Here is a 277,087-nt window from a genome sequence, read left to right on the forward strand (position 1 = left end):
GGGCGCTGCTTGGCCAGCAGGATCTGCTGAGGACAAACTGTACGTGCAGAACAGGGGCTCTTGGGTCCCCAAAGTTCGGGGGCGGAAGGGTCTTGGACCCTGGCATCGGGGTAGTGGGTGGGTCGGTGGGGACCTCACAGTCTGCTAGGCTGGCCCTGGAGTTGGGCAGGGTCCTGTGAGTCCCCGAGGGTGACCTGGAGTGTGTGGGGTGGATGGGGGATCGTTCCAGCCTCGAAGCAGACGGCGGTGCTGGGTGTCCTGAAGGAGGAGGTCCGAGCCTGCAATAGCTGCTGTGAGACTGGTGGACCGAGGTTGCGGGGCTTGTGGCCGGGATTGGAGGAGGCAAGTGGGAGCTGGGCTCTGGCGTGTAGCGGGGGCGGCAGGCTGGTCTCAGATGTCCCGTCCCCATCCTCGCCCCCCTTCCCAGGCCTGGGGACTCAGGCGCAGCTGCAGACCGTGCACACCAAGCTTAGAGAGGCACAGTCGAAGCTGATCCAGCAGGAGAGCGCCCTGAAAGAACTGAGCGAGCGCGGTGAGGGCAGGACATTGCCATGATCCCTGACCCCTCACCCCGGCTGTTACCCTACCCTTGATTCACCTCCGGACCCTTCTGTGACCCCCACCTGTCCTGTGATCCTGACCATAGACCCCAGTCGTGTCCTCCATCCTAACCCTGACCTCTGGACTCTGACCTTGACTGCAACTCCTAACCCCAACTGCAACTGGACCCTACCCAGCTATAACAGTCCTTGACCGTGATGTCATTGTTGTTGTTTTTTTAACATCTCTATTGGAGTATAATTGCTTTACAATTATTAGTTTCTGCTTTATAACAAAGTGAATCAGTTATACATATACATACAGTTATACATATACATATGTTCCCATATCTCTTCCCTCTTGCATCTCCCTCCCTCCCACCCTCCCTATCCCACCCCTCTAGGTGGTCACAAAGCACCGAGCTGATCTCCCTGTGCTATGCGGCTGCTTCCCACTAGCTATCTATTTTATGTTTGGTAGTGTGTATATGTCCATGCCACTCTCTCACTTTGTCCCAGCTTACCCTTCCCCCTCCCCATATCCTCAAGTCCATTCTCTAGTAGGTCTGTGTCTTTATTCCCGTCTTACCCCTAGGTTCTTCATGATCTTTTTTTTTTCTTCTTAAATTCCATATATATGTGTTAGCATACGGTATTTGTTTTTCTCTTTCTGACTTACTTCACTCTGTATGACAGACTCTAGGTCCATCCACCTCACTACAAATAACTCAATTTCGTTTATTTTATGGCTGAGTAATATTCCATTGTATATATGTGCTACATCTTCTTTATCCATTCATCCGATGATGGACACTTAGGTTGTTTCCATCTCTGGGCTATTGTAAATAGAGCTGCAATGAACATTGTGGTACATGACTCTTTTTGAACTATGGGTTTCTCAGGGTATATGCCCAGTAGTGGGATTGCTGGGTCGTATGGTAGTTCTATTTTTAGTTTTTTAAGGAACCTCCATACTGTCTCCATAGTGGCTGTACCAATTCACATTCCCACCAGCAGTGCAAGAGTGTTCCCTTTTCTCCATGCCCTCTCCAGCATTTATTGTTTCTAGATTTTTTGATGATGGCCATTCTGATCGGTGTGAGATTATATCTCATTGTAGTTTTAATCTGCATTTCTCTAATGATTAATGATATTGAGCATTCTTTCATGTGTTTGTTGGCAATCTGTATATCTTTGGAGAAATGTCTATCTAGGTCTTCTGCCCATTTTTGGATTGGGTTGTTTGCTCAATAACAAAAACAACCCAATCCAAAAATGGGTGCTGTCATTCTTGACCTTGGCAATGACTACGGAAGTGGATGCTGACCTTAACTGATCATGACCCTATTACTGATGCTGAGCCTAGCTATAATCTGGACTCGTTTTACCTCGCAGTGACCCAGAGCTTGGCTGAAGCCGGTAGGGACCGTGAGAACATCCGCACTGAGCTCTTCCGGGCGCTGGAAGGAGTCCGGCTCGGGAACAGTGAGCACGATCCGGAGGGGTGAAGGGGAGAGGAGAGGACAAGTGAATCCCGCCCTTGGGCCCCAGGGTTCCCTGATCCGCCTGGCCCCGCCCTTTGACCTTGGCCTGGTTTCAGTGGCACCGACCCTGAGCCCAGTGGTGCAACACTCCCCTCCCCAATCCTCACCATCTGCTCCATTTGGGAGCAAATCACCTCTTTGATCCTCGCCACCCTGCAGGCTCCTGCGAGGAGTGCCCCAAGTCGTGGCTGCCATTCCAGGGCTCCTGTTACCTTTTCTCCACCCAACGGGCCACGTGGGTGGAGGCGCAGCGCCACTGCGAGGGCGCCAGAGCGCACCTGGTGATTGTCGGGGGCCTGGATGAGCAGGTGCGCAGCTCCGGCTTTGGGGGGCGGGGGGGCGGGGAGAAGGAGTTTACCTGAGGGGGCGGGGCCGGACGGACGCGTGGCTCAGTCTCCCCTCTTGCCCAGGTCTTCCTAAGTCGGAACACTGGTGGCCGCGGTTACTGGCTGGGCCTGAGGGCCGTGCGCAGGGCGCGCAGGATCCAGGGCTACCAGTGGGTGGACGGAGTCCCGCTCAGCTTCAGGTGAAGGAAGGGACTTGGGGAGGCTGACAGTTCGGATCCTAGGAGAAGCGCTTCGGCCAGATCTCCGGGCCTCCTTAGGGATGGGCGGGCTATACCCCAGGAAGTGACTAGGGTTAAATTCTGGGGTTAGAAAGTTATATCCCAGGTGCGTGTGCTCAGGTTAGACCCTCAGGATGTCTAGGTTAGCCCCAAGCAATAAACAGGCTAGACCCCGGAAAGGAAGACTGGACCCCATGGCCATCCTCAGCCTAGCCTCCCAGCAACACCCCCGCTAAACCACTGCAGCCACTGGAATCAGGGGGAGCCCAACGACTCGCTGGGGCGCGAGGACTGCATCATGATTCTCCGCACGGGGATGTGGAACGACGCACCGTGCGACAACAGGGACGACAGCTGGATCTGTGAGAAGAGGCTCAGCTGCTGACCTCCCCCAGTGCCCCAGAGTCACGCCCACTGGCACTTGTCCAATCGCCTGAGCCGCTCACCGTCCTGGCTCCGCCCACCTCCATTAATTTCCCACCCCACCCACAGCGTAGGCCAGTAACTGCACTCTGAGACCTCCGCTCCAGCCTCACTGCAACCCCTCACCCGTGGACCTCACCTAGTCCCCACCCGCCCCAAAATCTGAGCTCCCCAGCCCTGTGATCTGGCCTTAGCGCCCTCCCTAACCAAGGTCAAGTAACTCAAGGATGGAGCTGTTTAATTTACTTTATTTACCATGCAGATGGAAGGCCTCAAAGAAGGGATTTTGAGAGCTTTCTTTGCAGCCCGAGGGAGCATCAATAAATGAGAAATGAATCTTGGCTCCTGGCTCTGGTTAGCCGTTCTAAGCTTTATCTCAGGGACTCTGATGTCACCCATGTGAGTGACCCTGACCTCAGGGGCCTATGATACCCCCCAAACCCAGTGGGTAACCTGCATTGGGCCAGGGGCTGTAGGGCACTGGGGACACAGGAATGAGTCTGACCCCCATCCCTACCCCTGGGACAATGTGACCAGTGACTCGACTGAGGAATACATGGTGCGTTTGAAGGAGCCACCTGTGTCCCCAGGGAGAGGAACTCTGCTGAGATGCTGCAGTGCTGGCCCTGTTCCTTGAGGAGACTGTCACCCTATTGTGGAGAGCCTGACACAAGGCCCTGAGACAGGTGGGAGAGGGGCTGCCCGGATCTGATGAGCATGTCCCTTTCGTCTCGGGCACCCAGGTTCTGTGGGATGTTCAGGAAATACATCCAGAGAAGATGGACCTTCCAAGAACAATGGGATTTCAGCACATGGAGCTGGGAAGGGAGGGCTTTGCAGATAGAGAGTGTTGGAAAGTGTAAGCTATGGCTGAACCCATTTGGGGGGTGTGGGGTGCACACAGCCTGGCGTTATCAACTGGAGACTTTTGATCTGAATTGACCCTGCACTCCCAAAGCTTCCTGCTCCTGTCTTGGGGACCTGGGGGCTCTCCCAGCATTTCCAGTGGAGACGGATCCAACTGTCCAACTGAGGGGAGTGACAGGCTAGCAGCTTTTAGTTCTGTGCAGAGCTGAGCCCAGAACCAAAGCTGCTCAGAACCCCCAAGCTGCCCAGCCCTGAGAGCATCCACGGAACAGGAACAGGAGGGAACAGCACCCCAACTCCCTGGCCAGACAGAATCTTTCAGTGCTGTAACCAGGAAACCCCCAACCCTTCTCTGAATCCTCTAACCTGCAGCGCAGGGGACTTCCCTGGCAGTCTAGTGGTTAAGACTCCACACTTCCACTGCAGGGGGTGCAGGCTCGATATCTGGTGGGGGAACAGAGATCCTACATGCCGAGTGGTGTGGCAATAAATAAATAAATAAATAAATAAATAAATAAATAAATAAATAAATAAACGCCAACCCAGAGCAAGGCATTGACCTTTCCCAGGAGCCATCTGACTTATGGATAGATAAAATACCTAGTAGACTGTTGACCAGACTGATGGATTTCCAGACAGTCAGCTTGGAAGAGTGTATGAGTTTCCTACTGCTGCTGTAACAAATGCCTGCCAACTCGGTGGCTTCAAACAATATACATCTATTCTACAGTTGTGGAGGTCAGAAGTCCAAGATTAGTTTCATTGGGACTTCCCTGGCGGTTCAGTGGTTAAGACTCCATGCTTCCACTGCAGGGGCATGGGTTCGATCCCTGGTCGGGGAACTAAGATCCCGAATGCTGTGCAGTGCGGCCAAAAAGAGAAAATAAACAAACAAAATTAGTTTCACTGGACTGAAATCAAGGTCACGAGGGTCAGGCTCCCCCCAAGAAACTCCATGTCACCCAGCAATTCCACTTCTGGATAGATATCCAAAAGAACGGAAAGCAGGGTCTTGAAGAGATATTTGCATACCCGTGTTCATAGCAGCATTATTCACAATAGCCAACAGGGAGAAGCAACCCAAGTGTCCATCAATGGATGAGTGGATAAACCAAACATACTCATCCATATAATGGAATATTATTCAGCCTTAGAAAGGAAGGAAATTCTGACACACATTACAGCATTATGCTGTGTGAAATAAGGACAAATACTGTTGTTTAATGGGTACAGAGTTTCAGTGCTGCAAGACGAAACAATTCTGGAGATCTGTTGCAGAACGATGCGAATATACTTAACACTCCTGAACTGTCCACTTAAAAATGGTTAAGATGGTACATTTTATGTTATGTTTATTTTACAACAGTTGAAAAAATTTTTTATTTTAAATGCACTTATTTCAAGCTTACAGTTTAACAAGTTTTGAGAAATATATACAGATGTGTAAGCACCACTGCACTGCAGATCTAGAACATTTCCATCACCTCCTAAAATTCCTTCTTGTCCCTTCCCAATCAATCCTCCCCTCCTCCCCTCCCCCAGGCCACCACTGACCTGCTTTCCGTCACTATTGATGAGATTTGTCTTTTCTCAAATGCCATATACACTGAATCGTACAGTGTGTAGTGCTCTGTGCCTGGATTCTTTCTCTGGACATACAGTGTTTTTGAGATTCACCCACGCTGTTGTAGTTTGTTTCTTTTCATTCCTGAATCATCTCCCATTGATCGGCTGGACCACCATCTGTGTATCCAGTCACCTGTTGACAGATGTTTGTGTTGTTTGAATGTGAGAGTATGAACCAAGCTACCGTGAATAATCTCATACAGAACTTTTTATGGATTTGAGTTTTCACTTCTCTTGGGTAAACACCTGGGAGTGGGTCAGATAGTAGGTAAGTGATTAAGTTTATAAGCCAAATAGTTTTCCAAAGTGGTTGCACCCTTTTTGCATCCCCAATACTCAGCGATGTCTCCAGGCTCTGGTGGCTCGGGGAGGGTATTTTTGACCCAAGAGAGGCTTTAGCCGTTCTAGAACCAGGTGGAGGTGCTTATCTAGAGAAGAGCAGGAGGGGCGGAAATGAGGCTGGAAATTGAAGCTGATATTGTGGGAAAGCAGGAAGCACGGGTTTACATGTGCCTGATAACACATGTTTTCACGGGAAGATGAGACAGGGCAGGGGGCTGGGAAGCGGGAGGTTGGGGAGGGGTCTCTGCCATTTGGAACTACAGCCCCCTGAACAGAGACAAATAGAAGGGTTGTTGACTGCACCCCAAAGAGGGGCCTTCTGGGGGTGACAACAGTGGTGCTTCAGCAGACCGAGGAGGAGGTTGGCCAGAGAGAAGCTGGAGAGGGGAGAGCTGATGGGAGAGCAAGTCTCCGTGAACAAGGAGCAATTTCTTTCATTCATTCATGCATTCAATGCCATCATTTTCTCACCCAGAAACATTTCTTGTGCACTTACTGTATGCCAGGCACTGGAGTTCCAATGGAGAACAAGAGGTAAAAATAACCTCTTGTTTTTTTACCTTAGACTGAGTGGAAGCAGCCACCCACAAAATCGTATAGACGCTATGAGCCCATTTATATGAAGTTCTAGAATAGGCAGAACTACTCAAGCTTGGAAAATTGTGGGCACAATCGTTCCCCGGGATCAGAGGCAGAGACTTCCTGAGAAGGGCCATGAAAGAACTTTCTGGAATGATGGAAACATTCTGTACCTTGATAGAAGTTTGGATTACCCAGGTGAATGCATTTGTCAAAGCTCCAAGAAAACACTGCTGGAATTTGTGTATTTCATCCTAAGTTATTTTACTCAAAAGGGAAAAAAGTTAGGAGAGCAGCCAGTGAACATTGACCTCTCGTTCACGGTCTGTGGGTTGGAGCATTTGGGAGGGGGATTTAGTATTGATATGTAGGGGGCTGGAGTGAGCTAATGTCTGCACCTTACTTTGAAATGCATGAAAAATAAAATGGATTGAGGGGTGGATGGATGAACAGATTTGTAATCAAGCAAATATAGACAGTGTTGATTGTAGAATGTAGGGATGGATTTTCATTCTAAAACTCAACTTTTCTGTCTGCTTGAACATTGTCATAATGAAATGTTGGGGTTCAGGTTGTGGTTGCTGCCTTCTTGGGGCTCACAGTCTGGCAGGTGATGAAGAGGAGGTGATGAGGAGAAGTAGAAGGTGGTGTGCCCACGTGGTGAACTTGGAAGTGGAACATTGTGGGAAAGCAGTCCCCCCGCTCCCTGCACTTCTATCCTAAGGAGTGAGGAGGGGGAGGGAAAGCAGGGTCTGTCTTGGAGAGGCCAAAGGGGCTTGTGCTGGGAAGCAGGGGGTTGGGGGCAGAAGAGACCCCTTCCGGCCACCCTCTTACCCTTTCCCAGTAGGTGTTCCCACCAACAGCCCCCTGAGTGACCACATGACCCCACTGTCTGGGGCTGAGTCAGCAAATCAAAGATGACCTTGGAGCCCAGCCAGGGTTTCCTGGATGGAACGGCCCTATCTGTCACCCCGTTTTCCAAGGAAGTGAACTTGGGACAGAGTAGCTTGTCGTTTCCAACCTCCCTCATCCCTCCCCCCCAATTCCAGGACCCCCCCCCGGGATCCTGAGGCATCTTACTGGGTTGGCTGAGGTATCTGGGGAAGCCCCTAGGGTAGGACAGAACACACACTCCTCCTGTCCCCTTGGCAGCCCCTTTGCCATCCACCTCACCACCCCGCCCCCAACTCTTCCCTCTCCTGTGTCCCCACGTCCACTCACAGATGGCTCAAATGGATGGATTTGACAGACGCAGACAGAAGGACCAGAGTCTAGAACCTGTGCTTGCCACTTACTCGATGGGTGAGCCTAGGCAAGTGACTTTGCCTCCCTGAGCCTCAGTTTTTACATCTATCAAATGGGAACAATAATAACATCTACCTCCTCAGGTGCTGTGGTCAGCTGAACGATGACCCCCAAAGATGTTTCCGTCCCAATCCCTGGAACCTGTGAATAGGCAACCTGACAGGGTGAAAGGGGCTTTGCAGTTGACATTAAGTTAAGGATCTGGAGATGGGGAGATGATCGTGGACTACTCAGGTAAGCCCAGTGTTATCCCAAGAGCCCTTATAAGAGAAAGGCAGGAGGATCAGAGTCAGAGAAAGGTTGAAAGATGCTACACTGTTTGCTTTGAAGATGGAGGAAGGGGCCACAGGCCATTGAAAGTGGGGGGCCTCTAGAAGCTGGAAAAGCTAAGAAAACATTCTCTCTAGAATGTCCAGGAGGAGGGCAACCCTGTCCACGCCTTGATTTTAGCCAGTGAGACCTGTATTGGGCTTCTGACCTCCAGAACTGCAAGATAATACACTTACGTTGTTTAAAGCCAGCCAGTTTGAGGTAATTCCTTACAGCAGTCATTAAGAAACTCCTACAGATGTGATGTCTGTAAAGCACCTACTGTGTGCCTAGCCCTGAGCCACGGGCTGGGGACTCGGTGGTGACAACAGGCACTGCCCCTGCCCTTCTGGAACTCGTGTTCTAATGGGCACTGTGCAAGATATAAGCAAACCAGACACCTTCACAGGTGGGGGTCATAGAGACCATTGACAGGGTGACTGAGGGGCTAGGGGCCGCTTTAGCTGGGACCACTTCTCTTGGAGGGCAGAGAACTGGAGGATGAGGAAGGGCCAGCCAGAGGGCTCAAAAAACAGAAACGTGTGCAGATGTGGCTGGAGCTGAGCAAAGGAACAATGCAGGCAAGGAAGGTGCCAGCCACACAGGGCCCTGCTGGCTGCAGGGAGTTTTCTTCCAAGAGCCTTTGTGCTTTGTGGCGGGGGGCGGGGGAGGGTATTAATAATGGGAGATATGCGACATTGATGTGTTTCGGGAAATAGTGCTAACAGCGCTCCCATCTGTTGCTGGCTTCTCTCTATCCTGCGGAAGAGACTTTTTTTTTAATCGTGCCGAAGGACTTATGCACACAACAACCTACGTGAGAGAACTGTGCATATACCCACTTTACAGATGAGGAAACTGAGGCCCACAGGAGAAGGGGGTGGAGCTGGGACTCCGTGGCCTTCTCTCACCCACGCGGGTTGTGGGGAGTCACCCAGTCGGGGGAAGCAGTGACCAGGTATATCCAGAAGAGGGCAGCACTCCTACCGTCCTGACCAACCTAGGGAACCAGCCTGCAGAAGAGCCAGATGGAGCAGAAAAACCTCACCATCCTAGACCAAAGTCCTTAAGGTCTCGGGGCCTGGTCCCTGAGGGACTGAGGACCTGGGGTCCTGGATTTCTGGGTTCCTGAGGGTCAAGACTGGGATCTTGGGGAATTCGCTGGCGGCCCAGTGGTTAGGACTTGGCACTTTCACGGCTTTCGCTGCCGTGGCTGGGATTCAATCCCTGGTCGGCAAACTAAGATCCCGCAAGCCATGCAGCATGGCCAAAAAACCGAGAATAAACAAACAAACAAACAAATAAATAAAACAGACCCAGTGTTAAAAAAAAAAAAAAGACTAGTGTCTTGGCTTCCTGGGTCCCTAAGGGGCTGGGGGCCTGGATTTCTGGGGTCCTGAAAGTCAGGACCGGGGTCCTGAAATCCTGGATCTCCAAAGGGCTAGGGGCCTGGGTCACTGAGTGTGGGGCTTGGGGTCCTGGCTTCTTGGGTCCTTAAGGGTTTGGATTCCTGGGTCTCCAGGAAGCTCAGAGCATGGGTCCCTGATGGTGGAGCCCGGGGTCCAAGATTTCTGTATCTCTAGGGGGCTGGGAGCCATCCTCTAGCCTGGTCCCCACACAATATCCCATCCTCTCAGAGAACCATGGGCAATGTCAGAGAGAAACCCCCGAATCTCCCGGTGCAGTCCTGGAATGCTCTCAGGATTCCCAGGATGGGCTGGCTCAGCCCCCCTGGTCCCTGGGGATGTGCTGGGGCCTGGAGGGGCTGGAGGGAGTGGGCATTGGGCCTGGGAGTCTCTCCAGAAGGAAGGATGTGGACAAGCCAGCCTCTGTGTCCCCCTCATCCTGAGACCCCCCACCCAAGCCCTCGCCACCCACAACAGCACAAAAAAACAAAATCAGCCACGTGAGCTCCAGGACGTGATAGTGCAGAGCCAGCCGCTTCCCATCCCACACGTGCCTTTCCTCTTCCTGCTGACCTGCTCTCTGTGTGGATGACGGTTGGGAAGGGGAGTAAGGAGGGGCACATTTGCCTGTGAGCTCAGGGCCCCTCCAGGAAGGGGGCCCAGGTCCTACCCGCGGGGAGCTCCGGGTCCCAGGAGAGGCGCACCTAACACAGATGGACTGGGTAAGGGGAATACAGAGGACTGTGGGGTCTCAGAGGAGGCCTCCAGCCCGGCCTCTGCAGTCAGGGAGGCCTCCGTGCAAACTGTCACTGCAGGCCAGCTTGGCACCCCAGGAGTGGCAGCTGCCAGTGCAAAGGCCCTGAGGTGTAAGAGTGCACCTGGGGAGTCTTGTAGGGAGTGGGGGTGGGGGAAGGTGTGGCCGGAGAGGCTGAGGAGCAGCAGGTAAAGCCCTTGAACTCCAGGCAGGGGAGGCAAGGAGGGTTGGAAGCGGGGGAAGATGTGGTCCTGTGGCTGATGGAGAGGGGACTGCCACCATTGTCCAGGAGGGAAGATGGTGACCGGGGGTGGGGTCGTGGAAGAGGAGAGACAGGACCAGTCAAAAGATAAGGAATGTGGCTGATGGGGTGGGGAGAAGGCAGGTGGTGGTGGGCAATGCTGTGCTCAGCCCGGGGCAGGGGTCGCAGCTGGGCCCACTCTACTTATCACACCAGCCCCCCTCGATTTCCTCCAACAGACCCTGCTGCCCAGGGGATCCCCAGGCGTGTGCAGAAGGGGCAGGTGACAGCTACACGGGGCCTTGCGGGCTCGTCTTTGCCCTTTGCAAGTGCTGTTTCCCCTGCTGGGGATCCCTCCCCCTATCCATGAGCTGGGGGTCTCATTCTCTGCAGGGGTTCCGGCTAAACGTCACCTACTCAGAGAGCTTTCCTGGATCACTATTTAAATAGTGCCTCTGACACCCCCTCCTCCTATCTCCTTTATGTCTCTGACATCCGTCACCATCTGATATTTGTCTGTCTCCCCAGAGAGAACGTCTCAGCTCCAAGGGTAGAGATTTTGTCCAGCTTGTTCATGACATCAGCCCCAAGGGCCCATCATGGTGTCCAGTGTCTCACTGAATGCATGCATGAATGAATGAGTGAGTGAATGACAGTGATGAAATAAAAATTCACATTTGTACTAAGCCTGGGCGTCTGGAGCCTGTGCTCCCCAACAAGAGAGGCCGCGATAGTGAGAGGCCAGCGCACCACGATGAAGAGTAGCCCCCACTTGCCACAACTAGAGAAAGCCCGCGCACAGAAACAAAGACCCAACACAGCAAAAATAAATTAATTAATTTAAAAATAAAGAATAAGGTCTTTGAATGCAGAGAATGTGCTTTAAAAAAAATTCACATTTTAAGGGGAGACGAGAAAAATTTAAACATAAAATTTTTCCTCTGCCCTTTGGTCTCCTCCCTCGCCCTCTTGTGTGCATGGTGCATCTGCATTATGTGTGAACCAGACCTCCCCAACGGCAGAAATACCTACTCAACCATAAAGATCAATTTTCTCCCTCTGGCGCCAGCCCTGTAACTCCTTAGACGGTGACATTCCTTCCACAATCTGTAAGGGGTCACGGCGAGCCACCACTCGCCTTATAGGTGCAGACATCTTCGGTGAACTTTCCATACAATGCTAATATACTATTTTCCTTAAAGATAGAGATGGATGCTGAACAGACTGGTCAGACAACCTGGGGCGATCCTGGGCAGTACCTAATGGTAGTTCTCAGCTTAAATACTTACTTATGACCTTATTAATGCCACTAGCTATATTACTTGTATTCTGCCTCTTTCACCAGATTATTGTTTCTTGCATTATGAAATGTGTAATCGAGGGACTTCCCTGGTGGTGCAGTGGTTAAGAATCTACCTGCTCATGCAGGGGACATGGGTTCGAGCCCTGGTCTGGGAAGATCCCACATGCCGCGGAGCAACTAAGCCCGTGCACCACAACTACTGAGCCTGCGCTCTAGAGCCCACGCGCCACAACTACTGAAGCCCGTGCGCCTAGAGCCCGTGCTCTGCAACAAGAAAAGCCACCGCAATGAGAAGCCCACGCACCGCAGCAAAGAGTAGCCCCCGCTCGCCGCAACTAGAGAAAGCCCATGTGCAGCTATAAAGACCCAACACAGCCAAAAATAAATAAGTAAAATAAAATAAATAAATTTATTAAAAAGAAGACTTTAAAAAAATGTGTAATCGAGGCTCAGGTAGATTTAATCATGATTAGGTGACTTGAAACGGTTGATCAAATATATAGTCTTATAAGATCAGTGATTGTAATAGTGTAACTAGCTATGGGAAGAAGCAACAGAGGGAACCATTGCCTGGACCATAACGAGCTAGTAAGAGAGGTAGTCCAGAAGCTTTTGGCTACTGTAACAGTCCACTAATAGCACACTGAGTGGCTGTATCCATGAAATCTTCGCCAGACCTGGGAACGAGCATTCCTAGCACCATGGGACAAATTGGTCACGAAATGCCTCCCAAACTTTGGTCGAAATTAAGACCGAAAGGGAGGGGATTGTAACAGGATGAGGCGCTTTGTGCTGTAGGAAAATTGGCAGAACTGGCCCTCGGATAGACCGGGATTTCCAGGAGACAATTTTATGAACTCAGTTTCTTGCATCATCCCATCCTTAGGAAACCACTAAAACCATTAACTAAGATATCCGTTCCTTGAGAACAGCGGCAACCCTCTACCAAGATGAGTACTCAAATACGAAATATGAAAAAGAATATATATGTATAACTGAGTCACTTTGCTGTATAGCAGAAATTAACACGACATTGTAAATCAACTATACTTCGATAAAATTAAAAAAAAAAAAAAGATGAGGGACTTCCCTGGTGGTCCAGTGGTTAAGACTCTGTGCTTCTAAATCAGGGGGCGTGGGTTCCATCCCTGGTTGGGGAACTAAGATCCCACATGCCACGTGGTGCGGCCAAAAATAAAAAATTTAAAGTTAAAATTAATAAAAAGATGACTGCTCGATTACACGAACCCCCCTTCTCCAAAATCACATCTATACTGGCCTCCTTTACCTCTTTGGAACAGCCCTCAGAGCTCTCTGAGAGACTGTCTCCCGGGTTATAATGCTCAGGTTGGCTCCCATAAAATTTTCCGTTTCTTTCTTAGATTGACTATTGATGAGTTTTTTCGTCGCATGAACGAGCGATGCACAGGAGATGCACGGGGCTGAACAGAGATGTGGGAAGTAGCAAGGATTGGGGGTGATTGAAGCCGGGTGGTGGTACAGAGGTGAAGGGAGAGGTCCTAAGGGGAAACTGAGGCCTGTGGGGGATGGGGGGTTGGGGGGAGGGGGCCAAGTCCAGCCCTCCTCCCCTCCTCCAGCAGGAGGGCTGCTGGAGGAGGGCCCTGCTTCTGTCCATCAAGCCCTCTTTGGAAACAGTTCTGCAGAAGACCGGTAGAGGGCGTACGTGTGTGTCTGTATGACCGTGTACTTGCGCGTGTGCGTGTGTGTTGCCTATCTGTGGTGTGTGTCTCTGTGCGTTTTATGTATGTTTCGGTACACTTATATGTGCATTTGTGTTTATGTGTGCATGTGATTACGTTGTGTGTATCTGTGTACACATTGGGTGCGTCTATCTTGCATCTGTAGTCCCACTGTGTGTTGTCTCTGTGTGTTTAAGTTGTGTGTGTGTGCTGTGTGTACCTCTGCATTTCTGTGTATTTGTCCGTGTCTGTGTATATCTATTTGTATGCGTTGCGTACGTGTGTGGTTTGGTGGTATCCTGTGGTCTGTATCTTTGTGTGTGTGTTGTGTAGATGCCTCTGGGTTGTGTCTGTGTGCACGTGGGGCATGTGCAGTTTTGCATTGTGTAGGTATCTGTGGTTGGATAGTACTGTTTGTCCGTGTGTCTGAATCTTTTTTTTTGTTTTTGCAGTACACGGGCCTCTCATTGTTGTGGCCTCTCCGTTGCGGAGCACAGGCTCCGGACGCGCAGGCTCAGCGGCCATGGCTCACGGGCCTAGTGGCTCCGCGGCATGTGGGATCTTCCCGGACCGGGGCACGAACCCGTGTCCCCTGCATCGGCAGGCGGACTCTCAACCACTGCGCCACCAGGGAAGCCCTGTCTGAATCTTTGTATGTGTGTTGTGTGGATGTCTTTGCATGTCGATTTGTGCTTTTGTGGTGTGTGTGTGTGTGTGTTGTGTGGGTGTCTAAGTTGAGTCTTGGCAGGAACCTAGCATCACGCAAGCCGTCGAGTCCCAGTTAGAACATGTAGGGCCACTGGGCACCACTATGGCCTAGGGCTGGGGCGCCTGGGCCTGCAGAGTTGTCAGAAGCTCGGAAACTCCAGATTCCATCACAGGCCCACACTCTATCCAGAACCCCGTCCTGTGGCCTCCCCGCAGCCCAGCAGGACTTGTTCCCAAACTTTCTCCTCCTCGTTCCTGTGTCCTCACCGCCCAGCTGTCCACCCACACTGGTCATTTTCCATAGCATCTTCCAAGCACCCACCCCCACGTCCCTCCCATCATAAAGGCTATCTCATCTCAAACCTACCTGCTTCTCTCCATCCCCATTGCCACTGCCCCAGGCCACCTCCTCTGGCTCCTGGATGAGGTGACAGCTCCCCGCAGTGTCCCCACCCCCCACCTGGCCTCCATGAAAGTCCCCCAGGGTCCCCACCCCCCAGGCCTCCTGCCATCTTCGCCCACCCACTGGCCCCCAGTGACTTCTCTCTGTTGCCCACCTGACAACTTTCTCCCCTGCTAAAAATGTTCCTCGTCTGTCACTCAGCAAAACGTGCAGTGGGTTCAGGTCCCCACAATTAGCCCTGATCAAGGTTGAGAGGGACATTTGGGGGCCCAGAATGAACAGCCTCAGGCCACCAGAGTCATTCATTCAGTAGACATGTACTGAGGGCTCCCTGTCCTCAAGCTGGGGACACAGCATGACAGATGAGGTAACACGGTGCCTGCTCTCTTGGAGTGCACGGTCCGGGGACATTCCAGCCAGGTCCCTCCCTGCTCGGTGGACAGCCTGGCCTAGTCCTGGTTGGTAGGTGGAACACGGGGGCACAGGTGGACGTCTTCCTGAGAGGCAGAGCATCAAGCCTGGAGTTGGAAAGCAGCCCATCCAGGAGTTTGGCCCAGGGCGTTCTCCCACCGAGAATCCCTGGGCACAGTGGTTGGGAGTCCGCCTGCCGATGCAGGGGACACGGGTTCGTGCCCCGGTCCGGGAAGATCCCACGTGCCGCGGAGCGGCTGGGCCCGTGAGCCATGGCCGCTGAGCCTGCGCGTCCGGAGCCTGTGCTCTGCAACGGGAGAGGCCGCAGCAGTGAGAGGCCCGTGTACCGCAAAAAAAACAAAAAAACACACACTTGTTCAGGTCTTGGCCAAGGGCGTGGTGGGGGGAAGCGAAAATGTGAAGAAATTTTCCCCTCCAAAGTCCTGAAGGGCTTTCATTGGGGTGGCGGGAAGTGTGAGGAGTGATCAAGAGACCAAGGGTGGTGGGCAAAAGGGCAGTTTGCCTGAAATGTAGTTATTTTCCTTTGTCAACAAGGAACGTGTGTTCAGGTAATGGGATCATGTGTTTAGAGATGAACCGCAAACTATTTTAAGCACCCAGATGACTTTCAAGTGAGCCTGCCTGTTTCCCCTTGAGAACCATGTCTCTAAGGCCAGGGTTCTCAAAGTGCGGCCCCTGGAGTTAACAGAAGTTCCTAGGAACTTGGTAGAGATGCAAATCCCCGGCTCACCCCAGACCTGCAGCATTGGAAACTCTTGGGGGGTGGAGGGGGGCAGCCGCCCCAGTGTGCCCACAGGAATCCCCTGGGGACCTCGCTAAAATGCAGACTCTGAGTGGTTACTCTGGGGTGGGCCTGAGGGTCTGCATTTCCGACAGGCTCCTGGAGGATGCTGACACTGAGGCCCGGGACCACACTTCTGAGTAGCAAGGGTTTAAAAAAAAAAAAGGGTTGGGGACTTCCTTAGTGGTGGTTAAGAATCCTCCTGCCAACGCAGGGGACACGGGTTCGAGCCCTGGTCCGGGAAGATCCCACATGCCGCGGAGCAACTAAGCCCGTGCGCCACAACTACTGAGCCCACGTGCCACAACTACTGAAGCCCGTGCGCCTAGAGCCCATGCTCTGCAACGAGAAGCCACCGCAATGAGAAGCCCGCACACCACAATGAAGAGTAGCCCCTGCTCGCCACAACTAGAGAAAGCCCGTGTGCAGCAACGAAGACCCAACGCAGCCAAAAATAAAATAAATAATAAATTAAAAAGAAAAAGGTGTGGAGGGTTGACAAACAACCACCCTCTGTCTGTTTTCTAGACACGCAGCTACACCCACTCCTTAACCTACTGCTGTCTACAGCGCAAAGTAGTCGGACAGAGGCTGCTGGGTGCAAACTATTCACCCTCTGGTCCTTTACAGAAAAAGTGTGCCAGCCCCTGGTCTAAAGGAGTCTCCCTTGGCCTGATCCCTCCACCCTGATACCCCCCCCCCCACCTCCTCAGCCGAGGGATGGCCTCCAACTGCGATTCCGGAAGGTGCCAGCATTCTCCCTACTGCAGCCATACCAGCAGCTCCTTGGGCCTGGTTTATCTTCCCTCTGCCCCCACCCCATCTCCCCATCGTACTATAAACACGCTTGGGGGGGTCTTCCCTGGTGGCCCAGTGGTTAAGACTCCACGCTCCCAAGGCAGGGGGCGCGGGTTCGATCCCCGGTCAGGGAACTAGATCCTGTGGGCCGCAACTAAAAGATCCCGCGTGCCGCAACTAAGACCCTGGAGCAGCCAAATAAATAAATAAAATATTTAAAAAATAATAATAAAAAATAAACACGCTTGGGCCTTGGCATCCCTCAGCAGCCTGAGGCAGGGGCCTGGGTCAAGGTGGGTGTTTTTGTTGTCTGGCCACGCTGCGGGGCTTGCGGGGTCTTAGTTCCCTGACCAGGGATTGAACCCGCACCCTCGGCAGTGAAAGTGTCAAAGCGCCGAGTCCTAACCACTGCACCGCCAGGGAATTCCCGGGTCAAGGTGTTGAGCGGATCTCTGAGGCCCTCACACAAGACACAAGACACGCTTGGGAAGGGGGCTATCTTCATCCTTTATCGGAGGGAGGGGGGGCGAAATCAGCGGCCCTCCAGGGCCCGGTCTCGGGCGATGACCGCCTCCTCGAACTTGATCATGAGCGTGGTGCCCTTGTGCCAGTGCGCCGTGACCTTGGCGGGGAAGCCACTGTGCGTGAGCACCGCCTCCACGATGCCAGCCGTGAAGCTGGCGCAGTTGAGCGTGCTGTTCTCCTTGGGCACGGAGATGTAGGTGTTGATGAGCGGCTCCCGCTCGATGATGTAAAAGGTGCGGGCGTCGTCATTGGCCTGCTCCAGCTTGTCGGCCTCCTTGCCGAAGAGCGCCTTCCACACGGCGCCCTTAACGAAGAGCAGGGCGCCCAGCACCTTGGTTTCGCGCCGGGCGCCCTTTTCGCGAGCCACCAGCGCATCCAGAACGCGGGCGCCCACCTGGCGGCCTAGCGCGGCCAGGCGAGCCTGCAGCTCCGCCACAGAGAAGACGCGGCTCTGGCAGTGCTGCACCAGCTCGGAGAAGAGCAGCGCGAAGGCGCTCAGGCTCACTTCGGTGCGCGGCCGGGCCAGCGCGCGCTCCAGCAGCGCCGACTTCCCGCGCGTGAAGCGCGCCTCCATGCCGCCGCTGCCCTGCGGGGAGACGAGAAAACGTGGGTGTCAGAGGCGGGAAGGAGCCCCTCTCTACCACCTCCCTTGTGCGCTCCATCAGTGATTTCCCACGTGGGAAGAGATGAGTAGAAGGAAAGGAGGTACCCACCTGTGCGTAAAGCATACCTCCGTTACGCCTAGCCAGCCACGGCCAAACGGGAGACGGGGTAGGCTTGTACCCTAGGCTAGGAGAGGATTTCGGAGGGAGGGGGGCAGAGGGGGAAGGTGGGAGGAGAGACAAGAGGGGGAACAGAAGGGGGCGCTCGAAACTACCCCCCCTCGAGTTCCAGGTGACCCTTGTGCGTTCAAAGCACCGACCTAAGCCCTCCGCCGCCTGTACGAGTAATCAGAAAACTAGTGCGCGGGGAGGGGGGCGTCAAACCTAGGGCAGGAAGGGGACGAGGATGGGGGGCCGTGAGCGTACACTGGCAGCTATCCCTCCCCCCGCCATGCGCTCCAGCAGCAACAGCGCTGACTTCCCTGGGTGAAGAGAACTTCCCTGCCTCTCCCCTGCGGAGTCAGAGAAACTGGGAGAGAGGAGTAGGGGGTGTGTGGAGACCAACGGCCAGAAGGGTTGGGAGCTTGGGGAACAGGCAAGACACATGGAGCAAGCCAGGAGAGGATGCTGGGAACCCTTCCAAACCCGCACCCTCGGGCAGCACCAATTTGTCATGCACGAAGCATGCCTCTTTGAGTGGGCCTGCGTTTGTAAAAGGACTGGGGGGGGCGGCCAGAGAAGGCGTTGGGAACACCCCACCCGCGTGCTTTCCAGAAAGGTAGCTGCACCGTGGAAAGAGGGAGGGGGCGGACTGTCGGATCTGGGGGTTATAGGGGAGCCAGGAAGGGGCGCAGTGATCCTCCCATCACAGGGCGTGAAGCCACAGCTGTCGGTGGCGAGAGACCCGGAAGGGGGTTGCTGGGAGAAAATCCCTAAGAGGTGCTGAGACCAAAAAAAAAACCAAAAAAAATGTGGATCAGCGATGGGAATGGCAGCGGATGGGGCGGGAGGGGGGGAATCCCAAGGGCTCTGAGACACACACACCCCTGCTAAGGGTGGGGTCGGGAGGGGTAACTGAGAACCCCGCCCCACTACGCAGGGACCTGGCCAGAAGCCGGAAGGGTCTGGGGTTGCTGAGAGGGTCCCAACCAGGTCTGCGTGGGGGATGAAAAGACCAGGAATCTCAGGAGCTCCAGGACGCCCCTGCCCCGGTGCGCAGCTGTCTACATGGGGGCCGCCCAGCGCGCGAGAGGGGAGGGGGAGTGTTGAGACCCCTCCACCCACCTGCCATAGGGTTGGTGAGCTAAGGCGTGGAAAGACCGAGATCCCGCGACCCCGGCCCCGGCGTGGACCAGGCAGAGGGACCGGGAAGGAGCCCACCCTCCTCGTGGTCCCCCGGGGTGGGCCGAAGAGGGATTCCGGGGATCGTGGACGCCAAGACCCTGACCCAGGACCCAAAGACCCGCGGAGAGGGGTTGGGGAGCGGACGCGGCACGGCGCCGGGAGGGGTGGTGGCGGGCGGGGTCTCACCGGGACTTGCTGCAGCCGATTCGGCCGAGCTGCTTTACGGCGCCGCAAAAGGGCCGGCGTGCGCAGGCGTCGAGGCGGGACGGGCGGGGCGCGCTCTGTGATTCCCGACAGTGGCCGCACGGGGGCACGCGTGTCCGTGCGGCCCTACAGAGGGGTGCGGCCCGGGCCAGGGGCCTCGCTGGCCTTGGTTGGCCCGTGATCTGTCTGGGACAGTGGCACGGGTCGTCCATCTGCTCAGGAGCACACATTTGATGATGGGCACACGTCTCTGTCTTGGGAACATGTGCGTCCTTGGGCATATGTCTACTTGTCTCGGGGGCACACGTACGCCAATGCACACACACTCACCTGTCTTAGGGACACACATATGTCCATGCGAACATGTCCACTTGTCTTAGGGTCCATGCGCATGTCCGTGGGCACAAGTTCTCAGAGGACGTACATCCATGAGCCGTGGGCATAGTACACTTAAGGGCATATGCCCTCATGAATACATGCCCTGTGGACAGATACATTCCCGAGCACAGTACATACTCAGGGGCTCATACATTCGTGGGCCCATGAACACTCAGGGAGACATTGGACATCTCAGGCCACAGACCCTCATGGGCACACACTCAGCGGCGCAGGGACTCAGTCGCTCCCAGGGTACACATTCATGGACACACTGGGACCCACTGCAGACATTGGTTCTCATGCCCCCTCGTGCCCCCAGGGTTCCTGGCATTACGTCCACGTGTTCACCGTGTGACCTTTCTCATTCTCCGAGTCTGAACACTTACAGACCCTCCCTACCAGGTTCCAAAGCTCCCCAGCCACACCAATAACAGATCTGAAAGCCGCGTTGTTTCCCCTTGGCCTTTATCATCATGAATCACGGAATGTGAGTGCAGAAACAAATGGACACATGCGGGTCCACGCTCTGAACACCCTCAGTGGCATAATCAGGCACACTCGTGTTGACACACACCTGTTCAGGCCGGCACAGCGTGACAGGTGGGTGTGACAGGGCACACACCCACAATTACAGTGATACATTCCCATGGTGTGCCCACCCCACCCATTCACGCCTCCATCACACAACATCCCGCAGGACACACATGTGTTTACACTGAAATGGGCACGTGTAACACGTGTCACCAACACCCACACCCACAGTGACACACTTCTGTGGTCGCCACAGCCACCCACGGTGACATGCATTACACTCACAACACGCCACAACACACGTGTGCATCACATGTGCAGTGACATAGGGGTGCACACCATACTCGCTGTGACTCCCACCTTCAACATTCACCCATAACACCTTCCTGTGGGAAACACGGAAATACCCACCCTCCATGAAGTGCTTACCCCGACACACGAGCACATAGGCACACACGCAACTCCACAACACATTCACCAAGACACGTGATTTTCTACACGTGGGATAAACCGCAGCTTCAGACCAGGCTGGGAGCCCTATTTTCCATCTTCACTGAGAGGTGCTATCTTGTCCTCCGAGGTGTAGCCAGGGCTTTGATGTCTTTTCTTTTATTGAGGTGTGGGCTCTGCGGGGTGGGGGCGGGGGCGAAGGGTGGAGATCCGAGGTCAGACAGATCCCACTCTTGAAAGAGAATCTGGGGCCAAATCCAAGGGGGCCCCTCATCCGCCTCCCCTGGGCCCAACTTACGTGGATTTAGCATCTTCAGCGTCTGGAGGATTTTCTGTAATGTAGTCCTGATTTGGTTCATGTCTGAGGCTGGGGAGAGACGGGAAAAAGCGGAAGTGGGCCTTTCTTAGCTTTACTGGAAGCCTTCTCCCTGCCCGGCCCCCAGTGTGGGGTGCCACACAGCCCATGTACTTGGAGTTCCCATGCATTTATATACTCCCCAAGTGACTTGGAGGGTGACATCCATCACCTCTCCAAACCTTGTGCTCTGGAAGGGCGGAACCCTTGCTGTCCCCTCCCCCGACTCCCCAGCACCCAGCCCAATATTGGGCATGGAGGCAAATTCGCCCAGTGGAGATCTATAAGGGCACCTGTCGCCAGCGTCTTCAGTTTCTGGTTCCCTTCATGGACCTTGCTCTTGACCGTGTCAATGCCCTGCTTGACAGCGTTCCAGCATTTCTTCTCCTCGTCCTGGCACTCTCCCACCGAAAGAGAGACTGAGGATGTGGGTCAGGGATGTCTGTGTCACCTCTGCTTTCCCTACCCCCACCCCGACCCAGGTCCTTCCCTCACCCTTCTGGAGCTCCATTCTCAAGACCAGCAGCTCCTGGGACATCTTGGAATCTGTTCAGGATGGGGTGGGGAGGCAAGAAAACCTTAGAATCGCCTCAGGTCTGCAGTTGGGAGCAGCGCTGGACCGCCCCAGCTCCTGGGAACCCCTCCACACTGCCCCAGCCCCTTCCTCCACCACCAAAACAGAACAAAACACCTCACTCACTCTTCACCAGGACAAAGGCTAAGAGGACGACGCAGGACAGAGCGAGGAGAACATACAGGCTCATCGTGGCTCTAGGCAACCAATGGGGGACCTGGGCAGGGTTGGAGGCTGGCTTGGACTGGGCTGGAACAGGGGTAGAGGCAGGACAGGTCATCTCCAGGGCCCAACACTGCCACTCAGACCATCAACACTGACTGTAACACCGGCGACAGCTCTTCACCTATACCCACTGTTCCCGATACCATAAGCAGCTGTGGCCATCAACAACACTGCCACCAACATGCACCCTGGCCAGTGCCACAAGCAGCTATCGCTAACACTGTCACCATCATGCCCCCCTTAACATCCCTGTCACCAACACCCACCAACATCAATGCCCGTTGTTGCCAGCATTGTTTCCATCACCAGGACCTCGTGAGCACCCTCATCAGCTCTATCTAGGTGGTTCTGTCCCGATCCACTACGTGGTCCCCTACTCACCGTCACCAACACCCAGACCTTCACCAGCACCTCCACCGGCACAATCACACCATCATCATCACCACCTCCTCAAAGCCACCCCCCCACCGCTGTCCCACACAAGCCTTGATGTCAGCACACCCCACCCCATTGGCCCTGACCTCCACACACGGCCCCTTGTCCCTCCCACGGGCCCCTCCCAAGGCTGTGTGATGTGGGCTAGTGGGCGGCTGCTTACCCTTGTTCTTGGGTGGTGAGTGACTGCCTTTTGGCTGGTGCTGGGTTTTGAAGGTGATATTCTCATAGGCAGGGTCATCTGCACCTGTGGGCAGGTCAGTGAGAGGGATTGAAGAAAACTGCCGAGAGCGCTGGGGCAGGGGTGAGGGTGGGAGAGGGGCCTCAGACGTCTTGGTTCACGGGGCACTGCGCTCAACAAGCTTCTGGGTGTAAAGATAAGGAGTGGGGAACTCAGATCTCCATCTTGATTAAGCGGAGAGGATGTGAGTGAACATTCGGGTGATAAACAGACACAAACACACTTTGGGTGGGGGAAGGAACCCTCCGGCCCCCACTTTCAGCTCTGTACCTCTCCCCTCCCCACCCAAGGTGTCTAACCTTCATTGGCTGGGGACCCCCGTTTCTTGTTTTTGAAGGCTGCCGCCTGCATCTTGATCTCCTGGTTCATCGAGATTTCCTCAGCCTCCGTAGTCCCCAGCCTACCAATTTGTCTACACACAACCCCACCCACTAGAAAGTGTCTGGGAAGATGAGGAAGTCTCTGGGTTGGGGTGGAGGAGAGGAAAGAGAGGTCAGCCTCCTCTTTTCGGGGATGCAGGACCCTCCCACCCTGGGACATTCTCACCCCAACCTAGAGAGGGATCTTAGGAGACCAGTGGTCTCAGGGGGGACCAAGAAGAGATGCCCATAGACCCAGAAACAGAATCGGATGGTCAGGAACTTGCAATATACAAATGTATCAAATCAACATGTTGTACATCGTAAACTTATGCAATGTCATATGTCAATTATATTCAATAAAATAATTTTTCTTAAAAAAGAGGATGGTCAGGAACTTTACAGGAAGCTGTGTGTGTGTGTGTGTGTGTGTCTACTTGGATAAACCTCATCCTCCCATCTCCTCTTGCTCTCATGGGAAATGCTGTGGCACCCCAGAGTCCCACCGTTGGGGGCAGGGGCATCCAGCCTTGGAGGCAGGATTCCTAGGTCCCCACACCTACCTTCCCTCTGCCCTAGTCCCACCCCTCAGCTCCACCCTGAGAAGTTCTACTTCTTCAAGGCCCCTTGGAGGAGAGGAACGGATATGAGGCAATGGGACTAACCACTGGAACTCCACCCCTACATTTGGGACTGATGCCAGACATCACCTTGACCTAACCCTGGAAGTAGTTCCTCCTCTACCTGGAGACCCCTGACAGAGAAACACTCAGAAACACACCCAGCCTCATCCACACATCCGCTCGCCTACCCAGACCCACACACACACTTGCACACACACACTCCTGAATACCCCCAGTCGCATATCTGTTCACATGTACACATGGCATGCTCATTTGCATGCTTATACATATTCATGCGCTCACACTGTCTCCACTCTGTCTAGGTGTCTTAAATCTCTCTTTGTGTCTATCTGACCTTGAGAACTGGGGATTAAAATGAGACAAAGTACATAAGGAATTTTTTCTTTAAGTCTAGAGTGGTGCCTTCTGATAGAGTATAATGTGGATTTTTGGCAGGGTTTTTAAAAATTGAAGTATAGTCGGTTTATAATATTATGTTAGTTTCAGGTGTACAGCACAGTGACTCAATATTTTTATAGACTATACTCCAGGGCTGTATTTCCCTGTGCTGTACCGTATATCCTTGTTGCTTATCTACTTTATACATAGTAGTTTGTATCTCTTAATCCCTTAAGCATACATTGTCCCTTCCCCTTCTCTCTCCCCACTAGTAACCACTAGTTTGTTCTTTATATCTGTGAGTCTGTTTCTGTTTTTTAATATACATTCATTAAAAAAAATTTTTTTTAGATTCCACATACAAGTGATAACATACAGTATTTGTCTTTCTCTGTCTGGCTTATTTCACTAGGCATAATACCCTCCAAGTCCATCCATGTTGTTGCAAATGGCAGAATTTCATCCTTTTTCATGGTTGAGTAATATTCCATTGTGTGTATGTATGTGTGTGTGTATACATATATACACACATGTATATCACATCTTCTTTATCCATTCATCTGTTGATGGACACTTGGGTTGCTTCTATATCTCAGCTATTGTAAATAATGCTGCTATGAACATTGGGGTACATTTATCTTTTCAAATTAGTGTTTTCAATTTTTTGGATATATACCCAGGAGTGGAATTTCTGGATCATATATTAGTTCTATTTTTAGTTTTTTGAGGAACCACCATAATGTTTTGCATCGTGGCTGGACCAACTTACATTCCTACCAACAGTGTAGAAGGGTTCTACTTTCTCCACATCCTTGCCAACATTTGTCATTTGTAGGCTTTTAAATAAAAGCCATTCTGATAAGTTCAGGGGTTATCTCACTGTGGTTTTCATTTACATTTCTTTAATAATTAGTGATGTTGAGCATCTTTTTATGTGCCCATTAGCCATCTGTATGTCTTCTTTGGAAAGATGTCTATTCAGCTTTTCAGACGATTTTTTAATCAGTTGTTTGTGAACCACATGTTTATTGAGATAGTTTACCTTTTTTTGGGGGGGTACTAAGTCTTCAAAACCAAACATGTATTTACACTTAAGGCACATTTCAACTTGGACTGGCTACATTTCACTGCCATATTGGACAGTGCTGGTCTAGAATATTATAATTTTCTCCTGTTACTGAACTCAGGTTTGGCATATCACCACTCAAAAGCCAATACTCGAGAGACAAGTGTTGGTTGAAAAGAAAAGGTTGCTTTATTCAGGAGGCCAGCAACCTGGGGAGAAGGCAGACTCATGTCCAAAAGACATCTCCCAGCTGCCGATCAGGGGGCAAAAGCTTTTCAGGGGTGGATAGATGGAGGGAGGGGTCTACATGCAGAAACAGTAGAGTCGGCTCCGACAATCACCTTGAAGTTGTTCATGCAGTGGTCTGATCAATGTCATCTGGATTGTTTTAAGTACAATTAATCTTCAGTTCCAGGGTTGGTTTGTTCCCATTTCCTTGAGGCCAGTTCTCAAAATTGTGTAAGATGCGGCAGCTTATGTCATGGCTACAGTCTGGTCATCACGTAGTCAACTTCCCCCACCTGGTAGGGGTTTTGGTATCCACTAAGCAGCTCAAAGCCTATGGCTCAGAATATTATCTATAGCCCTTGAGGAGGAACTAAAGGTCCCGACTTTGCTTAATGGCAAAACTATTATTTTGTCCTGTTTGTTTTTCTTTGGTTCTGCATTTTTTCATTTCTCTGATTAAATTTATTCTTTGGCTAAAGTTTTTCTACAGACAAGAGGCAGGCAGAGGACATGGGGGGAGGTGGTGTCTGTACTGGGAAGGCCCCGTAGGGTCCTGCTCTGTTACACTCCCTTTGGAAAAAATAAGTTTAAAACTTTCTATGTGTGGAAAGTGAGTATGTTTTAGGTTTAAAATATGTGATTAAATTCTAGATAACTTTGGAATGGTCCCCGAGATCTGGCTGGCGAGGATAATGTTCTCTTTCCTAAAGTATTGCCAATCTTGTCTGTTCAAGGACGATCAATTTAATAATGATTAGATGCCAGCTCCTCCAACTCCTCTTACAAAGAAGTCAGTCATTGAGAGATCTGACCCCGCCCCTGCTGATGTAATAGCTACAGAAGAGATGGACCAATGGGGAACTGGCTCTGCTCTGATGGACAGGCATAGGGAGCGGGGCCGTGGCATTACACATTTCCCTGGCTCCGATGAGGCTAAGACCAGGCTCCAGCCCTCTGGACTTTGAGAAAAAGGTAGCCCCGGAACTGGAAATCCATAAGCAACCATGTCATGGTGCTTGGAAATCCATAAGCAACCATGGGGTTGCCTGACCAGATCCTTTCATGAAGCAACAGTCTCAATTTTCTTTTAAGAAAGAAAATGTGTCCTAACCAGGTATTGGTTTAGGGTGAGCACATGATCCAGGCCCAGCCAATCAAAGTCCAAAATTTGGCAAAGGGGTGGGCAAAATGAGCCAGACTCAACCAATGAGACTCAGGCCAGAGGCTTTAGGGATTCTTTTGTTTGCTTGCATATTTTGGTTGTGCCGGCATGCAGGCGGGATCTAGTTTCCTGACCAGGGATTGAACCTGGGCCCCCTGCATTGGGAGCACGCAGTGTTACCCACTGGACCACCAGGGAAGTCCCCAAGCCTGAGGCTTTTATTGGGTTAACCAGGACAAAGGGCATTCTCTCTTTTTTCCCCTCTGTCAGACTGCCAGGATATAAGTCTGGTGCTGTGACAGGGGAGAACTTGCTTGAGAGTGAAGCCAGCACTACGGAGAGCAGACCTGACACGGAGTCGGGTCCTGGAGACATTATCTGAGACCCTAGATCCAGCCATACCTGAGTCTGTTGTTCTAACCCTGAGCCCCTCAGTTACATAATCCAGAAATGTCCTTCCACTTTTGCTCGAGCTAGCTTGACGGGGGGTCTGCGGCACCTGCAACTAGCACAAGCTTGGCTACTACAGGGGGCTGGGCAGTTGGCAAATGAAGAAAGAGGCTTAAGAAGGGGCTTTGCCTGTCGAAGTCTGCACTCTGAGACAGGAGGATGACTGTGTTGGAACTGAGACCTCTAAAAGGCTCTTCTTGGGGTCCAGATACAGGTGGACAATTGTGGGTCTTGGAGACAAAGAGGCATTCGCATCAGGGTCAGGGGACAGCGAGGGAGCAGGATGGACAAGGTACTACACTCGCCCTCTCTGGTCCCTAACACTCTTCTGATTCTGTGGTCCCACTCCAACCCCATGGCCAAGATGGGGTTAGGAGGGAGGACCTGGGAGGGGAATCCCTGGATTGGGGTCTGGTGGGCTCCATGGGCACCAGAAGTGTTTGTGTGATCTCAGCTCACGACTACCATGATCAGACAGGTGGGTGTACCATCATAGGGGGTGGCTGTCCGTGGGAAGAGAGTCCAAAACATCCTGAAAACCACAAACCCACCCTGTCACCCATTCTCCAGCCTCTGGGGTGTGCTGCTGGGGTCTGTGACATTTAAGTCTTGAGTCCCTCTTAAGACTGGGCACTGGGGCTTCCCTGGTGGTGCAGTGGTTAAGAATCTGCCTGCCAATACAGGGGACACGGGCTCGAGCCCTGGCCCGGGAAGATCCCACATGCTGTGGAGCAACTAAGCCCATGTGCCACAACTACTGAGCCTGAGCTCTAGAGCCCGCGAGCCACAACTACTGAGCCCACATGCCACAACTACTGAAGCCTGTGCACCTAGAGCCCGTGCTCCATAACAAGAGAAGTACCAGGACAGTGAGAAGCCCGCGCACCGCAACGAATAGTAGCCCCCGCTCGCCACAACTAGAGAAAGCCCGCGCCCAACACAGCCATAAATAAATAAATAAATAAATAAATAAATAAATAAATAAATTTTAAAAAGAATAATTAAAAAAAAGACTGGGTGCTAAGTGTTCTGAAGTCTCTGTCTGCATCTCTCAGGGGCTGGATTCTGAGACTCCTGGGATTCTCAGGAAACCGGATCTTGAATCACCTGGATTTGTGCCCGCAGCAATGCTGAGGATTTGCTTTCTAGGGCTTTGACTCCAAACTGAGACCAACGTCATCCAAGCTGGGGTGGGGACTTGATGTTGGAAGTACGAGTGTCTGTCCAAGGCATACATGTGTCTATGTGTCCCTAGGTCCCTCTCCACAGTGGGCATGTGTGTGTCTGTGGGCATGGTGTCTTTGTGTGACAGTGGTAACTGGGTTGTGCACTGTGTGTGCACATGGCTGTGTGTAACTGTGTACATACATGTAGTGTGTGTACCTAGGTGGTGTATTGACCTGTGTGTGTGTTATTTATTCAAGACATTTTCCTGAGCACCTACTATGTGCCATGCTCTCTTCTAAGCGCCAGGATACACCAAAGAGCAAACAAGTCCCCTGCCCTGTGTTTTCATATTTGAGTGTTCATGAGGGGTACAAATGTCCCTTGATGCAGGTGGGGAGTGAGGGATGGTGCTCAGGACTCTGGACTCAGCAATGGATTCAGGGATGCGCCCTGACGCTGGGGCTGCTGGTGGCTTGAGGCCCTGGAGTGTATGTGGGGTAGGGGGTTGGGGGTTCCTGTCCTGTCCAGACCCAGATCCCGATGAGGCTTCGTTGTGAGCAGTGGGGGAGAATGGCCCAGCAACTTCCCAGGAGGCCCAAGACCTTAGGGTGACCGTCAAGGTGGCCTCAAAGGTAACACTCTCGGGACCTCCCTACTGGTCCAGTGGTTAAGACTCCACGCTTCCAATGCAGGGGGCGCGGGTTCGATCCCTGGTCAGGGAACTAAGATCCCACATGCCCACTCGGTGTGGCCAAAAATAAATAAATAAAGGTTACACTCCCTTAGGTCATGAGCCTTGGGTGTGGTTGTCATTACGGGAAGTTAAGGCCCCATTTTCAGAAGTAGAAGTGGCGGACAAGGGAGGAGGGGGGAATGGGGCGGAAGAAAGTCACGGCTGTCCCCCACCCCCCTCCCTCTGGCGCCTTGCTCTTTTTGAAGATGCCGGCTCAGTCACCCACACCCCACAGAAGACAACAGCACACGTCCCGGGCTTTCTCCATCATCTTCTCGGAGGTTTATTTCCAACCCCGCCCCTCTGAGACAGGAACCCGCCCCTCCGAGGCCCGGCCACACACCCAGGCCCGCGCCACCGCCCCGCAAGCGCAACCTTAGGCTATTCGGCCCGCAGGCGACAGCAGCGAGCTCCGGTCCAGTCCATGCCGGCGCACTGACAGTGGCACGTGGTCTCGGCGCGCACGTCCCACGAGCCACAGGCAGAGCCGCAGGTGCAGCTGGTGACGGCGAAACCTGCGAGGCGGAGCGAGGAGGAGAGAGCTTGGACTCTGAGCCAGAGGCTGCGGGCCTGGGGTTCCAGGGGAATGGCAGCGTGGGCGGCGGGGAGGCCGGGGGCCTGGACACCAGTGTCCTGAGGAAATGGGGTCCGGGAGTTGGGGGAAGGGACAAGGCTGGGAGTGCAGACCAGGACATTACAGAAGTAGAGGCTGAGACTCTGTGGTCCTAGAGAAATAGAGGCTGGACCTAGGGGAGGGGGTTATGGGGCACTGAGAACAGAACTGAGCCTGGACCACGGGTTCTGTACTCACCTGCGGGGCAAGTGACCAGGTGCCCCCTGGAGGTGACACTCCGGCAGTCCAGGCCAATGTTCCTTATTGCCGCAGGATCTATGGAAGGAGTGACCGAGGTAACTGTGAAACCGAGCTGCCCCTCCCCCAATCTCATGCTGCCCAGGCCCTGGTGGTTTGGAGACGGGCAGGGGGCTCAAGGAAACCGCCCCTGGGGAAGGCCCAGGGGGTTGGGAGCTCATCACCTCTCAAGATTCTGCTTTGAGGTGGGTGTTTTGGAGGGAGGAGGGTTTGGAGCTATTGCTAAAGGTGGAGCTGGGGGAAATGGGGTTGGGTTGGGTTTGGGGTTGAGATTTGGTTGGGGTTGGAGTTGGGGTTGGCTTGACGTTCGCTCCATGTCAGGAATCAGAGGGGCCCCTGAGGCCCCTGCCGAGGTTGGATGCGAGGGTGCTCACTTAGGGAGCTGGTGAGTTCCTGGATCTTCTCACTGATGGCTTTATCCATGGGACACGTCAACTTGCCACACACCAGCAGCCCCAGGACTGGGAGGAGGAGAAGGGAGAGAGCCTTCATCCTGTAGGTGCTGCAAGAGGGAACCGAGAGACCCCAGCTGCATCAGCCCCTCTCCAACCTGGGAAGGGTCAGGCCCACAGAATGTGTGGGATCGGGAACCCTGGGTCCCCACGGGGGACGGGGCTGGAGGCCCAGCTTTGCCCCTAAAGGTGGGAGCAACTGTCACTTACCCTCTCCGTGGACTCAGCAGGCCCAATTTTGGACACGAATGACGTGCCTCTGCCTCAGCTCTCTCTTTAAGGCCTCCGAGTGTGGGGCTTCCTGTCTTGGCTAAGACCCCTGGCATCCTGGGACTCCCTTCCCACATCCGGGGCTAAGAGGAAGCCCCCAGGGTAGAGTCCAGGGACCTAGTGGTGCCACAGCCTCTCCTTCAAGAGCCTTCCCTTCCCACATCCAGGCTGGGACTGGTCCAGAGGGTGGAACCTGGGGGATAATTCCAGGAACCATGGTCGACGGGGCAGGGAGAGATACCGGAGCTTGCACGGAGGGGAGGGCCACACAAACGTGCCCAAAATAATGTCCTTGTTTGAGAACTGCATGCCATGTTCATTCCCAAAAAGCGATCACCATAGAAGAGATAGATAAAATCATGGTTTATTCCTTCGATAGAATAATCGGCAATTGACGTGTGCAAACTACGGCCCATGGGCCAGATCTAGCCCACCATCTTTTTTTTTTTGGCCACACTGAGCATCATGCGGGATCTTAGTTCCCCAACCAGGGATCGAACACCCATCCCCCTGCAATGGAAGCACGGAGTCTTAACCGCTGGACCACCAGGGAAGTCCCGCCTACCATCTCTTTTTGTATGACTCACGAGCTAAGAATGGTTTTCACATTGTTCGGGTTTGTTTTGTTTCCAATATGGATGGATTTTTAAAAAATTGTGATAAAACACCCGTAACATAAAATGTACCATTTTAGCCATTTTCAAGTGTAAATTCAGCAGCATTAAGGCAGTGTGACCACCGAGGCAGACACTGGAATGCTGTGGCCACAAGCCAAGGAATGCCAGAAGCCACCAGAAGCTGGAAGAAGCAAAGAACCAACTTTTCCCTAGTCTTTAGAGGGAGTATGGCTTGATTTCAGCCATACAGTGTTGTGTAATCATCAGCCCTGTCCATTTCCAGAACTTTCTTTTTACCATCCTAAACTGAAACCTTACCTATTAAACACTAAGTCCCACTTCCTCTTGAAGCCCCTGGTAATCTCTCATCTAGTTTCTATTTCTATGAATTTGCCTATTCATATAGCACATAAGTGGAATCATACAATATTTATCCTTTTGTGCCTGCCTGATTTCACCGAGCATAACATTTTAAGGTTCATCCATGTTGTAGCATGGATCAGAACCTCATTCCTTTTTAAGGCTAATATTCAATTTTATGTCCATACCGCATTTCGTGTATCATCTGTTGATGGACAGTTGGGTTGTTCCCACCTTTTGGCTATTGTGAAGGATGCTGCTATGAACCTAGGGGCAGGACAGGATAAAGACACAGGCGTAGAGATGGACTTGAGGACACGGAGAGGGGGAAGAGTAAGCTGGGGCGAAGTGAGAGAGTAACATTGACATATATATTCACTACCAACTGTAAAATAGCTAGCTAGTGGGAAGCAGCTGCATAGCACAGGGAGATCAGCTCAGTGCTTTGTGACCACCTAGAGGGGTGGGATAAGGAGGGTGGGAGGGAGACGCAAGAGGGAGGGGATATGGGGATATACGTATGCCTATAGCTGATTCACTTTGTTATACAGCAGAAACTAACACAACATTGTAAAACAATTATACTCCAATAAATATGTTTTAAAAATTAAAAAAAATAACTTTTGAAGGATGCAAAAGAAGTGGGCAGCTCTAACTACAGGCAGGATGAAAAGCAGAGAGAATGTGCGGAACCCCCTGGGGCTCCCCAGGGACTCAGTTTGAAAACTCTTAGTTCAGTAGCAGGAAAGAGTTATATATGCCCTGATAAAGAAATGTTCACATATTGAGGTCTGGGGAAGTCATTCTGGCTTATACATGAGTTAATGTGAATTTTGTGCTAGGTAAAACAGCCTGCTTGTGGCCTATGAAAACTACATTGTGCATCTGCTTTAATTATTAAAGAAAAGGGCACATTGACCAGAAGTAAAGAATGTCCGTGTTCAAAATAAAGATTAAAGCCCCTCTTCCTGGGATGCCAGGGCTGGTCCTCCTTTGATGATAAGACTCCCTTCCCAGGCGCCAAGGTCCTACCGACTCACTGTGTACATGCTGATCCGTTTTTATGAAACCTTGAAGGAGTGTCTCCCTGACTTCTTTGATGTTCTCTGTTCTTACAAGATATAAAACTGTGCTGAAAACCCTGCTTCTCCCAAGCAGTTTCTCAGAGTTTTCCTCTGAGAAGCTGTCTTCTGGGCTATAGTCCTCAGTTTGGCTAAAATAAAACTCTTTCTATTGCTATTATTGATTGTTTATTGATTGTTGTCATCGATAGCCCCTTAATTCTCTTTAAAAAAAATCCCTTTATCCTCCCTGATTTCTACCAGCAAAACTGAGCTCTAGTGACCTTTTACATCTAATACTACTTAATACAATTCTAGAACCAGGTCTCTAAAAAGTACAATAGGGCAATCACATAACTACGATTTTTAAAAATCAATCTTATTGAGGTATAATTTCCATATAATAAAATGCATCTATCTTAAATGTTCAGTTGCATACATTTTGACAAGTCTATATACCTGCATACTGCATGAATGTTTTGTTTTTCCCAAGTATTGCTTTTTTTAAAAAATCAGGTGTAATTTACATACGGCAAAACTCGCCCTTTTTACTGAGTTCTGAGTTTTGACAAATGCATACAGTTGTGTAACCACTGCCACCAAATACTTATAATTTAAATTATAATTGGAAAAAAAAGGAAGTTTCCCAAAGATTGAAGGAAAACTGTCCTGAAGTAACAGAGAAGGAGATTTTTCTACCCATACAACTGGTTTTCCTGTGCGCTGCAGATCTTGTGAATATTGTAAGTGTTAGCAGTTTGTTCTCACCTCTGTTAATATACGTCTGTCCTTGAAGTAATTTTGAACAAAGAGGCCTGTATCACTCAGAGGACTGGAAACTGTTGCCACTTGTTGTGAAACTGACTTCCAGAGGCAACCTACGCTTCTGACTGGTTGCCTTGCTACATAACTTGGCCTAGTGATGATGTCGCAATGACAGGTACCTCTGCCAATCAGAAGAGAATCATTGACACCTGCTTCCTGTCCCACAAGGATGAAAGAAAATAAAAGTAAAAGCCTTGATAATTATTAGAGAAATGCTAATCAAAGCCACAATGAGGTACCACCTCACACTGGTCAGAATGGCCATCATCAAAAAGTACAAACAATAAATATCATATATATATATATCAACACTGTATCACTGTGTTGTACACCTGAAGCTAACATGACATTGTAAATCAACTGTACTTCAATAATAAAAAACATAATAAAATTTTAAAAATTAAAAAAACTGTTGGTGGGAATGTAAATTGGTACAGCCACTATGGAGAACAGTTTGGAGGTTCCTTAAAAAACTAAAAATAGAACTACCATACGACCCAGCAATCCCACTACTGGGCATATACCATGAGAAAACCATAATTCAAAAAGAGTCATGTACCACAATGTTCACTGCAGCTCTATTTACAGTAGCCAGGACATGGAAGCAACCTAAGTACCCATCAACAGATGAATGGATAAAGAAGATGTGGCACATGTATACAATGGAATATTACTCAGCCATAAAAAGAAATGAAATTGAGTTATTTGTAGTGAGGTGGATGGACCTAGAGTTTGTCATACAGAGTGAAGTAAGTCAGAAACAGAAAAACAAGTACCGTATGCTAACACATATATATGGAATCTAAAAAAAAAAAAAAGGTTCTCAAGAACCTAGGGGCAGGACAGGAATAAAGATGCAGACGTAGAGAATGGACTTGAGGACACGGGGAGTGGGAAGGGTAAGCTGGGACGAAATGAGAGAGTGGCATGGACATATATACACTACCAAATGTAAACTGGATAGCTGGTGGGAAGGAGCCACATAGCACAGGGAGATCAGCTCGGTGCTTTGTGACCACCTAGAGGGGTGGGATAGGGAGGGTGCGAGGGACATGCAAGAGGGAGGAGATATGGGGATATATGTATATGTATAGCTGATTCACTTTGCTATAAAGCAGAAACTAACACACCATTGTAAAGCAATTATACTCCAATAAGGATGTTTAAAAAAAATTTAAAGAAAAGGGGAATGGTGTGGAGACGGGAGGGAGAGTCTGACCACAGCTTCCTGACAGCCTCCACCTTGCGCCCCATTTCACAGATGGGAAAACTGATGTTGGGTGAGGCTGAGTCACTCCCGAAGGGGAGATTTCAGATCCAGATTTGTTGGATGCCGGAGTCCTTATTTATTTATTTGGCCGCAGCTCTTGGCTTGTAGGATCTTACTTCCCGGACCAGGGATTGATCCTGCGCCCCCAGCAGTGAAAGCGCCGAGTCTTAACCACTGGACTACTAGGGAAGTCCCAGGAAAGAGTTTTATTTGAGCCAAACTGAGGACTAGAGCCTGGAAGACGGCCTCTCTGATAACTCTGAGGAACTTCCCCAGAGATGCATGGTTTTCAGTGCAGTTTTATATCTTGTCAGAACAAAGAACATCAAACAAGTCAGGGAGACACTCCTTCAAGGTTTCAAAAAAAAAAAACAGATCGTCATGTACACAGCGAGTCGGTATGACCTCGGCACCTGGGAAGGGAGTCTTATCATCAAAGGAGGACCAGCCCTGGCATCCCAGGAAGGGAGGCATTTAATCTTTATTTTGAACGTGGACATTCTTTATTTCTGGTCAATGTGCCCTTTTTTATATAATAAAATTTTTAATAATTAAAGCAGATGCACAATGTAGTTTTCATAGGCGACAAACAGGCTGTTAGCATAAAACAGGCTGTTAGCATAGGCCACAAACAGGCTGTTAGCATAAAATTCAAGTTAACTCATGTATAAGCCAGAATGACTTTCCCTATATCTCAATATGTGAACATTTCTTTGATCAGTATATATGTATTAAATCACTACGTTGTACACCTTAAGCTTATGTCAACGAAGCTGGGGGAAAACCAGATTCCACATTTAAGTATTTGTCTGTCTCCATCTGACTTATTTCATCCAGCAAATACTTTATGTAAATCTATGTAGACGTTACAGAATGAGGCACGGTATGTAGTGGATGCTTCAAACGTAGCTTTTTTTCGGGAGGGGGATCAATATTTTCCCAGAATTTCCCCAGCCACAAACAGGGATCAAGGCTCTGGGTGGTCACTCAATGTGGAGGGGCCACCAGCCAGAACTTCCTCTTCCTGTCCTGTCCCCTTAATACCTCAGCCCTGGGGACCCCATCTCAGCCCAACAGGAACAGAACTTTCCCACTTTCAGGGCTATTTCCTCACCTCCAGGAGTCTTTTCACAATATTTTTGGCAGTAGCTGTTGGTTAACTTGTGTTTTCAGATTTTGAGCAACTTTACAGAAAAAAAAAAAAAAAGGGGGAAGCTTGCCTTGCTTCCTTGACATCTGCTGGGTTCCGCGGGGCCACTCAGCCCCTCCCCCAGAGGCCTCAGGCAATTCTTGCTTTGCTAGGGTCCTGGGGGTTTCACCATCCCACCTCCACCCCTCTCCGCCCAGCCGGCAGCTCCACCATGTCTGGGATCCTCACTTTTTCGTTCTTTTTTAAAGCAGCTTTATTGAAGTATAATTTACATACCACATTCCTCCATTTCAATTGTACAACTCAGTGATCTGTAGTAAGTTTCACAGGGTTGCACAGCCATTACCACAATCCAATTCTGGAAAGTTTCTATCACCCCTAAAAGGAATCTTGTGCTCCTTTGCAGTCACTCTCTATTCCCACCCCCACCCCTAGGCAACCACTTTCTGTCTGTGAATTTGCTTACTCTGGACATTTCATATAAGTGGAATCATACACTATGTGGTCTTTTGCATCAAGCTTATTTACTTAGCATAGTGTTTTGAGGTTCATTAATGTCATAACATGTACTTTGGTCCTTGACTGAGCTGCGTTCCATCGCCTGGATGTACCACATTGATTTCCATTCACCAGCTGATGGGCATTTGGATTGTTTCCACCTTTGGGCTATTATGAATAATGCCATGAACGTTCCTGGACACGTCTTTGTGTGGATGTATATTTTCCTTTCTCTTGGGTGAATTCTTTTTAATGCAGGGTCAGTTTCCATTGTCTAAATGTACCGTAAAGTATTTAAACTTTTATTTTTTTAGTTTTTTAAAAAAACTGAAGTAGAGTTGATTTACAATGCTGTGTTAGTTTCAAGTGTACAGCCAAGTGATTCAGTTATACACACACATATATGTATTTTTTTTCAGATTCTTTTCCATTATAGGTTATTACAAGATACTGAGTATAGTTCAGTATGTGCTAGACAGTAGGTCCTTGTTTTTTTACCTATTTTATATATAGTCGTGTGTCTATGTTAATTCCAAACTCCTGGGAATTCCCTGGTGGTTCAGTGGTTAGGACTCAGCACTTTCATTGCCGTGGGCCCAGGGTTCCATCCCTGGTAGGGGAACTAAGATCTGCACAGTGCAGAAAAAAAAACAAACAAAAAAATAGAAATCCAAACTCCTAATTTATCTCCCCCGCTCACTTTTATTTTTAAGTAGAGCAAATTCAAGACCACAAACTTTTCCCTCCTGTTAACTTGGATGAGATATTGCTCTAGCAGAGCCCCCTGCCCTGCACAGCATGGGCTGAGAAGCCTCCCTGCTATGATGTGTCCCCATGTCCCCACAACCAAGAGCATCAGTGCTCACCACCCCAGGGGTGCCCTCCTGACCTTCTGAAGCCCTGATGCTGACCTGAGGAATCCTTTTTTCTCACTTTGTGGAGTCCTCCTTCTTGGCACATCCTGAGAACTACCGCCCAGCCGGGGCCAGACCATCTTACAGTATTAAATAATAATGATGTATTATTATATTAATACTATATTATCGTGGTATATATTAATATATTATTATTGTGGCAGTCGGTGGTTCTTGGATGTTGCCTCTAAGCTTATACCATGACCACCAGTGACTCTGGAGTCTGTTCCCACCCCAGGCCTCCCCGATGAGCTCACGTGTCCAGCTGCCTCCCGGGGATTCAGCGACCTAATCCACACCCACAATAACACGTAACAAAACGCGCTAGGTTGTAACTTTCCATACGAACCAACTTCAGTAGTTGCTGAGAGTCCTTTCAAGAAGGATCCCAGCTGATTCCAGTGGGAGGAATGACAAGTTTGAAAATAATCTTCAAGAGATATTGGCAATAAATAAATAGATAAAATTTTAAAGTACAGAAAAAAAAATTGGGGAATTCCCTGGCAGTCCAGTGGTTAGGAATCCGTGCTTTCACTGCGGTGACCTGGGTTCGATCCCTCGTTGGGGGACTAAGATGCCACAAGCCTCGCAGCGTCGGGGAAAAAAATAATAAAATTAAATTTTAAAAAAAAAGGAAGAGATCGGAAGGAATCCATGGCTGCTAAAACCTTTATGTGGAGAATTGTTGGAAACCAGGGACACCTCCCGCCCGCCCCCAACCCACCGACCAATCGTAGGGACATGACATCATGGAGCTCCTGACGTGAGGCCTCACAGGACGCAGAGAGAGGGTGGATTTTACCCTCACACGAGGGTTTTGAGAATTCTGTGTAATGCACGTGGAGGGCTTGGCAGGGTGCCTGGGGCGTGGTCAGGGCCTGACACTACCGGCTGCTGTGGCCCATTTTCGGGGGCGGGGATGGGGGTGGTCCGTGAATATTTGTAGAATCAAAATGCCCTGAGGTGGGAGCCTTTACAACATCGTCTACGTACAAATAAGGGCCAGAGGCCGAGGCGATTTAAGCAACAGAGTTTCGCTGGCGCTGAGAACTATTGAGTAACTCATGACCTACTCCCCCTCCCCCACCCCCGCCGTCTCTAATAGGGTCACCCAAGCTCGGGTTACAGACGCTAAAGATCAAAGCAGCCAGCAAATTGAGCCACAGCGCCCCCTGGCGCTCGGAGCGCTTACCTACCTAGGCGGGTCCCGGAAGAAAACCGCGGCTTTCCAAGGAGGAGAGTGTAAAAGTTAAACTTTTAAAAAAAATTAACTAATTAATTGATTTGGGGCTGTGTTGGGTCTTCCTTGCTGCGCGTGGGGGCGTGGCAGCTACTCTTCGTTGCGGTGCGCGGGCTTCTCATTGCGGCGGCTTCTCTTGTTGCGGAGCACCGGCTCTAGGCGTGTGGGCTCAGTAGTTGTGGCTCGCGGCCTCTAGAGCACAGGCTCAGCATTTGTGGCTCGCGGGCTTAATTGCTCCATGGCATGTGGGATCTTCCCCCACCACGGATCGAACCCGTCTCCCCTGCATTGACAGGCCGATTCTTAACCACTGCGCCACCAGAGAAGTCCCTAAAAGTTAAACTTTTAAATCCATCTCCCTCCCACTCCGTCTCCCAGTAGAAAGGCTTCTCTGCCAAAGCCGTGGCGGGGGGCGGGGCATCCAGGGCCAGCCGTCTCAGTGGTCTGAGATGACTCACTTTCTCCCCTGCACCTCATCTACTCGACAGCCTTGCACGTCCATCTTTCTGCGCTATTACGCGTTTCGCATAAATCTTAGTAGAATTGCTGAATCGGAGGGGTTTTTGCTTCTCCAAGGCCCTACCTGCAAAACTGTCCGTGCAATTTTTCTGGGAAGAGTGTCTTTAGACTTCTCTGAATTCTCAAAAGGATAGGTGACCTCAAAATCAGGGCCAAGTCTTCCGTGGGCAGGGAAGGAGGGCCTCAAGTGTCCTGTGTCCACCCATGCCCCCCTGGTCCCAGTCTTGGAGGGGCCACAACTCCAGAGATGACAAGATGGAAATGGGTAGCGCTCCACTGGGGGGCACTATACCCAATTTACCCACCCACCAGGGCCCCCTCCCAAGGCACTCATCCCAGCTGAGCCCCATCGCCAACATTAGACTTGGGGCCCCCACCTGACCCTGCTCAGATCCTTTCTGTAGTTTCCCATCATCCCAGCAGGGGCCAAATCCTCACTCAGGCCTCAGGTGGCTCTCAGACCTTGTCGTCCCTCAAGACCTTTCCCTCTGGCTCCATTCTGCTCTCTTGCCTTTGCCTCCACTGTGCCCTCCCCTCCCTTCCCAGACTCCTCTTCACTTTCATTCTCTTAAGTGCCACCTCCTCCAGGAAGCCTTCCCAGGCTGCCCCTGAGTGGATTACCATGTTCTTGGGGCTCCCACAGCCACATGTGCCACAGACTGCCAGCCTGGCTGTGTGTCTGTGCCCCAGAGAGAAGGGCCTTCATCTATCTTATTCAGGCTGTGAGATTCACATCTCACTTTAGCTGCGTGTTATGGGCTGAACTGTGTCCCCAGAAAATTCATATGCTGAAATCCTAACCCCCATGCCTCAGAATGTGACTGTATTTGGAGACAAGATTTTTAAAAGATAATTAAGTCAAAACGAGGTCATTAGTGTAGACTTTAAGCCAATATGACTGGTATCCTTATAAGAAGAGGAGATTAGGGGCTTCCCTGGTGGCACAGTGGTTAAGAATCCGCCTGCCAATGCAGGGGACATGGGTTTGAGCCCTGGTCCGGGAAGATCCCACATGCCACGGAGCAACTAAGCCCGTGCACCACAACTACTGAGCCTGCGCTCTAGAGCCTGTGAGCCACAACTACTGAAGCCCGGGCGCCACAACTACTGAAGCCCACGTGCCACAACTACTGAAGCCCGCACGCCTAGAGCCCGTGCTCCACAACAAGAGAAGCCACCGCAATGAGAAGCCCGTGCACCTCAACGATGGGTAGCCCCCGCTCGCTGCAACTAGAGAAAGCACGCGTGCAGCAATGAAGACCCAATGCAGCCAAAAATAAAATAAATTAAAATAAATAAATTTAAAAGAAGAAGAAGAGGAGATTAGGACACAGACACACACAGAGCGAAGAGCATATGAGGACACAGGAAGAAGATGGCCATCTATAAGCCAAGGAGAGAGGGTTTAGAAGAAATCAACCCCGCCGACACCTTGATCTTGGACTCCCGGTTTCCAGAACTGTGAGAGAATAATCTCTGTTGTGTAGGTCACCCGGAATGTGGCACTTTGTTATGGCAGCCTTAGCAAACTAACACACCCAGTGAAGGGTCTGATAAGTCCTGCAGTTAGGAGCCCCTGTGAACAGCCTGGAGAAAGTGGGGGCGGGGAGGAGAATAAGCAGGGAGAGTTCTAACTCTCTGGGGTGGGAAATGGGCATCGATTGCTGTGTTCCTCACACAAATGCAGATTCTGATCCTAGGAGCCTGAGAAGACCCCTGGCCTCGTGTGGCCCCAGGCCCCACTGAGACAGTTCCTGAAGGGCTGGGGGTGCTGGGATACAGGGCCTGTTCTGCTTGTTAACACTACTACTGATGGTCCCATCGGAGCAGCCGAGATAACCCTAGTACCAGTAGAGGAGCAGCTGCTGTCATTTTCCGGTGCCGTCAGCTTTCGGCGCCATTTCACCTCCTCTGCAAAGCCACTGGCGTCATTGGCCCCCATGTTTTTGGAAGGGGGACCCAAGAAGTTGGCCAAAACCTAGCAGCTCGTAGATCTTGGAGCCAATATTCAAATTAGATCTTGGGATGCCCTCTGGAAGGACAACAGGATGGGGTGGGGCCTGAGGCACAGGTCAGGGAATGGGACCCAAGGGTGGCAGTCCTCGTCTAGCTCCCATGGAAAGAAAGTGAGGTGGGTGCCAGCTGGCAGAAACATGGGAGTTTATTTCTCTGAAAAGGGCAGGGGGCAGGTCAGGCGGGGGTGGGAGGGTCAGGGCAGGGAAATGTCCTCCAGCTTCTGGTCCAGCGTCTTGAGGTCATCCAGGAAGCGGGTCGGTGTGAGGATGTGTGAGGAGCCTGGGCAGGAGGATGGGGTTGGGGGAGTGGCCTCGGCCCCTGACACCCCCAGGTGGGGTGCTCGGGAAACCAGGCCCTGACCCTAAGGCCTCAGAAGGCTCACCCCTCGGAGAGAGAGGGGTCCACTTCTAGGTGACCCCTTCCCTGGGAAGCCAAGCCCTAGCCCCTCAGGTATCCGGTATCCTCTCACCCAGGCCCTGTGGAGGCTCTAGGCTTTGGGCACCCAGAAGGCACGCAGCTGTCAGTCCCCCAGGGACCCACACACAGGGGCAGGCTCCCGGCCCCACCCCAGCCCAGGGGCCCCAGTCCTGGCCACTCACCGATAAGCACCTCCCACTTGCCATCAGTGGCCCTGGTCACCTCATAGGCGGCCCGCATCTCTGACATGGCCACACCGCCCACGATGTAGACGATAAGCCGGGGCCCTGCCCGGGCCTCCACGCCCGCCTTGTTCTTGTGCCAGTGGCCGAAGCGGGCGCTGCCCGGGGGAGACAGGGAAAGGTCAGTCGCAACAGCAGACCACCACCCCCATACCCAAGCCTCACCTCCCACAGGCCTGGGCACAGCTGGGGCGGGGGCATCCCTGGGCCTCACCTGACAGCAGCCTGGGAGCTGGGCGTGGGTGCAGGGTCAGACACGAAGGGCCACAGCTTCCGGTCCAGCCGGTCCTCCACAGCATCCTGGGGCCAGAGGAGGAGGCTGAAGAGAGGGGCCCGGGCGACGGGGTGCACGGCCTGGGGCCCCCTCCATAGGGTGTGTTCATGGGCCAAGATCCTGGCAGATGGGGGCCACCATCTGTGTCTCCAGCCCCTTGGCGACCCAGGACTCTGGGCCCCTAACTTCTTAAGGACCCTGCTCCTCCTCAGCTCCGCAGGGACCCAGAAGTGTGGGCCCACAGACCCTTGGGAACCCAGGATTCTGAGCTCCCTGCCCCTCAGGTACCCTGGAGTCTCAGCATGCAGAGTCCATGGGGACATGGGGGCCGAGGTCACCGGTCTCCAAGCAGGCGGAGGTGCCCGGACTCCACACAGACGGCAGGAGGCCAGGAAGCCAGGTCCCTGGCCTGGTCCTTTGTGTTGCTGCTACTTTTGGTTCCCAGAACGGGCAGGGACTGGCATGGGGAGGACAAAGGGGGACCCAGGGGGCTTTCTGGGGGGCAGGAGCGAATAGAGGGGGACAGAGGAGGGGACCAGCAGGTGGAGAGGAAATGAAGCTCCCCTATGAGGGACCCCTCTGACACCCCACTTCCTCCAGTGTGGGCCTGGGATTGCCCCCATGACAGCGCAAATCGGATGCCACAGGGATGCCCATAATGAAGGATTTCCCCTTAAGCCTGGGGGCTTAGGACGGTGATCAGGAAGAGGGCTGAGCGTTGCCTGGATAGGGGCAGGGGATGGGGGTCAGGCCCCAACCCCCCAGCAGCGGTACCTCCATCACATCCTTGATGATCGGGGTCCAGCGGGACAGCTGATAGGTGGGCTCTGAGCGCTCCCTCCGCTCCAGCCGGCTTGTGGTCCCACAGCCCTACAGGCGGGGCGGGCCGGGGTCAGTGGGGGAATCAGGGAGAAGGAGGCGGGTCATAAATGGGGCTGGGGGCTTGTCGGACTTGGGAAGGTTGCAGACAAAGATGGAGAAAGGGGACAGAGAGAAAGACAGAAGGAAGGAGGGAGACAGAGAGAGAGACAGATGCAGAGAGAGCGAGGAAGGGAAAATGAGAGAGAGGGAGGAAGAAATACAGAGGCAGTGAGACAAAGATGCGACAAACAGAAAGATCAGGACTAAGAGAGAAAGATGGAGACAGATGTGGGAGGACACAGAAGCAAGGGAACTGAGAAGTGGCGGACAGGGCGACAGACGGGCGCCTGGGAGAGAGACGGAGGACCAACCGGCAAGGGGAGAACATGAGAGATGCGCCTGGCCAGAGGCGGAGGCAGGGTCAGGGGAAGCGGAATGTGTGGAGGTCGGAGCACAGGAAGCTGCCATGTGTGTCCCGCCCAGGTCGGTGGCCCTCAGACCTCTGGGAGCCCAGGGTCAACTGTGTGCCCCATGCTGGTGACCCGGCTATCCGCCCCCGGGACTCGGACCACATGGACTGGGGCTCTGACTATGCCTTGCCCGCCCTGTTTCTCCTATGACTGCCGAGGCTGGGGACAGCCCTGGTGCCCCCCGGTCCCCAGACCCCACTCAAGCCTCCTGTCCTCCAAGAACCACATCATGCCCTGCGTACCCCTGCCCTGGTGACGTGCCCTCCGCCCCCAGTCACTGCCCTCTGACTCAGTGCCCGCTCCCCAGGCGGCCCCACCCCCATATCCGCCTCCCCCCCAGTCTCTGCCCCAGCATACCCCGGGGTTGGTGACAGTGCCGCCCAGCTGTTCCAGGTTCTGGATGAGGCTGCTGTGTGCCTGCACGTTGGCGTGCTGGATCAGCTTGGCCAGGTTCTCCTCGCTCACACCTGGAGGAGGCCGATGGGTGGGCTGACGTGGATGGGATGCTCACGGGGTTGTGGGGGAGGGGAGGGTGGGGGGACAGAGGTGGCCATGCACACTTCTGGGTTGAGGGGCTTGCGGTGGGGTGAGGAGGTGGCAGAACCATGACAGGAGCAGCCTACAGTTCAGAGACCCTCGGGACCAGGGGAGCCACCAGGCTGGCGCGGGGGCGTTCCTGATGTTAGAATTCTGGATGCGAATCCCAGAGGGGGTAGTAGACTGGGGGACCCTCTGGAATCAGTTGAGGGGGCCAAATTTGGAGACGTCATAGATTTGCAGGCTCTCCATGCCAACGGAGGCCAATGGAAGGAGGCCCAGGGTCCACAGGGGTATCTGTGGGGTTTGGGGGCATCCCGAGGGTAGGGCAACTGTGGGGTTTAGAGAGTCCCAGGATCACTGGAGACCGCGGTGAGTGGCGGTATACCAAGGCCCCCCCTTGCCCCCTACCCACCATTCCGTAGAAGAATGTAGAGCAACAGAACCCGGATCTTGTCGTAGGCTGGCACTGCGGCGTCCAGAAGCACCGGCACGATCAGCTTCATGGCGTCCTTGATCTTCTCGCCCTCTGCGTCAGAGCCCATGGCTAAGTCCTGTGGGGCATGGGGGTCAGCCACTATGTGGGGGGACGGGGCGGGGCAGGACCATCCCAGGGGGCTCGGCAAGACCTTTGGGCTTCATTTCATCTGACCACCAGGTCTCTGAAGGTTCTACACGTGTTCGCAGAGAGGCCCCACCCCTCGCACACGCCCGTCCTCTCCATAGGCTCCACCCCCTCGCAGCCCCAGCCTCTTCCCCACGGGCCCCACCCCTCACACAGGCCACACCTCTCCATAGGCCCCGTCCCTTACCCTGGTCCTACCTTTCCACGGGCCTGGCACCCCCACAAGCCATACTCTACCCCAGAAAACGCCCCTTCACAGGCCCCGCCTCCCTCACAGGCCCTGCCTCCCCACAGACCCCGCCTCCTCCACAGACCCCGCCCCCCACGCCCAGCCTCCCCTCCACAGACCCCACCCCTGCCCTGGGCTCACCCCACCTGCTCCACACTGCACAGCTTCTCCACAGAGCCCTTGAAGTGCTTCATGCAGTCATCAGCTAAATGCAGGTGCGTAGAATACTGAGGGGCAGAGGTGGGAATTGGGGTAACAGAGGTGAGCCAGGGTGGAGACGGGGTGGCAGTTGGAGGGGGCAGGTTCCCCGCCCCCGCTCACCTTGTTCAGCTCCTTCTGGTACTGTGGCATCTTTTTCAGGATGTGGGACAGGTCTTTGATGTTGGCCTGGGGACAGGAAGGAGCGTGAGCCAGGCCCTGCCTACCGGAGGCCCCTGCTGCAGGCTAGGGATCCAGACTGAGGCCCCGCCCCCATCTTTGGGGGGGAGGGGCGTTCCTCCCAAGCTGCCCACCCTGACACAGGCCCACACCCTACCTTGTCTGTGGTCAGCCTCTTGCTCTCACAGAATGTTTTCAGGAGCTCCGTGACCTTCCTGGCAGTGAGAGTGGGCAGGGGGCAGGATGGGGACGGGTGCCAAGACCGTAGTTTGACGGCAGAGTTGGGGGGCATTGCACGGCCAGGGGATGGGAGCCAGGAGACACAGGCCACGTGCGAGCCCACACTGGGGACGCACCGGGGAGGCCAGCGGAGGGGTGTGGCTCGTGGAGGGGCGCTCACCCACAGCGGGAGGCCATGTACCCGGTCCACAGAGGCGTGGGAGGGGGTGGGGACCGCGTGCGGAAGGGCCCATACCCCCGGCGCCCACCACGTGCCCGTACTTGGACACATCTGCGATGTGCATGTGCCGCAGGTCCACCCACAGGTCATCGTCCTCGTCCAGCAGCACGGCCTTCTCCCGGGCCTCGCTGAGCCCCGTGGTCTCATACCTGGGGGAGCAGGAGACATGAGCGTCGGGCGCACTGGCTGAGGACCCAGGTCCGCAGTGATGGCAGATGGCGAGTCCCGGGGTCCACCCACCTGTACGTGTCCTGCTCGATGTCCAGCAGGTCATAGGCCATGGCCTGGAAGGTGAGCTCGTGCAACAGTGGGGACACGGGGTCGGCTGCCCGGTCCATGATGAGGAGCTGTGAGCGACTTTTCTCAGGGCCCTGGGGTGGAGAGGGTGGGCAGGGATGAGGACATTGACCCTGACCCTGGCTGGGTCCTCCCCCCACCTCCCCAGAAAGCCCCCTCACCTCGCCCAGACTGGGAGTGTCTGCCTTGAAGGCGTTCAGCTTGGCTAGGACGGCGTGGGCCAGCTGGGCCGTGTCCTCTGGGCCCCTGGGGGTGGGGTGGGCAGATGTGGGGGGGGCTCAGGGCGTGGGCTTGGGGAGGGCCAGGCGCAGACTGGGGGTCGGGGATGGGGTTAGGGACCAGGGTGAGGACTGGGGCTGGGGTTGGAAACAGGATGGGGTCAAGGTCAGAGGGTGGCATCCAGGTGGGGTTCCCACTTATGGTAGCGGATGGCCGGGTACTCTTGCAGTGTGGCGCACAGGGTGGCGATCTGCTGGGCCAACGCTTCGAGCTGCCGTGCCCGCTCGCTGGCACGGAAGGGGCAGTAGAGATTGTAGGTGCTGTGCGGGGCATCCAAGGAGAACACCTGGGAGGGCACAGAGCCGCCGCTGGAGGTGTAGCCTTGCCCAACTCCAGCAGCCGCCATCTGCCACTCCCTGGGGCTTCCTCTGGTCTCTGGAGCCTGCTCTGCCATCTAGGAGGCAGGCCTGGGGTAGCCCCCAACTCCTGTCTAGAGAAGGAGGTGGAGAAATACCTCAGTCCCCTCCAACTTGGGACGACGCTGAGGTGAGCTCTATGCTGCCCCCTGCCGTTACCCAGTGGGACAGTACTCCGGGTGCCACAGCGCTAGGAGCTCATTCCGCCCGGTGTTGGCTCCTTTGCTTTCTGATTCAGTGTCCCCTTTACTTGTCTTGGTGCCTGTTTCTGAGGGAACCTGGGACGTTTGGTGACAGACCCCCACCCCTTCCCAGGACTAGGCTGGGCTGTACCTGAGCCTCGTACGGGAGGAAGGCAAGGTGGATCTCTTTCAGCGTCTTCACCACCTTCGCCAGCCGGGAGCGGCCCAGCTCACAGAACAGGGGCTCGGGGCAGGCTGGGGTGGGCAAGAGGGGGCATCAGGCCAGGGCAGCCCACACACCCCCTCGCCCTGACCCCCACCCCACTGGCTCTCCTCACTCACTGTCGGTGAAGAAGATGTGTGCCGCTTTGTAGGTGAAGGTCGGGGTCCCCTGGAAGTCTGCGATCAGGGCCTGCACCGACTGAGGAATGCGGATCACTCTCCAGGCCTGGCCCCTAGACTGACCATCCCCTGCCCCAGCCTCCAGCCAGCTGCCTGTCCCCCATACACTGCAGACATGCGCGCACACACCCGCTCACATAGGCACCTTCTCCGTGGGGCTCAGCAGATAAATGGCCTCCAGACTGGGGATGGGTTCTCGCCGTTTGTTGATGTCCTCCACAACTAGTAGGAACAGAGGAAGGGGCACATGATGGCAGTGGGGCCAGGGCACATGGGGAGTCTCTGACTCAGGGAGCTGGACACTTGGGAAGGAGGGTCAGATCCTGGAGTGAAGCAGGGGGACTGCACTCCCTAAGGGTCCAAAGCAGGAGGTGCACACCCACGGGTCACACAGCTAAGAGCTACATGGGCAGGGTCCTGCACATTCGGGGGTCACATAGTCATACCCCTTGGGGATCGCCCATAGAAAGTTATCCACTCTGGACGTCACGCACTGAGAGTCCTACATGGGGTTCCACATACAGGGGCTGCACAGCCATGGGCTCCCAAATCAGGGCTGTCTGTGCGGTAAGCTGCATATTTGGGAGTTCTGGAGAATTTGAGGGGATCCCACACTCAGGTCCCATCTGGGCAGCATGGGGTGGGAGTGTCCACTCACTGGTGATGCCCTCAGCCAGGATGTCTGACATCTTGCAGCAGGACGACAAGATGCGCATACTCGGGTGGTCCATGATGAGCACCTGTCCAGATGGATGGACAGATGGACCGGCGGACAGACAAGAGGGTGGGAGAGGCTGAACCTGTCCCTGAGGAGGGGCTGGGGCAGTGGGCAGGCCTGACAGCTTCAAGAGCTGGTTGAACACGAGGACCCAGGACCCCATCCCCAACCCACCGCATCCCAGACTGGCCCACCAGACCCCACCTCTGTGGACCAGCAACCTCCTTAAGGAGTTGGAGGGAGTCCCACATTCAGGGCCCCCCACATGGGTTTGGACAAGGCATTGTCTCACCCCTACCTTCCACTCCCCATCCTTCTTGACGCTCCGAATGACTCCGCTCAAAATTTCTGCGGGGAAGTGAGGGGCAGGCTCAGGATGCCAGCTCCTCTGGTCCCACCGTGCCCCCAAACCTTCTGGGTCCCGGGCTGGACCTCCATCTGAACTCACATTTATTCCTCCCCCCAGTCCTGTGAGGTGGCTCCTAGTCACCCCCAATTTATAGACAGGGCCACTGAGGTTCAGAGAGGAGAAGTAAGTTGCAAAAGTACCCTCAGCACTTAAGTGGCGAGTGCCTGAGGCATAAGTAGCCACTGGATAACTATGCTTTAGATAAACGAATAACTGGAAAGCCAAGACTCACATAACAGGTCTACCTGCCTCCAGAGCTGGGCTCTCAGCCTCCCTATCTGCTACTCAAGTACTCCTGGCCTGTATATTTCAGCCACACCCTCATTTGACCTCCATCAGTTTCCCCTGGACCAGAACACAGGACCCCTGGATCCCTGGTCTGAGGCATGCCTGGCTGTGGTCATCCCATTACCCAACATCCAGCCTCAGTTTCCTCATCTGTATAATGGAATCAGCGATTCTCCTATCTCCCCATTAACTCCTATGTAGGAGACTCCTTTTTCAGTTGGGGTTTTGGGGGTTTGAGCCACACTGGCCCCTGCCTAGTGGAGGGAGTGGATAGGCAGCCCCGCCCGGCAAGAGTATCGTGTCCACAGTTATCATGACGGCCAGGGCGGAAGGAGCCGCTGAGGCCGGAACTACCGGAGGTGGGGGAGGGGGCGACCTCCACCCCTCCCCCAAGAACCCAGCCTGCGGGGCCTGGATGCCTGGGTCCTCTAGCTGCATGGGGTTCGTAGCGACCGGGCAAGGAGGAAGGCGTCCCCCACCCATGGACCTGGATAGGGGTCCGGACGCGTCGCCTGAGCACTCTCACCACCTGGGGTCGCTGACCAGCGCACCCAGGCCCGGACCCCGTCCGCACCAGGGGCCCCAAGAGTCCAGCTCGCCGGACTTCGCCCGGCTGAGATCCGGGAGTCTGGATGTCCAGGTGTGCCCTCCCCCCGCTGGCACCCTAGGGGGCCCAGGAGTCCCTGCCCAGCGCCTGTCTACGCCACCCTTAGTCTGATTCCTTTAGGTCCCCGGAGTTCTGTCTCCCAACTTTGTTCCGCTCTCTCAAGGGAGGGACGGGACATCCAGCTGAGGCCAAGTCCCCGTCCGCCCCCTCGAGCGTCAGGTGCTCGATGCCCAGCCAGGCCCCCAACTCCCCGCCGCTTGGGTCCCAGAGTCCGTGCGCACCCGGCCCCCCGCCCCCAGGAGGCGGCACTCACTCTCCCCCACCACCGCCTTCAGCCCCGAGGGCGCCATCTTCCCCTAGGGGCGCCGCCGCTTCCGGGTCTGTCCCAAGGTGGGGGCGTGGCCCTGAACGTCATCCACGTGGACTCCGCCCCGCGGGGCCTGGCTCCCGCCCCCTGCGCACCTGGCCCCGCCCCGCCGTCGGTTTTCAGAGAGGTTGCTGGGTTCCGTGTGGAGACGACCCTCGAATGAGTCCACGCAGACGCGCACCAAGTCGCCGGACGACGCACTCACAGACGTGAGCTCAGACACACTTCCCTAGCTTGTGTGCAGCGAGAAAGTGGGATCGCAAGGCAGTAATAACCTCTTCATCTTCCCCAGGCACAGCTCCACCCTGCCCGAAGTTTCTCTTTGTCTGAAAGATACTGTGTGCCCACCCGGAGCCGCGGGGCCACAAACCCGTGCCCCACTTATCTAACGTACCCGAGTTTAGCAGCAGCAGCGGGCTTAGGCAACACTTGATAAACTGGGGAGGAGGCCTGGAGGGATGGTTGAAGCTAAGCCTGTACCTACTGTGTGCTAGGGACCCGTGCCAGGTTCTCAGTCGATCCTGCCAGAGACCCTGACGGGAGATGCGGGATAGACAATGAAACAGGGGCTAGGCCGGACCCTTGTCCAAGGCCACGTGATGAGTAGGCCTATTGCAATCTGAAACACGAGTCTGTCCCCGGGAGGTATGCTGGTCATGGCCTTGCTGATACGCACGTGCATTCAGTGGCATGCTCAACGGCTTGCATACTCTCTCTCTCTCTCTCTCTCTCACACACACACACACACCTCAATTCACGCTGGACTAGAAATTTCAGGGCCTGCCCCTGCTGTGCACCAGCAAAGGGCTGACACCTTGTCATGCAAAGGGCCCAGTCCAGCAGCACCTCATCCTTTAAATGAGGATTTAAAGTGTGACACACGTGTGTGAATGCAGAGTCCTAAGCTCGTTCATTCCCGAACCCATGCTTTTATTTGACCATGTTTCTTAAGAGTCGGCCAGGTGCCAGGTCCTCTGCCACTTTCATGGGACAGGCATGGGACTGACCACAGTGAATAAGACAAGAAAGCCTGCCAGGCAGCACTTAAAGTTGAATGGAGGAGGAGGGGATAGAAAATAATCGGTTATGCCTTAAGGAAATAAACAGTGACCTGATAACAAGTGCCACAGTGGGGGGCGCTTTATTGAGGGTGGTGCCAGAGGGGTACCCTATGGGTGTGGCCTTTAGGCTTAACCCTGAATGACATCAGGGAGCAACCATGCAGAGAGAAGGGAGGGATGAGCTCAGAGGAGTGGCTGGAGTGAGGTGAGGATGGAGGGTCTACGGAGGCCAGACCTCTGTGGGACGTAGTAGGACTAACCCGATTTGCCTTGGATTGAGGGGTTCACAGGACCCAGGACTTTCAGTGCTAAAACTGGGACAGTCCTGGGCAAACCAGGATGGCTGTTCTCTCTATGTAGGAGTTTGGGGTTTTCTTTCCTTTTTCCTTTTATTTCTTTCTCTTTCTCTTTCCTGCTCACCTTCTCTTTCTCTCTCCCCCTCCCTCCCATCCTCTCCTTTTCTCTCTTTCTTTCATAGTTTTATTGCAATATAATTCACATACCATACAATTTGATCACGGAGAGCATACAATTTAATGGCTTTTAGCATATTCACAGTTGTGTATCCATCACCAGTCAATTTTGTTTTTTAAATTTACTTTATTGACATATAGTTGATATACAATGTTAATTTGTGCTGTACATCAAAGTGATTCTGAGAATATACATATATGTGTATATATATATATATTTAATTAATTATTTATTTTTGGCTGCGTTGGGTCTTCCTTGCTGCACGCAGGCTTTCTCTCGTTGCGGTGAGTGGGGGCTACTCTTCATTGCCGTGCACGGGCTTCTCATTGCGGTGGCCTGTTTGTTGCAGAGCAGGGCTCTGGGCGTGCTGGCTTCAGTAGTTGTGGCACATGGGCTCAGTAGTTGTGGCTCATGGGCTCTTTAGTTGTGGCTCATGGGCTCAGTAGTTGTGGCTCGCAGGCTCTAGAGCGCAGGCTCAGTAGCTGTGGCTCACAGGCTTAGTTGCCCCATGGCATGTGGGATCTTCCTGGAGCAGGGCTCAAACCCGTGTCCCCTGCATTGGCAGGCAGATTCTTAACCACTGCACTACCAGGGGAGTCCCTATGTATGTATTCTTTTCCATTATGGTTTATCACAGGATATTGAATACAGTTCCCTGTGCTGTACAGTAGGACTTTGTTGTTTATCCATTCTATGTATAATAGTTTGCATCTGCTAATCCCAAACTCCCAATCCATCCCCCATTCTCCCCTCCTTGGCAACCACAAGTCTGTTCTCTATGTCTGTGAGTCTGTTTTTGTTTTGTAGATAAGTTCATTTGTGTCATATTTTAGATTCCACATATAAATGATATCATATGGTATTTGTCTTTCTCTTTCTGACTTACTTCACTTAGTATGGTAATCTCTAGGTCCATCCATGTTGCTGCAAACGGCATTATTTCATTCTTTTTCATGACTGAGTAATGTTCCATTGTATATATTTACCACATCTTCTTTATCCATTTCTCTGTCAACGGATATTTAGATTGCTTCCATGTCTTGACTATTGTAAACAATGCTGCAATGAACACTGGGTATATCTTTTCATGTATCTTTTCAAATTATAGTTTTGTCTGGGTATATGCCCAGGAGTGGGATTGCTGGATCATAATGTAGTTCTATTTTTAGTTTTTTGAGGAACCTCCACACTGTTTTCCATAGTGGCTGCACCAATTTACATCCCCATCAATGGTGTAGGAGGGTTCCCTTTTCTCCACACCCTCATTAGCATTTGTTATTTGTAGATTTTTAAACGATGGCCGGCATAACCAGTCAAGTTTAGAACATTCCCATGATCCCAAGGTGCTCGGGTTTTCTCCTGAGGACAGTGGGGGCCAAGAGAGAGTTCTGAGCAGGGGAAGGAAGGGACCCTTGCAGCTCCTGGGAGGAAAGATGGATTGCAGGGGCAAAGGAGGGAGCTGGGAGATCCTGAGGAAGCTGGGACCACCTCTAGCTTCTCAGCCTGTCCCCTGGTGGTGAGGCTCTGTAGGGTCTGCCGCCTCTCATTTTACTCAGTGAGGGTGACCAAGGTGTTCTGCTGTTATGGGTGCAAGGCTGCCCACAGAACAGAAAAGTGTGTTGAAGTCCTAACTTCCAGAACCTTAGAACGTGCCCTTATTTGGAAATAGGGTTTCTGCAGGTGCAATTAGTAAAGATGAGGTCGTGCTGCAGGAGGGTGAATCCCTAAAGCAACGTGACTGGTGTCCACGTCTTATGACAGCCATGTGAAGGACACAAGGGGGACATCTGTGACAACAGAGGCAGAGACTGAAGTCCTGCTGCTACAAGCCAAGGGACACCAAGGACTGCCGGCAGCCACAAGAACCCAGGGGGAGGCAAGGAAAGACCGTCTCTTCCATGCTACAGGAGTATAGCCCTGCCAACACCTCGATTCTGTACTGCCGGCCTCCAGAACTGTATGACAATAAACGTTTGTTGCTCTAAGCTACCCAGTTTGAGACACTTTGTTAAGGCAGCCTGGGAAACTAATATGTCCGGGGAGGAGCAGGACATCACGTTGGCATCCGGGTCTTGGGGCCATGGAGAGGGTGTGAATGGGGGCTCCGGATGGTGGAGGGCTGCCTGGAGAGGAGGACCAAGCTTTTCAATTGAGCAGAGGTGATGAGAGCGTGGCCCGTGTATTCCGAGAAGAAACTTTAACTGGTTTCCAGAAAGGCATCCTGGGGATGGGGTGGGGTGCAGGTGGGATCCTCCCAGCATCCTCCTCTCCCGGGGCACTGAGGGAGAGCCATAGCTGCTCAGCGGAGGGGGCAGGCACCTTCCTCCCCAGGAGTCTAGCCTCCAGTTCCTAGGTGGGGCTGGGGGGAAGATCAGAGGAGACAGACCAACCTGGCATTGGTGGTGGGGAGACAGGAGCTACCAGACCTTCCTGTTTTGGGAGTAGGGGGTGGGCAACCAGACCAGGGGACAGTGAGCAGAGAGGAAGGGTGGCCAGGAGACAGAGGCCAGCCGGTGGTGCCTCAGGGGTCCTCGGGCCCAGCTTCCCCTCTTCCCACCACCTGCGGACGGCAACTGCCTTTCTGGCAGATATCGGTGGGCAAGCTGGGTAGCTTCAGACCTCACCTCGGCTGCCCTAGGGCCCTGTCCTCTCCCTATGGGACCAAGCCCACCCAAGCTCCCCACTGTGGGGGCGCTGCTTTGGCCGACTGCTGCACCCCACCTGAGAGTCCCTGGGGCCCAGCGAGTCCTGCCGGGCCAACAATGTCCGAACCCAGGTCACTCTGCCTCCTGCCCCCACGGCAGCCCCCGCCTCACGCTGCAAAAACGATTATCTGGATCATCTTTATGGGGCTTAAGCTTGGGTGGGAGCAGATGGGGCGTGAGCTGGGGATTTGGGGCTGGGTATCCACTCCCCGCCACGTCCCAGCCTCTTAAAAAGCCTTCTCTGGCACGGGGCCAGGGCAGAGGCCAGTGGAGAGGTGGACAGGACCCAGGGGAGGGGAGCAGGGACAATGATGGACCAGGAAGAGGAGGATGGGGGCTCGGCCTCCTGCGACAAGGTGAGCAGGCCCCGCCCCCCCACACCACCAACTCAAGGACCCGTGAATGACAAGGCTAATGAGTTTGTAGCGCACCTAATTAGCAAGTGAGTCTCCTGGGACCCCCGACCCAGTTGCTGCCCAAGAAGGTGCTGGTGGGCGGGAGGGTCCGAGTGCCTAACCCAGCCCCAGGGCAGAGGTCAGGGCTCTTAGTGCTGACCCCCTGTGAGGTGAGGGATGCTGGGACTCAGGAGCTGTCAGGGGGACGTTCCCCTGGCTCGTGTCCCAGCCCCCGGGCCACCCCGCAGTCAGGCCCCAATCTAGGACGGTGGCCCTCTCCCTTGGGGCAGCACCACGTGACATGGCACTGCTGGTGTGGCCCCTGGGGCGGGGGCCGGGATTGAGGAGACTCATGTCTCATTTGGAGCAGCTCTGCAGAGCAGCACATCGGCGGGCACCATGGTGAGAGCCACAGAAGGGGCAGGGCAGGCCCGGGGGTCGGGGGGAAGCTGGCCGGCCAGGAGGGGAGTTGAGGGCTCCTCCAGCTGAGGGGCCGGCCGGACTGAGTGTGTGTGCCCCCCAGGCGGGCTCCCCAGACCAGGAGGGCTTCTTCAACCTGCTGAGCCACGTGCAGGGCGGCCGGATGGAGGAGCAGCGCTGCTCACTGCAGGCGGGGCCGGGCCCAGCCTCCGAGGGCCGTGAGAGCGGGCAGGGAGGTGTGCGGAAGTGGGCGTGATGGGGGGGGTGTGAATGGGGCAAGTGCCCATCTAGGGGACCAGTGGGCAAGGGTCTGAGAAAGTGAGCAGGCAAGTGGGGACAGAGATGTCTGCGGGTTGGGGGCAGATGTGAGCATGCTTCCTGGAGAATGTGAGTGGGGGTGGAGGGATGGGTTGGGGGCCTCCAGCTGGGCTGAGTTCTTCCCCACGGCCTCTGCTTCATGCAGAGAGCGGCCCTGCACCCGAGATGGACAGTCTCATGGACATGCTGGCCAGTACCCAGGGCCGCCGCATGGATGACCAGCGTGTGACAGTCAGCGCCTTGCCTGGCTTCCAGCCCCTGGGCCCCAAGGTAGGTGATGTTCTGCCAGGGCTGAGGAGAGACCAGCCACACTGATCCCTCTAACCCTGCCTCCCACCCCCACCCCTGTCCATCATCTGCCCCTGGGGATGAGCACCTGGTAGGAGCGCCCACCCTGCGTACTTGCCAGGCACAAGACCCCAGCTCATCCAATACCCCAGTTCAGAGGTAGGACAAAGGCCCAGACAGGGCTGGGAAGACATCGAGGTCATGCAGGGGGCGTGTTAAAGTCAGAGCTGTGGCCAGAACTTGTGGCTCCCGCTCCCAAGTCTGAGAACTTCAAGGAAGCGAGAGAGAATAGACCCACTCCTGGGAAGACACCTTGAGGGTGGAGAGCATGTGAGCTCATGCCCAGGACACATCCAGACACCCATGTGTCCATGTCACACGTACTCACCCACAGCTTGGCTTCTGATCAAGATCCCAGGGACGTCCCCAAGACCCACCAGCTCCCAAATACCACCCTAAATGCTGAGTAACTGAGGAGTGGAGAAGCTCAGGGATGGTGGGGCAGATGGGGGGAGGTGGGACTCCGGTTGCCACCTGCACCGGCCAGCACTGCCCTTGGCCCTCTGGCTGACCCCTCTGCATCTACAGGATGGAGTACAGAAACGAGCCGGGACCCTCAGCCCCCAACCCCTCCTCACCCCTCAGGACCCGACTGCACTCAGCTTCCGTCGAAACAGCAGCCCCCAGCCCCAGACACAAGCCCCGTGAGGGCCTGAGGCGTCCTGGGCCCCACTTGGCCCCCCAAAGCAGACAATAAAACACTTCCACGAGCAACGAAGAACCGTGTATGTGTGTCATTCTGTGGGTGGAGAGGCAGGGATTCAGGCACTTGGAGGCCTCAGGACCTCTGCTGGGCAGCACGAAGGAGCTTTTCCTCCCGCTGCTTCCGTATCCTTTCTTTGAATTCTTCTAGCTCTTGGCGCTGGGTAAGGGAGTGGGATGGGAAGGAAGGAGGGGCGTACACACCTCAGGGCCTGGACCTCTTTCTCAGCACCCCTCCCTTTAATCCCCCAGACCACCACTTCACAGTTCAGTGACTACACTGGAAGCCTATGCCAATTATAACCCAGGTCCAAGTGGGATTAGCTTCAACCTTCAGGGAGAGGGCAATAAGGAAATCACGTGTCCTTCCACTCTCGGTTCCCTGTCCATGACTGAGGGTCCCATCATGGCCACAGGAACCCACGTTCCTCCCTCCTCCGGTGGGAGGAAAAGGAGGTTGCTTACCTTGTCTTCATTCTCAGGGGGCCACAGCTCCCTCTGTAGGGACAAAGTCACAGCTGGATACACAAGCCAGGAGCCTCCAGAGCCCCACACCCAGGGCAGGGTTGGCTCAGGGGAGGCAGACACTGGTCCCCATCAGCTTGGTGCCCCATAACCTCCCCCACCCCCGGAATGAACCTGTGCCCACCTTGCGCTGTATGACATAGTCCTCAAACCACCCGGCCTGATTGGCAATCCAGAACATAGCCACAGGGAAGGTGAGGTAGATGGTCATCTGGAAGGGCAGGGGCGAGATAAGAAGAGCCAGGAGTCACCCCCACCACCCCCAAACTGTGCAGAGGCTGCTTAGAGCCTGGAGGACCATCCCCTGACAGAGACCAGTGGTGCTTCCCCAGCGCCCCCAGAACCCCAAAACTCCCATCAAGGGTACAGAAGCCATACACCTTAAAGTCTAGCCTCCATAATCCAAAAGCCCCCTCCAAAAGCCCCCTCCGAGTCCGGGAGACTCCCTCTCAAAGAAACATACACACTCTCTCTCTCTCTCTCTCTCTCTCTCTCTCACACACACACACACACACACACACACACACACACACACAGTCGCCCCAGGAACAGAAAAGCTCGTACTACAGTAAAGGCATCTCTCTGAGATCTCATTATCCCACCCCCTCCCCAGATCACCCTTCTCAGAAGGCTTTCCTCACACCAGCCCTCCCAGAGCCCCGAACCCTGTGCCCCTTCTCTGGGGTTCCAACCGTAAAGGTCCCTATCAAATCTCAGGAGCTTTCGCTCCAGAGCGCCCTCTCTCAGAGGTCCCCCTTTTCAGAGCCTCCTCCTCAACCAGGAAGACCCCGCGCCCAGGCCTGCAACCGTTCCATTGCTCACTGACCCGAAACACCTCCAGCTTCATCCCCATCTCGCTCTTCTCAGGCTTCAAAGCCGCTTCCGCCCAAAGCCAACCATCCAGCAAGACAGCAGCCCATTGGGAGTCCGAGGGTTCCACTGCTGAACCTGATTGGTCCGATGAGCTTCGTGATGACGTCATATTCGGGCGCTTCTTCTCTGCTTCCGGTAGCTGGACGTCTACGTGAAAGTCAACAACGGAGGGCGCGCAATCGGGAAGGGTTCAACCAATAGGAAATGGGTCTGGTTCGAGGGGGCGGGCCTTCAGCCGGAGACGTCATTATAACGCGACTCCTGCGCGTACCTGGAGTGCCAGAAAAATGGTGGTGATGGCGCGCCTCTCGAGGCCCGAGCGGCCGGACCTTGTCTTCGTGAGTCCGCGGCGGGCCCGGGGGTGGCCTGCCTGGGGGCACTGGGGCTTAGATGCCTCAGGAGATTCGGGCATGGCAGCCCGGGGGATCTAGGCCAAAGTTATGCCGGTCTGAGGGCAGGAGGACCCTTACGGGCCAGAGACCGGATCATGATGTACGGGCCAGGCTGGTCAGGAGCAGAGGTCTGGTGCTAGAGCCCAGGTGACCTGAGCAAAGAGCAGGTGGTTGGAGTTAAGGGCCTGGCGTCCCGGGCCTGGGGCGGAAATGGGAGTGGGAGAGAAGGGAGACTCGCGTAGCTCAATCTTGAGAGGCCTGGTGTTTGAAGTAAAGGCAGGACGACCAGTCCAGGTCTCTGGTTTCAGTGGTAAAATCTTGATGTCTTGGGTAACGGTCTACGTTTGGTCCTGAGCGTTATAGTTTCTGGGATAAGGGCATGGTGTCTGGACCGGGAGAACCCTGGAATCAGAAGTAAAGACCGGGTGATGTGGAGCTGATCAGGCGATGGCCCGTGGACTCCTGAAGAGTCAAAGGCTTGGTGTTTGAAGTAGAAGCCTGGCATCTTCACTAGATTCTTGGTGTCTCGAGTTAAAGGCTAGGTATCCTGTACATACCTTTCTTTCTGAGATAAGGGTCTAGCTTCCAAGTTCTGGGGCAGAGTTGAGCTAGACTCTGGCTAGTGGGGTCCTGAGGTGCCAAACGTCTCGTGTCTGGGAAGAGCCATGTTGTGAGGAGGTGACACTTGATGTCTAGGGCAGAGGCCTGGCGTCGGACCAGGGTCTTGGTGGCAAAAGAGTCTGGTGATCTGGGCCAGAGTGGATAGCTTGATTAGGAAGGCCAAAAGAGTGACGTCTGGGTGACAGTCTCATATCTGGCCTAGAACGCTGTGACCAAGGAGTCTGATGGTCTGGGTCAGATTGTAGGCAGTAGTATTCTGAAGGGTCTGGACCAGATTCCTGGTATCTGGGTGTCTGGTGACCGGGCTCCCGATGGTGAGGAGTGTGGGATCTGGGACCTGGGGAGGGGTCTGGAGTTTGGAGTGGAGTGGTGCTGCGCGCAGGCTCTGAGAACAGGTCTGTCTTCTCCCTGTACCCCGGCCCTGGCAGGAGGAGGAGGACCTCCCCTATGAGGAGGAAATCATGCGGAACCAGTTCTCCGTCAAATGTTGGCTCCGCTACATTGAGTTTAAGCAGGGTGCCCCGAAGCCCAGACTCAATCAGCTCTATGAGCGGGCGCTGAAGCTGCTGCCCTGCAGGTGAGATTGGTTGCAGCTGCCCTGCCTGCCCCAGCCCCACACCCACCCCACCTTATCCAATCAACCCAGAACTTGCTAGTACATCCCACGTGACTGCTATGTGTTGTGTCGCCGAATATACATCCCCTGATCTGTGAGCACACCTTCCCTGACGTCCCGGCCATTCCCCTGTCGCAGAGACTTGTCACCCCTCCCTGGGCCCCTTCTCCCAGCACTTGTCTCGTGAGGCAGAGTGAAGGGTCCCGAGGTCCATGAAGCTGACCGATCATTGTCTGCCCCTCCCCTCTCCCCCCACCCCCCCCAGCTACAAACTCTGGTACCGCTATTTGAAGGCGCGCCGGGCACAGGTGAAGCATCGCTGTGTGACCGACCCTGCCTACGAAGATGTCAACAACTGCCACGAGAGGGCTTTTGTGTTCATGCACAAGGTGGGGAGGGGGCCTGGCTGGGCCAGGGGATGAGTGGGGAGGTGGGGCTCAGAGTCCACGGAGGTGGACAGAGCAGGGGGTTGGAGTCCTGTGGCCTCTGTGCACTCAGGGTTGAGCGAGACTTGGTTCTAGGGGGACGGGACTTCCGGGTCCTGCTGCAATGGACATCTGGTGTCTTTATGGCCTGGTGGTGGTGCTGGCAGCTCAGACCCTGCCTCTCCCCGCACCTGCAGATGCCCCGGCTGTGGCTAGATTACTGCCAGTTCCTGATGGACCAGGGACGCGTCACACACACGCGCCGCACTTTCGACCGTGCCCTCCGAGCGTTGCCCATCACACAGCACTCTCGTATTTGGCCCTTGTACCTGCGCTTCCTGCGCTCACACCCCCTGCCTGAGACTGCTGTGCGGGGCTACCGGCGCTTCCTCAAGGTAAGCCCCTCAGAGGGCGAGATGGGGCCAGGCTCAGGCAGGTGGGCCGGTTCCCCCAGGTCAAGACTTTCCGGAAACCGGCTCGTTGGGACACTGTCTGCCCTAACAGACAGAATATGGGAACGAGGCTTCTTAAGACAGGGTTTTGTTTGTGAGTTCTGTGTTTAATCTCCAGACAGTTTGCTAGTAACCATGTCAGGTATTAAGACAGGTGCCGGGGACAGTGTGGCTAAGACAGTTGCTGCCTCCATGGAGCTTTCAGTCTGACTTTGCAGACAGATACATATTACCTGACCCCATAAATCAGAGTAAAACTGCAGCCACGGGAGAGCAGGGAATAGGAAATAAACGACTAGGGAAACAAATAACAGGCAGGGCTGACAGTCGAGGTGCAAATAGTGGGGAGGCACTGTGTAGTTTTCCTGAACTTATAATGTCTCTTACGCGTCCTGAAATGCTTAGCATGGTGCTGTTTAGGGGCTGTGCAGGCTGGACCACTGATGCCTAAGCTCAGTCAGGACTGAGACTGGACCACTGGGGCGCAGGCTGGACCAGTCAGGACTGAGACTGGACCACTGGGGCCCAGGCTGGACCAGTCAGGACTGAGACTGGACCACTGGGGCCCAGGCTGGACCAGTCAGGACTGAGACTGGACCACTGGGGCGCAGGCTGGACCAGTCAGGACTGAGACTGGACCACTGGGGCTGAGGCTGGACCAGTCAGGACTGAGACTGGACCACTGGGGCCCAGGCTGGACCAGTCAGGACTGAGACTGGACCACTGGGGCGCAGGCTGGACCAGTCAGGACTGAGACTGGACCAGTCAGGGCCCAGGCTGGACCAGTCAGGGCTGGGGGTGGACCAGTGAGGCCCAGGCTGGAACAGTGAGGCTCAGGCTGGAACAGTCAGGACCCAGGCTGGACTAGTGAGGGCTGAGGCTGGACCAGTCAGGGCCCAGTCAGGGCTGGAGCTGGACCAGTGAGGCCCAGGCTGGACAGGTGTGGCTATGACTGGGTGTGTGGGGCGAGCTCTTGTCCGGGACAGTGGTGGGTGGCTGACAGAAAGCCCAGAGTGGGAGGGGGAATGGTGGCATGGCGGCATGGCCCTGTGGCCCCACTGACAGCTGGCGGGTGGATGGGTGCCCAGCTGAGCCCCGAGAGTGCCGAGGAGTACATCGAGTACCTCAAGTCGAGCGACCGGCTGGACGAGGCCGCACAGCGCCTGGCCACCGTGGTGAACGACGAGCGCTTCGTGTCCAAGGCTGGCAAGTCCAACTACCAGGTGGGCCCCGGGGTGACGGCTGGGCGGGAGGGCTCGCCCTCTCAGGGACAAGGCTGACGCTCCTTCCCATGCCTTGCAGCTGTGGCACGAGCTCTGCGACCTCATCTCCCAGAACCCAGACAAGGTGCAGTCTCTCAGTGTGGACGCCATCATCCGCGGGGGCCTCACCCGCTTCACCGACCAACTGGGCAAGCTCTGGTGCTCGCTGGCCGACTACTACATCCGCAGCGGTCACTTCGAGAAGGTGCTTGAGCACGTGGGGCTCGGGAGCGGGGTGGGGTCTCCCTCCAGCACGTAGTATTGGGGGACGCCTGAGGACACGCGTGTGAGCAGAAGACGTGCACGTGGACCGCTTTTGCCTTTCTGAAGGTGGGGAGAGGCAGGCATCACGGCCCTGCTGGCGAGTGCACCCACCTCAGGCCAGCCAGACCTGGATCTCTCTGCTCTGGCCTTGGACCTGCTTCAGCTTGGGTGTCCTCATTTGCAAAATGAGAGTGACAGTCACTTCCTTGCCTACTGGGACTCAGGCACCGAGCGGGTGTCCGATGTGAGGGTCCCTCCCGAGGTGTTGGTGTTTCTGTCAGTGTCCACGTTGGCTGTTCTCCTCATCGGGCCATGGAGTGGCGAGCTTGGGGCCGGGGTGGGGGGCGGGGTGTGGAGCTCTGAGAGGTCCCCAGAGGGGCTGGCTTGGGAATGGCTGGGGAGGGGGGTGCCGGGGGGAGCAGAGTGGGAAGGAGGAGCTGGAGGGGGCTCAGAGGGGTTGGTGAAGGACTAGGGAAGGGGGGCCCTGCAGGCTGAGGAGGGGCCGGCTGTGTCCTGCTGCGGGGAGCCGCCAGCCAGCCAGCCGTGAGCAGGACATAGGCCTGACCAGGTGTGTGTCTTACAAAGACCCTTCAGGCTGACACTTTGAGTGGAGCGCACAGGCCGAGGCCAGCAGCAGGAGACCGGCCAGGAGGCTGCTGGAGCCAGCGGCCAGGCAGAGGCAGAGGGGCAGGATCAGCCAGGGCCAGGGGTAGAGCAACGGGCCCGCCCTTGGTGGGGATGCGCCTCGCCCACGCCAGCACTTTCCTTTCATGCTGCCCTCAGGGGTTGGTGTGGGGGGTGATGGGGAGAATGTGAGCTGCAGAAGGGGGATCGGGCAGGCGTGAGGGGTACTTTGTAGCAACGATTGAGCACTCCATGGCAGGCTGAGGTTAGGGTCCCTGCAGGGTGGCTGGTCACCTATTGGGTCTCACTGGGGCCAGACCCTTTATGCGTCTCACTCGAGCCCCGCAGTGACTCTGCATTAGGGGCTGTCACTGTCAGTTTACTGCTAAGGAGCTGAAGCCTCCAGCTCACTCTGGCAGAGGACGGGAGGGGAGCTCCGACCACGGCCGTGCGCTGACGGAGCTGGGCAGGCCCGGGAAAGGCCCTCCGGGGGTTCCGATTTGGGACTGGTGCCAAGGGCGGTGCTGCCGGATGCCCTGTGTGCATGCGGTGGGCACACGTGCCTCTCCTCTGCCAGCACTTTCCCCATCCCCACAGGCTCGGGACGTGTATGAGGAGGCCATCCGGACCGTGATGACCGTGCGGGACTTCACCCAGGTGTTCGACAGCTATGCCCAGTTCGAGGAGAGCATGATCGCGGCGAAGATGGAGACGGCCTCGGAGCTGGGGCGGGAGGAGGAGGGTGAGCAGCAGGGGTGGGCCGCAGGGCTCGGAGGGGTCCCGAGTGGCTGGGTCAGGGAGGTGTGGGGCTTGGGGTCAGAGGCCAGCAGGGAGGGAGTCTGAATGGGCACTGCGGGTGGGATCTCGGCGGGTAGCCAGGACTGGGAACACATCTCAGTGGGGCTTGGGCCGGCCACTGGCGGGAAGGGAGAGCTGGCTGGACAGCAGGCATGGTGGGGGGGCGCCTGGGCCAGAGCTTGGCAGGGAAGAAGGGCTGGGGGGAATGGTGGGGATTGGAGGGGGTTCCAGAGTAGCCTGGCCCCAGGGCAAGTGTGAGGTCAGGGTGGCCCTGGGGCAGCTCAGGGAGGGAGTGCCCGGATGGACAGTGGGGGGGAGCTGGGGGCTGAAGGGAGAGACCTGAGAGACGGAGGTGGCCGGGGGCCGCGTGCTGAGGCCTCCCCCCGGCTCCTGTCTTTTCCCACGGGTCCCAGACGACGTGGACCTGGAGCTGCGCCTGGCTCGCTTTGAGCAGCTCATCAGCCGGCGGCCCCTGCTCCTCAACAGCGTCCTGCTGCGCCAGAACCCGCACCACGTGCACGAGTGGCACAAGCGCGTGGCCCTGCACGAGGGCCGCCCGAGGGAGGTACGTGGCGGCCCCGCCCCCCGTCCCCAGGCCCCGCCCTCCCCAACCAGGGCCCTGCCCAGCCTGACCCAACCCTTCCTGCCCAGATCATTAACACGTACACGGAGGCCGTGCAGACTGTGGACCCCTTCAAGGCGACCGGCAAGCCCCACACCCTGTGGGTTGCGTTCGCCAAGTTTTACGAGGACAACGGGCAGCTGGATGACGTGAGTGCCGTGTTGCCAGTGCGCGTTGCATGAACGAGTACTTACAGGTCCTCCGTCCAGCGCCCACAGCCGGGCGGGTGGGTGGGGTCTCAGCTTGGCCTCTGCCCGCCCCACAGGCCCGCATCATCCTGGAGAAAGCCACCAAGGTGAGCTTCAAGCAGGTGGACGACCTGGCCAGCGTGTGGTGCGAGTGTGGCGAGCTGGAGCTCCGGCACGAGAACTACGACCAGGCCTTGCGGCTGCTGCGAGTAAACACAAGCCCGGGTTGGGAGGGGGTGGGGGAGCCTCAGGGTGTGTGATCTGGTCCTGGACACCCCCGCGGCTTTCCCCCTGCTGGCGCTGCCCATGCAGAAGGCGACGGCGCTGCCCGCCCGCCGCGCCGAGTACTTCGACGGCTCGGAGCCCGTGCAGAACCGCGTATACAAGTCTCTGAAGGTGTGGTCAATGCTGGCCGACCTGGAGGAGAGCCTCGGCACCTTCCAGGTGAGCCGCCAGGATGGGATGGGGGCGTGGGATGGGACACGCCCCGTGGAGGGCCGCTGACTCCACCCCTGGGACACGCTCTGACCAGCCCCCTGCCCCACAGTCCACCAAAGCCGTCTATGACCGCATCCTGGACCTGCGCATCGCCACGCCCCAAATCGTCATCAACTACGCCATGTTCCTGGAGGAGCACAAGTACTTTGAAGAGAGCTTCAAGGTGAGGGGGCCCCGGACGGCATTGTCCCTACCCGGGCTGCCATCACAGCCGACTGGGAGGCTTAAACAACAGAGACGTGTTTTCTCAGTCCTGAAGGTCGGAAGCCTGAGATCAAGGCGTCGGCAGGGCTGGTTTCCTCTGAGGCCCCTCTCCTTGGCTTGTAGAGGCTGTTTTCTCACTGTGTCTTCACGTGGACACCTTTTTGTGTGTTTTTGGTGTTCCTCCTGTGCCCAGCTCTGCTTTTGTGAGGCTGTCAGTTGTATTGGAATGAAATTTACCCTAATCTCTTTTTTTTTTTTAATTTATTTATTTTTGGCTGCGTTGGGTCTCCGTTGCTGCGTGCAGGCTTTCTGTAGTTGCGGCGAGCGGGGGCTGCTCTTTGTTGTGGTGCGCGGGCTTCTCATTGAGGTGGCTTCTCGTTGTGGAGCACGGACTCTAGGTGCACGGGCTTCAGTAGCTGTGGCTCGTGGGCTCAGTAGTCATGGCACACGGGCTTAGCTGATCTGCGGCACGTGGGATCTTCCTGGACCAGGGCTCAAACCCGTGTCCCCTGCATTGGCAGGCGGATTCTTAACCACTGTGCCACCAGGGAAGTCCTCTCTGTTTAACTTAGTTGCTTCTTTAAAGATCTTATCTCAGAACACAGTCTCGTTCTGAGGTACGGGGAGTTAGGATTTCAACTTGAATTTGGGGGGGACACAGGTCAGCCTGTCACAGGCACGGAGTTCTGCCTGTGTGTGCGGGGGTGCCCCTGCCTTGCTGCGCAGGCGATGGGTTGTAGGCACGTGGGGTGTTTTCCATGTGCATGTGTACGTGTGGCGGGGCTTTGCCCCACTGTCTGAGGTTTTGTCGTGTACAAGTGGAGACTGTGCACATACATGGACGGGGAAGTCATACATGCGCGCGAGTGCCCCCTCTGCCTGAGTGGCAGGCCCTGCCCCTCTGCCTGGGTGGTGAACCTTCTTCCGGGACACCGGGCTGCAGTGTTTGCAAGCTGAGGTTCCACCCTCCTCTTCAGCCATAAAGTCACTGACTGATCCTAGTGAGCCCTAGTCCAGCTCTGTCTTCGGGGTCCTTGCAGCCTGTCCAGGGAGACAGGCAGTGCACAGACACTCTTGGCTGGGCTTTGATTGCGTGATCACGGGGAGAAGTGGGATGGGGAGAGGTGGGCAGACAAGGGGCCTACTTGCTGAGCCCTAAGGAGTCTCCCCCTGCGGACTCACACGACTCTCCCTCGGGGCAGGCATACGAGCGTGGCATCTCGCTGTTCAAGTGGCCCAACGTGTCCGACATCTGGAGTACCTACCTGACCAAGTTCATCGCCCGCTACGGGGGCCAGAAGCTGGAGCGGGCACGGGACCTGTTTGAGCAGGCGCTGGATGGCTGCCCTCCCAAATACGCAAAGAGTGAGGAGGGCCAGGTGGGCTCGGTGGGGGGGGGGGGGGCTGGAGGGGGCATCACGGGCCCAGCCACTGACCTCTGACCCCCCCCCCCCCCGCTGCATCCTGTCACAGCCCTGTACCTGCTGTACGCGCAGCTGGAGGAGGAGTGGGGCTTGGCCCGGCACGCCATGGCCGTGTATGAGCGCGCCACCAGGGCCGTGGAGCCCGCCCAGCAATACGACATGTTCAACATCTACATCAAGCGGGCGGCCGAGATCTACGGGGTCACCCACACGCGCAGCATCTATCAGAAGGCCATCGAGGTGCCCGCTGCAGGGGGTGGGGTGGGGAGCTGGGGCTAGAGAGGGGGAACAAGGGGTCCTGTAGGCAGGGTATCCGAGCGAGCCGGTGCGCGCGTCTGTGGGGAGGCCCGCCCGCCCAGGGGCCGGCCTGGTGTGCTGGGAACCACCGGGGCTCCCCAAGAGGGGCGGCCCCCTCCGCCTCACATCCCACCCTCCCTGATCCCTCCCGACCCCGCCCAGGTGCTGTCAGACGAGCACGCCCGGGAGATGTGCCTGCGGTTCGCGGACATGGAGTGCAAGCTCGGGGAGATCGACCGCGCCCGGGCCATCTACAGCTTCTGCTCGCAGATCTGTGACCCCCGGGTAGGGACGGGTCCCGGGCCCGTGGGTGTGGGAGTCTGCGGCTGAGCCAGCTGGCTCACGTCCCCCGGCCCCGCCCCTCTGCAGACGACCGGGGCCTTCTGGCAGACGTGGAAGGACTTCGAGGTCCGGCACGGCAACGAGGACACCATCCGGGAGATGCTGCGGATCCGCCGCAGCGTGCAGGCCACGTACAACACTCAGGTCAACTTCATGGCCTCCCAGATGCTCAAGGTGACGGGCAGCGCCACGGGCACTGGTGAGCAGCTGTGGCCCAGTGGTGGTCTCCCAGGTCTGGGAGCATCAGGGTCTCCTCTGCCTCCCCTGCCTCAGGCTGGGAGCTCCTCGAGGGCCAGGGCCTCAGGCCCAGGTCGGGGGGCGCCCAGCAGCACTCAGACCGAGGCAGGCACCTAAGGCCGTGGTTGAGGACAGCTTGCCCACGGCGTCTGACCCCCACGCTTCCCCCCACAGTGTCCGACCTGGCCCCCGGGCAGAGCGGCATGGACGACATGAAGCTGCTGGAACAGCGGGCCGAGCAGCTGGCGGCTGAGGCCGAGCAGGACCAGCCCTCGCGGGCCCAGAGCAAGATCCTGTTTGTGAGGTGAGGGCGGGGCGGTGGAGCCGAGCTGGGAGCGGGCCAGCTCTGCAGGGGGGAGGGGCGGGGAGGTTGGGGGGCTGCCGGGCCTAGCTGAGCAGTATGGCCCCCTCCCCCGGCCGCCTGCCTTCCCCAGGAGTGACGCCTCCCGGGAGGAGCTGGCCCAGCTGGCCCAGCAGGCCAACCCAGAGGAGATCGAGCTGGGCGAGGATGAGGACGAGATGGACCTGGAGCCCAATGGTAAGAGGCCGGCTGGCCAGGCGGGCTGGTGGGCGGAGGCGGGGGCGGGACCCCCTCCTGGAAGGTGACTGAGTCCTCCTCGTCTCACCCCCAGAGGTGCGCCTGGAGCAGCAGAGCGTGCCGGCCGCCGTGTTCGGGAGCCTGAAGGAAGACTGACTCCCATCCCCTACCCCCTCCACCGCTCCCCCAGTGAAGCTTGTGTTTGTACGTTCTGGTCTGAGCCTCCTTCCTCCCCGCCTTCTCCTACTGCCTCGGTGCCCCTGGGGACTGCCAGCTCAGTGCCGCCCTGCCCCCCACCCCACCCCCCCAGATTGGCCGGTGTGGGGAGGTGGGGCAGCTGGGCTCCAGGCCAGGGCACACGCTCCACCCTAACCCCGCAGAGCCAGTTCTGGGCTCGGAGAGGCCAGTCTCTCTGCCGCCTGAGGCCCTGAGCCTGGAGGGGGCCCCTGCGCCCCTCCCTCTCAGCAGATAGAGATACTCAGCCTCCCTACCACGAACCCTTCTTCCTTGGATGAGGGCATCCCCCTCCCCTTGGGAAGAGGCTGGGCTGAGAGCTCCGGAGGCAGGCGGGCCCCAACCAGCTCTGTGATCTAAGCAAGGCGCTTCTCTCCCTGGACAGCTGCCAGGAGCCAGACCTCAGCCGTGGGCCATGGCCTAGGTGCGGTCCTTAGTCCTAAGCTCCCGGAAGCCATTAGCGGGCTCTAAGCTAGTAAAGGATTTTAAGCATTCGGGGACTTAACCGGATTTGTGCCCTGAACGGGCCAGGCAGGCTGCTGTGGGGACCGGCTTGTGGCAGGAGGTGACTGGGGGCGCAGTCACGGGGACAGAGAGAGGCGCGCGAGCCAGAGAGGCCCTCGGGAGGTGAATGTGTGGGTTCCAGTGGCAGTGGAGGGGCTGAGCTGCAGGGAGACCCGAGCTCCGCCCGCTCGAGCTTGTGATGTAGCTTCTCCACCTGAGACGTCCAGCGGCCGTGCCAAGGCGGCAACCAGACCCCTGGACGTGTAGCTCAGAGGAGAGAAACAGGAACCCCCGGCCCAGAGGCGGCCACGGAGCCTAGAAACGCAGGCAGGCAGCTGGAGGAGAGATCACGTTCAGCAGTTGGCCAAGGACCAAATGCCAGAACGGGCCGATAATAACAGCCACACTGAGGAGAAAACTGAAGCGAGCGGGGGCGGGGAGGGCTGGCCAGAGGCCTCAGGTGCCCAGGAAGTCAGTTAAGAGGCAGCTGGGAAGCAGCCACGGGGCCCTGGGGGCCGGGTCGTGTCGAGGGGGCAGAGGAGAGGCTGGAGCAAGTTCAAGAGGGAACGGGAGGCAGGGAACAGCCGGCGAGTATGGGAAACCGTCTCGGGCAGAGATGTCACCAGGCACCCCAGCCAGCCTCAGTCGAGCTCTCTTTAAATTACTTTATTCGAGAAGGTGGGGAGGACAGATGGGGGACTGAGCTGAGCCCTGAGTCCCTGAACCTCCCAGCTCAGCCCCCACAGCAGGACGGGACCAAAGTAAGGGGGTGGGGACTCCAGCCCCACCCAGGCGAGGTCACGGGGGGACAGACAGGACCCGGGCATACCAATGGACTGTCCTCTGGGCTGTCCCCCAGGAGGGCGGTGGCCAGAGCACATGGGGCCCGGCCTGCGGACCACCCGGGACGGGGCTATTTGGGGGTGCTGCTGCCCTTCTTGGGAGTGGTGGGCTTCTTGCTCTGCCAGAGGTGCCCCTGGATGGTGAAGGCATCCACACTCATGGACATGGTCTTGGCGGGGATCTGGGTGAAGCGCTTTCGGTCCGAGTTGTACTTGTAGATGCCCTCCACCATGGCGGGCGTGACCGTCCGGGGGCCATAGCCTGTCAGCCGCGACAGCTCCTCCGTCTCCCCGGACAGCGTGTACAGGGCCCGGAACTGGCAGCTTGAGTCGCGGAAGAGGATCAGGAAGTGGTTGGCCTTGCTCTTCTCGATCTCCTGGGTGGGGGGGCGGAAGCAGTTAGCCAGGCCAGCAGGGCCCCTGCGACCCGCCCGCCGCCAGTCCGCCAGCCCCGGCCCAGGCCCACCTCAAGAATGCGGTTCTTCTGCGGCTCGTTCACCTTGCCCGCCAGGCAGCAGTGCGACAGGGCGTTGTGGATGATGAACTTGTTGGACTTGGCGCTCGGCTCCTTGTACAGCCGCGGACCTAGGGGGCGGGGCGGTCAGCAGGGACGACCGGGGGCGCCGGTGGGGCCCGGTGCTCACCCCGCGAAGTCCCACCTACCCGTGTACTCAGGCACTGAGGCCGGGGAGGAGGCGTTGCTGCCGTTCTCCCACTCACGTTCTCGGCTGCCAGGCAGGCGGCTTGGGGACATGAGGCTGGATGGAGATGGAGCCCTGCGGGGGGAGGGGTGGGGTGGGGTGCGGTCAGCAGTGGACGAAGCCTCCCAATCAGTGTGCTGTGGGACCCGGGAAGGGCGAGCCCAGGACACAGCCGAGCAGGCAGGACGCATCCACTGACATCATCTGGGCTCCCAAGTCCACGCAGGGCCCTCTTCCGGCCCCGGGCACATTGAACACCCGTCTCAGGTGTGCAGCCTTGCATCTTTGGTGGCAGATGCACACCCTCGTGCCATATCACCCTTCTAAGGCTCCCTCTCCCTGTCCCTCTCTCTCTCTCTCCCCCTCTCTCTCGCTCTCCCTCCCCCTCCCTCTCCCTCTCTCCTCCCTCCCTCTCTCCTCTCCTCTCTCTCTGAGAGGCCACCTGGAACACAAACACCTGCCCGCCCAGGCTAAACTCACCGAGACGTGGGCCTCTTCACGCCGAGGTTATTGGGCGCCTCGTTGGCCACAGTGGACAGAGACAGGGTGGACTGGGAGTAGACTTTGCTGAGCCGAGAGCCTGGCAGCAGAGGGTGTCAGGTCAGGCCCCACCTGAAGTCCCCTTACCTCCACATATGCCCAGGGGACCTTAGTTGGCCGGCTGGTGAGGGAATGTGCGGTCAGCCCTGTCCGAGACCCTCGCCCTGCGCAGCCTCGCTGGAGAATGACCTCCCCACCTCACCCCACCACGCCAGGCTGTGGGAAGCGGCCCTTCCCCTGTTAAGCCGTGGAGAGAACCCCAGGCCAGCTCTGCCCACGGCCCTTACCCCGCTGCAGCCCCACATCCTTGTGGAAGCCTTGACCCCTGGGAGCCCACGCTTCGGCCCTGCGGATGTGCCCTGCACCTCCCGCCCCACACACCCACGGGGGCCTCACCCAGCAGGCCACGGGCTGTGCTTCGCGCCAGGGCCGAGTCATCACAGCAACCGGAGCGTGGCCGGGGGGCCCTCCGACCGCCCCGGCCCGGCCCCCCGCTCCCCATCGCCCGGGGCCGCAGCACCTTGTCGAGGTCATCCATCAGCTTCAGCTGGGCCCGGCGTTCATACTCGAGCCGCGTGAACTCCCCCCGCCGGGGGCCCACCTCCTCCTCGGCTGGGGCCCGGGTGGCAGGGGCTGCGGTTGAGGCAGGAGCCGCAGGAGCTGCGGGGGCCGGGGGCCCGGGGGCTGCTTCCTCCTGGGCCAGCCTGCAGATTGAGGGGATCGAAGCAGTCAGGTTGTGGGGGCGCCAGTGGCGGGAGACTCCCCAGGCTGGGTCCAGCCTCACCTCGCAGCCTCCTCCCTCCGCTGCTCCTTCTCGGCCTCCTGCCACTGTTTCCGCCGCCGTGCGTCCTCCACCCGCCGCTGCTGACGCTCCAGCAGGCTGGCCCTCTTCTGGGCCATCTCGTCCTCGGGCTTGTCTTCATCCTGGGGGCAGGCACCAAGTGTAGCTGGCTGTCCCTCCCCTGGCTCGGCTGGAGTCTGACCTTGTGTCGACCCAGCCTGCCAGCCGCTCGCCTGTCCTTGAGTGTTTGTAATTGGTCTGAAGGCACTTGGTGGGCACCTGCTGTAGCACAGCCCCATGCTGGGTTCTGGGCACACCAAGCGCTTAACGCAGCGAGGAAGGCAATCAGGTGTCACACCAACATTGGTGAACACCAGCAGAGGCTGCTGTCAGTCTACACTGTGGGGAGGGACCTATCCTGGCCTGGGGACACCGAGGGGGCCTCCCAGAGGAAGCAACCTCGGAGAATGATGATGAGGACTGAACTGGGTGGGGGTGAGCGGTGAGGAGAGCATTCTGGGCAGCGCGAATAGCAAGTGCAAAGGCCCTGAGGCCAGAACAAGCCTAGCAGGTGTGGAACAGCAGGGAGGCCAGTGTGGCTGGGATGCAGAGCTGGGGAGGATGCCATAGGATGAGGTCAGGGGCAAGCAGAGCCTACAGCCATGGGAAAGACTTATTCTAAGAGCAAAGAGGACCTACAGAAGGGTTTGAAATAAGGGGGTGACAAGGTCCAATTTACATTTTAAATAAATTTTGCTAACCGCTCAGTTGAAAATGGCCAGGGATTGGTGTGTGGTGAGGGGTGGGCAGTGGAGACCAATCAGGACATGACTGCTGGTGTCCAGGTAAGAGGTGGTGGCCCAGGCTGGGGATGCCAACAGGAAGAAGAGTGATTGGATATGGAAGAGTCAGGAAGGGGAGCCGGTAGGGGACGAAGGAGGGAGCAGGAGGGAGGGGATACCATAGAGGACCCTAGCCCCATCTGTCTAAACCCACTCCTGTCCATCTGTCCGTCACCCACCCATCCATCCATCCGCCCAGCCCTGTCCAACTGTCTACTACCTGTTCTCCCTCTGTCTATCCACCCACCCCATCTATGTGTCCATCTGGACATACACACCTTGTCTGTCTGCCGCTGCCACCTGGCTAACCACCCGTCCACCTCTGTTCCCCACCCCCCCCAGTTCCATCTGTTTGTCCATCCATTGGGAAAGCCCTATCCATGCGACTGCCTGTCTACCCACCCGCCCACCCATCCCTGACCATCCATCCATCTACCCACCTGGCCCCTCCCCCACCTGCTCAGGTGACTCACCTTATAGAAGAATCCCAGCCCGGTCCGGGGCTCTCCCTCTGAAGATGCCTCTTCTTCTAAGGAATCCTCAGCACCAGGGGGGCTCCCATCTCCGTCATCCTCAGCCGTGGGCTCTTCCAGGCTGCTCAGCGGGATCTCGACGAGGGCAGGCCGGGCCGCGGGCTCCTCGGGAGGCGGCCCCTCCGCCAGAAGGATAGAGGAGCGTGTCTGCATGGGCACCTGGCTCGGCGAGAACTTGCGCAGGTGGGGGAGGCTGTCCACATCGTGGGGAGGCGTGAGCACCCTCGTCAGGGGTGCTAGCCGCAGCTCCGCCGGCCGTGCGTGCTTCGGGCTCCGGGGTGTGGGGCTGGGGCCAGGCCCGGGGCTGCGCCGGGCAGCTGGAGCACGCCGGGCGGGGCTGGGGGACGCGGCTTTGGGGCCCGTCGTGGGACCAGGGATGACCCATGCTGCGGGAGGCGGGGCAGGCCCAGAGGGCTCTTGCGGGGCCAGGAGCCGCTGCTGCTGGTCCGTGAGCCTCTGCATGTCCCGTTGCAGCGAGCTCAGCGCTGCACTCAGCTTGCTGACCGCCCGGTTATAGTCCCCCAGCCCTTCGGGGGGCACCGGGCCCAGTTCCGGCGAGAAGGTCACTGCCTTTGGCCGTGGCGACGGCTCACCCTGGCCCTCGCCTGCCGGCCGCTCCCCACCAGGGGCCAGGCCCGGCTCCACCTCTGCTTCCCCGCCGGCCTCCCGCGGCTGCACCTGCAGGAATGCGCTCTTGCCCAGTCGCTGGCGGTGCTTGGCAAAGATGGCCTCGATCCGTCGCTTCTGAGCCTCTATGGCCCGGCGTTTCTCCTCTAGCCGGGCTCCAAGCTCACTCATCTCTGAGCTCAGGGCCTCTGGTGCCACTGGGGTGGCTGCCGGGGACCCTGCCTCAGCCTCGGCCTTCACCAGCTGCTTCTTGCGTTCAGCAAAGCTGGTCATCTTCACTTCAGAGTTGCTGGCCACTGGGGATGAAGCCGCCGCCTTCGGGGAGCCCTCAGACAGGGCTGGCGGTTTCGATACCTCCCCCACTGGGCAGGGAGACGGTTTCGAGAGGCCCTCGGGGTGGGGCGAGTAGGTGGGTGCTTTGGTGGCCCCCTCGGGTGGGTAGGGGGAAGCCAGTGGCAGTTTGGAGGACCCCTCGGGAGAGTGGAGGTAGAAGCTGCCGTCGGCAGCCCCATCTGGGAGCAGCCGGGGCTCGGCACTGTGGATGATCTGCAGGGCCTCCTCGATGGTAGGCAGGTCGCCAGTCTCCGGGGCTGGTTGGGTGGGGGTCCGGGCTGGCACAGAGCGCGGGGGACCCAGGCTGTCTGAGCTGACGGAGCGGAGTAGGACGGGGTCTCCCATGACAACATCCACGTCGCTGTCCAGGCCAAAGGGAGTGCTGAACGACACGGCCTGGGAAAGGGGACGGCTGGGCGGCCGGAGGGAGGGGTCAGCCCCTGGGACAAGCCTGGGCCCCACCCGCTCCACTGCCCGGGCCCTTGCGATGCGCTCACCTGAGCTGACGGTTCCAGGCTTTGCCGAGGGCCTCCACGTGGGACATGGACGGGGAGGACTTCAGCGAGCCTGGGGAGGGGCAGTGAGTGGTCACTCAGTGCTCACTCGGGGGGTCAATGGGGACCCTGGGTGGCGTCAGCCACGGGTTGTCAACGGGTGAGTCACTGATGGGTCATTATGCGGATGGATAACTGTGGGTGGTGTCACTACGGGGTCCTGTTGAGCCACTGGGGAGGTCACTGGGGGGACAACGAGTGTCACCAAGGAGCCATTCGGGTGCCAGAGAGACCCAATGGAGGGGTCTAGAGGGACAACATGAGGTCAGCTGGGGTGGTCTTTGGATGGGGGTCTCCAGTGACAGGCCATCTCCCTGCCCTCACCTGTGGATCCTCGGAGTGGGGACTGGGGGCCGCCAGATGACAGGAGTGGATGGCGGAAGTTGAAGACAGGAGAACTGCCAAGAGATGCGCGTCAGCCGAGGGGCCCCCTCTCCCCCTCCCTCGGCCCTCCTGGGAGTGGAGACCAGATCATCTCCCTTCCCCGTCCCCGCAGGAGGAGGAGCCCATTGTGGCTGTGTAGTCTCAACCCAACAGGCGAGTGGTACCTGCTGCCGCTGTTGTTCTGAGGTGGGGAGGCCTCCGTGGCCCTGTGGGAGGCAGCTGCAGCACAGAGCGGAGGGTCAGGCAGGGCTTGGCCTCCCCCGCTCCCACGCCCCCCGGACCCAGGGTCGGGCCTCACCGTGACCATCAGGCAGATCCTTGACCTGCACGAAGTCGGGTTTCAGCACCTCGAAGCACATGAACAACTCCGCTAGCAGCACCATCAGGTTGATCTGGAGGTGGTAAGTAGGGTCAGCCAACCAGGCGCACGGCCCCCGACACACCCCCTCTGCCCACAAGGCCCCGAGATGGCCTTACCTTGAGGGGCGGTGGGACATAAAGCAGGTCCTCGAGAGAGAGCGGGCAGCCCCGAGGAAGGCGGGAGGCGCAGAAATCCTGCACCAGCTGGAGGTTGTACAGGCTGTCCGCCACAGACATGGGGTCCTTGAGGCACACCTCTGTAAGGACAGGATGCCTGCGTCCCCAGCTCTGAGGGAAGGAGGATGGGGCCCCGGGGAGGCGGGGGCCCAGCAGCCAACATGCACAGAGGACCTCTGACGAGCCAGGCTAGGCCCCCTTCACAAGGTGTGTACCGTGACAGGCTGTTGCTCAGGCCTTTGCATCTGCTGTTCCCATCACCTGGAGTGCTAGTTCCCCAAGAACTCAACTCAGAAAGCTTATCCTGACTACCCAGTGCCCTTCAGAGCACCTAACATCCGGAACATTCCTCTCGATGAACTTATTGTCTTTCTCTCCCAACTAGGATGTGAGCCGCCTGAGGTCAGGAACGGGTCTGTATCGTTCTGGCTGGAGCTCTGGCACCTAAAACAGGACCTGGCAGTTCGTACTCTATCAGTATCTGCTGCAGGAGTGAATTATATAAAGCACAGAGAGGTTTAGACACTTGTGCAAGGTCACACAGCTCATTACGGGAAGAGAGGGCTTCAAACCCAGGTCTGCCAATTCTGGGAGCTGCACTTACAATCGCTGTACTACTCTGGGGACAGACGCCAATGCCTGGGTGCCAGGCTTGCAAGGACGGGGTCTGGCTCAGGCACATTCACTCACCCTCGAGGCGCAAGAGCTGGGGACAGTAGCAGTGGATCGTGGCGGCCAGCGCAGCCCCACTTGCCAGGTCCTGGAGGCTGGTCACGGTCGGAAAGCAGGGGGCGCGTCGGGCCACGGCGCGGTCCTTGCGATATCGGATCTGTGGGTGGGAGCCGGGTCAGGTCAGAGGTCAAGCTGGCCCCCTCCGAGGTCAGCAGTCATGCAGGCTGGGCGGGGAGGCCTGGGGTTTCCGCCACGAGGGGGCGTGAAGCCGGGGGTCCCAGAGCCAGAGTGGGGGGGGCCAGCCTGGAGCAGGGGAAGGGCAGCAGCAAGAGGCAGAGGAGGTGTCTGCGAGCAGCCAGGCCAGCAGCGGGGGCTGGGGACAGGGACTCCTGGGACCCTGGGGTGGGGGATACGTTACCATGGGGGGTTTGCTCCCCGACTCCTTCAAACAGAAGGCAATTGCGTGCTGGGGGGAGAGGAGCAGCTGTCAGCGGGGCGGGAGGGGTGCTGACTTGCTGGGCCCCCAAGCACACCTCCGGCGGGGGAGGAGACGGCCCTGACCCCTGTCCTGAGCCCTGGCCATCCAGCTCCCTGACTGCGCCCTGGCCGGCTTTGGGGACCCCAGCTCCTCCCAGCCAGGAGGGACCCCACAGAGCAGCCACTCATGCAGGGAATCCTCTCCTCCCAACACAAGACCCAGGTCACAGCTGGGGGAGGGGATGCAGAGGAAGCAGGAAGGCAGGAGAGGAACCCCCAACCCCGGCCCTAGTGTGGGCGGAAGGAGACCCTGAAGTGAGCAAAGGCAGGGACTTCAGCCCAAAACCTCCCCCCGACACCTGCAGTGGTCACTTTCCCCTTGTACTTCAGGGATGGACACCCCACTGCCCCCAAAACTGAGAGCAGGGAGCTGTCCTTAGGGAAGCTGGAGTCTCAGGAAGGTTCTTCTACCCTCTTTTGGGTTTGAGGATCTTTCTCTTGGCTAGAGGGGTCTTCTCCATGTGCCCTGCCTGTTGGGGTCAGGATCCATGTGTCTGATGGGCTGGGGTCCTCCCTCTCCCCACCTTGGCTCAAGTGGACAAGCCTCTTGATTACTGGGAGGTGAGTCATGTACCGGGGAGAAGCCTGTCCTTTCAGGAACAGCAGAGATTCCCCCCTTCCCTTGGTTCCCAAAGGGTTTCTCTCTGTGCCCCCAGGGCTGGGGTCCTACTTCCTTTGCTCATATCTGGGGAGAGACAGGAGAGGGAGCAGGACAGGCAGGCAGAAACAGACACACAGACAGCGACAAGCAGGGCAGGCAGACGGGGCAGAGAGAGAGCCCCACTTACAGGAACCAGCTTCCAGTACCAGCGTGTGGGACACTGATGCCAGAGAGGCAGAGAGGAGAGTGGCAGGGGCGGCAGAGGGGAGAGGGCAGAGAGAGAGAGTCACCTCCAGCCCCCCCAGTGTAGGAATGGCCTCGAGGCACAGCTCCAACCTGCCCACCCAGCCCTCGAGGGGCCGCCCTTCCTTCCATCCATCGCCCCAGGCTCACCGAAGCCTGCGCTGGGGCCACGCCATCGGCAGGGGCCGCGGGAGATGCCCTCTGGGCAGCTTCCTGCTCTGTCTTCTCCTGCAGCCGCCGGATGGTCTGGGGAGCAGGGAGAGGTCAGTGCTCCAGTCACTGGGTGATCCTGGCCCCCACCAGCCCACCTTGGCCCAAGCCCCACCTACCGTGTCCACCCAGAAAAGGAGCTTGTGCTCCAAGCTGGCCAGGGCCAAGGGACCAGGCAGTGTCTTTGTCCACTCAAAGGCGAAGGCAACCATGAGGGCATCAATGACAGCTAGGTGGGCTCCCTGTGGAGGCAAAGAGCTGCAGGGTGAGACCAGAGCGCCTCCCAGGGAGAAGAAAGAGGAAGAACCTGGAGGTGGGAGGGGCTCGAAGTGGGAGGGACTTCGGAGGCAGTCCAAGCTTTGAGGTCACAAACTAGGCCTTAGGGATCTGGTGGGCCGGGTAGGCAAGCCCTCAGGAGCCAGAGTTAGCGCCTTTTGGGAGGCTCCAGGCTTGGCAGGAGGAGCCTGGCCTGGTGGGAGCAGCCATGAGGGGAGGAGCCAGGCCTGGTGGGCGGGACCTAACGTGGTAGGGGCGTGGCCTACCATGAGGATAGGCTGGTGCCTCAGGTCGGCCTCCTGCACCGGGCGCTCGGGCAGCGCGGGCACCATGCCCCTCCGCGCCAGCAGGGCCAGTAGCGCAGAGGGGCTGGGGGGCGTCTCGAGCTGCGGCAGCGCCTGGCGCCAGGCCCGGCAGTAGAGCTCAGCCGAGAGCAGCAGCCGCGTCACCGGGGGCTTCACGTGCTCCTGTGCATACTGGTCGGTGTAGAAGGGCTCCCACAGCTCCGAGGGCACATGCTCTGCCGGGGCGAGGAGGGGGGGTGGATCATGGCGGGTCAGGGCTACCGGACATAACCCCTCCGCATACATACAATTACATGGACCCAATTATGGGGGGTGGGTCGTTGCGGGTCTGGACCAGGGAGGATGGCACCGGGACGGGAAAATATGGCACCTGGCCTGAGACACGAGGTGCAGGTGTGGGGGAGTTTGCCAGAGGAAGGGGTGACGGTGTTCCAGGCAGGGGGTCTGCATACAAAGGCGAGGAGGTGGGAGAGAGCAAATGCCTCGGGGAGATGGCGGGCTCTTGGACCCTGAGGAGAGGGGGCGGAGGCCAGATGGGCGGGGTCTTGTAGCCTCCCCTCTCGCCCTCACCTAAGGACTGCACGACAGTGTGACTGAATCGATCTCCCTGGGTGCCCTACACCACCCCAGCGGACTCGCTTTGCCTTCAGGCAACCCTAGGAAGAAGCAGCCAGGGCACACGTGGTAACTCCGCTTTACAGATGAGGAAACCTAGGCAGCAAGAAGGCCACACAGCTCTGGACTGGGATTCAAACCCAGGCCTTAAGCAGGGGGTGGGATGACAGGACATGCAATGGGGGAGGGGGACAGACTGCAAATACTTTGTGGGGGGCGGGTGAATGGCCTGAACTTGGTGACTGAAGGGGAGGGGGGAGAGGCACCCAGGGCCCCATTGGGAGTGAGGGGGAAGAGAGACAGAGGGAGGCGGAAGGCAAGAGAAAGAGGGTGGTGGCTGAGATGGGGGTACAGGAGGGGCTGGAGCTTAGAGGCAGCCACAAAAACCCTGAAAGAGAGGGGCAGGGTAGGAAGAGGCTTGAGGAAGCCGCATGTGGAGGGAGGAGGGGTGGCAGAGCCCCAACCAAGTGGGACCCAAGGGTGGGGAGGAGAAAGATCAGAATAAGCCGCCAGGAAGATGTGGGAGGTAGACAGGAGGCAGCCAAGGCCAAGGCGGTTGGAGGTGCCCTTATGGGTCTTCCAGGGAGGCACCAACTCATCCCAGTCAGAGCTGCTGCTTTGTATACTGGGCTTCGTGTTTGAAAGGATGGAAGGGGGCAGGATTCTACTGCTTAAAAACATTTGAATGTGTCGTACCAGGCCTTCCTCAGGTGCCTGAATTCACAGCGATGCTCTCCAGAGGCCCCTACCCTCACCTACAAGGACCCAGGCACCCTGGCTTTCAGCCCCTCCCTGCCCCACCCCCCCACTCTTTCCCCACCCCCTAAACTCACACTTGACCTTCCTACTTAATACCCAAACCCCATGTAGAGTTGGGCCATCTCTCTGCCCCTTGAAAGAAGAGTTCTCCAGACCTAGAGATTATCATATTATGTGAAGTCAGTCAAGGACAAATATCATGTGATATCACTTATATGTGGAATCTAAAAGAGATGATACAAATGAACTTATTTACAACACAGAAATAGACCCACAGACATAGAAAACAAACTTAGGGTAAACAAAAATGATGGGCAGGGGAGATAAATTAGGAGTTTGGGATTAACATATACACACTACCATGTATAAAACAGGTAAGCAACAAGGACCTACTGTATAGCACAGGGAACTATACTCATTATCTTGTAATAACCTATACTGGAAAAGAATCTGAAAAAGTATATATATATGTGTGTGTATAACTGAATCACTTTGCTGTACCCTTGAAACTAACACATTGTAAATTAACTACACTTCAATTAAAAAAAAAAAGAGTTCTCCAGGTTTTCTTTCCTTCCACCCTTCCCCTGTCCCAACCTCCCTGATCTGCCCTTGCCCTCCTAGCTCCCGGCCTCCCCAAGGCCAGCAGTGGCCTTCCAATGCCCACTATCTTGCCTGGGCTCTCTGCCGAGTACCTCCTTCTTCCAGAAAACTTCCTCCCCCTGGCATCTTTTTCTCTCTCTCCCACCCACCACTCAAGCCAGGCCACCTCCTGACATGCCTCTTTGATGCTGGGCTCCCAACAGCTCTGTCTGAACAGCCCTGTCAATGGACTTGCCCCCGCTACTATGATGGCTTCCATGGCCATCTGAACACTGCCACCTGCCACAGCCCAGGCAACGCCCATCATGCTCAGCGTCTTACTCCAAACGTGCTCCTTCTCTCTGTCCCCATCACAGTGAGAGACAGATCACCATCTCTCCTTCTCTCTCCCGGCTCCAACATCCAATCAGTCATCTGGTTTCAGCTCCTGGCATCCCCTGAAGCCAAACCCTCCTCCCCCTCTCTCCAGCGCCCGGTTGCTTCCTGGTCCCATCAGCAAAATTAAAGTTTCTTTCCTGCAGGGCTTGTCAGGGCCTTGAAGATGACAACTTGAGCTAGAGCTACCGATAGCTAATGTTTATCAAGTCCTTACTTTACACCAGTCTGTCTCCACCTCGGCACACCTGGCATTTGGGGCTGGATAATTTTGTGTTTAGTGGGGCTGAGGTGTGGGGAATTGGGGCGGGGGGTGCTGTCCTGTGCATTGTTAAGATATTTAGCAGAATCCCTGGTCTCTCCTCACTAGATGGCAAGAGCACTGTCCTTTCAAGTAGCAACAACCAGAAATGTCTCCAGACACTGCCAAGTGTCCCTTAAGTGACAAACTCATCTTTGGTTGAGATCCACCGCTCTATACTATACAGTGTTCTATTGACCATTTACTGTAGAGCAGTCCTGTCCGATAGGAATCGAATGTGAGCCACACAGGAAGTTTAAAATTTTATAGTCACTACATTAAAAAAGTAGCAACAAGTAACATTAACTTAGTAATATATTTCACCCTATATATACCCAAAATATTATCGTTTCAACACGTCATCAACATAAAAACGTTATTAACGAGATATTGCACTTTTTTTTTTTGGTACAAAGGCTTCCAAAGCCACTGTGCATTTTACATGTACAGCACCTCACAATTCAGACTGGCCAGATGCTGCTTGTGGCTACCACACTGGACAGCACAGCTAAAGCGCAGCTAGCCCTTGGACCACCACCGCCGCTGCCGCCTTGTGTGCATTTGCTCGTTGAATTATTCCGAGACTTATTCTTATCTGTTGTACAGATAAGAAAACCGAGGCCCAGAGAGCTAAGATGACTTGGCCAAGATCACAGAGATAGTAAACGGCAGAGCCGATGGGACCCTAGTTCCCTAAGCATCACCTGGAGGTTCTGGCGACCTAAGGGACTGCATGTGGTGTTTCCCAAACTTGCATAAAGATGCCACCCTTCCTTATCTCTGAGCTTGAGTTCTGTGGAGCCCACTAGCCTGCATTCCTGCCCAGCCTCTTCAGGCCTGTACCCTGGGGCCATCAGAACTACCCCTTCCCCCAGCCGTTATTCCCCCGGGGCAACTGCATATCTGATCTCATCTGGTCAGTCCCCAAACACCTTCCATGTCTCCCCAGGGCCCTCAGATTCCCCATCCATGGCCTGAGAGGCCCTCATCACTTGCACCAGACTCCCTCATCTCCCTGGCCACTCCTGGCCACCACTGGGACCTGTACACTCTTCTTGGAGAACTCGCTGTTGGTCTCCTCCCCCTGGCAAACTCCTACACACCCTTCAAGGTTCAAATGCTCCCTCCTCTTGGGAGCCTTCCTTTCTCCTCCCCTCCCTGGAAGATTTCAGGGATTTTCCTCCCCCAGCTGCTCGCTGGAAGGCCCTCAGCACGCCTCGACATTAACTGGACATCACCGACTTTATCACTCTTAGCAGCAATGATCTGGTTTCGTCTCATCCCCCTCTCTCCATCCTGAGCACCCAGCACTGGACTGGCACCCAACAGGCATCAGTAAAGAGTCCCAGAGTCCATGAACCAAGCAGGGCTTTGCTCCCCACTTCCCGCTCAGAGCCTGGGGTCCCACGTTCCTCAGACCCCCTCTGTTTGGAGAACGTGGGTGGGGGGGCAGATTCAACGTGACCTTCGGGAAGGATGTCACACAACGCAAGGGAGCTGGGTCAGTGAGAACAGAACCGGGTGAGTCAGGGCGTCCCCCAGGGACCTGACTTTTCTTTCTGGGAAATGGTACAGTAATTTCTCTTCTGTCCCCTGACCAGATGATGAATAATATTATCGTTAATAAAAATACCACTGGTCACGGCAGCAGGAATAGCAGCATCCACTTAGTGTGTACTTGTGCGCCAGAAACAGAATAATCCTGTGGTCAGTCTCTCTCACCTTGTGAGAGGAGGAACTGGGACCCCAATCACCCCAGCACTGCCCTGGTACTTAGTGGGTGCCCCGCAGACACTTGTGAAATGGATAACAAAGTGCACAAATGCCTTCTTTTATAGAGGACTAAACAGAAGCTTAGAGAATTGGGTTAATTCGTCCACATTCTGGTGGAGCGTGGGACTCAAAGCCAATTCTGATTCCCAAAGTTGAGTCCTCTGTGGCCTCATAACCTGGGATGCGAGGGGCTGGGGCAGACCTGGGTCTCTCCCCGCCAACCATCCCCCCACCCCCCACCCCCTTTCTCAAGCAGATCCCTGTGGGCGGTGAGCCCCAGAGTGGGCCCTGCTTGGGAGGGTGCAGGGAAAGAGACTGGGAGAAAGACAGGCTCAGGCGGAACCAGGAGCTGGACAGCTGTCACCAAGACCCACACCCAGAACTGGTTGTTCTGGGAAGGCCACTGAAGGTATGATGGGCTGTGCTCAGCTGGTGCCAAGACCAGTGGGCAGGACCAGTGGGAGGGCAGGGCGTCCCCCCAGAAGGCCCAGACCTTAATTAACTCGTCTTCCCCATGGCCAGGCCCTGACTCTCAGCTCTGGCATGGGGCCATTACTGAGCCTTCCCTGGGCCGCAAATCCTAGGAACCCATTCGCATCCTCCCCGGTGGGGTGGCCTGAGTTCTTCACACACGTGAACCGGGGGGAGGAAGTGGGAGAAGGCCCTGCACCTGGGCCCCCACCCCCGGCGATCTTGGAAAAGCCATTTCCCTTCTGCTGGGCTCGCCCGCCTCCTAAGCAAAATGGGGCAATAAGTCACAGCTGCCAGCCGCCGGCCGGGGCAGTGGAGGCGAAACAGGGGCTTCCCGCTCCCCTCACCGCCCGCAGAGCAGGCAGGGCCGACGCGGGGTGTGCGTCCGGGCTGGACGGGGGCGGGGGTCCTCGCGGGCGCACGATGTGTGTGTAAAGGGGGGGGGGAGGGCAGCCAGGCGAGGCCCGCAGTGGGAGACAACACTCGGCCCGCAGACCCTGCCCGGGTCACCTGGGGTCCGGGACGCCCGGGTCCCGGCGCGGAGCTGGGCCGCCGGCCCCACCCCCACCGCGCTCCCGCAGCCGGCCGGGCAAAGTCCACCGCCTGGGCCGAGCAGGAAGCCCAGAGGCCCGGCGCGCAGGGGCCCGGGCCCGGGGACCCCCGGCGACCGGCGCTATTGTTCCCACGGCCCCGGCCTCCCCGGCGCGGCGCCCCGCCCCCCGCACCTGCCGCCCCCTCTCCCCCGGCCTGGTACCTGCGCCCCCGAACGTGGCCCGCAGCACCCACGCCAGGCTGGCCGCCGCCTTGGCCCGCGAGAAATCGTACTGGTCCAGCGATTTGATCTCGGGCACAAGGAAGGTCCTCCGCAGCGGCCCGGGCCCGGGGGGCGCCGCCTCCACCATGGCGGCGCCGGGGCTGCGGGCACCGGCTCCGCGCTCGCTCCGGCTGAGCTGGGCTGGGCTGCGCCGCGCTAGCACCCTGGCCGGGCCCGCCGTCACCACCACCGTCACCGCCGCGGCCGCAGGCGAGCCAGGTGCGGCCGATCGCGCTCACGACGCTGCGTCGGCCCCGCCCCGGGGCGGAGCCCAGGTGTGCCCCGCCCCCGGGCCTGGCCCCCGACCCTGTCCCCTCGCCTCTCCCGGCCCCTCGCCGCCGCAGGGTGGGGCGGGCCCACACTGCGGTGGTGGCGGGGGAGGCTGCGGAGGAGTGTGTGTGCGCGCGCGCGCGCCTGTGTGTGCGCGCGCGCTGGGGAGGGTGAGGGACCCTCTCTGCTTGCGGGTGTGTGTGCCTGCCCAACTGTGTTTCCTTAGATGTGAGTGTGAGCTTGTCATTCCCGGCCTGGAGGCAGCGCGCGCGTGTGTGCACCTGTTTCTCATTGTGTCTTGTGAGCGTCCAAGAAGGTGTGTCTGTATTCGCATCAGTGTGTGCATCTCTGGACGTGTTTGGGTGGTGAAAGGAGGGTGTGGAATGTGTTTGAGGGTGTCTGCGTGTCCGTATCTGTGCGAATGTGACAACGCGCGCGTCCTTGTTTTTCATGTGTGTTGTGTGTACAAGGATCTGTGTTGTGTAGGTGTTGGTGTCCTGAGGATTCAGGAGTGTGTGTGTATTTGTGTTTTGTCAGTGCAGTTGTGAGTTTTCCTATTTGTGGGCATCTCAATATACATCTCTTTTGTGTCAGGGTGTGATGAATGTCAGTGAAGGAGTATGTGCGACAAACTGAGAGTGTGTGTAATTATGCAGGAGTGTGACAGCTTGTATCTGTGAGTGTGGTTGAATGGCTGTTACTGGGTATATTTGCAAATGTCTGTGTGCATTTGTGGTATCAACAGAATTTGTTGGGGGCTGGGCTCCAATTGTGTGTAAATGAGGATGATGTATTTGTATCTAAGTGCATTTGTATATGAGTCTATGAGTATGATTGGGTGCACACGGGTGTGTGTATGGGGGTAGCGATTGTGGAATGTGTTTTGCTCAGATATGTGTATTTACATGTGAGTGTATTTGTGGGTGACTGTGTTTGGGTATATGGTGTGAGATAAGGTGGTGTGACAGGGTGCGTAAACAGTGGAAGTGGGTATAACTGTAGAAGAATGTCCATTTCTGGATGCATCTATGAGAGTGCAAGTGTGCCTATTTATCTAGGAACTGCATATTTGTGTGAGCAAATCTATGTGTGGTATGAGCTTGACTGTGTACGGCAGTATGAAGGGGTGTGTGTGTGAGAGAGAATATATTTGTGTGTGTGTGAACGCAGATATTTGTACACATGATGCAACTGTGTGGAGGTTGCCTGGTGTACTTGGAAATGTCTGAGCCTCTATTTGTGGATAGTCAATATTTGCTTGTGTGTCCCCTGTGTTTTTTTGTCAAGATATCTACTGTGTGCCTCTTAACTGTGTGTAATTGTGAATGCACAAGTGTTTGTGCTTGTGAGTGTGAGGTCTTTGTGTATGTCCCGATGTGTATACCTGGGTGTAGTTTCATGTGTATAATAAGTGTACGTATGTGTTTGGGTTTATATGTTATCTGTTTATTTGTTGACATGTATCGCTGAGTGTATTTTGTGTATTTGTGTGTGTGAAGCTGGCGTTTACATCTGTGTGGATTTGTGGATATTTGCACGGATCTGTGTGAGTTTGACGAGGTGCACATGTATGAGTGTGTGTGTCTGGTTTCTGAATGTAAACTGAGTATCTGAATGTATCTCTTTCTGTGTAAGTGCATTTATGGGTGCCTGGTTGTGAACATATGGCTGTAGTGTGTGAGTAGGTGTACATGTGTAAGTTGTGTTTTGAATGGTTTTGTGGGTGTGTAAGGGTATTTGTGTGCATCTAGATGCACTTGTTTGTCATATATAAGTGAGACCAGGCGGGTGAATTTTTACAGTTACGGCAGGGGTTTCAATCTATACACACACACGCACAGAACAGTGTTTTCTTGACTGTATAAAATTCTATGAGATGAGGGCTTCCCTGGTGGCACAGTAGTTAAGAATCCGCTTGCCAATGCAGGGGACACGGGTTCAAGCCCTGGTCCGGGAAGATCCCACATGCCATGAAGTAACCAAGCCTGCGAGCCACAACTACTGAAGCCTGCGTGCCACAACTACTGAATCCCACGCGCCTAGAGCCCGTGCTCTGCAACGAGAGAAGCCACCGCAATGAGAAGCCTGCGCACCGCAACTAGAGAAAGCCCACGCGCAGCAACAAAGACCCAACGCAGCCAAAAATAAATAAATAAATAAATAATTTAAAAAAGAAAGTAAATGAAAAAAAAGTTTTTTTATGAGATGAGAAATCACTACAGCAAGTCAGGCTCCTGAGAACCACCCCTCCCCCCCCACCCATGGTGGTCCCTGAGCCCCAGCCTTTGTAGAAATTCCCCATCCCTTTAACATGCGTTGCACAGGCGTGTTTGAGGCGTGGGTGTCGTGGGGCAGTGGGTGGGTGTGCCTGAAGGAGGGGAGCTGCGGCGTGGGCCCTCCTGTCTGGATGTGCCCGTGCAGTAGCAGGTGTGGGCGCACGCACCACGGGGCCAGTGTAGATGTGTTTGAGCGCACGTGTGGGATGTGCGCGGTGCGTGTGCCCTGGCCCGTGTCCCAGCGCCCCCCGCGAAAGACCTGGACAAGTCCTTTTCGCACTGGGCTTCTGTGTCCCCATCTGCGGCTCTGTCGGGGGATCTGGGGCTCAGGGCATGGGGAGGCGACCTGGCGGGGAAGCGCATGCCTTCGTGCCCATCCCCTCCTGGGAGCGTGGCGTGTCCTGCCGGCGCACACGTGTGTTTGCTTTCCCTGGGGAGATTCTCGTGACCTTTGTGGACCCCAAGAGTAAACATGGGTGAAGACCGTGCCTGTCGCTTGCTGGTACACTCTGCCGGGGGAAGCGCTGTGAGCACGCAGGCAAAGGTTTTCCCGCCTTGGGAGGCGCCCCGCAGGCCCTCAGGCATCCTTGGAGGCGAGAGCCAGGGGGCTTCCGGCGGCGTCAGAGCAGGAGCAGGAGCCGGGGGCCTCCTGGAGCCCAGCCTCACACCGGCCGGACTGGAATGCCTTGCTGGGCTGGACCGCCCCACCCACGCCTGCTGGAATCGACGTCCTACCTCTCCCCGGGGCCTGTTCCTGGAGCCCAGGCAGCTCCGGACACACTGGCTCCCCTGTGTGCACCAGGTGGCCCCCTCCCCACCGTCCCCTTCTGTCCTCCCGGCATCTTTGCTTCCAGCATCCTCGCTCACCCGGGGCCTGGCTCTCAAGCCTCCTAAGGCATTCGATGGGCCCTGGTTTTATTAAGCTGGGGGTGGGGACGACTTAGAGGCTGTATAGGTCAAGGGTTCAGGACTAGGTTTAGGGAACTGTATGAACCCAAAAAAAGTCATCTGCAAAATTCTGCACGTGTGTGCACTTCGGGGATCATGCTAACAGGTAACAATTTTCGAGAGTATTATATGCCCAGCACAATCTCATCTAATCCTCACCGCCACCCCAGCATAGTGAGTATTATACCCATCTTACAGACAGAAGAACTGAGGCCAAGAGCCCGGAAGTCACACGGCAAGGAGAATGGAAGGAGGCTTTGAGCCCAAGTCACCTGGATCCAAGTTCCACCCGCTGAAACTTCCATCCCGAGGCTGGCCCACCTTCTCTAAATATCTATGACCTTCAAATGGGGTTGGGTGAGGCCTGTAGTTGTGGGGATCTCAGAGCAGAGGAGGAGGGTTGGGGTCCCCTCTCTGTGCCTCTAGCCCAAAGCAAGCTGTGGTGATGGGATTCAGGTATGGCCACTGTTTCTGTCCTCCTCACCGTGACAGTACCGCATGGTGGCCCCTCTGAAGGTTGGCCAGAGTAGAGGGAGATTATTATCAGACCCCCAGGGACCTCAGGGAAACATTTCTAAAATATTTCAAAATAATGTTTTTAAAAACCAAAACACTATTGTGCATGCCCAGGGCTGTGCCTGTCCTCATGACACTCCCATTTAGAGACAATAAACAAATACATCAAAGACATCATTTCAGAAAGGGACAAACTATTGGGATCGTAACAAAACAAAGCGAGTGTACTGGAGATAACCAGGGTGCGGCTGCTTTAGTTTGGAATAGGGAGGCTTTTTTGAGGAGAGGGAGATGGGCAGAGACAGGAATGATGACCTGGAACAGTTGGAGGGAGAGCGTTCCAGGCAGAGAGAGCTGCCAGGGCAAAGGCTCTGGGGCAGGCAGAAGCTTGGTGCTCGGGATGGGTCATTGTAGCTGGGTGTGAGTGAAGGACATAGAGGAAGATGCTGGAAGGTTTTGGAGTGCTTCTCAAATTCTTGCCAGAGCAGACCAGTTTTTTTTCCCCAATCCCTAAAATGCAATAAAAATGAATTTCAATGGGAAAATAAGATTGAAAAGGGCATGCATGGAACTTCCCTGGCGGTCCAGTAATTAGGACTCCATGCTTCCACTGCAGAAGGCATGTGTTCGATCCCTGGTCGGGAACTAAGATCCCGCAAGCCGCGCGGTGAGGCCAAATAAGAAAAAGAAATGCATAGTGCCAGAAACCAAGGATCAGCTGACAAGGATCAAGGATGGGGGTATATTGTGGGTCCACAAGAGCCAACTGAAAGAGTTCCCGATGGCCAAAGCCAGAGCCATGTGAACAAAAACACTAATATAGTATTGGATTATAACTCCAGGAATAAAAATAAATGTCCGTTAGTTTGCACTGATACAAAGAAATAATCGAATACATTAACAAATGTAGGACAGGTATGGAAGGTTTCCAGATAATTTATGTAGGTGCCGCACCCTGAGGGATGGTTAGAACGGCACACAGTGATTTCCTCCCCAAAGGAACAGTGTGTAAAGAGGGCGGGATTGGGGGGAAGAATAACTTTTCAGTGGAGAAAACTGCTCAACACACTTCATCACCCGGCTGGGTGATTAAGGTCAACACCAAAGTCATAATTAGGTTGATAATATGTACTCTTGAGATGCTGTGAGGAAAATAGCACTTTACCTCTGTGATCCTTCTCCCCCCAAACCCATAACCCTAGTCTAAACATGAGGGAAATTTCCAAAACAATTCCAGTTGAGAGGCATCCTCCTGTATACTGACCATAATCCTCAAAACTGTCAAGGTCATCAAAGACAAGGGAAGCTCAAGAAACTGTTGCAGCCAAGAGAAACCTAAGGAGACGTGTCAACTAAATGTCACGTGCAATCCTGGACCAGAAAGAAGACATTCGGGGAAAATCGAAGGAATATGAATAACGCGTGAACTTTAGTTAACAATAATGTATTGATATTGGTTCACTAGTCCCAGACTAGTGTAAGATGTTACTAATAGGGGAAACTATGTGTGTGTGTTGGGGAAGAGACTATATGGAAACTGTGCTATTTGCTCAATTTTTCTGTAAATTTAAATTTGTTCTAGAATAAAGTCTATTAATTAAAAAAAATTTACGTGGAAAAGAAATCTGAAAAAGAATATACATATATACACACATATATGTATGTATATAGGTATAACTGGATCACTTTGCTATACACATGAAACTAACACAACACTGTAAATTAACTATACTTCAATTTAAAAAATGGTTAAAGGGGACTTCCCTGGTGGTCCAGTGGTTAAGACTTCACCTTCCAATGCAGGGGGTGAGGGTTTAATCCCTGGTCGGGGAGCTAAGATCCCACGTGGCTCATGGCCAAAAAACCAAAACATAAAACAGAAGCAATATTGTAACAAAATTCAATAAAGACTTGTAAAAAAAAATGGTCCACATAAAAAACAAATCTTAAAAAAATAAAAAATGGGGCTTCCCTGGTGGCGCAGTGGTTGGGAGTCCACCTGCCGATGCAGGGGACACGGGTTCGTGCCCCGGTCTGGGAGGATCCCACATGCCGCGGAGCGGCTGGGCCCGTGAACCATGGCCGCTGAGTCTGCGCGTCCGGAGCCTGTGCTCCGCAACGGAAGAGGCCACAACAGTGAGAGGCCCGCCTACCGCAAAAAAAAAAAAAAAAAAAAAAAGAATTGGGGAATTCCCTGGTGGTCCAGTGGTTAGGACTTGGTGCTTTCACTGCCGAGGGCCCGGGTTCAATCCCTAGTCAGGAACTAAGACCCTGCATGCGGCCAGGCCAAAAAAAAAAAAAAAGGGAGAGAGAATTGACAGGACTTGCTGATTGATGGGGGGTGGGGGGGAAGGAGTTTGGGAAGATGCCCAGATCTCTATCTTTCACAACTGGGTAGACAGTGGAGTCATGGGCTGAGATGGGGACATGGGATGAGAGGCCGGGTTGGGTGAGGGAGGGGATGATGATGAGTTTCGTCTTGGACAGATGGAGTTTCAGGTCCCCGAGGGATGTAAGGAGGGCAGAAGTTCATAATCTTTTACAGATCACGATGGGTGATGCCCCGTGTGCTTCCACGAACGTAAAATAGTCTCAAAGGGATAATTTGGCCCGTTTTGTTCCTCACACAAAAACACAGCAGAGCTTTTTTTTTTTTAATTTGGTTGCGACAGGCATGTAGGATCTAGTTCCCTGACCAGGGATCAAACCTGGTCCCCCTGCATTGGGAGCACGGAGTCTTAACCACTCCACCACCAGGCAAGTCCCACAACAGGGTTTGAAAGTCACTAACATGCCCTTCAGCAGGCTAAATAAACTGTGGGACATTCAGACAATGGAATGTTATTTGGTGTTAAAAAGAAATGAGCTATCAGGCCATGAAAAGACATGGAGGAACTTTGAAAAATGCACATGACTAAGTGAAAGAAACCAGTCTGAAAAGGCTGTATGATACAGACTGTATGATTCCAACTTTAGGACATTCTTGAAAAAGCAAAGCTATGGAGACGGTTAAAGGATCAGTGGTTGCCAGGGGTTAGCGGGGGAAGGAGGGGTGAAGAGGCAGAGCACAGAGGATTTTTAGGGCCGTGAAAACACACTGTGTGATGTTATAATGGCAGATACATGCCATTATACATTTGCCCAAAGCCATAGAATATACAACACCAAGAGTGAACCCTAATGTCAACTATGGACTCTGGGTGATGTTGATGTGTTAGTGTAGGTTCGTCAGTCATTACAAATGTACTGTCTGCTGGGAGATGTTGAGAACGGGGGAGGTTATGCATGGGAGTGGGAGGGGGTGTATGGGAATTCTGTATTTTATGCTCAATTTTGCTGTGAACTTAAACTGCTCTAAAAATTAGTCTATAATAAACACATGCAGTGGGACACATATATAAATACTAAGTAAATATCCCTGAATACATACTTGGACATTTAAAATATACCTAATGGGAAACATGCGGGGAGGAGAGGATAAATCAGGAGCCTGGGATCAACATACACACATTACTATATATAAAATAGACAGGGAACGCTACTCAATATTCTGTAATAGGGAATTCCCTGGTGGTTCAGTGGTTACAACTCCGTGCTTCCAATGCAGGGGTTGCGGGTTTGATCCCTGGTTGGGGAACTAAGATTCCACATGCCCGTGCAGTGCAGCCAAAAAAAAAAAAAAAATCTGTAATAACCTATACGGGGAAAGAATCTGAAAAAGAATGAATGTATGTATATGTATAATTGAATCACTATGTTGTAACCTGAAACTAACACAACATTGTAAGTCAACTATACTCCAATAAGCTTTTTAAAAATACCCAATAATACCCATACGATCACGCTCATGAATGCAAGTATCTGTACATGCACACACACACACACACACTCATGCAGATACTCGTTACTGATGTAGGTCAAGGGAAAGAGACTATCTCAAGTGTGGCTTCTGTCCTCTGCATGTCCTTGATGGGAAGAAATTTTCTATCCACTTCATTCTTTTCTCTCTTTCCCTCCTCTGGTAGGAGGAGGTCTGTGGGCAGACAGAAGGGAGGAAGTGACTTCGCAGGTTAGAAAAGCAAAGTCTAAGGTGATCGTAGGGGAAGGAGGAAGAGGAAGAGAGAGAAGGGGGTTCTGATTGCTCTTTGGACATTGCTGAAGACTGTGGGGATTCAACACAAATGAAGGTTCTGTTATCATCCTCTGAATTCATTGTTGTGCCCATCCACCCTTTTCAACTCCAAGGGCACAGCTAAGGGACACACTGGAAAAAGCAAATCACACAAACTTTGGGGTCTTGTGATGGCCCCATCTGCTATGATCCCATGGCGTGCAAGCCCCTCAAGAGTCATGGTCAGGGCTGGGGATACCCTGTGGAGCCAGAGAAATTGAAGCCCCAAAGAAAATGAGACACAGCCTGAGGACAAAGCAGGTGAGAGCTTCTGGAAGGTGAGAGGGATCCCCAGTGTTCAGGGCTGGCTTGGAGGGTCCATGGGAGAAGGAGTGAGCAGTCACAAATAGATACAAGGAATCAATAGTCACAAATAGATACAAGCAATCAATGGTGACCTTGGGGAAAGTGGTCTCAAGGGTATCTGTGTGGGGAGGCCCAAGGGAGGGAGTCAGATGAAGAAGCGAGATGAGAGAGAGTGGAAACTTCACCTAAAATTCCCCAGCCACCATCCATGCCTATGCTCTGCTCTCTCCAAAGCTGTTCTCCCCCCACAGTTCCATCCTTCCTCCTCCGAGCATCCTCCCTTATACTCCTTTTCCACTTCCTATCATTCCCCAAACTTAATCCCTGCAGCAGAACTGTAGACTATTAGAAACCAAAGAGGTGCAAAGTTCTGCACCTCATGTAACGCACAACATGAGAAATGTAATTACCACTGCTGTATGTTACATATGAGAGCTATTCAGAGAGTTATTAAGAGTTATTAAGTTATTAAGAATAAGTCCTGAGAGTTCTCATCACAAGGAAAAAATTTTTTCTATTTCTTTAATTTTGTATCAATATGAGATGATGGATGTTCACCAAACTTATGTGGTCATCATTTCATGATGTATGTAAGTCAAGTCATTACGCTCTACACCTTAAACTTAGACACTGCTGTGTGTCAGTCATACCTCAATAAAACCGGAAGATAAAAGAACTCTGGGGAAGACAAAAAAGAATATTAGACACGAAAGGAACTCAAAACATTGGCTAGTACAAGTCTTCACCCAGAGCTCAAACAACCCCCCCCCCACACACACACAGAGCATCTCTGTCTCCTCTCATCCAGCCTATCCTTGATTCTTTCCATGAACAGGGAGCTCACTTCTGAGAGAAGCAGCCCCTTCTAGCTCTGCTGGCCACAGAGTCATTCCTTTAGCAGAATCATGCCTATAGTAGGTCCTCAATTCATGCTTGTGGAATCAGTTTCACTGCCCCCCTCACCTAGCTTCTCAGCTTCCCCATTAAATTACGTATCCAAGACATGAAGATAATTGTCAAGATAAAAGTCATGTGTTGCATTGTAGGTTTTCATTTAGAATATATCAATTAAAGAGCAACTACGCGGCCCTAGAAGTTGGGGATTCAAGCCAGACAAAGACAGACATAGTCTCTGTCTTTGTGGAGCTTATGTTCTAGTGGGAACAGACACTGAATAGCTGCAGACACAATTCATTAATTACAGTTGCAGTGAGTACTCTGAGAGGAAGACATGCAGGGTACAGTGTGGACAGGTAGGCCATACAACAAGCAGTCTTGATGTACGGCCAATAATCGTGTTACACCTATATAAATAAAACTGGTCACGCAAAATCACTCAGCCAGTAATATGAACAAATCTGTTCCTTAGGGGCAGAAACTTACCACGAAGAGGAACCGTGTGGCAGATTATCGAAGTAATGATTCAGCCATGTGACTTGTTTTGGCCAGCAGGACAATAGCAAATGCGGTAGAAGCAGAGGTTTGTAAAGTACTTTCACACTGTCATAAAAGAGGGGATATCACTGTAGGCCCTTCAGACACTAAAAGGATAATGAGGGTATTTTTACGAACCGATTTATGTTGATAAATTTGACAGTTTACATGGCATAAACAAATTCCTTGAAATGCAAAACTACCAAAGCTTACTTAAGAAGAAATAGATAGGGGAGATTGGTTCAAGATGGTGGAGTAGAAGGACGTGCTCTCACTCCCTCTTGCAAGAACACCAGAATCACAACGAACTGCTGAACAATCATCGACAGGAAGACACTGGAACTCACCAAAAAGGATACCCCACATGCAAAGACAAAGGAGAAGCCACAATGAGACGGTAGGAGGGGACGCAATCACAATAAAATCAAATCCCATAACTGCTGGGTGGGTGACCCACAAACTGGAGAACACTTATACCACAGAAGTCCACCCACTGGAGTGAAGGTTCTGAGCCCCACGTCAGGCTTCCAAACCTGGCCGTCCGGCAACGGGAGGAGGAATTCCCAGAGAAGCAGACTTTGAAGGCTAGCGGGATTTGATTGCAGGACTTCTGCAGGACTGGGGGAAACAGAGACTCCGCTCTTGGAGGGCACACACAAAGTAGTGTGCGCATCGGGACCCAGGGGAAGGAGCAGTGACCCCACGGGAGACTGAACCAGACCTACCTGCTAGTGTTGGAGGGTCTCCTGCAGAGGTGCGGGGTGGCTGTGTCTCACCGTGAGGACAGGACACTGGCAGCAGAAGTTCTGGGAAGTACACCTTGGCGTGAGCCCTCCCAGGGTCTGCTATTAGCCACACCAAAGAGCCCGGGTAGGCTCCAGTGCTGGGTCGCCTCAGGCCAAACAACCAACAGGGAGGGGACCCAGCCTGACCCATCAGCAAACAAGCGGATTAAAGTTTTACTGAGCTCTGCCCACAAGAGCAACAGCCAGCTCTACCCACCACCAGTCCCTCCCATCAGGAAACTTCCACAAGCCTCTTAGATAGCCTCATCCACCAGAGGGCAGACAGCAGACGCAAGAAGAACTACAGTCCTGCAGCCTGTGGAACAAAAACCACATTCACAGAAAGATAGACAGGATGAAAAGGCAGAGGGCTATGTACCAGATGAAGGAACAAGATAAAACCCCAGAAAAACAACTAAATGAAGTGGAGATAGGCAACCTTCCAGAAAAAGAATTCAGAATGATGATAGTGAAGATGATCCAGGACCTCGGAAAAAGAATGGAGGCAAAGATCGAGAAGATGCAAGAAATGTTTAACAAAGACCTAGAAGAATTAAAGAACAAACAAACAGAGATGAACAATACAATAACTGAAATGAAAACTACACTAGAAGGAATCAATAGCAGAATAACAGAGGCAGAAGAATGGATAAGGGACCTGGAAGACAGAATGGTGGAATTCACTGCTGTAGAACAGAATAAAGAAAAAAGAATGAATAGAAATGAAGACAGCCTAAGAGAACTCTGGGACAACATTAAACATAACAACATTCACATTATAGGGGTCCCAGAAGGAGAAGAGAGAGAGAAAGGACCCTCACACTGGTCAGAATGGGCATCATCAGAAAATCTACAAACAACAAATGCTGGAGAGGGTGTGGAGAAAAGGGAACCGTCTTGCACTGTTGGTGGGAATGTAAACTGATACAGCCACTATGGAGAACAGTATGGAGGTTCCTTAAAGAACTAAAAATCGAATTACCATATGACCCAGCAATCCCACTACTGGGCATATACCCAGAGAAAACCATAATTCAAAAAGACACACGCACCCCAATGTTCATTGCTGTGCTATTTACAATAGCCAGGTCATAGAAGCAACCTAAATGCCCATCGACGGACGAATGGATAAAGAAGATGTGGCACATATATATATAATGGAATGTTACTCAGCCATAAAAAGGAATGAAACTGGGTAATTTGTAGAGATGTGGATGGACCTAGAGACTGTCAGAGTGAAGTAAGTCAGAAAGAGAAAAACAAATATCGTATATTAACGCATATATGTGGAATCTAGAAAAATGGTACAGATGAACCAGTTTGCAAGGCAGAAATAGAGACACAGATGTAGAGAACAAACATATGGACACCAAGGGTGGAAAGTGGGAGGGGGGATGGTGGTGGGATGAATTGGGAGATTGGGATTGACATGTATACACTGATGTGTATAAAATGGATGACTAATAAGAACCTGCTGTATAAAAAAATAAATAAAATTAAATTTAAAAAAGAAAAATGCAGAAAAGTGTGAATAATATGACCCTGTTTTTGTAAAACTAACAATAAAGATATTTCATGTACATGTATATATATGTGCGTATAAAAAAAAGAAGAAATAGATACCTAAATAGGCCTGTGTCTACTAAAAAATAGAATTTGTGATTAAATACCTTCCCATAAAGAAAACTTCATGCCCAGATTGCTTCACCAGTGAATTCTACAAAACTGAAGGAAAGAAAATAATACTGATTTTAAACAAACTCTTACAGAAAAAGAAGAGGAGGGAATGCTTCCCAGTTAATTCTGTGAGGGTAGCATTATCCTGATACCATAACCAGATAAGGATATTACAAGAAAAATAAATCCCACAGACCAATATCTTTCATGAATACGGACACAGACAACTCTTAAAAAATATTAGCAAATAGAGTCCAGCCATATATTAAAAAGAAAACACATCATGATCAAGTGGGGTTTATCTCAGCAATGCAAGGCCGGTTCGGCATTAGAAAATCAATGTAATATGTCCTATCAAGAAATTGAAAAGGGAAAATCATATGGCAATCATCATCTCAATAGCCCAGCTTACCCACCATACCTGTCAATGTGCATTACAGAGGGTCAGTCAATTTAACACTCTTTCCTGATAAAAACTCTGAAATCAAAGCCAACACCATGCTCAAGGTGAGTTCTCACAAAAATTTACAAGAAATGAAGATGGCCAATATCACCGGTATTGTTCCGCTTTACTTCTAACAGTGCTAGCCAACGCAACAAGGCAGGAATCAGAAATGCCATGCGATTAATAGGAAACAGAGACAGTCCATCACTGACATGATTGTCTACTCAGACAGCTAACTGAAAATTATTAGAACTAATGAATGTGGCCAGTTACAAAATAAAAATATGAAACAATAGCTTTTCTTTTCTTTAATTAAAAAAAATTTTTTAAATGCCTTCCAGGCATACCTGGATTAATGCTATATAAATTTATTAAAGTTAACTCCATGTAATACATTTTAGAAAGACTGTCATCCAGATTTCTCCATAATTTATTCCAAGGGATTAATGTGAGCAGATTGGGAGTTCATTATTACATCACCCAAATGCCTGTGTGTGTTTTTTTTTTAAACATCTTTATTGGAGTATAATTGCTTTACAATGGTGTGTTAGTTTCTGCTTTATAACAAAGTGAATCAGCTATACATATACGTATATCCCCATATCTCCTCCCTTCAATAGCTTTCCCAAATGCCAGAGATGATCAACTTATAAAAATATACATTCATTCACAATAATAATAAAAATTAAGATAAAACCAACAAGAAATGTGCAGGACAAGTGAGATATAACTCAAGAGGGCTTGAATTAAATGGAGAACTAAAACCTATTCATGAATGGGGGACTTTATGTTATAAGGTTGCTGACATTCTCTGCATTGACTTATAGGTTTAAAAAACTTACAAATAGGGCTTCCCTGGTGGCGCAGTGGTTGAGAGTCCGCCTGCCGATGCAGGGGACACGGGTTCGTGCCCCGGTCCGGGAAGATCCCACATGGCGCGGAGCGGCTGCGCCCGTGAACCATGGTCGCTGAGCCTGCGCGTCCGGAGCCTGTGCTCCGCAATGGGAGAGGCCACAACAGTGAGAGGCCTGTGTACCGCAAAAACAAAACAAAACAAAACGAAAAAAACTTACAAATAAACATTCCAGTGGGCTTGGGGGAAGCCACTTGGGAAAAGATCTTGAAGACTGACCTAGAATATATCTGGGAGAATAAATAGGCAAGAATATCATAATAAAATTTTGGAAAAGCGAATGAAACCTACTATAAAATGACAACAATGTAAATAGTGTGGTACTATTATAAGAATAAATAAACATTAACAGAAAAGAATAGACTCTAGTTTTCAACTGTCTATATATCTCTCTTCTTATCTACAAAATGTAGCATAGGGCTTCTCTGGTGGCGCAGTGGTTAAGAATCCGCCTGCCAACGCAGGAGACACGGGTTCGAGCCCTGGTCTGGGAAGATCCCACATGCCGCGGAGCAGCTAAGCCCGTGCGCCACAACTACTGAGCCTGAGCTCTAGAGGTCGCGTGTCACAGCTACTGAAGCCCGCGCGCCTAGAGCCCGTGCTCCACAACGAGAAGCCACCACAATGAGAAGCCCACGCACCGCAACAAAGAGTAGCCCCCGCTCGCGACAACTAGAGAAAGCCCACGTGCAGCAACGGAGACCAAACGCAGCCAAAAAAAATAAATAAATAAAATAAATAAAAAATTTAAAAAAATGTAGCATAACTTATTTTAAAAATATTCAATAATAATTCATAATAAAGATGGCATTTCAAATTGGTGGGGAAAGGATGGAATATTCGATAGCTGTAACTTAGACAACTGGTTTACCATTTGGGAAAGAAATTTAGTTCAAACCTTACCATACATCATGCGACAAAATAAATTTCAGATCAATAAAAGAATTAAGAGTAAAAAAATGAAGCCATAAGGGACTTCCCTGGCAGTCCAGTGGTTAAGACTCCGCACTTCCACTGCAGGGGGCGCGGGTTCGATCCCTGGTCTGGAAATTAAGATCCCACATGCCGTGTGGCATGGCCAAAAACAAACAAACAAACAAAAAAGCCATAAAATAAGTTGGTATAAAATATTTGCAACATTAATTACAATGGGTTAATATCTTTGATTTATGTGAACATCTAAAACAGGGGTAGGCATTGGGAACTCCCTGGCGGTCCAGTGGTTAGGAATCCGTGCTTTCACTTCTCTGAGCCTGGGTTTGATCCCCGGTCAGGCAACTAAGATCCTGCAGGGTGCGCCACTGTTCAAAAAATAAATAAATAAATAAAAATAAAACAGGGTCGGGCTTCCCTGGTGGCGCAGTTGGTTGAGAGTCCGCCTGCCGATGCAGGGGACATGGGTTCGTGCCCCGGTCCTGGAGGATCCCACATGCCGCGTAGTGGCTGGGTCCGTGAGCCATGGCCGCTGAGCCTGCGCGTCCGGAGCCTGTGCTCCGCAACGGGAGAGGCCACAACAGTGAGAGGCCCGCGTACCGCAAAAAAAAAAAATAAAAATAAAAAATAAAACAGGGTTGGGCAAACTATGTCTCACTTGCCAAAACTGGCCCACTGCATGTGTTTGTATGGCCTGCAAGCTCAGAATGATTTTGACTTTTTTAAAAATCCAAAGAAGACTATTTGACAATACCTGAACATTACAGGAAATTCAAATTTCATGTGTCCACAAATAAGTTCTATCGGAGCCTAGCCACGTGCACTCATAGACATCCTGTCTTATTGCTTTCGAGTTACAAGGGCAGAGTGGAGTAGTCCTGACGTAAACTATGGTCCGTAAAGGGGAAAATAGTTACTAACTTACCATTTGCAAAAAAAGTTAAGATTGCCTTGATATTAGAAAAGGCATGAACACAGAGCCTTAAGCCATTCTGGTTAGAGGTTCAACGTTCAACTCTGGGCTTCTTACTCAAAAACTCAGACCGCTGACCAAGTCACTCCGTCCTCCTTGCCTCAGTTTAAAGTAAGAGGCAAAGTCAGATTGTTGCAAGGAATAAATCAAAAAGTGATTTATGAAAGGCTTAAAACAGAGCCTGGCACATAATACACTACGTGGATGTGAGCTATTCGGTTTTCAATTGCATCAGTGGATATTTTAAAATTGGGATCCTGTCCTATCTCTTTAAGTGTTCTACGGAGTGAAATTTTTCCTCCACTCCTGGTGGTGAGGATCATTTTTTCCAAGAACGCTTGGCAAAATGCATCAAGAACTTTAACAAAACCACTTATTTTTTATTATTTTTAAATTTTTTCTTTATGTTTTTGGCTGCACAGCACAGGTTGTGGGAACTTAGTTCGCCTGACCAGGATTGAACCTGTACCCTCAGCAGTGAAAGCACGGAGTCCTAACCACTGGACTGCCAGGGAATTCCCCAACCACTTATTTTTAATCCAGTATTTCCACATCTGGCATTATTTTCCCTAAGAGCATAAGCAAAGAAACAATAAATACGTGTTGCCTATTTATTTCTTCACTAATGAATTGGGAGTAGCATAAAGGAATCATCACAGAGGCAAAGAAAGATGAACATACAAGGATATTCATCCCAATTTCATTTGTAACAGTGAAAAGTTAGAACCAACTTAAGTGCCCAGCAGGAAAGAACTGGTTAAATAATTTTGCAGCCATGTGGGCAGGGGAGAGGAGGAGTCGTCCTGTTTTAGAGGAATATTTAACAAGTTATTTTCTGGGGGCTTTAAAAATTATTGAAATAGTACAATCTCATTGTAAAAAGGGTCAAACAATACAAAAAGTGAAGATACAGAAGTTCCCCCTTTAACTGTCACCCTGCCACTTCTTCCAAAGAGGGAACCACTGTCAATTGTTTGGAATAGATTCCCAGGGCGTCTTATGCACGTACATACTTGTGTATCATTCGTGTTCTTTAATATAAATGCAATCAGACTGTATACAATGTTATGTGTTTTTTTTTCCCATTGAGCAATATACCAGTAATATACACAGGGATTTTTTCCATGTCAGTAATATAGGTCTGTCTCATTCTTTTTAATGACTGTGCTGCGTTCCCACAGTCTGCCGTGCCCTGATTTGTCTAACTATGCCCCTACTGTCAGTCATCAAGACTGTTTTCCATGTTTTGCTTTTACAAGCAATGGCATCATTGCAAGCAAGTCTTCGATGAGCACACTTGGGAACGTATATTCATGGGATCAGTTGTTGACTGTAGAGTGGCCAGAACAAAGGTGATGTGCTTTAAATATTTTGTTCGACCACAGTCAAATTCCCTTCCCAAAAATTTGCAATAATTTACATTTCCCCCTCCTGACAGTGTGGCAATGATTATTATTCATCCAATTCTCCATAAGACCTGACGCCTGCAATATTTTTAATGTTTGCCAAGTTAAAGAATGAGGACTAAAATTTGTCTGATTACTAGTGAGACAGAGCATGTTGCTGTCTTCTTTTTCTTTTTTCTGCTATTTATATTTCTAGCTTGCTTACACAGTCCAGATGATGTAGGGGTTAGGAGTACGGACCCCACAGCCAAGCTGCTTTGAATCAAGCTCAGCTGTTTACTGGCTGTGTGACCTTGGGCAAGTCACTTAACCTCTCTGTTTCTCATCTGTGAAATAGAGATAATAATAGTACCCATCTCACAGGGTTGAGGATTAAATTACGCTGTGTATATAAAGCACCTAGAACAGTATCCAGTATGCAGTGAGCAGCTAATAAAACATTAGCAATTATTGCCCTTTTGCCTATCATTTTTATTGCAAGTATTTCCTTCCAGGCTGCTGCTTTGTTGGCCCTTTTGTCTTTGTTCAGCGTGTTTCCATATCATCAAATCTGTCTGTCTTTTCATTCATGGCTCTGAGTTTCAATAAAAGCAAAACTGGGACATTTAAACTGAACATAGAGGAAGAAACGGGGAAAAGAGAAGAAACTATTAGCAGTGTTCACCTCTGGGTGATAGAATTCAGATGACTTATGCTCCTTTTTTATACTCCATGTTTTCTGAATGTTCTAATGAGCATATATCATGAGTATATATTTCCAAATGAACATATATTACCTTTATTTTTATGCTTTATCTGTTTTAAAATTTTAACTAAGCACGCTGGTAATCATTTTATAGTGAGAAAAAGCACCCTCCTGCCCCCGCCCAATAAATGTTGTTTACCTTAAAGTACAAAAAAAAAGGAGGCAGTTAGCTTGGGACTCCACACTTAACCCCACCCATAGGCCAAACATTATAGCAGGACCGCCCCCTGGTGGCAAAGAGATGAGTTGATCCAAGAAGGGGTGTGTGTGTGTGTGTGTGTGTGTGTGTGTGTGTGTGTGTGTACGTACACATGCGCGTCCTCCTGTAAGGAGCTCTGTTCCATTCAACTTAAATCACAAAGCAACACTTTGAGTTGGGGACTAAAATTATGTAGAAGACACAGGTGAGGAATCTGAGTCACCCAGCTGGCAAGGGGCAGCTCCCCACCCAACTTGGAGAAATGTCCAGGTCCGTTTTTTGTGTGTTTGTTTTGCTTTTTGGTCGCACCACACAGCTTGTGGGATCTTAATTCCCTAACCAGGGATCGAATCCGTGCCCCCTACAGTGGAAGTGCAGAGTCCTAACCACTGGACCACCAGGGAATTCCCCCCAGGCCCCTGTTTTTAATCACCAAGTCCTCTGCTCCCAAAGGGCCCCTGCCCTGTCTTTGGATCTAATTCACATATCATACAATTCACCAATTGAAAGTGTACAATTCAGTGGGTTTTAGTGTATTCCCAGAGTTGTGCAGCCATCATACTGTCAATCTGAAAATATTTCCATCACAGAATGCGGAGAAACAGGAAACCTTGTGCACTGCTGGTGCGAATGTAAATCGGTACAGCCATTATGGAAAATAGTATAAAGTTTCCACAAGAAATTAAAAACAGAACTATCGTATGGTCCAGTGATCCCACTTCTGGATATACATCCGAAGGAAATGAAATCCTTATCTAGAAGAGATATTTGCACTCCTATTTCATAGCAGCATTATTCACAATAGCCGAGGTATGAAGACAACCTAAGTGTTCCTTGATGGATGAATGGGTAAAGAAACTGTGAGATATATACATATATATTCATTCCACTGTATATACGATGGAATAGTATCAGCCTTTAAAGAGAATGAGGGAGGGGCTTCCCTGATGGCGCAGTGGTTGAGAGTCCGCCTGCCGATGCAGGGGACACGGGTTCGTGCCCCGGTCCGGGAAGATCCCACATGCCGCGGAGCGGCTGGGCCCGTGAGCCATGGCCACTGAGTCTGCGCGTCCGGAGCCTGTGCTCCGCAGCGGGAGAGGCCACAACGGTGAGAGGCCAGCGTACCGCAAAAAAAAAAAAAAAAGAATGAGGGAACTTCCCTGGCGGTCCAGTGGTTCAGACTTCGCCTTCCAATGCAGGGGGTGTGGGTTCGATCCCTGGTCGAGGAACTAAGATCCCACATGCCTTGGGGCCAGAAAACCAAAACATAAAACAGAAGCAATATTGTAATAAATTCAGTAAAGACTTTAAAAAATGATCCACATCAAAAAAAAATCTTTAAAAAAATTAAAAAATAAAAAGAATGAAAAAAATTAAATATATAATAATATATATATTTTTTTATTTGGCTGAATTGGGTCTTAGTTGCGGCATGTGGGATCTTCGTTGTGGCACGTGGGCTTCTCTCTAGTTGTGGCGTGTGGGCTCCAGAGTGTGAAGGTTCAGAAGTTGCTTAGTTACCCCGAAGCATGTGTGATCTTAGTTCCCCGACCAGGGATCGAACCCGTGTCCCCTGCATTGGAAAGCAGATTCTTAACCACTGGACCACCAGGGAAGTCCCAAGAATGAAATTCTGTCATTTGCAACAACATGGATGAACCTGGAGGTCATTCTGCTAAGTGAAATAAGCCAGAGAAAGACAAATATTGCAATCACTTGTACGTGGAATCTAAAAGAAAAAAGTAGAACTCATAGGGTTTCCCTGGTGGCACAGTGGTTGAGAGTCTGCCTGCCAATGCAGGGGACACGGGTTCGAGCCCTGGTCCGGGAAGATCCCTCATGCTGTGGAGCAACTGGGCCCATGAGCCACAACTACTGAGCCTGCGCATCTGGAGCCTGTGCTCCGCAGCAAGAGAGGCTGCGACAGTGAGAGGCCCGCGCACCGCGATGAAGAGTGACTCCCGCTCGCCGCAACTAGAGAAAGCCCTCGCACAGAAACGAAGGCCCAACACAGCCAAATAAATAAATAAATAAATAAATAAATAAAATAGCTACAAAGCATAAAAAAAAAAAAAGTAGAACTCATAGAAACTGAGAGAAGAAAAGAGGTTGCCAAAGAATGGGGGTGGGAGAAATAGGGAGAGGTTGGTAAAGAGTACAATCTTTCAGTTAGAAGACAAATAAGGTCTGAGGATTTAATGTATAACATGGTGACTACAGTTAATAACACTGTATTGCGTAATTGAAATTGACTAAGAGAGTAGAATTTAAGTGTTCTCACAGAGAGAGAGAGGCAGAGACAGGGAAAGGTAAACATGTGAGGTGATGGATGTATTAATGAACTAGTTGGGGAGGCATCCTTTCCCACTGTGTCCATTATCAAATCACCACATTGGACACTTTAAATATCTTACAATTTTGTCAATTATACCTCGATAAAAAGAGGACATTTCCATTACCCCAGAAAGAAACCCTGTGTTCCTTAGCAATCATTCCACATTTCCCCCTCCCACCAGCCCCTGACAACCACTGATCTGTCTTTCTCTAGGGATTTGCCTGTTCTAGATATTTCATATTAATGGAAGCAGTCATACAAATGGGATAATACAGTATGCGGCCTTTTGTATCTGGCTTCTTTCATTTAGCATAATGTTTTCAAGTTTCATCCACATTGTAACATGTATCAGTACTTCATTATTTTTTAGGTCCAAATAATGTTCCATTATATGGATATGCCACAATCTGTTCATCCACTCATCAATTGACATATATTTTCACAGGAGTGGTATTGCTGGGTCATTTTTTTTTTTTTTTTTTTTTGCGGTACGCGGGCCTCTCACTGATGCAGCCCCTCCCATTGCGGAGCACAGGCTCCGGACGCGCAGGCTCAGCGGCCATGGCTCACGGGCCCAGCTGCTCCGCGGCATGTGGGATCTTCCCGGACCGGGGTACAAACCCATGTCCCCTGCATCGGCAGGCGGACTCTCAACCACTGCGCCACCAGGGAAGCCCTGGGTCATATTTTAACTCTATGTATAAGAGGTCTTTTAACTCAGCTTCCCAGATGTCTTGGGGTCCAACATTGTTGTCACTTCCCTGTCTGATCTCTATATGGCCATTTCCAGAGACCTGGCCAGAAACACACACACACACACACACACACACACACACACACCCCTCTTGTGAGCCTGGCTCCATCAGCTTCCTCTGACTCCACTCTTGTCCAGCTCCTGTGGGCTGCAGGGCAGACCCTCAACCCAGAACCCAGGCCCTCACTGGAACCCCAAGATTTCTTAGCATTAGCTAAATCTCAGAGAGAAGTAGTCTGAAGCTCCAGTGAAAGCCCAACTAACTCTGTTAGTCATGAACGTTCACCAAATATTTCCAATGCTCTCTCTTCTGAGAGAACATGGTAGGGCTGTTCTGTCCTGCCCCTTCTTGGTTGGGTAGGACCCTGTGACTCGTCCTGACCAATAAGAAGTGAGCAGAAATGCTGTGTCATTCCCAGACCAGAGTATTTAACTGCTGGTGTGAGGCCCGCCAGAGAGTTTCCTCAGCTATGGTGACCTGAAACATTCCAGATAGTTGCTGCTCATCACCTGGGTCATGGAGTGTGGCACATGGGAAAGAATCCCCAGGTGACCTGTGATGGATACGTCCTGGGAGTGAGAAATTAATTTTGTATTGTTTTAGGCCCACAGGTTAGCATAATCTAAATTATCCTGATGATACACCAACCCATCTACATCATGGTACCTGGGTCCAGCCAAGGGCTCTCTATTAGTTTAATAGGGCTGCCATAGCAAAGGACCACAGACTGGGTAGTTTAAACAACAACTTTTCTTGTCTCTGGAGGCTAGAAGTTCTGGAGGCTAGAAGTCCAAGATCAAAGTGTTAAGAGGGTTGGTGCCTTCTGAGGGCTGTGAGGGAGAACCTGTTCTGTGCCTCTCTCCTAGCTTCTTAAAGTCTCAGGTGTTCCTTGGCCTTGTAAATGATGTTCCCCCTGTGTCTCCACATCGCTGTCCCTCTGTGTGTCTGGATTCGAATTCCCTCTTTTATAAGGACACCAGTCATAGTGGATTAGGACCCATCTGAATTACCTCCTTTTAACTTTATTATCTCTTAGAGACCCTATCTCCAAATAAAGTCCCATTCTGAGGTACTGGGGATGAGGATTTCAATATATGAATTTGGGGGGGGGGATGCAATTCATCCCATAACAAGCTCCATTCCAACTCCAAGGTGCCAGGGGTCCCAGCCTTCCCAGCATCAGTGAGAGAAGGTAGGAGACATTGATGCTGGGTGACCAGGGGGCTCCTTCTAGATCCATGGAAGATTTCTTTCCTGAGGATCAAGTGCTGTCCAGAGGAAAGCAGCCTAGCATGGAAACCTCAATAAATCCACTTCCCAGGGAGATAACATAGGGTGGTGGGTAGGCTAATGAATATGAAGCCTGGCTGCATCTCGTAGCCACTGTGTCACTTAACCCCTTCTTTGAGCCTCAGTTATCTCTTCTATGAAATGGGATAATAATAATCATATGTCCTCCATAGAACTATTGTGAGAATTCAGAGGGAGAATATGCATGCATCAGCATGAGGCCTGATATATGGCAATCTCTCCAAAAATGAATTATTATCGTTATTGCTATTGGTGGTGCTCATATGTGCTTAAGGGAAAGAGGACATTATGTGGCTTCAGGGTGGGGGGTCTCGAGATTCCTAGAGAGTGGGAGACATCACAGGTATCTTTGCTTTACCTTCAGAGCTTGACCTCATTTGACAAACATTACCGAGCACCTACTATAGGCCAGAAGCTCTTCTACACAAAGGTTCTTCCAGTGCTGGAACTTATATTTGGTCATGTCTCAAAGAGACAGATGATAAACAAGTGAAGCAACTGTGGTTAGCGAGCATGATTAAAAGGCAAGAAAGGGGCTTCCCTGGTGGCACAGTGGTTAAGAACCCGCCTGCCAATGCAGGGGACACGGATTCGAGCCCTGGTCCGGGAAGATCCCACACGCTGCGGAGCAACTAAACCCGTGCAACACAACTACTGAGCCTGTGCTCTAGAGTCCACAAGCTACAACTACTGAGCCTGTGTGCTACAACTACTGAAGCCCGCGCGCCTAGAGCCCGTGCTCTGCAACAAGAGAAGCCACCGCAATGAGAAGCCCGTGCACCGCAACGAAGAGTAGCCCCCACTCACCACAGCTAGAGAAAGCCTGCACGCAGCAACGAAGACCCAAAGCAGCCAAAAGTAAATAAATAAAAATTAAAAAAATAATAATAAATAAAAGGCAAGAAAACGGGGCAGTGGGAGTGGGGAAAATGCTTTAAACAGTAGCTTCAGACAATCTGAAGGCAGGGTATTTGAGAACAAACATTTCAGCTACAAAGGGCTCCAAGGCAGGAATCTATGGAGAGTTGAGTAACAGAGGAAATGCTAATGGAATTGAGGGGCAAGTGAGGGTGGAGTGGGAGGCAGTTAGGGTGGAGACGTCAACAGGGGGCACACTTGGGCTGAATTTTCAGCTTAATGTGCCCCCCCGAATCTGGAAGGGGCAGGGATGTCGGGGGCTCGGAGGGGGAGGTAGAGAGGGGTGGGCTTAAGCAGTACCTTGGATAGCGCCCTCGCTGTCCGTGGTGCTGACATCCCGAGACCTGCTTCTCCAGAAGGAAGAAGCCATTGATTCAACAATGGAGACCTACCCTCGAGGTGCTGAAGTTCCAGGTACAAATAGTCAGAACATCAGTCATGACCAGCTGATCATCCTAGTAACAACCGTAATTCATGGAGAGGCTCCTACTGGCTCAGCCCCTGAACTTGGGAGGGAGCTGTGATTGGCAAAATAATGTCTACTCCCCTCCAAAGAGGTATGTGTACTAATCCCTGGAACCTGTGAATGTGTCACCTTACATAGAACATGGGCTTTAACCCACGCACCTATGGTCAATTAATCGACGACAAAGGAGGCAAGAATATACAATGGAGAAAAGAGAGAGTCTCTTCAGTAAGTGGTGCTGGGAAAACTGAACAGCTACATGTAAAAGAATGAAATTAGAACATTCCCTAACACCATACACAAAAATAAACTCACGATGGATTAAAGACCTAAATGTAAGACTGGATACTATAAAATTCCTAGAGGAAAGCATAGGGAGGATATTCTATGACATAAATAGCAGCAATGTCTTTTTGGACCACTCTCCTAGGATAATGGAAATAAAAATTAAAATGAGGAAATGGGACCTAATTAAACTTAAAAGCTTTTGCACAGCAAAGGGAACCATAAACAAAATGAAAAGACAACCTACAGAATGGGAGAACATACTTGCAAACGATGCAACCGACAAGGGATTAATCTCCAAAATATACAAACAACTCACACAGCTCAATATCCACAAACAACCTAATCATAGAAAAGGGGCTTTGCAGATATGATCTTGAGATGGGAGATGATCCTGGATTACCCAGGGGGGGGCCCAATGCTGTCACGAGATCCTTACACGATGGAAGCAGGAAGGTCAGAGTCAGAGAGGGAGATGGGGTAATGGAGGCAGAGGTCACAGTGATGCAGGATGAGAAAGATTCAGCCAGCCATTGCTGGCTTTGAAGGTGGAGGAAGGGGCCACAAGCCAAGAAATGCAAGTGGCCTCTCGAAGTTGGAAAAGGCCAGGAAACAGGTTCTCCCTCAGAGCCTCCAGAAAGGAACTCAGCCCAGCTGACCTTGGTTTCAGCCCAGTGGAACCCACTTCAGACTTCTGACCTCCAGACTTGTAAGATAATAAATGTGTGTTGGTTTAAGCCACCAGGTTTATGGTAATCAGTCACAGAAACAGTAGGGAACTCATGAAGGAGCCAAAGCTTGGAAAAGCCAGGTCTCTTCCTCTCAAATCTAGGAATTGGAAGAAATGGGAATTCGAGCCAGGTGGTCTGACTCCAGGCCTATGTCCTTCACTGCCTCACCAAGCTGAAAATATCTTCCCTGGTGTTATGGATTGAACTGTGGCCCCTTCCCTTCCGAATTCGTATGTTGAAGTTCTAATCCCCATGCAGTGAACTGAAGGTTTGTGTCCCCCCACAATCCAGTTCATACACTGAAATTGTAACCCCTAATGTGATGGTATCAGATGGGGCCTTTGGGAGGGAATTAGGTCATGACAGTGGAGCCCTCATGAATGGGATTAGTGCCCTTATAAGAGAGACCCCAGAGAGCTCTCCTGTCCTCTTTCCACCAAGTCAGCAGTCTGTAACCCAGAAAAGGGCCTTCTCCAGAACGCTTATCTTGGACTTCTGGCCTGCAGAAGTGCAAGAAATAAATTTCCATTGTTTATATTACTTTACAGTAAGAAGGAACAAGGTACTGATCCATGTTGCAATATGGAGGAACTTCAACAAGTTGCTAAGTGATAGAAGCCAGATATAAAAGATTATATTTTATATGATTCTGCTTATATGAAATACCCCCGCAAAAGACAAATTTGTAGAGGAAAGCAGGGTAGGTGGCAGGTGTGGCAGGGTTGGGGGAGAGAGAAGCGGCGGCAATGAGCTTGAGGGAATTTGGGGGGGTGATGAAAATGTTCTAAAACTTGATTGCAGTGACGGTTGTACAACTCTAGACTTTTTTTTTTTTGGCTGCGTTGGGTCTTCGTTGTGGCATGTGGGATTTTTCATTGAGGCGCACGGGCTCTTCACTGCGGTGCGCGGGCTTCTCTCTAGTTGTGGCATGTGGGGCTTCTCTCTCTAGTTGTGGAATGGGCTTAGTTGCCCCGTGGCATGTGGGATCTTAGTTCCCCGACCAGGGATCGAACCCTCATCCCCTACACTGGAAGGCAGATTCTTTACCACTGGACCACCAGAGAAGTTCCTATGGTACTTTGTTATAGCAGCTTGAATGGACTAAACACCCCCAGTAACTCAGAATGTGAGTGCTTTTAGAGAAAGGACATTTAAAGAGGCAATTCAGTTAAAATGAGGTCAGTGGGGTGGGCCCTAATTCAAGTGACTGGTGTCCCTATAAGAAGAGATCAGGACACAGACACACACAGAGGGGGACCATGTGAGGACACAGGGAGAAGACAGCCATCTACAAGCCAAGGAGAGAAGGTTCAGAAGGAACCAACCCTGCTGACACCTTGGTCTCTGACTTCTAATTCTCCAAAACTGTGAGAGATGTCTGTTGTTTAAGTCCATCAGTCTGGGGTACTTTGTTATGGCAGCCCCAGCAAAGCCACATACCTGGGGACTCTGGGAAGCTGCACCTCATCTCTGGCCTAACCTGAGCCCCCCAGAAGAGTAGCACCCCCCAAAGCCACAGAGGCACCAGAATTAGGATGCTAGACCCATCCCAGCTGGTTCAAATCACGAGCTATTTCGAGGTGAGGAGGGGACTTCAGAGGACCATCTAGAGTCAGGACACACATGGGCCGCAGGGCTGTTCTTGACTGTCTCATCCTCTCTGGACGACTTCACCCATCCACACGGCACCAGTCTCCACTGCTGTCCTGACACCTCCAGACATGTTCCCGGCACAAATCTCTCTTCAGTTCCCATCCCAAATGTCCAGAGCCCCTGCTGTCTCCCCTGGAGTGTTCCTCTGGCTCCCCAAACTCAACATGCTCAAAGCAGAGCCCAGCATCAGTGTCCCCTTCTCCTGGTCCTTTCCCCTCACCCTCATCTCAGTCAAGATGCCCTTCCCTGTGGAAGAAGGAATCCCCTATACTGCTGGTGGGAATGTGAATTGGTGCACCCACCATGGAGAACGGTATGGAGATTCCTTAAGAAACTAAAAGTAGAACTACCATGTGATCCAGCAATCCCACTCTTGGGCATATATCTGGAGAAAACCGTAATTCAAAAAGATACATGCACCCCAATGTTCACAGCAGCACTATTTACGATAGCCAAGACACGGAAACAACCTAAATGTCCATTGACAGATGAATGGATAAAGAAGATGTGATATATATACACAATGGAATATTACTCAGCCATAAAAAAGAATGAAATAAAGCCATTTTCAGTAATATGGATGGACCTAGAGATTATCATACTAAGTGAAGTAAGGCAGACAGAGAAAGACAAATATCATATGATATCACTTATATGTGGAATCTAAAAAAAATGATACAAATGAACTTACTTGCAAAACAGAAACAGACTCCACGGACATAGAAAAGAAATGTATGGTTACCAAAGGGGAAAGGTGGGGAGGGATAAATTAGCAGGTTAGGATTAACATACACACTGTTATATATATAACAGATAGTCAACAAGGACGTACTGTATAGCACAAGGAACTCTACTCAATATCTTGTAGTAATCTATAAGGGAAGAGTCTGAAAAAGAATATATGTATATACATACATATATGTGTGTGTGTGTGTGTGTGTGTGTGTGTGTGTGTGTGTGTATAACTGAATCACTTTGCTGTACACCTGAAAATAACACAACATTGTAAACCAATATACTTCAATTTAAAAAAAAAAGAAAAGGGAATTCCCTGGCAGTTCTGTGGTTAGGACTCCATGCTTTCACTGCAGGGGTCTGGGTTCGATCCCTAGTTGGGGAACTAAGATCCCACAAGCCGTGCGGCGTGGCCAAAAATATATTTTTTTAATTGAAAATAAATAGATGTAAATTTTTTTAAAAAAGATGCCCCTCCCTGGTCACCTATGCCAAGGTCCCTTCATCCTCCTTGGCATCCCCTGTCCCGAGCTCCCACCGAGCATTAATCTCCAAGTTCTGCCAAAATTTCTTGTACGCATTTCTTGGGTGTTGTCCCCTCCCCACCGTCTCTGTGTCCACTGTCCTAATTTCGGCCTTGTCATCTCTCCCTGGTCTCTGGCCCCCTGCCTCCGCCTCCTCCACTCCATCCGCTTCCAGAAACAGATCTGACCGTTCTCTCCTTTGCTTAAAAGCTACCCACGTGCATCGCAGGTGGGAACATAAAGTGGTGTAGCTGCTGTGGAAAAGAGTTTAGCACTTCCTCAAAAAGTTGAACATAGAATTACCCTATGTCCAGCCAATCCACTTCTGGGTATCTACCTAAAGGATTGGAAAGCAGGGGTATTTGTACACCTGTTTTCAGAGCAGCACAATTCACAACAGCCCCAACGTGGAAGCAACCAAAACGTCCGCTGACGGGTAAATGGATAAACACGATGTGGTCCATCCATACGATGGAATACTATGTAGCCTTTAAAAAGGAAGGAAATTCTGACACCTGCTACAACACGGAGATACCTTGAGGACATTCTGCTCAGTGAAATAAGCCAGACACAAAAGGACAAATAATATATGATTCCACTCACGTGAGGTCCACAGACAAGTCCAATTCCTAGGGACAGAAAGTAGAGTGGTGGGGGCCGGGGGCTGGGGGAGGGGAGTAGGGAGTGAGTGTTTCATGGGGACAGAGTTTCAGTTTGGGAAGGTGAGACACTTCTGGGGATGGATGGCTGCACAATGTGAATCTGTTTGGTGCCACTGAACCGTACACTTAAAAAGGGGTAAAATGATAAATTTTATGCCATATATATACATACGTATGTGTGTGGGCTCACAGGCGAAGTTGGGGATGGCCACTCCCAGTGGGGAAAGCTCACCCCGAGGCTGGGAGCACAGGTCATGGTGACAAGCTCAAGGTCGTTTCTGGCCCCAGCCCTGGCCATCCTGAGCATGGAAGGTGGGACGAGGTGCCCCCTGAACCCAAAGATGACATACGGCCGCTTCCGAGAGGGGCAGGTTTATTGGTGGGACTGATCAAGGGTCATCAGTGCAGTGCTGGCCCTCCCCCGGGGGACAAGCCAGTCCAGTGTGTGGACCCTGGGGGCTGGGGGTCAAGGGGGACCCCGGGGGGTCACAGGCATAGCAGCAGGCAGAGGGGCAGTGAGCCGCCTCCAGAGGGCCCACCCCTAGTCCAGCCCAAGGGGGGACCCCTCTCGAGGTCCTCAGGCATCCGCAGATCTGGGGGCGTCCTGCGGCAGACAGCTCCGGTGCCGGAGGATCGGCTTCCCCTCCTCCTGCAGGGATAGGGGCGACCCCGCACGTGACACACAGCCCGGGACACCGGCGCAGTCAGCCGGGTCTCCCCACCTTGTGGGGGGCCCGAACCGCCCACTCTCACCATCTCGGAGGCAGTGCTGGGGCTCGCGCCCTCTGGAGAGCCCCCTTCGTCCCGCGAGCAGTCTGGCCCCACGTCCTCCTCGTACTCAGTCAGGCAGTCCGACTCCTCCCCTGGAATGGCAGTGGGTGAAGTTCAGGGCGCTTGGGCTGGGCTGACCTCTCCAGCCACCAGTACACCGACCCCGGGCTCCTGGGGATGCCCTCAGCCCCCTCACCATCTGCGCAGCCGTCGGAAACAGAAACGTAGCTCGTGGGGGGCTCGATCCTGGACACGATCTCCGCCAAGTCGGTGAAGCCGGAGCTGGGGAAGGCAAGCACCTGCGGAGAGGCGTGGGTGAGGCTCTCGGGGTCGTCTGAGGTCTGGGGGAGACCCAGAGGGGACTGGGGATGTGTCATCAGAGTGGCCCCGCCGGAGGAGGAGGGCGCAGGCTTACATCTGCACGGCGGCTCTCATTAAGGTCTGCAGACCGTCGGTCCGTGAGCATCTTTTCAATGATGTCGCCCCGGGTCCAGCCCCCAAACACGGCCTTCCCGTACTGGTAGCCCACATCCTGCAGGAAACGAGGGGGGCTGGGGCCATGTCTGCAATCCCTGGGGGTGTTCTTCTCTGCCTCATCTTCTCTGCTTATCCCCACCCTGCCTGCCCCTGCCCTGGCCCCTCAAAACCCTGATGCTCTGCCGGAGCTGGCATTTGAGACTACACTGATTTCAGAGTCGGCCACACGTAGCACACTCACCCCCATGTCCCCTATCCTGTGCCCCTGCCAGACATTACCAATCACTCTTTGCTCATGCTTTCCCACTCAGCCCCATGCAGTGTGCCAAGTACCAAATGATTCGAGATGGCGGCGTGCAGGCTTATTTCAAGGTCTGCAAATATGCGGTATACCCGTAAATATCATCATCTCCCATGCCCATAACAGACATCACTAATCCAGCATGGTACGCCTTCCCAGTGAGCCCAGAAAGGGAATCAGACATTTCTACTCAGGGCTCTGGGCAGCAGCTACTGATCATATTCTTTTCTTTCTTTCTCTCTCTTTTTTTTTGGCCACGCCGTGCGGCATGCGGGATCTTAGTTCCCTGACCAGAGATCGAACCCATGACCCCTGCAGGGGAAGCACGGAGTCCTAACCACCGGACCACCAGGGAAGTCCCAGCTACTGATCATTTTCAGTTGGCATGGGCTATGACACATTTTTCTGGGTCAGTGGCACATTATACAGTGCTCCATCCAGTGTATCCCAGACTTGGCATCGGACGTTACTAATTTTTCGTGGTTCTCATTCCCACCTACACAGAAACGGCATTAGAAATCTCTACAGCGTGTTTCAGGCAGTGCCGCTGGCACATACTAAGAAACTTAGTTCGCACATACACACGTACATCCCCTTGCCACACTCACTGCAGACATCACTGATTGATTACCGTTCTATTCCCCATGGATCCCAAATGCAGCCCTAGAATCCTTCCCTTCATGTTGCTCTGGGCTTTCAGTATTAAAGCTCTGCCGGCCCACCACACTGGCACCAAGTGGCTCCCACCCGCTCACATAGATCTGGTCGAACTTCCCGAAGTCCATGGTCTTGAAGCAGTCGATGGGTGGGCGCAGGTACTCGCAGTACGAGCTGGACTTCACGACCTCCAGCTGCCGCACGCAGGACACATAGGCCAGGCGAGACTGGATCTCGGCCATGTCTGGAACCTTGATCTTGTCTGCCCAGGGGTTCAGCCGCTTCCACAGCAGCCACCAGCCAGAGAGGCTGTCCCCGTAGGTGCTAAGGTCCGTCTCATCCTGGCTTCCCACATCGATGGCAATGACCGTCTTGGCACCCATGCTGCGAGCAATGTCCGCTGTGGGGCATGGGGGTCAGGGGGCTGTTCTCCACCGGGACTGAGGCAGGGAAGTTCAATGCAGCCCCGCAAACACCATCACGCACGTGGTCACGCAAAAAAAAAAAAAAAAAAACCATGCGAACAACACGTAGGCGTGCAAAGCATATGGCTGTAGAGGCCGATGATGTGGAGGAGGGGACGGGTGTTGGAGCTTTTAGGTCTGGGGAACCAGGGCCAGAGGAATGGAGAAGATGGAGGCAGAGGGATAAAGTCACTGGGGAAAGAGACCCAAGGTCAGACACATGGGGGAGAGAGATATGGAAGGAAAGTAACACGGAGACAGATTATAGTAAGGACACCAGGAGGCAGAGATGAAGGGATCAGAGTCATGGAAACAGACGGAGGATCAGAGACGCAGCGAGATGCGGGAATAAAGACATCAGGAGACAGAGCCGCGGGGAGAGAAATGCAGGGGACCAGAGACAGCAACAGAGATTTGCGGGAGAGAGAGATATCAGGGGCCAGAGATATGGAAGGACAGAGAATCCGGGCAGAAAGAGGGATCTTGAGACTGAGACAAGGGACACAGAGCAAAGAGCCGGATCAAGGAGATTCAGGCAGCGGGACGGATGGGGTGAAGAATGGGGTGATGGCGTGGTGAGGAGGGTGCTGTAGCTGTGGGTCTGGGTGCCCCACTGAGAGCCCCTGAGTGGGTCTGGGGGTGCCTGGGGGGACATGGACAGGGTCCTGTAGCCAGGTCCAGTCCCCAAAGACACCTAAGTCTCCAGAAGACTTCGCCCGTGGTAAGCTTGTCTGTGTGTGTGTGTGTGCTGTACACACCCCTATCAGGTATGTGCATGTCCCGTCTGTATGTTTGTGAACACACCCACCTCTGGGTGTGCTATATCTCTGCACACACACCCAGGACTGTTTGTATTCCTTTCCCGTGTCCCTAGATCAATGTCTAAGTATGTTTCTTTGTGCGTCCAAGTGTGTCCGTCCACCTGTGAGTTTGTACACACTTGCTCACGCGCATGAGGTTGTGTGAGTGCAAGTATCTGTACAGAACGCCTATGCAGGAGTTGGCAAGCTGTCTGTAAAAGGCCAGAGAAAAAATAATCTCGGCTTTGCAGGCCATATGGTCTCTGTTGCAACTACTCAACTGGGCTGCACAGACATAGCCACAGACAAAGGATAAACGATTAGGTGTGGCTGTGTGCCAATAAAACTTTATTTACAAAATCAGGCAGGGGGCCAGATTTGGCTTGTGGGGTGCAGTGTGCGGATCCCTGATCTATGGGACCTCAAGCGCCTGTGTAGCCAGTGTAGGTGTCTACTTGTGTTTGCACACCACTGGGTGTGTGGAATTTTAAGTTGCAACCCCCCTGCCTCTCATCTGCATGCTTCAAGTGAGTGGGTGTGAAAGAAAGCTCATCGTGGAGCTGCCCCACCCCCCTGCGTGTGCCCACGCTTGCCCTGTGTGTGTGCGTGTCAAATACAGCACATGGGCGCATCCTTCACCTGCACACACACATGCCTGCTATGAGCTTGCCCGCGTGTCTGTGCACGGGGACAAGCAGATGGCTACTTGCCTGGTAGGTTGTTGATGTAGCCGCCGTCCATGAGGAGGTGCCCATCCTTGGGGTCACACAGTGGCGGCAGGTATCCCGAGAGTGTCATGCTGGCACGCACGTATCGCCACAGGGAGCCTGCCCGGCGGGACACACAGACACAGACACGCACTGGCACGCTCAGACACACTTGGAGGCCCGGCCAGCCCGGTGGGCTCGCTGACCCGGCACATTGTTGACATAGCACCCGTCCACCAGCAGGTGCCCGTCCCTGGGGTCGCAAGGCGGGGGCAGGTAGGGGCAGTAGGAGGCAGTGGCCCAGATGTAACGCCATACGCAGCCTGTGGGGACTGGTGTGAGGGGGTGAGGCGCCCAACTAGTCTCTCAGCCTCCTGCCCGCGAGGACAGACATACGTGGGGCCTCTGGGGCATCAGTGGGTGACGACTGGTGCTCAGCACTCAGGCCAGGAGGGATGGTCACTCATGTTAACAATGTCCCAGATGCTCGGCTGCCCCTCCCCCGCACCCATTCCCCACATGGCTACAGTGGTTTTGGTGGGGCTGGCTGGGGTACCCACCATCTTTGTGGACGCGCATGGCTGAGGCGGTGATGTCCGTGGTCACGTTGAAGTACGGCAGCCACAGGTCCTACAGGGACAGGGACTGCGGTCCAGGAGGAGTGGGGACTCCTGTGGGGAGGGGCAGGGGAGGGGCAGGCATGGGGGAAGAGTGCACCTCGATCTGCTTGTCCTGGAAGACACGGTGGATGCTGCGGTTGAAGGCCGACCCCGTGAACATGGAGGTGACGGGGTAGGTGAGGTCCAGCACGGGCTCCAGAACTGAAGTCATGCTCTAGGGGGCAATGGGCCAGCGGGGGGTCAAACAGGAGTCACTTGGGGGTCACTGACTAGGCAGTCCCTAAGGGGCCTGACTTCTCCAGCTGGGAGCTGGAGACTAGGGTCACTAGCCAGAAAGTCACGGGGTGGGGGCGGTCATCCAAGGTCCTGGAGGTATCTCTATAAAGGATCCAGGTGGGGCTCACAGATTAAGACGGGGAGGGGCAGGAGAAACCCAGAAGCCCGTCTAGGGTGAGGTTTCAGGGTGCTCCTGGGGTGGGGGGACCCCTCCCCGCAACACACACCTTGGCCCACTCCCGGGCCCGCTGCTTAGTGCGGCTGGCGCTCCGCTCCTCGGCGTACAGGGCCCCGATGAAGGAGCCGATGGACGTGCCGCCCACCAGGTCGACAGGGACCCCCGCCTCTTCTAATGCCTTCAGCACTCCGATATGTGAGCAGCCTCTGCAAGGTGGAGACCCAGTGACCCTCTGGAGATCCCCTAAGCCCCACCCCCAGGAATCTTATCCCTTCTCCCTCACCTGCTAGGAAGGTGGTGCCGGCCCGCCCCTATGGGATCGCGCCCAGGGAATCAGCTCTACCCCTCAGGGCCCATGGCCCCGCCCCTGTCAGCGCTGACCCCGCCCCTCACCTGGCCCCGCCCCCGCCCAGCACCAAGGCGATGGTGTTGCCTGTGAGCACCCGCGCCAGGCGGGAGAAGTCGCTGTGCCGGTCAGCGCGCTTCGAGAAAACCTTCTCGTAGAGCTCGTGCTGGTGTGAAAGGAGAGAGACGCGGCCCATGAGGATGCGGGTGTAGGAAGCGGCGTCTGGACCTCCAAGGCACTGCCCTGGCCCCGCTGGTCTCTAGGCCGCGCCCCTCCAGTAGCCACGCCCCTGAAAGGTCCTGAGAGCCGACCAGTCCCCTGCAGGGCCCCTCACCAGCTTGGCGGGGCTGCGGCGCGAGAAGAGGCGGCGCGGACAGCGCAGATGCAGGTGCCCCGAGCACCAGCTGCGCATGTTGAGCCACTCCACTGTGCGCGTGGGACCCGGGCCCTCCTCGCGGTGCAGCAGGACCAGCTGCTTGAGGGCGCGCACCGCCGTGTTCTCCAGCATCTGCTCCAGCTTGTGGGGGTGGTGGGGGGAGAAGGGGAAAGCACGGAAGTCACTCTCACCCGTGGTTTCCTCCCTGCCCCTCCCACACCTGGCCCCGTAGTTCCTGGTCGCCTAGCCCCACCGGTGAGGGTGCACGTGGCCCGGCGCAGGCACCGGAGGGCAGGGGGCGGGATCCCAGGGATGGGGTCACTGTGAATGGTCTCCAGACCTGGCCAAGCGTGGGCTCCTGGTCGCCAAGGCCCACGATGAGGATGCAGTCGGCCTGGCGCAGGCAGCGCACGGTCCAGGGCGTCAGCGATGCGTCCGTCTGGTAGAGCACGATGCGGTGCGTGTCCTCCTGCTGGGCCAGCCACCCTGACAGCCGGAATTCTTGGATGCTAGGATGGGGGCAGGGGAGCGTCATCCTGGGGCTGGTCAGGGGTCCCTGCCCTCAGGGACCATGTAGCTCCATTGCTCGGGGAGGGGGACCTGGACATCCAAGCCCCACACGCCTGCATCCTCCAGGGGCGGATTCACTACACTGTCTCCCCAGTGACCAGAGGAATGGGGGCGCATGCTCCTTGTTTCACAGCCTAGACCTCAAATGAGATCTGAAAGAATCCTATGCTTTGAGCTTATCCCTCGCGCCCCACCCTAACCTCCTGCACCCCCAACACACACCTGTCCAGTGCAGAGGCCCCCAGGCGTGCCCGGATGATGTCACTGTTGAGAAGAAGTGTGGGGCCTGGGGATGGGTGAGGAAGGGTGTTTAGGAACCCAGGTCAACGGACCTGGAGGACCCTCCTATAAGACAATACCACCCACTCCGCTCCCACAGCCCTGTTCCAGCCCCCCAGCCCCACCTCTGGCCCACCCAGGCGTCTCCATTCATTGGCCAATGCCCCCACCCACATGCGCCTTGCCCCATGCAGACGGAAAGCCTGCCCTTGCCCACGACTGACCAATGGCTTGCAAAGCATGCTGCAGCTCCAGCATGAAGGCCACCATGGGCACCTCGGCACACACGGGCAGCACTGCCACCGTTGCCAGGTTGCTGGCTGGGTTGGTGAGCTCCGAGTGAGGGGGAACACCTAGGCCCGAACCTGCTGAGACCCCAAAGGATGGTATTTGCTGTGCAGTCCTGTGTCTGGAAAGGTCAGCTCGCCTCTGCCTTCTCAGAAATCCCTGTTCCCTGTTCCTCAGCTGAGGCTTAGTGATGCCGTAGTGAAGGTCATGGCCTCAATCCTAGCTTCACAGCCTCAACCACTGTTCTTGATAAGACCTGCCTATCTGACCTTCAGTTTTGGCCCAATCTCCTCAGTGGCATCCATTACACAACTGTATAACCATTTCTGTTTTCCACTCCACCTGTGTGGACTGATCTGTGCCCCTACCCCATTCTGGCCTTGGGGCCTCTGTCCACTAAAGGGACTTGAACACAAAACTAGACGGAAATAAATATATTTTTGACGCACTGATTGCTTCTCAGCTTCTCTACTTACACTTTAGACCAAACCATCAACCCCCATCTCTTGACCGGACTTCTCCCAGCCTCCTCTCCTCCAGTTTTCCTATAACAGTCTGAACAAGTTCAAATGCCTTTCGACGGCTTCTAGTCCCTGCATGACTTGCCCCCCTCCCCCTCACTCACTTTCCTCCTTGAAGTGTTTCAACACCGCCAAACCCTGTGTGCAGAGCCTTCAGAGTTCTGTCAGCGTCTGGCCCCATCTCATTTATCACGTCTCAGCTCACTGATCTCAGAAAAGCCTCCCTCCCGCCTCTAGTCATACCCCATCAAGACCCTATTTTGTTTTCTTCACAATACATTATCCGACATTGTACTCTTTCTTTGTATCTTAAAAACTGTATCTTGCTTCTGAAGCTGTAAACCCTTCTAGGGGCTTTGTCTGTCTTGTGCATTCTCCAGGTTCCCAGAGGTCTGAGATTTTAAAGTCCCTGCCCCCATTATCTGCCCCAGAATCACACCAAGGGCGGTCCTGGCAGCCGGGTGGGAGAGAACATGTATTTGTGTACTTGGTGCGAGACTGGGGGAAAAGTCTATCGGGGAAGACCCTGGGCATAGGGGCAGTTCTTGGCCACGGCCCACTCCCGCCCCTACCCTCAGGATCCAGGTGTCAGGGCTGATGGGGCAGAAGCCCCTGGGGGGAAAAGGAGAGTAGAGGTTGCCAGGCTGGTCCAGGGTCAGGTCACCATAACAGAGAACCTCAGGTCCATATTTCTGCACATCTCGAATCTGACTCAATTTCCCAGCGTATCCTAGCTGACGGAAACCACATCTCCCAGCATGCCCAGGGAAGGGAACCACACAACCACCACCACCCCCAGCATGCACTGGGACAGGGGCCATCTCCCAGCATTCACCGGGACCAGGAACCACATCTCCCACCAGGCTGGTAACCTACGAAGCCACTTTCCAACATGCCCTGGGCCCCAAACACCACCCCGTAGACTACATTTACCAGCACACTTTAGTCTAGGTTTCCCCTTCCTAGTATGTGGACTCCATCCTCCAGCCAGCCCTGACACCCTGAACCAAGCTTGCCCTAAAGACTCCTCCTGTCAGCACCACTGATACTTCAGATTCTATTAACAAGCCGGCCCTGGGTCCAGGACTCCGTTTCCCAGCATGCCCAATAACCAGCACTACAGCCCACAGCATGCACCGGAACTCGGATTCCCACTTCCCACTTGAAGCCCCGCCCAGAGCGGGTTATACGCAGGACTCCACTTCCCAGCATGCCCTGGGTTCAATGGCTCCCTCTCCTAGCTCGTTTTGGGCGTTGGACTAGATCCCTTAGCATTCCCGGGCGCTGGCCAGCTCTCACCTGGGAAGGGTCCTTGCAGCTGCTGCAAATTCCCCAGAATTTTCTGGCTCAGCAGGTGGATGAGGCGGGTGACAACCTGGGTCGTTGGAGGCCGGCGGTCCAGTGAGACTGGAGGAGCAATTCTGCACCACCTTTTCCTCCTCTACCAGGGCGCCTGGGTCCCTGTTACCTGAGTCCCACCCCATGAGCCTCGCCCTCACTTGGAGGCTTCACCTCCTTCCTAGGGCTCCACCCCCATCTAACCCCCCTCTCCACACATTAGGCCCTGCCTTCTCTGGGTACCCGCCCCCACTCCCATCTGTCCAGCCCCCGTTAGGAGAACAGCCCACAACCCAGCGAGCTGCACCTGCGGGTATCGACGTTTGATGTGGCCCAGGGTGCCCTCGGGGAGTTTGGCCAGCTCTGTGTCGCGCACCGCGTGCACCGTTGTGGCACGTGGCTGCCTGGTCAGCGCCTCCACCTAGGGGACAGCGTGCCTGACCAGGGCTGCGTGAGCCAGGAGCTTGATAGGTAAGGGAGAGGACGACCGTGGGTGCAGAGACGAGGCCCTACCGAGTCCCCCCCACCCCGCCCCAACCCCTAGATGGGGGTAGAGAGAACCAAGCCTTACTACCCATCTAGGGGCTCTGAGGAAAGGGAGAGGACAGGAGGACAGGGATCCACACCGGCGGGGGTCCCCTCTTCTGATGTAGAGAGGTCTGGAGACTGATTCAGATCAGACTCGCCACCCTGATGAGGTTGCCCCCATGGCCCCACCCCATGGAAAGGAGCTGGGGAAAGTGGATTGCACGAGGTCATAGGTTGGGGAGGGAGCGTTCTCTACCCCCAACAGGTTACCTGGGATGAAGTGTATGTTGGGCGTGGGGGGAAACTGGACTGGGAGAGGTTAGAGGTCAGTGGGTGGGGCCGAGCTCACCACTCCTATGAGATCCCCGCGGCCGTACTCGCCCACCAACTCCTTCTTGCCATTGCCACGCTGGATGACACTTCGCAGCCGCCCATTGAGCACGATGTAGGTGCAGTCTGAGCGGTCGCCCTGCCTGGGGTGGGGGTGGGAGGGGCGGGTCAGACAGGGTAGGGGTCCTCGTAGGCAGGGCCTGAGGGGAGAGGTGGGGCAGGGCCTGCACCTGTACAGTGCGCGTCCCGCCTCTACCGCTGTCCAGTCGATGGCGAAGTCCATCTGGCGCACGAAGGGCGACATCCTTGCGGCCACGGTCTGCGCGGCGCTCAGCACTACACTGGGCTGTGCACGCATGATCCTGTAGGCGAAGGGCAGGGGTGCATGGGCCGGGGGCGCCCTAGAACAGCCCTTAGGGAGTAGAGAGGGTGGGGGATGGCCTGGAGGTGGGACAAGAAGGGCTCAAATCTTCCCTGGAAAACTGTTGGCTGTTCAGAGGGATGGCCTCGTGCAGGGCAGAACAGAGTTGGTCGGGGCTGCCTAAGCGTCACCCCCACCCCCATATCGGGCCCAGTCATACTCATAGAAGTCAGACTTGGAGATCCGCAGGAAGGTGCAATCACGCTGGGCTCGCAGCGTGAAGATGAGGGGCTCGCCGGTAAGCACGGCCAGCTGCCCCACCAGCTCCCCGGGCTGCACCACGAACAGGCACACGTCTTCGGCCTTGTCGATCATGCGCTGGTAGACGTGCAGGCAGCCCCAGAGCACGAAGTGCAGGCTCACATCCTGTAGGGCGAGGGCCAGGAGATGGGCACAGGGGCACCACCTCACCCACAACTCAGGTCAGCGCACTCCAGAGGAAAGGTTAAGGAAGGAAAAGTTGGAGGGAGTGAAGGCTTTCCATAGCACTGAGCTGAGCAGCATATGTTATCTATATTCCCACTCAGCACCAGGGCAGACATTGCTAATGGATCACCCAACTCAACCCAGATTAAGGCCCATGAATTCTTTTCAACACAGCCAGCAAGAGCCAACGAAGACTGGCTACACAGGAGCATGGCTGAGCTTAGAGCCTCTTTGCTTGTGCTGGGCAACTGCATAGCTACATGGAAAAGAATAAAGTTGGATTCTCACCTTATGCCATATTAAAATGGATCAAAGACATGAATCTGAGAGCTTAAACTATAAAACTCTTAGAAGATGGGACTTCCCTGGTGGCGCAGTGGTTAAAAATCCGCCTGCCAATGCAGGGGACAGGGGTTCGAGCCCTGGTCCGGTAAGATCCCACATGCCGCCGAGCAACAAAGCCCGTGCACCACAACTAGTGAGCCCGCGTGCCACAACTACTGAAGCCTGCGCGCCTAGAGCCTGTGTTCGGCAACAAGAGAAGCCACCACAATGAGAAGCCGGCGCACCACAACGAAGAGTAGCCCCCGCTCGCCACAACTAGAGAAAGCCCATGCGCAGCAACAAAGACCCAACACAGCCAAATACATACATACATACATACATAAAACTCTTAGAAGAAAATACAGGGGTCAATCATGGTCACACTGAATTTGGCAACAGAATCTTGGATATGATACTAAAAGCCCAAGCAACAAAATGAAAAACAGATAAACTGGACTGCAACAAAATTAAAACCTTTTGAGTTTCAAAGGGCACTATCAAGGAAGTGAAAGGACAACACACCGTGTGGGAGAAAATATTTGCCAATCATATATCTGCTAAGGGTCTGGTATCCAGAATATGTAAAGAATTCTTACTACTCAGTACTAAAAAGACAAATAACTCAATTAAAAAATGGGTAAGGGCTTCCCTGGTGGCACAGTGGTTAAGAATCCACCTGCCAATGCAGGTGACACGGGTTCGAGCCCTGGTCCGGGAAGATCCCACATGCCGCGGAGCTACTAAGCCCGTGCGCCACACCTACTGAGCCTGCGCTCTAGAGCCTGCGCGCCCCACTACTGAGCCCGCGTGCTACAGCTACTGAAGCCCGCGCCTAGAACCAATGCTCCACAACAAGAGAAGCCACTGCAATGAGAAGCCCGTGCACTGCAATGAAGAGTAGTCCCCGCTCTCCGCAACTAGAGAAAGCCTGCGTGCAGCAAGGAAGACCCACTGCAGCCAAAAATAAATAAATAAATAATTAAAAAAAAAATGGACAAAGGCTCTGAATAGACATTTCTCCAAAGAAGATTTTTGAATGGCCAGTAAACTCAACATCATGAATCATTAGAGAAATGCAAATCAAAACCACAGTGAGATGCCACTTCACACCCACTAGGATGGCTTGAATCAAAAAGTGTTAGAGAGGATGTAAGAAACTGGAATCCTTACACACTGCTGGTGGGACTGTAAAATGATACAGCCACTGGGAAACAATGTGGCAAAAATTTAAAAAGTCCTCAAAGAATTAAAAATAGAGTTGCCGGGACTTCTCTGGTGGCACAGTGATTGAGAATCCACCTGCCAATGCAGGGGACACAGGTTCGATCCCTGGTCTGGGAAGATCCCACATGGCACGGAGCAACTAAGCCCGTGCGCCACAACTACTGAGCCTGTGCTCCAGAGCACGCGAGCCACAGCTACTGAGCCCACACGCCACAACGAATGAAGCCCGTGTGCCTAGAGCCCGTGCTCGGCAACAAGAGAAGCCACCGCAATGAGAAGCCCGCGCACCGCAACGAAGAGTAGCCCGCGCTCACCGGAACTAGAGAAAGCCTGCACGCAGCAACGAAGACCCAACGCAGCCAAAAAAAAAAAGAAAAAAAATAGAGTTGCCATATGACCCAGCAACTCAACTCCTAGGTATCTACCCAACAGAAATGAAAACGTGTCCACAAAGACATCTGCACATAAACGTTCATAGCCGCATTATGCCTACTAGCCAAAAGGTAGAAATAACTCAATGTCCATCAACTGATGAATTAAGAAGCAAAATGTGGTCCATTCGTACAATGGAACAGTAGTCAGCCCTAATAGAATGAGGCACTGACACACGCCACAACATGCATGAACCTTGAAAACAGCATACTAAGTGAAAGAAGCCCAGACACAAGGGGCCACATGTTGTATGATTCCATTTACATGAAATGTCCAGGACGGGCAAATCTATAGAAACGTAAGATTAGCAGTTGCTTAGGACTGGGGCTGTTTAGGAGGTAGGAGACTGATGGCTTAAGGGTATGGTGTTTCTTTTTAAGGTGATGCTCTGAAAATGCACAGTGGTGATGGTTGCACAACTATGTGAATATACTAAAAACCAGTGAATTGTACTCTTTGAGTGGGTGAATTGTATAACGCATGAATTACGTCTCTAAAACTATCACCCCGCAAAAAAAAAAAATCCCCTTTGGGAAGTTCCCTGGTGATCTAGAGGTTAGGATTCGCCACTTTCACTGCTGGAGCCCGGAGCCTGGCTTCAGTCCCTGGTCAGGGAACTGAGATCCTGCAAGCCGTGCAGTGCATTAAAAAAAAAAAAAAAAAAAAAAAAAAAAATCCCCTTTGCTCCCGGTTCCCTTGTTCCACTCCATCGCTGTTGACTTCCTTTTGTTTCCTACAGGTGGAATAGCTCTACCACAGGACATTTGCACAAACTGTCCCCTCTGCATAGAATGCTCTTTCCTTCCCCTTGCACCTAGTTAATTCGTCCTCATCCTTCCTCCTTCTCTGGAGGTCACTTCCACAGAGACACTGCCCTGACTAAACCAGACGTTGTGGAGCTGAGAACATCTCCTTTGTAGCACTAAGCACATATGATGTAGTAACAATTTGTGTAATCCTTTGACTGTACTGTCTGTCAGAACTGTGAGCTTCCCAAAGGCAGGGGGCCCCACTGGTGTTTCTTGCCTCTGCAACAACCCTGGGACACAGCAAACGCCCCTCTCCCCTCTGGTTAGCCTGCCCAGCTGGACACCTCTCTGTCCCACCCTTTCAAATAAGGAACTGAAACTGCCCAGAGACAGAAAGATTCCTTCCTCATTCATTACACAAACCTGTCTGACACCCCACAACGCCCCAGATGAGTGCCAAAACACTGCAAGGATCCCTGGGAGAGGCCCAGGCCCAGGAGACATACACACATGCTGGAACCTTCCAAGATAGAATTCCCAGACTGGGTTTGGGATATAAATGGGAGTGACTAATAGTAGGCTGCCATTTGTCCTCAGACTGGGAAGCATGTTGTTTTTCACTGCAGGACTTCTCAGAGCCTTGAATATGCTAATAATGCTCACTGGGAGCTGCCATGAAGGGGTAAAATAACCTGTGTTTCTCCAACATGTTGCACACAGACCCCCTGTGATATGGCCGTTCCATGAAATATGCTTTGGGAAATGTTTGTGGAAAGCGGGGTTTCTCAACCTTGGCAACACTGACATTTTGGACTGGATAATTCTGTTGTAGGGGGACTGGCCCATGCAGTCTTGCATCCCTGGTCTCTAACCCGCTAGATGACAGTAGCACCCTCCCAAGTCAATCAAAAATGTCTTGACGTCGCCAAATGTCGTTGACAATGACGTTGAAAACTATTGGTGTAAAGTTTCAGAGGGGGGCACAGCAGACCAGCTTTGTCCCTAACAAAGTTCTGAAGACCCCGAGGAGCCTGGTGTGTTAGCAGGCTGGGCTGGGGCTGGGGCTGGGGCCGGGCTGTGTTGAGCCCAGCAGAGGCTCCCAGATAAGCAGGGGCCCGGGGCCCCTGCAAGGGCCACGGTGTGACCACACTTCCTCAGCCAGTCCCCCAAGTACCTCAAACAGCTGGCACAAAACTTCCTCTGCAGAAAGGAGCCCACCCTGCAATGAGCAGCTCAACGTGGCCACTCAGTCAACTGATCATGTGATATAACAACCACCCTTAAATCAACCATACTCCAATAAAAATTAAAAACAACAACCACCACCCAGCCAGCTAATAGCTGGGCCACCCCCAGCCCCTCCCCCAAGCCCAGGGCTCCTCCCTTGAGCCTGGGGCAGTGCTGTGGTCTCAACGCCTAAGTCATGTCACCCCTACTGTCACCCCCAGCCCATCCCCCGACTGGGAGCTGCTGCTCCAACCCTCCCCTGGCCTGTCACCCTTGCAAACCCTAGTAGCTGCGAACTGAGTATTTCCTGTTTCATCCTCACAACACTTCTAGCAGATAGTTACGACACTCATTCTGCAGGCGAGGAAGATGACAAGTTTCTAGATGATTCACCCAAGGTCACACAGGGAGTCAGGGCAGAGTCCGGATTTCATGTTTGGCTTCCTCCCTAACCCTCCTCCTCTGTGCTCCTGGCCTGTGACATCACAACGGGTCTCAGTTTTCCCGCCTGGAGAATGGACGGATTAGTGGGATGCACAGTTTCCCACACCTGTGTGTCACCAGGAGGCACTGAAATCCAGCTCGTGGGGCTAGTTCCCAGCCTCCAGGTCCAGATTCTGACCTGCACCCGTTTACTGAGTGCCCCCATCCTAGCAGGGACCCAGGAATGAGAAGCAGACAGAGCATCAGAGTATGTTGTAGAGTTGAAAGGTCAGAAAATGGAAGTTGCAGGAAATGCCAGGACAGGGAAGAGAAATCTAGGGGTGGAGGTCCTAGTATAAAAGGTTCAGGGGTTAGAGGAGAATATGTCCAGAGGACATGGGGAGGGAGGGCTGTGAGTCAGAGTCATAGGATCCAAAGGTCAGGGGCTGGAAATCATATACTGGGAGGTCTACATCTAAGGTGAAAAGGCAAGGATCAGAGAGAGGTCTTGGGTCAGGGCTGCATGATCAGAGTTCAGGGCTCAGCCTCACCTGGTCCCCCTGGCGGGCAATGATGGTGCCGGCTTTGGTGTGGTGCAGCAAGACTCGGCTATTCAAAAGGGAGGGGTCCTGGGGAGGAAGGAAAGGGGGTTGAGACTGGCCCAGCCAGGCCTCCCACCCCCAACCTGGTCCCCCAGACACCCTCAGCTGCCCACCTCAATCCGCATCAGCTTGGCCAGCTCTCGCTTCGCCGCCTCAAAGATGCTGCTTGTCTGGCGGCCCTGGTAGGGCCCGAAGGGGCACCCGCCAGTGGCCGACTCATCCTCACAGTAGCTGTATTCACAGGCGCCGGCTGGCTGCTCCCGGGGCTCCTGAGTAGGGGTCTGTGTGGGGCAAGGCCTGTGATCTCCCTGCTCCCACCCGACCTTCCTCCTCGGGGGACTCCACCTGTGGCCAGACCAGGGTCCCAGGAGGGGACTGGGGTGGGGTGGGGGAAGAGGGCAGGGCCTTACCCGAGCCAGGGCTGCCTGGGGCCCCCATGAGGCCTCTTCCTGCAGGGACACGGAGATCCGGCCCCGCTCATATGCCATGTCGAAGTCCGAGCGAGGGCCGCCCTGCAAGCCTGCAGTGGGCAGGGGGCAATAAATGCAATAAAGATGAGAGTGACCATAGCTGGAGTCTAAGCAAGCACTACCTATGTACCCGAGGCCACGGCTACACAGACATGACTAATCGATCGCTGCTCTGGCCCTTGCAACCCTTCTCACCACAGCTGGGAGGGCACCATCTCAACGACTACCCACAACAAAAAGACATGAGTAAGTGCTGCTGATATTCCCATTTCACGGATGAGAAAAATCAAGACTGGCAGGCCTGCATCCAACCCAGAAATTCGATGGCCTCCCCCCACTCCACTTGGTGCCCCAAACCTGAGATGTCCACTGGCATCGAGATGCAGCGACTCAGCAAGGGCGCCGAGGGGGCTTCCAGGGATGTGGGCTTCACTGGGTCCCCTAGGGGAGACGCGTGTTCAGGCTCCTGCCCCTCAGAGCGCCCAGGACTGGGGGTGGGGAGCTGAAGGGGGTCTGGGGAGAGGTCAGCTCAGAGTCCCTGGGGACCAGGGGACTAGGAAAAATGATTCCAGTGGGCCCAGGGGACTGAGGCCAGGGGTCCTGGGGGATCCAAACAGGAGTCACACCTGGGTACCTAGCTAAGCGGGTCCCGGGGGGGCTGGGCAGCTCAGGTGGAAGTATCTGAGGAACTGAGACATGCATTGAGGGGCAGAGCCTGGGCTTCTTGGGAGTGGGCTGGGCCAGCCTACGGTTCCTGGGGGTCAGGCAGGGGTCATCTTGGGTACCTGCAGTTGCAGGCAGTGGGGCCCCGGTGGGGTCAGGCGGCCGGCCAGGCGTCTCCCTCGCCTCCTCAGAAGCAGAGGTGCTGGCTATCCGCTTGGAGCCACGCACAGGGCTGGTGCGGGCTGGGAGGCCCGGGCTGGGGAAGAGGCGCAGGGGCTGGATCTCCTGGGGGCAGAGGGGATCCTGTGGCGTGTCTGGGGAGGCACACGCCGCACACCCCTCCGGCCCCTGGTGCTCTCCACGTAACTCACGTGGCTGAAGAGCTCGTTGGTCAGACCCAGGTAGTTGTGAAGCGCCAGGAAAGTGACCCGCTGCAGCCTCACCATGATGATCTTTGGGGGCATGGCCGTCAGAGGAGGGGGCCAGGGAGAAAGAGGGTCAGCCACAGGACTTAGCACTGAGGGGGTGGGGCCGTGGGTGGGGAGAGGGAGATGGAGCTAAGGCCAGGAGATCAAGGTCGGAGCAGGAAGGGGCTGGGCAGGGCCCTAGGAGCCAGGGAGAAACCGACAATCAGGCAGCAGAAACCTGGGGACACGGGGTGGAGGCAGCTCATGGGAGGAGTCAGGGAGGTCCGGCTGCTCAGGGCCGATAAACGCAGCTTCAGTGCCTGTTGGCTGCTGGGTCCCAGCCCCCAGGAGCCTGTGATGGGTGGGGGGTTATGAAAGGAAGTGGATGGCCCGCTGACCTGCACTACCCGCACCAAGCTCTCGGGATACTTGGTGAAGACGGCTGAGAAGGCCTCGACTGGAAGCCGCAGCACCGTGGAGTCTCGGGCCGCCCGAGCAGACACAGTACGCTGGGGGTGCTGGTGACCCTGGGGGTGCCGGGGGCACAAGGAGAATCAAGGTCAGGGGCTGTGAGAGCCCCCCTTCCTGCTCCCCCCCGACCCCTCCTGATGCCACTGCCTTGAGGGACCACCGGCAACATCAGGCACGCATCAGAGATGGGGGCCCTGGGGGTGACCCTCCCCAACCCAGCCTGGTGGGTGTGGCCTCCCACCCAGCCTCCCCCGCCCCCTCCGTACTGGTCACTCACGGTGATGACATCCAGGATGCTCAGAAGGCTGTTGACACTGTCCCCAGGAACCACTTCCTTCACCACACACTCCTTCCCATCCTGAGACACGGGGTGGGGGAGGCGGGCACTGACCAGGGCTGCCCCTGCCCTGCCAGCCCACGTCCTGCCCCCTGACCACGCCACTGGTCCTCATTCTCCCTCGGTGATCACTGACACCCGGACCCCACTGAACCTTCCGACCAGCATCACTAACCATAACCGGTGACTGTGCAGACCACCCCAGATGCTCTTGGACACCCGTTCCCAACTCCTGCCTGCACATCTCATAAGACCACCAACCCTGGGAATTCCCTGGTGGTCCAGTGGTTAGGATTCGGCGCTTTCACTGCCGTGGCCCGGGTTCAATCCCTGGTGGGGGAACTAAGATCCCACAAGCTGCGCCTCACGGCATTGCCAAAATTAAAAAAAAAAAAAAAGCCCACCAACCCTGCTACCAAAAGCACTGCCTGTCCCCGGTGACCACTGCACCACTGCTCATCCCTGCCGCCCATCTCACTGTGGTGCCCCCCGGAGGGGGAACCCACTCACAGGAGCCGGCAGACAGAGCTCCAGCAGCCCATCCTGCACCACGTAGATGCTGGCATCGGGCTGGCCTGGCCGGAAGACGTAGTCACCCTGGCTGAGCCGCTGGAAGACCATGTGCCGGCACAGCTCCAGGAAGAGCGGCTTCTCAAAGTGGCCCAGCACCCTGTTGGATAGGGACCGGGGAATGGAGAGATGCAGGAGGTCAGGTCAGCCCCAGCTCTGCAGCCCCCTGCCTGCACCTTGACACTGACCGGACGTTCTTGAGCATGTAGAGCACCTCGGAGGGCAGGTGGGAGTTGGCCAGGTCGCCCTCGGTCAGGTCAGCCTCCAGCACCGCAGGCGGGGGCTCCTTCCGCTGCAGCGTTGGCGCCTCTTTCTGGATGCGCAGGATCCTGGTGGGAGGAGGGGGGAGCGAGGGGGGGTGAGAAGCAGGGAGGGGACTCAGGAAGACCTGAGATCCCCCACAGAGTCCTACCCCGGGGACACCAGAGCAGGACTCAGCAAACTGTGGCCCACTGGCCAAATTAGGCCAGCCACCTCCTTTTGTAAATAAAGCTTTATTGGCACGAGCTATTAATACATTCATTCATTTACATATTGTCTGAGGCTACTTTAACGCTACAACAGCAGAGTTGAGTCGTTGCAGCAGTTGCAGCAGCGTTGCGCGCAGCCTGCAAAGCCCCAGATGTGGCCGAAAAAAGAGAAAAGTTGCTGACCCCTGAAATAAAACCCTGAGGTCACCCTTCACTAGTCACAGGCTCCCTAGATGAACCCTCTCATTAAGCAGACCCCTGACACAGCTTCCAAGATATGGGCAGACCCCAGAAAAGCACCTCTGTTCATCATGGGACCCCACATATTGCACGCCTCCATCATGTAGCCTCCGTCACGTAGGCAGAGCCTTGGGGTAGCTTCCATTATATCAGGAGACCCCAGATAAAACCTCTCTGATCCTTATAAAAATCCCCGAGATAATCCTTCCTCCCCAGTCTCAGACAACCCTCAGATAGCCTCTCTGATGGTCACAGAGACTCTTGAGATAGCCCTGGTTACGTGCAGAGAATCCAGATACAGCCCCTCTACTAACCGTGGACCTAGGAGAGCTCCTCCCTGGAAGTCACAGTTGCTACTGAAGACAGTCCTTCCACTACTCACAAAATGCTCAAGATAGACCCTCTAGAATGAGCTTAAACTGAGTTAAACTCCACATTACAGAGAAATCCAGAAACAGCTCCTCTTCTGATCAGGAAGATCTTGGGCTAGCCCTCGCCCAGGTCACAGAGAGCTGAGATAGCTCTCTCAAGGCCATGGCAACATCAGGGTAGCTCCTCAAGGGTGTGCAGACACTGAAACCGCTCCCAGGAGGTGGACAGACCCTCAACTAATTGTGGGAGACCTAGAGATAGCCCTTCTACTCAAGTCATAGAAAGCCATGGGATAGCACACCTGTTGACCATAGACACCCCTGGAATGGCCCCTCAGTGTGAAGAAACACTTGAGACAGACCTTCAAAATAGAGTCTCTGATGTCAGGAGACCCCAGAGGCAGCTCCCAACTTGGAAAGATCCCTGAGAGAGCCTTTCTCAGAGACCCTGAGGGACCCTTTGCTGATGACATGCCCTGACATGCCCTTCCCGTGTCTCTAGTGCCAAACGATTCTTGAGATGACTCCTAGGGAACAGAACCCCCTAACACAGCCTCCGTGTAGTTTGGGGAAAATCCAAGGGAGGTGACACAGAGAGATGCTTTCTGATGCAGAGAGATTGCTGAGATAACCCCTAGGGAACAAAAGCCAGAGATAGCCCCTCCTGCAGGTCCCAGAGAGACCTGCGATAACTCCAGTGAGACTCTGAAATAAACCCTCTCGTGTGGGGAGATCCCAGATTTGACCCCTAAGGGTATGACAAGACATCCGAGGTAGTGCCTGGGGATTAAATAACTCACGGATGCCCCTGTGGCAGGGAACATCACTGAGAGAGCCTTCGGGTGATACAGACAGCCTGTCTGGTTGGGGAGAGCTCTGAAATAGTCCCACTGACATGGCAAGATTCCTAAGACAGTCCGTGGGGTTCAAAGAAGCCCGAGATACACCCTTCGGTGTGGGATGATCACTCAAAAAGCCCTGGACAGCCCCAAGTACACCTAGCACAGCCTTACTTCTTAGCAATGTTGAGCATCTTAAGTTTCTTCTTCATGCGTGGCCGGGAAGTGGTGGAGACGGAGGTGTCCACCAGCGAAGAAGTGGATTGTGATACCTGGGAGGATCAAGGATGGGGTGGGGTGGGAGGAACGCGTCAACTGCCAGTTCAGACCCTAGGGAAGAGGGGGGCAGATCCAGAGGCCCTTGATCAAGGAGGGCGGCCGGCTTACTAAGAAGTATAATTAGGGAAAGGGCAGGATCTCTGTGTGGCCAGTGGGAGCCCCAGGGGGTCCCAGACTCACCTTCCGCATAATCTTCCGGCCATAGAAAAGCACTTTATCTCTCTTCCGGAATCGATACCGCGGGCCATCCGGGGCTGGAGTTTCTAGGGGTAAGTGCGGAGAGGGGCAATCTGACCTCTACGCACACTCCGCACGGCCAGAGATGGGGACGCTGCGTGCAGGCTCCAGCAAATCCCATCTCTACTGCCTCAGGGGCCCGGACATTTCAGCTTCCCATCCCTCAGCACCCCCAGAAGGCCCTCCGGGTCCTCACTCGGCACTCGAAGCCTCCGCACCAGCAGGAGGATGAGCACGGCCGTGACCAGCACCGCGACTCCAGCCCCGATCATCACGCCCAGCACCTGCGGGACGAACGGCACTGGCTGTGCATCGCATGCCCGCTCCGCCAAGCCTTCCCCGGGGGCCGGGACGTCCGGGACCTCATCCCACGGAGCCAAGGCCGCCCCCGAGATCGCAGTTGGCCCGGGCCTCGACTCCCCCATCTGCAAAATGGGCCAGCGCTGCTCCCTCCCCTGGGGAGCAACGCTTTCTGGAGGCTCGGCGGCCCGCAGTGCACACCGGGAAACGTAGTTCCGCCTGAACAGACGCAGACTGGTTCTCGCGAGGCCGCGATAATGCGTGCTGAGCACGTCGGGAATTGTAGTCCCCGCGGCGCCACACGAACCCCCGACCCTTACCATTCCGGTTTGCAGCGGCGCCTCCATCAGTTGTTTCAGGCTGGGCGGCAGGTCTGGTAGTTCAGACTCCTGGGAAGTAGGAAGCAGGACGAACCCGGGCAAGTCATCACTCTGGGCCCGCCCCTCCCCTGCTATAAGCCCTGCCCCCTTCGTACCCACTGCCGGGGCGGCTTCTCCGCAGGCCTGTGGGCGACTGAAGGGGCGCTGCGGAGCAGAGGGGTGGGGCAAATTGACCTCGGGGCCCGAGCTAGGGAGTAAGGTGGGTCCCCGGGTCCCCACCAGGCTCCCCTTACCTACGCACCAGGCCGACCTGATGCCCCACTTATCCAGACCCACCCTGGGGCCAAAGGGCAGCCAGCCGGGCACCCACTGTTAGCAGCCAGCGAACAAGTCCCTGAAGGGGCACGGCTCTCTCCAGCAGGTGGCCCCCTCCCCAGTCTCTGAAGGATTGCTCAATCCTGACCTACCGATCCCTAGGTCGCACCCCAGCACCCCCTGCGAAGACTGGATGCCCGCACCCCACGAAAACTGGGCCCGAGTCATGGGGCCGGGGAGATGCCTGGCTCCCGGCCCAAGCCTGGCCCCGGGGAGACAGAGACTGGGGCACGCGGGAGTGCAGCCGGGAGCTCCTTCACAAGGGGTCGTGGTGCAATGCCGAGGTCTCAGTAGCATCCTGGGACGCTCGGAGTGGGGTGGGCTCGCAAAGTGTTACTGAGTGATGCTGGAGATTTACTGTCACGTAATGGTAAAGTTATGGGGTCTCTGATGGTGCAGAGCACCACTGGGATTCCAGGAACGATGCTGGCGCCATTGCTGGGAGACGTAACCAGGGACGCTGGAATTACGGGTGGGTGGGTGGGGGCTCACTAGGAAGTTACCGAGAGATTCTGAGGACTATAGGACTATTACTGGGAAAACCGAAAGCTGGTTGGGCACGTCCCTGCAGTCGTCCGAACATGATACTGAGGAATGCTGGAATATTACTGAGACTTTTCTGGGAGGCTGAGGCTGTTTCTGGCGCCATTCGAGTATTAATGGAAATCTGGGGGAGTCACTGGGTCCTTGAGACATTACCTGTAAAATTCACGGGGGACTAGTCTCCTTCCACCCGAGGGTGCCCTGGCAACCGGTGCGAAAACACCTGCCGGAGGCTGGCGGGGTGGGGCGGATGGGAGAGTCAGAAAGTCGAGAGCTACCGGGAATCGGCGGAAGACACACCTTGGGAAAGCCGAGGGCTCGCTAACAACCCGCGAAGGGACGGGGCGAAGAAAACCCGGACTCACCCAAAGGGCCGCAGCCGTGGTCCACTCTGCGCCAACTCCGTTAGTGTTCTGCCCAGCGCCGCAGGCGCGGCCCCTTTAAGTTACTCACCTCTGGGTGCGCCACAGCCCCGCCCCCCGCCATGCTTGGAAGGTCGCGCGGAGCCAGCCACACTGAGTGTGGCGACGCTTTAAAGGGACCGGAGACCAGTTGGCGCAGGGAATACCCCTCCCGCTAGAAATGAGAGCAAGTTAATTTTCCCGTTTATTTACCACCCACTCTAACCCTCCCTGTCCCACTCCAATGTCCGACCCGACTAGCCCGGGCCCTCACAGGGCGCGACAAGGAGCCGGTCCTTAAAAAGCGAAGGTTAAAATAAATAAGCATGGGTCTCCGCAGTCCGGGGGCTAATGTCCTATGACGGTCCGGGTCCGAGTCAATTCACCAGCAACGAATGCTCCTCCGAAGCGTCCCTGGAGGAGGGTCGGTGTCAGCGGAGGCGGAAGGCATCAGCTCCCTCAGGCCCGCTTCCCTTCCCCCCAGCCAATCCCAAACCCAAGCCAACCCGGCCTCCAACCTGCCGCAGCAGCAGAGGAGGCTGCAGGCGGAGCCGCTCCCACGGCGGAATTTGCCGGAGGTGGGGCTGTCTTGGCACTGCGCGATGTAGGCCTGGAGCTCGCTCTCCTCTCCGCCCGCCCCGCCCGGATGCTGGGGAGAGATGCCCGGCGGCCCGGCATGAAAGTGGCCTCTGACTTCCGAGGCCCTTGAGATGCGCCCTCCCTTACCCCTCCTCCCCCCTTCTCCCCAGTCATCTGGATCTTCTCACCGGTCCTTGTGGACCAACCAGGCTCCCACCTCTGGGCCTCTGCACCGTGCTGTGCCCTCCACCTGCTGTTCCTCGTGGTTTGCTTCACCCGGAGACATTCCCTGACCACTGAATGTGTGCACACCCTGAATCTTGGTCAGTTGGTGCCCTCCGCTGTGGCTCCAGCGCCTCGAGCCGTGCCTGACCCAATCTGGGTGCTTGACAACCACCCACTTGTGGGGGCGGCGAGCAGGCGGGGTGCAAACATCTGCATTCCCAGCAGCAGTGAATGTTCTGGCTTTTAGCCTTGTCTTCATCTCTCCCAACCTCACAGGGCCAATATCTCCTCTCCAAGTCCTTTCTGGCTCTAGGTCTTTGCTTTGGCTGTTCCTTCTCCCTGGTGCTCTCTCTTGGGCTCCTGTCTCATCGATCCAGAACTTCCTGAGATGATGGAAAGGTGTGATATCTATGCTGTCCAAATCTGGTAGCTACTAGTCACATTGGCTTTTGGGCGCTTGCTCTGTGGATGGTGTAAGTGAGGAACTGCATTTGGAATTGTATTTCATTTTCATACTAGAGACTACTACTGGACAGCACATTCTAGAAACTTCCCTGGACTCAGCCCGATACGAGTCTAAAGCAGGGGCCTCTCTGTAACCTGCCATTCTTCCTTTACACCTCTCATCAGTTGGCTGTTATACTCCCGTTTGTGCATCATTCATCCTGCCCATCAGTCTTGGACCGACCATGTACGTTTCCTCAGGTGCCTGGCACCCAGCACCAGGCTTGGCACACGGTAGGCTGTCACACGTGTTTGCTAAAAGATCCTGTCTACCTGCCACGCCCATGTTCTGCTCTGACCCTCGCAGCCTGCAGGACAACCACCCTTCCCCAGACCCACAGGACAGAGGGGTTGGGAGCGGGGCTTCCGGAATGAGACAGTCGTAGGTTGAGCTGGGTTCCACCACGTGCTTGGTAGCTGACCTTGGGCGAGTCACTGAAATTCTATGGCTTAGCTTCCCTGTCGGTGAAAGCAGACGCAGGAACCCTACCTGGCCCGAGCCCCACACCTTGATAAAACTGAGAGTGTGGCAGCTGTGACCGGGACAGTATGGGTCCCTCCTGGGCCCCCCAATTCCGAGCCACCCTCTCCTTTGGCCTCGTAGCGTCTCCCACATTCTCTCCCTGGGTCCTCCTCTGCGCACCCCGCCGTGGCCAACCACGAGGGACTCAGAGCCCGAGTCTGGGGCCGTGCATGGACACATGCATGCACGGCCCCACGGGGAGGCAGGGGGACGGCAGGCCGGCGAGGGGGCGGGTGGGCCGGCAGCTGACCTTGATGGTGTCGTAGGCGCCGGTGATGAGCGCGATGAAGAGGCTGAGCACCATGTAGATGAACAGGCTGATGAAGGAGTACAGGTAGAGCTGGGAGAACAGCCAGACCAGGCTGCTGCGGCCCTGCTGCGCCTGCATCGCCGCGAACGTCACGAACATGTCATCCCCGTTGATGAGCGAGAAAAGGCACTCCGACACCATGGACAGCGAGCGGAACTGCCGGCGGGCAGGGGGGTCAGGGGTCAGAGGGAGTTGTGGGCACGGCTGGGGGCCGGGGTTGGGGGCTTTGTGGGGTCAGAGGGGACAGTGTACAGAGTACCAGTAGTCACGATAGAGCCACTTGGGGGGGGGGTCACTGAATAATGACAACGTCATAGAGTCAAGGCTAGGGTCACCGGGGATCAGAGGGGATGGTGGGTAGAACTGCTGCAAACTTGCTGGTAAGGAACCGGGGGTCAAGGTGGGTCATTCAGTGTCACCAAGTCAACAATAGATAGACCAGGAGTCAGGGGGCTTGGGAAGTAAGATGGGGAGCCAGGGATCCCTCATCTGTGGGTCACAAGCGCCACCCACAGGTCCCGGCCAGCCCCTACCTTCACATGGTAGGGTCCCAACACAATCCAGCCGCAGAAGCAATAGCCCAGGTAGATGACGGCCACACAGCAACAGAAGCGCATGACGCTGGGCAGGGCCACCCGCAGCGTGGCAATAAGGATCTGCGGAGCGGTGGGGGTTGGGGTCGGGGGAGGGTGGGGGTGTGTGTCAGCAATGGGGGCGGGACCACAAGCCAGGTGGGCCGTGAGCCTGCAGATGGGGTGAAGCCTGCCCAAGGGCATGATGGGGTGACCACAGAAACGGGGATGACCATCAACAAGGCAGGGTGGTGCTGAGTAGGCCCAAGGGCACCCCCTGGCTGGACTCAGCTCGGGGGAGGAGTATGAAAGAGCAGGCTCATGTGACCCCTGCCCAGGTGGAATGACAGGTGTGCCTGGTGTGGGCAGGTATGGGGAAGAGGCTCCTGGCGGGTCATCTGCAGGGGCTGGTGATGGCAATACGTGTACGAATTTATCTGGGGATGGGGGTGGCAATTAAAGGGCACGTGGCCACCCCTGGGAGGGCCCCGCCTGCATGTCGGAGGCTTACGTTGTACTTGTGGAAGAAGGTCAGGTAGCGGATGACACCGACCCAGACGAGCAGCGTCGAGGTGCCCAGGAGGATGCTGCAGACGTCATAGCTTGCCAGGTTCTAGGGGCAGAAGCAGCGTCAACCCCATCCAGCCTGGCCCTTCCCTGGGGATGGGGCCCCGGGCAGGCATCAGCAGGGGTGGGAGAGGGGTCCAGGGTCTGGAAGGAGACCCTGGGGCTCAGGGGCAGGGCGTGGCAGGACCCACCTTGGCTTCGATGCCAATCTTCATGATGGTGCCTGAGATGGTGAGCACGTCACTGGTGACCAGCAGGATGTACCAGCCGTTGACAAATTCCAGCCGCTCCCACAGGCTGATGACCTGTCCCCGCTGCCGCCACATGAACCTGACAAACTCCTGCAGGGGGAGGTGGGCGGGGTGAGGGCCGGTCCGGACGTGGGAGGCTTGCCACCTGGGCCTTGACGGTCCCAGAGCTGGGGAAGGCTGGGGGTGGCTCTCACGCTCTGCAGCAGGAAGCCTCGCAGCAGCGAGCGGGCACACAGCAGGAAGGAGAAGGCACAAGTCAGGATCACGACCACGTCAAAGAGGAGCCGGAAGCTGTTGTCTCCTGTGCGGAGGGGCCGAAGGCAGGGCCAGGAGTGAGGCGGCTTCAGGGCGGGTTTGGGTTGGTCATCAGGCTCATGGGTTTCTCTGGGTAAGTCGGGAGTTTGGTCCGTGCTGGTCTCGGGCTTGGGGAATTCCTGGGCAGGCTGGGGCCCCTGGTCAGCGCTAGTCGGGGGCTTGGGGGCTCACCGTGGCCGAAGACGCTGGGGTGCTTACACTCCTGGATGTGGGCCTGGGTCTCCAGGCTGATGGGGATACGCCCACTGTGTGCCTTATTGTCAAATGTGATCTGCAGGGGTGTGGCGGGACGGGACGGGACAGAGTAAACCTCAGCAGACCTAGGCCCCCAGAGGCGCACGACGGATGGTCTCTCCAGCCCCAGCCTCCCCCATCACCCCCACGCTGCCCTTGGCCGAGGGTCCCCAGCTCCAGGACTCAGCAGTCCCCGGCCCACCATGCCACCCCGTCCCTGGCCGGTCCCTCGCCCCACCCCCCAGGCGTCGCGGGCTCACCAGGATGCTGAAGGTGTAGCAGTCTGGGATTTCATTGTTGATCAGGCTCTGGAGGTTGATGGTCTTCAGCTGGAAGTGGATGGTGACGTTGATCAGCCTGGGGGGGGGGTGAGGCTTGGGTGAGGGTGGGGGGGCTCTGCCCATCCCTCCTGCCCCGGAGCGCCAGCACTCCTGCCCCACGCTGACTCTGCAGCTGGCAGAGGAAGTGCTCGCCTGGCCGCATCGGCATGGCCCGCCCCTGCCCCCGCCTGTGGGGAAGTGGCTGCCCCGCCCCCACCCCCACCCCTGAAGATGCCTGGAGTCCTGCCTCCCCCCTCCTCGGCCCCCTTGATGGGGCAGTACTTGTGGAATTTGAGCGTGAGGTTCTTGTAACTGGTGCTGCCATCCAAGAGGGAGAGCTCATCACTGGGGGGCACGGGGGGTCTCTCGGGAGGGTCCACCCGGATACAGTCTGAAGACAGGGAGTCAGGGAAGGGACACTGGGGACAGGGGAGGCACAGGCAGGTCTCCCCAGAGTCCCCGACAGACCCCTTCCCGGCTTTCCTTCCCCCTTCATACTTCGACATTTGTCGTTTGTTCCTGCTGTCTCCCCCTAGGGTCAGGCCTGGTCTGTCTGTCTCACTCCCTACACAGACCCTAGTGCCTGGCGCTCAGTGGGCCCCCAAATGTTTAGGGAATGAATGATAGTGAAACATAACACTCAGCTCTTTCCGCATGCCAAGCATTCTGCTAATCATCAAATTATTAACGATCGTGACCACCCCATATCGCGGATGGGCAGGACGCAAAGTGGATTTTAAAGATTTTTTTTTTTTTGATGTGGACCATTTTTAAAGTCCTTATTCAATCTGTTACAACATTGCTTCTATGTTTGTTGTTTTTTTTTTTTTTCCGGCTGCCAGGCATGTGGGATCTTAGCTCCCTCACCGGGGATTGAAACCGCACCCCCTGCATTGGAAGGCAAAGTCTTAGTCACTGGGCCGCCGGGGAAGTCCCTAAAGTGGGATTTTTTTTTTTTTTTTTTTTAAATCCCGACAGCTGAGCCCTGCCCGGCCCACTCACCAGTGATGACCATGGGGTCGATGTCAAAGGTGTCATTGGCTGGGTCCACGTGGCCCCGGTGGTAGTAGCACTGGCAGAGGGCCAGGGCCGAGCCATTGGCCCAGGGCCCGCCCCCGCCCCGCACGTAAGCATACCGACCCAGGGACACGTCGGGGAGCATCAGGTACTGTGGGCAAAGGAGGGGAGGGTCAGTGAGCCCCGCCCGTTCTCCCGGGTGGGCCCACCTGCCCACCTGCTCCTGGTTGCCCACACCCGGTCCACGGCGTGGAAGATGGCCTGGTACAGCTGCTCCTGGGTGTAGGCCGCAAACGTGTCGTCCGCCCCGTCCGAGTAGCCCAGCAGGAAGAGGTGCCGGAAGGCGATGGTGTTCTCCTCCCGGAATGTCACCACCAGCTGGTTGCTGAGCCCAAACAGGATGAGCTGGCGGGAGGGATGGGGAGGATTGGTACTACCGGCATGGGGTCTCCCACGGCGCATGAGCGGAGGCAGAGTAAAGAGAAGGCCCACCCCATGAGGGCATGACCACCCTACGTCCCCAAGGCGCAGCGCAGAGTGGCCACTCATAGAACTCGTGGCAACAACTAATGTTCATGAAATGTTTACCGGATGAATGCTCGAGAGTAAGCACAGCATCACACTGCCAGGGTCCGAGTGCCACCTTCCAAGGCTCAGCTGCTATGTGACTTTGGACAAGTCCCTTAACCTCTCTGAGCCTCAGCTGTCCTATCTATAGAAAGGGGCAAGAGCAGTGGCTAGGACCTCAGAGGGCATTTATGAAGCTTAAAGGAGCTGCTCCCGTGCAGATCCGAGAGGGCTTCCTGATGGATTAGTGCCACTGTCACTATCATGATATGGGGCTGTGGGGTCAGGACTAAGCTCTGACTCCAAGATTCTCCTTCGAGGAAAACAGCAACCACAGGTGGCATTCTGTGGGGTGGGGTGGGGGCCCTGAAGGTCTCACCTGCACTGTGACCACCAGGATCTTCACCACCTGCAGCATGAGCTTAAAGGGCTTGCGGCCCTTGGCCCGAAATTTATCACAGGGGCTCATGAAGAAATACTTGAGACGACGGCGGAGATCCTCCTCTTCTGGAGGGGTGGAAGGGGCTGGGGAAGGCGCCACCTGGGTCCCATACCCAGGTTTGGGTGTCAGGAGGCGCTCAGTCTCTGTGGGATGGGAGAGGGCAGTGGGGACCAGGCCTAGGCAGGTTCACCTGCCAATAGGGGAGGCAGGTCCCAAGCTCCAGCCAAGAAAGAACTCTGAGAGATTTAAGGAAAACCAGAAAATCCGTAACATTTTAGGGATCTATGCAGCAGTGCTGGCTCAGCGGTTTCAAGTCACTCCAAAGGGCCTGAGTTGATTCCTGCCCCTGCTCCAGGGCACTCGGCTTCCCTGAGCCTCAGCTACCTCATCTGCAAAATGGGGCAATAAAATCTCTCACCAAGAAGCTAAGGATTTGACACTTACAAAGCATTCGGTCTCTGAGTCTCAATAATTCCTCAATGAATAGAGCCTATTCTATTTTTTTGGTTTGTTTTTGGTTTTTTTTCGCTGTGCCGTGTGGCATGTGGGATCTTAGTTCCCCGACCAGGGATTGAACCGAGCCACAACAGCGAAAGCACTGAGTCCTAACCACTGGACCCCCAGGGAACTCCGAATAGAGGCTACTCTAAGGACCACTTATTCCTTTCAATCCTGACCAGTCCAAGATGAAAGTCCAAGTTTTCAGCAATGGCTCGGGTCATAGCTGGTCACAGCAGCCCTGAACTGTTCCTGACACAACCCACCATCCCCACTGGGAGAACCCCGCTTCCTTCCAGGGTCTGGCTGGCCTGCTGCCTGGCATGGCCACCAGGATGAAATGTAGGCACTGTCAGAACCTGTCTGGCAGGGAGGGCCAGCCCCTGGTCCCTTTGGAGCTCAGATGCTATCGTGGTTGTTTACAAGATAGCTGGATGGGAAGCCAGAAGAGAGGCTGCCTCCCTGGCTGGGATCACAGCTAATTCACCCCAGACTCTACCAGCCAGGACATCTTTCAGGTGTCTGCAGCTAGCTTAAGAAGGGAAGATCAACACAAAGGGCATTCCTGCATGCTGCCCTGTGAGAGGCGACTGAGCTTCCTTGTGTTTGGAGAGCTGAAATTGAGTTAGGCGCCTGCGCTTAAGGTGGCAACCCCGCCCCCAGCACTCCTGCCTAAGTTTAGAGAAGCTGAACATTTGCCTCCTGGTTTGTGGAAGAAAAGCCTGGGAATCTGACGTGCGGGTTGGAGAAGCTGGGGCCCGCTGTCGGAGTTCCAGCAAAGCTGAACAATCCGAATCTAGGCTCAGAATGCAAATCCTGGGACCCTCGCCGCCTGAGTCGGAAAAGCTGGCGATCCACCAGCTGCCTGAATTGAGGTACTCAGAGCAGAGCCTGGGTTCAGGAAGGGCGGTCGGAGTCCCGCCACTCCGAGGTCGGAGAAGCTGATGCCCACCCGCCGCCCAGGTTCTAGGAGCCGTCTGCCCATATCTACGCCAAGGGGACGCTGAGAGGTCAGCATCAGAGTTGAGGAAAGGGAAACCAGGAGCTCCGCCGCCCCAGGTTGGAGAAGCCGCCCGCCCGTCCGCCGCACGCGTCCTGGGACTTGCGGGGCCACCCGCGCCCTCACCTGAGCCGCGCGGGCCTACGGGCACCGCCATGCCGGGGAGGGGAGCGCCGAACGCCGGCGGGCGCGGCGGTGCAACCGGCGTCTAAACACCCGCTGCTGTCACTGCGGCCTCGCTCCCTCGCGGTGTAGCTTCAAACCCTCCCGCGTCAGCTGACTCGAGCCCCAGTCACGTGACCAGCGCGGCCCTGGAGGCAGGTGACGGGATCCGGTCCCTCCCCCTGCGCCACGACGACCCCTGCCCGAGCAGCACGCATGCGTGCCTCAGCTGGCGACTTGCCCTTAGGCGGCCCCAAGGTCCTAGCGCCGACGGGCGCAAATGTGCTGGGGGATGGGCTGGCTGCTGGCTCCGTCCTGGCTCCGTCATGCCCCCGTCCAGTGCTAACCTCTTGACTTCCAAGTCCAGTGTTTGACCCCTTTCCCTCCGCGGTGTCGGATGATGATCCTATCTCAAGGCTGCCCCGCTCCATCCTCCCAGAAACTCTGCGTTACTCTCAACCCCCCCTCATCCGAACTGTCCTGAAATCCTACTTCATTTCCTAATTACATCGCAAATAGGACCACTTTTCCCCACTCCTATGGCTATAAACCCATAGTCCCCCAAGATTCCCTATGGCCTGGACCACTGCAACAACCTCCCTGATCTTGGGCTCCCATTCCGGATCCCCTCCATTCCACTCGCCATCCAGCAGCCAGAAGCATCTTCAAAAAATAATTCGTATCAGTCAGAACCTGTTGGTAGCTTCCCATTTCCCTGGGATGACAAGCAAACTCCCCTCTTCAGTCTACCAGGGCCTTCTGTTCTGGCCCCACCTAACTCCTCCCCTAGCTCATCTCTCAACGGCCCCAGGGCCTTTGCACAATCTTGCCCTAGAGCATAAAGGTTAAGAACTTAGGCTCTGGAGGGCAGACAATTTGGGTTTAAATCTGGGTGCTCCCAACCACCACTTCTGGGTCTTCCAAAAAGTCCCTTGAACGCCATGTGCCTCAGCGTCCTCATTTGCAAAATGGGAATATTCATAGTTACCTGCCTCGTGGAGCTGCCGAGAGAATTAAATGAGAAAATGCTAGAGCATAGCACAAGCCTGGGCAAACAGTACTGATGATTAAATTAGAGGTTATTGGGATTATAAAGTCCTTCCTTGGGAAGGCTGTCTGCCATCTAAATCAGAAGTCTTGTTATGCTTCTTGTTGAATGTAACATACTCTGTAATTACTTTTTAAATGTTTCTAAACTTGGTCTCTGAGCTGTGTGAGGGCCAAGGCCATACTTATCTTGTTCCCTGCTGAGACCCAAGCAATCAACAGATGTTTGTTGGATGCATAAATGAGTGCCCTCCTTTGTCCCGTGGTGTACCTGCAATGTGGGCTTTGAAGGGCAAGGGGTAAGTTAGGAGAGCAGACGGGGCAGGGCCACCCACATGGTTTCATACCAGCCTCCACCATCAGCCTACTAGACGGTCAACATGCCAGAAATCCCACCATTCCTGGGAAAGCCAACTCCAAAAGGAAGGGAGTTAGATCACCCACAGGATAAGTCTGCCCCTGACTGGGGTGGCCAGGTCTGGGGGAGCAGGGAGTGGCAACTGCTGGGATGGACCAGTGTGAGCCCTTGTGGGGGAAGCTAGGAAGCCTGGAGGGTATTGGGGGAGGAGCCAGGACATTGACGTTCTATTTGTATGTTTGGCTCCGGCCATACCCTCCCATCTCCAGAAGAGGCTGTGCATCAGAGGAAAAACAGCAACAGGAGAACCACAACACAGAGCCAGGAGGCAGTGGGAGGATTTTACTAACTGCACAACACACAACTTTCCCAGGCCCCTGTGGGTGCCAGCATGCCCTTCAGCCATCAGGCCCCAGCAGTGCCCCTTGCTCCTGCACCCACTCGGGGCTCTCACCGGTAGGGAGGACTGCGCCGACAGTGTCATGGGTGGGAGAGCCGGGGTCAGGGTGGGACTCAGAGCTGGGGTCAGGGCTGGGCACGGGATCCGGGTCGGGGCTGGGACCAGATCTGTGATCGGGGCTGGCCACAAGGTCGGAATTGGCATTGTGCCCAGGCTCAGGGTCAGAAGATTTGACAGAATCAGGGGTGGGGGTAGATCCAGAGCCAGGGATGGGTTTGGGGCTGGGATTGGGGGGGGAGCCCAGCGCAGAGCCAGGGTCAGGGTCAAGGCCAGAGCTGGGGCCGGGGCTGAGGCCCAGGCCTGAACCCAGCACAGAGACAGCATCAGGACCCAGAAGGGAGACCTGCCCCGGCCTCAACATCGAAGCGGGGCTGAGGCCCAAACCGGCGGCGGCCGCAGCAGCTGCAGCGGCCGCGCCCTCATGCACTCGCTTGTGCTTGGTGAGGCTGGAGGCTTGGCCGAAGGCCTTGCCGCAGAGCTGGCAGCGGTAGGGGCGCTCGCCCGAATGCACGTGCAGGTGCTGCAGCAGCGCCGAACTCTGCCCAAAGGCCTTGGAGCAGTGGGGGCAGGCATAGGGCCGCTCGCCGGTGTGGATGCGCAGGTGATGCTGCAGGTTGGAACTCTGGCCGAAGGCCTTGCCGCAGTGGGGACAGCGGTAGGGGCGCTCGGCCGTGTGTGTGCGCTGGTGCTGCAGCAGCGCGGAGCTCTGGCCAAAGGCCTTGCCGCACTGCGGGCACGGGTACGGCCGCTCACCTGTGTGCGTGCGCAGGTGCTTCAGCAGCGCCGAGCCCTGCCCAAAGCCCTTGGCGCACACCGGGCACTTGTGCGGCCGCGGGCCGCCGTGCGTGCGCAGGTGCTGCGCCAGCAGCGAACCGTGCCCGAAGGCTTTGCCGCACACAGGGCAGTGGTGCGGCTTCTCGCCGCTGTGGCTGCTGCGGTGCTTGAGCAGCGTGGAGCGCCAGCCAAAGGCCTTGCCGCACGCCGCGCACTGGTAGGGCCGCGCGCCCGTGTGGATGCCGCGGTGCTGGGCCAGCGTGGCGCCGTGGCTGAACGACTTGCCGCAGTCGGGGCAGCGGTAAGGCTTCTCGCCGCTGTGGGTGCGGCGGTGCTGGCTCAGACCCGAGCTGCGGCGGAAGGCTCGCCCGCAATCCGGGCAGGAGAAGGGCCGGGGCGGGCTGGCAGGTGCAGGGAGCACCGCGGGGCCGGCGGCCAGGACCTCGGGGGTGGCAGTGAGGTCGGACGAGAGGGGGTCCAGGTCTGGGGTGGCAGCGGGACTGAGGGTGTCGCTGTTAGGGTCGAGAACCAGGGGGACGGGGCCGATGACGTCTGGGTCGTCAAAACTTGAAGACATGGGGTCGAGATCTTGGGGATCCGAGTCATGGATCCCCGAGATGGAGCTCGGAGCTTCCACATCGGGATCCAGATCCTCGGAGACAGGCTCCAGCTCTTCATAGCTGGGGTCCACATCTTCAGAGACAGTGTTGAGGTCTTCCGGCTCAGGCTCTGGGTTTTCAGAAACTGGGTCCAGCTCTTCACTCTTGGGGTCTAGGTCTTCTGAGTCGGAGTCAAGCTCTTCATAATTGGGCCTCGGGCCTTTGTGGCCTGGGTTCCTGACTAGGACCGAACGCCGCATCCCGGGTGTGGAAGTGCTGGCTGCTTCCGGGGCAGGCTCTACGGGGTGAGGGCAGAAGGTGAGTGGAGGTAGGTTCTGGAGAACCGGGGGGTCTCTTTTGGAGCCTGAGCAGGGAAGGGAGAGGGGGCTAGACCGTGCCCCAGATCCCACTCCGGGGCACACACATGGATCATTCTCTTGTCTTGTACTGCAGGGAGATTTTGCACTCGCCCCCGCCAGGGCAGGGAGAAGAGGGACCCGGTGGGACATGGGGAGGGGGGGACTCCCTTCTCAGCCCCACACCTGGATAGAAGTCGTGGGACCCAGCACTAGAGGTCTCCAGTACCCAGCTCCATGGCTCTGCCCCTCTCTCCATCCTGGGCTCCTCCTCTGGTGGGCAGCTTGGGTCCTGTGGAGGAGAGAGAGTCTAGATACCTATCCCCTTGACCATGGCCCCTTCATGGGGAAGAGGGGAGGGTGTCTGGGTTCTCGTGCTTTCTGCTAAGTACATGGCCTGAATTCCTTCCCACAGTTGGGGGTGGCATGTTTGGGGGCTCCTAGTAGGGAGGGCGACCCCTGGCTCACCTCCTAGAGAAGAAGCATCCTGACCTCTGAAGCCTCTATCTGGGGGAAAAGTGGGGCGGGGGCAAACAACAACTGGTACTCCTCACTGGGGGAGTGCAGAAAGACCCCTGGCTTGCTTCCTGGGGAAGAGACAACGTGAATTCCAAACCTTACAATTCTGGGGTAGGACTGAGTCCAAACACCTGTATTCTATCTTAGATAGAAGATCCTGAATGCAGATTTCTAAAGCTAGAGTGAGTGCGGGGATATAATATGTGGGACCCCTGGAGGGAGCAGGGAGACCCATGGATCCATCAGCCAGGAGGGTAGGGACAGGTGTCGGTGTACCTGTTTGCCCAAGTAGATAGAAGATCCTGAATTCTAACCCCTAGCTGGGGTGGGCAGAATAATACCTGGGGCTCCTCTTGGGTTACTGGAGGGACCCTGGGCCATCTCCTAGGAAGGGGAGATTCCTGAGTGACTGACCCCACGATCGACGTACGGGAATGGGCGTCAGGAACTCTGGTCCCCTCCTGGAAGGAAGATCCTGAATTCTAGCTCCATGGCTAGAGGTAGGGAGGGGGGCAGAGAAACAAGCTGGGATCCCTTCCGGGGAGCAGGAGGAAATCAGGATTACCTGAAGGGGAGGTGATGCCCACCACATGACTAGGCCTGGGGAGAAAACAACAAATAGATCTATTCCTGGGAGACAGGGGAGGACCTCTGGCTCTCCTTCTGGGGAGGGGGACCTCCCAAGCCACAACCCCAGAGCTGGGAGTGGGTACGCAAACAGAGAGGGCTGAGTTCCTAGTTCACCTCCTTAACTTCCACGACGGAGGGTCAGGAGACAGTGCTGAGTCCCTTCCTAGATTCCCAGGGGACAGGGGGACCCTAAGATTCGCTCCTGAATTCCCATCTCTGAGCTGCACGCTGGGAGGAGAGAGAACTGGGATCCTTCTCTGAGTTCCTGGGGGGCAGGTGGAACCCTGGATCACCTCCTGGGGAAGGGGCTTCCAGAACTCTGGACCCCAAGACTGGAGAGTGAGGGGAACAATAACTGGGGTCGTGGGGGAGGAAGGGAACCCCTGGATCCCCCTCTTGAAGATGGGCTTCCTGAACTCCCTACCCCAGGCTGAAGGATGAGGAGAACAATACCTGGGGCCACTTCTGGGTTCCTGGGGTGGGGGGTCTGGAGCGCCTCCAGGGGAGGCGGGCGTCCTGGACTCCCGTCCCCACCCCAAGTCAGGGGTTCTCCCCCCACCCCCATACCTCCCGATTGACGGCGCCCAGCTCGGGCCGGGCCCTCCCCCGGGGCCGCAGCGGCGGAACCGGCGCGCTAGGCCCGCGGGTCGCGCGGCCCCCTCCCATCGCGCCGGCGTCTCTGCTCTCCCGGGCCGGGGCTGGCGGCGCGCGAGGCGAGGGAAGGGGGTGGACAGAGGTCGCCCAGGGCCGCGCCCCGCGCCGGGGCCCCCTGCCCGCCCGCCCCCCTCACCCCCGCCCCATCGCGGCCGCCGCCCGCCCGACCAGCTCACGGGGACACTCACCCGGCGCCCCTCGCCCCAGCCCGGCCCGCCGCGCCCGCCGGCGCCCCCAGGGCCCGCAGGAAGCCCCCCGCCCGCCAGCCCCGCCGGCGGCCCCCTCGGCCCTGCGGCCCCGCCAAGCGCTCCCAGGGAGCGAGAGGGGCCGGCCGAGGGCCGCAGCGGGAGCTGCTGGGACTTGTAGTTCGCCCGCGTCCGCCTCGGCCGTCGCCATCGCTGCCCCCGCCTCCCCCCGGGCCAGCCTTTGTCCCGGCCCGGCCACCCGGCCGCGCGGCCGCGCCTTTGTCTGCGCCGCGCCCCGCCCGCGCTGTCCCCGCCGCGGCCTCTCCTCTTCTGCGTCTCTCTCAGCCGCTCTCGATCCCTCTCCGCCTCTTCCTCTCTCTCTCTGTTCCTTCTCTGTCGCTCTGTCCCTCTATTTCTATGTCTCTCTCCATTTCAATCTCTTTGACTCTCTTGCCCTCACTTTTTCTGCCTCTGTCCCTCTGTGTCTCTATCCTCTTCTCTCTCCCTGTCTCTGCCTCCTGCCCAGGTCTCTGACTCTCTCTGGTTTCAAGAAACACCGAACATTCTCTCTCTGTCTTGCAGACTGGCCACGCACATCAGCATAGTCAAGACGCTGAGAATTTACAAACTTGTGTATCTTTGCTCAGTCCAGCATTTCCCTCTAAGACTCCTCCTCCAAGGAAAAGAGTTGGGGATACTGAGTGTTTCCTCCTTCTCCTCCCTGGTCACGCACCGCTGTCACTGGTGGACTCCCCGTGCCTGATGCTCCCTCTGAAGCCTAGACCAGATCTGGGAAGCACTCCGGGCAGACTTTACCTGGAGACACAGATCCCCGTGAGGAGGGAGTGAAATACAGCCCTGGCAGCTGGCAGCTGGGCCGTGAGATGTTCTTCCCTGAACATAAACAACGATCCCAGAATATAAACAATGATCACACAAGGCCGCTCTGTGACCGCGCCTGAGCCGAGATAGACACAAGGACACTCTGCAACCACAAAAATGAACACACACCCCCTCCTCTCCCCCCCGCAACTAACTCAGATGACCGCCGCTTCTTCCTAATGATGGCCGCATGTCCATCCTCCCACTTCTGAGATAAGAATCACCAAAATACCCAGTCCCAGTCGCCGATCTGCTCCCTGCTTGCTGACAGCACCAGGCTAGAGCTGCTTCTACTCTCCTCTTCTTAAAATTACCCAGCACAAGCCTGAATCCTAAAAGATGCCCTCCTGTCCCCCAACTCTTCTGGAGATGCCCCATGGTTCCCCGCTACGGGATCTTCCTTGCTGCGCAAGCTAAAAAAATTTTTTTTGACTACAGGCGTGCTTCTGATGGTCTTTGACGAATTTGGACAACACCTACCCTTGCGTGCAAATCAGGCCTCCAGGAGACTTCGCTCTTCCTTCCAGAACCTTCTAGATCTGGGCTGAACTTGTGGCCTGAGACCTGCTTTCCAGCTCTCTGTGGAGAAGCCAGCAGCAGATCTGAGAGACTTGAAACTGCAATTGGATTATGTCGCTTGTTCTTCATCCTACTGGATGATCCCATTACAAATAATACTTGTAATGACAGCTGTCATTTCAGTCTGCCCAGTATGTCTCTCAGCACCTCGCTTTCCCTTTGTGGAGCCCCCTCCACTACTCCAGATGGACCCGTGTCTAACCCGTGCCCCCCCAGTACCATGCGATCTAAACTTACCAACCCAAGAACCCCACCCCCCGGCCACAATGAGGGCTGGGACGAAGTCATGAGGTTGGAGAATCTCTTTCTTCCTTTGGGATCATGAGCTGTTTATTGGCTTCCTTCTGCCTGCACCCACCTTCCTCAGTTGTCTGGAAGAACAGTCTGCAGACTGAAGCCAATCTATACCAGGATGTAGAGGTGAGAGACAGAGAGACAGCTCTAGCTATATTGGTTGAGCTCTTGGACATAGCCGTACCTGAAGCCGGAAAGCTCACAGTCTTTCCAGCCAACAAATTTCCTGGGTATTTGAGCTAGTTTAGTGGGTTTCTGTCTCTTGCAGTCATGACAGTCTTGACTAATTTAGACATGATTTCCAGAAAAGGGAAGGGTATTGAAGGAAATAACTTAAAATGTGAAATTGGCTGAACAAAGGTGAAGTAGAGGGCCAGGGCCACCTTGACATATATATTCATTATAAAGTGAATAGGCCTTCAAGACTTGTGCAGTGCACAACCTCCCCAGATATATGTGGCAGCCCTGTAGAAGGGCCTTGCTCAGGAAACCAGAAATCTGTTATGTTGAAGAAAAATGGCCGATTAAATCGTTGCCCGTTTTATCTTCGCACTCTGTGTGTCACCTGAGACTGCGTCTCAAGCGGCTTTGGAGGAAAATATCAGGATGTTGGAACATGTGGGAGCTTTCATGAAGTCTTCGGCAAGGTCTTATGAGATAGACACAAGCTACCTCTATGTGCTCCTTTTTTTTTTTTTTTTTTTTTTTTTTTTTTTTTTAAAAAAAGAAGTAGATTTATTTAGAGAGAAACACACTCCACAGACAGAGTGTGGACCATCTCAGAAGGTGAGAAAGGCTGTGCTCCTTTTTTTATACATTTATTTATATTTATTTATTTGGCTACACTGGGTCTTTACTGCTGCACATGGGCAGTACTCTGTCACGGTGCATGGGCTTCTCATTGCGGTGGCTTCTCTTGTTGCGGAGCACGAGCTCTAGGCGTGTAGGCTTCAGTAGTTGTGGCTTGCGGGCTCTAGAGCACAGGCTCAGTAGTTGTGGCACACGGGCTTAGTTGCTCCGCGGCATGTGGGATCTTCCCGGACCAGGGATCGAACCCGTGTCCCCTGCATTGGCAGGCGGATTCTTAACCACTGTGCCACCAGGGAAGTCCCTATGAGCACCTTCTTAAAGCAGAGTCTAGCACCTGCTCAATTTTGTGAGATTGCTACGGCTGAATTCTCTGCCCCAATCTAAAAGAGGAAGTTAGTACTGAGATGGGGAGATAAGATTGGGATTATCAGAGATCCGGTGGGCTCTTAATGCCTCAGCCTTTCAAGCATTGAACACTGAACACTGCCTGTCTATTAGGCACAATTAACCTCATTGGGAAGAGCCTATTGGCTGAGTCTTTCTGCCCTCTAGATTGTAACCTGGGGCAAGATAGATGCTGTGGGGCTGGGCAGGCACAGGTCTGTTGCTAGGAGACAGGATCCAGCAAGATTGGGCTCCAGACTCCAAGATCCTGGTGAGGTTTGGAGAACCAAATCACCCAGGCATCCAATCGCAGCATTCCATCCCTCTGGACACAGTGATTGGTTCACAGCTGGACATGTGACTCAAATGGGCCAGTCAGAGGGTTGTTAAATTCTAACGTGAGGAGTTGAGGGGAAGACCTCCACCCCTTCCTTTGGGGCTTTAATCATTAGGATTTGCGTTTTGTTTTGTATTGTTTTTGCTTTTGTTTTTTGCCACTGCTTGGACTGAGAGGCGGCAAGGGAGAGAGCATGCCTGATGAGGAATTAGCAGGCTTGATGTTAGACCTAATTACAGACTTTCTTGTTTCTAAGTCAATAAAATCCCTTTCTGCTTGAGCAGATACAGCTGGGTTTCTGACACTTGCAACAAAAATACCCAAGACATTAACAAAATTTAGGCACTGTTTATTGAGCTGCAGCCAAGTGCGAGGCCCTGTTTTAAGAATGGTATATGAGGGCTTCCCTGTTGGTGTAGTGGTTAAGAATCCGCCTGCCAATGCAGGGGACACGGGTTTGAGCCCTGGTCCGGGAAGATCCCACATGCCGCGGAGCAACTAAGCCCGTGCGCCATGGCCGCTGAGCCTGTGCTCTAGAGCCCGCGAGCCACAACTACTGAAGCCCACGCGCCTAGAGCCCGTGCTCCACAAGAGAAGCCACCGCAATGAGAAGCCTGCACACTGCAACGAAGAGTAGCCCCCGCTCGTTGCAACTAGAGAAAGCCTGCACGCAGCAACGAAGACCCAACGCAGCCAAAATAAAATAAATAAATATATATATATATAAAAGAATGGTACACGCACATTTTATTTACTCCTCGTAACCACCCCATGAAGGAGGAACTGTTGCCATCCCCATTTTACAGATGAGGAAAGTGAGGGTCGAGCATGAAATCATTTGCCTAGGGACAGAAAAAGACAAGTCTGCTGCTTAGCAATGATTACCATTGACAAAATGTTTTCCTTTAAAATTTAATCTGTTTTCCCATGTTCAATACTATTTTACTCATCTTATTTCGTAAGTCTTTTTAGTTTTTGTAGTTCATATGAAATGCCTTTTCTGGGGGGTAAGTGGGATATAGGAGGGATAGACATAAATCCATAGAATACATCCAGAATCATCATAATGTAGTGTCTTTCTGTACTGAAGACATCTTGAGTAAAGTTTCTGTTTTTTCCTGGCAACCCATCCGGGGGCTGGTCAGTTCCATTGTTAGAAAATGCTTCAAGTTGTGCTGAAATCTGCTTCCTTGTAACTCCTACCCATTATTTCTCATCTGATGTCTCGGTAGTTGAAACCATTCCTAGAACCAGGCAGGAGTACACATAATCCTGCAACTGGAGCTACATGGAATCAAAGCAAGCTTTCTGAGCTTCCTGGCAGGCAAGGCAAAAAGGGAAAGCTTTTTGTACATGTAGTCTGGTCAACAAGCAGACCGGCTTTACCAGGAGAGCCTAATTTTATCCTAGGAATCATTGTAGGATGGGTTTATTGCAGTGGTTCTCAACCAGGGGTGACTTTTCCCCCCAAGGGACATTTGGCAATGTCTGGAGACAATTTTGGCTGTCACAACTGGGGGGGGGGGAGAAGGAATGTGCTACTGGCATGGAGTGGGTAGAGTTCAGGGACGATGCCAAGCACCCTACAATGCACAAGACAGTCTCCAACCGCAAAGAATGATCCTATCCAGAATGTCCATAGTGCCGAGACTGAGAAAGCTTGTTTTATCATGAGGCAATTCAGACGAGTGTCATCTACATCATTAGTGGAAGCAAGCAGAAGAGGTGTTCTGCCTCTAGCAGACCCTCTCATGGTCGACATGGATACCATGACTGCAGCCGAAAGGTCCATCTTGTCCCCGTGGGACCCCAAACTGGACTCCTCTCCTTCCTGTGGAAGTGACAAGCTGGTCTCACAGGATTGCTGCCCATGGGGAAAGGTCTCCTGGCCAGGCTTGAGGTTGGCTCTTAGTGGCCCATTGGATTGGGGGCCTTGGTCTTTAAAGGTCTGTCTACAGGGTCAGGGAACCGTGTTCATTCCCTGAAACCAGATTCTCAACAGCCTGCAGAGGCAGGGCCTCCAAGGCCCATCTTATCGTCCCAGACAGATCTGGCTTCTTGGTGGTGATTCATCAGACCCCAAGACTTTCAAGGTGGGGTGCTGTCCAAGGTACTAGTCCTTGACATACTTGATGTCCTTGACATACTCACCAGCTTCAAGTCTCCACCCCATACTCCTCCTTTCCACCCTTTTCATTCTGTCTCTGGCTGAACACCTACCCCCTTGGGCCTGATCACATGCTGATGACTTTTGTTGATGTGCCCCTGGACCCAGCTGTGATCTGGGCGCCAGCTGCCCAGCCAGCCAGTGCACCAACCATTCAGCTTCCAGCCTCTGCTCACAATAGGGGACATTGCTGGGCCATTCTCAGCATGTCCACCCTTTCATGCCCCCTCTGAGCCTCACCCAGTCTCTCAATGATTGAGCTCCATCCTACACCCTCCTTACCTTCATCCTCGGAAAGGAAGCTCTCCCTTCTTGACCCCCAGCCACGCACACTAACCAGTGTGTACATTTCTCATTTACAACAATCTAATGAGAGAGAGCTATTGTTTATCTCCATTTTACAGATGAGCAAAGAGAGGCTCAGAGGGGTCAAATGACTTGCCCAGGACTACTTTCCAGGACAGGGAGGAGTCAGGATTTGCACTCTGTCCATTCAGCCCCAGGAGCCTACATTCTCAACCTCTCACCACGCTGCCTCCATTCAACACTGTAACTCCATCCTCCCACACCATTCAGAACTTTTGGCAGCGAGAATTCCCTAGCGGTCCAGTGGTTAAGACTCGGCGCTTTCACTGACATGGACCCGGGTTCAATCCCTGGTTGAGGAAGTAAGATCCCACAAGCCCTGTGGCACAGCCAAAAAAAAAAAAAAAAAAAAGAATAAAAGAAAGAAAGAAAGAACTTGTGGTATCACCTGAACACCTTACAAGTGTCAGACCACCAAGCTTTTGCACAAACTGAGATGGCCTCCCTGCCCAGAGTGGGATGACACCCAGGGTCTGCGGAAATTCAGGGCTTCTCCATGGAGTCATTCTCTCCCGTACGTTCTCTCACCAACCCCACAGGCACCCTATCCTCTTTCATGGCTGACTGATGGAAAGTGGTGGGATGTTGCCAAAGTGGTGTTTATTGCTGGCTGTGGCATGGGTAGGTAGGGGTCTGGGGGGCCCGAGGGTCCACCTTCCCAGCCCCACAGCCCCACTGGCGAGGGGAGCCCAGGGGCACATGACTCTCCTGGAGGTCGTCCCATCTCAGCACTCCTGGGCCCTGGTACTTGAAAGCAAACTCATCCTTGTTTAGGGTCGAGAAGAAGCGCTGTCTACCCAGCGGGGGCTCCGAGTGGCTATACTTGCACTGTGGAGTCAGGATGGGGAGCCTGGCAGGGCAGCCTGGAGGATGGCTGGCCCACCCTGGCCACCCTGTAGTTCCCGCACCACCTTGGGAACATCGAAGAGTGGGGAACGGCTGACGATTGGGTCCTGGGGAGGTGGGCAAAAGGGAACCCCAGGTTGGGCTGACCCAGGAGCTGGATGAGAAGCTGGAGAGAAAGCAGGTGGGCCCCTGGAATGACCCCAGGGCTGGGTTGACCGTAGGTGACTCTGAGCTAACCCCTGGCTTGGAGTATAACTGTGGCTGGTGATACGAAGCTGACCCTGACATGACCCTGGGGCTGAGCTAGAGATGACCTGGGACTGGGATGACATTAAGATGACCCTGAGCCTGGGGTGAGCCTAGAGTGACCCTGAGCAGACTTGACAGTAACTGAGTCTGAGTTGATGCTATAATTTTCCTGAGATAACTCGACACTGATTTCGGGGGTTACCTGCTTAGAGAGATACCCCTCCCCCTCCCTCACCCACGGTAGCATCTCCTCAGTCATGGCGGCTGGACCTATTCTGTGTGGCCTCAGCAGCTTCTGGTTCATGGTTAAAAAATCTGTTTCTGGAGATTTGGGAGGGGTGGCTGAGCTGAGGGGCTGAGGGGGGAAAGGCAGGGCCCAGGGGGAAGGGACATGGGAGACTAAGGATGGGGTAAGGGTTCAAGGGCGACGCCTGGGCTAGTGCTGACGTTGTCAGGGGAGGAGGATGGATTCTGAGGCGGGGAGGATGGGGCAGCCAGGATAGGGCTGAGGACGCCAGGGGCGGGGCAAGGGTAGACTAGCGAGGGTCGGGGGCTGGGGGGGAGGGGTGGGCAGGAAGAATAGGCTAGCTGGTCATGGGGCGGAGCCAGAGTGTCCCAGAAGAGGAGGGGTAAGAGTCAGGAGAGGGCGGATATGGAGAGGGGCGGGGCCAGACCAGAGGGGCGGAGTCATGCAGCGGTGGGGCCATGACGGGGTGTGGGGGGGGGGGGGCGTTGGGAGTCACGATCACGAAGGAGTGGGGTTGTTCAGGGTCAGAGTTGGTAATCTTGGCTCAGGGGGTGGGATCTAGCCCTTTAGGAGGCGGAGCCAGACTCGGGCAGGGGGCGGGGTGGGATTGGCCGGGGGCGGGACCACAGCTGGGCCAAGGGCGGGGCTTCCGAGGTGGGTCCCGCGCTCACCGCCTGTGCCCTGGGGCAGGTTGCTCTGCAGCAAGCGGAGGTTGAGCGCTTTCGGCGGCTTCTGCATCCCAGGGGGTAAATAGTCTGTGCCCATGGAGGTCTGGAAGAACTGTCCGAGCAGCGACGGCTCCCCTAGGGTTATGTGACTCTGCAATTTCTCATGAGGCATGTGGCGGCTGGGTGGCTTGGTCGCGGGCAGCGGCTGTAGGACCACATGGCATCTGGGAAGCTCCCGGTGTCAGGGATGTCCCATGGCCAGGACGGAGGGCAGAAGTGGGCGCTGTGAGACCTTGGACGGCTCACACTCTCTCTGGGTCCTACGTGATGGCGCTGGGAGTTGGTACTGTTATCTCAATTTACAGGCAGAGCCACTGAGGTTTGGAGGGTTAAGCGACTCACCCTACTTCACACAAACAGATCCAGGAGATGCCCGCACGCATGTCAAGCTCCCTCCCACCTCAGGGCCTTTGCACTTGCTACTATTCACTCTGCTTGGGAAGCCCTTTTCCCTGACGAGCCCTGCTGCCTTCTTCCCCTTCCTGCTGACCTGGCCGTGGAAGAAGTGCGTGGAGGTGGTGAGGCTGCCCGGACCAGGGCACCCATTTCCTTCCAGGATGTGCGACTCCGGAGTCAGGTCGTGGTGAAGAACAAAAGGCTCTGCCACTGGCAGAGTAGGTCTTGAGCAGCTCTGAGAGGCTGCTGTGGGAGTGAGGGGCGGGGCAGGCAGCAGGCTCTCACCTGGCTCCCGGACATAGAAGTGTTCACCCTTGGTGGTCCTGTCGTGGAAGAGGCCATCTCCAGGTCGAATATTCACACAGTGGATGTGGGCTGAGGCCTGGGCCTTGTCATACCTGCAGATAAGGAGGTGGGAGAAGGAGGACCCATCTGATCTGGGCCCATGCAACTCCCAGGAAAAAGGAGAGAGGGACGGGCTTTCTAATGGCCGAGCTGTGGGGTGCTAATCGTGGGAAGTGTGGCATAATAGTGGGTCTTGCCTGTGGGTGATGGAGAATTCAAAGGCACAGCATTGGCCCTAGAGCCTTAGGTGACACATCCCACATGTCGTTGAGAGCCGTTTGCCCCATCTTAGTAGTAGGCCATGGTCCCTTTGTACCTGTCTGGGGGCAGAACCTGGGGCCTGTAGGCTTGTTTCTGCTCTGCACACATGGGCCCATAGCCAATCTTGAAGTCTCCCAGTTCTATGCTGGAGGAGGCCTGTGGGAGGACAGGGGTGGGAAGGGCAAGACCACCCAGCGCCCACCTCTGCTCCCCCCGCCGCCAGCAGCACCAGCCCAGCCTCAATTTACCCTCTTACACGTCAAGGCAAGTGGGCCTGGAAGGGCCTGGAACTGTCTCTGGTAGGAGGTGCTGTCATCCTGTCTCCTGTGCTCCCACTTCCAAAATAATAAAAAATAATGAGAACAAGGGTGTTCCTTGGTGGACTAGTGGTTAGGATTCTGGGCTTTCACTGCTGTGACCCGGGTTCAATCCCTGGTCGGGGAACTGAGATCCCGCAAGCCGCACGGTGTGGCCAATAATAATAATAATAATAATGACAACAAGAATAACTACCAAGTTTTGAGCCCAGTACCTAGGTTAAGTGCTTTGCACCTCATTTGGGGGGCCGATATTATTCCCCCCCCCCACCTGAAGCCTCCTTGAAGCTCGGAGAGGTCAAATAACCTGCCAGAAATAATAGAAATTCAGAACCAGGTGGAGTCAAATCCAACTGACAATCCGTGAACCCAGCTTGGAGGGTCTCTGACTAGTGATGTCTACCAGAAGGTCCTCTGTATCACAGAACTGGAAAATCATATGCATGACAGCGACCCTTTGTTGAGCGCTCAGTATTTGACAGGCATATTCTGCACTCGGGGCCCTTTCGGCTTCACCAATAACTATAAAGTGGGGCCCTGTTGTTGCACCCACTTTGCAGGTGAGTGAACTGAGGCCGGGAGAGATCGACTTGCTCAGAGTCACACAACTACTAAGGTCGCAGGGCTGGGGTGGTGGTGGGGGACACTTAGCAGATTTGTCTGACCCCAAACCAGCTTTCATGACTTCGGGCCACCGCATAGCACCCTGGAGAGATTCGGGAGACATGCCTATTATGTGGATGCGGAAACTGAGGCTTAAGGAGCTTCCAGTGTGTCTCAGCCTCTGCACTATTGACATTTGGGGCTGGATAATTCTTTACTGTGGAAAGCTCTCCTGTGCGTGGTAGGATGTTTAGCAGCATCCCGGGCCTCCAGCCGCTCCCTGATGGTACCGCCTTCTCCCTCCACCCCCACGCCCAGTCGTGAAGACCAAAATATGATCCCCAGGCATTGCCAAACGTCCGCCGGGCTGGGCACAGAATCCCCGCTCGCCATGAGAACCATTGTGTTGGGTAAATTGCCTAGCGTGCCCGGGCGCGCGCTCACCGAAGAGGCAGGAGGGCTCGCGGAGCTTCGGGCAAATGTCGTGGAGCGAGAAGAACTCCTGGTGCGCGCTGGGCGGGATGGGCAGCTTGGCTCGGTCGCGGGACGGCACCGAGTCGCGGTCGAAGATGAGGCGCGCGCCGCGGATCTGCTCGCTGGCGCGCTCCGGAAGCGCCGGCCTGCCGCAGTGGGCGCGCGCGGGGGAGAGGCCGGTGCGGGCGCGGGAGTCCGCGTGCGCGTGCAGGTTGCTGGCCTGCATGGCGAGCGTGCGCTCCCGTGCCAGTTCCCGCTCCCGCTCCCTTGACAGCAGCGGTGACGCGGGCGCATACGCGCAGTGCGTCTCCGACAGGAGCTCCTGGCCGGCCCAGCGCGCGTCCTGTTGGAAGAGGGACGCGCGGGGCGGCGGCTGGCACAGCGGCCCACGGGTAACGTTCCGGTAGGCGGGAAAGTCCCGGTGCGACGCGGACTGCTTGGCGTCCACGTGCAGCCGCGGGTCGGGCCCCAGCGCAAAGTGCGAGGCCTTGAGCAATTCCAGCCAGGACATTGGGCACGGCAGGGGGGTTCCCGCGGCCATCGCGGGACGCAGCGCCACCTGTGAGGGCACGGAGAAGGGACTGAGCAGGTGCCCGCGGGGTCAATGCTGCCTTTTACTCCATTCTCTGTGCCAGGCACTGGATATCATAAGAAACAGGTGTAAGGGATTCCCTGGTGGTCTAGTGGTTAGGACTCCGGGCTTTCACTGTGGGGCTCGGGTTCAATCCCTGGTCAGGAAACTGAGATCTCGCAAGCCGGTTGGCACGGCCAAAAAAAGAAACAAAAAGAAACAGGTGTAGCCCCTCTGCCTGCCCCCAGGGAAAGTAGAGCTGTAAGTCATCACTCATACGGCACTTATAGTGTGCCAGGCATGGTTCTAGGCCCCCAGAGGGGGTCCATCATTAACAAACCAAGAGCCTTGCTTTTGTGGAGATGGTAATGGGGCCCAGAGGAGACAAACAATAATGTATAAATGTAATCACATAACTTGCAGAGTCAGTTACAAGCTGATAAGTGCTGTGGGGAAAAAAGTCACACAGGGTAGAAGGATGGGGTTTCGGGTGGAAGGGTTGTAGTTTTAAATAGTCAGGGAAGGCATCACTGAGATGATAGTTGAGCAAAGACCTGGAAAGAGGGGCAGCGGGGCATTTGGGTATCTGGGGGTAAGAGCATTCTGGTCAGAAGAAACAGCAGGTGCAAAGGCCCTGAGGCTGGTGCAGAGAAACGGGAAGAGCTGTAGAATTAACCACTGCACTTGACAGTTTGCTGCCAGAACCCACTCTCCTCACTCGCAGTCAGTTGTCGAGGCCATGGCTCTCCGCTCCTTCATGTCTGGGAACCCACTTCCGTCTCTCTGCCCAACCCTGGCCACTGTCCCATCTCTGCCACACACCGCCTCACTGGTTTTCCTGCCCTCTGCAGTTGTCCCAGGTCCTGACTATTCTTTCTGTCCTCAAGCTGTTTGAGGTTTACACACCTTCTACTCATTTCTCTGGGCTTTTAGCTCCGGGCTCCCAGCACCCCACTTAGCCGACTGCGACTTTCTGGCCTTTGCTCAGAGCTGAGGTGTTTCCCTCACTCTCCTCTCTGCACCTTAGAGACCAGACCCTTGGATGCCACCAGCACCCCTGGCTTAGCCTCTTCTCTTGTGGGAGGCCCTCCTGGATCACTTCAGCCCACAGCTATTTGCTCATGTCAATTTCTTTAGAAAACACATATCAAAGGTTTTAACGCGGCAACCACTTCAGCGTGGAGGATTTGATGTCAGAGGCCGCTGATGTCCATTATCCCCATTTCCCCAGGTTTTCCTCCCTGTCTGCTATCTAACACTCTTCTGCACAGGATAGGCCGAACCGTCTGAGTCACTGTACCGCTTAATGCCACTCCAGGGCTCATATACCTGCAATGTAGCCTTAGAGACATCTGTGCTCTCCACCTCCAGCCCCAAGACCACCAGGAACACACAGGTATTTGAACACATAGGGCTTGTTACCTGTTGCAGCGGGGAGGGCGTACTCTATGGACCTATCAGACTTGGGCTCGTCTTAGGTGCTTCCTGGGAGGTTTCGGTAAGCGGGGCTTTGCTCTGTGTTGGATTCTTTTACCGGTTGGAAATTTGACTTCCTTTTTTTGAGATGTTCCGACAAATAAAAATAATATATGAAAACATCAGGACAGGGAAGGGGGGCGGGGAGATGGGAAGTTGATGCTTAATGGGGACAGAGGTTCAGTTTGGGGAGATGAGAGCGTTCTGGAGATGGACGGTGGGGATGGCTGCACGACAGTGTGAATGTACTTAACGCCACTAAGCAATTAAAGATGTTTAAAGTGGTCAGTTTTATGTATATTGTACCACAATACAAAAAAAATTTTTTAAAGGAGAAAGCAATTTCTTAAAAAAAAAAAACAACTAACAAACAGATGAAATAAAAATGTAAGGTGGTGAACCTGTCCCAGTTCATGGTGCCCTAAATCACCTACTGAATGGGATCTTCCCTTCCTCCCTCCCTCCCTCCCTCCCACCCTCCCTCTCCTCTCCCTTCTTTCCTCCCTCCCTCCCTCCCTTCCTTCCTCCCTCCCTCCTTTCCTTCCTTCCTCTCTCCCTCTCTCTTTCTTTCTTCTTTCCTTTCCATATAGTTGACATAACACTGTGTGAGTTTAAGGTATACAACATACCGATCTTTGATACATTTCTATTGCAACATGGTTGCTACTGTAGCCTTAGCCAACATCTCTATGGTGTCACATAACTATCACTTCTTTCTAGTGTCTGCAACAATTAACATCTGGTCTCTTGGCGGGTTTAATGTCTATAATACAGTCCTCTGGTCTGTCGTCCCTGTACTTTGAATTTGAGCTCCAGGACTTATGTACTCAGTGGGTTCCTTTTCACTAAATTCAAGCAAAGTGTTGTGTTGTCCACTGGGTCGAGGTCCCATTACCTGCTCCCTAGCCCAGGGCTCTGCTGAGGGCTTTGGCCCAGCCAGGTTGATGCAAATATACATTTTCCCTGCCTGCTGGGAAAAGGAGGACCCAGGAGTTTGTAGATCCTGGATGCTGTCAGGAAGCAAGGGGGAGAGGTAACACCCTTACAGAGAAACAATAATTTGGATCACAAAGTCTAAGGAATGAAGTAAGATTAAAGCAGCGACTGGCAAAGACGCAGAAGTCATTTAGATTAGCCAGTAAATGTCTGGTTGCTGTTGTGAGTTGGACAATGTTCATGTTTTGTCTGTGTTCAGACACCATGATGGAGTGGGCTTGTTTTGTCTTGTTCAACCACGGTCACAGAGTGGCCTTGTCCAATGTGGGCGTTCTGTGAAATGCTGTGATCGCCAGGCCAGGCCCTAGCAACCACAAGGCCGGCTGTGAATGCCAGGCCGGTTCCTGTCTCTTTCCCAAAGGTCAACTCAGCCCTAACCCGATGGTGGCAGACACTGGGAGGGCGGGGCCCTGCCCACAAGACTCACCGCTGTCTCCTTGGTGCCTAGAACGGAGCCTGGTGCACAGCAGGCATCAGAGAAATGCCTTGTGTTTTTACAAGGTCCATGGGGACAGTACAGGCTCAAGAGAAGGGATCCAGTCACTCACGGAGCCGCTCCACAGCCCAAGGGGCCCCCTTCCCTCTGTGGGCCTTGGGCTTGGCTTGGACGTTTTCTGCTTTTTGTATGTGTGTGTATATAGTTTTTGTTTTAATTTTTTTGGCTGTACCGTGAGACTTGCGGGATCTTAGTTCCTCGACCAGCGATTGAACCCGGGCCCCCTGCAGTGGTAAGCGTGGAGTCCTAACCACTGGACCGCCAGGGAAGTCCCTGGATTTTTTCTGCTGATGGAGCAGTGTCCCCAGTTAGGGGGTTGGGGAGCACACAGACACCCGCACCCAAGTCTTAAGCAAGGAGGGCTGTGCTCGAATGTGAGGCTTAAAGAGTCTCTTGGATGTCTTGGGGAAGTCAGGCCCTTGGAAGGAGGCTGGGGCTCGGGGTCCAGGTAAGAGAGAATGGGGGCTGCCTATGGAGGAGGATGTGGGCTGGGAAAAAGTAGATGGATTCCGGGGATATTTTGGTGGCTGTTGGGACATGGGAGGGGCATACTGAGGTAAAGAGGTGAGAGTGATATCCAGGGCTGTGCCTGGGTGATGGGCAGGGGAGCCTCGAGATGGGAGTACAGAAGAGCAAGATGCCGCTGCTGTCAGTCTGATGTCAGTCTGGGAGTAGCTGAGTGTGAGGGGGCTTGTAGGATTTGCAGGGGAACTGTCCAGGGGGCAGGTGGGAGCAGTAGACAGGGCAGGATTGGAGAGAGATGGGGGGAGAGACCAGCAAAGAGGCGGCTAGGGAAATCGTGGGAGTGGATAGGATCTCCCAGGACAGTGCGGATGGAGCAGAAACAGTGAGCTTTTGACAGGGCGCTGAGCCCCACAGGCAACACTGCTTATTGAGAAGCTATTTTGTGCCACGCTGTGGGGATCTAGCTGTGACCAAGACAGATCCAAAGCCCTGCCCTGGTGGAGTTCACATTCTGTTGAGGAGAGACAAATAACTAGACAACCAGGCAAATAACTAGAGGACTAGGTTAAGCAGCAACATAGACAGTTATGTTAGGTAGTGTTACCAACTAAGAAGAAAAATAAGCCAGCAAGAAATGTGGGCAGGAAGTGCCCAGGAGGGTGTGCAGGGGAGGTCCCGTGAGAGGATGGCATTTGAATAAACATGAGGAGGAGGTGAGGGAAGGAGCCATGTGGGTATCTGGAGGGAGAGCTTTCCAGGCAGAGCGAACAGCACATGCAGAGGTCCCGAGTCAGGTATGGGCCGCAACTTCAGGGAACAGGAGGAGGGCAATGTGGTTGGATAGGAGTGAATGAGGCTGGGAGAGTGATAGGAGTCGAAATCAAGAGGAAATTTTTGTTTTTTTAAAGGAGATCAGTCAAGATCGTTAGTGATTAGGGACATGCAAAACAAAACCACGGTGAGATACCACTTCCCAGCTAGTAGGAGACGTGCCATGTGTGTCTCCTTACTGGTAAGCCAGCTTATCTTTCCCTGACCTCTATTGATTATTTTAGGCTCAGGAAAAATAGGAGAGCAGACGCAATCTTTCAAAGGAGGAAAGTACGCAGAGGCATTTCCTCAGCTGACTGGGAAGAGGAAGAAGAAAGCTGATGTACTATGAGAAGAGGATGGAGGTGGGGGGAGTAGGTGGTAAAGCGTACGTACGTTAGTCCGGACTGAGCCCATGCTGGCATGGCAATATTTTTGGATATGCTGGGTTAAAATGTATTATTAAAATTAATAGTCCAAGTGTTGGCATGAATGTGGAGAAACTGGAACCCTTCTGCATTGCTGGTGGGAATGTAAAATGGTGCAGCCACTGTGGAAAACAGTCTGGTGGCTTCTCAAAAAGTCAGACATTGTTACCGTATAATCCGGCAATTCTGCTCCTAGGTATATGCCCAAAGGAGTTGAAAGCAGGGACTAAAATGAGTACACGTACACCACGTTCATAGCAGCACTATTCACAAGAGTCAAAAGGTAGAGACAACCCAAGTGTCCATCAACCGATGAGCAGATAAACAAAATGTGACGGAGCCAGAGCATGGAATATTATTCAGCCACAAAAGGAATGAAGTACTGAGACATGCACAACGTGGATGAACCTCGAAAACAGGGTCAGTGAAAGAAGCCAGACACAAATGTTCACATATGGTATGATTCTATTTATATGAAATATCCAGAACAGGTAAGTCCATAGACACAGAAAGCAGATGGTGGTTGCTAGGGGTTAGGGAGAGGAGGAATAGAGTGACTGCTCGAAAGAGTGACAAAGTTTCCTTTGAGGGTGATGAAAACATTTTAAAACTCTAAAGGAGGGATGTCTGTACAACACGTGAGTGTACTAAATGCCACTGAATTGTACATCTTTTTAAAAAATATTTATTTATTTATTTTTATTTGGTGGCTTCGGGTCTTAGTTGCAGCAGGCGGGCTCCTTAGTTGCGGCTTGCAGGCTCCTTAGTTGTGGCATGTGAACTCTTAGTTGCAGCACACATGTGGGATTTAGTTCCCTGACCAGGGATTGAAACTGGACCACCTGCATTGGGAGTGCGGAGTCTTTTTTAAAAAATTTTTAATAAATTTATTTATTCATTTATTTAATTTTTGGCTGCATTGGGTCTTTGCTGCTGCACGCGGGTTTTCTCTAGTTGCTGAGAGCCGGGGCTGCTCTTTGTTGTGGTGCGCAGGCTTCTCATTGTGGTGGCTTCTCTTGTTGCGGAGCGCGGGCTCTAGGCGAGCGGGCTTCAGTAGTTGCGGCTTGCGGGCTCTAAAGCGCAGGCTCAGTAGTTGTGGCGTACGGGTTTAGTTGCTCTGCAGCATGTGGGATCTTCCCGGACCAGGGATCGAACCCGTGTCCCCTGCATTGGCAGGCGGATTCTTAACCACTGCACCACCAGGGAAGGCCCGGGAGTGCAGAGTCTTAACCACAATGCCACCAGGGAAGTCACTGAATTGTATATCTTAAAATGGTGAACTTTTTGTTATGTGAATTTCACCTCAACTTAACAAAAAAAAAAAAAAAAAAAAGGAAACAGGCTATGCTAACTTTTTGAGAAAATGTCTTTGATTTTTTTGACCGGCTAGTCCATAGAGACTGCACAAAATTCAAAAGCTACAAAACAGTGCAAAGGTGAACATTTTAATCTCTTCCCAGTGACAACCAAAGAATGTTGCTCACTGTCTGGCTCTACAAGGACTGAGTCATTGGCAACTGCAGTCACTGATCTTCATCAAACCCTGACGGGAGTTCAGGGCCGAAGATCAGGAATGAGGCTCTTTCTGCTCGGGGAAAAACTGGCAGGACTTCAGATAGATATTTTCAGGACAAATTTTTTATGAGCCTGGATTCTTGCATCTTTCCAAACTAAGAAAAGCACTAAAATCATTAACTGCAGTATTTGTTCCTTGTGACCAGAAGCTACCTTCTCCTGAGATGTGTGATTACACATACCCTTCTCCAAAATCACACATATACTGACCTTCCCCCCACCTTTTCCTCAGAGCTGTCTGAGGCTGTGTCTAGGGCTACAGTCCTCAGTAAATCCCTCAATAAAACGGAAACTCGGGCTTCCCTGGTGGTGCAGTGGTTGAGAATCTGCCTGCCAGTGCAGGGGACACGGGTTCGAGCCCTGGTCTGGGAAGATCCCACATGCTGCGGAGCAACTAGGCCCGTGAGCCACAACTACTGAGCCTGCGCGTCTGGAGCCTGTGCTCCCCAACAAGAGAGGCCGCGAGAATGAGAGGCCTGCGCACCGCGATGAAGAGTGGCCCCCACTCGCCGCGACTAGAGAAAGCCCTCGCGCAGAAACGAAGACACAACACAGCCAAAAATAAATAAATAAATAAATAACAAAAAGCAAACAAAAAACCCCCGAAACTCACAGCTCTCACGGTGTGTGTTTTTATTTGTCAATACCAGCCGCCCAGTTATCCTCTCTGGTGCAATTCCAGTTATCAGATTCTCGTCTATTCTTCTAGAACGGTTCTATGCGTTTCCTTGACTTTTTTTTTTTTAAAGGGGAAGAGTTTATTTATTTATGCATTCATGCATGCATGATCTTAGTCCCAGGGACTGAACCTGCGCCCCCTGCAGTGGAAGCACAGCGTCCTAACCACTGGACCGCCAGGGAATTCCCCCAAGTTTCCTTGACTTTCTAAAAATGCCTTACATGATATGACAACAGCCATCCATGCTCCCTACAGACAAGAAGACAATACAGAAAGGGTGACGCAGAAAAATTAGAGAACTCCCTTCTTGGACCACGGCAAACAGGTTGGTGTTTTGCTTGGAATATTTTTGTGTGTGGGGGCAGTTGGTTACCTTTGAAAACTCGGGTAGCTAACTCCGAGGATCCACCTGGGTGCACAGGCCCTGGGGAGCGCACACGTGGCGGCCCCAAGGCTGCAAACTCTGTCCCTCCCAGCAGCAGACAAACGGTCAAGTGCCCCACAAACAGTCGCAGCCGCGCCTGCGCAGACCGTTCCCGGGAGCGCGCAGCCTGGTGCCGGGCCCGCCCCCTGGCGCGGCGCGCTGACGTCGAGGTGACGTCACGGCGGATCGCCATGGTGGCCCTGAGCGGTCTGGCGTCGGCGCTGGAGTCCTATAGGGGCCGCGACCGCCTGGTGAGGCTGGGGTGGAGCGCGACCAGAGGTCTCGGAGTCGGGCCAAAGCCCCGAGACCCGGACACTGAGGCCAGAGAGGGAGCGGGGTCACTCACGATCCCCCAGGGCAGAGGCCCTGTCCCCGAGTAGTGGACATGTAGGTTGTTCCGGCCACCCCATCGTGACTGAACAGTTACAGTACCAACTAAATCCTCACGTCTGCGCATTGGGATCCGGCCGGATCACTGTAGCTGGTCGTTGGGTCCCAAACAATATCGTATGAGGATTTAGGATGTTGCAGGGCCCCCTCTGGCTGGACATGTAGGATCGGACTAGGCCACTGTAGTTGGTCCCTGAGTTGTCCCAAACAATCTCACACGGGAATTTAAGATTTTGCAGGGCTTTCCCTATGGCTGGATGTGTAGGATCTCACCACATCCCCTCTGGTTGGGTAGATTGTTCCTTCCAGGCCCCTGAGGTCAGACTCTGAGCTTGTCCCAATCAGTCTCTTACAGGTAGGCATTCAGGTTGTACTAGGGAATGTACCAGTAGCTGGGCATTCAGGTTCCAACCAAATCCCGTATGATCGGGTGTTCAGGTTCTAACAAACGCCCCCAAGCTGGACATTTAAATTGCAGCGTTTTTGCCATTACAAAGGTGCTGAAAAGGAATGACAAGTAAAAATAATATATAAAACAACAGGAAAAAGTATCTTCTGAAAAGCAGATGATACAAAGATATAAGGGTGGTGATGCAGACCCAGTTCGCCATGCCCCAAATCACCCACTGATTCCCAAATCACCACTGGGTTCCTTCTCAGTAAAGTAATAAAAACAAATGATCCTTTTGTCCACTGGGTTGAGGCCTGGTCACCTTCCCAATCCACAGCCCAGCCACAGAATTTCGTGCAGCCAGGTAGATGCAAATATATTCAATACATTTCCACCTAGCCCTCCTACATGCTGGGAAAAGGAGGATCCAGGAGGTGGGAAATGGGGGTTTCTTTTTCTTGTCCCCATCACATATGTCTCCAAAGACTGTGCCATTCAGTGACATGAGCCAATACTCTTAGTTTCCCAGTGCCTTTTGGACAATGATGTCATGTGTCTCCATTTATCCCACCTACAAGTATCCTTTTCAACTTTTGGCTTTTACTGGAAGTTTGTTGATGGAGACTCGTCCTCCCACTTGATCTTATGGGGTCCACGGCCAGGTCAGGGGTGATCCAGCTCAGTCCTGCCCCAGGGCCATGCTGACTGCTTCTGGTTTCCCACAGATGCGAACGCTGGGGTACTGCTGCCAGCTGGTGGGCGGGGTCCTGGTGGAACAATGTCCTGCCAGGTCAGAAGTGGGGACACGCCTGCTGGCACTGTCCTCCCAACTCAGCCACTGCAGGACCGTCCTGCGACTCTTTGATGACGTGGCCATGTTCGTCTACACCAAGCAGTACGGCCTGGGGGCAGAGGTAACAGGGCGCATTGGGCTGAAGGGAGGAGGTGTGGACCCCGGGAAGTCAGCGTCTTATGGACTGGTCTTTATAAAGGCAATCATGTGGGCAGTTTACTACTTTTTTCAATTTTACTTTTTTTTTTTTTTGGCCACACTGCACAGCATGTGGGATCTTAGCTCCCTGACCAGGGATGGAACCTGCGCCCCCTGCATTGGAAGTGTGGAGTCTTGACCACTGGACCACCAGGGAAGTCCCCAATTTTACTACTTTTGGAGACAATCCGATGTTCTCATTTCAATTTTAATTAAAAAAATTAGCTCATACGTTTGCACATCCCTAAAGACTACGTAATTAAAAAGTCTCTCTCCTTCCTGACCCTCTGGCCGCCAATTTTCCTCCTCAGAGGCAGCCACTGTTGTCAGCTTCTTGTGTTTCCTTTATCAGGTCTCCTGCACCTGCACAGGCAAATACACATTGCTTACATAAATAGTTGCATGCCATTTACACTCTTCTGCCACTTGCTTTTTTCACGTAACAGTACAACTTGGAGGTCATTCCATATCAATCCAAAAGAAGCTCCTTCCAGGAATTCCCTGGCAGTCCAGAGGTTAGGACTCCATGCTTTCACTGCCGAGGGCCCAGGTTCCATCCCTGGTCGGGGAACTGAGATCCTAGCAAGCCACGTGGTGCAGCCAAAAACAAAAACAAAAAACAAAAGAAGCTTCTTCCTTCTTTATGGCCACGGAGTACACATGTATAGCCAGATGGTGATTTACTGAACTGATCCCCTGTTGGACACGTAGATTAGTTACGTCTTGCCGTTACTACAACAGAACCGCATCATTTCACCAGTGGATCTAGAGCAGTGTTCCTCATCTGGGTGGTGGTACGATCTTGTGCCCCCCAGGGGATGGGCTGAGAAGCTGCCCTGGGCCAGCCTGGCTGAGTCATGCCCCCTTCCTGGGCTGCCCTGCCCCTGCTCTCCAAGGGTCTCCTCTCTGACTCACTTACTCAGATGCTCCCCCATTCTGCCCCAGTGCCCGTGGCCTGATCATCCCCAATCTCAAGTGTTTCCCTGGACTTTCCTCCTGCTTTGACACCCATCTCTTCAGCTTCCTGTGCATCCCCCCCATCTCCTCTGTGAGGACTCCCCTGAGTCCCCAGGCAAGGGGTGGGGGGCTCCCTGCATCTCCTAGGTCCCTTGGCCAGAACAAGAACCTCTTTTGTTGGTCCCCACCCGTGCTCCCACCTCCCGCCCCGGTGAGAATCTCCTCCCCAGCGTAGGGCCCGGACCTTGCTGCTTCTCAGGAAACAGCAGCGGAATGAGCACGTTGGGGTCGGGGTGGGAGGCCCCGTCCTCACGGAGGGGTGAAGTGTGCCAGAACACCCCAGAAGGCCCCAGACAGGATGGCGGAGCTGGAGTGGGATTCAGAACCCAGAGGGAGGCAGGATCACAGCTGGCCAGTAGGAAGGAGGCGGGCAGCGAGCATTGGTGGGGCCTTGGTTGGGAGGGCGGGGTTCCTGGGACGACAGAGAAGAGGCAGAGGGTATGGCAGGCAGTGAGGATGACGAGGTTAAAGGTAGAGAAGTGAAGGACTTGGCTGGCGACCCGGCCAGCTTGGAGGCCTTGAGGGGGCCGGACCCTGAGGGGCGGAGCCCAGGGTAGAGGCTCCGGCAGCCTCAACTGGCCCTGCCTCGCTGGGCAAGCAGGGGTTCAGGACTCGGGGTTGGAGGGCATGGGATTTGCAACTCAACAGCCTGAGGCCCATCCCTGTATGAGATGGGGCAGCTGGCAGCTTCCTCTAAGAGCCTCAGTTTGCCTGTTTGCAGGGGTGGTGACCCCTTTCTGCTTTGGGGGAGCTGACCCAAGCCTTGCAGTGTAGTGCCTGCTGGAAGTTGGCACCGGGTGTGTGGCAGCCCACCCGGCCACCCTGATCTGCCTGCTCAGGGCTCCCTGTGGGGCTGCCTCCCCTGCTCCCCTCACAGGGTCCTGTACCAGACACCCACGCACAGGAGCTAGGAAGGCTCTGATGCAGGGTGTCCCAAGTTGTCCTACACGGGAATCACCCGGGGACTTAAAAAAATTTCCTGGTGCTGGGGCCCACCCCAGCCTTGGTGAGGCAGAATCCCTGGGGCTGGGGGCTGGGTGTGGCGTTTTTGAAACTCCTTGGGGGATTCCACTGAGTTCAGTGGAACTGAGCTCAGACCCGCCACTCCGCTGGGCAATGTTGACCACACTGCTGAGAAATCAGGCCTTTGTTCTCCTGCAGTGCCAGCTACAGGCCAGCCTGCCAGGCCTGGACATTGCCCTGTGACTGCCACCTGGCATGGCCTGGGCGCCTAACATGGGCAGTGGGTAGGTCTGATCCTAGGTCCATCCCCCCATCTCTCCCGGTCCTGCAGGAGGAGGCCATCTTTGTCCGCTGCGTGTCTGTCCTGGGCAACCTGGCTGACCAGCTCTACTACCCCTGTGAGCACATCGCCTGGGCTGCCGACGCCAAAATCCTCCACGTGGAGTCTGCGCCGTGGTTAACACTGAGCACAGCCCTCTGGGGCCTCTCCCTGCTCCTGGGGATTGCTAGGTAAGCAGCGGGGCCGCCCGCCAGGGGGCTGGAAGGGAACACCCGAGATCCCCAGGCTGACGGGAAGACAGGCTGGAGGCGCGGGGGTCTTTGCCTCCTCTGCTTTTCCTCCTCACCACCTCACTGTCTCCGTCCCCTATTGCCGCTGAAACAGATTTCCACAAACTCGGCGGCTTCAAGCAACACAAATTGATCATCTTAACAGTTCTGGAGGTCGGAAGTCCAAAATGGGTCTCACTGGGCTAAAATCAAGGTGTGGGCAGGGCTGAGTTCCTTTCTGGAGGCTCCAGAGGGGAACCTGTTTCCTGGCCTTTTCCAGCTTCTAGAGGCTGCCTGCATTCCTCGGCTTGTGGCCCCGTCCTCCATCTGTATTTTGTTTTTTGATTTTTTACAATTTTATTTATTTATTTGGCTGTGTTAGGTCTTTGTTGTGCGCGGGCTTTCTCTAGTTGCGGCGAGCGGGGGCTACTCTTCGTTGCGGTGCACGGGCTTCTCATTGCGGTGGCTTCTCTTGTTGCGGAGCTCGGGCTCTAGGCGTGTGGGCTTCAGTAGTTGTGGCTCGCGGGCTCTGGAGCGCAGGCTCAGCAGTTGTGGCGCACGGTCTTAGTTGCCTCGGGGCCTGTGGGATCTTCCCGGACCAGGGCTCGAACCCGTGCCCCCTGCATTGGCAGGTGGATTCTTAACCACTGCGCCACCAGGGAAGCTTTTTGATGTAAGCTCCCCTCGCAGCCACAATGGCTGTCGTGGAGCTGGCCCGTCCCTCTGGGCATTGGCCTTCCTCGCGTGATTGGGCAGCCTGGGCTGGGCTATGGCTGCTCTGAGGCTGCAGCGTCTCCTCAGGCTGCCTTGTGACCTCCGGCCCCAAGAGACTGAAGGGGCAGCCTTGGTTCCCTTAATTTTTTTAAATAGACTTTTTCTTGGGGGCAGTTTTAGGTTCACAGCAGAACGGAGCCGGAAGTAGAGAGTTCCCATGTACGTACCCCCTACACACACACAGCCTCCCCTACCATCCACACGGCACCAGAGCACGGCGTTTGTTACAATCGATGAACCGACGCTGGCACAGCGTAATCACCCCACGTCCATGGTTTACATCAGGGTTCACGCCCTGTGTTGCCCGATCTGTGAGTTGTATCCACCAGTGACGTATCATACAGAATATTTTCACTGCCCTAAACATCCCATTTTTAGGATGAATATGCTCTGCCTGTTAGTCCATGCATTTTTAGAGCTTCTAGTTTTCCCCTCATTTCTCTGTATGCGATGTGAGCAAGGGTGTGGGGCTTGGGAAGCATTTCGTGGGTGCTCATGATGACCGGGGGTTCCTGAGACCCCAGGGTGCCGGAGAGTCATGTGGGAGGTTGTTGAAATGTAGGTGCCTGGCCCAGGCTCCCAGAGGTTCTGATTCTTCAGGTCTGGGGGCCCAGGAGCATCATTTTGCCTGAGTCCCCCTGGTGGCTCTGATGCAGAGCCACTGACCTCACTGAAGGTGCTGCCCTCTGTCCCATCCCCTCAGGGAACATGTCAACTGGATGGGTACACAGTGGCTGGGAAGATGTGATCAGGCCCTGGACGGACCTCTGAGTCAGGAAGCCTGGCTGAGGTCAGCTTTCCAACTGGTGGGACTCGGCACATTCACGTCCCTGCACGCCCCACAGCCCAGGCTGCAGGGTGCAAGGGCCGTGCAGAGCAGCCTGGTTGGACACCACCAGGGCCCCAGAGTCCCCAGGGAGCTCTAGAGGATGCCCATCTGATGGCCGCTTCCTCAGTCTGCAGACACCAGCCCTCGGGGCCCAAAAGGTCATCTAGTTTCACCTCAGACAGGTCTGGCCAGTGTCCAGGGTGTGTGTGTGGGGGGAGGGGGCAGGCCTGGCGCCCATCTGGACCCCATTTCCCTGGTGAGCCAGCCGAGGCGCAGGGAGGGGAACAGCTTCCCCAGGCCGGCTGTGGGCCAGCCTCGGTGTCCTCATCCACAGAGGGGTGGCTTCCCAGCTGGGCCATCAACCCTGCACGTGGCACAATGTTCTTTTGAGCTGTGGTCCTGGGGCCAGTGGTTCACAGAGGCCGGGCTGGAGCCTGACTGGCCAGGTCAGAAGCACCGGACACTCCCAAACCTGCAGCCCAATAGGTGGGGGGGCCTGCCTTCGGGATGAGTCCCCAGGAGCTTCCGAGGCACGGCTGCTCTGGCGCGCCAGAAGGGCGCAGGACAGATGGAGCCATCCACTGGCGAGGCTGGCAAACTTTACAGGGAACCTGTGGCCACAGTGGCAGGCGGGGCCTCCCCTCAGGCCCCTGCGCACCCCACCCGGCTTCTCCAACCCCGTCCTCTGTGGTGTTGCAGGTCCCTGTGGATGGTCCTGAAGCTGAGACAGAGGCTGAGGAGCCCCCTGGCAGCCCTCACCAGGTACGACGTCCGGGGCTTTGCCCAGGAGACAGGCCGACTTCTTCCTGCAGTCCGGGTACCCCAAAGGGTCTCCCCAAGCCAGGGAGGTGCTCAGAGTCACCAGCGATGAGCCCCGCCCTGTGCAGGCCCCGTTGTTGGGGGGGGCATGATGTGTGCCACATCGAGGGGCCTCGCTGCTGCCTCCGGGTGGATGTAGCACTTTTACAGATGGGGAAACTGAGGCTAGCTGCAGGCCCCCTAGGCAGGAAGTGGCAGAGCCAGGACTCCAGGGCTGAGCCTTCACGGCCGTGCCCCCATCAGGGAGGATGATGGGAGATGGAGTCCGTTTGCTGAGGACCAAGGTCAGTCACTATCTCATCCTGGGAGAGAACACGGGGTAGGGCCACTCCCAGCACAAGCCCAGAAGCTGCCCACACCCCTGCCCAGCTCCACGGGCTCAGGAGGACGGAGGTGTGGACCTGAGACTCTCGCTCCCGCCGTGGGCAACCTCTGGCGAGTGTGACCTGGACGCAGCCCTGCCAGTCCTCCTCCCTCCCCAGCACTCCTTGCCCTGCCCTTGTGGGTGGGCGGGGGGCGCCCGGGCCTTCCCTGAGCACCCCCCAACTCTGCTCCCACAGCCGGCTGCCCCAGGGCAAGCGGAGCGACATGGAGGCCCAGATCCGGTCGGAGGCGCTGACCCTGCTGAGCAACCTGGCTGACCTGGCCAACGCGGTGCACTGGCTGCCCCCGGGCATCCTGTGGGCCGGCCGCTTCCCCCCGTGGCTGGTGGGCCTCCTGGGCACCATCTCCTCGCTCCTCAGCATGTACCAGGCAGTCGGGGCCGGCGGCCAGGCCTACGCCGCCCCTGACGGACCGGGGAGCCGGAACCCTGACGGCGGCCCTTCCCACGGAGCAGCGATCGCCGGGGAGGGGCCAGGTCTTTAATTGAGCAGATCAAGGCCAGGTGTGGGGAGGCGCGGCCAGAGGATGCGCAGAGCAGCCTGGGGCACGAGCCCCCAGAGGGGCGGGTGTGTGTGGGCGGAGTGGGTAGACCCCGAGACTCGGTGCAGTGGAACAGGCACCCGCAGGCCGGAGTCCTGTACCCAAAAGGCGAGCAGGGGAGCCGGGTTGGGATGGCGAGCGCCAGGTGGGCCTGAAGAAAGTGAAATGAGAATCAATTAAAGGCGGTGGTGCTGCTGCGAGGCCAGATGTGAGAGCTTATTCCTAACGCCCCGGTCCCTCCTGTCTGCTCACTCACACGCCCTCTCTCCCGGGCGGGCGGGGGTGCCCCTGGGCCTTATTTTAGGGAGGGTGTGCAGGTGCCCCTGTGGGCCTGGGTTCAGCCTCCTGCAGGCTGGAGCCGCAGTGGGAAACCACACTTCCCCGCCCGCCTTTGCAGCATCCTTGGCCGGTGGTCCCCTCCGACGCTGCCAAGCGCGGCCCGCCGACCCTGAGCGGCCCTCAGCCATGGAGGGCGGTCCTCCCTCCCCGCGGGCTCGGGCACCCCGGGCGTGGATGCCGCCTCCACCAGGCTGTGCCCGGGTCTCGTGCTCCTGGGCATCACGGGGTGCCTGTCATGGCCGAAGCATCTCACAGCCACCGCTTGGACCCAGAGCTGCCGTTGTCCGTTCAGGGCTGGTCTGAGCATTTCGTGGGCTCCGAGCATCTCTGGAGACGCCCGAGGCGCCTGTCTCCCAGCTCGTGGAGAGCACGGCAGGCAGGACAGGACGAGCTTGTTTTCCAGTCTGACGTTTGAGAGGCCACACACATGTGGCCTCGGGTGGCCTCGGCGGGTGGTGGGTGGCCCACATCTGCCCCTGGCTCTTGCCTGTGACCCTCCACATCTGAGTCCTGGCGGGAAAGCGGAGGGAATGGCGCTCTCCCTCACAACTCAGAAGCACCGGGGAGACCCAACGCACCGGCGGCGTTTACAGTCCCTAAAGCCTCACGTGCTTTCAACCACATTTTGTTCTTTTACAAAGAAGGTACGTGGCCAGGAAAAGCTGGGGTGGCTGCAGGGACCCCACCAGGCCCCATCCAACGGGGGGGCTCCCTCTGGGCTAGGGGAGGGAGGAGGAGGAGGGAGGGGGTCCCTCTTCCCTCTGGTAAAGGGGGGGCACGCTCTGCCTTCCCAGCACCCAGAGGCACCAGCGACATTAGGGTGGGGGTCAGAGCGGCACCTGCCTACCTGTCGGGAGACTCGGTGAGTTAACACCTGGAAGGCAGTGTGTTTGTCAGGGGACCACGTGAACACCTGGACGTGTAACACGGCAGGTCACAGGTGCCCCAGGAGGCTGGCATCCCCCTCGGGCCTGGGCAGCCTGGGCAGCGGGGCGGGGACGCAGCTGACGGCCTCAGGCACAGCTGGGTGGGCTGGTGACCAGGAGCCGGCTCCAACTGTCGTGTGGCCACACCCTGCCCCGTGCCCTTCCCTGGGCTGGCAGCTCAGCTGCAGGTTGGGGTGAAGCAAGACAATTCCAGGGGACCGGCCCCGGCGCGGGACTCGGGGAGCGCGTGTTCCGTCAGGGAGCAGGGAGGCTGAGGGGCCCCGCCTTGTCGAGGAGGCTGACGCCCCAGGACCACAGGGGCGGCCTAAGTGGGAGGGGACCGGCCAGGGCCGGAGGACCTGGCGGCATTCTCCGCACCCTGGCTTCGTCAGCGCTCCCCCTGGGGCCACTGTAGCCACCTTGGCACTGGCACTGCCTCCAACTTTGTCCAGATGGAATCACTGTCTGTCTGGGGCTTCCTCACCGGGAACAGAGCAGGCTACCTGGCCTGGGCTCTCTCTGTGCAGTCCATCCAACCACTGGTTTGAGCTGGTGCCCAGCGGGGTTAAGGTGCTGTCACTTGCCTGGGAGGTGTCTCCACCTCCCTACATTCCCCACCCCAGCCTCGGGGCAGGGGGAGCAGTGCACCCGGCAGGAGAGGTGACAGCGGCAGAGAGCACTGCTGTGGTGTCCTGGGCCCACGTGGGAGGCACAGGGCATCACAGGCAGGCCCTGGGCCTGGTGTTCAGGCCTCCTAGTGCAGCAGAGGGTCCGAGGCTCCTCTCCTCCCCGCCGTCCCGCCCCGAGAGCACGCTGCAGCACCAGCCTTTGGGCAGGTGATCCTAAAACAAAGCTCCAAAGAACCGCCACTCCGGTCAGCTCATCTCAGACACGTTTATTGCTAGAATCAGGTCTTAAGTTCTAGGGCGGTTCCGACATATATCACAGTGAGGAAATGCTGCCATCATTGTAAAAATAATTGTCGGGTGAACTAAGGTCATGGTCACGATTAACGTGCACAGATCCCACAGAAATAGGAACATCTGCTCGACCTCTAACTTTACAAATAAGACTGGACCCTACCGGGGAGTGACCTCGGGGTCCTGGTGAGATGTGCCCACGGTGCTGCCCAGCTGCTGGTACCACCCGGAAATCTCCTCTGCTGAGATCCACGCGGGCTCGAGCTGCTGATCGCCCGAGGAATCCTCTGGGAGGGTCACAGCGTCACAGCGGATCTGTGGCTGGCACTCGCGGCCCAGCAATGTCCTCTTCACAACAGGACACGAACTTAAAAGTCAACTTTTCTAAAGTGCTCTGATGCGTCTCAGTACAAAACACAAACACTGATTACAGACGTGGCACGTGTCCTGGGGCGGGGAGGCTGCTGCTCCTTGCTGCTCGCTGGTGCCGCAGGCCCTCGGGCAAGGGCGAGGTGGGGGAGGTCCCCAGAGGGGCAGGAAACAGCTCTGGAGAGGTCCGGAACCACTGTCAGTTCCTTGTCACTGCTGGCTGTGTCACCTCGCCCCGGGTGCCCGGGCTCCTGTTCCGTCAGGACTCAGTCTTCCCGCCAATGCTTCGGGCTGTGGGTTCCACTGGGGAGCCTGGGGTGCAGGAAAAGGCTGGAATGCCCCGCCCTCCCGCCTGGCACCCAAGCCTGCACTTGGCCAAAGCTGGAATGTGGGTCTGACCCAGGTACCACCCTGGGACTGTTCGTGGACGTGCGATGCCATCCCCAACACCTACAGCCTCGCCTCGAGGCTGGACCGGCGGCCTTCTCCCTCCTCCTGGGTGTTTGCTGACAATAAGCTGCGACAGCTCACTGGACTTGAGGTGCCCGCGAGGCGGCCGTCTGTGCACTTGCTGGCAACAGTCACCACCCAGGCCACGTGGGTCCCTCCAGCGTTCCACCCCACTGCCCTTTGTCCCAGCATCTGCCCGTCGGCTCGGGACACCAGCCTTAGGGTCTCCCCCCCAGCAGCCCTGGAACAACTGGCCCATCTCATGGGGATGGAGGACCCTCCACCCGGGGCTGGGACCCTCGGGTGCGTGCCAGCCCTGGCTGAAGCTCTGGACTTGGCTTCCTGGGCGCCTGGTGTTCGAGAGGCCCGCAGAACCACGCTGCCTTGGTGAGGCGCCTTGGGAAAGCACCGAGTTTGACAAGAGCAGGTTTTAAAAACCTCCACCACATTAAAGTGAGCTACGGTCAGTCCCTTCCAGGTCAGCCCCTTTCAGGACGAGTTTCTGCACCTGTAGGACCCGCCAGGCAAGCCATCAGCCAACCTCTCTGGCTGCCCAGCCCTGTGGCCCTGTCCCGGGAGAGCTGTGTGCCACCCCTGGCTGGGCTCATGTCTTGGCCTGGAGGTTCACCATGAACCCACTCCTGGAAGTCAATTCTGCCTGATTCTGTGGACAGAGCCAACACCACTGGGCCCCTTCTGGTGCCATAATGACTCGTTCCAGGGTCTCCTGGTGGCCATGGAGCCCAGCCTGGGCCAGCATCTCCTCAGGCCAGGGTCTGGCCTGTTGTCATGCTCTAGGTGGAACCACCACAGTTGGTCACTACCTTGCAAACACAGCCTGGAGTTGGTCTCTCCTCTACCCAACTGGGGCGCTACGATGACAGCTCCATGGGTTAGCTTTGGTTCAACCTTCCGTTAGAAACTCTCCTTTTTGTATTAGAAAAAATAAGTTTACAAAGTTGCCCAGGCACCACTGCTAATCCTACAGAACCTCAAGATGGCAGGCCAACGCTGCCCCGGCCTGGTGGTGGTTGGCAGAGGTCTACTTGGGAAGGGGAGAGGGCCGCGGGGCGCGTCCCCAGAGAGCGCAGGAAGGGGTCTGCACCCTGAGCCACGCCCCCTAGAAAAAGATGACATCTTCCTTGCTGGCTTCTTCCTTGTCGAGTGGTGTGGAGAACAGGGCCACGGGTGGGAAGGATGCCCCCCAGGCCTTGAGGGTGAAGTACTCGTTGGGGACATCAGCCAGGACCGGGCATGGGGCTGGGAGGCAGGAGTCTGGAAGAGAGAGGGGGCTGTGGGTGTCAGGAGCTGCCAGGCACTGAGGGTGCCAGGGGGTGGGGGTGGGGTGCAGGCCGGCTCACCTGGGGGCGGTGTGGAGCTGCGCGGGACGGGACTCAGCGAGCGGCGGCCTCGAGAGGCGTTCTCCTCTTTGCCCATGAACTTGTTGAGAAGCAGTGGCTGCTTCAGGTCAAATGAGGCTGGAAGCGGGAGGAAGGTGCCAGCTGGGGTGCTCGGCCTCGCTCCAGGCACAGGAGCGCTCTGCGGACCTGGGCCAGGGCCTCATCCCACTTCTCGCCCACACTTTCCCCAGCGCCCGTTCCCAGGAATAGACCCCACTCAGACGTTAGGCCCCAAATTCAGTGACAAAATCCAGGGCAGACACCCCTGCCCAACCACAGAAGGCCCTGGAGTCATTCAACCTTTGGACGAGAGGCCCTGTGACCCTGCTGCCCAGTGGTCCTGGGACACAGGACCTGCTCCCCAGGAATGTCCCAGGGACTCTCCCCCTGGGCCTTCCCTACCAGGGCCAGCTGGCTGCAGGGTGCTCTGGTGCAAGGGCTGAGCACGCCATCGGTGAAGCAAGGACACCAGCAGAGCTGGCAGCACCTGGACCAGCGCAGGGCGGGGCTCGGTGGGGCAGCGGTAGCATTGATCACTGTGCAACTTCCTGCCCGACTTCCCGCCCGGGGTGACTAACTGCGCAAAGGTTTCCAAGGCTCGTTTCTGAATCACCAGCGCGGTCCCTTGTCCCTGATCCCAGTTTGAGGGCCAAGGCGGGAACAGAGCTGAGGTTTGATGTTTCCATTTTTTTGCTCTTTGAGATGAAAGACCTCCACGTGTTGGGGGGGAGGGAGCAGCCTCAGCTGCCTCACCAGTTGTGCCTTGGGGTTTCCTCCCGATGCCCCCTCCGAAGGCGAGGGGCCAGGCAGGCCCTGGGCAAGGTAGGGAGGGGGCTGCCAGGAGGCCCCGACTCACCTGAGCTCTCCGAACGGTGGGAGCCCCGGCTCTTGCCGCCCTTGTCCTTGCCGCCCTTGGTGGAGGCGGCCAGCTTGGTGGGGATCTGCTGCTGCACGGCCGCCTGCCTCTGGATCTGGTTAGTGGCGCTGAGCAGCTGGATGGGCACGTCGCTCTTGGCTGGCCGACCCTCAGCCGGGGTGCTGTCCCTGCGGCTCACCTCGGGGCGCTCTGCGTACTCAGGCCCGGCACCAGAGAGCAGCGAGCTCACCCGGGGCCGTGGCGCTTTAGGCAGGGCCGCGGACCCTTCCAGCCCTTCCCCGTTGAAGCTGGGAGTGTGGCTGGGGGGCTGGGCCTGAAAGAGCGCCAGAAGACACCAATGCTGGTTCCTTCGGGCAGCCCTTCCGTGTCCCGACAAGGAGCCACGCCCCGCAGATTTGCATGGCGCTGCGGGCCAGCCTCGTCCCGCACTCTGCCGGCTCCCGGGTGGGGCGGGGTTTTTGGAGATGGTTGGACCTGGCCTGCCTGCCCGCCCAACTCCCGGGTGAGGGGTGGCTTAACGGAAGCTTCTTAGCTGGGAGGGTCAGGTCTGGGTAGAGACTGACGCTGGTCCGACGGAGCTGCCATTTACCGCCTGCCCCCCAAATACATACACACCCACGCAAGTGCTCATGCACTCACAACTCACAGACACGCCCGCGCCCGCGCGGGCCCAGGGCGCACCCCCGGCGCTCACCTCCGCAAGCACCTCGGGCGGCAGCGCCCCGGCCGCCCCGGACACCGTGTTCTGCTTCTTCACTCTGCGCAGCAGTTCCAGCCGCTCGCGCTCCCGCTCCACGGCGCGCTGGGCTTCGCGCAGCCGCTCCAGGTCGTGCTGGTAGGCCTGGCGCTGGCGCTCCAGCTCTTCGCGCTCCTGGCTCAGCTGCTCCTGCAGCCGCAGCGCCTCGCTCTCGCGCTGCTGCAGCCGCGCCGAGGCCAGGCCCAGCTCCTGGCGCTCGCGCTCCCGCTCGCGCTCCCAGCGCTGCTGCTCCAGCCGCAGCTGGCCCTGCAGCTTCTGCACGCCCGCCAGCTCCTCCCGCTGCTTCTCGAAGTTGCGCTGCCGCTCCTGCTCCAGCAGCAGGTTCCCGCGCGTCGACTGCAGCCGGAACTGCTTCTCCCGCTCCTGGAGGGCCGCCCTCTGCGTCTCCACGTAGCTGTCCTGCTGGGCGATGACCGCCTGGGGGAGGGGAGGGCCGGTGAGCGGCCGGCTTCAGGAAGAGCCCGGCCTTCCCCCAGACCACAGCCTCAAGCCGGAGAAGGGCACGTGCAGCCTGCCACGCTCCCCAAAAGCCACGTACCTGGAGGCTGAGGAGCAGCTGGGACAGTGTCTGGATCCGCCGGACGAGCTGCTGAGAAAAGGAGAGGGACGTTGGCGCTCTGCAGGAAGCCCCGCCGGGCGTGCGTGCCGGCCCTGGGGGGACGCACAAGCCCGCGCTTACCTCCGACTCCAGGAGGGCGGGCAGCCGGGGGCTGGGCTCAGCACCTGGTGCCTCCGCCTGTGGAAACACGGCATCACAGCTCAGAGAGCTTCTAAGGGCCAATCCAACTCGAGCGGGACACGCGTATTATAGCTAAGGCATCCCCTTAGCATGGGACAGGCCCCCGCCTGCTCGTCTGACGTGTGCCAGCCTTGGTGTCTGGAAACTGAGGGCGCAGGGTGGGCGCAGGGTGGCCTCCGGGAGGTGCGAGGGTGGCGGGCGGGCGGGCTGGGCCCGCCGTGTGGGAGGCTCTTAGCCTGGCCGCGGGGGGGTGGGCTGGCAGGGGGTGGTTGTCAGAAGAGCCCAGGCCTCAGACCTCAGAGGTGGCCAGAGGCAGCCAGCCTCCAACTCTGACCCCAGCGCTTGGCAAGGGTGGGCCTTCTGAGTCAAAGGACGGAACAGCCAGTGACCTCGGCACCCGGCCGGGGGCGGGGGGGTCGGGGCAGGACACCTGTGCAGACTGAAAGCTCGTGGTCCCCACACGGTGGCTCTCACCTGTTGCTGAGGCCGCCGCCCTGAGCCCGCCCCTCTCCTGCCTCCCACCCCGCCCTTGCCGGGGCCTGCAGGAGGAACCAGGAGGGTCACCTGGCCACATGTCAATCTGCACATTAACTATTAGTCACCGTCAACCGGGACGACGCTGCTCACTATTTGCCCTGAGACGGAAAAACCAGACAAGCCAAGCACAGGCTGTTCCCCCTCACTGACGATAATTAAAAGCACTGGGGCCGACTCTGTATGGAGCTCGGGAACATCCCAAGGAGGCAGCGTACCGCCTGCGGTGCTTCCTCGGAGGCCCCCGGGGTGTCGCCGGGCCTCGAGTCCGGGCTGCCCGCGGCGCCCTGCCAGTCTCGGAGGCTGGGGTTGCTGCTGCAGACGTTCTTCTGAAAACTGCCATCTGAAACCCCAAGCCAGGCGCATGAGATGCCGCGGGTCCCGAGGGGTCTGCATGCCCTGTTCCCCACCCCGCCCCCAGCCTAGGTAGGAATCGTGGCCGGGCTGCTGCCTTCCGACCTGGGCAGAAAGGGCGGCATCTGGGGCTCAGAGACCAGCAGCAGGAACTGGCCGGGGTGCTGCTGTCAGAATGTGACTCACCACCCCTGGAAAGTTCCAGAACCCTGACCCCGGAGAGTTTACAGAAGGTTGAGGGGAATCAGCAGCAGAGATGCTGAACAGCAAACGCCTGGGCTTTGCCAAGAATGCTTTGTGAAGGGAACGTTTTAAGAAACTGCACATCCTCCCGCACCCGCCGACCTCCTGGGGTCCCGAGAAGCCCCAGCCCCGAGAGGAGGCGGCGCCACTCACTCTTGCCGGGGCTGCCGGCGCTGTCGTAGCCCCCGGAGGCCTCCACCCTCCGAGCTGGGGACAAGGAGCCACCCCCGTCATCCACCTGGCCGTTGGTGCTGCCCAGCCGCCTGCAGATCAGGCTCTGGATGTCCTCGACTGTGGAAGGAGATGGAGGGGAACCAAGTCACCCGCGGCCCTGCCGTGGGCATCAGAGCAGGGTGCAGAGACCCGGGCCACGGCCTCGCAGGGTGTCGGTCACCCCCTCTGACTCTGTGCACCCCCTACACAGGTACTGCACCCAGGATGTGCCAATCTGTATCTACACGAGGCCGGACCTTGGGGCGCTCCGGGCCCTGAGCCTGGGGCTGCGCTGGGCCTAGGAGGGAACTCGGTGTGGCCACTGCCTGTGTGCTGACAGCCATACAGAAGGTCAGGGGCCATGGGAGGTGGCCTTGGGGGAGCAGGGCTGGTCACATAAGGTGCTCGAGGACAGACGGGCTTTGGCCAGGTGAGGAGGTGGGGAGACTATTCTAGGCCGAGGCACAGGACATGAGAGGGTCTCGGGAGCCCAAGAACAGTGGTGACTGGAGACATGGGAGGCATGGCCGGAGGGAGCAAGGCTGAGCAGGGGCACCGTCCAAGCGGGACCCCTCTGGCCTTTTCACTCCGATGGAAAATTCTGGAGGGCAGGGCTGTGTCTGTCTCGCCTGACGTTGAAAGAACAGTGCTGGCCCTCCTGCCTGACTGCCCAGCAGGAGCACATGCCCTGGCCTAGCATGGGGCTCAGCAGCTGCGTGGAAGTTTCTAGGAGCTCCGCAAGGACCCTGTCAGCTCCTGGAAGCAGGCTGCTTACCGGCCAGTGCCCTCCCGTGGCTGTGCGGCCAGAAGCCCCTGAAACAACCCACCAAATGTGTATGTGTGTATTTTTCTGGGGACAGCATCAGTGACCCACTCATCAGAAAAGAGGAACCGTCTCAGTCAATTTGAGACCCCCGGGTCCAGCACCGGGAGTGTTTGTTGAGTGAATAGGAGATGGTACTGTAAATCTGCAGAGAGGGGTCTGCACCCGACTGGGTCCAAGGACCTTCCAGCTCTAAGCAGAATAGAGGCAGGCAGAATCGTGCCCGGACAGGGTGGCCTGTGGGCCCCACGGGGCTGTGTGCCCAGCCTGGGGTCTCCCAGGAGCCCACCAGGCAGCACAGGGAGGGCTGGCCGGCGCTCAGCGAGGGCTGGTGGCTACTTACTCTCACTCATGGCCGACTTGAGAATCAGCTCCCCCTGCAGGTTCTCGGGGGGGTCCCCTCCCCGGAAGAGGAGCCGAGCCGGGGCGAGGTCCTCGAGGCCGCTCATCTCAGCCATCTCCAGGTAGATGTGCTGCTTCTCGCTGAGGCTCTGGGCGATCTGCTGGTCTTTAATGTTAAGTCGCTCTGCAAAGTGGCAATGGGTGTGGGGTTCGGCCTCCTCTGCGGTAGTTTCCCCCAGGAGCTGGTATAAGGATGCCTCACAGGGCCAGGCGGGCCTCTGGGAACCCTGCTGACCCACACCCTGTCCGGAGCTGGACCTCTCCCTTCGTCCAACATTCCCGACCAGCAGGCAAGCGTGTGGCCCTGTCTCCAGCTTACTTCCCTCAATTATAAAAATCAGACACGGTGGGGGGATGGGGGAGGACCATAACGGGCTGATTTTTATTAGTTTGGGACAAACTGAGAGCCTTATGAGACTTAGTTTTCTAATCTTCTTACAAGTCTCTGGGTTTTATACTTTTTTTTTTTGGCCGCACCACGAGGCATGCGGGATCTTAGTTCCCTGACCAGGGGTTGAACCCGGGCCCCCTGCAATGGAAGCTGGGAGTCTTAACCACTGGACCACCAGGGAAGTCCCTATACCTCTTTTTTGCTGCCATGACTACGACTTATTTTACTAGACTTTCTCACTGGTGATTGCTAGTATAAATATACACATCCCGTTCAGCTAAATTATTGAGCTCTCTTACATTTCAAATAGTTTTCCAGTTGATTCTACAGGATTTCCTAGGCAGATAATCATGTCACCTGCAAAAAATAATTCTGCCACCTCCCTACCACTCGTGATCTCTTACTTCTGCTTCTTCCCTTACTACCCTGGCTGGAACGTCCAGGAGGAAGATACTAATGGTGAGAGTGGGGGGGTGGGGGGCCCTGCCTCGCTCCTGACTTTGATGGGAGTGTCCCTGACGGTCCAGTGTAAAAGACGAGATGGCTTTTGGTCCAAGATAATAAAGGAGATCTTGGTGAAGGAAACATCTATTTCTAATTCACTAAGACTCTTGTCGGGAGTGGGTGATGAGGAGACGTTCCTGTATGATTCTGTGGTATCCGTGGAGATGCATCTGTGCAGGGCATGTATTTTATTACCCTCTGACAGAAATAAGAGTTAGAACGGGACACACTGGGGAGGAGGTGAACCAGCGCAGAGGGACCAGCGGAGCCCTGACAACATTGGAACAGCCCTGAGGCTGAGTGGATGTTGGTCTTCTACCTCTATTTGCCGTGTGGCTGACAGGGTCTTGGTGCTCCAGCCTGGTGTCAGGCCTGAGCCTCTGAGGTGGGAGAGCTGAGTTCAGGACATTGGACCACCAGAGACCTCCTGGCTCCACGTAATATCAACTGGCAAGAGCTCTCCCAGAGATTTCCGTCTCAACGCTAAGACTCGGCCAGCTCCACCCGATGGCCAGCAAGCTCTAGCGCTGGGCGCCCCATGCCAAACAACTAGCAAGACAGGAACACAACCCCACCCATTAGCAGAGAGGCTGCCTAAAATCATAATAAGTTCACAGACACCCCAACACACACCACCAGATGCGGCCCTGCCCACCAGAAAGACAAGATCCAGGCCCACCCACCAGAACACAGGTAGGCACCAGTCCCCTCCACCAGGAAGCCTACACAAGCCAGTGAACCAACCTCACCCACTGGGGGAAGACACCAAAAACAACGGGAACTACGAACCTGCAGCCTGGGAAAAGGAGACCCCAAACACAGTAAGTTAAACAAAATGAGAAGACAGAGAAACACACAGCAGATGAAGGAGCAAGGTAAAAACGCACCAGACCAAACAAATGAAGAGGAAATAGACAGTCTACCTGAAAAAGAATTCAGAGTAATGATAGTAAAGATGATCCAAAATCTTGGAAATAGAATGGAAAAAATACAAGAAACGTTTAACAAGAACCTAGAAGAACCAAAGAGCAAACAAACAATGATGAACAACACAATAAATGAAATTAAAAATACTGTAGAAGGGTTCAATAGCAGAATAACTGAGGCAGAAGAACAGATAAGTGACCTGGAAGATAAAATAGTGGAAATAACTACCACACAGCAGAATAAACAAAAAAGAATGAAAAGAATTGAGGACAGTCTCAGAGACCTCTGGGACAACATTAAACCCAACAACATGCGAATTATAGGGGTCCCAGAAGAAGAAGAGAAAAAAAAGGGACTGAGAAAATATTTGAAGAGATTATAGTTGAAAACTTCCCTAATATGGGAAAGGAAATAGTCAATCAAGTCCAGAAAGCACAGAGAGTCCCATACAGGATAAACCCAAGGAGAAATACGCCAAGACACACATTAATCAAACTGTCAAAAATTAAATACAAAGAAAACATATTAAAAGCAGCAAGGGAAAAGCAACAACATACAAGGGAATCCCCATAAGGTTAACAGCTGATCTTTCAGCAGAAACTCTGCAAGCCAGAAGGGAGTGGCAGGACATACTGAAAGTGATGAAAGGGAAAAATCTGCAACCAAGATTACTCTACCCAACAAGGATCTCATTCAGGTTCGACGGAGAAATTAAAACCTTTACAGACAAGCAAAAGCTAAGAGAATTCAGCACCACCAAACCAGCTTTACAACAAATGCTAAAGGAACTTCTCTAGGCAGGAAACATAAGAGAAGGAAAAGACCTACAAAAACAAACCCAAAACAATTAAGAAAATGGTAATAGGAACATACATATCGATAATCACCTTAAATGTAAATGGATTAAATGTGCCAACCAAAAGACACAGACTGGCTGAATGGATACAAAAACAAGGCCTGTATATATGCTGTCCAGAAGAGACCCACTTCAGACCTAGGGACACATACAGACTGAAAGTGAGGGGATGGAAAAAGATATTCCACGCAAATGGAAACCAAAAGAAAGCTGGAGTAGCAATTCTCATGTCAGACAAAATAGACTTTAAAATAAGGACTATTACAAGAGACAAAGAAGGACACTACATAATGATCAAGGGATCAATCCAAGAAGAAGATATAACAATTATAAATATTTAGGTACCCAACATAGGAGCACGTCAATACATAAGGACAATGCTAACAGCCATAAAAAGGGAAACTGACAGTAACACAATCATAGTAGAGGACTTTAGCACCCCCCTTTCACCAATGGACAGATCATCCAAAATGAAAATAAATAAGGAAACACAAGATGTTTTAATAATGAAACATTAGACAAGATGGACTTAATTGATATTTATAGGGCATTCCATCCAAAAACAACAGAATACACTTTCTTCTCAAGTGCTCATGGAACATTCTCCAGGATAGATCATATCTTGGGTCACAAAACAAGCCTTGGTAAATTTAAGAAAATTGAAATTTTATTAGGTATCTTTTCCAACCACAATGCTATGAGACTAGATATCAATTATAGGAAAAAAACTCTAAAAAAATACAAACACATGGAGGCTAAACAATACACTACTAAATAACCAAGGAAAAAAAAATAATAACCAAGAGATCACTGAAGAAATCAAAGAGGAAATCAAAAAATACCTAGAAACAAATGACAATGAAAACATGACGACCCAAAACCTATGGGACACAGCAAAAGCAGTTCTAAGAGGGAAGTTTATAGCAATACAATCCTACGTCGAGAAACAAGAAAAATCTCAAATAAACAACCTAACCTTACACCTAAAGCAATTAGACAAAGAAGAACAAAAAATCCCCAAAGTTAGCAGAAGGAAAGAAATCATAAAGATCAGATAGGAAATAAATGAAAAAGAAATTAAGGAAACAATAGCAAAGATCAATAAAACTAAAACCTGGTTCATTGAAAGATAAACAAAATTGACAAATCATTAGCCAGATTCATCAAGAAAAAAGAGAAGACTCAAATCAACAGAATTAGAAATGAAAAAGGACATGTAACAACTGACATTGCAGAAATACAAAGGATCATGAGAGATTACTACTACAAGCAACTATATGCAAATAAAATGCACAACCTGGAAGAAACGGACAAATTCTTAGAAAAGCACAACCTTCCAGACTGAACCAGGAAGAAATAGAAAATATAAACAGACTAAACAGACTAATCACAAGCACTGAAATTGAAACTGTGATTAAAAATCTTCCAACAAACAAAAGCCCAGGACCAGATGGCTTCACAGGCAGATTCTATCAAACATATAGAGAAGAGCTAACGCTTGTCCTTGTCAAACTCTTCCAAAATATAGCAGAGGGAGGAACACTCCCAATCTCATTCTACGAGGCCACCATCACCCTGATACCAAAACCAGACAAAGATGTCACAAAAAAAGAAAACTACAGGCCAATATCACTGATGAATATAGATGCAAAAATCCTCAACAAAATACTAGCAAACAGAATCCAACAGCACATTAAATCATGATCAAGTGGGATTTATCCCAGGAATGCAAGGATTCTTCAATATATGCAAAACAATCATTGTGATACACCATATTAACAAATTGAAGGATAAAAATCATATGATCATCTCCATGGATGCAGAAAAAGCTTTTGACAAAATTCAGTACCCATTTATGATAAAAACTCTCCATACAGTAGGCACAGAGGGAACCTACCTCAACATAATAAAGGCCATATATGACAAACCAACAGCCAGCATCGTTCTCAATGGTGAAAAACTGAAACCATTTCCTCTAAGATCAGGAACAAGACAAGGTTGCCCACTTTCATGATGATTATTCAATGTAGTTTTGGAAGTTTTAGCCACAACAATCAAAGAAAAAGAAATAAAAAGAATCCAAATCGAAAAGAAGAAGTAAAACTGTCACTGTTTGCCGCTGACATGATACTATACATAGAGAGTCCTAAAGATGCTACTAGAAAACTACTAGAGCTAATCAATGAATTTGGTAAAGTAGCAGGATACAAAATTAATGCACAGAAATCTCTTGCATTCCTATACACTAATGATGAAAAATCCGAAAGAGAAATTAAGGAAACACTCCCATTTACCATTGCAGCAAACAGAATAAAATACCTAGGAATAAACCTACCTAAGGAGACAAAAGGCTTGTATGCAGTAAACTATACGATACTGATGAAAGAAATTAAAGATGATACAAACAGATGGAGAGACACACCATATTCTTGGACTGGAAGAATCAACATTGTGAAAATGACTATATTACCCAAAGCAATCTACAGATTCAATGCAATCCCTATCAAACTACCAATGGCATTTTTCACAGAACTAGAACCAAAAATTTCACAATTTGTATGGAAACACAAAAGACCCCGAATAGCCAAAGTAATCTTGAGAAAGAAAAATGGAGCTAGAGGAATCAGGCTCCCTGACTTCAGACTATACTACAAAGCTACAGTAATCAAGACAGTATGGTACTGGCACAAAAACAGAACTATAGATCAATGGAACAGGATAGAAAGCCCAGAGATAAACCCACACACAAATGGTCACCTTATCTTTGATAAAGGAGGCAAGAATATACAGTGGAGAAAAGACAGCCTCTTCAATAAGTGGTGCTGGGAAAACTGGACAGCTACATGTAAAAGAATGAAATTAGAACACCTCCTAACACCATACACAAAGATAAACACAAAATGGATTACAGACCTAAATGTAAGGCCAGACACTATAAAACTCTTAGAGGAAAGCATAAGCAGAACACTCTATGACATAAATCACAGCAAGATCCTTTTTGACCCACCTCCTAGAGTAATGGAAACAAAAACAAAAATAAACAAATGGGACATAATGAAACTTCAAAGCTTTTGCACAGCAAAGGATACCATAAACAAGATGAAAAGACAACCCTCAGAATGGGAAAAAATATTTGCAAATGACAAAGAATTAATCTCCAAAATATACAAGCAGGTTGTGCAGCTCAATATCAAAAAAAACCAAACAACCCAATCCAAAAATGGGCAGAAGACCTAAATAGACATTTCTCCAAAGAAGATATACAGATTGCCAATGAACACATGAAAGGATGCTCAACATCACTAATCATTAAAGAAACGCAAATCGAAACTACAATGAGGTATCATCTCACACCTGTCAGAATGGCCACCATCAAAAAATCTACAAACAATAAATGCTGGAGAGGGTGTGGAGAAAAGGGAACCCTCTTGCACTGTTGATGGGAATGTAAATTGATAGAGTCACTATGGAGAACAGTATGGAGGTTCCTTAAAAAGCTAAAAATAGAACTACCATATGACCCTGCAATCCCACTACTGGGCATATACCCTGAGAAAACCATAATTCAAAGGGTCACGTACCACAATGTTCATTGCAGCTCTATTTACAATAGCCAGGACACGGAAGCAACCTAAGTGTCCATTGACAGATGAATGGATAAAGAAGATTGGCACATATATACAATGGAATATTACTCAGCCATAAAAAGAAACGAAATTGAGTTATCTGTAGTGAGGTGGATGGACCTAGAGTCTGTCGTACAGAGTGAAGTAAGTCAGAAAGAGAAAAACAAATACCCTATGCTAACACATATATATGGAATTTAAGAAAACAAAAAAAAGGTCATGAAGAACCTAGGGGCAGGACAGGAATAAAGACGCAGATGCACAGAATAGACTTGAGGACGTGGGGAGGGGGAAGGGTAAGCTGGGATGAAGTCAGAGAGTGGCATTGACATATATAAAACTACCAAATGTAAAATGGACAGCTAGTGGGAAGCAGGTGCATAGCACAGGGAGATTAGCTCGTGCTTTGTGACCACCTAGAGGGGTGGGATAGGGAGGGTGGGAGGGAGATGCAAGAGGGAGGGGATATGGGGATATATGTATACATAGAGCTGATTCACTTTGTTGTACAGCAGAAACTAACACAACATTGTAAAGCAATTATACTCCAATGAAGATGTTAAAAAACAAATTTAGAACAGGATGAAATGAATACTATGTTAACATTATACTTTCAGGGGTCAGTGGGATTTCTCTGATTTCTTTTGGACATTTTTATTCCTTAATACCTTCAAACTTGCACCTCTCCCCACAAAAAGAAATAAAATACATACTGCCTAATTTTATGCGCTTACTGCTCAAATGTTACCTATGTTAAACATAAATATCACAGTGAGTGAGAGAGAGGAGGGGAGTTGCCTGAGACCACAAAGTACTGAGATGGATTCTTGGCAATGACCTTGCTGAAATCTCACAGGACTCTGTTAAAAACCGGGGAGCAGAATAAGCACGATGTGGTCCATCCATACAATGGAATATTATTCAGCCTTAAAAAGGAAAGAGATTCTGCCACAGGGATGAACCTTGAAAACATCACGCTTGGTAAACTAAGCCAGTCACAAAGCGACAACTATCCCCATTTATACGAGGTGTCTGGAGTAAGTAAGTTCATAGACAGATAGACAGTAGGACAGAAGTTCCCAGCTGCTGGAGATGGGGAAAGAACGGGAGTGACTGCTAATGGGGATGGCGTTTCTTTCTGGGGTGATGGAAACAGCCTAAAATTGACTGTGATGGTTGCACATCCTTTTGGTATCCACTAAAATCCACTGCATGGCATACTTTAAATGGGTGACTGGTAATGTATGTGAATTATTGAGCCCTTCTTGAGCGAGGACCAAGGGAGCAACCCTAGCGCCCCACTCCCCTTTCCCACACGCCCTCTGGAAGAGCGCTACCCCAGGGCAAACGGCCCAGAGAACCGCAGGACATGGGATAGCCCACAGCCAAACTCCTGGTCACTTGGGCGGCGGTTCGCTCCATGGCCAGTTCTGATGGGATAGAACAGAAAGGCCACTGCCGGGCCCAGGAGGGCTCTCGGGGCCAAGTCACCAGACGAGGTCACACTGACCCCATCCCCCCACCCCGCCCTTACCTTGGAAGTCCCTCAGCCTCACGGCGCGGGCCTCGACCATCTTCCTCTCCTCCTCGGCCTCGCTGTAGGGGCCCTCCTCCTCATCCGGGCAGCTGCAGGGAGAGGGGACAGATGGGCGAGCACGCTCCGTGGACTGGCTGCCTCTGAAACAGCACTGAGGTCTGCCTGCAGGTCCGGCTGCAAAGAGCATCTCTGATGTGCTGAGAGATTTAGTTTGTTAATGGTCAACCGTGCAGGACAGAAACACAGCCGTCGGCAAGCATCCAGTCTCAAAGTGTCAGGACGTAACCGGCCACAGGTTTCAAATGTCTTGCAGGGTGTGGGGGGTGGAGGAGACAGAGCAGTTCCTTCCCTGGGGACCTCCCAGCTACGGGACGCTGCAAGGCCAGCAGAGTCCAAGTTGAGGACTGAGGGGGCTCGAAGAAGACTAAAGCTTTGAGAAGCTTCTGGGCATAAAGGGAGGGAGCAGCAGGCTTGGGGTGGGGGCCGGACCACCGTCTGTCGGTGGCAGGAGCCAGGCATCACTCAAAGCCACAGGGTTGGGGTCCTGAGGGGTCCCCTGGCCCGAGGAGGAAGGACAGCCCCCTGTGTCAGGTAGACAGCCCACCAATACAGAGCTGCGGGCCCCGCATCCTCCAGCCACAGACATCTGGGCCTTTTTAGCTGTTGTCAGAAGGGGCTGAATGGCGTCTTCTGTCTGCCCTTAGATGAGGGGATGGACAGAGCACCGAGGTGGAATGACAGGGAGGGGAAAAGCGAAGGGGTCTTCCGCCTGCGACCCCCGGCACCCTCGCAGGCGCTCCAAGGTCTCTGCTGACTAGCCAGCCACCAAAGCCAGGGGCACAGCCGTCAGTGGAGGGAAGGCCCACCCGGGTCCCTCTCACCTCTCCACGGCCCTTCGGATGTGAGCCATCCAGGTGTTCCTGTCCTCCTTGGAGCTGGTGTAGATCTCGTACATCTCGGGCCCGTGCAGGGAGGCGCTGATCAGAAACATGGCTTTCTCCTCGTTGGCCACCTCCCTCACGATGAGCTTTTGCAGTGAGATGATGGGGCGCTTGGAGTCCTGCACAGGTGGGACGGGGCGGGGAGGGTCACTCTGTACCTGGCCTACAGCCGTGGAGCCATGAGCCGGCGGGGAAGGGGACTTGGGGGGAACGGGGGAGGCATGCACCCTGCTTATCCTCCAACAATTCAAAGCAGAAAGATTTTGCCATCTGGGGGAAACGGACACTATCGCGATGATATCCTCACATCCTTTTCATGTGCTTGTTCAACGTGCTTAAAAAATGTTTTATAATTGCTAACGCACGTACACTGTATAAAACTCAGAAGATACAAGAGCAGGCAGTCTGGGATGACAAATAAATCCTCCTCCCAACCGTGTGTCCCAAACACCCAGAGCCAGCCAGTATTCCCAATCTGTGGTGTGTCCGACAAGAGATAATGCTCTGACCGACCAGTAAAATGCGCAATTTTAACTGGTTGTTATGGGCTATACTGCATTTCCCCCCATTCCCCACTAAATCCAGATGCCGAGGTCCTAACCTCAGGATGTGACGGTATTTGGAGACAGGGTCTTTAAAGAGGTGGTTAAGTTAAAGCGAGGTCATGAGGGTGGGCCCTGACCCAACAGGACTGGTGTCTTTCTGAGGAGAGGCAATCAGGACACAGACACAGACACAGACACACACACACACACACACACACACAGACACACAGACACACAGACACACAGACACACACACACACACACACACAGAGGGCGAGCGGGGAGGCCATGGGTAGCAGGCAGCACAGCAGATCATAGATGTCGCATCACCCTCGTGAATGAACACACAGCACACGAGGTGGGCTGGCGTCAGGGCAAGACCACCGTTTGGCAAGACAGCGTGACCTATTTCTGGAAACTTCTTGAGAAGCTAGTTTAAGTCCCTGGGAAAGGGGTGGGACTCTGGAGTTGAGTGACAGAGGCCACCTTCCTCTCCAGGTGAACCCAGAGGCTAATGGGTTCGCTGAGCACCCCCGCGGCAGGCACCCACGGGTCACCCAGGCGAGCAGAGGCGGAGGCGGTGTCCCCAGTGGACGTGGGCCGGGTGGGATGGGTGGGATCCCAGCCTGACTCCGAGCCCTCCGTCCGCACGGAGCTCCCGGCCAGCTTGGCTCCCGTGACGCGGCTGTGCTGGGACCAGCATGCCGTGGGGCCGACGTGGTCATAGCTCCCAGGGCAGTGGCTGCCTGAGTGCGCATCCTCAGCGATGCGCTAGCTCCCCGGGAAGGAGGGACAGGCTCTCCCGGCGAGGTTGCCCGGGCCTCTGAGAGCCCGGGCGCCTGTGAGGGGAAGGGCCACGGAAGCACAGAGCCCGGGCGGAACTGGGCAAGATGTTGGCATGACCCTGAAGCCGCCTCAGGCCACTGGACAGGAGCCCATTCAGTCCCCCCATCCCCGGCCCGTGCAGACAGCTTTCGAGCAGCCCTTTCTGCGAAGGGACGGGACACGTACCACGGAAGCAAAGACGTATTTTTGATCCTTTTCTTGTAGCAGGAGAAGCACGTCCGTCAACAGGACAGCAAGGACATCTAAGGGGAGAACGCAGAAGGACACATCTTACAGGGTCCCGCCGGGCAGACGTGGAATCCCAGGCCGGCGCCACAGCCCGCGGGCGCCCTTCAACCTGACCCCACCCCATCACCCTCCTGGTTTCAGCTTTTAACGCCGAGCCCCTGGACGCTCGCGTCCTGCTTCCTGCCGTAGCAAAACTCTCGTGCCCGCATGCCCGAGCTTCCTGGTGGTGGCAGGCTCGGAGTCTTGTCCCTGTAGGGACATGGTGCGGTGACCCGCCCGGCAGAGCTGGTGCACGTGGGTGCAAATCCCGAGCTGTGTTTCCAACAGGAGCGCTCGCGCTGCGGGAAACGAAAATACCTCCTCCTCGGGGAGCTTGTTCAGACACCCCATTCCCATGAGACACCCTCTCCTCGTGGGACTCTCTCTCGCTGCAGCCCGCTGGGCTCCTCTAAAGCACTTACTGCGCTTTCTGCTGTTTTTGTGTTTGCCTCTCTTCCGCCCACCGACTGGAGCCCCGCGTGGGCAGGGCCTCTGCCGCCCGCCTCGCGCCTGGCGCGCAGGGGGCGCTCAACTGCGGACTGTATCTTTTGGCTGCTCGCCTGCTCAAATTACGAACAAGCACATCCTGTCGGGTGGCTACTGCGACACCCCCCCAGAGATCTTTAAAGAGGCTGATGCCAGTGGACAGGCTAGGATGTTTCTAGAGGCTCGTGAAACGGACAGGAAGCTCAGGGATGAGCCCCGGGCGCTCTCTGGTCTGGAACCACACCACGGATCTTGCAAGTAGGGCGTGGAGCTCACCCCGAACAGCGGGTGGGACGCTGGGGGCCACAGAGGTCCGTGGCCCAGGTGGCATCCTCTACCCCGACTGGGGCCTGTGACTGTTGTTTAGAACCCTGGGGCCTCTGCTAAATCTGGGGTGTCCTGATACCCCGGCTTTCTGTTCAGGAGGCAAGGACTCAGTGTGCCCTCTTCACCCGGTGGCCTTCCCTGTGTGCACCACACCATCTCAACCACCGGACACAGAGCGTGCTGGCAGGACCACCTTCCCCTCGTTCCTGCTCTACTTCTGTGCTCGACCTGACTCAGCAGGTAACCTCCCTTCAGCCGCGAAGCAGCCAGGCTGCAGTGGCTCTGTGCCAGCTGGTGCCCATCAATCCAAAATGGTGCTCACTCATCCAAGGAGGTGCCACTGATCCAAGATGGCATCCACCAACCCAGGATGGCATCCAGCAGGTGACTGGAGCGGGACTTTACCTTTTAGGCGCCCGGACGTGGTCTTCCAGCACAGCGTGCCCTCCAGGTGGAGCTGCCGCTGCAGCATGTCCTCCTTGCGGAAGGTCAGCCCGTTCTTGAGCTTGCTGGAGGACTTGAGGTCCATCTTCCCCGCGATCTCCCTGAGGCGCTGGCCTTTCTCACACTCGCTGACCCTGGCGTCCACTTGCGAGATGATGCCTTTGATGAGGTTCAGGGCCTGGGTCAGGTCTTTGTGGTCCTCGGAGTCAGCTGCCACACACAGCAGAGTTAGCGCTTTCCTGGGTCTGCGTCCACGAACACGATGGAGGCGGACAGGCTATGGGGTCGAGGAGGTGTGTCCCGAGGCCACTGCTCAGCAGACCCTCGAGAATCACCTTCCAACTCGAATTTCCTGAGATGTAAACGCTTCTCCAAACTAAACGTGACAGCCCAGCGTTTGGTTTTCACCAAGACAGAGCTTCTGTCGAATGCAGAAGCTGAGGTGCCAGGCAAGTGGCAAGAACAGCCCCTGCATAACTCCGCCGGCCATTCCTCGGTAAACAGACTCCCCCCTGCCCTCCAGCTCTCCATAAAAGACTCCCTCCACCTCCGGCCATTACCAAGGGCTGGCTCCTCCCACTCCAGGGGCTCTGCTTTCACGGCAGGGGAACTTTGTGCATTCTCCCACCACCCAAATCCCCTGGAGATAAGGGAGGTGCGGTCAGCACTGCCCTGGCCTCCGGGAACCCCCGGCTGGGCTACATGCCCTTCCTCTCTGCCCTCCATGACCAGGCACGTGACACGGAGGTCACCTCTGGGCCTGTGTGGGTCACCCAGGGGTGACCTTAGCAAGGGCACTGCCTGTGTCTTTTCATCCACTCTCCAATACTGACTGAGGGCTGCTCCAGCCCAGACTGTGCGGGGACTGGGGGGGTAACGGCAGGCGAGACCAGGCACCCTGGTCGGAAACCCTAGCACCCAGCACAGTGGATTCTGCAAGGTGGCAGCTCAGTTAGTGACTGCTGAGCCCAGCTGAATCCGGAGAACCAGGGACAGATCGCAGAGTGGATTATCTAACCCACTATTAGAATAGGGGGTGGGGAGACAGAGACCCTCCTCCCCACCAAGCACCTAAGGGCAAGACAGGAGAGCTACCGTACCTTCCGTGTTCTGAATGATACGCTCCACCAGCACGGGGTACTTGGTTATGCGCTGGGTGACCAGAAGGATACATTCCTGCACGCCGAGCCGTCTCACGATGGAGAAGTTGCCGATTCTCTATGAAACGGAGAAAACAAAGGCATGCTGCGTGGGTGTCTCATCTCCCGCCACATCAGTTCACGGTCGGACATCGAGCGATATCCAGTTCACGGTCCCTTTTCGGCTTACGGGGACCTTTTCCTTGCCGCTTTGCAGGTACTTGAAAGCAGGGACTGCCTGCTGTATACAGAAAGGCCACAAGGGCAGAGGCAGCCTCACCTGCTATAAAATGTGGGCCCCCGCAGAACCCATTAGGAAGAAACCAGCCGGGGGGTGGGGGAGTGAGTGGGGGGTGGTTGTGGGAATCTCCTGGAGAGCTGTCCACGTGCACACGCACATGCGCAGACCCTAACCCTGCTGACGGCCGTCGGGACCCTCCAGACGCGGCTGGGCCGGTGCTCTCTGAACTGGCTCCCTGGCGGCTGCTGGTGCACGCTTCTGGCTAAGAGCCTAAGAAGTGGTCACCTGAAGTCACTTTTTTTTCCCAGCCATGTCATGTGGCTTGTGGGATCTTAGTTCCCTGACCAGGGACTGAACCTGGGCCCGCGGCAGTGAAAGTGCCAAGTCCTAACCACTGGACTTAGGCCCCCAAACAACCCTCTCCTTTTCACATCTATCCACTGCCAGGATAATGCAGTGAAAGTTTAAAAAAAAAATTTTTTTTTTGGCCACACCTCGTGGCGTGCAAGATCTTAGTTCCCTGACCAGGGATCGAACCCGTGCCCCCTGCAGTGGAAGCGCGGGGTCTTAACCACTGGACCGCCAGGGAAGTTCCCTGGGGTGAAATTTAACAACCCTGCATCCTTAACTCTAGACCTTTAGTTGCTGGATATCACTTCAGGTTAGAGTCCTTGGGGTACAGGCTGCAGGTGTGGAGCTGTTGTGGGGTGCAGGCGCCCGGCAGCCTTGACCCAGGAGTGCCTCCCAGGATGCGGGGGGACGGGGTCTTGCACGACTACTGACTCAGCTCCTGGGCCCTGAGCACTTGCACACTGTCGGGCAGAAAGAAGACAGGTGTGGGTCATTCCATGGGCTGCGGGGGATGCATGGGGACCAGACAGGGGAGGAGGTGATGAAAGGACAAAGGCTTAGAGGAAGGAAGGACTTGCATCTGCTGGAGAATCCGAGGCAGAGCGGGTGGCTCTGGAGGGCCGGCTCCCGGGGCAGGGCGGCCCCTTGCGAGGACACTCATGTCCGCTCAACGGTCTGAGGACCCATGGTCATCCATTGAGGGGCATTTCAGGGGCCACCCTGCTGCGGCAGGAACAAAACCCTAGGTCTGCTTTGCTTTACACCTGGGGACTCTCCAGAGCTTTCACCACTGTGTTCTGAATGAGTTTGTGGTTAAAAATGAGACAGAACCTTGAAAATTCACTGCCTTATAACAAGTTGTGTATAATCCCAACCTCTCCAAAAGCCTACAGTTCGGGGGGAGGGGGAGGGGGAGGGGAACAACCTATTGCAAAGAGGATACTTCTTTTTTTTTTAAATTTAAAAATTTTTTGGCCGTACCGTGCAGCACGTGGTATCTCAGTTCCCTGAGCAGGGATCAAATCCGCGCCCCCTGCATTGGAAGCGTGGATTCTTAACCACTGGACTGCCGGGGAAGCCCTGAGGATATGTTTTTAATTAAAAATAAATACCCCTTTTTTTTTTTTTTTACCTTGATCAAGTTTTGAAATTTCTTGTTTTGCTGCAGCAGCAACTTGTAGTGACTGACGGCCTCGTTGTGGCCGCTACAGAAGACGCCGTATTTTTCTTTCATTCTCTCCCCGTTTTCACCTGAAAACTGAAGAGAGGCCGTGGAGGCGTTACCAGAAGGAAACACAGAAACTGCCAGGGAATGTTTTCACCTCATTCGCCTGACTCTGCTGAAACGCAGATTGACTTGACTTGGGATTTCACTTTCTTGTCTGGCTCGCTGGCACCCAAACAGAGAAATGCTTCAGTACGTGGTGTCTCGGCACAAGGTACCAAGGGGGAAAAGGAGAAAACGTCTACACGTCACGGGTGCTTGTAAAACATCCCGAAATCCGAGAAGGAAAAAGAAATTTAAGTGGAAGAATGTTAGAAAAATTCAAAAGCGAACGGCGTCTTCTCGTGAATCCTAGTTAGCTGACTTGGGATGCTCCGGGCACTCCGAGGGCAGACGAGGGGTCCTGCGTCCCCTCTGTCAATCTCGGTCTCGGCCCAGAAGTCCACTCAGAAGTCAGCTCAGGGTCAACGGCCCGACCATGGATGGCTCTGGTCCGAAAACCAAACAGCCGTCGAGACCAAAAAAAAATGAAAGCCAGCCAACCAACCAAACAAAAGCCCAGAACACCCACTGGGTAGTGTCTAGACGAGTGCGTTCGCCGTTTAGGTCTCTGTGTTTCTAGGCTGGTGGCAGGATGCGCGGCTGTTAAGGGGCCGGGACTGAAGTCCTCGGGGGCTGGGGCTCCCAGTAAGTGGGGGGCATGTTCTTTCTGCATTGGAAGGAAAGAGACGGGGCAGGGGCTGGTCCAGGCCCTGAACCGCCCTGGTCGCGCCCACCTGCTGTACCAGGAGGTCCCCGATCTTCTGGACGATGTAGTTGCGGTCACTGCCCTCCTCCAGGGACTCCTGACGGCGCTCCTTCAGCCGAGACAGGAAGTGGCCGTGCACCTCCAGCAGGTCGTCTGCGCCCGGGAAGAGGAGGCTGACGGTCTTGGGGCTGAACTGCAGCTCCTCCCGCAGGGCCCTGGAGTAGACCTTCAGCATGATCTTGAGCGTCCGCACATGGTGGGCCTCCGTCTGCATCAGCTCTGCAGGGACAGGGACGCGGGACTTAGTGGTGCGGGGCCAACGCCCCGGCTCGGCTCTCCCTTGTCCCGCGATGGGCCAGGCCGGCTTCTCAGGCTTCCGCGAAGCCCTCGCCCTGGTGGTCTCACAGCCCAGGGGCCGGGCTTCCTGTCCTCCCCGGCTCAGCAGTGCTGGGGGCCCAGCTTAAGGGGACAGCGAGGGGTGGAAGGATATCAGGAAAGAGAGGACCCGGATGTGCGCTGGGACCTCAAATGCACAGGAGGGGTTCCTGCCTAATATTAACCGAAGACGTTTCCAGGCTGTTTGAAACAAGAAGACTGTTCTGACCAACACCCCTCCCTGAGATGTGAAACTTGCATGTCAGAGACCTGCCCCAGACTATAACTGATGGGAAAAGTGGAGCTCCAGGGAGGATTTTAATTCACTGTTAAAGGCAAAGAAAGCTTCTATTTTGTGATGGAGCTCCTCTGCCGTTTAAGTCAAGGCCTTGAAGTTGTTAGAGATGAAACAGAAGTCAGTGGCGCCGGCCGGGGCCAGGGTCGCCAGCCACAGGGCTGGAAGGACTCTGCACTTGCCCAGCAGTGGAGACAGCGTGACACAGGGCTGCCCAGAGGGAAGCGACGGACTGCACTGCCCCCCCCACCCTCTAGGCAGGACTCCTGGCCGGGCTCAGGCTCTCCTCTCCACCCACACCCCAACCTGCTCTGGCCCTGGCAGGGAGCTCAGTGTGCAAAACGTGGAAGGCAGTTGAGTGTCCACTGGTGAGTGGACACCACTGAGCAGTGCTGGGGGCCTGGAGGGACCGAAGGGGGGCACCCAGCCCAGGGATGGGTGGTGCCTGGGAGATGTGGTTTCCACGGTGACTGCAACACCCCATCTAAGGACAGCGGCTGCCCACGGCCAGGTTTTCCAACAGCCGGTGGGAAGGGGCGCCCACCCCGGAGCAGCACTACAGTCACATGCAGAGAGGGACCTGCCTCCAAAACCTCCACCACGCCCGGGCCTGTCTGTGGTCACCAGCGATGGCTGGGATGGGCCCAGGAGGTCTTCTCTCCTGGGGTCACCAGCAAGGTAAGGACAAGTCAGGACTGGGCATTCGGCCATTCCTGTCCTCGGGGACTGGTTCTCACAAAGCCCCGTCCGGCCACCTCCTTCCCGGCCCGGAAGGCAGGGCTACCCTGGGGCAGTAGGTGGAGTGGGCCACACAGTCTCAGGGAGGGTCAGCAGTGGAGCCCTGGCTCCCAGATGGAATTAATAAATTAAAAAAAAAAATCAAGAAGAAGAAGAGGGAGGAGGGGTAGGAAGTGAAGGGCTGGCGTGGCAGGCCTCCTTACCATAGAGCACATCCTGCCTTTTCACCACCTCCCTCTTCTGTTTCTTCACATATGCGGGGTCCACGGAGAGGCTCCAGGACTCAGCCTCGAACTCGTGGGCATCTGCTTCGATCTCACGCCTCAGCGAGGCAGTGTAGGGGTCTGAGGGAAGGATAGGAGGCCGCTGCTCAGGGGCCCGGGGCCTTGGCAGGCTTGGGGCTGCCCCTGCCCGTGCCGCCTGGACGCCCGGATGTGGGTCTCGGCGCCTCCCAGTGAATGGAGACCACCTGACACCCGAGAAAGAATCGAGGTGACGGTACCTTCTATAAAGACGGAGTCAGCGTTCAAAGACGTAAGTGAAAGAGAGTCATCGGCTGCCTGCTTGAACTTCAGAGACACTGTGTCGGTTTCATCCATCTCTCCTGTGACTGGTCTAAATGGAAATCATAAAACCAGTCATTTAAAAAGATTGCATCACACACACACACATTCTACAAAGGCAACTCACGTTATTACTCAATCTGATTAGATACTATTTGAGAACTTTCTGGCTATCAACGTAAGCCTTAACTCACAGATCATTTTGAAAATTAGGAGACTATCTGTCAATGTGACATCAGGTCTTCCATCAAAACTGCCTGTTTTTTGGGGGGAGTACAGTTGATGTACAATATTATATTAGTTACAGGTGTATAACATAGTGATTCACAATTTTTAAAGGTTATACTCCATTTACACTTATTAAAAAACAGTGGCGATATTCCGTGTTGTATAATACACCCGTGCAGTTTATCTATTTTATTTTTTAAAATAAATTTATTTATTTAATTTATTTATTTTTGGCTGCGTTGAGTCTGTTGCTGCGCGTGGGCTTTCACTAGTTGCGGCGAGCAGGCGCTACTCTTCGTTGCAGTGCTTGGGCTTCTCATTGTGGTGGCTTCTCTGTTGCGAAGCATGGGCTCTAGACATGAGGGCTTCAGTAGTTGTGGCACGCGGGCTCAGCAGTTGTGGCTCATGGGCTCTAGAGCGCAGGCTCAGTAGTTGTGGCGCATGGGCTCAGCTGCTCCACAGCATGACGGATCTTCCCGGACCAGGGCTCGAACCCATGTCCCCTGCACTGGCAGGCAAATTCTTAACCACTGTGCCACCAGGGAATCCCTATCTATTTTATACATAGTAGTTTGTGCCTCTTAATCCCCTGCCGCTATCTTGTCCCTCTCCCCTTCCCTCTCCCCACTGGCAACCACTAGTTTGTTCCCTATGTCTGCCATCAAAACTAACTTTAATCTAATGTTCAAGTACATTCTAAGGGCGCATTCATTATATGCTTCCTTTCCTGGCCACCGGAGCCCTCAGGAACCCCTGGAATTCTTTCTGGCCAGAGTAGGGTGGACACAGCCTCATTCCCACTTGAGATTGGAGGGAGAAGCCTTTCTAGAGGAAAAAGAAAATCAGCTCCTCTCCCCACCGACTCATCCAAGGATCACTGCAGTGACATTTTTTTTTTCTTTTTTACATGAGGTTTTCTACCTGAACGCTGCTGAATGCAATATTACAAGAACCACCTCAAAGTCCTAGGAAAACCAGATTAAGGCATGAATAACAGGACACAGACTTTGCGGCAACCTCAGTGGACTTCCAGCCTCGTCTGGAGGACACAGAGGAGCCCTGTCCAAGGGTCCTTCAAGAGCAGGAAGCAAACTGGCTCCAAATGGCCGAGGACCCCCAGAACACATCATTTTTGATAAAGGAAAAGGAGTGACTCTCCAAAGCAGGTGTTAACAGCAATCTCACCGCTTGGTGGGGCTCTCCCTAACCGCCCCCCCAGGGTCTCCTTCCGGAGAGGCTACCCTCGGGGTCCCTGAGGAATGCCACCCCTGCTCCCTCCCTTCGCCAGCCCCTGGCAGAGGGGCTACCCGACTCACCCAAGTCTCGTCCCCGTTCCCGCCGGGCTGGGTGCTGGCTGTGGACCCCCCTTCTGCGAGACCGTCATGCCGACATTCCTGGCCAGGCCCGGGCTGCCATCGGACAGGAGGGTGGCCCTCGGGTGCTCCTTCAGGGATGCTGCGACGGAGGCAAAGACAGAGTTGGTGCTGAGGAAGTGGGCAGGGTAGCGGAGGTGGCCCGTCCGGAGGCCCCTCTCTGACTGGGGCCGCAGCACGGACAGAATCTTGGAGGTCAGCAGCTCGTTATCCAGAAAGACGTTCTCGCTCCATTTCCTGGGAAAAGAGCTGTAGAACGAGAGCTCGGGGCGGCTGTGGAGCGAGCTGGCCCCGTCGCTGCTCTTGGAGTGTGCGTTCCCCATGGTCACGCTGGGGGCGCCGAGACCTGGCCGGGCTTTGCCGTTTTTATAGCCCCGGGGGTGATCCTTCTAGAAATGGAAAGCTGCTTCTCGTATTGTATTGGCTGAAGCCTCGGGTATGGACGGCAGGAAGTTGGTCCCCGCTGTGACCGTTTAGTGTGGAAATCGCACAGTATTTTCTCCTCAGGTAAAAAAGGAACAACACGACAACTCCTCCACCCCGTACCCCTCTGTCTTGGTAGGGGGTAAAAAGCAAAGGGCGGTTTACATCCACCGCAAAGAGTCTTAAGATCACGGATTGGGAGCTTGTGCCGACATCACACACATCTCAGATTGTAATTAATCTGAGACCGGCTGTCAGGATGATTCTGAGATGCAGAGACCATGGGGTCTCTGGTGTTTGGCCGCACGTGCCACTGTTCCTAATTGCTCTGATAGAATTTGACTCCCAAGGTTGATGAGAGGCCCTGATCCTATATTATAAGGTGATCGTAAACCAACCTAACACACGACAGGAGCCCCGAAGGGTTGTCTGCCCTCATCTGCTAGTTAAGAGTTGGGATATTACTGTTGATGCCAACTACCTCCAGTAGATCATATACTTGAATATGTTCTTCCCATATGTTATATGTTAATTCATTCGATCCTCTCAATAAATATCAAGGTATGCAATCTTATCTTCACCTTGATAAATAAGGACAGTGAGAATTAAGAAGATATGTACAATGTCCAGTGCCACTTATATTTGATAAATGAAAGCCCATGACATCACTCACAGGACTACCTGATTCAAATCTGCAATTTTTTTCATACTCGGTACTAGCAAGAATTCGTATGTTCTATTAAGGTCATAATCTACAGACAAGTATTGATCTATTATAATTATACTTGAAGTACATGACTGTACTGGATTTTGGACACATACAACCAAACACATACATACACACACATAACAAAAACAAAAACAAACAACAACAAAAACAGAAATCTAGCATCAGACTGGATATTGAATAGAAAGGATGTTGAACACAAGTAAGAGACAAAGAGTCAAATTATTTTAAAAAAATAATGTGATATTAGAATAAGTGTTTAAAGAATGTGAATGTAATTTTTACCTTTTTTAATTAAAAAATATGTATTGAAAAGAAAAAAAAAGAGTTGGAATGTTCAGATGTATTGTACCCACTGATCCTTCCCCATCGATGGAAAGATGCAGCTCTTTGAAAGCCAGGCTGTCATTAATGAAGCTGTTTTTTTTTTCCTCCTCCTATTTGACAAGTCGACCATTTAAGTCAAGCCTAGTTGTGACGGGCCGCTTGGCTAATCTATTTATTCTCAGGGTGAAAGCCACATTTGAAAGCTTTGCTCTAAGACAAACAGCAGCCTTAAAAAGAAATCTGGGGACTTCCCTGGTGGTCCAGTGGTTAAGACTCCACGCTCCCAATGTAGAGGACATGGGTTCCATCCCTGGTCAGGGAACTAAGATCCCGCATGCTGAGCAGCATGGCCAAAAAAAAAAAAAAAGAAATCTGTCCAGTGGCCTTCCTGACCCAGCTCCTGGGTCCCCAATGCACCCACCCACCAGTTTCTCTATGTCACACAAGGAAAGTAGTTGGGACTCTGGTTCTGAGCAGCACGGAGACTACGTGATGCCATTTGGTCAGTGACCTCAAACATCCTGACGTCATGATCATAAATAGCTAACAACGGCTATTATCATAGTAGACAAAGGTGACAAGGTTGTTCGCTCACATACCAACTCGTTTGCAATGGTGAAAATCATAAATCGAGGCCTCCACGGTCCAGGGCAGGCACTTCCTGGCATTTCTACGCCCAGTGAACTCCACCCAGGCAATTATGATCTGGATGTACAAATACGGGACAAATGCTAAAATGAAGACTTTGCCCGGCATCCTGGTGCGGCTGACAGATTGTTCCTGTGATCCGAGGTCCTGCCTGAAGTCGGATGGATTCTGCTTTAATCCAACAGCCCACGGGAGGAAAAGTCACCCTAAACACCCTCTCAGAACCACTGGTTCCAGAGACTTTTTAGAAAATGATCGGTAATGCTGAATCTACGATAAATGGAATTAGATCTTCCTTGGATGATTAAGACACTTTGAGGTTTTCATGTCTTGGGGGCCATGATTAGGGGCCCCAGGTACAACTGGACTCAAAAGGGTACAAGGGGTAGAATTCCAGCTAAAAGAATGATGAACTAAACGTATGATATAATTTACTTATTCTGATCACTGTCTGCCTCCCCAGTAGAATGGAGGACAGTGCCTCCCACGAAACAGGTGCCAAGAAAGCACTGTTTCACGGGATTTTATTTAGCCACAAAAAGGAACGAAATTCTGACACTTGCTACAACATGGACGAAACGTGAGGACATAGTGCTCAGTGAAATAAGTCAGACACAAAAACGACAAATACCCTCGGATTCCACTTCTAGGAGGTCCCAAAAGGAGTCAGGTTCATAGAGAGAAAAATTAGAATGGGGGGTTCCCAGGGGCTGAGGAAGGGGAATGGGGAGTTTTGCTTAACATGGACAGAGTATCAATTGGGGAAAATGAAGAGAGTTTTGAAGCTGGATGATGGTAGTGGTTGCCCAACACTGTGAATGTACTTAATGCCACTGGATTGTACTCTGGTTAAACTGGTCAGTTTTATGTTTATGTATATTTTACCGTTTTTTTTTTTTTTTTTCTGAATCAAAACCCCACATTTGTTTAGTTATTTATTTTTGGCTGTGTTGGGTCTTCATTCCTGTGCGAAGGCTTTCTCTAGTTGTGGCAAGCGGGGGCCGCTCTTCATTGTGGTGCACGGGCCTCTCACTATCGCGGCCTCTCTTGTTGCGGAGCACAGGCTCCAGACGCGCAGGCTCAGTAGTTGTGGCTCATGGGCCTAGTTGCCCCGCGGCATGTGGGATCCTCCCAGACCAGGGCTCGAACCCGTGTCCCCTGCATTAGCAGGCAGATTCTCAACCACTGCACCACCAGGGAAGCCCTACCACCGTTTTTTAAAAAAGAAATCATTGTTTATTTAGGGTGATGGAATAGTCCTGCCTCTTGACTGTGGTACTGGTTCCTCACATGTACACCTGGAAAACATTTCATAGATATATACACTCCCCTTTCCCTCACAAGAGTGCAGGTAACAACGAGCAAAACCCGAATAGGGTCTGTCCCTGAGCTGATAACATTGTATCAATGTCTTGGTTTTGCCACTGGACTATGGTTACATGAGATGTCAGGAGTGGGGGATGCCTGGTGGAGGGTACACAGGAAGTCTATTTTTACAACTTCTTGTAAGTCTTGAACTACTCCGGAATAAAACGTTACAGTCAATTCTTGTTATTCGTGGTAGGGACTGAATTAGCTAATACGGAACCACGGCTCCTATGGGAGCTTCTGGCTGCACTTTTGCCAACCATTCATCCCGTAACCTTGTTTTATGTGTGTTTCTATTGAAAAATGCGTTAGTTAACATATACTGCTGATTCATTAACATTGAACGTGTGTCTGAACGAAGCTGGCCTAACACAGATTTTCTCTGTAAGGTCCACTGTAGCCTTCTTGTGCTTAAGACCACTAGACAGCACTTCAGCGCTATGCTTGGGGGCCCCTTTGCCAAATCACCAACAAAAAGCTCCCCCCCCACCAAAAAAAAGGGCAAAACATGTGGCACCAAATACACTGCAAAAAGGACACGTGTTTGCAGTATGAGCTGAAGCAAGAATGCTGGGCACGGCCTGTTCAAACTCAGCTGGGAACGTGCGCCTTAGTGATTCACATTTTTCACCGCAAGTGTCTGCACGTGACTGTGAAAACACCCCACAAGTACTGATTGGAGGGTTACAAATACATTTTAGCCAGTAGGTGAATTTGCAGAGACAGAATCCTGCATCCATACAATGGAATAGTGCTCATCTAAAGAAGAAATGAGATGCTGAAACATGCTCCCATGTGGATGGACCCGGGAAATATCCTGCTGAGTGAAAGTGGTCAGGCACACAAGCCCATGCAGTGTAGGAGTCCATCTATAGGAAACAGGCAGAACAGGTAAATCCACAATGATGGAAAGTAGATCAATAGGTAGGTGCCTAGGACTTGGGGAGATTGGAGGGTGACAGCTAATGGGTATGGGGCTTCTCTTGGGGGTTCTAAGATTGATTGCAGAAAAAAAAAAGGGGGGGAATTCCCTGGCAGTCCAGTGGTTAGAATTCGGCGCTCTCACTGCTGAGGGCCTGGGTGCGACCCCTGGTTGGGGAACTAAGATCCCCCAAGCTGTGCAGCATGGCCAAAAATAAATAAAATAAAATAAAACAAAATAAAATAAATGGATTGCCGTGACTCTGAATACACTAAAAGCCACTGCACTGGACACTGAAATGGGTGCACTGTATGATATGTGAATTACATCTCAGTTAAAGCTGTTCAGCGGATAAACTCCTGTGAAGAAGGGCTACCTTTCTGCAGGAGAACAAGCCCAGTGATTTGTAGGTTTCACACCCAGTATGACTTAGTCATGCTGCCCCTGGCTCTGAGGCAGACAGGAATCTGTATTTATCCTGCCCTCGTGTTTTCCTAAACCAGACAGCCATGGTGGGGCAGACAGTGGGTGGTGGGTCGCTGGGATCTGGGCTGTGCTGTGTGCACAGCCATCGAACCCGATTCGGAGCTTAATTAGCACCGCCTGCCCACCGCTGAGAGGTACCATCGATCGGCATGCTCCTGGCCCGCTGCGGCAACCGGTCCACCACAGAGGGGACCCAGAGGAGAGCCAGGAATGACAATGAGAAGTGAACGGTGAAAATGGAAAAAGTTCTTGGCCCAGAGGAAAAAACACACCCGTTCTCAGCCACAAACAGACAGCAGCCTGTTCTCATGATTTTTTTTTTTTTAAACCTGTTTTGCCTCGGTTTCTTGAAGAGTGGTCTCTGTGAGCAAATCAGATGACTAAGCTGGTGTGACAGCTACGATGATCCCACTTTGGGATTTTACTTGGACAACAGACCCCACGCCACAAAGTTCAGGTTAATAGGGGCTAATTTCTAGCGTACTTAGGCTCCCGAGTGACCTGCAGTCTATAAATCCTCTGATACACAAGCACAACCCCATCAGCCCTTGGGGGAACGTAAGGACCCACGAGGGAAGTCCATGGACAAGACTTGATAGTTAAGAACCTGTTGAAAGTCATTTTTCAAGGAAACTCATTATGACGTATCAAGTGACCATCTTAATTGGGCTTAAACTGTCCTTTATAATCTAGAAGCATACTGGCTTCTAGAAACACCAACTTCCAAGCAAGAATTTTATATTCTAACCAACAAGGACCTACTGTATAGCACAGGGAACTATACTCAATATCTTATAATAACCAGTAATGAAAAAAAATCTGAAAAAGAACATATAGATATATATACGTATAACTGAATCACTTTGCTGTACACCTGAGACTAACACAACACTGTCAATCAACTGTACTTCAATTTTTAAAAAAAGAATTCTATATTCTAAATGGCAGATTCCTCCTGCTGCTCGATGGGAAAGTAACTGGAAACATCTTTGGGAGGCAGCTGGGCCCGGGCACAGAGGTTCCTGCGGTTTTCTGCAAAAGGCCACGCAGGGGACTTCCCTGGCAGTCCAGTGCTCCCAATGCAGGCGTCCTGGGTTCGATCCCTGGTTGGGGAACTAGATCCTGCGTGCCGCAACTAAAGATCCCGCATGCCACAACTAAGAAGTCCGCATGCCGCAACTAAGACCCGGAGCAGCCAGAATAAACAAACAAACAAATAAATAAATATTAAAAACAAAAAAACAAACGAAAAAACCACCAGCCGCCCGGCAGTTTCAAAGGCTTGGCTTCGAAACAGCTGCCCCTTTTCTCATATTTGGTGAGGTCCTAGGCCCCCCTCCCTGCCCCCATTCTTTGTGTCTTCGAAGACTTTTCTCTCAGGCTGCGAGTGCCACCTGTCTCTGGAGAGTTCTAGCAAGCACGGGCTGCGGGCGAGTGTTCGAGAGACAATTAAGAAAATCTGATACCAAATGAAGTTTTCAGTTCACAGTTCCCAGCTTGGCAGCCACCTGGGAATAGACTAAATCAATGCCAAGACAACTCATTGATTTCTCTGCCCTGCTTCAGTTGGATGTTACAAAAGCAAGACAGCATAAAAAAGAAAAAAAAGAAAAATACAGGAGGGGGAAAAAAAACACCCCAAACCCCAAACCTTAACCCCATGCCTCAGAGGACAAAGAGAGAGAAAAAAAAAAGAAAAAAAGAAAAAAAAAAAGGCATATTGGGGCTTAGAAGTGTGAGCCAGAAAGAATACTCTTTGTGAACCTGAAATTAAAAAAAATACACAAGCCCCCCACCCACTCCCAAATTACGTCAAACCCAGCAAACACCACTTAAAAAAGAATTGTGGGATCTTCCTGACTGTGTGTGCAGAAGACTTAAAAATCACAAAACAGTATAAAAGTAGAAATAACCTGTACTGCTACCACCCACAGTTAATTGCTTCTGGAATGAAGATTTATACGTTGAGAATTAACGTTTAATAATGAGTGATCTAGAGATCTGTGTTGAAAAATCCCTCATGTATAGCAAAAGGATAATATGGTAGCAAATATACATTTTTGGCGTAAATATCATGCAGGACATGTGGGTTATACCATCAAGCGATATGCTTGCAAATCACTATTCTACAAAATAGTTCGTATTATTCTATGGATAATTCCGGAAGTTAACGCAGAAAGAACCAATGGCCATGTCCGTGGGCATAAAAATGAACCTCAACCTAAACTTCATGCTTTTCACAAACAAGAATTCAAAATGGACCACAGATTTAAACAGAAAATGTAGAACTATAAGACTTTTCAGAGCTAACATAGGAGAAAATCTTCAGGAACTGGGGCTTGGATGGGTGAAAGAGTTCTTTGCTATGACACCAGAAGCCTGATCCACAAAAGAAAAATATATCTTTAAATTGACTTCGTCATAATGAAAAACATTTGCTTGTGGGAGATCTGTTAAAAGGATGAAAAGATAGGCTACAGAGTGGGAGGAAATATTTTGCAAACTGCCTATCTGACGAAAGACTAGCATTTAGAATGTATGACGTGCTCTCAAAATCCAACAGTAAAAATACAAATAACCCATTCAGAAAATGAGCATAAGAGATGAAGACTACATTTCACCGAATAAGATATACATACGGTAAAAAAGCACGTGAAATGATGTTCAACATCATTTAGCCATCAGAGAAATGCAAAACCACCGTGAGCCGTCACTACCAGAATGGCTAAAATAAAAAACGGTGATGATGCTAAATGCTGGTGAGGATGTGGAGAAACTGGATCACTCATACATTGCTGGTGGGAATGTAAAAGGGTGCAGCCGCTCTGGAAAACAGTTGGGTGGTTTGTAAAGAAAACTAAACAACTGCATTCTTGTGTATTTATCTCAGAGAAATGCAAAACTCAGGTCCAGACAAAAACCTTTGCATGACTGTTCGCAGCTGCTTTGAGGCCAAAACAGGAAACAACACAGATGTCCTTCACTGAGTAAATGGTCAGACAAACTGCGGTCCACCCATGCCACGGCATACTCCTTGGCAAGGAAAAGGAACTGTTGATAACACACAGCAACCTGGGTAGATCTCATGGGCGTTATACTGAGATAAAAGACAATCTCAAAAGGTCACCATATGATTCCATTTATGTAACATTCTTTTTTTTTTTTTGGCTGCACCGAGTGGCTTGCGGGATCTTAGTTCCCAGACCAGGGATCAAATCCAGGCCCCCAGCAAGGGAAGTGCGGAGTCCTAACCACTGGACCACCAGGGAATTCCCTATGTAGCATTCTTGAAATGACAAAATTATAGAGATAGAGAAAAGATTTGTGGTTGCTGGAGTTATCAGTGGAGGGGGAGGCGGGCGCATGAAGAGTGGGTGAGAATATAATGCAGAAGTTCAAGGGCGATCTGTGGTGATGGAACAGTCCTGGATCTTGAGGGAAGTGGTGGCTGTGGGAATCTACACATGTAATAAAATGGCATTGGACCAGACTCACATATTGTCCAGATGACAATTTCCTCGTTTTGACATCCTATTATATTGTAGTTACAAAGAAGTAACCAGTGGGGGAAACTGCACAAGGGGTACACGTGACCTCTCTGTACCACCTTTGCAATTTCCTGTGAATTTGTAATGATTTCAAAAGAAAAAGTGTGAAACAAACAAAAGTATCACCACCAACAAAAAAAAAGAAAGAACACTCATGCCCAAAGTCGTAAACAGCTCCGGCTGCCATAATAAAATAACAGATCGGGTGGCTTAAACAATAGAAATTTATGTCTTACAGTCCTGGAGGCTGGGAAGTCCAAGACTAAGGTGCCAGTAGATTCGGCCTTTGCTGAGGGCTTGCTCCCTGGCTTCAGATGGCCACCTTCTTGCTGGCTCCTTACATGGTAGAGAGAGTGTGAACAAGCTATCTAGGGTTTTTTCTTATAAGGGCACTAATCCCATCATGGGGGCCCCACCCTCATGACCTCATCTACTCCAATCACCTTGCAAAGGCCCCATCTCCTATTACCATCACACTGGGGGGTTAGGGATGCAACATGGGAATTTGGGGGAACACAATTCAGACCAGAACACAGTGAATAAAGCCGTGTTTCCTGCGAACTCATTTAATTCCAGAGCTTCTCTTATCACTCACTGGACACCTCAGCAGAAAGAACAAGCAGACTTCCTCTTTCTTCCCTCCCTTCATCTCTTAGAGGGAAGGCCAAAGGGCACAGCCTCTTAAGAAGAATTCCTGCAGAAGGTGATGGACACTCAACTGAGACCTCAGAGAGCAGTTCTGATGGTCAAGGAGGAGGGTCTGGGAATAGTGCTTTATAAGAAAGCAGGCTTGGAGACATTCAGAGAGGGTTACAATGAAAACGAGACATGCCCGAGGACCTCATGGCGAGTCACCATAATTTGGGAGAAGAGACTGTGAGAGTATAAAAAGTAATGAGAGGGACTTCCCTGGTGATCCAGCGGTGAGGACTCGGTGCTTCCACCGCAGGGGGCATGGGTTTGATGCCTGGTTGGGGAACTAAGATCCCACAAGCTTTGCAGTGTGGCCAAAAAAAGAGCCACCCAACAGGATGTGGGGCTGCTCCACTAAGAGTGGCCAAACGCAAGACTTTGTCCTGGCTGGAAACCTGGGGACTTCATGCAGAAGCCTCTGCCAGGGGCCACCACGTAAAAGAGAAATGCACAAAGGTGTGGATGGTAAGAAATTATACCTGGCTGAGAGAGCTGCCAGATGGCCCTAGGCCAGCCATCCCTGCCTGTCCCTGACCTCATGGGAAAATCTGCCCTTATTGAGTAAATCCCCAACATCACCACAAGGCATAGAAAAAATTCACTTTGGGGACTTCCCTGGTGGCGCAGTGGTTAAGAATCTGCCTGCCAATGCAAGGGACATGGATTCAAGTCCTGGTCTGGGAAGTTCCCACATGCCGTGCAGCAACTAAGCCCATGCACCATAACTACTGAGCCTGTGCTCTAGAGCCCGCGAGCCACAACTACTGAGCCCGCGAGCCACAACTATTGCGCCCACGTGCCACAACTACTGAAGTCCGCACACCTAGAGCCTGTGCACCGCAACGAGAAGCCACCATAATGAGAAGCCTGTGCCCTGCAACGAAGAGTAGCCCCTGCTCGCCGCAACTAGAGAAAGCCCGCATGCAGCAACGAAGACCCAACGCAGCCAAAAATAAATTAAAAAAAAAAAAAATTTAAAAAAAAAGAAAAATTTACTTTGTTATTAGCATGAATGCTAAATACAGTCAGCCCTCGGTATCCGGAGGGGATTGGTTCCAGGGCCTCTAAGGATGCCAAAATCCCAAATCCCAGGATGTTCGAGTCCCTCACATGAAATGGCAAAGTATCAATACAGCTGACCCTTGAACAACACGGGTTTGAACTGTGCAGGGCCACTTATAGCGGATTTTTTTCCCCCACTACATATGCGCTATAGTTCTATACAATCCGTGGTTGGCTGAATCTGAGGATGTGGAGCCACAGATATAAAGGGCCAGCTATAAAGTTATACTCAGATTTTCGACTGCACAGAGGGTCAGCGCCCCTACCCCCCCACCCCCGCACTGTTCAGGGGTCAGCTGAATCTGCATAGAGCCTATGCACACCCTCAGGTACACTTTAAATCATCTCAAGGTTACTTATCACACCTAATACAATGTAAATGCTAGGTAAATAGTTGGCTGTGAGCGCAGCAAATTCAAGTTTTGCTTTCTGGAAGTTTTTGGAGTATTTTTGATCCTTGGTTGGCTGAATCAAGGATGTGGAACCTGTGGATATGGGGGGGTGCAACTGTACCTTGTCTGCTTAGCTAAGAAACTGTGCCCAACTCACTGTCTGCCTGTGTCTAGAGAAAAGGGAACTGCGTGATCTTTTATGCGTGTGTATCTTGCTGAAAATTAATCTGAGTAAAAGATTTTTGGAAAGCTCAGGTCTGAAATGACATTTCGCTGGGTACACCTGACATTTGTGAATGTTACGTTACTGAACGGGGCCTGCAACTTAGGAAGCATATGTACCTTAAAATTAAAACAGAAACAAACAATAACAAAAATGAATGGCCAAGGAGCTTCCTCTCTCTGAAATGGGTTGGTTGGCAGATAACCTGGAGGTTCATCAGCTGAATGGCATTTTCCTTTTCTCCAATGACATCAATGAATATGTTGGTACCAAAATGCAGTACTGTTTTATAATGAGTAGATGCCTGCCTATTGTGATTATAGATAATTCCTCCTTTGTTTGGTTTTGTGTTAAGAGTTTACTTTTGAGAAGAAGAAGAAAAGAGGGGTTTATTTCAAAGACCTGATATCTGAGATTAAAGGGGGAAGGGGGGGTCTTAAAAATTTGGAAAATGAACCCAGACAAAACTATAATTCAAAAAGATACATGCACCCCAATGTTCGTAGCAGCACTGTTCACAATAGCCAAGACATGGAAGCAACCAGTATGTCCACTGACAGAGGAATGGATAAAGAAGATGTGGTACATATACACAATAGAATATTACTCAGCCATAAAAAAAGAATGACATAATGCCATTTGCAGCAACATGGATGGACCTAGAGATTATCATACTAAGCGAAGTAAGTCAGACAGAGAAAGACAAATACCATATGATATCACTTACAGGTGGAATCTAAAATACGACACAAATGAACATACCTACAAAACAAAAACAGACTCACAGACATAGAGAACAGACTGGGGGGTGGGGGTGGGGGAGGGATGGATTGGGAGTTTGGGATTAGCAGATGCAAACTAGTATATACAGGATGGATAAACAACAAGGTCCTACTGTGCAGCACAGGGAACTATATTCAATACCCTAATAAACCATAATGGAAAAGAATATAAAAAGAAGGGTTTCCCTGGTGGCGCAGTGGTTGAGAGTCCGCCTGCTGATGCAGGGGACACGGGTTTGTGCCCCGGTCCGGGAAGATCCCACATGCTGCGGAGCAGCTGGGCCCGTGAGCCATGGCTGCTGAGCCTGCGCGTCTGGAGCCTGTGCTCCGCAATGGGAGAGGCCACAACAGTGAGAGGCCTGCGTACCGCAAAAAAAAAAAAAAAAAAAAAATATATATATATATATATATATATATATAACTGAGTCACTTTGCTGTACAGCAAAAATTAACACAACGTTGTAAATCAACTACACTTCAATAAAATAAAAAATTTGGAACATGATTTGATGAAGAATCATGAGGAGTAAGGAAAGCGGGCAGGATGTGAAGGAGGAGGATGAGGGGCTGCCATGGAAGACCACCAAGTTCAGATTTTCAAAGGCTGGTTATTAGAATTGGACGATGCTTAACTGCAAAGGATGACAACATCAGGGAAGTAGCTCAAAAGTGAAATCCGCTAAGCGCAATGTGGGCTCCTGGGCTGGACCTTGGCACAGAAAACCTGGTGAAACCTGAATAAAGTACAGAGTTTAGTCAACAGTAATGTGAACATCAGGGGGAACTACGTGGCGGGGGTGGGGGTATAAGGAAACTCCGTACTCTCTTTGCAAGTTTTTCATAAACTGAAAACTATTCTCAAATGAAAGTTTCCTTTTTTAAAAAAAAAGTTAAGTTCGGGAGGAACTGAGCCTTGTTAAAAACAAAAGAATAACATTTGGAAAGGTATGTGTGTGCGGGTGCTCCGAGTTATGTTTCAAAAGGGCAGGAATGGGCCAGGCCCCTCTTGGGACAGAGGGAGGGAAGTGACAAATAATCGAAAATATTTAGGGACACCCATGTTCACAGCAGCATTATTCACAATAATGCTGAGGTGGAAGCAACCCAAGTGTCCTTCAATGGATGAATGGATAAACAAAATGTGGTCCTTTCGTAACACTGGAATATTATTCAGCCCTAAAAAGGAAGGAGATTCTGACACCTGCTACAACATGGATGAACCTTGAGGACATTATCCTCAGTGAAGTAAGTCAGACACAAAAGCACAAATACTGTGTGATTCCACTCATGTGAGGTCCCTAAATGAGTCACAGCCACAGAGACAGGAAGTAGATGGTGAGTGTCAGGGGCTGAGGGTGGGGTATGAGGAGTCAGTGTTTCATGGGGACAGAGTTTCCGTTTGGGAAGGTGAGAAAGTTCTGGAGATGATGGTGGGGATGCTTGCACAACAATGTGAATGTGCTTAATGCCACCGGGCTGTGCACTTACGATGGTTAAGATGATAAAGCTTTTGCACAGCAAAGGAAACCATAAAGAAAACGAAAAGACAGCCTACGAAGTGCGAGAAAATATTTGCAAATGATGTGACTGATAAGGGCTTAATTTCCAAAATATACAAACAGCTCACACAATTCAATAACAAAAACCCCAAAAAAACCCAATCAAAAAATGGGCAGAAGACCAAAATAAACATTTCTCCAAAGACATACAGATGGTCAACAGGCACATGGAAAGATGCTCAACGTTGCTCATTATTAGCGAAATGTAAATCAAAACTACAATGGGGTACCACCTCACACAGTTCAGAATAGTCATCATTAAAAAGTCTACAAATAATAAATGCTGGAGAGGGTGTACAGAAAAGGGAACCTTCTTACACTGTTGGTGGGAATGTAAATTGGTGCAGCCACTATGGAAAACAGTGTGGAGGTTCCTCAAAAAACTAAAAACAGAGTTGTCATGTGATCCAACAGTTACAGTCCTGGGCATATACACAGACAAAACTATAATTTGAAAATATACATGCGCCCCTAGGTCGACAGCAGCACTATTCACAATAGCCAAGACATGGAAACAACCTAAATGTCCATCGACAGATGAATGGATAAAGAAGATGTGGTATACATATACAGTGGACTATTTCTCAGTCATTTAAAAATAATGAAATAATGCCATTTGCAGCAACATGGATGGACCTAGAGATTATCATACTAAGCGAAGTAAGTCAGACAGAGAAACACAAACACCATGTGATATCACTTACATGTGGAATCTAAAATACGACACAAATGACTCCCCCCTCCCCCCCATTTTTTTGGGCCACACCGCGTGGCTTGTGGGATCTCAGTTCAGGGATTGAACCCGGGCCACAGCAATGAAAGCCTGGAATCCTAGCCACTAGGCCACCAGGGAACTCCCTAAAACGAGACTGCTTAACCGTGGTTTCCTTCTGTCTCCTCTGCTGGTGAGATGGCACTTGGACCAAGAAGGATCAGAGAAAGCACGTTGAGGATGGCGTCGAAGCTCAGTGCAGGACGAGGGACGTGTAGCTGACCTCAACTCCTCAGTACCTGGCACACGGCTGTCCAGGGACACAGATGGCGCCAACTAAAGTCGCCAGATCGGACAACGTTTGCGTCACGGAGACAGTTGGCTGAGCCTGTGTGGAGTGCCTTTGGGGAGCTGGGGAGCGCAGAGTGACAGAAAACAACAGAAGGGCAAAGCGATCCTGATTGGAAAGGAGGAAGGAAGTTAATCGTACAAACTCGATGTTAATCTCTGGCAAAAATGGCTCATGGGCTGTGGGGATGGGAAATAGGCCGTGAATCCTGGGTTTCCCGTTTCCTGGAACAAATCAAGACTAAACTCTGAGAGGTGTGCTTTGCAGCCCTACAGGAGAGTAGACAGAGTGAAGGTGTTTATAGCCACTACAGCAAATGGGTCGCTAATCCTCGTGGCTCTGTGCACAGTGGGGAGACAGAGTGGATACGGGCCCCTGGGGTATCAGCTAGGTGCTGGCTGAATCCCTCATGACATCCTTGTAAATTCCAGGGGGTATTAAGAACTGAGGAGTGCAGGTTGGGCGACTTTAAAATTTACTGGGCATCCACACTCAAGCTTGTTACGTAGAAAGAGGGTCTCTAGTGGAATGCCAAAGGGCTCTGTCCTTGGTCTTGCCTGAGATGAGACCATAGGAGGCTCGCTTATCAAATTCACAGATGACATGGAGCAGAGAAGCTGCCCCAGATTTTGTTTGGAAATAAAGACAGAGAGATGAATTAACACAAAGCTTTTTTTGGGGGGGGGCCGCCCCACGTGGCATGCGGGATCCCTGACCGCTGATGGAACCTGGGCCTCCTGCGGTGGAAGTGCTGAGTCCTGACCACTGGACTGCCGGGGAGTTCCCAAACACAAAACCATCTTGATAAGCTACTATGGAGGAAATATCAAGAGATTCAGCCAAGATGGGGGGCATGGGAGGTTCCCACCTGTAGCAGCAGCACAGGTGAGAAAACCAAAGGGGTTTTCGGTGCCTGAAGGCAGGCTCAATAAACCAACAGTGTGCTGCACACAGGGCTGGGCCATCTTAGGTCACAGCAGTATCAGTGCGATAACCAGAGCTAGGAGGGCCAAACTGCTGGCCGGCCAAGCCTGCCCTGGAGTTTATCTAGGGCCTGGGCCAAGTTCAGTGAGTTCATTGGCTGGAAGCGGCACCTAGAAAGCGGTGTTCTAATAAGTACCATGGAGGGTCGGATGTAGGCGGACTGAGGCCCCCATGAGGGCCAACTCGGGCTGAGTGGGGTATGCCCTGGAGAGTTTACAGAACTACCCAGGGGTCCCAGCCGTGACTTGAGAGGAAGGGGCCGAAGGATGGGGGTGATGCTTGGAGGAAAGGAAGTCCAGGATGGTGGTCCCCGTGAACGGCTGGCTCATGGGCGGGCGTGGAAGTGGGCTCTCCTTGGGGGGGTCCCCTATGTAACAGGTGACGTTAACGCAGACGAGGGATTTCTAGTTTTCCATAATAATTAAATAGCAACCGCCTGGGATTTCACAAACCAGACAGAACCACTGCTCCTGTTTTAGCACATTCCTTTCCATTCTTATTTCCGTTCATTTCAGTGAGGTCACACGGTGGCCAACCATCAACCATTTCTGACCTACAAAAATGACCATTTCGCACGGTTTGACCTAATACATGGGTGAGCTCCTGCCCAAACTTAATTTTACATCCTGCCTTTCTGCTTAAGATGTGTCATAAACATTCTGCCAGCCTGTCAAATATATTGTGTAAAGCTTTTACAGCAGCTTTCTTAAGGAAACCTTTTGCAATGGCTGTAAAATCACTTATTAAACACGACCATTCCTCTAATGTCGTGTTCTTGGGGTATTTCCAGCGTTTCCCGTGGTTGTAAATTAAACTGTGATGGACATCTGCGTGACATACTTCATCAGCAATGGATACTCTCCTGGGATAAATTCTTAGCAGCTGGGTCCCCCACCCCTTGTTTCCACAGTCCATCTTCCCCCACCATAGCCCAGACTGTCTGGAAGCTTCCTGAGAGCAGGCCACTGTCTGGTCGACCACTCTATCCCCAGCTGCTGGGGAGCTTAGTGGGTCGCGCTCTGCAAGCAGGGTCGAGGGTCTGGATTCTCAGATACTTTAGATCCACTCAAAAGAGCTCTTCTGGCGGCAGGGGGAAGGGATAAATTGGGAGATTGGGATTGACATAGACACACTACTATATATAAAATAGATAACTAATAAGGACCTACTGTAGAGCACAGGGAACTCTACTCAGTACTCTGTAATGACCCATGTGGGAAAACAATCTAAAAAAGAGTGGATATAGGTATATGTATAACTGATTCACTTTGCTGTAGAGCAGAAACTAACACAATGTTGTAAATCAACTATACTCCAAAAAATAATTTAAAAAAAAAAAAAAGAGCTCTGCTGAGCACTGTGGTGAGCTGGGAGCACATGGCCTCCCCCCACCAGGGAACTTGGACTTGACACACTTCCCAGGAGAGGTGGCTTTCCCTCCGCCCACACTCATTCTCTCCCTGCATTGTCCCTGGGGCTCCCCCCCCCCCCCCGCCCCGTGCTCTCCGGGAGCCTCCTCCCCTCTGTGCAGGGCCCTCCCTCTGTGCCAGCGGGACAAGTCCTGGCCGTTGAGCCAAGGCTGTGACCTCCTTGGCTGACTGCCCATCCAGACTTGCCACCCCGGTCCCTCCCCACCTGCTGCCTGTGCAGCTTCCCACACACCTGATCAGCGTCCCCATGGATGGCTTCGGTATAAAGTCCTAACTCCCTGGCCTGCTTGTGCCGGACTCTCCAGGGTTCAGGTCCCTCCCAGGCCTCACCTCTTGCCACCAATTGCACCCTGTACCCCAACTGTGCTGTCATGCAGCACTGGGGAGCCCTGGAGGCCCTGGCCCAGGTGCCCCTTTGCTCGGCCAGCTTTGGGGCCAGGTCAGAGTCCCTCTGGGTTGCCCTGCCCTGCTCCCCACCCCCGTGGTCTAGGCCTTGCAGTGCGCTTCCGTTACCTGCCCCCCACCCCCCCCACACACACTGCTTTCATCTCATTGCCTCAGGCCCCACCAAACCTTGACCTCGTCAGGGTGAGGGTCGGGTGTCACTCATCTCTGAGTGACATCACCGGCCATCTCTATGCGCATGGCACAGGTACACAGGAAGACCTGGTCCCTGCCAGGAAGGTCAAGGGCAGACACCCAAGGGTGAGGCCTGCAGGGGTCGGGTGCGAGCCCGTCCTTGGCTATTTCACTTTAAAGACAACTTGTCACCTTTCCACTTAAGAAACAAAAAAATCTCCACGGAACAGACTGGGCTCTGCTGGAAGGTGGGGGAACGAAATGAGGGTCTGTCAACCCTCACGGCTCCTCTCTTGATGAACTCCCTGCCCACCGCGCCCCCCACCCCAGGTGCACTTTCTCACCCCCAGACCTGTCGTTTACTGAGCCAGCATCACCCCGACAGGACCTGTCCCGTCCTGTGTGCCCTGAAAGTTGACCTCCCCCTGCTCAAGCCCACTGTTCTCCTGGGGTTTCCGTGGCCCTCTTGCTACCCTGGCTGACTTCATGAGGACAGCTCTCCTCCTCTGCATGGTGCCCAGAGACACTCCCACCCTTGGGAACTGGGCACACACAACTGCCCTTGGCCCCAGAGGGTGGGCTTTCCTAGCAGAGTTTATTTATTTTTATTTTTATCTATTTATTTATTTAGGCCACACTGTGTGGCTTGTGGGATCTTAGTTCCCGACCAGGGATCGACCCCGGGCCTTCGGCAGTGAAAGCTCAGAGTCCTAACCACTGGACCGCCAGGGAATTCCCTCCTGGCAGGTTTTAAAGTTCTGTGTCTGCAAGCAGGCCAGACGGAACCCCACTACCCAACTGGAAGCGGGGTGATGGGCCAGGTGGCCTCTAGCTTGTCAGGGGAAAGATGAGGGCGGGGCCATGAGTGGTCTCATCTCTAACCGCCCAGATCAGCACCTGGTCTCCCTCGGGCTCCCCCAGCCCCAGAATCCTGAGAGACGCAAAAGGCTCTTCCGAACCTTTCCACACTGCGAGGTGACCTCTGATTAAACAGTTCTGACGGCACACTAAGGAAAAACTCAGATGCGTGGGGAGAAACCACACTCCTCCATGAAAACCGTTCGAAGCTGCTTTTTCTTCCGGAACATCTAAGAGTCAGGGACACTTCGCGGCACAAAATATACGCTAACTGGAACTATTCATGTGAGACCTTTATCCCGGCAGAAATGGGCCAATCCGTCCCCATGATACCTCAAGCAGTCTAGCATAATTTCGGTGACAAGATGTGTAGAAAAATATTACTCTGATTTTGCATAAGGGAAAAAATGAGGTTGGCATGGGACAGTCAGGCAGAGAGCTAATTTTAGTGCCCAAATCACTAGATGTCAATTAAGTAGCTGGTGTACTGCCTAGGAGTGAATTCTTAGTGAGTGTTCTTTTTTTAAAAATAAATTTATTTATTTATTTATTCATTATTTATTTTTGGCTGCATTGGGTCTTCGCTGCTGCGTGCGGCTTTCTCTAGCTGCGGTGAGCAGGGGCCACTCCTCACTGCAGTGCATGGGCCTCTCACTGCGGTGGCCTCTCCCGCTGCAGAGCTTGGGCTCCAGCCGCACGGGCCTCAGTAGCTATGGCCTGAGGGCTGTAGCGCGCAGGCTCAGTAGTGGCGCACGGGCTCAGTTGCTCCGTGGCATGTGGGATCTTCCCGGACCAGGGGTCGAACCCATGTCCCCCACACTGGCAGGCGGACTCCCAACCACTGCGCCACCAGGGAAGCCCTTAGCGAGCGTTCTTAATAAACCTTAACCTCAAAGGTTTTTTTTGGGGGGGGGGGCGGGTGGGCACTGGCTTAATTAGTCCATCGATAAATAAGGCACAACTCTGATTAATATCTAATGCCAAGATGGTGTTTTTTTAAATTATTCTTCTTTAATAAAGGTAAGAACTAACTGAGGTAAACTGCTAGTGGTGAGTCATCTGAGGGGCAAAAAAAAAAAGAACAAAGCGGAACATTCTTGGGCATAAATCCAGCCAGCTGCATGTTATGGTCCTGAAGAACAAATGTGGTACAAACTCTTCACCTGCAAAGATTCCTGGCTGATAAGAAACGGCCCTTATGAAACACTGGTAAGGGCTCATGAAAAAATGTCACCTATGTCACTGTTACCTGAATTTGATCCCTCAATTATTAGTACAGGAGTGAACTTAAAAATTTTTTTAAAGGAAAAATTAAAAGAAAAGGAAAATTGGCCAATATTCTTGCCATCATTTACAAATGTCACTGTGCCCCGATCTTTATTTGCCTGGGTGTATACGATGACAGCTGTCATCACGGTGAATATACCAACGTTCCACGTTTTGCATGCTGCTATGGTCTTTTTAAGTATTGCTTTAATCATTTCCCTGTTGTCAGATGTACGCATTCCAATCACACACACACACACACACACACACACACACGTCTCAAAGGGACAGAATTGCGGAGGCAAAGGTTAGAAATGCTTTATGATTTTAGATATGCATCACCAAACTGCTTTTTCAAATGACTGTACCGACAAGGACAACCCTGCAGGAAAACAGGGGTAAAGAAAGAAAATCCTGGGAGGTGATACAACAAAATGAAAATTAACTGTAGCTGCAAGGGATTTTGGGTGTTTTCCCCCATTTTTCTATTTTCCAAATTTTCTGCAATGGTCATATGACATTTATAATTAAAACAAAAAAAGTTAACGCTAGGAAGCTGGGTGCAGGGTATATGGGAACTCTCTGCACCATCTTTTTTCTTTTCGGCTGTGCCATGTGGCTTACAGGATCCTAGTTCCCTGACCAGGGATCGAACCTGGGTCCCAGCAGTGAAAGCATCAAGTCCCAACCACTGGACTGCCAGGGAATACCTGCATGATCTTTTTTTTTTAACCCTTCGTAAATCTAAAATTATTTCAAAGGATTCAGCAGTTGGATGGCCGGAGGTTTCTTTAAATTTCTGATTAAGTGGAAATTAGAGAGCAGAGTCTCTACCATAGGTCTGGTTTCAAGAAACATGACAAATTTCCATCGGTGGAAAGGCTGTTGGATCTACACCAAAAGACAGGCAAATAAAAGTACATTTATCCACTTTAAGCTAACTACTGAAGGCATATGGCTTTTAGAAATAAATGCTGGCCTTTCGTGATGAGTTGATCATCTCTGAGTGCTCACAGGCTGGAGGTGAGGCCTTGGGTTGGGCTCGGTCCTCCCACGGGCAGCCACCCATCGTGCAGTGTGTGGAGTTCAGAAAACCCGTACTGACAAGGTAAGGACCACCAGGGCAGGCTCTGCCCCAGATCCCCCGTGTGACTCATTCATGTCCCACACCTGTACACCCCAGCTGGCTGGTCCAGAGCATGGGGAAAAGCTGGGGTGGCTCCTTGAAATGAGGAGTCCTGAGTGAAAAGGGGCTTGGAGGAGCAAGGGTCGGGAGAGTAAGACTCGGAGACAGATGCCTGTCCTGCAGCAGGCATGGCAGGGCCTCCAATTCAGGGCAAGGGTGTGCTCCCGAGACAGGCTGGGGATGAGGAGTTCCCTGTACAGTGGCTGGGGATCCCAGGCTGCAGATGCCCCTGGGGTGCAGGGGACAAACGTGGTTGGAGAGAAGACACACCTGCAGGGCAGAAGTGAAGGGGAAGGTCAAGGAGGCCCAATCTGGGAGGTTTCTGCACCCACTCGTGCACTGGTTACGTCTATAAAGTTGTTGCGAACACTGAGTTAGTGGTTACCGAGCCGCTGCTTCTAGGGCAAATCTGGGGTTAGATTCCAAGAGCCTCTGGTCATATTTTCATCAAGCCATTAATACAGAACCTCGTGTGATGTGTGTTTCTGTTGAAAGGCGACTTACTGAATATATATCTCTGACTCATTAACACTGAACTCGTGGCCAACAGCTCTGTAACTCACAGAGCTCGTGGAACACACGTGTTTTCCCCAAGAGGGAGCGTAGCGGCCTCCCTGGGCTTAGGACACTAGACAGTGCTTCAGCCCTAGGCTTGGGGGCCATTTTCAAAACAGCGCAATTGCCAACAGAAGGCACAAGAATGCAGAAAATGTGGCACTAAATACACCACAAAAAGGATGCTTGTTTACAGAACAAGCTGAGACGGCAGAAGGCGGGAAGGGGAAGGCGGGAAGGCCGAGTGTGCAGTTCAACCTCAGCCCGGAGCGCTGTTGAATGGCGGAGGAAGCTCTGTGAGCACTGACTTGGGGGGATTACAGAGAAACTTTAGCCAGTAGGCGAGTTCGTGAATACAGAATCCACAAATAATGAGGAGGGCACTGCATTCTCATGTTTTACTTAGGAAACTCCACGCAGGTGGGGATCTCTGTGTTGTCGGTTATAGGCACAGGGCCTGGTGCAGGGTGGATGCCCAATAAATATTTGTTCGAGGGAGGGAGAGAGAGAGGCAGGCAAGTAAGGGAGATGCCTGGTCTGTGGTTTAGAAGAGGAGAAACGAGGAGAAACAAAGTGGGGTGGAGGGGCAGTCGGGGAGGGTATGCCTTGTGCGCAACGGTTCTGTGGTGGGCCTTAGGGGGCCCCTGGGGGTTATACTTTATCCTTGAAACTGAAGCTACAGAAAGGTTTATGCATGAGGTTATTAGTTCAGATTTGCCTCTGAAAGTAGCGGATGCAAGCGGGCAGCAGACTGGAAGGGGCCGAGGGTGGAGGGTGCCAGGACCACTGACCTGGGGGTCGGGGACAGGCAGGGCAGACTTAGGGCCGGAGTCGGGGGGAGCAGTGGCGGGTTTGACCCAAGCTGCTTGGGAGGACTCGGGGTGATGGCAGGTGGCAGCTAGACACAGGAGTGGGGCGCTCAGGAGACAGGTCTAGAAGAGGGATGGAGATTTGGGCAGAGGACGGTACCCGAAGCCAAGGAGTTTACGAGATTCCAGGGCTAGGGAGACTGCTTTGCAGAGCTGCCTGGAGACTGAACGGGACAAGACACGGAAATTACAGCCCTGAGGGGCCCTGCTTTGTTGCAAGTAGTACTGGAACAGGAAAGGGGGGTGAGGAGTAGTTCATCTCAGAACCACTGGGAAACTCAGAACCAACCGAAATCTCTAGGTTGTTTTCTCACAGGCTGTCATTCCTCCTTTCCCATCCTATATTTCCATAGTTGCTTACTGAGACCAGAGGTTGATTCAGATCCCTGGGAGACATTTAGCAGCATCTGGACACACTTTTGATCATTACTACCAGGGGTTATGGGGGGTGCTCCTGACATCGAGTGGGTCACCACCAAGGATGCTGTTCAGCATCCCAACCACGGAGAATCAGCTGGCCCCCAATGTCCATGGCGTCCAGGCCAGGAAATGCTGAGTTAGATCCAGGCATGGGAATCGAAACATTCCTTGCCCCGAAGCCCACCTTGCTGGCTTCAGCTAACTATTTCAGTCGCTGAGATTTGGGGGCCCCGATTCTATGACACAGAGATGGAGGCCACCCCTCCAGCTTTGATAAGCAAACTTTCCACATCTTTGCTTTTCTAAATGACATGGTAAGGACTTCCCTGGTGGTCCAGTGGTAAAGAATCTGCCTTCCAATGCAGGGGACGTGGGGTTGATCCCTGGTCAGGGAACTAAAAGCCTGCATGCCGCAACGAAGACCAGACACAGCCAAAATAAATTAAAAAAAAAAAATTACATGGTAAATGGCTGGTGGACAGAGCAGAGGACGGAACCCGGGGGGCCATCTCCCTCTAATTAACTCACTAATTAATGCCGTTTGGGAACTTTCATCCAACTAGTTATAAGCCTGGCTAAATGGTGATGAGCTCAGAATTATCTTAACATCTCTGTGTGCTTCTCACTTCTGCCCCCAAGAATGATGTCCAGGACCCGATCTGACGCTTCCCATCTCCCCACGTTCCACCCCGTTTTCCTGGTCTACTGACTAGACGGTCACCTGCCAGAAGAGGAAATGAGGCTGATGTGACACCATTTCTTCCTAATGATTCATGCTGGTTTTCAGGCTCATGACTTCAGCTCTGATAACCTACTCTTCTGGGGGACAGGGGGATGACAGCGGGTTGGCTGGTCTCTAGTTGGGCGACTGACCTGGGCCAATTCTTCTGCTTCCTTCCCAGGCCTGGGACCATACTTACCAGACACCAGTCTTCTGGTGGAATGCCTGGAGATGTCAGAGGTCATGGGTATCTAAAACTTGCTTTTAAGTTCTTACAACCCTCTGGTGTCAGATGCAATGAGTGTAGAGAAGTCTTACCACTTAACGATTAAAAAAACAAACAATCTGATTCAAAAATGGGCGGGAATAGACATTTCTCTAAAGGAGATACAGACATGGCCGATAAGCACGTGCAAAGATGCTCAACATCCTTACTGCTGGGAAAATGCAAATCAAAACCACAATGAAATGCCACCTCACACCCACTAGGATGGTACAATGGAAAATAACAAGGGTTGGTGAGGATGTAGAGGAACTAGAATCCTCATGTGTTGCCGGTGGGAATGCAAGATGGTGCGGCTGCCATGGAAAAGTGTGGCAGTTCCTCAGAAAAGTCAAACATAGAATCACCATATGATCCAACAATTCCACTTCTGGGTACGGACCCGAAAGGACTGAAAGCAGGGACTCAAACAGATACTTGCACACCCATGTTCATAGCAGCATGATTCACAATACTCAAAAGGTGGAAGCAACCCAAGTGTCCGTTGACAGATGAATGGATAAACAAAATGTGATATATCCGTAAAATGTAATGTTATCCAGCCTTAAAAAGGAAGGAAATGCTCACACCTGCTACACCTGGGTGAGGACATCATGCTCCGTGAAATAAGCCGGTCACAAAAGGACAAATACTGCATGATTTTATGTATACGAGGGACTCAGTGTAGTCAAATTCTTAGAGGCAGAAAGTAGAATGGTGGGGGACAGGGGCCTGGGGAGCCAGTGTTTCATGGGGACAGAATTTGGGAAGATGAGAAAGTCCAGGAGATGGGTGGAGGGGATGGGTGTACAGCAATGTAAATCTATACTTAAAAATGGTTAAAATGTTTTCTTAAAAAAAAAAAAAAAGCAAAACTAGAGCTGCAGGAGACACTCAAACAGCACTTAAGAGCTTCATTCCTCCTTCTCTACTGACAGCTGTCCTGCGTGATGGTTGGGACCCTGAGAGCTTCGTCGAGGAACTGGTTCCGACACCCAGGGACCCCCACAGTGTTCTGTAAGTGGCCTGGAAGGCACCCTGTGGTGCTCACTCCTCAGAGCTCCCTTAGCATTTGGCAAGGATGGTTCATGGAAATAAGCGGAAAAAATCGCTCCGTTTAGTGTTGTGAGGCATTCTGATGAACAAGTTTAACCACTGCATGGTGGGGAGCAGGGAGGCGGGGGTGTCCCTGGAACTTTTTACCAGGAGTAAACTAGTAGTTACCATATGATCCATCAATCCCACTCCTGGGCATATATCCAGAGAAAAGTCTAATTCGAAAAGATGCATGCACCCCAATGTTCACAGCAGCACTATTTACAATAGCCAGGACATGGCAACCCAACTGCCCATCAACAGATGAATGGATAAAGAAGATGTGAGATACACACACACACACACACACACACACACACACACACACACTCATGAAATAGAATATTACTCAGTCATAAAAAAGAATGAAATAATGCCATTTGCAGCAACATGGATGGACCTAGAGATTATCATACTGAGTGAAGGAAGCCAGACAGAGAAAGACAAATATCATATGATATTGTTTATACGTGGAATCTAAAAAAATGATACAAGTGATCTAATTTACAAAACAGAAACAGACTCACAGACATAGAAAACAAACTTATGGTTACCAAAGGGGAGAGTGGGGGGGAAGGAGAGATAAATTAGGAGTTTGGGATTAACATATACACACTACTATATGTAAAACAGGTAAACAACAAGGATCTACTGTATAGCACCGGGAACTATACGATATCTTGTAATAACCCATAATGGAAAAGAATCTGAAAAAGAATACACACACACACACACACACACACACACACACATATTTCTGAATCACTTTGCTGTACACCTGGAGCTAACACAATATTGTAAATTAACTATACTTCAATTAAAAAGAAATTCTATAGTGATTAAAAAAAAAAAAAAGAGTAAACCAGTAAGAATCACACCTAAAGGATGACATTGACCACCAACGGAAATGGCCTTCCAACATGAGGTTGAAAAAGGGCAAATCTGGTCGGGAGGACAGAGGTATGACCTTGACACTTTGGTAAGAACACAGCTGGGAAAGAACATGAGGAAGACACCCCTGCGCTGTCCAGGCTTGTCCCAGAGCTTATCCACTCCCCTTTGCTCCATTTCACACTACTTTCTGGTGTCAGGAAGGAGGCACCTTCAGTCTCATCCACAGGGAGCATATGCCTCGTGGGTAAGTATTTCTCGTCCCTCTGAGTACGAGGCCAGATGCTTGTACTGGGCCCAGCAAAACCATTCCACCCCCTCAGGCCCCGCCAAGAAGGGCAGCCGGCTTTTCATCACTGGCGTGTTTTAAACAATTATGTTAATTCAGCTGACTGTCCAGAAATCAAAATGACATGACTGAAAAACTTGTCAATGAAAACAGATGATTTTGAAAAGATTAATTCAGGTGTAGCTACTACACATCTGAAATCTTCCAGAAAACCCCAACTGGCCTTATTATATATTATTACTATTTTCAAAACCTTCAATGCAGGAAACACAGAGCAAATGTTAGCAGAGGTGGCTGGAAGGAGGGCAGAGGAAATCAAACACTTGACAGAGGCCAGTGGGTTTCTCTTTCAGCAGATAAAAAGCATTCTGTTAAAGGCGGAAGGGAGGAAAGAAAAACTTGCACCTACAATGCCAGGAAAAAAAAAAAACAAAACCTGTTTGCTTGCAATGGCCTGGGAAATTATTCAAGGGCGCTGCATTTCTGTCACAGGACAACCAAAATGGTCTGAGGGGTAGGTGAGGCTTAGCGAGACCCTCCATGGGGAGTTCTCAGTGTAAACTCACACCTGCGAGGAACTCCTGTCCCCCCTGCACCTGTGTCCCTCGCCAAATTTACAAGATCAGAGTCACGGGCCTAGAAAGAGAACAGGAAAAGTCATGAGTCTACTGTAGTGGGTGGCAGACTCTGGCCTGCGGGCCAGCCACCTGTTTTTGTAAATAAAGTTTTACTGACTCCCAGCCATGCCCACTTATTTCCACGTAGTCTGGGGCTGCCTTAGCAAGTTGGGTAGCTGTGACCGAGGCTGTGTGACCTGCAGACTATAGTATATACTATCGGGCTCTTTACAGAAAAAGTCTGCTGAGCCCTGGTCTACTGTATCTAGTTGGTTTGTTTTGGAAACAAGGGCCTATTCCCAACAATCAAGATGCACCCAGCAGGGCTCACGGGGCATGGGAAGCTCCCATTTTTAATCCCCGACACACACAAGGGAATGGAATAAGGGAAGCAGCAAAGTGGCTTAACTGTGTGGAGTCATTACTGAATTCCAGAGCCCTGAAATAGCCCATGCTGGCAGCAAACAGGTACGAGGTGGGTTTCTGACCATCTCAAGATCCTCACCGTCCTAAGAATGCCAGCTCTAACCAGCTCCTATATTAGGAAAATTCCAGAACCTTGCAAAACCTTCATTAGTATTCCTTTTAGTGCTGCCACGGTGTGAGCTCGAATATATTTGAATATATCTCATGTCTCAAGGTCAGGAAGAGAACACTTTCATGTACTTATGTAAGCTAGGTGCAGGGCTAGGCAGACGGAACATTCTTCTCCCTCTCTAAGGTACAAGAGTTGTGTATTTGATGAGGGTGGTATTTGAACGCACGGAGAAGGAGGAGTTATTCAGAGTACAGGCAACTAGCCAAACATTTTGACCCACTGTAACATATCAGGCACCTCTTTATACTTTGTAGCAAATTATATTCACAGCAGATTCAGATTTAGAAGCTGCCAACAAGGAACTAGTTTTCCTGAAGATCTCCTCTTTCCTCTTCTTACTTACTGGGTTCCTGAGAGTGAGCCGAAGTTCAACACTTAGCTTTAAAATACCTGAAAATTACAATGTGTTCTAAAGAGTGTAAGAATGAAGTACTAATAACCCCTGTAAACTTGTTCTCATTTACACGTCACTGGAAATAGAAAGTTCCTGAGGGGCGTGGAATAGGGTCCCCCCCAGATTCATGTCCACCCGGAACCTCAGAATGTGGCCTTATTTGGAAACAGGGTCTTTGCAGATGTAATCAAGTCAAGGATCTCAAGATGAGATCATCCTGGATTTAGGGTGGGCCCTCCTAGATCCAAAGGACGGTGTCTTTATAAGGGAAAGAAGAGGGAGATTTGGACGCAGAGAGACACACCGATACAGAGACAGACAGACACACAGAGAGGAGAAGGCCATGTGAAGATGGAGGCAGGGGCTTCTCTGGTGGCGCAGTGGTTAAGAATCTGCCTGCCAATGCAGGGGACACGGGTTCGAGCCCTGGTCCGGGAAGATTCCATATGCTGTGGAGCAAATAAGCCCGGGCGCCACAACTACTGAGCCTGCGAGTCACAACTACTGAGCCTGCGAGTCACAACTACTGAGCCTGCGTTTCACAACTACTGAGCCCATGTGCCTAGAGCCTGTGCTCTGCAACAAGAGAAGCTACCGCGGGGCTTCCCTGGTGGCGCAGTGGTTGAGAGTCCGCCTGCCAATGCAGGGGACACGGGTTCGTGCCCCGGTCCAGGAAGATCCCACATGATGCGGAGCAGCTAGGCCTGTGAGCCATGGCCGCTGAGCCTGCGCGCCATGGCTGCTGAGGCTGCGCGTCTGGAGCCTGTGCTCCACAATGGGAGAGGCCACAACAGTGAGAGGCCCGCGTACCTCAAAAAAAAAAAAAAAAAAAAAAAAAAAGAGAAGCCACCGCAATTTCAAAGCGCTGCAACGAAAAGTAGCCCCTGCTCACCGCAACTAGAGAAAAACCGCACGCAGCAATGAAGACCCAACACAGCCAAAAATAAAAATAAATAAAATAAATTTATTTTTTAAAAAAAGATGGAGGCAGAAGGATGGATAAACAACAAGGTCCTACTGTATAGCACAGGGAACTATATCCAATATCCTGTGATAAACCATATGGAAAAGAATATGAAAAAGAATGTATATATATGTATAACTGAATCACTTTCCTGTACAGTAGAAATTAATACAACATTGTAAATCAACTATATTTCAATTAAAAAAAAAAAAAAAAGCTGGCCAAAGCCAAAGATCACCTCTGGCCACCTCTAGAAGCTGAAAGAGTCCATCAAAAGAAAGGATCCTTCCCTAAAGCCTTCTGAAGAAGAATGGCCCTGCACACACCTTGATTTCAGACTTCTGGCCTTCAGAACCACGAAAGAATATATTTCTGTCATTTTAAACCACCCATTTTGTAGTCATTTGTTACAGTAACCCTAGGAAACTAATACAGTTCCTCAAAAGTCAGAGTTATTGTGTCACCAAGTGCTTCATCCTTTTCTAAACATTTTTTTACCGTCTGGTGCACTGGGACCCCGGTGTGGCATTCTGACATTGAGGACCAGTTGAGGACCAGGCCCATTCATGAGTTGGGAAGACAGCTTATAATAAAATAGAATAGAAACTACCAGAGTAAAACTTTGGATCCCATGGGTATGTGTGTGTGTGTGTGTGTGTGTGTGCACGTGTGCGCATGCTTATGGCATCACTGTGTAAAATGGTAGTTTTCATTATGATCGTGGTCAAAACCAAACACACAGTGTCCCAGAAGCCCCCCTATCCACGCCCATCTACAAGGCGAAACTTCCAGACCAACGGAAAGCAACCCCAGTTTTTAAAAATCTCCGGGGACAGTGTTTAGTTTTACCATCTAGAAGGCCTTCAGATTTCACCTTAACTCCGTTTCTGCTTTTCGTTTGTTTGTTTGTTTATCTTTTGGCCTTGCCTTGCGGCATGTGGGATCTTAGTTCCCCGACCAGGGATGGAACCCGCGCCCCTGCAGTGGAAGCGCGGAGTCTTAACCACTGGACCACCAGAGAATTCCCTCTGCTTACTGACTAGAGATCAGTTGTCCAGGCAAAATCCATAGAGACAGGAAACAGATTTGTGCCTGGGGACAGGGAAATGGGGGGTGACTGCTAATGAGTAGGAGATTTCCTTTTCCAGTGATGAGAATGTTCTGGAATTAGTGGTGATGGTTGCACAACTCTGTGACTATATTAAAAACCACTGACTCATACACTTTAAAAGGGTGAATGCTATGGTATATGAATTATAATATCCCAATTAAAAAAAGCAGCAGCAGAATGGCTGACCCTGTGGATGGCAGAGCTCTCCCCAGCAGGTGGGGAAGCTGGGGGCCTTCCCCTTTGATCAGAGCTCTGGGAATATTCTAGAAGAGGGAGAAACACCACAAGGAAGGTTTTAGCTTCCTGATCATAAGCGGGGAGGGGGTGCAGGGGGAACCTGGTGACAAATTTAGAAGCACTGATTTACCAGGTGTGACTTATAATTGGGCCTCGGATTTCTGGAGGAGACCACTGTGGTTGTACTTCGTTTAAGAAAAATACTATATATATATATATATATGTATATATATGTAGATATATATTTGTTATGAAAGAAGTTATTTAAAAAAAAAAAAAGCAAAGTTGTGTTTGCTGTTGTAACCCTAGGACCTGGTTCACAGAGGGTGCCAGGTAATAATCTGCTGAATGAATTAATAAAGGAATGAACGAACACACGCAAACACTGCAGAAGCACTCCACACGCAATGACAACCCTAGGAAATAAGGAGTGGTATTATGTTTCTAATTTGATAGACAGGAAACTGAGGATTAGAGAGTTTTAGTTGCACCTCCAATATCACCGAAGCAGATCTGAGCTCCCTGCTGCCACCTCTGTGTTCACGGTGCTCACGGCTATGTGTGCAGAGAAGGGGCTGCAGGGCAGGTCAGCGAAGGTGGGGTGACAGCGGCTTGCTGGGGAATGTTAAAAAGCCTGGAATGTTAGAAGCTTCCGTGGTAGAAGGACAGACGGAAAGGGAAATGAGATGGCGCAGGGGTGTGCATAGGAGGCTCCCAAGTCAAATGAGAAGGAAAACCAGGTGCACGATTTTCCTATTGCTTCTGTAACAAACTACCACAAACGCTGGCTGAGAACAACAGAAATCTATTCTCTTTTGGTTCTGGAGGTCTGAAGTCTAAAACAGGTCAAGGGTTTCCCTGGTGGCACAGTGGTTAAGAATCCGCCTGCCAATGCAGGGGACACGGGTTTGATCCCTGCTCTGGGAAAATCTCACATGCCGCGAAGCAACTAGGCCCGTGCGCCACAACTACTGAGCCCATGCGCCACAACTACTGAGCCCATGCAGCGCAACTACTGAGTCTGCATGCTTCAACTACTGAAGCCGGTGCACCTAGAGCCCGTGATCCGTAACACGAGAAGCCATCGCAATGAGTAGCCCCTGCTTGCTGCAACTAGAGAAAGCTCCCGTGCAACAACAAATGCAGCCATTAAAAAAAAATGAAAACAAAATAAAATAAAATGTAACCACCCACAATGCATTAACCGTAAATACTCTAAATTAAACCTTTAGAACATTATTTTTTCAAGACACGATGGCAAGTCGGCTGTGTATTTGCTACTTTGAACGTAACCAAACACTACTTTAATCTCGGTGGAAACTATTAATCTACCTAAGAACAAAAGCAGAGAAACGCCAGTAGAATTTAGTTTACACCCAAGGCACTTTTAACCACACAAAAAATGAGCATAGCTGCAGGGGTCCTTTCCCTGAGACTTCCACAAGGACATTATTTTAATCACTCTGCCCCTCCCCCGTCAGCCACATTCCTCCTCCAAAAAAATTCCTACCGGGCCGCTCCAGAACTGTGACTGGAATTGTTTTGCACCTGGAGAGAGGGTTTTCAAAACAGAGCGGCTCTTTGCCACTTTCAGGGGAAAAGTAAAGTTTAACTAACAAAGAAACAGTGATTGGGCTGGATGTAACAAAGACCTCTGGGCTTAAAATGATTTAAGAGCGTCCCGATGAAAATGTTTAGATGAAAGTGTTTAAAAAGTCATCGATGGAATTTGAGGAAATGGAAACAGGACCCAGGATGAGTGAAGAAAAATGAAGGAGACCTTGACACAAGGATCAGAAATATGCTAAACACGTGGAAGGTAAACACCCAGGGAGGCACAGCTGGTGACTACAGCCCTAGTCCCGGGCGCTGGTGACATGGGCAACGGGCCCTGCAGCCAGCTGTAATCGTTACTGTGTGACAAGAATGAAAATTATACCACAGTTTCTGCCAGGAACAACGTACATGCCACCACAACTTTCAGCGTGGGGGCATTCTCAAGTCGACTGAAGGAAAAAAGAGAAAGAAAGGAACCAAAGAATCCCTTTCTCCTTTCTCTCAGGTATGCCATTGAAAAGGGACATAAGCGATACAAACCCCAAACAAGTTAAATTTACAAGAATTAAATTTAGTATGCCCGCCGGCTGTATGCTCTTACTGGATTTAGAGCAACGTTTTTTTTTTTTCTTTCCCACTCAAAAGGGCTTGAGCCATAGAGCTAGCAAGCTACTGATAAAGCATAAAACTCTGACCCAGTCCAAACAACCGAGATGCTCAAACTTTCCAGACTCTTTATTACTTGGAATGTCAACTTAAAAATACAGGCCTGGGATGGAAGGAAGGAAGGAAGGAAGGAAGGAAGAAATAATGCCATTTGCAGCAACAGGGATGGACCTAGAGAATATCATATTTAAGTGAAGTAAGTCAGAAAGAGAAAGACAGGGCTTCCCTGGTGGCACAGTGGTTAAGAATCCGCCTGCCAATGCAGGGGACACGGGTTCGAACCCTGGTCCGGGAAGATCCCACATGCCGCTGAGCAACTGAGCCCGTGTGCCACAACTACTGAGCCCGTGCGCCACAACTATTGAGCCCGTGCGCCTAGAGTCCATGCTCTGCAACAAGAGAAGCCACCACAATGAAGCCCGTGCACTGCAATGACGAGTAGCGCCTGCTCGCCGCAACTAGAGAAAGCCCGTGCGCAGCAACGAAGACCCAACACAGCCAAAAATAAATAATAAATAAAAATTAAAAAAAAGACAAATATCGCATATCATTTATATGTGGAATCTAAAAAAAATGATACAAATGAACTTATCTAGGAGGCAGAAGTAGACTCACAGACATAGGAAACAAACTTATGATTACCAAAGGGGATGGCGGGGGTGGGGGATAAACCAGGAATTTGGGATTAACATATACACACCTGTTGTTTACCTGTTTATATATGAAGCAGGTAAACAACAAGGACTTACTGTATAGCACAGGGAACTATACTCAATATCTTGTAATAACCTATAATGGAAAAGAATCTGAAAAAGAATATACATAACTGAGTCACTCTGCTGTACACTTGAAACTAACACAACTTTGTAAATCAACTGTACTTCAAAAAAAATTAAAATTAAAATACAGGCCTGGGGGCATACCATATGCACGGAGTATATAACATTTATTGAGCATTCACCATATGCTAGGCGCTGTGCCATGCACCTTACACATATGACCCCATCAAATCCCCAACCAATCCTTATTCCCGGTTTAAAGGTGGGGAGACTGAGACTTAGTGGTGGAAACTGGCACCAGAACCCAGATCTGATTTGACACTCAAGCCTGGGCTCTGGACACTTCTCCGTACAGCTCCAGAATTACTCATTCACCCGGATACCTGCAAAATCATCCCCAGATCGCCCTTGGCCATAGGGCTGTTCACCTGTCCTGAACTCTCTCTGGTCAACAAGAAGGGACCCGCCCTTCCTCGCTCCTGGCTGGAGTTCCACTCTCCCCGAACGGAGGCAAAAGGGGGAAAAGCTGTGTTCTTCGCTTCTGTGGTAAAACTTCGCGAACACTTTTGACCCCTTGGGCCAGCCATCTCTTCTACCGCTTCGATCTCAACAGAGCGCCAGGTAGAAAAGACAAGAGGACAGCTACAACAAACCGTGCAAGGACCAAAGGGCCTCTCATTCCTGCACCGCACCATCTAAATTCTCCCACAAGAGAGAAACTGGAGAGAGAACTAAGAAAGACCCAAAGCACACACACTTCGTATGTTTTTGTTACCCCAACGATCAATTGTCAGGAGGACGTCTGCTCCGCGGAATAAGTGCTGCTCGGAGGCTTCAAGTCCCCCCGGTGCTGGGTATTTTTATGGTTATCGCCACATCCCAGGTCCTGCCCCGGGGAGCTCCAGAACCTAGAACCCGTGTCCTTTCCCGGCTGAACCACGGAGGTTGCACCGCCCAAGCGCTGGGGCTCGGACAGAACCGGCGGGCATCGTCTGCACTCTGCATTCGCCAAACACAGCCCACATGCACGAAAGGGGCAGCCTGCACTGCAGGACCCGCCCGCCAGTTTGGACGAGCCCATGGGGGCCGGGCCCGAAGCCCAGGCAGCCCCGGGGGTCTAGCGCCCGACGCCGCCCCCGGGCCCCGACGGCGCCTCCTCGGGGCCCGAACCCCATTCTCCTCAGCCCCGCCCCGCCGGCCTCACCTCGGTCCCCCGCTGGTCACTCGCCGCCCGCAGCTTCGTTAGTGTCCCGGCCGCCTCTGCCGCCCGGCCTCCCGGGATCCACTGCCGCCCTCAGCCCGGAGCCGGAAGCGGGAAGCCGCGCGGGCGAGGTGCGCACGCGCTGCTCCGCCCCGGAGGGCGGACTAGAGGGTGTGGGCCCGGAAGGGGGCGTGGCCGCGAGGATCGGTGGGTCCGGGTAACTAAGGACTTGGGTTGAAGCTGTACCTGGGGCCTCAGGCAGGGGTCGTTCGCTCGGGTTTACGCGGGGCGAGGGGACTGAAGAGTATTTGCGAGGAGGGTGAGAGTGATCCTTGAAGGGCGGGTTAGTGGAGCAAGGGGGCTACGGGCGATCCTGAGGGGAAATCCGCGGGGTGGGGGGCTTTTTTGGGGAGGGGGTCAGTGGGGCGCTGGGGTATCTGTGGGACTGGGGGGCGCTTAGAGGGGATCTTAAGGAGAGATCAGCGGGGTTGAGGGGCGTTTTGTGGGGTCAACGGGGGCCTGGGTGATTAGCGGAACTGGGAGGGGTTTCCTGGGAGAAGATAGCGGTACTGGGGGGGGCGGCTTGGGGAGTTGGGGGTGTCTGGATGCGGGAGTTGGGGTACAGTGGAAGCTTGGGGACATCTAAGGGGGATGAGTCCGGGGACGAGAAGTTTGAGAGGGGAGAGTACGAGAAATGGAGAGAACAGGGCTGTCTCCTGTGAAGACGTGGCAGCATAGATTACAGGAAATGAAGATTACAGATCTTGGAAAAATGAGTCATATATCTCTCAAGTGGTCCCAGACACCCCAGTATAGGTACCACCAGATACCCCAAACACATACCAGACACCCAGGCAGATGCCATCAGATACTCGCTTTCAGTCACCCTCAAATAGGTCAGACACCCACGTAGGTCTGTTAAATGCCCCCAAACTATTCAAAATCTGAAAAACACGCCAAATATCTCAAAAGTACCGGACACCTTCATCCAGGAGCCATCAGACACCCCCAAACAGGCTTTCAGACACCCAGAAACACCCAGAAACATACCGCACATGGACACTTTCAGACACCCTCCAACACAGATGCTATCAGATACCCCCAAACAGGTGTTCAGAGTCTGAAACACATGCCAGACACCCCCACACAGATGTTTTTAGACACCTGTAGCCACGCCAGATGTCTCTCCAAGTGTCAGCACCCCTCAGGTGCCATCAGCCATCCGGGTCCTGAGGCTTCTTGTCTAACCCAGGTCCCCCATAAGTGGAGGGGGTGGGCAGGAACCAGGAGAGAAGCCAAGCACCTTTCACCTAAGGCCCAAGTTGTTCAACCAGGTCAAACCAAACTCACCTCAAAACACACACAATCTGTGGTTGAGAGCTCTCAGTTCAGAAACTGGGTGGCAAAGTTCCCAAGTGACCTGCCTTCACTTTAAGTTTAGGCTTCATGATCAAGAGAGGGAGCATGTCCAGGGAGTTGGGGAGCCCAGAAGTGCAAGAACCCCACCCCAGTTGAGGCCATCAGATACCCCACCCCAACTGAGGTCAGAAGCCCAGAGGTCTCGATGGATCTGTAAATGTTCACTCTCTGAATTGCTATGACTTTTGGACTTTATCCGAAAGGCAATGGGGAGCCATTGACGATTCTAAGCAGGAAGAATGGCATGAGCCTTATTTCTATAGCCCCCTGGGTTATAGAAACCTTCAGGTTGACAAAGTTCTCCCCTAAAACCTTTCCAAGGGGCCTGTCAGGAAGGAGAGGTATCTCTTGTCCTCCTTTTATCCATCCAACCATTTTCTGCATTTTTTTGAGTCCTTATCATGGGCCAGGGACTCTGCTAAGAGCTAAGGAGCTATATGTCTATAGCTGCATTTCCCAGTCTTGGTACTAATGACAATGGGGGCTGGATAATTCTCTGTCGTCAGGGGCTTCTGTGCATCAGAGGGTATTGAGCAACCCTGGTCTCTTCCCATTAGATGCAAATAGCACTGCTAATCCTGACAGCCAAAAATGTCTCCAGATATTGCCAAATGTTCTTTAGGGGGACAAAATGGCCCTTGGCTGACAGCAATTGGCCTCAGAGACGCTCAGAACCTACAGTCACCTAATGCCAGCTTCCTGGGGAGGTGGCCCTTCGCTTTGTTTTAGAGAGTGAGTAAGAGTTATGTGGCAGAGGGAGTTCCAGGAACAGTGCTGAATGAGCAAGGTGCAGGTGATGGGCACAGGCAGCCACAAGACTTCAGGGTGGCGGCGGCGGGCAATCCCGGTGGCTGAGTAGTGGGAGAGAAGGGTGGAGGGGTAGGCGGGGTCAGACCCCGGAGGGACCTCAGAGGTCAAGGCCAGGAACAGGACTGTCTGGAATTGTGTTCCATCAGTGGGGTTGGTCTCTAGGTAAAGCATCTCAGCTTTACCCTGGAGACGCACCTTCCATAATTACCTGGAGCGTGACTCATTCACTGTTCTGTTTAACTTACTGTGGGGCTGTTTCCTTAAGTCAGTAACATCTGGCTTTGAATACCTGCGATGGGAGGTAGGCTTGTGACGAATTATACCTGGGCAGTGCCTGCTCTCCGCCTGCTGGGAGCGAGACACAGCCTTTCCGGCCTCACATGCTTCCTTAGACAGGTGTGGGGCTGTGGTCAGAGCCCAGGGTTAGGGTCTGTGATTTAGATGCTAGCTTTGCCTCCTCAACAACAAGAAATAATGATGATGTCAGTAGGTGCTACCATTGCCTGTATGTACCAGGCGCCACGCTGAGTGCTAGCCACATCATTTCTGTGACACGAGCTCCAATCTTCCCTGACCTCAAAGCGTTGTCCCGAAAGTCAAATGATGTTTCCAGGAGGTGGAACTTGACTCCTGCCATCCTGAGAGTAGGCTGGATTGAGGGACTCGCTTCCAAAGAAGAGAGTAGGGAAACGGGAAAAATAGTAACCCGGCAAATGTTACCTTAACCAGGTGTTAAAGGTGAACATCTCCACAGATGTCATGTCAATAGCACGTCCCCCCGATCTGATCAGCCGGGAAGGTTCCCCAAATCCATAACCCCTTTCTAATTATAAGAAAACATCAGACAAACCCAGATTAAGGGACATCGTACAAGACACCTAGGTAACATTTCTCAAGACTGTCAAGGTCATGAACAATAAGAAGAGATGGAGAAAAACCCTCAAAGACCAGAGAGACTGGGAAGACAGGGTGATTGAAGATAATGTAGTATCTGAATTGGATCCTGAAACAGAAGGGGAACACTAATGGAAAAAAAAAAACCCAAACTGGTGAAATCTGAATTAAGTCTGGAGTTTGGTTAATAGTACTGTACCAATGTTGGTTCCTAAATTGTGACAAACATATTGTGGTCATATAAGATATTAACATGAGGGGAAGCTAGGTGAACCATGTAAGGGGGCTCTCTCTGCACTTTTCTGTAAATCTAAAATGAAAGTACTTCCCTGGTGGCGCAGTGGTTAAGAATCTGCCTGCCAATGCTGGGGACACGGGTTCGAGCCGTGGTCCGGGAAGATCCCACATGCCGCGGAGCAACTAAGCCCGAGCACCACAACTACTGAGCCTGCGCTCTAGAGCCCACGAGCCACAACTACGGAAGCCCACGTGCTCTAGAGCCCGTGCTCCGCAACAAAAGAAGCCACCGCAATGAAGCCTGCGCACCGCAACGAAGAGTAGACCCTGCTCACTGCAACTAGAGAAACCCCGCACGCAGCAATGAACACCCAGCGCAGCCAAAAAAAAAAAAAAAAATTAAGAAAAATAAAAAAAGTTAAAAAAATAAAATGAAAAGTTTCGGGGAGAAAAGGGATCTGCCGCCCACTGGAGGGTTAGGGGAGTCCTCAGATAGATAGTTGTATATCCTAAGTTAGGGTACAATGCCAAAATGCAGCAAAAGATTCCACTTACAAGTCCCAGGTCTGGTCTTTTTTGAAGTAACAAAACATTTAAGTTATCCCTCCTGCCTGCCTTGCATTGCATTCTACGTGTGGTAATTCGTTGCTTCATGCTAGCCACGGACAGCAATCCACAACAGTTTCATGCTTATACCAAAGAATGGAATCTGATCCTTTGTACCTGGTATTTTGCCTGTAAGTCTACTGATAAAAGATTATTGGAAGCCAGTCACAGAATCTGAAAATAAACTCTAGTCTCTCGTTTACTATTTTAGGGCTTTCATAGAAGCCAAGGACTCATTGCAAAACATTTTTGCAAGGATGACCGCTTGTATTCCCTCCAGCAACAATACATTTTTGCCTGGTTTAGAATTACCGGTAGCTTATTTCAAAGCGAAGGAAAACCAACTGAGCACGTGTTTGCTGTCTTTAGAACAGCTGGCAAAAATACGGTATGAAAGTGTTTTCATCTTCCTATTACTCTAAATATTATTGTACAGAGCTATTATTAATGCCGTTTTTTGGTGGGAAAACCTTAAAAATTGCCCCAAATATTGACATTAAGCGCATCAAACAACAGAGTGTCTTTGGTATATTAAACTTTTGGTTTTCATGTATCTGTAATTTAATTTTCCTTTAAACTATAAAATTTTGCCTTTGGTACAACTAAAAGAATTAAAAATTAATTTTATTAAACAAAAAATAGGGACTTCTCTGGCGCTCCAGTGGTTAAGACTTCCTCTTCCATTGCAGGGGGTGCGGGGTTGATCCCTGGTCGGGGAGCTAAGATCCCACATGCCTCGCGGCCAAAAAACCAAAACATAAAACAGAAGCAACATTGTAACAAATTCAATAAAAACTTTAAAAACGGTCCACATCAAAAAAAAAAGTTAAAAAAATATTAAATGGCGTCATGTGGCAGTGGATTGGTGATCAGGGGCTCAGGCTCTGAGTTCAGACCCTGCTGTGTGACCTTTGGCAAGAACTTAACTCCTCTGGGCCTCAGATTCCTCATCTGTAGAAAGGGGGAATACTAGTGCCTATCTTACAGAGTTGTGAAGATTAATGAGGAAATCTGTTTAAAGGACTTGGTGTTTGGGATATTGTATCTGCTCAGTATAGTAATGTTACTCTCTATTTGTACAAAGTCTTCTGTGATTGTAAAGTGACCTTCAGGAAATGAGTCCCTGTTGGAACCCTCATCTTCAAGGTCAGATGTGTAAGGGGTTCATTGATCTGTTGGCTACTGTAAGTCACTTCCCTGGGTCTTCCTTGCTGCTGGGAAAGCTAGCTCGGGGATCGGCAAACTTTGGCTATAAAGAACCGTAAGGTAAATATTTTCAGCTTTGAGAACGTGCTGCAAAATACTCAACCCTGTCATTATAGCGTGGATGCATTTCTGTACTGTCCATGGCCCAGTCCCGGATCTTTGACCTCATTCTTCCTCCTGCCAACCTCCCACTTGCCCCTTGAATTTGATGCCTCAGATACAGCTCCGTGGGGGCTTGATCCTGGCCCTCCAGGGAAGTCCCTGTATCCAGCAGACCTCACCCCTGACCCCCAGAAGAAGAGATTAGGAAGTCAACAGAAACAGGAAGTCACCTGCTGCTTAAAAGGACTTTAAGATGCTGAAGACTTGGAAAAGCCCAGGTGGCCTCAGCTGAAAACTGAGGCCATGTGTCAGGAAGCGGGTTGGAAATCTTCCAATGCAGAGAAAGCTCCGAAGGGGACACCCCTGAGAAGAGCAGGCAACAGTCCCACCACCAGCAAAAACAGTGCTCCGGAAAGAGGGAGGAATCAGGAAGAAGGAAGATGCCCATGTGTGGGGCCGGGCAAGGAGGAAATGCAAAACCTGTGGCTCAGGTCACAGGGAGGCAGCTGCCCTGCAGGTGGAGGGACAGCTCTCACGGCACAGCCCATCCTGGGGCCGGTTCTCTACGGCCCTCTGCAGTGATTCTCACTGGGGACAATCCTAGCCCCCAGGGGACACTTGGCCACATCTAGAGACATTTTTGGTTGTCATGACTCATGGGATGGGGGGGTAATAAGTATCTAGTAGGTGGAGACCAGGGATGCCGGTCAACGTCCTCCAATGCACAAAATAGCTCCCCCTTCCCCCAGCAAAGAATTACTAGGCCTCCAATAGCAATTGGGCCAAGGCTGAGGAACCCTGCACCAGCCTGAATTTGCAACTAACAAGCAGTTGCCAGTGCCTCTTCTCTCTCCCTTACAAAGCCCGATTTGTTTTCAAAAAGGTGATACGCTAAATCTCAGAAAAGGCCAGAGTCATCTCCCTCCAAGGCCTCTGGAACCCAGTACTTTTTCCTGAGCAGACACCATTACCCCCCAGACAGCCCCGGGAGGCAGGAAATTGCCTGTTACGGGCTGATCGTGCCTCCCCCCACCGACCCCAATTCATACGTTATAGTCTTAACCCCCCTCAGTACATCAGAAGGTGGTCTTATTTGGAAATAGGGTCATTGCCATTTTATTTAGTTCCATGAGGTCATACTACGGTAGGGTCAGCCCCTAATACAATGTGACTGACGTCCTTAGGAAAGGGAGAATTTCAGACGTAGACAGGCATCCAGGGACAATGCCGTGTGAAGATTATAGTTCTGCTGGCACAAGCCACCAGAATCCCAGAAGCCAGGAGAGACACCTGGGGTGGACCCTTCCCTAGCACCTTCAGAGGAAGCCTGGCCCTGCTGACACCTTGATGTCGAACTTCTTCAGAACTGTGAGACAATGCATTTCTGTGGTTTAAGCCAACCAGATGGTGTTACTTTGTTACGCAGCCCTAGCTAACTAATATACTGCCCGAGTCTGGATTTTGCCAAAGGATTTTTGCAACGACGAAAGCTGAGACTCAAAGGGAATTTGGCAGCGGCGGGGAGGGGGGCGCCCAAGCTAACCAAATGGTCCCTGCTCTTAGGGATGGATTCCTGGTGAACATCCAGGAAGCCAGGGTTGGTTCGAGCTTAGAAAGGGTGAAATAGGATGAGGATGCAAAGAGAGAAGGATACCGTGAGAATGATTTAGGGGAAGTGAAGGAGAGGAAGTGGCTGCCATCCAGGGGGATGGGCTGGGCCAGCAGACTTACCAGAGTTCAGAAAAGGTTTGCCACACAGCGGGCAGCTGGAGTGGCCAGAGAAGGTTCCTTGAGCCAGCTGGTGCCCATTGACACATTCTTTCCGCTCTCGAGCATCCTGTCCTTTGTCTTTCAGAAGCACTGGGCTCTTCCCCTGTTGGGGACAGAGGTGGGCCTTAGAATGCCCTGTGCATCCAGTCTCGCCTCGAAGCATAGAGATCTGCAGCCAGGGGCACCCTGACAAGCAGCAGAAGGCAGAGGGGGATTCCCCCCACCCCCACCCCCGGCACGGCCCCCTGACCTTCTCCTTCTGCCTGGTGACTCGACATCGGAGGGAACTCAGTCTGCGCTTCACCCTGGCACCCCTGTCACTTCTCTCCATCTTCCCCGCTCTGTCTTCGCTCCTGAGGGGCAGAAAATTTAGTGAGGAGAGCGCAGCAGACCCAGAAGGCCCTTCTGAGCCAGTCCTGCAGGTCGCTTCTGGGATCCACCCGGAATCTGTCTCCCTGAGGCCCCTTCATCCTGTTTCACCCCTGTTGTGGTCCCTAACTCTCTCCCTCCTTCTCTCACTCACTCATTCACTGAACAAACATTTACAGAGGTTTGCAAATTTCAGGAACCTTGGGGACCAGGTTTGCAGAGGGGAAGGTGACATGGTCTCCAACTTGAGGTCCCTTGATGGGCCCTGTCCATTGCAGTCTCCTCCCTCTGATTCATGCCCCCTTCCTATCTCCATCAGCCTAAAATCCTGCCCATTCTTCCTGTGGGATATCTGTCAAACCCGGCTTCCCTCTTCCCATCCAATGCTCCAGCCCCAGATCGTGCCTCTCCTGGATGGCTGGCACACCCTCATTTAATAAATATGTATTAAGTCATTGACAAAGAAACCCAGCCCCCGCAGAATCTAGTCCCTGGAGGGAGAGTCCGTACCTCCAGTCTGTACCCCTCAGTGCTCACCATCATCGCTCACCACAGAGCTGTGCTCCTGTGTTTCCCAGGTGTGTTCTGGCCTCTGCTGACTCCCCCCTCCCTCCCCTCCTCCCAGCCCCACCCCGACACCGTTCCTGAGGAAGGCACCGATTTCTTTTCCCCATCCTCATTTCTTCGTATGGGTGAACTCCTACTGTTCCATCGGAATCCAGCTCAAGCTGTCACCTCCTCCAAGAAGCCCTCCTCTGCCCTCCCAGGGCATATGAGGAGCCCCCCTACCACCCCTACCATTGATTGCCCTGACGGTTCCAGTGAGAGGACGGGGCCCCCAGCTCAGGGCCCACAGTAACCTCTTGTGGGAATCCAGTGGCAGCCCGCCAGCAGCTCTGCGTACTCACTCGGACAGGAACTCAAACCAGGTGAGGTTTGAGTGGGCTCCTCCGGAGCTGATGGACAAGCGAGCCCTCTCCCGGGCCCTGCAGGATCAGAGGGGACAGACACAACAGCCCTTCCTTCCTCCCGCAGATGCCCCCTCTCGTGCCCCTCTCCCTCTGGGCTCCTGTGGATAGGTGTGCCCCGCCGTGCCATGTCTGAGATCCCACCATCCCTCCACATGTGGGCTTGTTTACATGGTCATTGCGATGGGTTTTCCAGCAGAGGGTGATAACAGGTCTTGGTCAAACAAAATCTGCATGTCAGGACGTTTTTCTAACAGATGGCAGTATTTTGGGAAAGAGGTACCTTTTCCCATTTGGACAAAGGTAGTGCATGGACTGGTGGCGGCTCGCTTCTGCATCCTGCCCTTTCCCACACCTGGGCGTCCTCCCACCTCTCCTGTCACCGTGTTCCTCCCATTTCTCCTTGTCTTCACACCATGCCTGTTCACTCCTATACCTGTCCCCCTACACCTGTCCTCCGCATCTGTCCTCACATACCTGTTTCCTCACACCTAGCCCCCTTTCCACTTACCCATGGTACTGTCGGAGTTCTTGAAGCACCTGCTGGACAATTAGCCTGCAATGGCAGATAAAAACAGCCCACAGCTGCCCCACATGACAGACATTCCCCAAGGCGAGCTGTGATTGCCCGACCCGGTCCGGGGTGCTGATGCAGCAGCTAAACTGGGTCCCCAGCCCCTCCGCATGCTGTTGAGAACCTTTCTGAGGGGTCTGGGTCCCTCTCCGGGGAGGATGGTGTGGTAGAGAAGATCGAGATTATTATAGGGGGACAGTGGCTGGTCACGTACAGACAGTGATGCTAAAGCCTGCCTCCCTCCTCCCCAAGCCTTGACTCCTTGGCTGTCCAGGGGGTCCCTCCGTGACCCAGGGGTGGACACTCACACATGATCTGGCTCCACGTGGTCCTTTTCCATGCACTCCAGCACCGGTGGATCCAGGCCTGGAATCAGCCCCCACCCCAAGAGGCACAGGCGTGAAGGGGGCCCTGGGGCAGGACCAGCCCGGCATGGTGCCCCCTGAACCCACCCCTGCAGAAATGGAGGCTGTCCAGATGTGGCTTGCCACTCTCAGGGAGGAGAGGTGAAAAGAGGGCAGAGAGCCAGGGATGGAAGCGTCCCCGGCGGGTCATGAGTGCTTACGACTGGCTAAACGCTTTACACATATGCGGTCAGTGAACCCTCCAAGCGACCCTAAGGAGATACAGTAATTGTCCCCTTCTCCGTGAGAAGGTTAAGGAGGCTTAGAGACTTGTTAGAAAGTGGTAGATTCCGGTTTGGCCTGTAGGTCTGTCTGACACCAGAGGGACACAAGCTCTTCAGATAGAGATTCAGAGACAAAGAAGGAGATAAAGAAAGAGACAGAGTCAGAGGGAGAAGAGGGAGCCCTGCGGGTCATTGCAGTGTTGTGTCCACCTTGGCTGGAGGATCCCGGGGCGGGGGGTGGGGGGGGGGTAGGGGTGGGGGAAGGGCATATGATGCAGGAATCCCCCCCACCCCCTCAGCATTCTGCCCAGTTCCTGTCCAGGGGACCCTAAGCCCCCTCCACCAGCCCCATCCAGGGGACCCTCCAGCAGAAACCCCCTACTCCACTTGGTTTGAATGAAGGAAAGCCCCAGCCTGGGCTACCTTGAACCGCTGGAGTGGGTACTTCCAAAGCCGGAAAGATTTCCAGGGAGCTGATCTCATCGAAGGACACGGGAACCGACCGTGACCTCACTCTTTTTTCGGGGCTGTCACATTCCTGCAGGGAATAAGCATCTCGCTAAGCCTGGAGACAGCCCAGGCTGCAGGCAGGCTCGCCGGGTCGAGGGTCTCCAGCCTTCAGCTGCAGACAGGGGCAGCCCCCAGCCATGGGGCATGAGCACAGTGTCGGGACTCCACAGCAGCTGAGGGCTGGAGCCATACCCACCCCAGCTGTGGGCTGCAGCTCTGGAATTCTGAGCCACAAATTCCAGCCGTGGCCAGTCATTTCCGCCCAGGTCACGGTCATGGGCAAAGATGCCCCAGGCAGAGGCAACAGCTCCGAGCACGCATTCCCCAGTTTTGGGCTAAAATCCCAGACCTCAGACGAGCCCTCCCTACTTCCAAAGTCCAGTCACAGGCAGCACCTCCTTCCAGCTGCAAAGATGCGGAGACATGACTCTGCTCTCCAGCCCAGGGGTGAACTTATGGCCAAGGATCCCAGCCCAGCAAAGGACCTTCAGGTCTGGGCTGCGATCTCAGGACCCAGCGACTCCCCAGTCACGGGCTACACCTGCCATGATAAAGCAGTCCCCCCAGCTATGGGCAAGGCACTCCTTGGAACCTGCAGAGACAGTGCCTGGGCCCACAGGTGTGGTATCGTCCGGGGTGGCTGCAGGTTGCACCCACCTTGTTTGGTGCCTCTGGGGGGGTTCCGCCCCCAGACAGACACCCTTTGGTCCAGGCCTGCAGGCCCTCTCCTGGCAAGTTCAGAGCAAGGCTGGCCAGTGTCCGAGGGAGACAGGACCCCTCATTTGCAGCTGAGGCTTCGAGGCTGAGCCTGGTGGAGGAAGGGAGGGAGTCGGGTCTCTTCCACCTGGTTGCTGCCCCCGCTCCAGCATGTGAAGCATGGGGGCCTGGAGGGAACCCGTGGGTAGCCCTCTGGGGGGACAGGGCACAGAGAGGGGTCCAGCTCTCCCAGTACCAGAGAGGCGGGTGGGGAGTCTGGCTGGGGGATTTGATGCTGAAATTCCATTTGCATCGCGAGCCCACTGTTTTTTGTGTTTTGGGGTTTTTTTACCTTTTTTTTGGCCCAGTGGCATGTGGTATTAACATAGTTCCCTGACCAGGGATCAAACCCGTGCCCCTGGATTGGAAGCTCGGAGTCTTAACCACTGGACCACCAGGGAAGTCCTCCCTCCCACTGTTTTTTTTTTACACAGACTGGATTTCTATCTGGGGGGACCCGTGAGGGGTGGAGGGGGAAGCTAAAGCACCCCTCTCTACTGTTTGGGGCTGCCACTGTGGTTTGTGGGTGGCACTGAGCACGCATCTGTGTTTTGATCACAAGTGCATCTGTGGCTTTGTGCACGCATGTGCAGGTGACATGTTCATGCGTCCCTGGGTTTGAGCAGGGAGAGGATGCACGCCTGCGTGTTGAGCGTGGGCGTGTACGCCCAGGGTGCACGGGCGGGTGTGCACATCTAGGTGTGAGCCTGCCGGCCGGGTTCACGCAGTTCCAGTCTGGGCTGGTGCACGCTCCTTCAGCGTGTGCATGCTTACCCATGCACACGGATTCATGTGCCCACGTGAGCTCTGTGTGCAGGCCTGCATCTCCGGAGAGGGCCTTTGGGGCTGCCTTCTGACAGTGCAGACACCTCTGGTGGCCCTTGAGCTAGATGACTGAGAGGCAGGGGGGCAGCGTAGCCTGGCCGCCCTGGGGGTGTGTCCCGGAAGGCGTTGGGGGGGTGGGGCGGGACTGACCTCTGCCAGGTCTCAGAGCAGCTCCGCGACCTCTCCCAGCTGCGTCTTCGAGGCAGGCCCTGGGACCCTGCCAGGCTGGAGAAGGGCGAGTCTTCTCCGGCTTCTTCGCTAGGGGGCCCACTGCCCCTGGCCCCCCTAGGCTGGCTTTGTGAAGGGACCTCAAGGCCCAGGTCCTGGATATACTCACTGCCCTGAAGGTCCCCCAAGTCCAGGCTGAAGTCCTCCGAGCTCTCGCCATTGCCGAGCAGCCCTGGAGTTCCATCCTCCTGGAGACGGATGGGGAAAAGGCATTGACCGAGGGCAGCAGAGGCCCCCAACTCGCAGACCCTGCCCACCCCCCTCCCGTCCAACCTGGGTTCAGCGCCCATCTAGTGGCAGGTGGGGTAGAATGGGGGTGGTCCCCTCAGTGTAATGTCTAACCCAGGCCTTCAAGGCTTTATCCCCCCAAAAGGGGCCAGAAGTCTGGGCTGGCAGACCTGATTCCACCTCCCTTACTGAATTTCTGTCTGATGGTTTTATGAAACAGACAAAATAACCTCTGTCCTGTCGGCTCACCCAGCTTGTTTTAAACCTCACGCAAGATCATGCCTGTGAACGCAATTTGCAAAAGCACTGCACGGAGGTAAATTATCCTTGGTGCCACTGCTACTGGTGGAATTTCAGGCAGTGTCAGGGCTCGTAGTCTTTTTTGTTTTTGGCTGCACTGCGTGGCATGCGCTATCTTCATTCCCCCACCCGGGATCGGACCCGCACCCCCTGCAGTGGAAGCGCGGAGTCTTAACCACTGAACTACCAGGGAAGTCCCAAGGGGCTCCTAGTCTTTCCCCGGGGCTGCTTAGGGTGTGTACTCATGGGTCTCCTGTACCCTAAGTCTCCCTCCCAGGCCTAGGGTGAGGCAAGTGAGGCACTCGTCTCGGACACAAAATTGTAGGGGGTGCCCCAAAACTCAAGAATAAAGAAAATCATACTTTAATATAATATTTAAAAAAAGAACTCAATACAGTGCAAAGAGTTCCGTGATGAGCAAATTATCAAAATGTTAAGACATGACAGTTTCGGACCCCGCACCTCGCTTGCCTCCCCCTATTTCCGGCCCTGCTCCGTCCTACCAGAGGGTAGCCTGGAACCTCTGCGCTCCTAAATCCCCTGCAATAACTTCCGCTCCCGGACAGCAGAAGCCTGAGCTCGTGAGCACAGTGCAAAGGGCTCCAGGGTAGGCTGCCTTCAGCTTCTGGCCCATCTGCAGCCTCACGTCGCAACCCACCCATGAGGCATCGATGTGCCAGGCGCTGTTGGACACGGAAGATACACAGGGGTGGACGATGATTGCCACATCCACCAAAGCAGCAACCAATCTGCACCCAGAACTACACGGGTGTTAACCCTAATCCCACAGAAGCTCCACCAGGGGGCGCTGTTGTCCCATTTTCCAGATCAGGAGACAGGCTCAGGGAGGAGAAAGGACCACACAGTCCTGGGCCACGCAGTAAGTAAACCGCAGAGCCAGACCCAAACTCAGATCTGTCTGGATCCAAAGCTCTATCCTCTTTCTTACCCTTGTTACTCTTCTATTTCTTTTTCCTCTCTCTCCCTCCCAGTCATTCTATTTGTCATTTATTTCCCCCCCCCAGACAGAGCACCTGCTTTTTCCTTTCCTTGGAGAACCTCTTCTCCCAAGCCACCCAGAGGCAGCCTGGTGAACTCCTATTCACCCGTCAAAACCCAGCTTGGGCATGCCCTCCAGGCTGCCTTCCTGACTCCTCCAGTCTAAATAAGGTGTCCCTCCTTTGGGCTGTCAGGATCTGCAGGACAGGGACTGTCCTTTTCCAGGCCTTTGTTAGCACTGTCCTCAGACAGGGTTTTGTGGGTAGGTGGGAAGTCCTCTACAAGTGCTCCATGCAAAACCAGCCCTCAGATGTGACCCCAGACATCTATGTGAGCTCAGGCAGCCCTTGATGGACTGTCCCAATTGGTGGCCTGAAGGGCCCACTGAGCAGACCTGGCCCCCTTCATGAGCTCTATAAGAGGCCCCAGGATAGGACTGCCAGATAAAATGCAGGACGCCCAGTGAACTTCCAATTTCATATAAACAATGAATTTTTTTCTAGTGTAAGTAGATTCCAAACATGACAATATTCAAGTCTAACTGCGCATCCTTTAATTTTATCTGTTCAATATTGCAACCCTATTTATCCCTGGACCAGTCTTTACTAGGGGAGGGGTAACAGGAAGGTCCCTGTTAACACTTGGTGTGGGGAATTTTCAGAGAAGCAGCCAATTGAAAGTGGAAAACACCTGCCAGCCAAGAGCCACGCTCTTGGTCGGCTGCAGATCTTGGCTGGCAGGACGCAGGTGGCAGTGTCCACACCTGCCGTGGAATGAGGGTGGAAGAGCTATGCAGGGTCTGGCTTTTTCTCTCACCTCCCCCACTTGGAGCTGTCTACAGTTTTGACACCTTCCTTCTTTTTTAAAATCGTAGTAAAGTATACATAACATAGAATTCACCATTTTAAGCATTTTTAAGTATACAACTGAGTGGCATTAAGTCCATTTACACTATTGTGCAGTCGTCACCACTGTCCATCTCCAGAACTTTTTTCATCTTCCTCCAGAGAAGGTTTGTACCCATTAAACAGTAACTCCCCATTCTCACCTCCTTGAGCCCCTGGTCACCTCGACTCTACCGTGTCTTATTGAATTTGCCTATTCTAGGGACTTCGTATAAGTGGAATCATACAATCTTTGTCCTCTTGTGTCTAGTTTATTTCACTTAGCATAATGTTTTCAAGTTCATCCGTGTTTTAGCATGGGTCAGAATTTCCTTCCTTTGAAAGGCTAACGTTCCATTGTATGGATGGACCATATTGTATGGCTATAAACAAAACTACATTTTGTTTCTCCATTCAGTCTTTGATGGACATTTGGGTTGCTTCCACCTTTTGGTTCTTGTAGATTATGCTGCTATGAATATGGGATGTACAATGTCTGTCTGAGTCCCTGCTTTCACCTCTTTTGGGTAGATCTGCAGAAGTGGGGTTGCTGGATCATACGGCAATTCTCTGATTGGCTTTTTGAACGCCGGCCATAGTGGGGGGCTGCACTGCGTGGCATGTGGGATCTTAGTTCCCCGACCAGGGATCGAACCCATGTCCCCTGCAATGGAAGTGCAGAGTCTTAACCACTGGACTGCCAGGGAAGTACCTGCACCCACTGATCTTTCTCCCCCCAACCTCCCTGGCTGCTTCTTCTCTGCCTGCTGCTTCCTCCCTGTATCTTTCATATACCAGGGTCCCTCTTCTTCAGTCTCCGTCCAAAAAGCCCACACCTCTGGCCCTGGCTGGTCCAGGTTCCCCTGGTTCTCCTATGACTTCAGCGGCAGCCTTCCCGAGATCACTCCAATCCCATCCCTGGTGCCTTGGTAACCTCTGCCTACTCCTGTCTCCTCTGCCACGGCCCCAAAAGTTTCCTTGCCTCTCTGGTTTTCATCCTCCTATAAATATAAATACATCAGGACAGCCTCTTGGCCTGGGCCGGGCCCTCCCCACTCCCTCTCCTATCTGGCCTCCCTCACAGGAGGCAGAAGTGGGAACCCCGCCAGAGCTTTGGGTGGAAGGGGATGGTGGGCAGCTGTGGCAGGTACAGAGATGGAGGGGGGAGGGAGGGGGTTTTGTCCTTTGCTGGGGAACTTGTATCTTTCTTCCAACATTTCCTGGGTCAGAAATGGGAGCCGGCCCACTGAGGCATCTCCCTAAACATTTGTATGCTGGCCCTGATGCCCCAGAGAGGATACAGTAAATCCAGGTTCCTGCTCCCGGAACCCTGGGGAACCTTGAGGGATGGGTCCCCCCTCAATGGCAGACCCAGAGACGAGATGTCCCAGGAATCCCACTCTACCAAAGGGCTTGCTGCGTGCAGATTGAGATAGTACATGGGTCCACGTTTTTTAAAAATGTAAATAGTTATTTATCTCCTTGTATATTAAGAAAAAATAGCACACCAAAGCAACTTCAAGCGTATCATTTCTCTGGTTCCATTTCATCGTGTAAAAAGGGAATTGATTTCAAACAAAAGAGCAAATAAATGACAGGGACAGACAGTTTTCGGATGGCTGGAATGATAGAAAGGCCTTAGTCAAGGTTTGCATCCCTCGCGTGTCTTTTATTAGCTCAGTGTGAACTCAGGCAAGTTTCTAACCCTCTCTGGGCCTCAGTCTTCTCATCTCTAAAATGGGCGTGATGCTGCCTTCTTGTAGGATTGCTGGGCAGGTAGAATGAGATGATGCTTACACATTGCAAGCCCTCGATCAATGGAAGTAGATATTGGTTGTTGCAACCATGGTTATTGTTTTTATACTTCAGGAGTCAGGGCCCTTCCTCTGGGCAAATTGATGACCCTGCCAGATGGAGCTAATTCGAGTAGACTGACAACTAAATCCAGCGATTATAATCAAGGATGAGTGAATGTTCTAGAAAATGGGCTGGAAAAGAACTGAAGGGGGGCCAGCTGACCCTGTTTGAAGGGACAGGAATTCTGGTTTGGAGTTATCCTTAGAAAATCCCTTTTTTGTTATTATTATTTTAAACTTAATTTTTTTAAGTTTGAAAAATAAGATTTAGTCTAAGCCAGATCATATAGAAAATTCCTTTTTTAAAAAGGGACAAACCCTGGGGTAATCATTGGTGTGCAAAATCTACGAAGGACAACTCAACTAGGACAGGTTAGACCATCTTCAGACAGTTTCCGTAACAAAATAAAACCCCCAAACCCTACTTCCAACCACATAAAATAGTGTCTATGTGACATGTAAATGATTTCTTGAGCTGGCTATATAGGTCAAGTTGCATATATTTTAAAATAATTTACATCTTATCAGTATATATATCTTTTTCAATGAAAAGTCCTACTGAATGTTTTAAAAGCAAAAAGACAGAAAGAAGGAAAGAAAGAAAGAAAGGAAGAAGAGGGGAAGAAAGAAAGGAAGGAAGGAAGAAATCAGGGAGGGTTTCCTGGAGGAAGTGACAGTGAGGGAAGCCCTGAGGAATGAGTAGGAATTAGCTAGGTAGAGGCTCTGGGTGAGGGCATTCCAGGCATTAAGAGAACAGGATGTTCAGAAGCCTGCTGGCTTGAGAGCTCATGGTGCTTCCCCCGCAAACTGGCAAGATTTCCTTATGGCTGAAGGGGTTTGTGTGGGGGAGGGAATGGGGTTGGATCAGCAGGCCTGGTAGGCCAAGGAAGGATTTAATCTCTAAGTTCCAAACAATGGTGGTATGGAGGCCAGGGGGCTGTGATTTGCCTTCAGAAAGATTATGCAAGATGCAGAGCCCAGATAGGCTTGGACAGGGGCAGGGCTGTTGGAGCAGTGAAGACACTTGTGCAAATCACCTGGGTGAGCGATTACAGTGGCCTCCACCAGGGCAGTGGAGAAGGAAGGAGAGACATGGACAGAATTGAGGGTTGTACAGATGTAGTGTTCACAGGGCTTGGAGAAGGAAGGGCAAGGATGTTGCCTTCTGCTGCTTCCAGCTCTGGTGACCAACTAGATAAGGACAAGGATGTGGATGGCGGGGCATATTTGGTGGTGGTGGGGTAGAGCCTCCCCGTATATACCCAGGGCTCCCTGCTTCTCCAGGTACACGCTTCCTCCATTGCCATCCTATCTGCCCCATTGCCTGCAGCCCAGGGTTCCCATTCCAAGAGGTCCAGAGCCCTGGAAGGTCCAGAGCTGAACTTAAGTCCTGGTCTTGTCTTCATTTACCCTGAATTCTCCCTGACACCTAGGCCAATTCTTTTCCTGCTTGGACCCCAGTATGCTCCTCCGTAAAATGATAGGCAGATACACAGAATTTCCTACATATGGTTTGACTGTAATGGACCCTCCTTCCTTAGTGTGGTGGGTGTTATAAAATGCCACCCAGACCCCCCCCCCCTTCAGTGAGAATGGGCTGCCCCAGATGCTGGAGGAGGGCTGCCAGCAGATGGCTGTCAGCTGTCAGTCTCCTTCTGGGAAGTCACATACATCCCTTCCTGGGCAGTCCACAGGCCACGACTGATTGATGTGGGGACGTAACGGCTTGGCCATCTCAGCCTGATTTAGGACCACTCTGCAGGGCTCTTCTAGCTCAGAGGTGCCCATGGGAGCTTTTTCTTCCTTTTTCATTGATTGTTCTACCCACCCATGCACCCATCTAGCCACCCTTCCCTCCTCCCTCCCTCCCTTCCCTCCATTCTTTCATCCATCCATCCATCCATCCATCTCTTTTGTCAATCCTTCCTTCCTTCCATCCATCCATCAACCCTCCCCTCTACTCATCCCACCCTCCCTCTTCTTGTTCCAGAAAGCATTCATTTCCTCCTCTGTAGAATGGGATAATAACTACTCTGCCATGTTTTGAGGAGAGTTCCCTGGAATTATGCACACAGTGTTCCTGCAGGTGCTACAAGTGTGTACTTGCTGCTGCAGGCGTCATCAGCTTCTGCCCGTCTCAGCAGTCAGACACATGCCTGCTCATCCTCCATGGCGGGGAAGTCTGGGTCCTCAGGCCTCCAGGGTCCACCGCTGCTCTTCGTGGCTGAGTCTGCAGCTCCAGAGTCAAAGGGCTGGACATAGGGCTTGGGCTCAGAGCCTGTGGGGAAAGGAGGGACAAGGTGTCACGGCCGAGTGGGAGGCCTGAAGAGTCAGGGCCTGAGTGCTGCATCTGGGCCTCAGTTTTCTCATCTGTAAAATGGGGTGGCAGGGGAGGAGGGTCCCCATGATCTTTTTTTTTTTTTTTTTTGGCCACACCCTGTGGCTTGTGGGCTCTTAGTTCCCTGACCGGGGATCGAATCCAGGCCCTCGGCAGTGAAAGAGTGAGTCCTAACCACTGGACCGCCAAGGAGTTCCCTTTTTAAGCCAACATACACGACACCACTCATGCTGAGCCTGGGACAGACATTTCTATTCAATCCCAGGGCTCTTTCTTCCTGAGCCATGGTCCCCTCGGAACGCTTCCCGCTGCATCATGTTGGGAAGCCGTCTCCAGCTGATCTGAGTTAGCTCATGAGATGAAATCGATTTGTCATGCCTGCTCTAGCAAGAAGCCCTCATTTGCTAGCATGGGTCCCTAAGACCAAATGCAAGTACCCAGTGCCCACCTTTAGAGGGTCTCTAATGGTAGAACTTCAGGCTGTCTCTGTCCCTATATTGTACTTTGAGTTCCAGGGACCCCTGGGTGGCATGGTATAGAGGAGAAAACAAGGAGTTTGGGGTCAACTAGACTGTGTCCTTGCCTGGACCTGCCCCTGATGGCTGCACACCTTTGGGGAAGTCACCTCTCTGCACCTCAGTTTCCTCACCTGGAAGGTGGGTGTGATGGTACCCACCTTTCAGGGCCCGATCCTGGGGTGCTTGGTCACCTTCCTTCCCTCCAGGTCAGGAGGGTGCCCTGGCTTGATCTTGGGTGTTGGATGGAGCCTTTTGCCGTGGGAGAAACAGGCACCCCCGACTCTCTCCCCCTACCCCTTACACTGCAGCTAGAGCGCGTCACCCCTGCGTATCCGAATCCCCACGGAGGTTACCCACCGCCTGCAGGAAGAAGGTCAAATGTCTTGGTCCAGCCACTGGTGTCCACCAGGATCTTCCTCCTGTGCCTTGTCCCTGCCGCTGCAGGACCCACTGCCTAAGAGCCCCCCATTCCTGTTGTAGGGCCGCCTGCCTAAAGACCTCATCCTATTCGCTCCAGAAACCTTCGTCCACGCCCGCCCCCCCCATCTACGGTGCCTCTCTCCTGTGCACTGCATTGCACTGCACTGTGTTGTACTGCACTGCACTGCGTTGCCTTGGCATCTGGACTCCCTTCGCTCCTCCACACCCCCTGCAAAAACATCCTGGGTCCTGCTGCAACCAGGGAGCTGAGGGGAGAGTGCCTGGAGGTGAAGCTGGAGGATGTGGGTGAAGGTGGAGGCGAGGAATCCAATGGAGGTTTGAACAGCACGTTTGCGGTAAGAGCGATAGCAGCTTCAGGAAGGGCCAAGGTGGGGGTGGGGAGAGGGATGGCGATGCCTTTGGACAGTGGCAGTTAGGTCCTCATCCATTCCTTAGCTTGGGTCCCCTGTGGCTGGGGGACCCCATGTCTCAGCTCGCTGGGGACAGTCCTAGTTTATGCTACCAAGTCAAGTAATGATTACCAGTAGCCCACTGTCACCCTCCAAAGGGTACAGGTGGGGTGATCTATTTTGTGGCCACTCTGCCTATGACCATTGCAGCTGGCAGAGGGGAAGGGGTGAGGCTGTCCTTTTCTATCACAACATGGGGTGAGCTGTCTGTACCCACTTCTGTTCCTTCTCCTCCCAGCTGTGTAAATACAAACACTGTCCCAAGTTTTGGGGGTGCTGACAGGTGTATAATTTGGGGAGCCTTCTTTAAGACATCGAATACAAAATTGTGAATGCAAAATTGCTGGGGCTTTTGGAAGGTAGCAAGAACAGCAGAAAATAGCCAAGGCAGAAATAAACACATTTCATAAACAGATGAATGAAAAGGTATCACATGGGCATAAAAGACTCAAGGAGTCTGGAAAACATCTTGGCAATTCTTCAAAAAATTAAGCATAGAGTTGCCATACGACCCAGCCATTCCACTCCTAGAGAATGGAAAACATAGATACCCATACCCAAGAGATACCCATACCCAAGAGAATGGAAAACATAGATCCACCCAAAAACTTGTACATGACAGTTCATGGCAGTATTATTCTCAATAACCAAAAGGTGGAAACAACCCAAATGTCCATAAACAGATGAATGGATACACAAAATGTGGTCCATCCATACAGTGGAATATTATTCACTCATAATAAGGAATGGAGTTCTGGGAGTTCCCTGGCTGTCCAGTGGTTAGGACTTGCGCTTTCACTGCCAAAGGCCTGGGGTTCAATCCCTGGATGGGGAACTAAGATCCCACAAGCCGCACGACACAGCAAAAAAAAAAAAAAAAAAAAAAAAGAAGGAATGGCGTTCTGACACCTGCTACACCATGAACGAACCTTAAAGACGTGATGTGACATCACAGAAGTCAGCCACATGCTATGTGATTCCATTTATATGAAATGTTCAGAACAGGTAAATCCACAGAGACAGAAAATAGATGAGTGATTGTCTAAGGCTGGGGAGAAATGGGAAACTCTGGGCTATGACTAAAGGATACAGATTTCTTTTGGGGGTGATGGAAATGTTCTAAAATGGATTGTGGTGGTGGTTGCACGACACATGGCTTGTGGGATCTCAGTTCCCTGATCAGGGATGGAACCCGGACCTGGCAGTGAAAGCGAAAGCACCAAGTCCTAACCACCGAACCGCCAGGGAATTCCCATCACTGCGAATATTCTAGAAACCATCACTACTTTCCCAGCTACTCTCCCAACCTGGTTGAGGGCCTCTGTTCCGCTGCCCTCATTCAACCTTGCATCTCCCGTGAGGCAGCTTCTATGACTCAGGGAAATATAGGACACGACAAGCGGGCTGTGAAGGACGAGAAAAGCCAGATGCGGGGTTGGGTCCTGGAGGCTGATGGGAGCTTAGAAGGGGAGGGGAAGCCGCCTGGAGGAGCCATCCCGTCCCTCAGCCGAGGCCCCAGGGGGCCTCAGGAGAGGATGAAGGGTCTGTCTGCTTCCCTGGGCAGGGACCTCACAGAGGCCTGAGGCCTCCTGCAGCCTGTAGAGGCCAGAGGCAGAACCTTATGCCTTGCATCTGTGACCCTCAGAGTCTGGGATCCAAAGGTTAAAGGTGAGAGTCCAGGCCTGAGTTTATTCTTTGCATGGAAGCTTCTGACCCAGGAACAGGCCGGGCTTGACCCTGATGACAGGCTCCATTCTGATCTCAGTGTCACACGTTGAGCCTCAAACTTTGTGTCACAGACTGAGCCCCTACCCCAGTGTCATAGACTGAACCTCAACCTGATGTCACGGACGGAGCCCTGACTTTAGTGTCATGTACTGACTCCTGATCCTGGTGTCATGGACTAAGCCCTGATCCTGGTGTCATAGACTGAGCCCTGATCCTGGTGTCATGGACTGAGCCCTGATCCTGGTGTCATGGACTGAGCCCTGATCCTGGTGTCATGGACTGAGCCCTGATCCTGGTGTCATGGACTGAGTCCTGATCCTGGTGTCATGGACTGAGCCCTGATCCTGGTGTCATGGACTGAGCCCTGATCCTGGTGTCATGGATTGACTCCTGATCCTGGTGTCATGGACTGAGCCCTGATCCTGGTGTCATAGACTGAGCCCTGATCCTGGTGTCATGGACTGAGCCCTGATCCTGGTGTCATGGACTGAGCCCTGATCCTGGTGTCATAGACTGAGCCCTGATCCTGGTGTCATGGATTGACTCCTGATCCTGGTGTCATGGACTGAGCCCTGATCCTGGTGTCATAGACTGAGTTCCCATCCTAGAGCCACAATCTGAACCCCAACCCTCCCACCCGCGCTCCAATCTCAAGCTGTCAAGGCCAAACTCTTTGTTTTCCTTCCTCCTTCTGTGTCCCCATATCAGTGTCTTCCCAGTCTTCCCAGTGACCCTGCCAGAGACCTGGAGATGAGCCTTGCCTCCTTACTACCCCTCAGGACACCAAGCCCTGTCAATTTCACCTCCCCGACATTTCTCTACTCCATCCTCTTTTCTTTTTGCCTCTGCTACTATCTTAATGTCAGCCTCCATTATAGCTCTTCCTACACAACCACAACTCTTGTTGGGATTTTCCTGCACAAACAATAGCCAACCACAATTGGCTTCTTCTGTTGCAGTAGCTGGTATGTCTTCTTGGCATGACATTTCAGAGAGTCACCCCCCTTCCTCTGGTCCTTACCCCTGGACTCCCCTTAGAATGACATTCGAGCCCTTTTCAGTCTACCCTCTCACCTCCCCACGCACACCTGAGCCCCTAACTCAGTATTCTCCTGTGTGCCCCTGTGCTGTTCCCACCACCCTTTTCCACTCTTCCTGCCTTGGCAGCCGAGGACTTTTTCTCTGATCCTCTGCAGACCGTCTTAGCCAGAGGACTTTGGATTCGTCTGCACCCCTTTTCTACTCCCTGTTGTACTTTAACTGGCTTACTTGTTCGCTTCTAGACCAGGAGTTTCCCAGGCCAAATCTGACTCAACACCTGATTTTGTAAATAAAGTTTTAGTAGCACACGGCCACACCCATTCGTGTCCGTATTGTCTGACTGCTTTCATGCTACAACTGCGGAGTTCAGTAGTTGTATCAGAGACCATATGACCTGCAAATCTGAAGACACTTACTCTCTGGCCTTTTACAGAAACGGTTTGCTGTCCCCCGCTCCAGATCGTGAGGCAAGTTCTGTATCCAACACACTTTTACACCCCCAAGTCCCAAGTGGTAACATCTTACATGTGTGGATCAGTTCCAATATGCCTTGCCTTGTGCTAAGCCTGTCGTGTTCTTTGCATTCTTCTATCCTCACAACAACCCTCTGAGTTCCCACATTATGGAAGGGGAAACTGGCTCAGAGAGATGTACTGACTCATCCAAGGTCGTACTGGACTGGCAAGAGTCAGAGTTGGGATGTGAACCCAAGTATTTCTTGCTCCAAAGCAAGAGCTCACAACCACAGAGCTATCCTGTGGTGAGCAGATGAACGGATAGATGGGTGAATATATGGTTGGAGGGAAGCGTGGACGGTGGTATGGATGAATGAATGAATTGTTGAATAGATGGACGAGTGGTTGGATAGTTGGCTAGCTGGCTGCCTGGCTGAAGGGAACGTTGTCTGGCTGGGTGGTTGGATGAATGGATGGTTAAATAAATGGATGGATGGGTGGTTAGATGGATGGATGAGTAGATACTTAGATGGATGAATAGTTGGGTGGTTAGACGGATGGATGGGTGGATGGATGGATGCATGGATACGTGGATGCATGGATGGATAGTTGACTGTCTGTCTGGTTGAACGGATGAATGGGTAGGTGGTTGGATGGATGGACGAGTAGATGGTTAGATGGACGAATGGATGGATGGATGTGTGCATGCAGGGATGGATGAATGGGTAGGTGGTTGGATGGATGGACGAGTAGATGGTTAGATGGACGAATGGATGGATGGATGTGTGCATGCAGGGATGGATGAATGGGTAGGTGGTTGGATGGATGGACGAGTAGATGGTTAGATGGACGAATGGATGGATGGATGTGTGCATGCAGGGATGGATGAATGGGTGGATAGCTGGGATAAGTGGTGTGTCAGTGTCCAGTGGCAGTGATGCATTACTTGGTATTCTGAGGGGATGAAGAGGGGAGAAACGTAGATAGAAAGAGGCAGAATTGTGGCAGAGAGGCCAGGCAAGAAGGACACCAAGTTGAGACACAGAACGCACACATTATATATACACTCATTATGTACCAGGGAATGAGTGAAAAAGTATGGCCGAAATGGGTAATTGAGCACCTGAGGGGAAGGGCCAGTGGGGCTCTGCCCCAGGGAACTTCCTGCAGGTCCCAACCTCCCTTCCATAGTCTTGTCTGCCTCTCCAAATCCACTCCATTATTTTCCCAGGAGGTTCCATCTGGTGCCCAGGCAGCCAGTTACAGAGGTTAAGAAGGGCACAGAAAGGCGAGAGAATGGAAGGACTCGGTGAGGGAGTCCCTCTCTGCGCCCCACCCCCATGCTGCTCGCTAAGGAGCCACCTCCCAGCCTGTATTCAAGTTCTAGGCAGCCTCTTCCCACAGCAGCCCCTGCAGCATCAGCCATAAAAGGGTTTAAGAGTTCCCACTGGTTCCCACAGCTCATCCCCAACCTGTCGGCCTATAAGTCACAGCTTCAACCTTCCCGGGCAGGGAGACGGGGGGGCTGGGCGGCCAAGAGTGGGTAGACCTTCGTAAGGATCTGGGTCCCAGGTGGGATCCGAGGCTGATACCCTAATTCTCTAACATTACCATCCACTGGTGGATTAAAAAACCCTCCCCAAGCCCTCCAGCTGCCCACACTGGTAGCTTTGTTCACTGGTCAGAACACACCACAGAGGTAGCCTTGAGACACACCTGGTTTCAAATCCTGGCTCCCTCAGCATGTACTTGCCGTGTGACCCTGAGATCATCACTCCTCCGTTCTGAGCTGAACCTCACAAGGGCTCAGTAACTGGCAGCAATTCCCACCATTACGACTGCTCTTCCGTTGCATCTCAGTCCGCACGCCACCGTCTCCCTCCCCAGCCCCAGCCTCCAGGTCCCCCCGATTCTCGATTCTCGATATTCCAGTCTCCTCCAGCACAGTGCCTGGCGCACGACAGGTCCTCAACCAGAGCGTACGTAATGAACAAGCTAACGAATCTTCTTATTGACTGCTCTCCTGCATGGAAACTCATTCGTGAACAAGTACCCGGCTTATGCAGGGGGTACAGGGGGCTCCTATCACACTATCCCCCGTGCCCCATGGCCTTGGACACCATCTGGCTATCTTCCAGGACTAAACTCCTGCCGAGATTTAAGAAATGCCTTTTTGCAAAAGCAATTCACCCAGACCTTGGGGGATATGATACAAGGGTCTCTCCAGCTGCCACGTAGTAAACTGAAGTCCTGGGGGGGATATGATACAAGGGTGATATGATACAAGGGTCTCTCCAGCTGCCACGTAGTAAACTGAAGTCCTGGGACCCGGGGGCTACCAGCCAATGTGTGTGTGTGTGTGTGTGTGTGTGTGTATGTGTGTGTGTGTGTTCTAGGGAGGTGTCTACCAGAATTTCTGGAAGTCTCAAACCTCCTTCCTTTTGCTGCCTCTCTGAACCTCTGTCCTGCAGCCATCCTGGAACAACTCGCGTCAGGAGCCCCCAGGAAGCCACCAGGCTACCCCGGTTCTAGGGTGGATTCTCCTTCTACAGATTTACCTCCCAAGACAAGATCCTGGCTGAGCCTGGGGACACGTTTCCTTTGAGACAAGAGGGACCCCACAAGTCTGTGATGTTCTGTTGGGGTCCCAGGGAACCAGAGATCATGAAATTTGGGGCTGGTTCAGGCAGACTCTGTGCCCCTGGGCTGAGGAAAGGCTTGGGGTGGGATGGTTGGGCAGGTTGTCCAGGGAGCCCTGCCTGGGTGGCCGGTACCCACTGCTCACTGCCTGCCCCCTTACCTCTCTTGAAGGCCCACCGCTTCAGCCAGAGCTTGGAGAGGGCCGGCCAGGTGTGGTTGAGCGCTGAGCTAGCCATGGGGGCCGTGCGCGAGCATGTGAGTGAACAGCAGGATGAAGAAGGCGATCGGCTGGGAATATCTGCCAGGACGGGGCTGCCAGCAAGAGGGGCGGAGCCTGTCTGCAGGGGCTGCCAGATACATCAGCTGATGGGAGCTTGGGGCTGGGGCAGGGGGGGCCCCAGGGACTCCAGCCTTGGAGGAGGCCAAGTCCTTAGTACTAACCCCCACCTCCCCTGCCTTATAGGCTTTTCACCCTGGCTGGACAAGACATTCCCAGGAGGAGCTGAAGGGTGCAGTGAGGGTTCCTCAGAAAACAAGTATAGACTGGGTCCTGAGGGGGACCTGGGTATGCGTGAATGTCTGAGTGTTTGTGTGTGTGTGTGTTTCATTGTCTCTGTGCTTTTGACAGTGTATTTGTGTGTTAGCACAGTGTGTGTGTTTTCAAGTCTTGAGTGTCAACTTGTCTATGGGGGGTGTGTGTATATAAGCGTTTTAGGGTTTTTTTTCCTGGTTTCATTGCGATATAATTGACATACAGCACCGTATAAGATGAAGGTGTACAGCATAATGACTTGACTTACATATATGGTGAAATGATTACTACAGTAAGTGGAGTTAACGTCCATCATCTCATACAGATACCAAAAAAAAAAAAAAAAAAAAAAGAGAAAATAATGTTTTCTTGTTGTTGTTCTGAGGAGAACTCTTAGGATTTACTGTCTTAGCGACTTTCAAACACACCATGCAGCAGTGTTAACTATAGTCACTATGCTGTACGTTACATCCCCAGGACTTATTTATCTTATAACTAGAAGTTGATACATTTTGACCCTCTTTATCCAATTCCCCCACCCTCACCCCCTGCCTCTGATAACCACAGATCTGATCTCTTTTTCTATGAGTTTGGTGGTGGTGTTTTTTTTTAATTTAATTAATTAATTAGTTTATTTATTTATTTTTGGCTGTGTTGGGTCTTCGTTGCTGTGTGCGGGCTTTCTCTAGCGGTGAGCGGGGGCTACTCTTCATTGTGGTGCATGGGCTTCTCATTGCGGTGGCTTCTCTTGTTGCGGAGCATGGGCTGTAGGTGCGTGGGCTTCAGTAGTTGTGGCGCATGGGCTCAGTAGTTGTGGCTCGCGGGCTCTAGAGTGCAGGCTCAGTAGTTGTGGCCCACGGGCTTGGTTGCTCCGTGGCATGTGGGATCTTCCCAGATCAGGGCTCGAACCCGTGTCCCCTGCATTGGCAGGTGGATTCTTAACCACTGTGCCACCAGGGAAGTCCCTGGTGGTGGTGTTTTCTTTTAGATTCCACATCTAAATGAGATCACACAGTATCTGTCTTTCTCTGTCTGACTTACTTCACTTAGCATAATGCCCTCAAAGTCTATCCATGTTGTTACAGATGGCAAGATTCCCCTCCTTTTTTTATGGCTGAATAATATTATCCTCGTAGTTTAAAAATCTCTGTGATCGTGTGTGTGTGTGTGTGTGTGTGTGTGTGTGTATCTGAATGCCCATCAGTATCTGTGGGGTTGGGTCTACATGACTCATCTGGGACTTGGGGAGATCTGAATCCGGTATTTGTGGGGGTTTTTGTATCTGCCTGGGTTTCTTTGTGTCTACTTTTGTGTCTTTATCTCTGTGTGCATCTGTGTGGGTGCCAGCCAGCGCCTGTCTGTACAAGTGCTGCCGCCTGGTGGTGGAAGCCTCCTTACTTGCATTTTCACTAATGCCTGAAAAATTCCTGGCTGTCCCTTCTCTCTTCAGTGACCTCTCATCCTCCACCCTCCCTTCTCAAAGGGTTAGCCACAAGTCTGTCTTTACCTATACATACCTACTCGACTCCATCATCCACTGAAGTCTTTTTTTTTTTTTTTTGCGGTACGCGGGCCTCTCACTGTTGTGGTCTCTCCCGTTGCGGAGCACAGGCTCCGGGCGCGCAGGCTCAGCGGCCATGGCTCACGGGCCCAGCCGCTCCGCGGCATGTGGGATCTTCCCGGACCGGGGCACGAACCCGTATCCCCTGCATCGGCAGGCGGACTCCCAACCACTGCGCCACCAGGGAAGCCCCACTGAAGTCTTATTTCCATCCCCTCCAGTCTTCTAGCTCTTTCTGGGGCTAAATCTAATGGGCACTTTTCAGTTTCCCCTTTACTGCACAAGTATGACCACTTTCTTCTTGAAATCCATTCCTCTCATGCCTTTTCTTCTTCTGTCTGCTCCTTCTCAGTATCCCTTCCTGACTCGGCTGCTCTTCCTTTCTCTGCCTGACCTTTAAACTCTGTGTTCCCAGGGCTCTGTCCTTAGCCACTTCATGGTCTCCCCACTGGCCTTGGTGACCCCATCTGCACCTCTCTCATCACTTCCGCCATCCTATTATGAGTAGGTGGCCTCCAGATCTTTCACTCACAAAAAGATATAAAAACACACACTCTATACACCAACACCATCCAATACACTTCCCAGTGCATGTAGACAATGGCAAACGTACACACGCAAATAGTCAGACATATGTTCACACACACACACACAATTATACACAAACAGCCACATACATACATAGAAATCCAGATACCAGCTCAGGGAGATTTAAAAACTCACCTCCTCTGCTGTGCTCCAGGGTTTAATTCCTCATCTCCCACCACATACTTTTCCCTGGACAGACTACAGATGCCTCTTGGATCTTCCAGACCTTTGGGTGGAGAGCAGATATGAGAACTTCAGGGAAATTAAAAGCAGTGAGAAGCCAGGAGGGACCTCCATCAAACTGATGGCAACAAAGACAGGGACCCAGGAGCTCAGGAACAGAGAAACACAGTGAGTCAAGCACAGTTAGCAATGGAGGCTTGATTAAAAATCTTGTGTTAAAAATACAACAGGGATACCTGTTTCTAACGATGGCAGTCTACCTTACTGCAGATTCACCTTTCCACCAGGGTAAATCCAGCTAAAAAATCTGGATAAAAGCAGAAGAAAAAAAAAAACACCCTCAATTTGAAGGCGTTGGCAGCCAAGGTTTGAGGTGTCAGAATCCTAGAGAGGTGAGGTAGACATAATGCAATGCTGGGTGTTTTTTTTTTTCCCTTACAAGCGAATCGTTGATATAAATGCAGTTCTTTTTTTTTTTTTTTGTGGTACGCAGGCCTCTCACCGCTGTGGCCTCTCCCGTTGCGGAGCACAGGCTCCGGACGCGCAGGCTCAGCGGCCATGGCTCACGGGCCCAGTCGCTCCGCGGCACGTGGGATCCTCCCGGACCGGGGCATGAACCCGTGTCCCCTGCATTGAGCAGGCGGACTCCCAACCACTGCGCCACCAGGGAAGCCCTAAATGCAGTTCTTAAGTGTGAAGCAGACCAGAAAGGGGCTGAGAAACTGAGTGTAGCTTCTGGCAATCTTCTGGGGCTGGAGAAATAGACATTGGAAGTCAGGGCTCACAAAGAGGAGAGAGCTGGGGTCACCAAAGACTATACCCTAGGAGCAAGGGGAGACCAGAAATGGACCAACCTTCACCCAGACCAAAATCCAGGTTCAAGTCAGCTTCATCCCTGATTAAAGTCACCTGCCTTTACTTTCACTACCTTCCAGAAGCAAAAAGTAAAACCTCTCTGGAGGGAAATAACACCACGAAGAACCACCAATGATATCTACAGTCTTTCATAAACATTATCAGGCATTCAATCAAGATTGAAGCACAACAGAAGATAGAATCTCGTGACCTAAAATCAGAAGAAAACCGACAATAGCAACAGACCCACAGAAGATACAGATACTGCAGTGAAAAGTACAGCAGAATGTGGCACAGGGATGGGTTGGTCTGGTGTAAAACATCACGGGGAAGAGATATTTCCAGGTATCCTCTCCACGGGCAGTATCAAGGGTACCCACTTAGTGGAAAGTTCTGATATATAGCCATCCCTCAGTACCTGCATGGGATTGGTTCCAGGACCTGCGGTGAATACCCAAATCCTCAGATCTTCAAGTCCCATCGCTGGCCCTCCGCATCTACGGATTCAACCAACTGCAGATCATAAACATAGCACGTGATCCGCAGTTAATTGAGTCCACAGGTGCAGAACCTGTAGATACGGAGGGTTGACTATGTAGTGAGTAGACGTGGGAGGTGACTTCTACTGTGGTTAACCCCCCAATTTCTCTTATTTCACCAGGGCCAGAGTGGACCATGGTGTTGCTCGAGTACTAGGTTAGGAACCCGTGGTTCCCACCTTGAGCTGTCGAGCTGATTGTGATGTTGTGGGGAGGGGAGGAAGGCTGGGTGGATTTGCATGTGTGGGAGTCATTAGAGGCAGAGGGCCAAGTGACCTTGAATGTCTCAGGTTAAAGTGTTCTGATTTTACTGTGTGTCTGTGCCAGAAGGAGGCTCTGATGGCATTTACCACTTGGATTGCCTCCTCTAACCTGACGCTAGTTCCTGTGAGTTGTAAATAGCCCCTTGGCCTGCCAAAGGGTGGTCTTCTGGTCCTGGATGGTAATAGTAGAAAGAGCCGGTGGAGAGTTTGAATGGAGGTGCAAGGTATGGAATGTGTTCCATCTTTTTTCTTAAAGATTCTCTTTTTGATGTGGACAATTTTCTAATTTTTTAAAATTTTATTATTATTTCTTTTTTTTTTTTTTTGCGGTACGTGGGCCTCTCACTGTTGTGGCCTCTCCTGTTGCGGAGCACAGGCTCCGGACGCGCAGGCTCAGCGGCCATGGCTCACGGGCCCAGCCGCTCCGCGGCATGTGGGATCTTCCCGGACTGGGGCACGAACCCGTGTCCCCTGCATCGGCAGGCGGACTCTCAACCACTGCGCCACCAGGGAAGCCCTATTATTATTATTTTAAAATTTATTTTATTTATTTTTAACCGCCTTGGGTCTTCGTTACTGCGTGCGGGCTTTCTCTAGTTGCGGCGAGCGAGGGCTACTCTTTGTTGTGGTGCGCGCACTTCTTATTGCAGTGGCTTCTCTTGTTGAGGAGCACGGGCTCTAGGTGTGTGGGCTTCAGTAGTTGTGGCGCACGGGCTTAGCTGCTCTGCGGCATGTGGGATCTTCCTGGACCAAGGATCAAACCCGTGTCCTCTGCGTTGGCAGGTGGACCGTTAACCACTGCACCACCAGGGAAGTCCCTGGACCATTTTTTTTTTTAAAGTCTTTATTGAATTTGCTACAATATTGCTTCTGTTCTATGTTTTTGGCTTTTTGGCCACGAGGTATGTGGGATCTCAGCTCCTGACCAGGGAATAGAACCCATACCCCCCCTGCATCGGAAGGCGAAGTCTTAACCACTAGACCACCAGGGAAGTCCCAGAATGTGTTCTATCTTTATAGAAGTATTTGCCATCTTGGCAAGGTTAGCCTCCATATTGGTGAGGGCATCTGTCATCTTGGTGAGAGTCTCCACCATTTTAGTGAGGTCTTTTACCATCTTGTTGATGGGGGCTGCCATCTTGGTAAGGGTACCCTTGGTAAGGGTACTCTCTTGACACAACGGTGTCCTGACCCCTAGAAAGGGCAGATTCCAGGGAAGCCTCCAGGACAGCGTCCCATGAATCCATTGATGAACCCAGCAGAGATTGGCTGAGGCAAGAAGAACCACCCAGCTGACCCAACAAGTCATGAGCTAAACAATTGGATGAAGGCAGTCAAAAGATACAAACTTCAGCTGTAAGATAAATCAGTACTACTAGGGATGTAACGTACAACATGATAAATATAATGAACACTGTTGTATGTTATACATGGAAGCTGTCAAGAGAGTAAATCCTAAGCATTCTCATCACAAAAAAATTATTTTTCTATTTCTTTTTTTTTTTTTTTTTTTTTTGCGGTACGCGGGCCTCTCACTGTTGCGGCCTCTCCCGTTGCGGAGCACAGGCTCCAGACGCGCAGGCTCAGCGGCCATGGCTCACGGGCCCAGCCGCTCCGCGGCATGCAGGATCCTCCCGGACCGGGGCACAAACCCGTGTCCCCTGCATCGGCAGGCGGACTCTCAACCACTGCGCCACCAGAGAAGCCCCTTATTTTTCTATTTCTTTAACTTTGTATTTGTATGGGGCTAAGGCATCTTTATTCACACAGTTGGGAAAACTCAAAGAGCTGGGGTTCCATGGGCATCTCTTTTCGTCTCTCTGTGGTCTTTTCTCATAGTCTCTTCTGCATGTCATCCTCAGGGAAGCCAGATTTCTCACTTGGAGGCTCAGGGCTCCCAAGCGGGGGGAGAGAGAGACAGAGAGACAGAGAGAGAGAGAGAGAGAGAGAGAGAGAGATAGCCAGGTATAAGTGGCCTTGTCCTTTATGATCTCACATTGCTTCTGCTAGACTTTATTAGTTGAGGGACCCATGAAGGTCTGCCCAAGTCCAGGCACAAGGGACTCCACCTTGATTCCACCTCTTGATGTGGAGAGGAGAGATTCTGGAAGAGTGTGTGGGCCTGGAGTCCGTGTGGGCAGGTGTAGGGACAGGCTAAGAGGATGGGTATGGGGAGGGGGTGCCAACTAGGGGGCCAGCTGTGGGGGTCATGCCAGTCTAAAGGCCAGGGATGAACTAACAGCAACCCAAGCCAACATTTAACAAGAGCTTGTGTTGTGCCAGGCTCCAGTCCAACAGTTTTACATCAATAGCTCGTTTAGTCTTCTCAGCCACTCTACGGTGGGATGGTAGTAGTGACACTTCCATCACTCCCATTGTCCAAATGAGGAAACCGAGACACAAGGAGGGTAAGTAACAAACATCTTAAACACAGCCTCTTCTCAAATCACCTCCATCCCCTCATTTGAGTGGAAATCAGCACCTTGTCCTGGATTCCCTCTTAGCCTGAACCCCATCGAGAGCCACCAAATGGTCCCCAAGTCCTGTCCCCGGTCCTCCTCCTGCATCTGTATCCTTCTTGCCCTGACCTGGTCCAGCCACCTTCATCTCCTGAGAGGGTCTCCCTACCCCCAGTATATCCCCTTCCACCCAGTTGCTTCTCCATGGGGGTGTGGTCCCAAGGGCTCTTCTAAAATGAACCTCACTGCTGTGTTCCGATGCTTCTGTGGATGCTAAAAGCCCACCCCTCTTGAGGAAGAGCCCACCTCAAGCAGAGTCCAAGGAGATGGTCGCCATGTTTTTTACAAGTCTACCCCACATACTTCATAGAGATTGAGACCCACCATTAGTCCCTCTTTCTAGGTGTGGCACAGAAAGTTCCTGAGGTTGCACACTTGTGGCATGGGCAGGGATTGCTCAGGGAAGCCAGGTTTGGGGACAGAGACAGAATAAGAGAGAACAGGCGAGGCTGACAATGTTTCAGAGCACCTACTGCATGCCAGGCACTGTGCCATGATTTCACATGCAAGGTCTACAACGACCCTTTTACAGAGGAACAAACAGAAGCTCAGAGTGGTGACAGTGGTGTCCTGACCAACACCCCTCCCTGGAATGTGAAACTTACATGTCAGAGACCTGCCCCAGACTATAACTGATGGGAAAAGGGGAGCTCCAGGGAGGATTTGAATTCACTGTTAAAGGCAAAGAAAGATTCGATTTTGTGATGGAGTTCCTCTGCCGTTTAAGTCAGTATTGAGTGCTGTGTCGGGGGCTGGGGGGCCAGGGCGCATGCGGGGAATGTCCCAGACTAGATACACTGATGGGTTTGCGGTTGACATTCCACTGGTGCTTCAAGGTCCAGTGAAAAGCCTGCCTCTGCCGGGAAGCCTTCCCACAGGGACTCCCTTGCGGTGGTGACCAGGGAGCTCAAAGGGGGCTGGGAGTAGGGACGGCATTCCCTTGGCTGTCACTGGTTGTCAAACCCTTTCCTTAGAACCGCGGGTGACCCAGCCAGTGGAATTCTCCGTGGACAGTCCACTCTCTGAGTGCGGGCTTCAGGGCCTTCCCCGATGTGCCCCCTAGGCTAACCCCACCAGCTCCATCGTCCCTGGCCTCAGCCGTCCAGTCCAATTCACCCTCTCCTGGCTGTTCCCGGGCCACCCTCCCTGACCGCAGAGTGCCTGAAACCCACCTGATGGCCTTGTTGGCACCCAGGGCAGGGAGGAAGCTGCAGGCCTGGGTGTGCCCTGCAGAAACCACAGCCTTCCCCACTCCACCTCGCCCCACCCCTGGCAGCTGGGGGAGTGAGACTCCCCTCGGTGGGCCACCGGGAGGGCTCCAACCAGGAGGGCTGCCCGGGGGGAGGGTCCTCCTTCTTGGATGACCTTGGAAGATCAGGGTGAGGCTCTCCTCAGGACTGGCTCTCAGACCTCAGTCTTAAGCGGGAATTTGTTTTGAATGTCAAACTCCCCAGCGCCACGCTTCGGATTCTGTTTCAGGGAGGTCTGGGACCTCTCTCTTCACGCCAAATCTCTCGTTTAAGAAGCAAAGCGCCCCTGGCGACTCTGCCACGGGGAGCCTGATCCACCAACCCCCCCCCCCCACCACCATTCAGCCCCTGTCCCTTGTTCCCTGTGCAGACTTTGGTTACAAGGGGCTCCATCTTTCTGTCTGGCTTTGTTGCCCATCGTGGACCCCACCCCCCTGAGGTATAAGTTCTTGCGACCACAGACTTTTGCAGAAGGGCAAGCAGCCTCCCCCCGCCCACTCGGGAAGCGGGCTGACCGGAAGGTGGACAGAAATCCTGGATGGTCTGTCTGCGGCCCCTCAGGCCTCCCCCGCAGACCCCACTGCCGCTCTGCCCCCGTTGGTCCACCTGTCCCCCACTCCCCAGTGATGGTCACTCACCAGATGGAGCCTTGCCCTCACCGCTGTGGGTATCCAGCTTGGCTATGAGCTCCTGCATCCTCCAGGACCCATGGCTTGGGCTTTGAGCCTGGGGGGGAGCATCTGTGGGCCAGAGCCCAGGGTAAACCACAGGGTGACCCAACTCTGCCCTAACTTCCTCTTCCACAATCGCCGCTTGCCTGGCTGGCTGACGCCTCCACTCGCAGCCGGGGGCTGAGGCCAGGGTCTGCGTACAGCACAGGACTGGTTTTAGAAGAGGGAGCCCTCCTCTTTCGCCCAGACCTGTGCATGCAGGTGTCTCGAGGAGCTGGGGTAGGGGACGGGGCGGGGGGGGGGAGCCTCAGAACCCTCCCCCCACCCAGACAACTTCCTGCGGAACCAACTGCCGAAGAGGTACGGGGTGCTGGGGCCTCACCCGAGCACGTGGGTACACACACAGAGATGCATGGGGACACACCAGTCATGTGGATTCACGGAGACACAGGCACTCGTGCACACCCATGAACAGGCACTGGCGTGTGGGCACACACGAGGTTACATGGGGCACATGGGTCCCCATGGTGTGTTGGTAAAGGGTTACCAACCACCTCTCTTGACCACACACACAAAAAGAGCCATGATGTGAGCATTTGCAGATCCCTGTGGTGTAAATACTCCCATCGTGGCTGATTTCAACTGCCAACCTGATGTTGTTTGGTGTGGGGTTACGAAGAGATGCTCAGACTTGCCTCCCGTACGCCACTGGAGTGGGTACCCAGGCAAGTGGATTCTCTTGGAGAGACATGGGCCCCCAGACTCGCAGGTGCGTAGATAACCGTGGGTCTCGAAGACATGGGGGTGTGCAGACAGAGCGGTCTGCCTGCAGACACACCTGGGTGCGTGCAAGGCACACCTAGGCTCTTTTGCACTCAGAGACATGTGGGTGCATAGGCGCACACAACATAGTCATGGAGAGCCCGGGAACCACTCACGTGGGGACACACACCTGGATGCTGAGGCTAGAAGGAGCCTGTGACGGGACATGCGGGGCCAGCTGTCCTGGCTCACAGGAGCCTGTTCTTAAATGTTTAGGAATTTTGCCAGCAAGTTGTTAAAGACAGGCATCATAAAAATTTAATGATATGAATTTATGGTTAAATAAATTCTGTTCAGAACAAAAGTAATAACCACTAAATCCATCACCTCGTACTTAATGCCACTGAACTGCACACTTCAAAATGGTTAAAGTGGTACATTTTGTGTCACGCCGTTTTACTGCAATAAAATAAAAACTCATCACTTCCTAATTATTTTGCTACATTTTTCTCTTACTTATGCTCTCTCTCTTTTTTTAAACATCTATATTGGAGTATAATCGCTTTACAGTGGTGTGTTAGTTTCTGCTGTATAACAAAGTGATCAGCTATATGTACACATATATCCCCATATCCCCTCCCTCTTGCGTCTCCCTCCCACCCTCCCTATCCCACCCCTCTAGGTGGTCACAAAGCATGGAGCTGATCTCCCTGTGCTATGCGGCTGCTTCCCACTAGCTATCTCGTAGTGTTTATATGGCCATGCCACTCTCTCACTTCATCCCAGCTTACCCTTCCCCCTCCCTGTGTCCTCAAGTCCATTCTTTACATCTGCATCTTTATTCCTGTCCTGCCCCTAGGTTCTTCAGAACTTTTTTTTTTTTTAAGATTCCATATATATGTGTTAGCATACAGTACTTGTTTTTCTCTTTCTGACTTAACTTCACTCTGTACGACAGACTCTAGGTCCATCCACCTCACTACAGATAACTCAGTTTTGTTTCTTTTCATGGCTGAGTAATATTCCATTGTATATATGTACCACATCTTCTTTTTTTTAAACATCTTTATTGGAGAATAATTGCTTTACAATGGTGTGTTAGTTTCTGCTTTATAACAAAGTGAATCAGTTATACATATACATATGTGCCCATGTCTCCTCCCTCCCTCCCACCCTCCCTATCCCACCCCTCTAGGTGGTCACAAACCACCTAGCTGATCTCCCTGTGCTATGCGGCTACTTCCCACTAGCTATCTATTTTACGTTTGGTAGTGTATATATGTCCATGCCACCCTCTCACTTTGTCACAGCTTACCCTTCTCCCTCCCCATATCCTCAAGTCCATGCTCTAGTAGGTCTGTGTCTTTTTCCTGTCTTGTCCCTAGGTTCTTCTATTTTTTTTGGTACGCGGGCCTCTCACTGTTGTGGCCTCTCCCGTTGCGGAGCACAGGCTCCAGACGCGCAGGCTCCGCGGCCATGACTTACAAGCCCAGCCGCTCCGTGGCATGTGGGATCCTCCCAGACCGCGGCACGAACCCGTGTCCCCTGCATCGGCAGGCGGACTCTCAACCACTGCGCCACCAGGGAAGCCCGCCCCTAGGTTCTTCATGACCTTTTTTAAATTTTTTCTTAGATTCCATATATATGTGTTAGCATACGGTATTTGTTTTTCTCTTTCTGACTTACTTCACTCTGTATGACAGACTCTAGGTCCATCCACCTCACTACAAATAACTCAATTTTGTTTCTTTTTATGGCTGAGTAATATTACATTGTACATATGTACCACATCTTCTTCATCCATTCATCTGTCGATGGACACTTAGGTTGCTTCCATGTCCTGGCTATTGTAAATAGAGCTGCAATGAACATTGTGGTACATGACTCTTTTTGAATTACGGTTTTCTCAGGGTATATTCCCAGTAGTGGGGTTACTGGGTCATATGGTAGTTCTATTTTTAGTTTTTTAAGGAACCTGCATACTGTTCTCCATAGTGGCTGTATCAATTTACATTCCCACCAACAGTGCAAGAATGTTCCCTTTTCTCCACACCCTCTCCAGCATTTATTGTTTCTAGAATTTTTGATGATGGCCATTCGGACCAGTGTGAGATGATACCGCATTGTAGCTTTGATTTGCATTTCTTTAATGATTAGTGATGTTGAGCATTCTTTCATGTGTTTGTTGGCAGTCTGTATATCTTCTTTGGAGAAATGTCTATCTAGGTCATCTGCCCATTTTTGGATTGGGTTGGTTGTTTCTTTGATATTGAACTGCATGAGCTGCTTGTATATTTTGGAGATTAATCCTCTGTCAGTTGCTTCATTTGCAAATATTTTCTCCCATTCTGAGTGTTGTCTTTTCGTCTTGTTTATGTTTTCCTCTGCTGTGCAAAAGCTTTTAAATTTCATTAGGTCCCATTTGTTTATTTTTGTTTTTATTTCCATTTCTCTAGGAGGTGGGTCAAAAAAGGATCTTGCTGTGACTGATGTCATAGGGTGTTCTGCCTATGTTTTCCTCTGAGAGTTTTATAGTGTCTGGCCTTACATTTAGGTCTTTAATCCATTTTGAGTTTACTTTTGTGTACGGTGTTAGGGAGTGTTCTAATGTCATTCTTTTACATGTAGCTGTCCAGTTTTCCCAGCACCACTTATTGAAGAGGCTGTCTTTTCTCCACTGTATATTCTTGTCTCCTTTATGAAAAATAAGGTGACCATTTGCGTGTGGGTTTATCTCTGGGCTTTCTATCCTGTTCCATTGATCTATAGTTCTGTTTTTGTGCCAGTATCGTACTGTCTTAATTACTGTAGCTTTGTAGTATAGTCTGAAGTCCAGGAGCCTGATTCCTCCAGCTCTGTTTTTCTTCCTCAGGATTGCTTTTGCTATTCGGGGTCTTTTGTGTTTCCATACAAATTGTGAAATTTTTGGTTCTAGTTCTGTGAAAAATGCCATTGGTAGTTTGATAGGGATTGCATTGAATCTGTAGATTGCTTTGGGTAGTAGAGTCATTTTCACAATGTTGATTCTTCCAGTCCAAGAACATGGTATATCTTTCCATCTGTTTGCGTCATCTTTAATTTCTTTCATCAGTGTCGTAGTTTTCTGCATACATGTCTTTTGTCTCCTTAGGTAGGTTTATTCGTAGGTATTTTATTCTTTTTGTTGCAATGGTAAATGGGAGTGTTTCCTTAATTTCTCTTTCAGATTTTTCATCATTAGTGTATAGGAATGCAAGAGATTTCTGTGCATTAATTTTGTATCCTGCTACTTTACCAAATTCGCTGATTAGCTCTAGTAGTTTTCTGGTAGCATCTTTAGGATTCTCTATGTATAGCATCATGTCATCTGCAAACAGTGACAGCTTTACTTCTTCTTTTCTGATTTGGAGTCCTTTTATTTCTTTTTCCTCTCTGACTGTTGTAGCTAAAACTTCCAAAACTATGTTAAATAATAGTGGTGAGAGTGGACAGCCTTGTCTTGGTCCTGGTCTCAGAGGAAATGGTTTCAGTTTTTCACCATCGAGAACGATGTTGGCTGTGGGTTCGTTATATATGGCCTTTATTACGTTGTCTTACTCATGCTGTTGAGGTTATTTATATCTACTGAAACTGCTTGATGGAAATAGTATATAAAGGCGTTATATAATATTCCATATCTATATATCTATATAGATCTATCATCTATCTATCAAGATATACCTTTGCATACTGGACTGTATCTTTGCAATTCTGTATTTGGTGACATCACATTGGTGCTTTGAAGTTGATCGTGGTGAGGGTATTTACACCATGCAAATGGGCAAATCAGCGTCCTCCGCTTGAGAGCCAGCTGTTCGCCATTTACTAGCACACCACTGCACCTGCACGTGTGACACCTCATACATGAACGCAGGAGCCCCCCTCCCCCCACAGGACACCAGAGACACACACAGGCACAGCAGGCTCCTGGACTCCTGGAAACATGAACCTGCAGAGATGCATCCAGAGGGGGGCAGGCAAGGAGATACTAACATAGACCACTGTGCTCATGCGCACATGGTCACACATGAGCACGTGCCATCACGCGGACACTCAGGATGGACATGAGGACATACACACAGAGTGCACACCCTGGACGTACATGGGGCCACGTAATGACTCACAAACACATACATGCACACAAGGGCAGATGCTGGGCACCTGTGAGAACACACGGGGAGACACGGACACACTGGTTGTCTTGTGACACAACCCGCCCCCCCCCCCCACAAAAGCCACAAGTACACAGACCCAGGGGCCTTCAACACAAACCGTTTCTGACTGAGAACCCCGTGCTTGTCCTCTGGGACCCACACACGACGGTCCACAGAAATGTGCAAATGCAAGATACACCTGGAACCAAGGAGACACGAAGGCATACAGATTCACGTGCATGACACATCCTGCAACCAGTTGATTATTTGTTTAATGCAGCACGCATTGATTGAGCGCCTACTGTATGCTGGGCACTTTTGTAGGCGTGGGATTGTGGTGAAAAAGACAGAAGCAGCCCCCTGTTCTGGGGAAGCTCACGGTTCATTGGGGAAAGCAAACTGTGAACCAGGAAACAGACCCACAAGGTAACTTCAGATGTTGTTAACTGCTGTGACAGGAAGTAAACATCGTGATGTGACAGAGATTGGGTGGGGGTGGGTGGTGGCTGCTTTAGCTGGGCACAGGGGGAAGGGCGTCAGGGAAGGCCATGGGAGCTGAGACCTGAGTGCCCAGGGGCCAGGCGTATAAATGAAGGTCTGGGGAAAGGGCATTCTGGGTGGCAGGAATTTCCTCCTCTTTCGTTCTCTTGCTGTCTCTCTCTCCTGTACCTTGATTTTCTCTCCATCTCTCTTCTTACTCTTCTCTTCCTGGGCTCCCCCTCCTCCAGAGTTTAAACTCTCTCAGGCTTGTCCCCTGACTCCACTGCCCTCTCCCTGCCACCCTGCCCTGCTGCCCCCTCTTATGGCCCAAGTGCTTGAGAAGGTTGTAGACTCTCAGTCTCCATCCTCATGGCCCCATGTCCTCCCTGCTGAGGTCCCCACTGACCTCCTGGATGCTGACCTCTCAGCCGTGTGCCCCTGGCTCCCCTCTCCCCACCCACTACCCCGTCTCACCTCCATGAGGCTTCCCCCACCCCGCCCCCCGCCTGTGCTACCCTTTCCTGCTTTCCTTGGTGGTGAAATATACATAACGTAAGATTTACCATGCCAACCATTTTTAAGTGCACAGCTCAGTGGCATCAAGTTCCTTCCCATTGTTGGGCAACCAGCCCCACCAGACACCTCCAGAACTTTCTCATCTTCCCAAACTGAAACTCTGTCCCCATGAAACACTGACTCTCCATCCCCTCCCCCAGCCCTGGAACCCACCATTCTACTTTCTTTCTTTCTTTTTTTTTTTTGCGGTACATGGGCCTCTCACTGTTGTGGCCTCTCCCGTTGCGGAGCACAGTCTCCGGACACGCAGGCTCAGCGGCCATGTCTCACGGGCCCAGCCGCTCTGCGGCATGTGGGATCTTCCCGGACCGGGTCACGAACCTGTGTCCCCTGCATCGGCAGGCGGACTCTCAACCACTGCGCCACCAGGGAAGGCCCTCTTATTTTTTTTTTAAGATTTTTTTTGATGTGGACCTTTTTTTTTTAAAAGTCTTCATTGAATTTGTTACAATATTGCTTCTGTTTTGTTTTGTTTTTTGGCCATGAGGTGTGTGGGATCTTAGCTCCCCAACCAGGGATCGAACCCATACCCCCTGCATTGGAAGGGGAAGTCCCCCACCATCCTACTTTCTGTCTCTATGGATTTGACTCCTCTAGGGACCTCATATAAGTGGAATTCGTCCTTTTGTGTCTGGTTTATTTCACTGAGTTTCATGTCCTCGAGTATCATCACGTTGGGACTTCCCTGGTGGTGCAGTGGTTGAGAATCTGCCTGCCAA

General features: G+C 53.2%; 14 protein-coding genes and 1 long non-coding RNA gene across 49 annotated transcripts in view; 4 read left to right on the top strand and 11 right to left on the bottom strand.

Moving 5' to 3' along the window:
• CLEC4G (C-type lectin domain family 4 member G) overlaps positions 1-3,212 on the top strand; it is a 4,060-nt gene extending 848 nt beyond the window's left edge. Inside the window, exons 3-9 of the mRNA XM_030880382.3 lie at positions 1-39; positions 230-292; positions 428-532; positions 1,935-2,024; positions 2,243-2,391; positions 2,494-2,609; positions 2,895-3,212. The exon at positions 1-39 is cut by the window's left edge and continues 15 nt beyond it. Of these exons, the coding sequence (XP_030736242.1) occupies positions 1-39; positions 230-292; positions 428-532; positions 1,935-2,024; positions 2,243-2,391; positions 2,494-2,609; positions 2,895-3,033 (701 nt within the window). The 3' untranslated portion in view covers positions 3,034-3,212. The remainder of the gene's footprint in view (positions 40-229; positions 293-427; positions 533-1,934; positions 2,025-2,242; positions 2,392-2,493; positions 2,610-2,894) is intronic.
• A 13,901-nt stretch (positions 3,213-17,113) lies between these two features.
• On the bottom strand, positions 17,114-19,348 carry TRAPPC5 (trafficking protein particle complex subunit 5). Of its 5 annotated transcripts, none has more exons than XM_060295599.1 (3): positions 19,283-19,315; positions 17,864-17,939; positions 17,114-17,736 (listed from the first exon to the last, which is right to left on the bottom strand). In XM_060295599.1, exons 2-3 carry the CDS (start codon positions 17,876-17,878, stop codon positions 17,158-17,160), a joined length of 594 nt encoding a protein of 197 aa, XP_060151582.1. In that variant the 5' UTR covers positions 17,879-17,939; positions 19,283-19,315; the 3' UTR covers positions 17,114-17,157. The 5 variants fall into 5 exon arrangements, with proteins under 5 accessions (XP_060151582.1, XP_030735380.1, XP_030735382.1 ...); XM_030879520.2 differs by lacking the exon at positions 19,283-19,315 and adding an exon at positions 19,037-19,269; XM_030879522.2 differs by lacking the exon at positions 17,864-17,939 and having other exon boundaries at positions 19,283-19,348.
• An 817-nt stretch (positions 19,349-20,165) lies between these two features.
• Positions 20,166-22,882, bottom strand: MCEMP1 (mast cell expressed membrane protein 1). Its single transcript, XM_030879523.3, has 7 exons — positions 22,789-22,882; positions 22,412-22,495; positions 21,715-21,837; positions 21,510-21,560; positions 21,308-21,433; positions 20,958-21,026; positions 20,166-20,835 (listed from the first exon to the last, which is right to left on the bottom strand). Exons 1-7 carry the CDS (start codon positions 22,856-22,858, stop codon positions 20,819-20,821), a joined length of 540 nt encoding a protein of 179 aa, XP_030735383.1. The 5' UTR covers positions 22,859-22,882; the 3' UTR covers positions 20,166-20,818.
• A 6,161-nt stretch (positions 22,883-29,043) lies between these two features.
• On the bottom strand, positions 29,044-38,261 carry RETN (resistin). Of its 2 annotated transcripts, none has more exons than XM_070045111.1 (4): positions 38,157-38,261; positions 29,922-30,049; positions 29,488-29,565; positions 29,044-29,191 (listed from the first exon to the last, which is right to left on the bottom strand). In XM_070045111.1, the coding sequence occupies exons 2-4, from the start codon at positions 30,037-30,039 to the stop codon at positions 29,058-29,060; spliced, it is 330 nt and encodes a 109-aa protein (XP_069901212.1). In that variant the 5' UTR covers positions 30,040-30,049; positions 38,157-38,261; the 3' UTR covers positions 29,044-29,057. The 2 variants fall into 2 exon arrangements, with proteins under 2 accessions (XP_069901212.1, XP_030735379.1); XM_030879519.3 differs by lacking the exon at positions 38,157-38,261 and adding an exon at positions 30,210-30,346.
• A 2,623-nt stretch (positions 38,262-40,884) lies between these two features.
• Positions 40,885-49,153, bottom strand: STXBP2 (syntaxin binding protein 2). The gene is made up of 19 exons (XM_030879517.3): positions 49,084-49,153; positions 47,765-47,814; positions 47,407-47,488; positions 46,894-46,970; positions 46,689-46,767; positions 46,498-46,601; positions 45,946-46,094; positions 45,691-45,775; positions 45,473-45,603; positions 45,274-45,381; positions 44,930-44,987; positions 44,716-44,781; positions 44,541-44,621; positions 43,956-44,094; positions 43,361-43,470; positions 42,447-42,542; positions 41,613-41,698; positions 41,339-41,496; positions 40,885-41,018 (listed from the first exon to the last, which is right to left on the bottom strand). Exons 1-19 carry the CDS (start codon positions 49,118-49,120, stop codon positions 40,933-40,935), a joined length of 1,782 nt encoding a protein of 593 aa, XP_030735377.1. The 5' UTR covers positions 49,121-49,153; the 3' UTR covers positions 40,885-40,932.
• A 4,939-nt stretch (positions 49,154-54,092) lies between these two features.
• On the top strand, positions 54,093-55,571 carry PCP2 (Purkinje cell protein 2). The gene is made up of 4 exons (XM_060297226.1): positions 54,093-54,174; positions 54,296-54,428; positions 54,656-54,780; positions 55,387-55,571. The coding sequence occupies exons 1-4, from the start codon at positions 54,172-54,174 to the stop codon at positions 55,504-55,506; spliced, it is 381 nt and encodes a 126-aa protein (XP_060153209.1). The 5' UTR covers positions 54,093-54,171; the 3' UTR covers positions 55,507-55,571.
• PET100 (PET100 cytochrome c oxidase chaperone) lies at positions 55,563-57,002 on the bottom strand. The gene is made up of 4 exons (XM_030879518.3): positions 56,912-57,002; positions 56,210-56,296; positions 56,026-56,058; positions 55,563-55,720 (listed from the first exon to the last, which is right to left on the bottom strand). Exons 1-4 carry the CDS (start codon positions 56,936-56,938, stop codon positions 55,637-55,639), a joined length of 231 nt encoding a protein of 76 aa, XP_030735378.3. The 5' UTR covers positions 56,939-57,002; the 3' UTR covers positions 55,563-55,636.
• Positions 57,003-57,207: 205 nt separating this feature from the next.
• On the top strand, positions 57,208-67,490 carry XAB2 (XPA binding protein 2). Of its 2 annotated transcripts, XM_030879515.2 has the most exons (19): positions 57,208-57,296; positions 58,400-58,548; positions 58,853-58,976; positions 59,210-59,407; positions 60,553-60,687; positions 60,767-60,931; positions 62,212-62,356; positions 62,826-62,977; positions 63,064-63,183; positions 63,300-63,431; positions 63,535-63,666; positions 63,770-63,883; positions 65,127-65,289; positions 65,398-65,588; positions 65,808-65,930; positions 66,015-66,186; positions 66,399-66,528; positions 66,659-66,762; positions 66,857-67,490. In XM_030879515.2, exons 1-19 carry the CDS (start codon positions 57,246-57,248, stop codon positions 66,916-66,918), a joined length of 2,562 nt encoding a protein of 853 aa, XP_030735375.1. In that variant the 5' UTR covers positions 57,208-57,245; the 3' UTR covers positions 66,919-67,490. The 2 variants fall into 2 exon arrangements, with proteins under 2 accessions (XP_030735375.1, XP_060153216.1); XM_060297233.1 differs by lacking the exons at positions 66,659-66,762; positions 66,857-67,490 and having other exon boundaries at positions 65,127-65,303.
• A 657-nt stretch (positions 67,491-68,147) lies between these two features.
• On the bottom strand, positions 68,148-100,768 carry CAMSAP3 (calmodulin regulated spectrin associated protein family member 3). Of its 5 annotated transcripts, XM_060297231.2 has the most exons (21): positions 96,400-100,768; positions 93,376-93,456; positions 92,600-93,268; positions 76,980-77,233; positions 76,557-76,679; positions 76,378-76,473; positions 76,172-76,204; positions 75,265-75,312; positions 74,865-75,003; positions 74,115-74,254; positions 73,936-74,029; positions 73,802-73,856; positions 73,578-73,651; positions 73,197-73,266; positions 71,680-73,111; positions 70,368-70,507; positions 69,980-70,287; positions 69,524-69,623; positions 69,006-69,118; positions 68,809-68,927; positions 68,148-68,719 (listed from the first exon to the last, which is right to left on the bottom strand). In XM_060297231.2, exons 4-21 carry the CDS (start codon positions 77,043-77,045, stop codon positions 68,414-68,416), a joined length of 3,456 nt encoding a protein of 1,151 aa, XP_060153214.1. In that variant the 5' UTR covers positions 77,046-77,233; positions 92,600-93,268; positions 93,376-93,456; positions 96,400-100,768; the 3' UTR covers positions 68,148-68,413. The 5 variants fall into 5 exon arrangements, with proteins under 5 accessions (XP_060153214.1, XP_060153215.1, XP_060153213.1 ...); XM_060297232.1 differs by lacking the exon at positions 96,400-100,768 and having other exon boundaries at positions 93,376-94,935; XM_060297230.1 differs by lacking the exons at positions 92,600-93,268; positions 93,376-93,456; positions 96,400-100,768 and adding an exon at positions 82,670-83,029 and having other exon boundaries at positions 71,680-73,060.
• Positions 100,769-110,322: 9,554 nt separating this feature from the next.
• PNPLA6 (patatin like phospholipase domain containing 6) lies at positions 110,323-134,152 on the bottom strand. Of its 7 annotated transcripts, XM_060297227.1 has the most exons (35): positions 134,014-134,152; positions 133,805-133,881; positions 132,731-132,799; positions 132,307-132,394; positions 132,054-132,136; positions 131,769-131,866; positions 129,863-130,003; positions 129,615-129,774; positions 129,045-129,125; positions 128,695-128,823; positions 128,261-128,341; positions 128,012-128,174; positions 127,584-127,667; positions 127,167-127,276; positions 126,870-127,037; positions 126,706-126,783; positions 121,510-121,715; positions 121,159-121,290; positions 120,948-121,071; positions 120,378-120,491; positions 120,032-120,107; positions 118,148-118,291; positions 117,867-117,930; positions 117,415-117,583; positions 117,033-117,215; positions 116,746-116,864; positions 116,402-116,558; positions 115,996-116,112; positions 115,839-115,908; positions 115,282-115,398; positions 113,406-113,707; positions 112,288-112,404; positions 112,069-112,171; positions 111,855-111,964; positions 111,458-111,750 (listed from the first exon to the last, which is right to left on the bottom strand). In XM_060297227.1, exons 3-35 carry the CDS (start codon positions 132,755-132,757, stop codon positions 111,679-111,681), a joined length of 3,987 nt encoding a protein of 1,328 aa, XP_060153210.1. In that variant the 5' UTR covers positions 132,758-132,799; positions 133,805-133,881; positions 134,014-134,152; the 3' UTR covers positions 111,458-111,678. The 7 variants fall into 7 exon arrangements, with proteins under 7 accessions (XP_030735351.1, XP_060153210.1, XP_030735356.1 ...); XM_030879496.2 differs by lacking the exon at positions 133,805-133,881 and having other exon boundaries at positions 134,014-134,140; XM_030879498.2 differs by lacking the exon at positions 134,014-134,152 and having other exon boundaries at positions 118,148-118,288; positions 126,870-127,025; positions 133,805-133,942.
• On the bottom strand, positions 134,088-142,317 carry MCOLN1 (mucolipin TRP cation channel 1). 4 transcript variants are annotated; one of them, XM_030879508.2, is made up of 15 exons: positions 142,100-142,315; positions 140,413-140,618; positions 139,704-139,871; positions 139,452-139,617; positions 138,732-138,840; positions 138,390-138,486; positions 138,067-138,166; positions 137,775-137,881; positions 137,521-137,670; positions 137,274-137,375; positions 136,724-136,846; positions 136,131-136,346; positions 134,568-134,698; positions 134,324-134,463; positions 134,088-134,224 (listed from the first exon to the last, which is right to left on the bottom strand). In XM_030879508.2, the coding sequence occupies exons 1-14, from the start codon at positions 142,128-142,130 to the stop codon at positions 134,427-134,429; spliced, it is 1,743 nt and encodes a 580-aa protein (XP_030735368.1). In that variant the 5' UTR covers positions 142,131-142,315; the 3' UTR covers positions 134,088-134,224; positions 134,324-134,426. The 4 variants fall into 4 exon arrangements, with proteins under 4 accessions (XP_030735368.1, XP_060153220.1, XP_030735370.1 ...); XM_030879510.2 differs by lacking the exons at positions 134,088-134,224; positions 134,324-134,463 and adding an exon at positions 134,817-135,236 and having other exon boundaries at positions 134,567-134,698; positions 142,100-142,316; XM_060297236.1 differs by lacking the exons at positions 134,088-134,224; positions 134,324-134,463 and adding an exon at positions 134,846-135,236 and having other exon boundaries at positions 134,571-134,698; positions 142,100-142,316.
• A 1,551-nt stretch (positions 142,318-143,868) lies between these two features.
• Positions 143,869-158,109, bottom strand: ZNF358 (zinc finger protein 358). Of its 8 annotated transcripts, XM_060297240.1 has the most exons (5): positions 157,973-158,109; positions 156,288-156,400; positions 149,080-149,178; positions 145,916-146,021; positions 143,869-145,671 (listed from the first exon to the last, which is right to left on the bottom strand). In XM_060297240.1, exons 2-5 carry the CDS (start codon positions 156,342-156,344, stop codon positions 143,939-143,941), a joined length of 1,995 nt encoding a protein of 664 aa, XP_060153223.1. In that variant the 5' UTR covers positions 156,345-156,400; positions 157,973-158,109; the 3' UTR covers positions 143,869-143,938. The 8 variants fall into 8 exon arrangements, with proteins under 8 accessions (XP_060153223.1, XP_060153225.1, XP_069901431.1 ...); XM_060297242.1 differs by lacking the exon at positions 149,080-149,178; XM_070045330.1 differs by lacking the exons at positions 149,080-149,178; positions 156,288-156,400; positions 157,973-158,109 and adding an exon at positions 155,550-155,573.
• Positions 158,110-158,235: 126 nt separating this feature from the next.
• On the top strand, positions 158,236-173,766 carry PEX11G (peroxisomal biogenesis factor 11 gamma). Of its 8 annotated transcripts, none has more exons than XM_060297247.2 (7): positions 158,236-158,405; positions 163,441-163,664; positions 165,754-165,823; positions 167,429-167,617; positions 170,006-170,184; positions 172,526-172,588; positions 173,206-173,766. In XM_060297247.2, the coding sequence occupies exons 4-7, from the start codon at positions 167,429-167,431 to the stop codon at positions 173,510-173,512; spliced, it is 738 nt and encodes a 245-aa protein (XP_060153230.1). In that variant the 5' UTR covers positions 158,236-158,405; positions 163,441-163,664; positions 165,754-165,823; the 3' UTR covers positions 173,513-173,766. The 8 variants fall into 8 exon arrangements, with proteins under 8 accessions (XP_060153230.1, XP_060153231.1, XP_060153233.1 ...); XM_060297248.2 differs by having other exon boundaries at positions 158,236-158,394; XM_060297246.2 differs by lacking the exon at positions 158,236-158,405 and adding an exon at positions 158,435-159,969.
• Positions 173,767-175,708: 1,942 nt separating this feature from the next.
• On the bottom strand, positions 175,709-235,773 carry ARHGEF18 (Rho/Rac guanine nucleotide exchange factor 18). 2 transcript variants are annotated; one of them, XM_060297252.1, is made up of 20 exons: positions 235,642-235,773; positions 201,832-201,970; positions 200,227-200,339; positions 199,928-200,068; positions 198,345-198,595; positions 197,476-197,601; positions 195,713-195,830; positions 194,574-194,822; positions 193,254-193,330; positions 191,638-191,816; positions 190,754-190,845; positions 182,857-183,039; positions 181,631-181,768; positions 181,099-181,223; positions 180,287-180,343; positions 180,146-180,196; positions 179,545-180,024; positions 178,830-179,163; positions 177,935-178,051; positions 175,709-177,848 (listed from the first exon to the last, which is right to left on the bottom strand). In XM_060297252.1, the coding sequence occupies exons 2-20, from the start codon at positions 201,897-201,899 to the stop codon at positions 177,694-177,696; spliced, it is 3,054 nt and encodes a 1,017-aa protein (XP_060153235.1). In that variant the 5' UTR covers positions 201,900-201,970; positions 235,642-235,773; the 3' UTR covers positions 175,709-177,693. The 2 variants fall into 2 exon arrangements, with proteins under 2 accessions (XP_060153235.1, XP_030735342.2); XM_030879482.2 differs by lacking the exon at positions 235,642-235,773 and having other exon boundaries at positions 180,146-180,193; positions 201,832-202,211.
• A 14,619-nt stretch (positions 235,774-250,392) lies between these two features.
• LOC138842633 (uncharacterized) lies at positions 250,393-270,410 on the bottom strand. Its single transcript, XR_011377358.1, has 4 exons — positions 270,346-270,410; positions 264,234-264,324; positions 253,964-254,085; positions 250,393-250,615 (listed from the first exon to the last, which is right to left on the bottom strand). It is a non-coding gene; the product is annotated as an uncharacterized lncRNA (long non-coding RNA).
• Between the last annotated feature and the right edge of the window lie 6,677 nt (positions 270,411-277,087).

The sequence above is a fragment of the Globicephala melas genome, chromosome 3 (assembly GCF_963455315.2).
Source record: "Globicephala melas chromosome 3, mGloMel1.2, whole genome shotgun sequence".
Lineage (NCBI taxonomy): Eukaryota > Metazoa > Chordata > Mammalia > Artiodactyla > Delphinidae > Globicephala > Globicephala melas.

Bases quoted from the DNA above. Each gene is read 5' to 3' on its own strand.
- XAB2 (XM_030879515.2), top strand. From the start codon at position 57,246: ATGGTGGTGATGGCGCGCCTCTCGAGGCCCGAGCGGCCGGACCTTGTC. The intron at 57,297-58,399 runs GTGAGTCCGCGG...CGGCCCTGGCAG, and splicing joins AGCGGCCGGACCTTGTCTTC to GAGGAGGAGGACCTCCCCTA. The intron at 58,549-58,852 runs GTGAGATTGGTT...CACCCCCCCCAG, and splicing joins CTGAAGCTGCTGCCCTGCAG to CTACAAACTCTGGTACCGCT.
- ARHGEF18 (XM_030879482.2), bottom strand. From the start codon at position 202,211: ATGGGGAACGCACACTCCAAGAGCAGCGACGGGGCCAGCTCGCTCCAC. The intron at 195,831-197,475 runs GTAAAAAAAAAA...TCCGTTTCATAG, and splicing joins AATTTCAAAACTTGATCAAG to AGAATCGGCAACTTCTCCAT. The intron at 180,344-181,098 runs GTACGCTGCCTC...GTGTTTCCACAG, and splicing joins CCGAGGAAGCACCGCAGGCG to GCGGAGGCACCAGGTGCTGA.
- PNPLA6 (XM_030879491.3), bottom strand. From the start codon at position 132,535: ATGGGGGAGTCGAGGCCCGGGCCAACTGCGATCTCGGGGGCGGCCTTG. The intron at 127,277-127,583 runs GTTTGGGGCACC...TGCCCACTGCAG, and splicing joins GATGCCAGTGGACATCTCAG to GCTTGCAGGGCGGCCCTCGC. The intron at 111,965-112,068 runs GTGAGGGGGCTG...CTGCCATTCCAG, and splicing joins TTCCGACGGCTGCGCAGATG to GGGAGGAGTCGGACTGCCTG.
- ZNF358 (XM_060297240.1), bottom strand. From the start codon at position 156,344: ATGGCCTCTTCCACGACAGGACCACCAAGGGTGAACACTTCTATGTCC. The intron at 149,179-156,287 runs GTGAGAGCCTGC...GCTTCTCCACAG, and splicing joins CTTCTATGTCCGGGAGCCAG to AGAGCTGGAAAGCAGGTCTC. The intron at 145,672-145,915 runs GTGTGGGGCTGA...CTCACCCCGTAG, and splicing joins GTCCCACGACTTCTATCCAG to AGCCTGCCCCGGAAGCAGCC.
- STXBP2 (XM_030879517.3), bottom strand. From the start codon at position 49,120: ATGGCGCCCTCGGGGCTGAAGGCGGTGGTGGGGGAGA. The intron at 46,602-46,688 runs GTGAGTGAGGAG...TGCCCACCCCAG, and splicing joins ACACATCTTCTTCACCGACA to CCTGCCCCGAGCCCCTGTTC. The intron at 44,988-45,273 runs GTACGGGCACGT...TCTCACTGCCAG, and splicing joins CACATCGCAGATGTGTCCAA to GAAGGTCACGGAGCTCCTGA.
- RETN (XM_030879519.3), bottom strand. From the start codon at position 30,346: ATGTGGGAAGGGAGTCCCAGGATGCCAGGGGTCTTAGCCAAGACAGGA. The intron at 30,050-30,209 runs GTAAGTGACAGT...TCCCTCTTGCAG, and splicing joins CTGCTGAGTCCACGGAGAGG to CACCTACAGGATGAAGGCTC. The intron at 29,566-29,921 runs GTGAGCACCCTC...CTCCTTCCATAG, and splicing joins GGAACTCACCAGCTCCCTAA to ATCCTGCGGCAATAAGGAAC.
- MCOLN1 (XM_030879508.2), bottom strand. From the start codon at position 142,130: ATGGCGGTGCCCGTAGGCCCGCGCGGCTCAG. The intron at 138,167-138,389 runs GTGAGCCCGCGA...ACACCCCTGCAG, and splicing joins GCTACACCTTCAGCATCCTG to ATCACATTTGACAATAAGGC. The intron at 137,671-137,774 runs GTGAGAGCCACC...CTCCCCCTGCAG, and splicing joins GAGGCTTCCTGCTGCAGAGC to GAGTTTGTCAGGTTCATGTG.
- PEX11G (XM_030879489.3), top strand. From the start codon at position 166,114: ATGGTGGCCCTGAGCGGTCTGGCGTCGGCGCTGGAGTCCTATAGGGGC. The intron at 166,174-167,428 runs GTGAGGCTGGGG...GGTTTCCCACAG, and splicing joins ATAGGGGCCGCGACCGCCTG to ATGCGAACGCTGGGGTACTG. The intron at 170,185-172,525 runs GTAAGCAGCGGG...GTGGTGTTGCAG, and splicing joins CTGCTCCTGGGGATTGCTAG to GTCCCTGTGGATGGTCCTGA.
- CAMSAP3 (XM_060297228.1), bottom strand. From the start codon at position 82,817: ATGGTGGAGGCGGCGCCCCCCGGGCCCGGGCCGCTGCGGAGGACCTTC. The intron at 75,313-76,171 runs GTAAGTGGGGCT...CTCTCCCCCCAG, and splicing joins GGTACTGGAAGCTGGTTCCT to CACGCAATTGCCTTCTGTTT. The intron at 69,624-69,979 runs GTGAGGCCCCCG...CTCTGCTGCCAG, and splicing joins CACAGCCCGTGGCCTGCTGG to GCTCTCGGCTCAGCAAAGTC.
- MCEMP1 (XM_030879523.3), bottom strand. From the start codon at position 22,858: ATGAACCAGGAGATCAAGATGCAGGCGGCAGCCTTCAAAAACAAGAAA. The intron at 21,838-22,411 runs GTAAGCAGCCGC...CCCCTGTTCCAG, and splicing joins CTCACCACCCAAGAACAAGG to CCCAGTCCAAGCCAGCCTCC. The intron at 21,434-21,509 runs GTGAGGGAAGGA...CCACATCCTCAG, and splicing joins GAGAATGGAGCTCCAGAAGG to TCTCTCTTTCGGTGGGAGAG.
- PCP2 (XM_060297226.1), top strand. The intron at 54,429-54,655 runs GTGTGCGGAAGT...TGCTTCATGCAG, and splicing joins CCGTGAGAGCGGGCAGGGAG to AGAGCGGCCCTGCACCCGAG. The intron at 54,781-55,386 runs GTAGGTGATGTT...CTGCATCTACAG, and splicing joins TCCAGCCCCTGGGCCCCAAG to GATGGAGTACAGAAACGAGC.
- PET100 (XM_030879518.3), bottom strand. From the start codon at position 56,938: ATGGGGATGAAGCTGGAGGTGTTTCGG. The intron at 56,297-56,911 runs GTCAGTGAGCAA...CTGCCCTTCCAG, and splicing joins TGAAGCTGGAGGTGTTTCGG to ATGACCATCTACCTCACCTT. The intron at 56,059-56,209 runs GTGGGCACAGGT...TTGTCCCTACAG, and splicing joins ACTATGTCATACAGCGCAAG to AGGGAGCTGTGGCCCCCTGA.